General features: G+C 41.7%; 4 protein-coding genes and 3 long non-coding RNA genes across 10 annotated transcripts; 1 reads left to right on the forward strand and 6 right to left on the reverse strand.

Moving 5' to 3' along the window:
* Positions 1-9,243: 9,243 nt before the first annotated feature.
* LOC138066320 (uncharacterized) lies at positions 9,244-13,038 on the reverse strand. The gene is made up of 3 exons (XR_011139648.1): positions 12,343-13,038; positions 11,746-11,855; positions 9,244-10,051 (listed from the first exon to the last, which is right to left on the reverse strand). It is a non-coding gene; the product is annotated as an uncharacterized lncRNA (long non-coding RNA).
* A 9,023-nt stretch (positions 13,039-22,061) lies between these two features.
* Positions 22,062-24,968, reverse strand: CYCS (cytochrome c, somatic). 3 transcript variants are annotated; one of them, XM_068935180.1, is made up of 3 exons: positions 24,838-24,968; positions 23,473-23,649; positions 22,062-23,289 (listed from the first exon to the last, which is right to left on the reverse strand). In XM_068935180.1, the coding sequence occupies exons 2-3, from the start codon at positions 23,639-23,641 to the stop codon at positions 23,141-23,143; spliced, it is 318 nt and encodes a 105-aa protein (XP_068791281.1). In that variant the 5' UTR covers positions 23,642-23,649; positions 24,838-24,968; the 3' UTR covers positions 22,062-23,140. The 3 variants fall into 3 exon arrangements, with proteins under 3 accessions (XP_068791281.1, XP_068791280.1, XP_068791279.1); XM_068935179.1 differs by having other exon boundaries at positions 24,804-24,941; XM_068935178.1 differs by having other exon boundaries at positions 24,725-24,862.
* A 331-nt stretch (positions 24,969-25,299) lies between these two features.
* LOC104145101 (uncharacterized) lies at positions 25,300-155,609 on the forward strand. 2 transcript variants are annotated; one of them, XR_011139650.1, is made up of 5 exons: positions 25,300-25,384; positions 27,874-27,922; positions 36,585-36,661; positions 122,025-127,867; positions 155,490-155,609. It is a non-coding gene; the product is annotated as an uncharacterized lncRNA (long non-coding RNA). The 2 variants fall into 2 exon arrangements; XR_011139649.1 differs by lacking the exons at positions 25,300-25,384; positions 27,874-27,922; positions 36,585-36,661 and adding an exon at positions 103,293-103,717.
* Positions 32,466-66,208, reverse strand: SPMIP4 (sperm microtubule inner protein 4). The gene is made up of 9 exons (XM_068935181.1): positions 66,061-66,208; positions 59,610-59,749; positions 54,562-54,738; positions 50,067-50,138; positions 41,679-41,863; positions 39,219-39,307; positions 37,949-38,123; positions 37,641-37,732; positions 32,466-35,454 (listed from the first exon to the last, which is right to left on the reverse strand). The coding sequence occupies exons 2-9, from the start codon at positions 59,741-59,743 to the stop codon at positions 34,633-34,635; spliced, it is 1,746 nt and encodes a 581-aa protein (XP_068791282.1). The 5' UTR covers positions 59,744-59,749; positions 66,061-66,208; the 3' UTR covers positions 32,466-34,632.
* NPVF (neuropeptide VF precursor) lies at positions 74,559-77,886 on the reverse strand. Its single transcript, XM_009676439.2, has 2 exons — positions 77,746-77,886; positions 74,559-76,251 (listed from the first exon to the last, which is right to left on the reverse strand). The coding sequence occupies exons 1-2, from the start codon at positions 77,884-77,886 to the stop codon at positions 75,847-75,849; spliced, it is 546 nt and encodes a 181-aa protein (XP_009674734.2). The 3' UTR covers positions 74,559-75,846.
* LOC104145103 (uncharacterized) lies at positions 110,733-147,098 on the reverse strand. Its single transcript, XM_068935183.1, has 7 exons — positions 146,402-147,098; positions 132,171-132,370; positions 131,081-131,235; positions 127,943-127,995; positions 125,956-126,122; positions 123,942-124,027; positions 110,733-111,250 (listed from the first exon to the last, which is right to left on the reverse strand). The coding sequence occupies exons 3-7, from the start codon at positions 131,114-131,116 to the stop codon at positions 111,131-111,133; spliced, it is 462 nt and encodes a 153-aa protein (XP_068791284.1). The 5' UTR covers positions 131,117-131,235; positions 132,171-132,370; positions 146,402-147,098; the 3' UTR covers positions 110,733-111,130.
* LOC138066321 (uncharacterized) lies at positions 154,024-159,717 on the reverse strand. Its single transcript, XR_011139651.1, has 3 exons — positions 159,222-159,717; positions 157,607-158,471; positions 154,024-156,262 (listed from the first exon to the last, which is right to left on the reverse strand). It is a non-coding gene; the product is annotated as an uncharacterized lncRNA (long non-coding RNA).
* Positions 159,718-288,358: the final 128,641 nt, after the last annotated feature.

Consider the following 288,358-nt stretch of genomic DNA (forward strand, 5'->3'; position numbering starts at 1 on the left):
ATTGTAGCTGTAGCAAGCTAATGGAGACAAGCCAATTCCTACCACTCAGAATCCTGGCTCTATTTCCACATTCCTGTCCACCCACTTGTCTTGTATTGTTCCACAAAAACACCTCATCCTTGGGAAATTTATTTTCAGATGTGTTACTTTTCTCTCTAATTGCAGTGAGAGAGTATATTGCCTTGCCAGTTCTATATGAAATATGCTAATTGTAACATTATCTAAATAATTTCAGAAAAAACGATCAACTCCAAATATAGAAGACAGTGAATGAAAGCGAAAAACACTGGCATACACAGCAATTTCAAGGCGTAAAGTAGTCCTGATAAGTCAGGACCATGAGCCAGGCCTTCAGAAATTTAGAATATTTCAGCAAACTGTTTTCTAGCACTGTACACTAAAATAAAAATAATAAAGAAAAAGATCCTGCCTGCTAATGCAGTTGAGTGCAATTTGTTTCTTTATATAGCTTGCAGCCTACAAAACTTTGCAAAGAGAGTAAAGAGTTGATGAGAAGGATGAGTCAGTGACTCAGAAAAGGAAAGAAGATTTCAGGCATATGGGACATCAGGAGTGACACAGCAGGCCTTTACTGTAGGATGCTGCAGAAAAGTGCAAAACAAAGGAGACTTAAAGTTTGCACGTAAAGAGACACTTTTAGTAAGTTAAGCCAATTCATCTGACCATGGGAAGTCAATATGTACTAAAGCGCCAAATGTATGCTCATTTAGGATTAAAATGGTCCTAATGTGACTAAAGTGGTCCTTAATCCTCCTTAGAGACTTAGGCCTTGGAGAAAGAGTGCTCTTAATTGGTACAAAGGCATTTTGCTGCATGAAATCTTCAACCTGCAGGTTTCTCACTTGTTAAGGTATGCCAACTGACTGCATACTTCTACTTGACTCACCATAAAGCTGCTGACTTTTCCCATGAAACACAGCTTTAATTTGAGACGAGCATTCAGAGCGACAGGACGGAATAAGTCTTGGGCAAATTACACCCAAGCATTGCTTTGGGAGCACTGGAAACTACATAATATTGTTCAGAGAACAGGTAAAACCAGGGCAAAAGCACTAACCAAACTTATCCTGAGATAAAAATGTCAATGCAAAAGCCTGGAGGTAGCCACCTTAGGCAAATAGCACACAAACAAACCACTGTTCTCAGAGTAAAACACCTTGGCTTGCACAGAAATCATCTTGGGTTTTACCTGAGGTAAAATTTTCCATTCAGGGTAGATTTGCCTTAGTTCAAGAAACTGTGCCATGTTCTTTAGGGTGGAGAGTGGTGAGCAGCAGGTATTTAGGATTTTCTAAGGGTATCTCACCCACATGTTCATAGCTCGGGGTTAGGTGGGATAAGTTACAATGGTGTTTTATGGGAGAAAGCAGTGCCTGCCATGGGCACTTCCCCATCTTGTGGTGCAAAACACCCCATGGTACTTACAGATGAGGAGAATTACACCCCTCCTGATTTCTCCCTGTAAGTCCATCTGTTCTAAGGCCTAAGAAGATAAACCCTGTGGAAGGCAGGGCATGCTGATCCCCAGGGCATATCCAGCTCTCAGCCTCCTGCGCTTGGCTTCAAGAAGGGATGTCAGCACCAAGTACGTCAGCCTGTGCAGAGCAGCACCCGTCTGCTAGAGCCTGGACGCAGCTCAGGTTAATTTTGCACAGCTCCAGCAGCTGCTCCCAAGTAACAGCCAGCAAATTAAAACTGCCATAATTAAAGGAGGAAAATGTCCGTCCCATTTCAGGTCCCAAGGACACTGGCAGCAGGGAGAGCATGGGGATTGCTCCTGACACCCGCACAGCTGCTTCACTCTTGTTTTAAAATCTTCCATTGACAGAGATACAAAAACATTAATTTTCTAATGAAGAAAGCCAAAAACGCGACTTGCTATCTCTGATATTCTTCTGATCAATGGATATGAAGGCTCAGGCTCTTCTCGGGGTTAAGAAGTGCACAAAACTTTCCTGGGCCTGGAGCTGAAGATGTCCTTGGGCTCCCAGGACCAAAGGCCTGTTGTCCACACGGTCAGGTACAGGGAGCACAGACCGGTGCTGGTGCACGCACTAGCTCCCAAAAGTGTGAGTGCAAGGCCATAGCCTGGTGGACTTGGGGGATGAATCTCTTCCCCTCTGTGGTAAGAACTCACTAAAACCATCTTGGCTGCAGACTGCTGCTCCCGTGACGGCAGCACGTGTTACCCCACAGTGTTACGGGAGAGCCCCGGCATCCTCACTCCTCATGCCCCTCCGTCTTGGATAACAACTGCTCTCCCTCCCGTTACAGACAGCGTTCCTCCCTGCATACAGCTTTGCCTCCCCCCAGTTTCTCATTGGCTTCCAGAGTGAAAAAATTGAAGAAGATGAAATAATTTAGGGATTTTTTTCTCTTTATTTTTGGGGCCTATTTGTTGGTGGCTTCCTGTAACAGACAATGCCTGCTTGTCCATAAGATTTCTTTATCCCTCTGCCTCTGCCTCTGCCTCAGGCCCTAGCAATTTAGTTCTTTTTGCCCTTTAGAAGGATTTGGTGTTTGGCTAAGAAGTCAGAACCGAGGCACCGTTTGTAAACGGTTTCCATATAGAAACCACACAGGTCACGTCATTCTCTGAATCTTTTAACATGCTTATGCTAACTTACAACATGCACTTATGTGCACTTTGGATTATTTGTAGTCTGTGTCCACTATCAGTTACAGCAAGTGTTTTCTCTGTTGTGATTTCTGCATGACCTGAACTGTGTGGGAGACATTTCCATCTTAGCTTCACTCATGTTGAAGAATTAGGCCTCAGGCTCTGCAGCTCTGCTGTGCTGGCCTCCTCCACCAGATAAGTACAGATGAGTCTTAACAGTTCTCTAGTATTCCTATGTAATGGCCTCTGAGTGAAAGATATTCTTGTGGCTCGCACTGGGCTAATTTCAGTGGAATAAATAGGCCAGGCAAATGAGGGGGCTAATGAGATCATCCCTGTGAACAACAATAAATAGCTAAATATGGTTTGGGGCACTGAGTCCAGTTACCCTTGTCTGCTCAGTCCTATGACCGACAGTTAGACAATTTGGGCCAAATGTGGAAGAAGAGGTTAGTTGCAGGTAGGGGAACACAGAGTCTGCTGATATTTCCAATGGTGCAGCTCATCAGGTACAAATGAGTGGCTGGCAGGTTGTGAGAGTTGCTCTGGATCTTAGCTCCCTTTGATGACATGGGATGCCCCTGGGCAAATCTAATCATACAGGAAAGGGAACTTCCTTCCAACCTGCAGGTATCAGAATCAGATCGTGAGGCACAAGAAAGGCCAGGTAGAAGATTCTCTGTGTGTGTGTGCGTGTGTGCGCGTGCGTGTAAGGGGGCAGAAGACAAACTTGATTTTCTCTGTATCAGGATGGATATGTCTGGTTTGGCAGTAGTGAAACAGGAATCCATGTTAGTCCACTTACCTGGTCATTCCAGGGGCTGAAACACCTAAGAAAAGATCTTCGGGAAGGGAAGGGAAGGGAAAGGAAGGGAAGGGAAGGGAAAGGGAAGAGAAAGGAAGGGAAGGGACAGCACGGTCTTTTCCTGGGCCATTGCCCAGGAGTTAGCTGTGTTCCTGTAAAGACAAAACAAAGCGCACACAGCAAAGGGGAGTTACAGAAAATACAGAAGATGAGGATGAGGCTTGTGCTGCGGCAGCATTCCTTGCACCCTTGCAGCTAGGTTAAATCCACTGCCTGCAAAATCTGGCAAGCTGGCATCAGCATTCAGCCTCTTTACTGCATAGCTTTCTAATCCAGGTGTCACAGAGGTGTGCAGTCTTACTTGCTCAAGGAGAAGCAGAGGCAGAGGAAGAAATGAGAAGGGGGTGCAAGGAAGGAGAACATGGAGAGGGGTAGGTTACTACTTTGGAGAAAGAACAGTAAGTTTCAGGTATAAGCTAAAGTCAGTGGAGATTATGATGTTTCCTATGAAACTTTCTTTTTCTTGATATAATTAGGATGATAAATACCTGTCTTCAGGAAAAAGGAGATGTGAGTCCTGCTATGTCACATATCATTTCAGGAAAAGATGAAAGTAGGGATCATGTTTGTAAAGCTGGATTATGAGCTCCAGCTTGGTCTTTCAGTATCGATACCAAACCACAAATCTAAAGGGTTGCTAGCCAGAATGGCTAATTCCCTCATTTATTTTGTCTAACAGTAAGGTCTGATCTAATATTTATTATCAGGAGTCAGTTTGATTTCTTGCCATGCATTATTTACCAAAAATAGTCTTAACACAGGCTTTAGATAGCATATTCTTTATAGACTAAATCTTTTTTTTTTTTGCCTTTAGCTTTTTCTGACTTTAAAAAAATTTTTACTGAGCAAACAGAGGTTGACTTTTGCTGCTTATGACACCTAGGAGTATAGTCCACAAACACAATTATTAGTTATGCTCTTTTCAAGGGCATCCTGCCCAGAGTGCGTGCAGAACAGCCTTAAGGAGGGATGAATCTGGGTCAGAATCCTGCAGCAAACAATTTCAAGAATACACAGCTGCCATTTTCATCGCATTATATTCTGATCATCCTTTAAGAAGCAATTGTCTGTAACATTTGCAGTAAGTTCTGCAGAGAAAATTGTTGAAGGTTATGCAGAACTATGTGCATTCTTGACCATAGGTTTATGAGACACAGGGATGAAGATGTTACTCTCTTTTGAAATTGCCCATCATACTACTACATCTGAACATTAATTGCTGTTGTCTGGAGCAAAGTGATTCACCTCTCAGGATAAATTGTATAGTCTGTGATCTGCAAGCTACTGCTCAGTGTTAAATTAGATTTTCAAGTTTACTTCTGCACTGCCAAACTTGCAGAACCACAGTCACACAACCCCGAAAAGGATTTCTTCTCATCTGGCTAAAGGAAAGTGAGTGTTCCCCAGTAAATAGCTTCATTACTGAATCCACAGATAGTGCATCCATTAAACAGCCCTTCTGCTGTTTGAATTATATCTCATGCATAGTTAAATACATAGTGTTGCTCACTTAGGCTTCTCTTATTTGCCTGCAGTTCTAATAAGCTAAACATTAATGCTGATTTATATAACTGCATGTACTTAATATGAAATTTGGCACCATAGTCCTTCTCTCTCAGGACAACCACAGCCTGGCATAACAGAAGATTTCCAGCAACAGAAAAGAAAGATTACATACTGTCCTATTGCATTAGGCCTAGCTAATCCCATTAGCTTTCCAAACAATATGTGGTGTTGCAGTGGAACTTCTGCTGACATTTTCTTAATGCAGCTTTTAGAAGACCTGGGTCTCGACTCAGCTTGATGACAAGAGAATGGAGCAAAATCAATAGCAGCGCTCATGGCGTTGCGGGAAGCATTGGCCGTAATGACTGCAGAAACTCCCCCGGTGCTTCCCCACATGCTGCTCTGCTCCAGGCTCCTGCACAGCCAATTCCTATCGCAAGCAGGAGAAGGCTCCAGCTCCGCTCAGGCTGGAGGGAGAAACAAATCGATACCCAGATCAGTGTTGCAGGTCAGCTGCTGCCACCCGCCTGCCTCTCCTCTCACCCAGCAGCTTGGTTAGGAGCCAAAGATGCAAAGGTCTCTCAGCCTCACCGTGCCACTCAGGAATGATCACACCACTCGGGCCATTGCGCATTACAAATATGTAAACTCAACTGATGAATCATGAGAGGAAAGATAGACTGGGAAAGTGGTCCCTGCTCTCTCCCTCAGAAATGTTGCCTATGTCTCCATGCCAGAGACTGTGATGCCTAACCTAGTGCTAAATGAGTATACACATCCAAGCTAGTTTCTCAGCAGGAGAACTTGGCTCTCATGCAGTATTCTGCTAATGCAGCTCTTATCTCCTTAACAGCAATGCTAGCTCAGAGCTAGCTTGGAAATGTTTATCCTGTGCTGTATTGTGCAGCATAGGTATACCTAATGCTCAGAGTGAAAAAAACAGAGCAAGCCTAGAGCCAACGAGAATAGAAGCTCCCATTTCTGGTTTTACCTTGTCCTGTGGAAGCATTTCTTTCGAAAATAATTTTTACTGGGTTGCTGAAACAATCTTTTAAACAGGCCTTCTCCTAAGCACAAATTCAGGAAATAGAGAAATCTCATCAGAAATTAATGTACTATCATCAAAAACCCAGTAGTGAGCCTGCCCTGAGAGGCACAAGAACTTTTTAAAAATGTTGTTTCCAATTGAAATTAACCCTGTGTCTTAGAAGTTCCTAGACTTTTACTTATTATCAGAGGCTATAAGCTTTCTACGTATTTACATGTAAGGAGCAGCTTGGTTATTGCTGATCTATAGGCCGATATTATTTTAAAAAGGAATACAAATATAGCTTTTGTGGTAACTTTCCCCACCTCTATATTTCCAAAGCAGTTTTAGTAAGAAGAAGACACTATAAGACTGCCAATTTTCAGTAACAACTGAAAGATGCTTCTGAGCATTGCTACCATTTTATGAATTTGCAGATAAGCCCAGCAAGTTATTCAGCGCTACCAGAGATACTCTTTGCTCTGAAATTCCACAGAAGCAAATGGGATCATGGGCATTCTCTTTCTTCTACATGTGGAACAAATTAAAGGTTTTACATCTGTACAACCAAATAAGAGGCAAAGCTCAAAACCATATCAAACAGAGCATAATTTGCTTGGGTATTTTGGTAAGTGTGGTTTCATCTGAATAATTTGTTTCATTTGTACATAGGTTCTTCTGTCATATATGTTCTAATTACTAATGAAGTAATTGAATAATTTGTAAGATGAAACTTCTCCATATTTCTCAGCTCTTACCTTGCTATTAATGCATAGAACAAGACCATAGGCATATAAAAAAGCTTAGCTGAAGAGCTGATCACAGTGAAAATTAGGCTGCACTCCTGCAGCTGCTGCCTGCGGAGGCACAGTGCTTTGCTATTGTAATATTGCTTTTTGCAGCAAGATTTTTTTTTTTCAAATTGTTATGGACTTTCAGCTATATGAGTGGAAGATCTGTCAACTTTTCAGAATGAAACAAATGAGACTGATACAGCCTATATTCAAAGCAGCAGAATCTAGGGAAGGAAACAAGCAATTAGTTGTTCAGTCACAGGGCAGAATGCTGGATGGGGCAAACAGTCAATAACACAGAACCAATATCATCCTAGTCTTGCTGTGACTCTTCCTTTCCATTTTTTCAGCATCATCCCTTTATGTCCAGATGAATTTTCTGTACGCTTTTTCATTTCTCACATTTTTCATCTTGGAAGTTCTTCAGTTCTTCTTGCGTTTGCTTTTCCCTCCTCCTTCCTAAACCTGCTTTCCTTATGACTTTGGTTCCCTTCAGTGCTCTCTCTCCAGTAAACATTTCCAGATCTGTTTCTTCTCTAATTTCTTGTGATCACTTCACCAGCTTTCCTTCCCCTTCGCTACCTCCAGTTCTTTTCTTCCCTTCTTCCTGGGGAACGGGAGTTGTGAGGACCTCCTTTTCCCACCATGAAGACGCTTAGCCTTCCCTTCACCCCTTCCCGTCCTCTATTTTTTCCTTAGTCCTTTCCTCATTTGATTTTTCACCTCTTTCTTTCAGAGTGTCTGCACATTTCTCCATCTAGGCCCTGGATCTGGAGCTCACCTGATGCCACCCCCATCATTTCTCATTTCTTTCCTCTCTGCAGTCTTACCAATGACCAGGAGTTATGTAGTAGATTTTTTTGCCACTCAGGAAAACTTTGCTTTTCTTGTTGACACTGCAGCTGTGGTTACAGGTGCCAAAGCCCATATTCAGCAACCTGCAGCAGTGCCAGATATATGTACCCTGTGCTGGTGGGCAGCACAAGCAACAGTTCCTTGCATTGCATGCACCGTTCTTCAGTCCCGTGGGGTGGTCTGTAATTACTGAGAAAAGGAACAGCCTTCTTACAACACAAACACTTATGCAAGCGTGTGTTAATGTTTAATGGCCATTATTATTGAAAATATTGGTAGAAAATTAGGTGTGAGCAACAAGGTGAACATTTGAGGCACAAACCTCATGCATTTTCAGTTCCTGCTGTTAGCTGATATAATACCCTCCTTCCCCCTTAAGGACTTACTGATCTTGTGCTGCTATCCTTTTCTCTTCACTCTACTTAGCTGGAGGGTAGGCTTGCTCTCAACTTTATTTAGATTCCTGCTTTCTCCTTACCTTTCTTTAAATGTAATTTCTTATCCCTTTCAGGATGACAGCTACAGTGCCCAGCACCATTACAGGAGGGGCTATCATCTCCGTTATGATATGGTGAGAGCAACTGAGGCCTTCTCTAACTTAGAGCTCTAACTGCCTGGGAGAGAAGTCTGCTTTATGCCAGCAGCTGCCAGGTCCGGTCCCAGCACAGGAAGCTCCCGCTAGAACTGCAGGACCCCCAGCATTGCCGCTGCTGAGAGGCTCTCCTGGTTTGCAAAACCCTCTGGATACTCTAAGTTCCTTTCTTTCTGCCATGTGTCATACCTGAACTTCTCGTCTGAAGAACCCTACTTGAAAATATATAATCTTGGTGAGGCTGGACACGGACATCAAACCAGCTTCCTCTCAGGCTCTTCTATAGAATTTGAATTCAGATTCCTGGACCACATTTGGCTTCGGGGCCTTCCTTCTTTGCCCCCTCTGCTTAAAAGATCATGCGCTCTATCCACAGCAATTTCAGCTTGCCAAATTTCAGTGCTGCTAAGACCAGATCTTAAGCTTAGTTTGTCACCATCTTCCTTATTCATATCTGCATCTGGGAGTGGTCCACAAACTCCCTATTTTGTCCTTCTTAGACCCTATTCTTTCCTCTCTCCCTCCTGCTTTTACACCAGTGCAGCTATACAGTCATGCCTGATTTACCTCACTGGAGAGAGGAGAGAATCAAGCATTACAACTGAAAACAAGAAATCCCCTGAGACACAATAGCATTCTTACCCGCTTTCATTTTTTTTCATAAGTAAAAGATAATTGGAAAAGCCTAATTGAAATTGATCCTGATTTTCTCAAACATTAAATGATGCTGTCTTAAATAAAAGTTACAGCAACTATTCATGTAACATAGGCAAAACTGCAGAAAAAAAATCAATTGTCAAAACGACTAAGAAGCATTATCCAGACTATTGTTTTGCTGGCTCAGGAAACAATAAAAGTCTTTGAGCTGCAGAGTGGTAGATCCTTATTTTGGTTCCAGAAGACAGTAGGCGGCCTGTAGAAATCCAGGAAATCTGTTCTGCTCTCTCCTAGGAAGAACAACGTTACAAAACCAAGCCTCAGCATAGCAGTAGCAGCGACAACTGCCTAGGAGAGGACTCACTGCTGGCTAGAGAGGATTAAGAGATCTTCACCAAATCCAACTAGTAATGCAGGAAAGGAGCAAGGATAATTATGTAGGTTTCATATATAGAGGCGAGGATGGAGGAGAAATAGAAGGAAGCAAGATAAATGGTGACCAGTCCCATAGTCCCCCAGGTGAGTCAGCCCTGAGCAAAGCTATAAAAGCCATGAAGCAGCAACATTTAGGATATGTTTATTTTTCTACAGTAAAGAAAAAAAAGAGAAAAAGACATGCTGGGTAGTCTTTTTGAAATGAAATCGGGCAACATATTTAGCTATGACACTTAGGCTCTTGCCTGTGATTTTAATTATATATGAACATTAGTAAACACTAAACAGTCTACAAACTGCTCTTTTAAAATGGAAAAAATGAGTGCAATAACAATTTACCGTATTATTCTGAAGAACACTGCTGTAATCTTAAATGCTTTTAGAACTGCTGTCCTAAACTAGCTATCATCTGTGTGGATTAGCTGAAGTATTTGAAAAGATATTGTCACTCATTGGCATATTTGACAAAGTGGAGCTTGCCTTCCCATAAATGCTGACTTTCAATGCTGTTAATGAAGTCATGTTCTGCTAATGCACTTCAATCTTTTTCTTGGAGCAAGAACCAAGAACACAGCTTTCTGGATTTCGGTCTATATTTGTGGTGCCATCATTTCTGATTTTCATCGCTTCTCCTAAGTTGCAGTTGTATGTTGGAGGTGATTACCAAAGCCTTTATTACCTGAAACAGAGGAGCACTGTAACATCTAAATCTCACAAAAGCTGATTATTTTTCTCCTGAGCTTCAGGAACTGATTGAGAAAATGCATATGAATAATATGAATGGAGCTGCAAAAACACGGATGCTGAAATCAGAACCCTGAGCTTGATGTCTTTATTCAACATCCCATTTATCAATTCTGAACTACTAGGGGCCATTAATTAAAAAAAGACACTCAGTGCATTGACTGTATAATTATTATAGTAATAACTGAGTTTCATATTGTACAGACTTTAATCTTCAGATATCTCTATATGCACTGTGAAGCAGAAGTAGAATATGGCTGTATTTGAGAGAGCAATCAATAAGTAAACAGCAGAGCAATAACAAGATAAGACCTTGGCCAGAGACATTACAATAAACCACAACTTTTTCAGAAGGAGCCTAGGTATTCATCATCCATTCAATGTAGAAAAGCTCTTTCTGGGCTGATGATTTAAAACTGGGTAAATGAAGGATGAAGATTTGAACCTTCTAGGACATGAATCTGAGATTCCAGGTACAGGATGCCTTTATGGCTGATGTTGTTGCTTCAGTCATTAAATTAACTTTTCTTTCTTTAAGAGATTCAAGAGAACAGCAGTGTTTATTTGTAAATATTTGACTGTCTCTCCCATGTCTTCTGTAACATGGAATTCAAACCAGGAATGAAAAGATTGGCCTCTGAGCTTGTGTCCAGCTTTCAAATGGGAAAGAAATGCCTTGGAAAAGACAGAAACTATCACAGCTGAAAAACTAAAGCCAAAACTCTCAAGCATGATATATACACCAACCTCACAAGCTCATATTAAGATGCTTTAATACAATGGTCTACATCCGAGTTTCTTGGCCAATATGATGCCCAGAAAAGTTATCTCATTTTGTTCATGGTAACAGGGAATAAAAACAAGGCCAACATGGAGGGTATTGCCCACAGAATCCTTGCCAGTAAAGTTTGAGTATAGAAGCCTAACTTTAGGAAGCCATATTTGAAGTATACGGCCACAGTAATTTCTAGTTGACACCTGAAGTATTTTAACGCCCTCGATTTAATGAGACTGGCAGGAAATAAACAGTTAAGTTTACACTTTTAACACATTTTGTATACACTACCTGGATTTACTTACACTTGCATTTTCTGTGATCAAAAATACATTGGCACTCTGACAGTTTCATACATCTATTAATGCATAAGAAAAAATCCAGCATTTTTGAACTAACTAAAGTCTATTCAACACTTACAAATTGCTTGTAGCACAACGTAATTGCTGCAAAGCTTGGCAAGAGAGGAGAGGAAAATTCCATCCACTTGCAAATTTTAGACAAAATAATAGAAGGTGTAATATTCCCCCACAGTTAGAAAGTCCATGTTCAGTTTTACAGTTTTCAGGATACCATCCTGAGAGTAGGGAAATCTTCTCTTTAATTAATCAGATAAAACCCATGCGCCATTTGAAAGGCAACACTTGCAGAGCCAGACACAGGAGGGTATAAACTCAGACTCATTCTACATACTGAAATACACATTTCCTGGAATAGATGCATTTAGGCAGTAACAAAAAAACAGGTCTTCCTTAAAAAGGCAGCCTCGCAGTAAAGGAGAATGTTTCCTCTTTTGTGGTGTGGAAAGAAACTGTATGTATCAACAACTCATACAAAAAAAGAGAAAATCCTACCCATAAGGAGTACGTCCACAGCTAAGGAAAAGAGTTCTGTACAGTGGTCAGAGTTCAGTATCTCTTCTCTTTTCTTTTTCATCCTCAGTGTGTGAGAGGGGGACAAGTGCCTCAGTTAAATAAAAACAAAATAAAAATGAATGAGCATTTGTGTCCATGCAGAAGCTCTCTTAAAATAATTTAAAACAAGCATCTGCTAGCTGAATAATGTTTTAGCAACCGCTACAGCAATATATTTGAGTCTCTGGAGACATGTAGCTGTAATAGCTGAAAGCAGGGTGGGGGTCACTAGAGAGTCAAGCTCCTCAGAATTTCATTAATAGTTTCTTGTTCTGACATGAAACTTCTGAGTTAAAGATTCTCATCTTACTTGCATGAAGTATGTTATGTACCTTTGTTACTACAAACCAGGAAAACTATCTTTGAAATTTTTTATGTTGAGTGCTGTCGTGAAATACATACTTGATATTTATCGTTAGCTTCAGCGAAAGTAAAGGCTCTAGAATTAATACTAAGTCCATAAATGAAGAGAAAGTGAGCAAATGATGTGCACCAACAAAGTGAGATTCTGCAATCAAAGGAATAAGAATTTCTTACTCAGTAATTATCCAGCATTTCAAGTCCCTCAGAGTCACCTTTCAGCAGTCAGAGAAGTAGGAAAAAAAGAAAAGCCTTTGTAATTATGATCTTCTCCCAAAAGGAAGGGGCTGATTAGGCTATTCAGAGACTTTCTAAAGAAGTAAAACCTATTAGTTCTTGGAAAAGAAAAGAGAACATCTTAGAAGATCTTTCTTACAAAAAACAATGAGCCCAACTCTTTCAGTAAAAAAAAAAAAGTGGCTGGAACACACAAGAAAGACCTAGGGAAATCAAGACAGTGGTTAAGAAATCAATGTTCTGGATAGCATCTGGTACTGTTCATTGAAGAACCAAAATCAACATCTTTAAGGTCATCAGAGAGAAAAGATATTTGGAAATTGTAACACAGCAGAAAAAAAAAATACACCCCACTGCAACAGCCATGCAAACTGTCCCCCTTTGTGAAGGAAGAGTCAAGTACACTCAAGACCTTGTAGAGGTTACTGCGGCAGCCACGCAGGAAAAGCAGCCACAGTGGGCAGAGGTGGAGCAGTAGCAGAGATGGTCATGGTAGCAGGCCGTGGGAAGATCAAGATCAAAGATCATTCTGGGCGACAAAACCTCTCTTAGCATACCAGCTCAAACTGGAAATTCTCCCAGACTGAACCCCTGCATCACAGCGCACAGACTGGTAACAGCTTCTGCCTCTTCCTCCCTTCCTGCCTTTTTTTAACCTCAGTAGGGGTGGGTAGGGACTTGATGTGATTAGATCACATGAGTAACACAGCCATAACGGAAACACTGCTAAAAGCTGCCAGGAACCAGATTGCTGCGGGTGCACAACTGGTGACGGTGCTGTCTCTGGGCTGTGATGAGAAACCCTGGGAGGGGACTACCACAGTTCACTGCAGGCAATGAGAGAAGACTTTGCTGCGACTTGTCCCCTCCCACTTTCCTCGTGACAGCCCTGTGCTAGGAGCTGAGTGGTGTCAGTGCTGGCGCAGAAAAAAGGAGCGCGGAGACCTTGCATGCAAACCATCTGGACAAAGCTAATACCACTAAGAGTTCCCTTACATGACCAAGAGAGCTGGAGTCATTTGTTAGGTCTTAGACCAGTGCTATGGCATGCATGTCACCAAGGAGTTCACTGCAAGCTTCTCTCCAAGCTTTCCACTCTCTCCTGCATATGAAACTTAGGAGCTCATTTTTAGTGTGCCTTTCCTCCTTAGGTGGCTGCTTTGCACACATGACCCTGGATGTTTTAAACCAACAAAATGTCTTGTGTATTTCACTGTCATGGAATTGTCACCAGAGCATTCATCTAGCTGAAGCTGAACATTACAGAATTTCAGGCACCTTGCTGCGGAGTACATTTGGACCGACAGGGCATAATACAGATGGCAAAGGTTCTGGTTCGTAGGCCACCAGACCTGCCGATTGCTGATGCTCACCTTGTCAACGGACATTTTCAGAACCTGATGTTTGAGGCTCAACAGAAGCTGAGGTTGTTATGGCCTTTTTTTCCTTATTCAATACTAAAGTGCTATACATAGCACTGATTTACATTAAGAAATCCCTTTCTAAGGGATTAAAAAGGCCCTTTATAATTCTTTCCTAACAGCTAGTCCATCACATGCCCCACCTCCTCCATATCCCTACACTGACAGAAATAAAATGCTATGGATAGTCAAAATTGCTTTTGTCCCTCTCTGAAAAGAGGAGGACAAGGAAGGTCGGAGAAACGAATGTGTCCCAGCTACTGTGTCTAAGTTTGTCAACTTGAGGCAAATCTGTTCATGTTAACAGCCTTCAGAATCTAAAAGGAAAACAAGCTCACAAATGCATGCCCACCTGTCTATAGGTTGGTCTCCAAGAACTGGAGTATATGGAAAATACAAGCCATCCATTTCTAGGTTGCCAGTAAAATAGGGATGTTTCCCTCATTCTTCTTTTCCAGAATTCTTCAAAGAGTTATTTATGGTTACTATGAATTTTGATTGATATGATAAAAAATAAAATCGACTGCTTTACCAAAGAATAGCTTTCTCAAAATCTTGAAAAAGGCTATTGGCAACCATTTACTGGAGAATATCAGAAATTTGGCTAACCTGATTAGCCAGACCACTAGCCTTCTTTTATCTAGAAACATAAAAACAACTGGCTCAAGTCAGTTGAAGGTGAAAGACACTGTAGTAGGAGTGGATTCACTGAGCATTGGGGCTTTCTATCTTCCTTTCTCAGTGACAGGACTTTCGCCTAATTCGTGGATTGGCACAGAGCAGGTCAGAGAACCAGTATCCTTAAAAAAAAAAAAAAAAAGTAATCTGTAATGAAAAATCATTCAGGCCATACTCCTAACCAACACTTATTTTATATCTTCTGGTTAAGAAACAGAGGCTGTTTCTCATACTGACATTATTGTGTGACTCCTTTCCACTGTGCTTGATCCCTTCTTTGTCTGCCTTTTATCTGTATTATGTTCACAGTAGCTAGTGTAGATCACTGACCTATGATATTCAGGTAAGATCTGAAGCTGAAGCAAAACTAAAAGCTATGTGATCAACTGAAGTGTAACTGAATCATGTTGCGTAAGTGGGGACATTATGCTCTAGTGTTACACACAAAGGATCAGAGCTTACAGCCCTGCAAAACGTCATCTGATAGATGCACTGAGTAAACATCACACCATCTCTTAGCTGGCTGATTTGCTAATGTGGAATATATATCACTAAAATGCCAGGTAAGTGGAAATAAAATACAGACTGCTGGAGCCAGGTAGCCTCAACTGCATGATTTCACAGAGCAGAAGCAAAATTATAGGCATCCAACCAAAGGGATATTCACCGAATACACACAGATTTGCCAAACCCTCAGTTGAAGGCAGACAAGTTTGTGTTTTGCTGCTTCCAGGTTTCCACTGGTTCTGCTCTCAGGCTGCAATACTTGGCATCTTCCCAATAGGCTAAAGCTCAGGCACAGTGCTAATCTTTACAACTGCCAAGCATGCAATGATAATATGTAATATTTCAACCTGTACTACCCTTGTTTCATTTCCACTTTCTTTGCTTTGCTTCGTTTGTGTCATCTTGATTTCTACCCTGTGACCCTGTTCACTTGTACAGAACTTCTCTATTATCTTGAGAGATTTTTCTGATGTTAAAGTATCTTTCAACTGCAAAGCTCCCCCTTTGGATTGCTCCTTTCTGCAGGGAGTTGCTTCTTATGTGCCATTGGCATAGCGGAGCAGAGAGAGATGTCATCTTTCTGAGAACTCAGAGTGACAGCAAACAGACATATGAAGTACATTTTTAATTTCTGAGCACACAGCTCGTGATACAGTTAGGCACTGAGAAACAAACTTAACTTGCAACATACAAGTAGACCTAATATGGGTATTGTTAGATTCAGCAAAGCACTCTCGAGAACTCAACACCTTGCAGGTTTAAGTCTTTGAGTACTGCAGAAGACAATGCCATCTGTTATACAATATGATAGAAGATAGCATTCCTACCTGGCACTCATATTCAGAACATATTCCGAGTTGCAGTCGCACATGGACTCTTATAAAGAAAGGCAACATAGCCTTCTGAAGAGCAGCAAAGGCTTCATATTTGGGCATGTGTCAGAAAAGCCATGCTGGTAGTCAAAATTACATTGACATCCTGTGAGAAACGCCGTAGCTAAACAAAACTCTGTCTCACTGTTACAAGTGTTAATTTTCCTTGGATCTCACACTGTTCATTACAAAAAGGCTAATTTTTAGTAATATTTGTATTATTGGTTTTCAGAGTTCTCAAAAGAATTTGAATCCATCATCAAACACTACTCACAAAATAGTATTAAAAGCAGCATTAAAATACATTTTTACTAACACGGGTCAACAGGTTCCTATCTAAACTGCTATGTGGACAAACTATATTATAATCTCTACGTTTGTTCCAGGCATAATACTTCAGTCGAGGACATCAAGAAGAGATGTACCGGACAAACAAAGGCACAGCATGCACTAGAGAGCTCCAGTTTAGATAAAGACTCTCTTAGTAGTCAGAGAGGGAAATTTTGCTTTCAAATGGAATCTTCTACCATTTGAACTGGTTAAAATTGAATACATGGTATTTTGAACTTGAGTTAGCCTGATGAAATACGAAACATGAATCAACCTGAGAATTCAGAAAATCCTAAAATTGTTATAGAGATATCAGTGTGCTCTGCTGTACTAGTCCCCTCCAGTGATTTTTGCTGAGCACTTTTAGTAAAATTGCTTCTTTGTACAAATGAACTTTTTAAATTGTCTTTCAAGTTGTCAAGGATTTGTTCTAATTACTTTCAATTGCATATTAGGACTTTCTTACACAGCTGTTTAGTACATTGGCTCCCCCTTCTGTTCATCCGGTGTAAACAATAAACTGACCAAATATCGCTAGTTAAAATGTTTCTCAACGCTTAGGTTCTTGGTTTTCGGAAGCGTGCTTCTGAGGCTCACAATAAAAGATTATTTCCCAGATACCCCTATGGAGAATACAAAAGTTAGCTTAATACATAACAATAGCTGAGCCCAAAACAGTGGTGGATATAAAATAACTAAATACAATATCATTGTGTGAGGTATTGTTAAAAAAAGGCCCTTTTCCAGTGAATTTTTAAAAAGATTTTAAACAATGGAAAAGGCAATGAAAAAGGATTTTGAAGTAAAGAGACTAACTAGAAACTCTAATAGCCAGACCATTAGAGAGTTAACAGATAGGTAAATTAAAAAGTATGGTTAAGTAGCAAAGTCCAAGCAACTGCGTGCAGTTCTGTCAACACAAAAGAAATACTATTAGTAACAGTAACAGGCAAAATGAAGAAGAGCACCAGACGGGTAAGCTAAACCATGGGAATTTGCACTTGAGGATCAGAATTAAAATCAGTGCCTATGCCAAGAAACTAAGGAGCAGAAAATGCAGTACCTTTCCTTCAAAAAATCGCACCAAGAAGAATTCTAGGTTTAATTTCAATGGCAGGTAGACAGATGGAACAGTTGGAAATAAAATGACAGAATCTCCTGAGGAATGCTACATGATACGGACAAGCCTGAGTTCCATTCCTCTCTGTTCTCTGAACAACGAACCAGCGGGCAAGGAGAAATGCTCCAAAAATATCATGTATTTGGATTATCAATAAGTCATTTCCCAGGTCCATCTCATGGAAACTTTTAAAACTTCAAATCATAGGTAAAGTTCTTTCACAGGTTAAAAGCAGTTAAGAGGCACAAAACAAAGACCAAAATAAATGATCACTGCTCAAACAACAGTAACTTTGGGATATTGTTGACATTAACATTTCTAAATTGTACATTAGTGATCTGGAAAAAAAGGGTATGTATAGAAGGAATACATTTTGCAGGTAAGAAAACTTTTTTGTTAGTTAATACTTGACAACACTATGAAGAACTTTGGAGAGTGGGTGAAAATTTCATTGATTAAAAAATGTAGTAGAAGATAATATTCAGCATTGACCAATGATGACTCCATAAGCTTGTATTATATACTGGGACGTTTAGTACCACTTTACTGGAGGAAATGGGGGTAACATGGTGAGGAGACACAAGCAGAAATGTACAAAATGAGGGTAAAAGGCAGCAGCAGAAGTATCGGCAGTGGCGAGAAGGCAGAACACATATCGAAGTATAGGGAGCAGCAAACCAGTAGGACTGGCACAAGGAAGCAAGAGGGCTCTGAAAAGTGATGAGAAGAAGTAATGGGAGAAGAAAAGAAAGCAGCCAGGAGATGGGGGTGGGATGCAGGATATTAGAAAGAACAAAAAAGAAAAGGTGGCAGCAATGAGCCTTCCTCTTTTCAAAGTGGTACCAACTTTCTGAAGTTTCTTCCAGGCCATTTCATGATTCTTTGTCTTCTCTCCTCCAATTACCTTTGGTTGGGGCCATGCCTATTCACTCATTCTTTCTCTTCTTGGTGAAAGTATCCCTGATTAATAATCCAACAGTCCTCAGCTCTTGCTGATTCTCCTTTTCAGTTCAGAAGTCTGAACCATTCACATGCCGACACATCCTCATGCAGCCTTCGCTCTCATTGATCTTTAGTCTTCAGTCTGTGCTTACTAATATGCTTCCTCTTCACTGCCCTCCTGCTCATGGAAAGGCTAGTTACAGTCAATCTGAGCACATTCCTGCAACAGAATTTGGATAAGAGAACCAAGGTTTTAAGGCTACCAGTGATGGGTAGGTGGCACCAACTTACTTGTAAAAATTCAGTGTATGTGCTCTGTTTTTCCTGTTTGTCTGGAAGCACTACATCAAGGAATGAGCAAAATTGTTGCTCAGCTCCCATGCTGCAGTTCACAGTAGAAAAATCCTTAAGTTCACTCTTTTAAAAACCTAGAAGTGAAAAAGATCAATAAAAGCCCATGTTGCACAGATAAGAACTGTCAGACAGATCTTAAAAAGCTGTCATTACACAGTCACTACTGAATGGAATTCACTACTGAATTTCACTATTCACAACAGTGAATTTCTGCAAGGAACTGTAATGATGAGACACTTCAATGTTTCTCTTCAACTGATTTTGATTGCTTGTGACCTAAAGATTCGCAGCTTGGTAAGATGGGGACAGCAAAGTCATACGTACGGTAATATGTTTTAATATATGGGGAATGAGGAATGGGAAGATGCATCCGGAAAGTGGGTGATTCTGAAAAAAAAAAGGCACAGGGTCACACTGCCTAAATAAACATTTGCCCACAGTAGAAAGCTGCAGTCAACAGTGTTTGTGAGATGCAAACTCAGTAGAGTAATGACTTCTGATCCCCACTGCCAGGTTTATTTTTATCCAAGACTGTTTAACTGGAAGGAACAGTCCTTTTTCCCTGCTCCAAGGTATGTGTTTTGAACACTGTGCTATAGTTAGCTTCGCTTTCTTTCTGGCCCTCTTTCTACATAATGAAAGTTCCAAAAGAGGTGGAGAATATCTTCTTCCCAGCACACATGTTCTGCTTGGTGGTTAAAGCAGTCTCCTGCTAATCTGTGGATACAAACCTGTATCCTGTCACACTGAGACAAGCATGCAATCCAAGTCTCTCACCTCCTGTGAGTGCTCTAACTAGAACCTAATTATTCAAAAGGTGGTTACTTTTTCTGTATTATTTCAGATAAAAAGAGCAATCCTGAAAAAAAAAACCTTGCAAGTATTTATACACAAGTTTTGAATCATGCACCGATGGAGATAATTACCTGGAATCCTGACTCAAGCCATCACAGTGCTGGGAAGGGACAAGATTTCATATCCTTCCCCAGGGTTAACATTTTCTATTGCTAGCACCAGCCAGCTCCCACTCAAAATAACCTGTTTTCCAGGACAACAGTTCCAAAGTGTCCAGCCTGTATGTAGTAACATGGAAACAAGGCCCTGAAGAGTTTTTGGGATGTGTTTTAGTCAAAGGCAAATGACCAGGCTTAATACAGAAGTAAATGTGTGAATGTTAATGACCTCTGATATACAGGAGTGACTAGAATTGTTAATAGTTCTTGAAGTATTAGGAGTTTAGTTTCTGTTCTCTCCCATAAGAGAAGCATAATGTATCATGTTCCTTTTAGATCACTCATACTGTATTTTATACCAAAAAAGGAAAATATTATATAATCCCACACAATATTATAATTGCAAAAGATCTGTTAAAATGAACAAATCTTTAGCTGAATTGACTGTCTACAATAACATGGACTGCTATGAACAGAGCTTCCCATTACCCAGCTGTTTGTAGAGTGGTCAAACTTGAGTTGCTATGTTTTAAATAAAGGAGTTTCTGTATCACAGAATTTCACCAGGCTGCATACATAATAACCTCTATCATCTCAAAATTCCCATACATATTTCATTTTGGTTTTGCAAAGTCATTCTTTGAAAGGCTTATTTTTGAATTTCACATTTTGTTATTTTTGACAGTGGCAATCTTGATGCATTTGTATAACTACATGTGAAAATATTGCAAGGTCAGTTTTAAAGACATATCCCATTAAATCTGTAAACTGCTGGACAAGAACCATTTTTATGAGATGCTGCAAAGTTTGCCAACAGAACTTTAATCCCTCAGCTGGGATTGTAAGGGAACTACTGAAACACCTAGTGTCTAGACTGATATCACTATCAGAAAGACAAAGATTAGAAACAGGCATAGTGGCAGAGTATACGATAGCCAGCCTCTATATAAATGATGAAGGATTATGAAATAGAACTCAGCAAATAGCAGGAGGCAATCACCCACAGCAGAATGACTAGTTTCTGTATGCATCCTTGTCCTACCCTGTAAAACTTCCACAACCAATCTGGACACACCCAGCTCCCGCCCTAAAACAGGCATTTGCATTCACACTCCTCTCTACAGATAACTTATCTAATATCCCGACATGTCAATATTCTTACTCTGCTGATCTGCTACGTAGAAATACTATACTAATGCATTTGTCCAATAGTAATTTTTCACTACAACAAACCTTGAGACATTGTTGTCTAGAGTTGTTCAGCATGCATAGAAAGATTAAATTTTTTCAGGCTGCTCACATTAGGTTAGAAGGATTCTTTCCCCAAAACGTAGAGAAGGATGCACTCCCAGTCCAGAATTAAGTTCAATTTTCTCCATCTCCAATGGTACATACAAACTGCATTGCCTATATATGCAAGTCTTTGAGATACAGGCAACATAAAATAAAACAAACTAAACCAAGTCTACTACTTGCTTCGGACAAAGAATGACGATGCTTTCTCCTGAAGCAGCTCTTCGATGATACTTTTTTTTAAGCTGTTGCCTGTGCAGAATCATAGACTTTAAATTAAATATCTTACTGCAAAATACTCTTTTCTACAGTCTGTTTCTTCTCCACCTCAACTAGAGAAAAAGAGTAACTTGAAGGTCACAAGTCCTGCGTGGTTTCATACAGGTGGTCCTACTGACAAAACAGAAAATGTCTCAACTCTCCATTCGATTCACAGTCTTAGGCACCTTAATTGTCACAAAAGGCTAAAGAGCTGGGTAAGGTTACAGGCTATATCCGTGACTGCTTCTATCATCTTTTTGGCACAAAGCAGAGCTGACAAGTTCTCTATAGCCATAAAGGCAGTATGATAAAACACCACTTCTGAAAATTGGAACAGCTAACTACTACAGCCTGAAGGTATCTTTTACCAGATTTTAGTAAAGAATATGATGTTGGTCAATATCAAGTCTGCCTTTCCAGTGGCAGAACAGCTGCCTGCACATTTAGTTTGAATAAAGTGCCACAAAACACATAGTACTACCTATCAAGACAACCTGTTAGTAATCTCAATTCTTTTAATTCATTAACTCCAAAAAAGTCCTTTGCAACTCAAACATTAAGCACGTTATTCTATTTGACATAACTAAGCTGTTATCTAATGCTAAAAACTCATCCAATTCTACAGTGCAGTTAGAGCTTCCAAGCTACTTTGAATTGTTTACCCGTGCCCAGCCTGGAAAGCACAGTAGAAACAGCGTGTAAGAGAACACCGGTGGAAGAATCTGGCTTCTCTATTTCTAGTTCAACCTACCTTACAACTTCACTGCATTCGTTTTTCACATCAACTCCATCAGCATTTACTTTTTTCATGCTGAGCTTTTACTTTTCTTGTAAGAAGTGTTTTTCAGGTGTAAAACCCGAAACCAAACATATAGCTTTTTTCTACACTCCCATTTTGTCTCACTAAATTTCAGACACATACAGCAAACAAGATTTTGAGTTCTTTAATTTACAATGTTGATCACTCTTTGAATTGGGCCTTGCCACTGGTACACAGTAAATACATTCAGCTTAACAATTCACTTAGTATGAAAAGATGCAGTTAGAACTTTAAAAACACACTATTTTACACTGCATGAAATAGAACCTTCTAAAGTAATGACACAAGGCAAGCACAGACACAGAGGAAGACAGCCTCCTTTTAGTCTACCAGTGCATTCTTGCCTACACCCCTTCAGCAGAATTTGCTTGTAACAATAGATTTTAGGTTAACACTCCTGTTGAAGTGAGATTTAGTAACATTCAGCTTAGTGTTCAGCACTTATCTTTCCAGGACAGTACAGTTCTCTGTTCCATTTATTAAGCTATGAACAGGTATGTTCTGAAGAGTTATTGAACAAAGGGTTTCAACAACACTTCAAAAATTGAAAATTTTTCTGATATAGTCTATGCTCTACTGGTGCATGCAGCTCTCAAAGTCTGGATAAACAGGCAACATGCTTCCCCTAGAAGTGGGTTGGTACAACTGCCATATCACAGGTAGTACTTATGAAGTCAGATGAACTTGCATTCTTATCCCAAGCTTTAGCCAGATGAACGTATACAACCACACATTGCACTGGTCAGGATTAGAAAAATACCGTTTTGTTATCTTGCAGGTAATGTTACAAATGATGCATTTGGAAGGATGCAAAAACCCACCCTACTTTTTTTAAACCACGAAGAGGTGGGCTGCCAAAGCTATTATGCTGTTTGCAATGACTCGCTTGATATTTTTTACAATGAAGAGGCAGGAAATGTTTATTTTTTTTCCTCCATTTAATTCCATGATCAAGAATGACTGAACATTGTATTCACTGATGTCTACCCAGTTACATAAGGTTTCCTTAAGTTATGGCTGCCAAACAAGCATGTATTCCAACCACCCACCACAAGCAACATTATTTGGCGAGTGAGGCAAATTTTAAGGTTAGATACAGTACATGTAAAAATAGAAAGTTTAAAAACCATCACAGACATTTCCATTGCCATCTCCTTTGTGAAATAAATAAGGCAGCAGATAAAAGTTTACTTAGAAGTAGCATCTTTGAGATATGCTATTAAATCTGCTCTCTCAGACTTCTTCTTAATACCCGCAAAAATCATCTTTGTTCCTGGGATGTACTTCTTTGGATTTTCCAAATACTCCATCAGAGTATCCTCACCCCAGGTGATTCCTAGCGAAAAGGAGGAAAAAAAAGAGACAGTGACCTTAAAAAATAAGCAAACAAATCCCTCCCCCCCCAACATTTATTTTCTTGTCCTCCATGGTATTTTACTTTTTGGCAGACTTCCGGACCTATCACTGAAAGCTTGCTGTTTTTGTGCCAAGTAACTTAAAAGTGCTCTTTTGAGTTTACCTTTATTCTTATTAGCATCTGTGTAAGAGAAGCCCTCAGCTTGTCCAGTCTTACGTCCAAACAGGCCATTCAGGTTGGGTCCAGTCTTGTGCTTGCCTCCCTTTTCAACTGTATGGCACTGGGAACATTTCTGGACAAAGATCTTCTTCCCCTTCTCAATATCTCCCATTTTCAGTACTAGGGTGAGAACATATACAGAGGTTAATGTCACAACATCAAGGTCAACTATTTAACAGAAGCCTTAAAAGGGTCCTGTTGGTTTACAAAACCATATACACTAGCCCATTAATCTCCAGAGTTTCTTCCCACAGATAGGGTTTCTGGGTCTGGAGTTTCTGGGTAGAAACTTCCTGGGTTTGAAGATTAGCATAGAATCACTGAACTAAGCAGAACATATTTAAGGTGATAAACATCATGCTTGAACAGCAGGAAAAGCCTTCCCCCACCCAAAGTAATTGCTTTACAGCATTTAATATCACTCTACCCTTCAGAAATTATTTCAGCAATATTTATTTCCCTTCCTGTCACATAGCTTCAATATCTCCATTAAGACAGTTCCCTAGTCATGAACAATCTTGTATAAAAAAAATCATCCTCACTGATACACTCGTAAGAAGGACAAACTAACGATCTGTGTATTTTTCCATTTCTGCTCGAAAAGGAACCCAGCACACCACCTAGTAAGGAGCCAAGGGAGGCAGGCAAGCAACTTGCCCGCCTGCCTCCCGCCACGAGCCGGCATGCCTCCTCAGCACCCGCCAGGAGCAACGCTATTTGCATACAAGCCCTCAAAGGCAACCGCAATTCCGAGGCTGCCCTTGAGGCGGGCAGCCCGCCCGCCGCGCGGGCACAGCCTCGCGGCGAGCGCTGCTCCTCTCCTCCTGACACGGCCCCAGGGCCGCGGCCGGCGCCGCCACCCTGCAAGGGCGCAAGGGGCCGGCGGCGCGACCACCTCTCCCGAGCGGGCCCGGGTGCCCCCCCAGGGCATCCCGGGACACGGACGCCCTCGCCACTAGGCCCCACGGTGACCTTCTTGCCGCAGCCCGGCCGCCTGCTTAGGCCGCGACGCCGGGCTCCTCCGCCTGGGTCGACGGAGGTGGGCAGCGGGCGCCCCGGCCCCGGCCCGGCCCGGCCCAACCCTCCCCTTCCCCCCCCCCCAGGGCCTAACGGTCCCGCCGAGCCACGGTAACCGCTGGCTGGCTGGCTGGCTGGCAGCGGCTCCCCGCCGCCCCCCGCCGGCGGCTGCACGCACCTGCGTGCCCGGCCGCCCCGCGCCGCGCCGCGCCGCGCCGCGCCCACGGCGGTGATCACCAGCCCGACCGCCCGCTCACCGTCCCGACGACTGAGCCCAAGGACACGCCGTACCCCGCCCTATGTAAGCCGGTGTCGCTGCAACCAAGCCACGCCGGCCTCGGCCCGCCCCTGTTTTAGCGCGGCAGCCAGTCAAGGACCGCCTTAGAGACCTCTGATTGGCTCTCGCCCCCGTCCGCCAAGATAGACGTCACGGCGCTGGAGGCTAGCGGGGTAGGTTGCGGCGAGGGGGAGCCGGGTTGCCTTCTCCTTCCCTCTCCCCCTCCCCCCTCCTCCTTGCGGAAGGGCATCAGACGTAACGCTGATACGTAAGGAGCGTCAGGAGGCACGAGCGCGGGGCGGGTCCCCGGCGCGTGCGCACAAGGGAATGCGAAGCAAGGGTCACGAGGCGCCCCGCGGAGGCTGCGACCTTAGCGGGCGGCTCGGGAGGCCGCGTGGCGGCGCGGTGGGCGGGGCCCGGCCCGGCCCGACCGTGACGTGGTGGGGGAGCGCCCAGCCCCGCCCCTCCCCTCCCCCGGCGCGGCTGTGACGGCCGTTGCCGCCCGTTGCCTCTGGGGGTTTCAAGTTCTGGCACTTTCGAAAGCTTGAGGAGACGATCACCGTGAGTGCGGGCGTGTTTCTTTTTTAAGTCAAGGCGAGCAAGGGGCTAAGCCCCTACTTTGAGGCTGTTGCATTTTAAAGAGTTGTTTAAGAGAAACCGGAGAATAAAGTGATAGAAATATCGCAGTTAGCAAAAGGATGCTAAAAATCTCGCAAACTTGAGAAAGATAAGCGTGTTAGTGAAGGTGCCACCATAAAGAACTGAGGAGGAGGCAAAAGCACATCCGTATCTTAGATCTCGTGTGGAATGCTAAAGTCTTTGAGTTTTGAAAAAGCTAAGAGTGTTATTGAAAGTGCCACCTTAAGAAAAGAGGAGGGTGCCCCAGACCCATTGTCCCAGCAAGTTGGACAATGTTGTAAAGCTTGAAAAAAATTATATCAATAAACTACAAGTATTTAAAACAGGATTTGAATATTGAATTTCAGATGTAAGCACCATCTTCTTTCTGTCCTTGACAAAGAGGATGAAGAGTTCTTAAAAAGCCTCCTGTAGTAGTAATATCCAGTGTTCAAAAGGCAGAACGTCACAAAAGGTGAACTATTTGCCCTAATTATTGACATTAAACAAAATGCCAGCGTAACAGAATTTCCCAGAAGTGCCTGGCATTTGAACGAGAGTAACATCTTTTTGCATGCTCTTGCGCTATGCTGGAACTGATGTGTGATCATGTACAAAGCTGGATGGCTGTTACCACGTTGTGGAGCAGAGCTTATCTGGAGTGCCAACGTGAAGAATGAAGGAATAAGGACAGGGTAAAAAGACAGCAAAGGTTCTTCTGATGTCAAATTTTGCTGGCAATTGATAAGATTATTCAGCCAATTGTCCCTTATAAGTTGGAGAGTGTATGTTTTATGCACTGCTTATCATGTCTGCGGCATCAAACAGATGTGTCCATCCAGTTATTAACACTTCGTCACTAGGTATATGCATAATATGATACTAAGCTATAACAATTACCATATATACATAATCATCTTCTTGACTATAAACTTACTATAATAAAACTACTTTGCTTTTAATATATAGCTAAGTTCATATACTTTATGGCAAGCCAGGTAATATATGTGCAATTGAGCCACTGTAAATAGGTATCTTGACTTTTGTTTCGCGAAATTCAAATCATGCCAACCTCCCAAAATTAGGAGGTTGGCTGAAGAGATGTTGCGTAAAAACTAAGTATATTTCTATTCATTTTAATCACCATCTGATTTTGAGCATTCATGATGCGCTTGACTTATGTTTTTAGACTTTTTACCACAATTGTATGGGCTATAGACTAATTTTTTAAGTAAGGGTTGAGTGTCTCATATGATTCTAGGAGCTAACTTTATGAAACTTATATCATAACACTTAGGATAAAACCCCTGGTTTCTTCTATCTTTAAAAGAGGAATGAGCTGAAAGCACCTTCTAAGCTGCTTTAAGAATTGACAATAATTCTTAAGCTTCTTTAAGCACTTGATTAGGACTGATGCAAGCTTCTTTGAGCACTTGATGTGGACTGGAGCCCACGGACGTTCTTTCAAAAGTTCTCCCCTTCTTATCTTCACAGAACACAGACTCTTTGTAACTCTCATTTCTAGTATGTTTTGCCTTCCAAGTGCAGGTATGCTCCTGCGGAGCATTGCATGTTGAGCTTTACAGCTAACCTTTCCGAGGCACGTGTTGAGACATTGTAGCAATGTTATTTTTATTTTTCTGGGAAAGCTATTTTTGAAAGTTGTGCCTTAATTCAAGACAATTTAATCCATTTTTGGTAAACTTTAATAAAATAATGTTCTCAGGGAACATACTAGATCTGTGAGACTTTCAGCCATAAAGGTGAATATGCTAAAGATCAGCCTGTAAAATGAACAGAGGCAGAGAGTCTTCTCTGCCTCATACCTGACTGTTCAGATGTCTACTTTAAGAGTGACTGCCTCTGGTTTTGATGTAGTACCATTTTAGACAGGTATAAATGATATTAAAGTATTCACGGGATTGCATACTTTTTAAATTGTTCAGTAGAAGCTGATGTTCTGCCTAACATACGCTGATTTAGAAAATAAGTTTTCACCAGTAAGAACGGGTACCTCAAATGGAGAGGATTTGACTTAATGCGTTTGCGGGTTACCTAAGCATGAATCTGGAGCAGTGCAGTGGTAAGAACTGTTGTTGTGTCAGTGATTTAGTCTGTAATCACGGTGCTGGATGCTGGTTTTAAGAAACTGCCATACCCTGACTCATAAATCTTACCAAGTCATAGAACAGTACTGATGAATTTGCACCATTAGCATTTCTGAATTGTACTGAGGCTGTTCAGAGAACCACGTGTTTTTAATTGTCTTTTGAAATTGTATAGGAGGAAGGAGTAGTTCTCCATAGATTTTCAGGAATACAGCTGGGCTGGGCTGGAACCCTATGCTTTGAGGGTCACTTTTCAGCATTGTTAGGGTGCGAGTCCTGTAATTTGGAAGGTACTGATTGTCTTATGTTTATTATCTCTTTTAGTGGGTATTTGGACAGAGGACAGGAAGCTGTTCAGCTATACTCCGAACAGGTAAGGAAGACAGAGAGAAGACATGTTAGACTGAAGAGTCCTCGGATGAAAATGGCTGATGAATGGTGTCTCTCAAATCTTTGCTACTTGCTGTGTTTTGCACAGTCTGTGTTAGAGAAGATAAATATGCTACTCTTTGGAACAGCGGGAAAGGCAGAGTCTCTGAGATACTCTGGAGTCACCATATATTAGGCTCCTTCTTCAGGCAAAGCTAAATTTGTCCATAACATACACTTTTGTGTAGCATTTTTGTCAAACAAATCCTAGTTGGATTTTTAAGCTCTGTGTGTGGTCATGTCATGTGGCACTGTATTTATGCTTTCTGCGTTTGTCTCAGCCAACATTGTGATATCTCTGTGTTTTTTTTTTTAATAAATGAAAAGAGCTATATTAAACTGAATATTTGGATTGCATTCAATGCATATTTGTCGTCAGTGAAAAGATAAAAGCTATTGTCAAATTAAAAAGAATTGTTGTATTGTCACCTGTCTGTGCTTTGAAGATCACATGCTTGGGGCAGTTTGGTACAGAAATATTTTCTGCATCCTAGGGTACAGTGTGTCAGTTGTAGGATTTGATCTTAGCAGAGGAAGGAGGACCTCAAGAGTTCTTCCTGTATCTGCTGTTCATGTGGTTTTGTAGGGTGAGTTTGGAGGCAACTGCCTGGAACTAGGGAAGAAACCTCCTACTGTAGGAGGTTTCAGGAGGAGGGAGAGGCTGAAAATTGAGGAAGCAGGATGTTGTTCTCAGCTCCAGTTAGGCACAGGGTGAGGCAACACCCTGTAAACTATTGCAGGCATTGCAGTAAACTATTAGAAAAGTAAGTGGGCCATGTGCAATTGAATGTTAACATTTCAAGTGGGACATTGCACACTTCTCACCTCAGGGCAGCAAACAGGTAGCACAGGTAAAGAGAGACCAGCCAGTTCAGGCAGGGTGCAAAGCACAGTGGGCAGCTGGAAGGTTGCCAAAATATTTGATAACTGAAACACTCACACAACCTTATAATGCTGTGACTTACTGAGTGAAAAATTTCGTAGAAGCACAGAATCATTGAGGTTGGAAGGAACCTCAGGAGATGGTCCAGTCCAGCTGCCCCGGTTCAGAGAAGCATCAACTAGAACAGCTTGCCCAGGGTTGTGTCCAGTGGATTTAGAATATGGAGACTCTACAGCTTCTCTGGGAAACCTATTCTAGCATTCAACCACCATTACAGTAAAGCAAAGTTTTTTCTTATGTTCAGCTGGACTTTCCTGTGTTTCAGTTTGTGCCTATTGTTTCTTTCCTTTCACTGGGCACCACTGAGAAGAGTCTGGCTCTGTTTCCTTTGTTCCCTCCCATCAGATATTTGTACACATTGATAAAATCTCCCCTGAGCTTTCTCTTCTCCAGACTAAACAGTCCCAGTTCTCTCAGCCTCTCCTGGTATGAGAGATGCTCCAGTCCTTTAATCATATTTTTGGCCCTTTGCTGAACTCGCTCCAGTAAATCCATGTCTTGTACTGGGGAGCTGAGAACTGGACACAGCACTGCACATGTGGTCTCACCAGTGCTGAGCAGAGGGGAAGGATCACCTCCCTCTACCTGGTGGCAACACTCTGCCTAATGCAGCCTAGGAGACTGTTGGCCTTCTTTATCGCAAGGGCATGTTTGCTGGCTTATGTCCAACTTGCACACCAGGACCCTCAGGGCCTTTTCTGCAAAGCTGCTCTCCAGCCAGTCATCCCTCAGCCTGTACTGTGCATGGGGTTGTTCTTCCCCAGGTGCCAGACTTTTTGCTCTGCTTTGTTGAACTTCATGAGGTTCCTCTTTTTGTCAGCTTCCCATTTCTCTAGCCTGTCGAAGTCCCTCTGAATGGCAGTGCAGCCATCTGGTCTGTCAAATTTATTGATGATTTTAACAGGTATGAAAATATCAAAGTACTTTTTGTCCATTCTTTGATGCTACAGATTTATGTCATGTGGATGGAGTTTTCTTTTATAGCCATTTGGTGAAGTATCCCCAAGGCTGGTGTAGGCAGAGGTTTCTGTATGATTCCCAACAGCTGTCCTGTGAAGTGCTGAGTAGATTAAGTAGAGCTGGTATTCAGAGTCACTTATTCTTCAACTTGACACCTGTCAAGCTGAACCATGAGAACTCCTTTGTAGAGTCTGGTATATTGTCCCGTGCTCATAGCTGGAGCTCTCTTTTCTTTGTTGAGATACTGGACTGCCCTGCCCAGGCATCTGTTTTAGTAGCTACTTGTAGACTGATAGAGGTTTAGTGATCTGTAGACTCACAGAAGAATATATTGAGGTCTGTGAACTTAGTGTAAGATGCACAGGAGTGCACAACTGCTCTGTAATCAGTTCTTAGTTCTAGGCGCGTAACATGGCAGTGGCATCTAGTCAGGATGACTGCAGAGAAGTAGCGAGTACAAAAAATGAATGCATAAAGTCAGGTAATTTACAGTGAAGCCTGGGAGGGCCTTCCAGATGCAAGAGTTGTCTCAGGATGGAACTGCATCAACATCTGTTTTACCATCAGAAAACTCATTCTGAATCCCTTATAAACCCATTCTTGTAGGCTAAAAAGTAGGCTAAAAAGATAGATGATTCAAGGCTGTAATTTTTTTAAAAAGAACATTTTTGGACTCAAGGCCAAAATTACTTAAATTACCTTACAAGGACTTTCAAATTTCAAAGATTCAGGACCTATCAATTTGTCAGAAATTTAGTTTTTCTTAAATATGTGATTTTCTTGCTTTCAAGGGTTTGGAAAAAGCTTAAAAATGAATATTAAGGGCTCCGGAATTGAAAGACAAATAAAAGGTAGATCAATGTTTTAAGCTTCATAATTTTAAAGCTAATCTCATGCTGTTGTGTAATTTGGCTCAGTCTATTGGAAAAATCAAAATAATACGAGTGTAATAAATGTCCTTGGACATTATCTGACAATCTGATTCCATCCAACAAAAAAAAAAAAAACAGTACAGGAGCACCAGTTTCCACTGCCCTCAATTTCTGTTTGTAGGTGGCGAGTAACTGGTCAAATTTACCACATTTTCCATTTAATTTTTAATAGTTTTTTTTCTAATGAATCAAACTATTACAAGGATTTCAGCCATATCCTGTTCAGAGAGGATGACAATTGCCTGCACTGGCAGTACATTGCTTTTGTGTTTTTTGTTGCAGCCAAAGATTATTGTCCTGTCATTTACATGATCAGCTGAGACATTATCTTTTAAATAATCTAAGCTACAGAGTAAGAAGTACTTCTGTAGCAGCTTACATGAAGATATTGTCAAATTACTCTACAAAGCATCAACCTAGCCCTGAGAAAAGCTCCAAATTAAGACTCCTTTGATAAGGAGATTTATATGGTTGGGTGTCCTTATGTAATGATGTTATGCTACTCTAACGTAATCTACTAAAGCCTATGCAGTTCTTGTATTTGAGATAGGTGAGACAGCAGGATCTTTCCTAAATTAAGAGCAGTAGGATGGCCCTGTGATTCAGATGAGAGTCATTAAAAAATAAAACCTGAATTACCTCAGAATTTTCTAAGCAGAAACCACTAATAATGTGTAGAAATAAGGCCATAATCTGGCAAATGTAGCTCTGTTCTCCCACAGAAAGGAAAATAGTGTGGAATGGGAGCCTTAACGCTTGTAAGTGTATCTCCAGTTCGCTGCAGAGCAACGGTGACTCTGTGTACAGCAGCAGAAGGATCTGTTGAGCGTGAAGCCTGGCCAAGTGAACAGATAACCGGTTCACGATTCCAGGGATCTGCAAGCCATCTTTTTGATTGAGAGGGCAGCACATACGCCATAGACAGAAGCCCCCATGGGGTGTTTTTGTCAGTGGAAAAATGGGATTCCTCCCTGAAAAGATCTTCCACTACTTTTGCTACCTGTTATACTAACTTTTTGAGACATTTGTAACTAAGTAATCGCCTGGATGGTAGCTTTAGAACCAGATTTAATATCCCAGCTGTATTGTCTGCTCGTTTCAACATATGCCTCTAGGAAAGTGTCAAGTGTTTTATCACAACAAATTAGTGGTCCAGTGCTGTTTCTCACAGTGGTGATGCCGGATGCTTCATAGACTCTAAAAACTGCCCATGGTGAGCTTGTATCTTAAAGCATGATGTCTCATAGCGCTGAGAACATTTATCCAAACTGCTAGCATTGCAGGTCTTTTCTTATGCTCCTAGGATTTGTCTCTAATCCTTTTTATATGTTACTAAGCTCTCTGCCTTAATCATATCCCAAGCAGAATATTAAACAGGTAAAGTGTACTTTCTGAGTTCCGTGTTTTGATCTGATTAATTTGACCAAATAAAACATCCTAGAGCTTTTCATTGTGGGACTTAGAGATATAGGACAAAAGACTGACAGGACTTTTCTGTAGCAATTGTGTTATATACTTGTTGCTAAATTGTAGTTTCCCCCTTTTTTTTGGTTAAAGAACAAGCTCAGTTTTCATATATCTTTCTACAGATGTATCCAATCCCCTGATTTTAATACTTGTTGTTCTTTTCCAGACTTTTTTTACTTCTAATTTGTTGCTTCGAAAATATGCTGAACAAAACTAAGGGCAGGCTACACAAGGCTTGATAATATTCTGTCTTCCCTGCAGCCTAACATCTCTTTTGAACAGTGCTACAGACTGAGTAGAAGTCTACGCTTATTTTGAAATCTTTCCTCCAGGAGGTAACAACTAATTTAAAATCTACTTATGGCTGAGATGCCTTAAACTGTTCCTTGCAGTGTGTCCCTTTATACCTCACTTTTAAATTTCATCTGTCATTGTGTTGTTCAGTTATTTTTATACTACATCTTCCAGATAATCTCTTGCACTCTTCTCGTATCCTAGTGAATGCATTAATAGCCTCTATTTTAAGAACCAAAAGTCTGATTGTTTCTGAGATGTGTTTATACGTGGGATACAAGTTTGAGTGTCCTCTCCTAAAGGGACATGAGCTCTCTGACTCCTGTTACATCATCCTCTTTATCCTCTTGGTAAATATTGAGCCCCTTTGTTCTCTGAATGCAGAAAATAGTGCACTGCTGGGGCGCTGTCTCCTTACTGGCCTTCTAAAGATCTTACATGTAAATAATCAGTGGTTTGTGTTTCTGCCATGATTCTTTGCTAGTATCTCTTCAAGCATGATCTTGGCAGTCTGCTGAACTCCGGGGCGGGGAAATACCAGATCTCTCAGTGGAACAACTTAGAAGACTTGCAGTGAAGAAAGTCTCAATGAAAAATGCAATGGTATTTTGCTTCCTCTTCAGGTCCTCTCTGGGAAACTCCTGAATAATCCCTCATTCAAGTAACCAGCTAAAAAAGAATAAATGGCTGTGTGATGTTTTGGCCTCTCTAGTCCCTGTTTAGCTCCTGGGTCCTTAAGATATTCATTAGTTACGTTAGTGAATTTCAGGTAGCACCCATATTAATCTCTTAGCACACTGAAAATGGCAATGTAAGCTTATTCTTTGTCTCCTTAGGGCAATGCCATTATTAATCCATGAGATGGCTTTCCACTGAAGTTTCCTTAGTGTCTTTCTTGTTTTTGAAGGGCTCTGTAAACATGATTTAAGATGTTTAAAAGCACTGCATTTGGTAATTTGTTTTCTGTTCACACTGCTCGGGAATCCTGTGCAGTTTAGGAAGCGCAACACAGCAGCAGAGCTGTTCTGTCCTTACTAGTTTTCTTAACTTTTTTCACAACCATCTAGTTAATTCCCACTACTCATCCTTAGCTACTGTATTGGCACTTGCAACCCTCTCGAGCTAACTCCTAATAACAAATTACATGTTTTCTGTAGCTTACCTGCTTCATTCTAGAGCTTGTTCAAAGTTCTGCAGGGAATGCTAAGATCCATCCTGTCTACACCAGGTTTCACTGCAATTTAAATACAGTATTTATTGTCTCCCCAGCTCTTTTAAACTTTCTTGGGTCTTAGAAAACTACTAGAAAAGTAAAGAGTCGAAAACATAAGCCAGAATATGTCCCACATAGGAATACGGACCTGGGAAAGACATGGTGAGTATAAGAGTATGGAGGATTTGGCAATGTGCTGCGCGTACACAGAGAGACTCCACAGCTCATGTGCGTCATGTTTATCTCTAGGTGTGTGGTGGTGCTGATCTGATTGGCTTTTGACTCCCTCCAGGCTAACAGAGGGTCCTTTTTACCTGGAAGCATAGAGCTTGGTGCCTGTGAGAGCCTGCAAAGGGAATTCTTGGGTCACTGACTCTAATCCCCTCCTAACTGTGTCATAGTTCCTTTCATAAACTGGTCAGGTCCATTATTTAGCAGTCTGTTTTCTGATCCTCTCCTTTTCTACTGAAGAGCTATTCTTGAACCTCCTTGCTGTGACCGTCAGAAACCTTCTGATTCCCAGACTAAGTTTATTCCCATTAGTCTATAGCACTCTTTCTTGAACCTATTTGGCCTTTAATGGACTAGCTCCTTCCCTAAGCAGTGTTTATCCCACTGATGTGTTTTTCAAGAAAAATCCTATTTCCACAGCATTTAGGGCAACCAAGACGAGCTGTTCTAGTCCCCTCTTTTCGAATAGGCTGCACATATCCTGAGCCATCCTAGCTGCTCTCCTTGTTACCTGCTCCTATTTGAATTTATCTTTGTTCTCCAGGAAAGGCCAGAGAAGTTGCGTTGAAGTACTTTTTATTTGTTACTCTATTCTTCAAGACCGAAGGAATGTGTCAATTGTAGAAATAGAAAGAATTGAAACCATGGAATTTGTGTCTCCTTCCCTCAGTAATGTTATCTCTGAGATCTTTTGTCTCTCCTTTAATAGCATCATGAAAATGTTTGTGTGCTGCTGTCTTAGAGAAGGAATCCTGCAGCTCCAGCAATGTTGTCCGGCGTTGAGGAACCTCATAACTAGGGATAAATTCGGGCAGCGCTGTCTTGCTTGGCCTGTCCTCTGATCTCCATACAGGCTGGCTTGCTTCTTGATGCCAAAGCTTGCGCATGAAAGTTCCACTTTCCTTACTCTTTACGTGCTGTGGTAAGCCTGGCATACGCAGACTATCTGGGTTGTTCCATACTCTATGCTGGTCCAAACGTCTGGGCTTCAAATCTTTATAGGAAAGGGAACATGCAGATTTTGGAAGGGATTCAAGTTCAGGCCTTCCTGCAAGCTGCCTCCCATACAATGCTTCTGTTTGCCTTGTGTCAATGATTTTCTGAAATTTGTTTGCTGGTGGCTTTGTATCCAGATAATCATCCTTCTGGTAATATATCTGAGACAGATGGGCCTGCTCTTGTCTCACATCACCTTTCTGGTTGGTATTTTCTGTCACTTTACACTGCTGACTGGCTCTTGCTTTTATTTTACTCAGTGCTGTGTCTGAGGAGCTGGGTGCAGTGGTACGAATGCTGTATAAAGGTGGAGGCATCTGAACATTGGAGGAGTGCTGTTCTTGCGGAAGTGATTCATGGGGACGTCGACCTTGAAGTAAACGTGCAGTGCGCCCCTCAAGAGGTCTCACTTGCGAAAGATTAGGCAGAAATGTTTCTTTCTAATGGAGGAAGGAACAGAATTAACACTGTCATCTAAGACTCTTATTTTAGCAGGAGTTAGCGTAAGTGTTGTCTGCAAGTAATGAAATGGTTCAGCTATGGTCTATCTTTAGTACTGCACATTGTGGAAAATGAAGGAAGCATTACCCTGGTAGCGTTCCGTGTCACTCTTGGGCTCTGCTTCTGTTTAACAGTACGCACAATAGATGCTACTGAAGGGGAGCAGCCCAGATATTGGTCACTGCCCTGCCATATAGGGAGTTTTGGTTTTGTCTTTATGCTTTGGAAAAGACAAAATATTCTTTCCCATCCCTATGCCCAAGATATAAATGTGTAGAAATACCCTGTGCCACCCTCTCTTTTCTTCTACAAGCATCTGTTTTCCAATTTATGATCCCTTAAGCAATGTGACAATATAAAAGATGACTTGCATTAGTGTATTTTTAACTTTGTTTGGAAACAGTTATAAGTGGAACTAAGGAGGCTCACTGGCACGTAGCCTTCAATCAGAGTTTGATTCATAAATACTATTATGCTGTATTAATCATTTGTAGTGTTGAGACTTTGGATACTAGCACAGAGTCGAAGCAACATTGCATTAGGAACTGTCCAAACAAAGTAAATCAGACCTGTAGCCAAAGAACTGACAGTCGAGAAGTTTCTCTGCTGAACAATCTGTGTATTTGATATTTAAGGTGCGTATCCTTTAAATGGCATAATATTGTTCAGATAAAGCAGCATGGTCCAGGGTAGGCCTTTTCTGATCACGCTTTGGAAACTAGAGGGCAATAAAACTGCTCTGTTTTGAATTAATGTAAGCCGCTTGTTTGGATTTTCATTCCCAGAGGCAAGCTGTTGAAAGTGTTCTTTAAAGTGTTAATCATCATAAGGGAAAATATTTGCTCCTTCATCACACTGGAAAGCCAGACAGCTTTTCTATTTCAGATACAGAGATTCAATTATCAAGAACCTATAAATACCCTTTTAAAAGGGGCTTCATTACTTACTTTTTTAAAAAGTCCAATAGAAAAATCAGGACAATTTTGGTACTTTTCATCTAGGGCTGTTTTCTGGAACGTAACTACAAAAATTGTTACTTAGCTGCCCTGCTTTTTGTGCATTGTTGCAGTCCTACCCGAAGGCATTAGAGACAAAGAAGTTTGAACTTGCAAGTTCAAGTTGTAAAGCCAGCAACACTGTGGAAGGGTGAGTGGGAATCCATTCCTTCTGTTTTACCAGCAGAATTGTTCAGTCAGTTACAGTCAATGATTCTTGTATATGTTCTGCGCATGACAAGGCACAGGTGTCACGGAAAAGGCTTAAGTCATTAGAGGTAAAATGATGCAGGAGCAAAAAGCAGCTCAACTTGGTTTGGTGTGCTTATATACTGTGTAATGCTTTGCTTGCATGTGTAGTGTTTAAGAAAAATAGTATCTCTTCAGTTTTATACAGACCACACTGAGTGTCAAAATTGCTAAAGACAATAAGCGTGGAGTTTCCCAGTCTAGTTTTATGTTCTTCAGAGTGTCTGTGCATTAAAATAGAATCCAGTGGTTTTAAGGAACTACATGTTACTGATGCACCTTTAAGGTAAAAAGGCAAATCACTCATGTAAATGGAGGAAGATGGATTGTAGAATGTAGCACGCCAAACTTAAACTAGTGTAGATAGCAAGGGGCCAGTAGCTTGCAATGGTACTAGGCTTTTTATCGAATGAGGCAATGTGCAGTAAAGACAGTAAGCTGAGGACGTCATTGGAGTGAGGCTGATTTACGGCAGCTGAACATCTACCCGATATGTGTCAGTCTCTGCAGTGCTGCACCATTCACAGGAGAGCTGCCAAATCACTTTATGGAGATTATTACTCATACTTCTCAAATCAAATGATCCTTTTAATTGCTGTCATGTGTTGGTGGCAACTTTAAAAGATAAGATAACACATAAGCAGATAATCACAATAACCTCCCCCAAAACCTGGAACAAGTTACTAATGTATTACAAAAATTCTGTCAGTGTCAGGACTGAACTGCAAAAGTGAACTTTGGTCTCTGTTTTAGAGTGAGCCTTGCCCTGCACTTGTGTATTACCAGAGGGAAGGTTTAATTCTGCTAGCTGAATTTGGGAATACTCTTGCCAATAGTACTTGAGGCAGAAGCATCAAATTCTTAGTAACTACAGTACTTACAAGTTCCACGTCCTCTCCTAGTTCTTGAGTTAATCTGTCCATTACCTTCATGGCATAGTCATCCAGGTTAAGGGGATTCATAGGACCTCTGCCTTAATGGAGACATATTTTATTGCCACACGTTTTTGTTGGTTAGGGAAATGAGAAGAGTTAGTCACACAGACAGAGAAAAATCTCAGATAATTTGCAGTTTTTGTGATCTTTATTACTAAAGGACTGTAAATGAATTTTCTAGAGAGAATGGGTACTAGTATCATGTGGTCTTTTGTTGTTTTCCCAGGTAAATTATTTTAACAAAAAATGCCTACCTGTGAAGTCCCGACTGTACGTTGTGATCCACTGAGCCCTTTCACTGTTTCGTAACATATTAGTTGTTCTTGGAGAGAGGTTATGTTCTAGGTCTTTAAAAGTGGAGTTAGGGGCCACTGTCTTTGGTGGGTTTGGATAGTACATTTGACCCGTTTGTTCAGCAGACTTCGGAAGCTGAAGGATAAAAAAGAAATAGGTAAAGCGTAAACCCACTGTGTGTTCTGGATAAAAATACTGTTTTAAAGCTTTGAAATGACCCCCCTATAAATTATCTGTTTAGAAAATGCTAATAAAAAGGTGGTGGAAAAATATCTGCAATACTCCATTGCCACCCAAGTGGAAGATTTGACAGGTGCATAGTTTAGTTGAACACGATCCAAAGAACTTGGAATCAAGTTCTCCTCACTAGCCACACCTAGGCAAAACATTGCATACTATATATACTTTCTTTTGCAGTCATACTAATAGCGTACCTTAAAAGGGACTGCCGCTTACGTTTTTCCCTGCCATACTTCTAAGACTGTGTGTCTAAAAAGACAGTATCTATATCTTTTTTTAATCTCATGTCTTTCCCTACACTCTTCCTGACTTTGATCTGTCATCAGACTTCAGGCTAGATCCCTTTGGGAAGAGAAGTACTTTTTAACCAAGCTGAAGAATAGTAGAAACCTGACCATTCATCAACAAAATCACTCTTCTGCTTCATGGACCAGCCTAGACCTTCCATCACTGCAACTATGTAAGGCAAGGTTATAGAAAGAGACCATCTACAGAGAGGGTACGTATTTCATGACATGGAAATAGAGACACCAGCCTAACAATATGTTGGTGGGACTCGTGGAGAGTTAAGGAGGCACAAAAATCTCCTGCTGCTCAAACTCATTTCTTTGAAGAGCAGCAGATCCTTATCTGGGCTTCTGAAGGGAGGAGCCCCCTCCCCCAGTTATATGGTCAGTGGCCATTTTTGCTGCTTCTTATCCCCACAGCTACTTAGCTAGGTCCTAGGAGACATAGTTAGTCCTTAAATTTAAAGACTTCTGTCACAGGACAGCTTCTTAGCTTCTGGTCTTGTTTTTATATTGCTGAGGCTCTAAAGTTGTTTGCTCTTTTTGTTGTATATGTGATGCCTAATTCATGGTTTGCAAGTGTTTGGAACAGTATAGTGCTTCTCTGTGTAAAATTGTCCCCTGTGAAAGAGATGTAGGCAGGTTTGATTAAAATAATAATAAAAGGAAAGACATTTTTCTCTTTGTCATATGAACTACATACATGAAAGTATGTGTGCTGTCCCGGCCAGCGCACAGCCTCCTTCTGGGAGTCAGAGGGAATACTGACCACTTCGTGCCTATATGGATTACCTGCAGCGGAAACATTTAACATATTCTAACGTAACACCATTGATCAGAACAGCAGGTGGATCTGCATTTTAAGCTGTGGACTTATGCTCACTATACAGGCAGCTGTATTGGTGGAAGAGGTTACTTCTGTGAGCTGCTGATTATGTCTTTTCTACTTTGGGAGACTGACCTCATGGATCTGCAGGCAGAACTCTTTTGCACTCTTTTGGCACAAAATCAGCAGGGATAGCTGAGGTCACCCATTTAGTCAGCTGCAGTTAACCCAGCTGCCTTTCTGGAAGCACTCAGGTGAGTACCTCCACCAGTAGATCTGCAGGGCCAGTTGTCTCAGACAGAGAGGTGCTGAGAAGCAGCTAAGGGCAGAATCCTTTGAACACAGCTGACTCTGCAGAAAGTCATCTGCCCATGGCCTTACTTCAGGAGATCTGGATTAATCCAGAGACCAGGTGGGAAGATTCTTCTTGCATTTGGTGTGCATGATTTTTACAAACAACAAGACAATAAGATCAATAAGGCTTGATGAATTGTGAAGGTAGCTCTATACCCATAATGTCACCTTTAGAGGAATAACGGGGTGCCACTAGATGTCTTATAAAAATAAGACTACACTGCATGCTTGGAAGAGCTTCATTTCTAACCCTGGCTCTGTCACTGCTTTTCTTCTTCAGCTTTTTTGTCTCAGTTGCCCTGTTCTCACAATAACGCTGCCAGGCTTAACCTCATAATGGGTACTCTGAACTTTGTAGAAGTGAGATGTAGAAAAGGCACAAAGCTTGTAAATATATCCTTCCAGTGGTAAAAGTCACCTGGATGTCGTCCAGGTTATCTGAATTAACCAGAGATTTCTCCCTCAGTCACTGAGAACTGGAGTGTCCTGGTCTCAGAGGAAGTCAAACCGTACAGACGGAACAGGAAATGAAGTTCAAGTATTTTCTAAGTGTCAGCAGTAGCTGCCCCTTAAGCTAGTAATTCTGAACCTGATAAGCTTTGCTGGGAATAGATCTTGGCCTCCAGTGATCTTCCTGTTGCACAAGGACAGGCTTTACAAGCTCACCTCCACACATGTGATTACTGTTAACTAATATTGAACAATGATCAGTGAAAAGTGACTAAAAATGACTACTTCTGGTATATTCTGTGGAGAGATTTTTGTTTTCGATGGACAGATACCCAACTAAAAACTGTTCATGTATGCAACTAAAAGCATTACTGCGCAGCACTGTTCCCCTGACTGGGAATGGCAGACACTTAATGCAAATTGACCTCCTACTTGACATCATTAGCTTTTACTGTACTGAAAGCTTCTTATCCACACTACCATATGCTTTTTCTGTTTTATACAGTTATTGCCAAGTCCCCTCCTGGCAAGCACTGTGATGGCAAACTGACGTGCTGGCAGACACCTTCTTGCACCAGGAACCCTTTTATTGTGAAAAGGCATGCTTTCTCCTGTCCCAAATACCCAATAAGCCTGTGGGGTCAGCAGCTGCCAAGAGCCGCTCATCAATTCATGCAGGTGATCTGCAAAGTCTTCCAAAAAGCAATATCTTGCAGAACTGCAACACAGATGGCTGGCTTCTGGGAAAAGCAGACCAAAATCAAGAATCTCACACTCTTTTCCTGCTACTCTCTGAGCCAAATGCCATTAAATGGGAGTGATGACTGGCTCTGAGATATGCTAAGACTCAGTGTAATTGAATACTGCTCTAATATGCATTAATTTTCTAGCAAAAAAAGTCACCTTGCTAGGATTAAAAACAAATTTCTCAGTGATGGCTTACATGGTAATCTGTACATAATTAATGTCTAGGGCTTCACCTCAGCTTCATGGGGGCTAAAAAGGATTGCTTTGTCACTCTGCAGTTTGGGTCTACCATCTGTGTAGTGATTAAATATTTTAAATCATTCAGCACTCATTCCAGGGGTACCTCTGTTGTCCTCAGCAGATTTATGCCAGGCATGGCTTTGGCCCATGAAGTGCAAGTTTTTGATCCCTCAGATGCATTTTGTTTCCCTTCCCTGCCACTCCCTGGGACTGTGAATAAGTATTTGCCTGACCAGAGATATCAGACACACTGAATGATACACTTAGCTTTTGTAGGGAATTAACAGGCTCTGTTGGCTCCTGAGGGTGCAAGGTGCTCACATGCGATAGAGGCTAATTGAGCATTCTCAGAGCTGAGGTATCCCCCGTGGAGTTTGTAGCTATCAGCACGGAGAGCTCCAATTTAAGCCAAGGTGCTTAGCTTGACCAGTGATATTCTCAGATTCTGGCTCTGTTAAGTTTCATTTTAAAGGAGAAACAAGACTTCAGTGAAGTTTCTAAATAAGTGTCAAGAATAAATGGCAAACCAACTGAATGCTCTCTTACCTTTGGTCTTCCTCAAAACAATCACATCAAAAGCCTTGGTTGGGATATTGGGATGAAAAGGCTGATGATGGCTTGCCTCAACCCCAGTGTATCGATCCTCAGGTGATCTGAAGTTTGGGAACATGGCGTACCTAGAGATGTGTGTCTGGTAGGGATGAGAGGTGGGAAAGGGCAGGCACAGTGGTCTTGGATTTGTTTGGGTTGGAAGGAAGGGCAGAAAAAACCAGTTTCCTTATTTCACATTTCACAGACTTTTAACATTTAAGATAACACTTTGCAAGAAGTAGCAGAGAGGTAGCAGAGAAACCTTAGTTTCTTAGTCTTCTCTTGCTTGCACCGTGCAAGGAGTTCACAGGGATCTCTGCCTACCTATCAATGACCTACTTCTGCTACATAAAAGAGAACCATTGTGTTTGTTTTTGCAACTTGCAAGACTGGGCACCTGCATCATTGACACTCCATAGGTTACTATGCCTCTTGGACAAACTCTGCAGTGATCTGTGGTACATGTTGAATTCAGCAATTTTTCTCTGAGGCTTTAAGATGGACCCAAGTCCAACTCAATAAAGGAAGCCTCAGTATCAAACCCCAGATGCAAATAAAGATGTTGGCATCTATCATTATAATCTTCCCATGAGCTACAATTACATATGAATACAATTTGCAGAACAACACTATTCTCATGAGTCTATCACAAAACATACTGGATACCATCATATTCAGGAATTTTCTCTGGCCTTAATGGAATGCAATAAATGACTCTCTAGGAGCAATAAATGCTCTCTCTCTCTAGGAGCAATAAATGACTGAAGAACTTGTGAGAAGGATTTCCAGGGAAAGAATATTTCCTGTAGACACCGGAACTGACAGAGATGAAGGGAAAACTGTTATGAGGAACAGTGTGAAAAAAGAAGGAGGGGAAAAATAACTGGTGGAGAAAATCCATCAAAACAGAAACAGTGTTATCTGCCATACACAAGTACAACCTTGAGAAAAGCAGATTTTGGCATTAGAAAGAGGCAGAGAAGGATGGCAGATGCACTCATTTAAAACAAACATCCACGCTACCTGCAGAACTGTAAGAGGCGAAGGCAGAAAGCAGAAGAAGGAGAGGAGATTGCTCAGTGAACTCACACAGCCATTTTACGTTTCTCTATGCTGTGCAGGAGACTATAGTATCTCTAGATATGAGTCATGCTGGGTGTGGTTTCTCGTGGCAGTGACTATGTTCTCTGTGGCATAAACACACTTTGACCCTTCAGATATAATTATTTTAAACAAATCTGGGACTTAGTTGAAGAAAACTCCAAAGCAGTACACATTAATATTCATATAGGGATTTAATGTCATTGGACCAGAGCATTGGCTGCTGCTGATGTAAAAGACAGAAAAATTAACTGCCCTTCTAGGTCAGCATCTAACTTCAACGGCTCTGGTAGCTGCCAACCAGACTTATCACTATAAAATAATCAAATATAAATAGTGCATGCTGACACATATTCAAATAAGTAGCCAGAAGAAAGGACAAATGAATTGCTTCTTTATTGACTAGGTTGTTCCTTAGCAAGAAAAGAACTATAGCTTTTGTACATAATCAGTCATACCAACTCACATTTACTTCTATGGGACTTAAGGAAAGGGAAGTGTGGATTTCTGATTCTTGTACAGCTCCAGTTAATAACAGCTGAGCCTCTGCTTGTGAAATCAAAATTTGCCCCTAAAAAGACATTTACTTCTGGGAGGAAGGAGGATAGCACTGAAATGGAGTTTGGTGGGATACTGAGAATTGGAATTACCTGGAGAGTGCCCACATTGCTGTGGCTGTTCCTTTCGGCGTTCAGTTTTTCATGATGGAGTAATTAAATAACTAATTAAAATTCTGAAATGGCAAAGGTCTGCCAAAGAAAATGAAGCAGTGGTGTATTCTAGTAAGAGAGGATAGCACCCCATTTTGATTCTTCTAAACGTTACTATGACTGTATATACTAGCTTCATGACAACAAGTACCTTTCCTCAATTGCTGCAGAAAACAAAACCAAACAGCCTCCACCTTATACAGGAGCCGATCTCCTGAGGCTGTGCATCACGCAGTAACATGATGCTTCACCAAGCTGCACTTTTGCTAGGCTTCTCTCCCATAGATCTGTCGTATCGATACCATAGATCCCCTGTCTGCACTCCCAAATTCTTCAAGCCACATCATGTAAATATGCCAGGAAGTGAACCAGGAAATTTGGTTAGCACTTAGGATGGGTGTACTGGGCAAACGCTGCTGACCTACTAACACTGTCATCATATGCCTCATTCAAGAGAGAGCTTTTTGCTTAGTAACTCTGCTGCTGCTTATTGGCCAGGACACTGTGCAGTTGTGGCTAAAGAGAAAAGACTTACTTTTTTTATTATCCTTAAGAAAAGATAAGGTCCAATATAAGTGAAATGTACTTACTTAGCTGAACTATCTGATGGCTTATGAAGCCTGTATTAGAGAAGAAAGATATGAAGTAAGTAACTTGAAATGGCCTATGTAGATTTGCACCTCCCACATTTAAACTGCATCAGTGCAGTCACTATACATTAGAGACAAATCAATGTGTAAGTAGTGCACATTATTCTTACTGATATCACTCATTCTGAGAGAAACGCTTTATATTGCTAGGTGCCAAAGCTGAAAAGGGTCCAGGAACAAGCGATGCACAGAATGTCTTTTTGAAAGGAGTGAGGGAAAATATCAAGCCTTTCACATGTTTGTGTAATATGCTCTATATTAATAAGCAACTGTAGGCACTGTTTATAAAAATAAATCTTTTTATCAGGAATGCGAAACAGAAAATATCTCATCCTAATCATAGTTGTGGAGAAAGTATTAATTCATTCCGTGCTGATAAGTTATTTATATTCTACCACAGAGACTTATTTTATGCTTCAAATAAATTTTTAAAAAGCAATCAAAAGAGAACACTAACTCTAAAGGGCAAGAATTTCATCAGTGAGGCTAGCTAAGAGTCTCTTGGCAATTGCATCAAGCTAGAAACATGTCTGAGAATTAAAAAAAAAATTAATTTGTTCTAGTGGTTCTTTGTGGTATGATGGAAAAAAGAGAGAAAAATGCCTGAAAGACATTTGTATGGGACATATGTATGATCTGATATAGGAATTAAGTGGTTTATCAGGAGCTCCAAAATCTTATGTTTGGTGAGGAAGGCTAAATTACCAGGCATTGCTTGAAAGGGTCTTTGCAATGTATGGGTAGGAGAGATTGTCTGATGATAGTCTTTTTTTTACTCTTTATTATTTATATAGTGGTCATATCAACATTCTTGATTCTACAAGCCATATACCAGAACCTCCATATAGCCAAGAGCCCTAGTGTTTCTCAGTGAGCAGAGAGATACCCAGGGTTCATTCCAAATGGGAGATGATGATAACTTTTCAGGGCTCACACTGCTCAGTTTGAGGACAGAGCTGTGTGGGATGCTATTAGGTCCCGTGGGGAATCCATCATTTCTGCCTCAGCTGTTCCTAGGGAACTCTCCTCCTCCCACAGCTGGGAATTACCCAGTAGCCAGGTTAAATGGCATAGCCATGGCTTAGGAGCTACACCTAAACTCTGCTCAAGCCACCTGTGACTCAGGAGCTGCAGCTGGCCACTCCATCATTGAACTGGACTTCATAAAAATAGAAGCTGTACAAATAGAGAGAGGAAACATGACCCCTTCCTCAAAGAGCTTAGAAACAGTCCTGGGCTGTCATGGGTGTTTTGATGAATTACATGTGCAAGATCAATTTTGTTCAAACCCTGATATAACTTGCAAAAGTAACATTTCACTATGAAATCTGTTTTATCACAAATGAAGCTATGGGACTCAGTGCAATCACCATGAGGTGTCATATCTCAGATTACCATGCAGTAATAACTCATGGCTCCACTGAACTGAACAAAAGAACTATTTTCCTCTTAATGTGGATGCTATAAAGATAACAGGATTTAAACAAGTATCATATTCTGACACCTATTTGCTTACCGTTGTATTTGTAACAACCCGGAATTCGGACTCAAACTTTGTGTCTGTCTTGAAAGCCTTTGCAGAAATAACCACACTTACAGAAAACTTTAAAAGTTTATTCTACAAATATTTTTAATTGGTTTTCCATTTGTACAGTTAGAACAAAAATTGGCCCTGCAGACATAAGGTTGAAGGAAAATACTCAGTGTTTATTCTCCACTTGTTCACATTGCATTGGAGTGCATTCCCTGTTGCATTCCCCATTGGACATATTCCTGATATAAATGTGGCAAGTATAAGGAGAATCAGCCTCCTTTGTACTCTGGCATGGGAGAACTATTGATGTACCTTTATAGAGCACTTTTCATTATAATATCTAAACTCAAGACAGCAAGAAAATAAGGACAAGCATGCATTTCCATGACTCTGCCATGATTTAGAGGGGCTTTGTTAGCTCAGGCTGTAACAGCCTACAAAGCCTTACATTTTCAAAAGTGGACAGGTATTTTGAGTGTTCCTTTTATTTTAAAACTTAAATTGGGTAATCAAGCCTGAAGCTGCTGAGGATGGATGGCAGTACAGAGATGGTAGAACTCTAACTGGGAAGGGAGAAGGGAATTCGTCCAAATTTGGCTCTGGGATACTTTCACTGGATTTCTAGTAGACTTTTACTGAAATTTGGCAGTATCACACAAGATGCAGTTGTTCAGTCCACAGAGGATGTGGGGTCTGTCACAGTCTCTTGAAAAGAAGTCTTGCTCAAGCTGGAGGGATTTATGCTCCCAATTTTGGAGAGCCCCAGAACAAATGCAGGGCATGGGCCGGATGGAGACTGTCCCTTTTCTGTAGCAATGAGTACACTGTGGGCAGTCACTGAACATTTTTTGATTAAAATAGGCATTAACCAGGTTGCATGTCAGGGAGTATCCTTATGGAAAACACTGGCTTCATCTGAAGTAGTTCTGTGTCTCCCCTCATGGTGTAGTGCAAAGCAGTGGATGCAGAAACTCAATAGCTCAGAAATGCTAATAAAATATACATTGAAACCTATGGGACCTCCTTAAGAGTTCCAAGTTCCCACAAGTTTTTGTACTCTCTAATATATGGTAGGGGCCTTTAAAGAGCTGGTTGTTCTCACAGGTGTGGTACTTGCCTGAGAATGGTGCAGCAGCGCAGAGCTGCATGGCCTTCAGCTTTTCTAGATTAGGCCAGAGAACTTTTTGCTGCTCTTTTTTGTTAGTTCCCCATGTACTCAGTAAATTATTAAGAGAATAAGATTTATTACTCTTGCCGGTTTTCACAGGAAGAAAATTGCTACTGGGGAATAAAACAGGTTTCATATCTGTAAATTGGCTTTCTTTGCTGCCTTTGATTCTTGCAAAGGGAGGCAATCACTTATCTTGCCTAACCTTAAAACATGCTTGGTCAAGGAGCTGTAGGTCAGGGAATCAGGGGTCAGGGAGCTGGGAGAAAGCCAGGGGAATGGCAATGGTATGTTGCATGGTAAGCAGTGAAAGAAGATTAAAACCTGCATGGAAAAAAGCCAGTATTTATTCATTCTGTTCTGTTACTGAACCCACCCAGAAGCTCACTGGTATGTCTTGCCTTTGCAAGGATAGCTGCAAACAAACACTGTAACTGTAGCCTGATTTAATGTGTGTTTGTGGAACAAGTGATGCCTACCAGAAGATGATCATCTGGTTAGTGTTGGCTGCTCCAAAAGGGGGCAAAGTCTTTTTTGGCAAGGCCTTCAGGCTTTTTGTGGCCTTGTTTGATCCGTTTGGCCAGTAATGTGAACTTTGGAGGGCTCATTACACCTTTGGATAGAAGGAGATGATTACTTTTCTCTCTTTAGGACATTTGAGTGGCAGATAAGATGTGGTGCACTGCTAATGCACTTACAGAAGTAGAGAAAAGTATGAAGATACATACAAAAGTATGAACCAAGTGATTCATTCTAATGCAAAACTGCACAAGGATATGTAGTGGGCATACTTAAGACAATGGCATGGTTGCCCAATAAAGGTGTACAGAGTTATTGCAAATGCCTGGTAATTCATTTCCCACAAAAGACTAATGGCTCAAAAGAGGCCTCACAGGCTATAAGGTAAATAAACTGGGTGTTAATAGCTCCCAAGTAGGCCCGCAGAGGACCACTCAGTGGGTATTTTACAGGAAAGGTTTAGTGTGGTTGTCACCACCTGAAAGTCCCTGACAGCAGGGAGAGTGTTATGAAAGACCTTGAACTGTTAACCTGGCAGATTGTTGTGTGTGCGTGTTCCACTTTTCTTCAGAAGGTATACCCTTTCCTTCAACTTAAAAGTCTTTAAAAGACAGACAAAATACAACCTCACAGGAAAAGAAACGCTAAACTAATATAAAGCAGACCATAACATGTTTTTAGAGACCCAGCATGTTTCAGGTTAACATGGGAATGCAAAACTGATGGAGAAAGTACATCACTATGCAATTGATCAAACATTTGGAGTCTAAGGTCATATTCTTTTCAGTATGTACTGAGGCAGGCTTTGATCTGCCCTTATGTAAAACCTCCTGCTTCCTTATAGAGCTGTCACAAGGACCGGTAGTCACAGGAGTCCCTGGCTTCTTCTTGAGGAAGCACATTCCCAGAAAGGTGCTACGATCTCTGTCCCAGCCTGGGTATATGGATAGTTCATTCTGGTGAGCAACTGGCACGAGGAACGCCCTTTCTAGGAAATGAATGGATCTCAAAGCATCTTTAACCAAGATCCGTCTGAGGTTGGCCGGCCTGGGAATTACTGAAAACACAGCAGGCCCCCTATCTCGTGCAACAGGTAGGTTTTACTTCACAATCTGCACGTGCTTCTGCTGTTGTCTCAGGATTACCAATATAAATGTCATATAACAGGACACTTATTTGACTGTCGAGCCACAGAGGACCAAATTGTCCCCTAGCATCACTCTGCTGCAGTCAGTGGAGTTTTCTTGAAGTTACATTACACCCTCTAAGATTAAATAAACCAGAGTCAGACAGCTTCACTAAACAAATGAGAGACAAGTGGAAAACCATGTAAATTGTAAGGGTTAAAAGGTAAGTGGGCTTGATGCTCCATCGATGTTATATCTCAAACTTGGGACATTGTGTGCACAGTGCAAAAATGGGCTGGACAGTGCCCACTTTGCATGGACATTAGTCTTAAAGCAATTTTCAAATGATCCATTATCTTCTTACAAAAGTGTGTTTTGATAGGCCTGATCTTGTCACGTAGCGCCTGGGGAACTTGCAGGAAGACATCCTTCCTTGTATTCTTAGTCAAATTATGCAAAAGCAGCTCAGCAAATGCCTCTAATATTCACTGCTGGTCAAAGGCCACAATCTGTCCCAGTAAAAAGGAGTTTTGGCCAGTACGCTCTTGTAGGCAACCAAACTGACCTCTGCTTGTGCTGCATACTGTAATGAGGTAGTAAAAAGGGGAGCCTGTGAAGAGCAGTGGACTGCAAAGAGCAGGGCTGCAGGTTTTCTTGTTTAGCTTCTGTGGCCAGCTTACACTTAGCTCTCCTGCTTTTCTGTAGTGTCTGATATTTCACAAAATGGGGAGCAGGTACCTTATATGAGAGCTAGAGGGAAACTGGTCGGGGTCACACAAACGCCCTCACTACCGTATAGATATAACCTAGCAAAATCATTGCAGAGCTATTCTCAGGTTTCTAGTATGTTCTGTCTAACTATATTTTGATGTACACTTAAGCTAATGCTAGTGTGAGAAGTGTAACTTGTTCATTTTCTGCTTTTTAAGGTTTGGTTTACATTCATACTTTACATTTTCTTGAATCTAAAATCTCCGTAGTTTACTTGAGTTAAAACGCTTTGCTGGTGCCATCAAGTGGCAAAAAGTTGGATTGCAGCAATCCAAGAACATCCAAATTCACTCCATGTAGTTTGTCTTAAACAGTAACAGTGAGGAAAACAATCTTGGTCAAAGCTCTTCTTAAAATATTTGTGTATATATACAACAGAGAAACAGACTAATATATACATAGCATCATGGCTACTTCAGTTACTTTTAATTTAATCTAGATTCTAACTAGTTAAAGGCCAATATTTTGGAGTGATACAAGTTGATAAATACAGATAACCTGTAAAACAGATTCAGAGACCCTTGTTGAAGAGATAATGAAGTAAAGGGGCACAGTGCCATATTCTGAACATCCTTGCCAAGTGTGTTTGCTTTCTTTTGTTCGTAGCTAACCCCTGTTTACAGAACATGTCCCTTCACATTTCATGTATCATATGTGCATTTCATGTAGTACGTGCATAATATGATTAGCATGGAATGAATATTCAATTTACTGTTTTATTCGCTAAATACGCAATCTGGTTTAGCACATAGTTGAAACTTACAGCTCATCATTCAGACGCACATCACTTTTTTTCAGCTGGGTGACATGATAGTATTGCTCAATGGGAAGGCCTCTGTGCAAAGAGAAAGCATAAATATAGAAAGAATATGCTAAGCCAAAGCAATTGTAATAAGAGAGATATAGATATATTTTTGTCTTGATTTCTCAGATAACCCTTAACATCAAAATTCATAGATACTACCAATGTGGAAATCTATTCTCAGATTCAAAATCTAAGTCATGCAGGGTTGGGTTTTGAGAGGTGCTGAGCACACATGCCTGAATCCAAAGCTTCTGAGAGCACTGAGCATTTCCACCTCTGAAAGCCTGGCCCTTTTAAGCTCCTGACCGTGCACCTCTAACACTCAGTAGGAGCTCTGGGAATGCCTTGAATGGGTGCACGTTCCAGCCTCTGATCCAGCAAGAGCTGAGTGTTATGGGGAGCACATTCAGCTCCATCTGATGTGAAAGGGCACCTAGAATACAACCGCAGTGAATGGTCCTTGCCACTGAAAAGAATCTGATGTGAAGACAGCACCATACTTGTCTTTGAGTTAAAACAATGGGAAACAAAGCAGTTAATGTGGGGCATCAGGGAGAAACAAATGAGAGAGCAAATGGGAGTGCCAAAATGAAGGAAATGCAGTTGGAAAAATCAGCCATAATCAGTAAGACTTTTCCTGGGATTAGAAATAGCCTTGTGGTTCTGACCTGGCCCTGCTACAGCTAAACTTGACTCAAAAGGATAAATCAAGAGTTGGTTGCTAAAAGGAATGGGTGGCTTTAACTGCATGGCTGAAGAAGAGATGTGAGTTGCAAGAAAAGGAGGGAAATGATGTGGAATCAGAAGGCATGAATTTGAGTTTTATGCCTGGCTCAATAGGGCTCTCAGAGCCTGGAAGCTGTAGCGCAGTTCAACACGAATCTTCTTACAGCGCTGCTCTATATACCCCATGTCTAACCACTAATTCAGAATGGCCGTTGCTTTCTCTCTCCTCTTTAAGCTGCCATTACTGGGCCACGTTTACTGCAGGAGTGTGATAAGGAGCTGAACCAACTACTTTCCCACATTAGCACTGGCTAGTGTAGCGTATGCTTCCATGCCATGCATGCTGTGAAGCATGGGCATCTGTGATCAGATTTAGCCTTCCAGCTCTCATGCAAGGCCGGATTTTCAGAAGCACTGAGCCCCTCTGCATTAAACTAAAATCACTGAGATGTCCGTCTTTCCCTCTCAGTCCCATCACACCACAGTAGTAGCTGACCTTCGTTCAGGAGGCCAGGTCACGTGCACCCTTGTGATAGGAGAGCTAGTGCTGATGGTGCACCCTCATGACAAACTCTACTGCAGGAGGGAACATCCATGGAGCAGCAATACTCACTTTAGCACTCCACCTAAAGCCAAATGCAGTGACGAAAGAGTCCTGAATGTTGATTTTGGGACTATCAACATGTACACAGGATTGCCATAATACAAATTCTTTTTCCAGATTTAAAGTAAAAATCTACTGACCTGGAAGTGCTTAAATTTTGCCTACTTCAGCTACTGTGCTTATAAAGATCCACCTTTTACTACTCACTTCTGTGTTAGTTGCATGAGGGTATCATGACTTAATAGCAAAACATTGCACTTGGAGTCTTTGGGAGCAGTGTCTGCGCAAAGTGGCAGTATTTTGATCTGAAGAAGATGCTTTGTATTTTCTTGGAATCAAGGGATGGATGATTTTTGCGTTGGACACTGCCTCTTCCACCCAGAAAAGCATGTATAGTTGTAGTAGTTTTGCTCAGACTTGGAGAGGGGGCCTGCTGTGAATGGGGGTTAGGATCGGGCAATCTCCAGGTGATCCTTCTGACCTGAACCCTGCTGTGACTCCTCCATTCTGAAAAGGAAGCACTCCTGAGTTGTCCTCCCACTACTCTGTGCGCCCTGACACCTACTGGGGAGCACTGAGCATTACTTCATTCTCCTCTTAAAACCAGCTTTGCCAGCCCATAGCTTCTCATGTAAAAAAAAATTCCTTTGGGGGTGCCCTAGTTTATACACTGAGGAAACTTACCAGCAGGTATAAAAGCCACATGTTAGTTACATAGAGGTGCACTGAAAAAAATATTTTCTCTGTTTTCTTCTCATAAAATTTCATAGACATCTTACAAAGTGATTTAGAAAAATGAAGGACAAGCAAACACAAGGAGGTTGGACTAGATGATCTCCAGAGGTCCCTTCCAACCTAAACGATTCTGTGATTCTGTGATTCATACGGACGGATCAGGGGCTCTACACTAGTGCGCCTAGACAACAAATAAGCCAAGGAATTGCATATTCAAAAAAGAAAAACACAAGAGCAATGACAAGTCTTGTTTCAGGCTCATTATGTATTCTTGCACTGATCCTATCACTGTGGGATCACCTTCTTGCAGTCCTGAGAGGGAAGTCCCATCAGCTGCATTTTACACAGCAGAGCAAGGACAGGAAGATAGTTTCAAGTCTTGAGTCATATTTTAACCCTTGGATGACCATGCAAATGCCTATCCTGAATATTCCCTTCCTATCCTCGAGGGAAATCTGCAGAGCTGAAGACTATCCTTAAATTCCTCCAGGTCAGCTCTAAGCAGCAGCATGCTCTGCCTTCAGAGCTCTCCTGTAAGTGAATGATGGTGACTTGAAACTTCCATGAGTGTCTCACAACAGAAATTTGGCATCATTTACCTAGCTATCTATTAGCTAGTCAACCCCTCTCCCCCACCCCCAGCCCCCTTTTTTTTCGACTAATGCTATCATGATGACTAAAAAGTTTGGCAACTGGTTTCAGTGTAAGTGGAATCAAGCCCAATATATTCTGAACCCGTGGAGGAAAAAGCAAAGGCATGCTGCCTATCTCTCTCACAGCATAACAGGGCTTCAGCTGCAAGAGTGCAGACTCATGTATTGCCTTGAGATACTACTCCCTGATATCTAGAGATTTTTTATAGGTCTAGACAGGGCTTTGTTAGGGTTAGGTTGCTCTCCGAAGGGTTATCTGGGTACCATTAGATCTGAGGTTTGCAGAAATCATCATGCGAGAATTTAGGATAGGAGCGGGCTTTAAGGTCATACAGATCAATGAGCCAAACTTATGGTTGGATATTTCAAGCAAGTTACCAGATAAGGCTGAAGAGCTGACTCAAGCAAGAACCAGATGGTTGTTTTAGATCTACCAGCAGGGACCCCATATTAAGGCTAGAGCTAGGATTTGGATTTTGGCTAACAGGATGATGAGCTGAAGCCTTAAGGCTTGGCCTATTGGGGTGCCTGTTGACATTTTTTCCATGAGAGCTGCAACAGTCATCCAGTTTAGCTGGTCTAATAGGGACCGCTGGGCTAAGGTTGAGGTTAAGGTCAGGAACTGGGAAAGGAGGAGCTAGACTCAAGTTCAATTTGGGACCAGAGATACTGTGGGGGAAGTATAGATCTGGAATCAGTAGGGCCCTGTGTCTAGGGCAAAGTGTTTTCTAGGCAGGAAGCACTGGGCTGCGGTTTGGCCTGACGGGAAAGAGTAGGGATTATGATTCGGTGTGCAAGGTGCTATACATTTTGATTTTGCATCAACCCTAAGCTAGTAGGTGCTCCATGTCCCAAATGAAATCCAAGGTCTAGGAGCCCAGTAGACCCATAACCCATAGGAACTGTTATAATCTCAAGTGAAACTTCTCTATGTGAAGATCAGGATTGCTGTCCTGTCAAGGGGTCAAGGACAGAGCCTGGACAGGGCAAGGGTGGGGAGAACAGCCATGTCCTAAACTGATTTTAGGCAAAGGTGGCATAGTGGGTGCAGGGCTAGGTATACTGAGAAATTCACTGCTGAGACAGGTCTGCTTGGCTCATGTGTGGTTGAGCGGTAGTTTTCAGTCAAGGTTATATCTTCTGACAGTGACAGAGCACCCAGGAATCTGGCACTACAGTGTTGCTCTTCAGTTTTAGAAGAGGAGTTTGTGTGTGGTAAGAAGCTAGGGTAAGGAGTCCTAACTCATAAAGCATCCACAGAGCTCTTCCTCTCAGCTGTTGTCTAATGAAGTCTAATCCCTTCTTTTAAAACAGCTTTCTGAAAAAACTGAGCACCTACTTTTCATGCTTATGCCTATGGGATTTCTTGATGCTGAGCGTTAGTGTAAATCATGCCATTAGTGACATTTTTAAGGTTAGGACGGATGTTTGGGACAACAGCCAGCAGTAAATCATCACCACATTTTGGACAAAAATAAATGAAATATGGAAATTTGGAATTTTAAGAGTTTCAGCAAAACACACTGCAGAGGTTTATGGGTACCAAGGTATTCTCACGTTAATATTTAGAGCATCACGCAAAAGGGTAATAGCTTAAATTGCCCCATTTTTGGAATGCAGATATTTGCATGGCTCAGTCTGCATTGCTCTCTAACCTGTTTGCTGCCTATTGCTATTCTTGTTAAAAAACCTTCACTTAAACATTTTGACTGTGTGATATATTTGTCTAGCCTACCTTGGCCAGGGGTTTACAGCACTGCCATAATGCTGATGTCCTTTAACAAATGCACAGGGAGGCTCGTCCTTTGGCCTGTGTTCTTCTGGCAATACAAGTAGTGCAGTTCCTCCATGCTCCCTTTCTGTTCCCCAGGGAAGCCTGCACCAATGAAGGGGTTCCCTGAACTTTTTATATCTGAAAGAAGGAAGCCCACAAAACATCCTTTAACAGCAGCAACAGTTACTTTAAACTTTTTTAACACTGAAAACTGGACTTTACTTTCTTGGCTCTGAGTTACCTAGCCTTCTTTTAGAGTAAAGGCATGATGGTGAACCAGCATTAGGAGAAGTACAAGGGAGAATGGCAGTCGTTTAATGAAGATGGAATCAAGTCCATTATCTTTTGATCAGTGACAGGAAAAAAGAAGCTGATAGATATGTGCAGCATGTATATCTCAGAATGTAATCAAGGCGTAACTGCCAACATATAGATACCAGCACTGTCCCTTAGGTTCTACATAAGTGGAATATGGACAAAGAATATATGCAATGGCACAGATGGAAAGTTTAGCCTCCACTTCCCACTGATTTCAGCATTTGTGATTTGTTCCTTTGAAAACTTCCCCTATCCATCTCTAAAGATAGGGTAGAAATGTTGTTCTTCAGTAGTTGTAATTCACACCGAATGCAGACTTTATCAGGCATTTCACATGGATATGCTAGTGGCCGAATATATTCTGTACATTTCCATATATCTGTATTATTTGAAATCAAGCGGTTCAATGAGTTTAGATGCATGCTCACCTTACACAGTTTTGGTTTAGAGCTGTGAAAGTGGACGCAAAACTCACTGATAATTTAACACTTCATTTTCTTTTGTGTGGCAACAATTTTCCAATCAGTAGAAAATCTGCACAGCCAACCCTTTTCTTAGAAATAAGAACCGAAAAAGGTGATTTAACCTTGACTTATTTGTCCAGAATTTTCTGAAAACCTTATCAAGGAATACCATTAAAGGGTAACTCTAACTTTGGGGAAGGAGGGATAGGGTGTCTGGATTAAACTATACTGGGAAAAAGTGCCACTCCGCAGGTACTAGCTGGATTCAGGCTTATGGCGTTTTTCCGGTGTAAGAGTCCCCTAACTGTAACTTGATCTTGCTTTGGTGTGAAGGCAGAATAACATCCCTGAGTCCACATCTCCTTAACTGTGAGAAGAAATAAACTAATTTGGTTTATCCTACTATGAAGTGGGTATTAAAATCCTGGTCTTGGTCACAAGTATTTACAAATCTTTTAAGGAACAAAAAATAAATGCGAGAAAATTCTTCTTGGAGTGCATTTAACTCAAAAGCCTCCAACTATAGCAAGTATCCAAATAGACCTTAGGGAAATCTCTGGGAGAGATCGTGATCCACAAGGTAGGGACAGTGCTGCGCTCCATTTTGTTCTTTATGGTGTCTTGGCAGTGGAGTAGCATCCTATCATTTAGCTTGTTACTTGTTTTTTACCACCGCTGCTGCTGCCCTATGCTGTTTCATTATACATTTTGCCATGATGCAAAGGGCAATACGTTTGTATTGTAGGATGAACCAAAACAACCACTTGATGTGCCATGGACTATCAGAGAGCTTTTCTGTTTTTAAGTTGCTAAGGAACCCAAGTGTCTATCTCTTGAGAATGTTCTGTTTAATGCCTTGTTTCCCCTTTCTGAAAGTAGCAAGGCTGATGCCAAGTCACTTGCATGATTGTGGTATTTGGATTCTTAAGCTGACTCTCACTGGAAACATTAATAAATCATTCCTGTTGACTGCTGTCTACATGTAGATTACTAAGTTGCAGAACAACCACTTTGCCTTAGACCGAAAAGACAAACATTGTACAGAAAGGTACCAGGGTCTGACCAGCCATTCAGACCAAACAGGGCTTTGCTAAGCTTAAAATGTTTCCAGTCCCTATCTCACAAATAAAACATTTATATCTAATATCGATCCAGTGATATTAAAGATCTCAAGGACATAGAAAAAAAATATTGTCTCTACCCAGAGAATACCAAAGGAAGACTAGAGTGGACAAAGTATTAAAGACTGTATAGTGAACAATCCTTCACTGTCTCAGGAATATAGTCAATGGCCTGATAAAGACTTTCCATTTCTAACTTCCATGATTCTAGATTTATTCTGAATTTTGACAGTGAACTTCTACCTTTGGACTGTTTTGTTCTAATAAACAGAAGAAAAATATACTAACATTCTGGGATCACATGAATTTGCAAGTCTTCAAGTGCCCCCTTTGTTTAAGGAAAAAGTTACATTTTTGCCTTCAAATTTGTCTCATTGTGGGGGGGGCTCAAAGCAAAGTGTATGAATACAGTATCACAGCACATGAGCTTGTGAAGGGATCCAGTAACCAATGTGATCATCACATGAAGCTAATGCATCTAAGGAATATCCAAGCGCTTCCATAAGGTCTGTGGAGACTGAGTTTTCAGGGGAGTAGGTAGGAACTGTCTCTGCATGAGTTCATATGAGATACATTTACACTGGTGCTTTAATTGGATCAGGAGTGCACTTTTGACATGAATCTTCCAGTGGTCTCTACTTGCAGTGCTTTGGTTTTGGAGTAGATGAACTGGGTTCCTTCTGATGAAATAACCTGGAAGAGGTGCTCCAGGAATGCACCAGGAGTACACTGCAGCCACAGATGGGCGTTCAGTCGCTGGAACCATGCTAGAGGTAATCTTAAGTAAAAAGTGTCTGAAATGCATTTTATCTGGACCTCAAATCCTCAGCACCGTTTCACTCTACCAATCTTCTCCTTTAGTCCACAATACTTACTAACATAGCCATAGTCACTATGTAACATCCTGATTTGGGATTCAGGGACTATATTCAGTCAGTACACAGCACTGGGTGCCTGTACTGGTGTATCTCAGAATGGCATCTTTTACATTCAGTTCAGGGCAGAAGTATATGCTAAATATGAAAAGTAAGGGAGAGAAGGTACTAAGATAAGTTAGAGACTTGCTATAAGCATGTGAAATACAGAATATAACGTTACTTTTGCAAAACTGTTTGCCAGTTTTGGTACATTTTTCTTCAAGGCATGTGAACTGTTCAATGAATTAGTAGACAAAATAAACACATCTTTTTTACTCCTATTTTTTTTTGAAGCAGCTGAACCATTTTTTTTTTTATTAACACTTGCCAGTAAATGTATAAATAACTACATATGTCATCTTGAGGCAGGCAGTTGGCCTAGACTGAGTAACTACAGTTAGGCCAAGTTACAAGCAACTGAAGCTAGGGTTTTATAACGTGAAATCCAGGCAACCTTCACTCTGGCAGGTTTATTGCCAGCTTTCCCAACATAACCCTGTTCTGTGTTCATCTAACTCACAGATTCAGTATCCCATAACTGAATTAACCCTACCAGGTGCTTGCTATATCCATACTGAATCTGATCCTCTGATCACGGAGTAAAACGCTTAGAGTACCTGGCTTCTAGGTATATACAAACACACTTATATGCCTCCATTTTTTCAGAGTACTGTTTATCAGTGGAAATGCTGATGACAAATAATCTAGTCCAAGATGATAAAGTAATAAGATGCAGTATTTTAAATAGCTGAGGCAACTGAGTTCCATTTATTCAGTCTGCTTGTAAATATGAGACTAGGAAAAAATGTACCATTTTAAAAACATGTGATATTCTAAAACATTTGGCCACCTTCTTTTCAGCTATAAATTGGTGAGTTCACTAGGGTGTGTGTTTACATTAGCAGAAACTGTAGTCCACTATCTATATTACAATATGTGTTTTCCTGTCCATGGAGAAAATACGACTTAGCTCTGCTTGTTCTTATCTGTGTTTCAGTGCTGGGCCTAACATAGTTGTCATCTGAAAGATGCTTTGCTGGTGTGTTGAGACTCTGACTGTGCGGTCCATTCTGAGCTCAGTTCATCCTTTTCCTGATATCCTGTGAAACCAGTGGAAATCCTTCCAGTATGTTCACTGGGATTTAGATCAGGCCAAACTTTCACCAAACTTTCAAGTCTGTCCATCATTAGAACAGTTCAAATGGAGACTCACCCAAATACAATTTATACACCTATAAATACAAGACCTGAAACACAAAAACTTGCCTCAGGGAAGATATGTTAGTGAGATGACTTGAGTCATAGCTTGAAAAGCATGATGACCCAATGATATCAAAATACTCTGACTGGAATTCAGATGTTGGCTATGAGACTTTAGAAATAATGAAAAAGTCAGAAGTAATAGTTAAACAGAAGGCTCTAAGTAAGATGGAAACTAACAGTTTAGTTTCCTAACAACAGAGATGAAATCTCATGTCAAAGAACCGTGGAGGACCTGAGGCTGACTCTTGAGTCTGTTATGTATGTAAAAAATAGAAATTTAGGTCAAAAAATAATTTTTTCATGAGTCTTGAGGAACAAGGAGGCTCAGCTTTCCAAAACTATAAAAACTACAGGAATTCTGTGATATCCTGCCCCATAGCTAACAGTATAATTGGGCCAGTAAAACATAATAAAAATATATTGATTCTTGAAATTTTCTGACTACACATTGGTGACTACTAAAGCAAAATGCAGGCTTCCTGACATTTAAAATTTTTGTTTAAAAGTCTATCTCAGTAATTCTAGGTCACCCAGTAATCTAGAAAAAAAAGATTCAAAATAGGAGTAGGTCAAAGAATAACGTGATTACAGTTGGTGATAATTTTGTGGAATTTGCTTATTTTTGCAAAAGTAGGAAATACAATATACATGTTTTTTCTATTCTTTCTGGAACTTATTTCAGGAGATTTTGAGCATTAAAGTCACACTATAGCATATTTCACTGGTCAGTTTTTCAGTTGTAGTTAATGTATTTCCCAGGGAATGGACGGACTATTGAATGAGGTTAACAAAGAAAGAAAATGTTACAGAATTTGTAGCATGGTAAAAAAATGTAATGTAATTGTTAGAAAATACTTTCTAGCAATAGCAAATGAATGCCAAATACTTTTAACAAAATTATTTTTCTCTACAAGTTCAATTCTTACCTATCTTGTGAGACAGTCGGACGTGAAGGAATTTGAAGTGGAGTTAGTACCTCATTAGACTCAAAGGTTCTTGACAGGATGTCTCTTCCCTCTATTTCTCTATAGTAGTGGGGCAAGCCATGTAGCATCATCATGAGCTCCTAGGGAAAGATACAGGGATGAAATATCGAATCATCCAAGGTTCCAGTCATGCGTTATGAGGCTAAGGAGGAAAAATATATATGATTTCTGCCTAACTCTGGTCAAGTATAGCCTGGAAACAATGTTTGCTTTTACTACTACTACTACACTGGTCATTTGTATCAGATTACAGAATAAAACACAAAAAAGAGCCAGAGATCATATAAGGGCATGTGATACGGTTGCTTTGTGTTACTTGTGAATAGGAGCTAGAAAAACTTTCAAGGAATGACAGGAGAAAGTTTGGACGTGCCCTAAGAAAGTATCTCTTGCGATCATTTGGATTTAGCTTTGAGTTCCAGTCTCTCTGGAAAGGAGAATCCCTTGATACTTCGCATAGAAAGAATTTTCTCATAATTGCCATGATTCCTCTTTCCTTCTACATCTGTGCTAAGAGGATATGCTTTCTTTCTCCTTTCACTTGAGGGAAGTTGTATTTCAACACTGGTGGCATGGGCACGTGCTCTGAATAGCTCTTTATGAGGAAAGGTGCAAGATGGAACAGCCTAAAACCCTCTGCTTTCTAGAACCCCATACAGCCATTATATCTGTACAAGTTGCCTCTGTTCTGAGCTGCTCAGGTGCGTGAGAGAAAAGTGCTGGGACTTGTCCTTTCTACCCAGCGAAGCTCTGGTTCACAGCAGTAGGAGTCTTTGCTGAAAAAGCACCAACAGCTTCCTAGATGAAGTACACAAAGAGGCACTACTCTTCAACAGGAACTGGTGGATCATTCCCTTGTATCTGTGTCCTACTTCATCTGGCAGAATCCTAGGTTTTCCTGAGAAAGCCCTGGTGCCCATATTTGCTCTAGCACAAGCCCAGTATGGGAGTGTAATACACTCAGAAGTTTATAGGCATGAAAGGGTACGCTGACTTTCCCTTTTCTCTCTGCAAGCAGTGACAAGGGTCCTCTTGACTATAAAAAACAATGGCTCATCTTTTGGAAGAGGCTGAGAGGCCTTTGTCTTACCGCCTTACGTTTTTACCTGTACCTTTTATCCACTTTTGTATTTCTCTGCACTTGAAGGGCTGCTAGCTTATGGATATGGAACTTACGATGGCAAGAGGAATCTGAGGAAGGTCTTAGGGAGGAAGGAGCAATAAACACTCATCTCACTCTTATAGGCTTGCAGTCTTGACTTTGGCAAAGGTTTGACAAAAGGGATGTTTTGATCAAGTCCCCTTTTTTTCAGCCATAAGTCAGTGAAATGCAAAACATTTAGCTTCTCCTTATGAAGGCATGACAATAATTTGAAAATATCTATGTATGTTACTCTTCTAGGATGTCTGGAGGGGTTAGCTAGATGTACTGTAAGAAAAGCAGCTATACAGTAAGTTCAAGTGAAAAGTCAACGTGAATTTTGTCACACTGGCAGTTTCTAGAGCATTGGGTGGTCTGCTATGATATCCACATGAGCACTATGGGAATATCATACTGATGACTCAGATTCAAATACTGCTGGCTTGCAAAGACAAAAATATTCAGAGCTGTTGATTTGAAATCTGCAAGTGGCAAGAAATAGAAGCCGGACTTTCCTTCCAGCTGGACTGCTGTGGTTCTGTAATGTAATGCAGTTCTGAGTCCACGTTATTCAGACCCTGGCTGAAATTCCTCTCTATCCAGTTTTACTATCCTTTCTGTGAAACGTAAAGGCCGCCACCACTGGGGCTAATGACTTAGTGGCTTTTTCTGCCCATATCCACTGTGCAGGTAGGCAGGTCCCACAGCGCTCAGCCTCTCTCTTTGCAGCCCCACAAAAAAGGCTACCCCCTGAGGCAGGGATCTACGCCACCAGCTACGCGCAGGTAATTTCCCTGCCCTTGACTACTACCTTTAGCAGCAGATCCAAACCAAGGATCAAGGCATCCCCATGCCTATGAGCAGTGCTCTCCTGGCACAGTGCAGAAGATGCAGAAGGAACCTCCGCTCTCCTTCTAGTTCTGTTTCCTGGGAAACTGGACCAACTCCTTCACACAAGCCAGAGAGGTTATAGCTCAGTGAGGCCACTGAGGATAGAGGGCTGGTAATGGATGGCTGAGGAGAACGCTCGGAGAGAGATGATGAAGTAATAAACCAGGTGGGAGGCGCAAAGTCTCCAGTCTTTCCTTTCCCTGAGGAAATCACCCACATAGCTCAGCCCCAAAGGAAATCACTAGTTTCCATGGTGATGTCTCTCTGAAGGAGGAATTGCAGTCTTCAGCCCCAGAGCTTTCAGAAATCTCCAGCTAAGAGAATGAATTATCCCACTATAAGCCTTTTGGCTAAGAAGAGCTTCCAGTAGGAATGATACCTAAGTAAAAATTAATTTCTGAATGGAATAGGCTTTCAAATACTGTGCTTACTCAACCCCAGAAAGATATTCCAGAGTGGGGAGAAGTATTTGGGGAATGGCCTCTCTCCTCCCAAGGTTTTCTGTCTGTTGTCAAAAAAAAAGGCTAGCAGGAAACTAAATGGAGCAAAACTAGAAACTGAGCCTACCTTCTGGCTCAGTGTTGTACATTGTGGATATACTTTGGCATGTCTTATTGTAGTTTCTGACAACACAGTGAGAGGGTGATGAGCATCTTTTGGGATAACGCACGGAATAAGATAGCTAGTGATGTCAACACATGGTTGCCTAGTGCGTGAAGACAGCACACTTGGAAACTGGGGTCTGAGAGAGAAGTAGCTAATGGTCTATTTTACCTCTCCTGACTAATGCTAGGTGTGATAAAGTAATAAATGCAGCCACGAGCCAAGCCAAAAGCAATTCACTACAGAAAAATTCACCATGTTTGAGTATGTCTGGGAAGAACTTAGTGAAGTCGTTTGGGTGTCGGTTCAATTCTTCACAGATTGGATGAGCATAAAACATTTCAGATAAGACAGGCAACACAGCAACAGATCTTCTGTGAACAGATCTTCTTATTCCCATTCTCAGATATATCAATGTCTTTTGCTTACGTTTTGTGGGGGATTTTCACACCATCCATTGCAATAGCTGGACTTATTGCTGGAGTTTGGATCCTGGTTAGTTGGCTTACTGGAAGTTTCTGTCTTCCTGTGTTTGACAGACATGGTGATAGATTTTGATCTATTTTACTTTCTTCTGCTGACCTTTTCTTTTTCTCAATGTGTTTTTTGTTTGAATTGAATTGGTGTCAAAATAAATGGATGTGTTTGAAAAGAGTATTTTCGTTCTGTAGTTTCTTTCACCAGGCAGGGTAAAATGAGCTGGAGGACCTACCTTTCTTAGAAAAGCATTGGGAGAAAGCTGTAAGTAAGTCTTTTGGCAAGTGATAATGCATACGTAGCTTTTCTGAAGACCTATTATATACACTGTTGTGCTATTGTGCAGTAGAGAGTAATTTGTTCACAATGGTTTTGGAACACTGGTTTATTTTTAACATGGATGGCTTGGCCATCACTTTAAAGCGAACTGCCCTTTAATGTTTGTGCCATGTACAAGTGCTATAGCTCAATCAATAACCCTGGAGTTCACAGATTAAATATGTTCCATGAAAACATTGTTTCTTTGTTTTTTTCCCACGGTTCATCTTAGTCTAGAGATGAATATATAGCAAGGCTCAGCAGAATCTTTTCCTTCATTCACTTATTATTCAGGTTTTGAAAACCTCTGTTATTTCCTTCCAAAAAAAGACCATGGAAGGTAAAGAGTTGAAGTTTTAAGACAGTACGAGACTGACCTGCATTATTTGTTATTATAGAGGTGAGCTAACTGGGAGAAAAAGTCTCAGGTGATCACTTGTACCCTCCAAACCCTCACACAGAAGAGGGTTCCCACATGTAGATCTACCACTGCTTGCCAAGAAGTTGGATGCATCTCTGGTATATGATCATCGCTCAGCTGTGTCTCCAGGTGTTAGTGAGTCCCTTTAGGGATCAGAACTAGTGAACAAAAGTCCCTGATATCTCTTTGTATTGCTCCCTTAGCAGGGTGGCTACAGTGACTGTCTTTGCTGATGTGACAAAGAAGTTAGGGAAAGGTGGATATTTTGATGATTTCCAAGGACTGTGAATAGAACACTCCTGTGGCCCTGACTCCATCAATTTAACCTGAAAGGACTTTGTCTGGTACACAGAATGCAGAGAATGAGCTTGTCACAACCAGTTTTAGTTCTAAAACACTGCGGAAGTCAGAAGGCAAAAGCAAAAATGAGGTGGCATTAAGAGGCAAATGTTCTTTTGAGAATTCCTCCCAGGCTGTACAGGAGACCTAAGAAAAATTGACCTCAACCCAATCCTAAAAATGATAATTACAAGCCTGACATCTTTACTAAGTTATCTACTTAAGTGAGTTATGTGAAAAGAGGGAAAAGGAAAATGTAGGATAAGCAAAATGAAAGCTCTGGAGCGAAATGAAAGCTCTGGCATAACAGTGTGCTTGCTGAGGCGGTGCTGGGGCAATGGGAAGAAAGAGCCTTGCAACAAGCCGCTGTTTGAATTGGATGCATAATCTGCCATAATCATATTCAGCTCCCAGGGAATAAAGTTACTTTATGGCTCTGATAGGCAGATAAAACAGTCATCCATGTTTGACTGTGGCTGATGTATGATCTCAAATCAGAGCTGTTTCAAACCTCCCGTTACCTAATGCAGAGAAGATTCAGGTTGCAGAGACAGTTATTAAACCAGTATCTCTCCACACTGAAACTGGAAACGCCGCAAGTGACATAACGTAATTTAGCCAGCGGAAACAGAAAACAGAAAGTTCATTTCTGACTGATTAAAGTTGTATTTCTGTTACCTAAAGGACAGTGGAGGGAGAAGAGCTGAGGCCAACTCGGCTAAGTAGGGAGAAAAGTCATTTCTTTAATTCTCGTTTTCTCCTAATTGTGGTAGTGAAAACAGAAGAATGTGAGCATTTGGACAAAGAGGACAGAGGTGTTGTTCTCCAGACTTCTCACTGATTTTGATAGCTGTTATGTGGCGAGAGCTACAGATGCATTCAGATCCAGAAAGAGCCAAAGCAAACTGTTTATTGAAATGAGAAATGATACACATTGCTATCCTTTTGCCAATGCTAAAAGACAAAAGATAGAAAACATTGATAGCCTGCTGAATACACACTTCAAGAAATGCTCTTTTCAGGCTTTAAATCAATTGCCATTACAGTTTTTTCTTTTTTTGTTAGTTTACTTGTTCTAGGAATGGTTTATATATTTAAAAATTGAAAGTTCAGTATTACCAGCCATTGTTAACATTGAATGATCACGAGGTAGCCTTTGTGAAGCTCACCGTATAGTTTGTGTTTTCCTAACTGCTTCGGTAGCGTCTTATGGCAATCTAAAACACACTTTCTTTGAAGGAATATGTTATTCTCCCACAGAAACGGGGTTATAAAATGAATGTTATTTCTGCCCTCTCGTGGCCACATACCAGTTTTGCAGTTTTGCAGGTTATTTGAATTTCAAGTAACTTGCATTGTATTTCAGTAATCACAAACGTCTTCTTTTTGCTTTAGGGAAAAAAAAATCATAAAAATATATATCCCCAAGCCACTTTTTCTGTGTACATTGTTTTGATGTCTATCTTTCTTTTGAGTACAGCGTTTGACCATCTAGATTGTGAAAATAATTATATACCATTTTCTTAGTTTTACCATATAACGCAGAATGTGAAAATGCGACTTGCATGTTAGAAGAAAGAGGTACTTCTTTTCTAGCCATTAAAGTAATTTTAGTTCAAGGGTCTGTGCCTCACTTTTGGCCTGTTCTCATAAAAGAGATTGTGTAATTGCACACAGCAGATTCACTTCAGTGATTCTTTAATTTATTAATAAAAATCACTCTCAAAGTTTCCATGTCATGTAAATCAATCAATAAATACATTAAATTGAGTGGAATTACTTTATATTTATCCTAGAGTGAGGACAGGATCAGATGATAATGCCAATTTGTATTTTAAAGTCACTGTTTAAGGGAATAATGCCATCAAATGCAAGATTATGGAGGGTTGTACAGTTTTAGTTAAGGCCAAAGTGAATTGGCACTGCTCATCATCTTTTCTGAAGATCAAGTATACAGAGACAGAATATGTATATGTACATACTCGGTGGGAGCGCTGATACTTCTTAGCTGGTGGGGATCTGAACAGGAAATTTTGTAGCAGACGTATACGCATGCATATAACGTCATGGCTATTTCAGAGAACGGTATTATACAAAATAAGAATAGCACAGATTCATTCTCAAGATAATACTAACAAGATGGGAATATTTTTCTGTTATATGTTGGAAAACAGAAAAAAAGTCATTATTTTGTACAGTACCTTCAAACTTTCTCCTGTGTGCCCCTTTTCACAGTCAGACCAAGCTACCGTGTCCTCATCTCTGTGACTTCTGGGGTAACTAGGAAAATCTGCACTGAGAGCTACTGCACAGGCACAGCCTGTGCTGCTCTGCTGTGCCAGCCCCAACATGTGCACCATCTGCACTTAGCACAGGAGGTAAATAACACCCAGAAAGAATTTATTGCTAGTTGTAAAGTTCAGGTGGGGGTGGACTCTGCAATCCTCCAGGCTGCCCCTGGGGATTCATAGATTCATATGCAATATAAATCTGTACAAGTATTTATCTGTTAGGAAATGTCTTGAAATATGGAACTTCGAGAAGCATATGGTGTTGGCTGAACCAGGGCAGGAAGTGTATTCTGACAACTGTCTGCTATTTTCCACTCCCCTGCTCTTTTCGCACAAAAGTGACATTTCTAGATCAAGAGCAGTTCAGAATCACCTGTGTTCCCACTTCGCTATTTCAAGACTTCATAAGCCGTATGTGATCCCAGTATAACAACGTTACAGGTACCCTCACTGGTATTTAATTCCTTCATAGGCATCAAAATTAAACTGGTACTTTTTCTTTCCTAGCTGCCAATGGAAATCAGCAGCTGAATTAGGATGCCCCATTTCGTTTGAAATGTCTCTTCAGAGAGGGCAAATTTGCAGCTCTCAGAATTGATGATGGACAACAAAGGACAAGTAGATAGTTGGTTAAAAAACTAGCTGCACTCAAAAATGAGTTCAACACCTCCGACACATGCTTTTATTTGTTCTCTTCAACAGCAGGGTTCAGAGAAAGTTTGCCTCAGTTCTCTTACAAATAGAATTCTTCATATTAATCATATAATACAGTTAATTCTAAATACTTTTATTGCCTTGAGGTACAGATGTATAATGTGTACCCAGAGAATTGAGCAGCTCACAGAGAAGCTGATTTTAAAAAGTTCATCTCTGTTCTCCCTCACAAATTCATGCAAAGGGGCCAGCTGAGCCCTACTGGGAATGAAAACACATGGAGCTCATCAGACCTTACTGGCTCTGTTCAGCTTCTCCACAAATTTTAAATCTATTTGTTTTCAACTGGAGTATTTAGTATAAAGTTCTTCTGAGATAGAAGATAACCTTTGTATACTTTGAATCTAAGAGATGTGATGAAAAGCGATGTAATGTGTTCTCCTTGAGGCAGGGCGGCTTTGGGAAGTAAGGGTCAAAATACAAGCAGGGTTTTGAGAAATGTCTCTTTGCTGTCATTCTTTAAAATGTCACTTGACTGGTACTGTTATGTCCTCACCAATTCTCCACTCATGTATGCACAACTTTCTTCTTTCTTTCCCTTCAGTTAATTAGCCTCATCTTGTGTATGATTTGTTTCAGTGTCTCTCAATGGCTCTCTTTAGGCTTCTCGGCTGAGTGGCTGCAGGTGTGTTCTTCCCCTAGACACATGCGCAGAAGCAGAAGGACCCAGGAATTCCCTTCTTCTTTTCCATGTCTGCTTTTCCCTTCATTAGCCTTAAAAAAACTCTTGCAGTATGGAAGCATGAGATTTAAACTATATATTGCATTTGCCTGAGCAACTGTCTGGCTTTCTCCTTGTGTTTTACTCTCAAAACTAGAATGTGGCTAATAGTTACTTCTGTTTTTGAAGTACTACTCTTCTATTATTTGTTACCCGTATATGCACAAATGTAGTATTTCCAAAATCAAACATGGTAACTTAATGCGCCCATACGATACATGTATTGCACTGTGCGTGTCTGTGCATCTGTGCAATATGCAGAGTGTGAAATTTAGCTCCCATTTCTAATATTTAACCATTTCTTCATTCATTATGGCTGAGGTATTAAATATATGTGAGGGAAAAAAAAGGGGATAAGTATTTTGCTATAGGTAGAATGTGAAGCTGTAGCTGAAAGGATTGAAAACTCCTCATCTGGTTATTGTCTCTCTCTAGCCTATACTTAAGGTCAGCCTTCTAAGTCTGTCTGAAATGTAGGAATTCCCAGACAAGTGAAAGAGGGAGGTTTCTGATGTACATGTTGCTTTCAACTACTTCTGTTTGTGAACCGTGTTGTTTTTGTTTTCTGGCCTGTACCAATCATTTTCAATGCGTTGCAAGAGGCAAAGTGGCTGGATGTCATACTCAGAGCAGTGAACATGATAACTGATAAGAAGTCAATTGTTACAGGTTTCAGAGATGAGATAAATGTCTTTTGCAGAAGCTTCAAAACCAGAACAAAGTGCCCTAAATATGACAAAATAGGGAAAGAGAGCTAAGTGGTCAGCAAGTTCCAGAAGACAGGAACAGTTAAATGCCTCTACCTGTTGGCACCATTCCTGCTGTTGACTAGGAAACATTCTGCTGTGGCCAGTGACCTACCTATGCTGTAGGACTCAGGATTAAAGTTAATAAAAGAAGGTCATGAAATAGAGATAAAGGCTCCTTTGCAAAATAACAGTTTTGCCTTAGCTCTGCATTTCCCAAGCTTGAAGAATTATAGAATCATAGAGAAATGTGGGTTGGACAGGACCTCTGGAGAGCATCTGGTCCTACCTTCTGTTGAAAGCGATGCCTTAAAAGAAATAAAGGATGATGTTCTTTATCTGCTGAGGTGTTGCTGTGTGAAGCAAAGCAATGCTTGAGTGCCTCTCAAAATCTGGGATATAGCAAAATAAACTTTCTTGTATGTGATTTTCTTTACCTGTATCTGTCTTAATCACCTGTCTCCTTTTTTTAGACTAGTAGGCAATGGGAATAATTTCTTCTAATTTTCCTTTTACTTTATGCATATCGATAGGTCACAGGATAAAGGGATGGGCTGAACCTCAGTAGCATTTAATATCTTCTGATTTTTGAAAGCTGTTATAGGTGTGTGCTTTTCTTACAGTATCAGTACAATTGCAGCCTACAAACGTACACATTACTTTTCTGAAGACATATCTGGAGTATTTCTTCTAGCAGTCAGCTCTTGGGCTCTAAGTGGATAAATTGGGATGACAACCATAAGACAAATCTGTTTCTTCTGCTGATACCACCAACATTTTAATCAGATATCTTTCCAGATCTGGTCAGAGGAATGTGGTCTGTAACAGCCATCGTATAAACATTCTGAAGTTTTAGACAACGCTTGCAGCCTTTCTTGATTTTCCTGCAGGAAACGAAGGCTGAGATTTTGATAGGTGATGCCACAGCTGTATATTACATACACCTAAGTGTGAGACCAGACTGCTGATGTGAAGATACAATTGAACTATGGGAACAGTGCCTCCTGAACCAAGTCAAATCAGAGGAATTTCATCTCTCAGGAGAGAGAAAACTTGAGCAGAAGAGAATCTGTCACAAATGGTCCTGGAGAGATTTGATTCTAAATACTCCATTCTGATAATAAAAAATACTATGTCTTTTGCTCTACAGTGGGAAGAAACAAAGATCAAAAGCTGATATCTTTGTGATTTCCCACTTCTCACTTTCTGTATGTTTCTGGTAATCCCCAAAATGTTATGGAAAGTAAAGCAAAGCAAGTCATTGAATGATCCCAGTAGTGACAGCATGACTGTATCAATCCTAGCATACGACTCTTCTACAACTCTCAAGCCACCAATTTATAACTTTGCTGGTTTAAGCTCAGAGCCTGTCAAAAAGTATGGCTGATTGCATTAGAACTGAATACGTTATTGATAATTTGGATTTCCAGCTCAAGTGAAAGCTCAGTCTGAGAGCTGCCTCTAAACACGAGAAAGGCCTTTCTGGCTCAGAAAAGTTCCTTTCAGACAAGTATCCTATTTGTGGCAGAAGCCAGTAGCAGGTATTGGAAGAATATAACAACAGGTTTCCTGTCCTGAATGTTATTTCTCCAGGCTGCCTTTTCAACTTCTGGCAGTCTGTGGCTTAGAGACTCTCTGAAGTAGGGATTGCATCTGCGTGGTTGTATTTAATAACTTTTTCTTTCAGGAATTTGTGCAGCTGTTTTCTAAACTGAGTTTTATGTATGATCTCCACAGCATTCCATGGCAATGAGCTCCGTCATTAGTGTTTTGTATGAAAAAGGACTTCCTTTAGTTTAGGTTAAAGCTTCTCACTCGTACTTACTTTTGATACCCCTAGTTCTTGTGTTGCTAGAAATCATGAATAATCATTTTCTATCCATCTTTTCTGTACCAGTCCTGATTTTATAGGTCTTTATTATTCCTCCTGTTGGTTAGTTCTTCCTCTACCTGAGAAGTACTAGTCTACGTAGCTCTTTCTGCAACTTTGATCATTTTCATCACACTTTTCTATGACTGTGCGACCAAACTTCTGGCTAGTCACTTCATAGTATCCACATGTGTAGTCATGAAAAGAAGGAAAAATGTATTTTACAGTGCCCATGATTCTTTGGGAGAAAACATCAATAAAGATCCCGTAAGCCTCTCTTTCTTTCCTAATAGGACATATTTTTCTCATCTGTATCCCATGCTGCAAAAGATCTGAGTGGCACTAACTGGGAACCCTCTACCCCTTATGTCCTCAGGAGAGCAGCACAAGGGCCAACTGGATATCCGTGGATATCCGTGCATCTGTGCTATACATACTCTAGTAGATATCACTAATGAAAACATTTCCAACTCTTGCTACTGGGTGCTCTTCAGGAGGGGGGCAATATTTCAAACGTCTTAGTCAGTGTTTGAAAAACTCTATTGCTCTCTCATTTTCTAAACACTTGGACCAAGGCTAATTCAGTTGTCATCTTTTGAAGAAAATGAAGAGGGCCATTGCAAAAGCAGTTTAAACAAATCTAAGATGGAAAGATTGCCTGTGCCCACCTGTGCTGACCTTCTCCTTTCCTTCTATTGGCACTAGTGATCACGGGGCCATGCCAGCTGATGCAGCTAAAAACAAATCATTGGGATTTTTGTAGGTTTAGGTTTTAGTTTCCATCCATACGGTTTCATGATGGCTAATGTTGGAACTAGAGAAGTGGCAGGATGTTATGGTTGTGGGGTGGAGGGAAGCAGGACTGCTTCTTTTGCCAAGAGGCTGTAGTCAGAGCAGTAAAAACTCATTGTGCACCTGCATGCCAGATTCTTAATGTGAAGACAGAAATGTTCCGAGTTCAATGTCCAGCTCAGTCTGGCTCCCTACATCTTTGGAAGTGAGGGAGGCTGATTTCCTGCCTCTACAAAGGAAAATTGTCAGAGCAATAGGAATTTTCAAATGCCAGATGCCCAAGTCTTTGGCTTCTTCTAAGGGTAAAACAACACTGTCTTTTTATATTCCACTAAATCTCTCCAAATGATATATTGCAATCAACCACATGATGAGCCTCAGACTTTTAAATTAACCAGTAGATTGTCAGCTGTCCTCTCTATGAGCTTAAGTCAGAATCTAAAATAAGCCTGGTGTTGTTTTTGCTTGGAGGCTTTAATGACAGACATAAATATTATGTGTATGGCAGGGAAGGCTGGGAGTTCCTGAACCCAACTAGAATTCATGCCGGTAAGCCTTGATAGTCTGTCACTTGATTTACTTTAGCTCTTTCCTTGCTTTTTCACAGTTCATGAATAATATCTGTATATGGATGATAAATAATCTGGTGAGTAATAGCTATAGCAATGTATGTTGCCTGTTGTGCCCCTTCTTTTCCTGTTGCACTATCCAGTGATTGTTTTCTTGGCTCACATGCTCTCAAACCAAACAGAAATTTTGCACAGCATAGCATAATTCCTTCTTTATGTACTTTTCACCTAGTTCTTCCTCTGCTGAGGGAAAATAAATCAACAGTCATGTCCTGTATCCGTGCTGTGAAGCTTGCAGTAAGAGTGCAACCTAATTGTACTTGCTGCTGGGCCAGTGTTCAGGCTTCTGCTTTCCTCCCACAGCAGCCATCATTAGTGGCAATTGGTATGTACCCTCTCCCTGTTGCAAAGTAATATGTGCCTTAAAAAGCAGTTCCTATTGCTGCTCAGGGATTCTCACAAATCTTGTTTGCTCTAGGTTCACACGATGTACAGTGAGGTTTGCAGCTTGAGGACACAGCTCAAAGTTCAGATAAATTCCTTCTGTCGTTCATTTGACTATAAATCACTAAAAAATCCCACAGTTTTCCTGACTACAGAAAGGATGACATCCTGTTCTGGTGGCAGGCAATGGTAAAACTTCCACTGCGTAGGCCAAAGCCTGGACTTTGCCCCAGGTAGACAATTTGTTGACCAGCATCCTTCAGCATTTACTTGGCAGCAGTACCATGCTGTGATTCCCAAGTGTTATGCTGCAAAAAGTGAAATGGTGCCTATATTTCTGATGGTAAAGTCATTCTTTGCCCATCTGCCACTTTCAGAGCTCTGGTGGCATTCACATGGCCTAGTACTTCCTGCCTTGTCAGGATAAGTTTCTATCACTGCAATGACATCTCTGGTACTTCAGTGCCATATCAGAATAAAACTGGTGTTTCACCAGCACTTTTTTGGTAGAATGTTTTCAGAGACTCAGAGAGAAGTCCAAAGATTGATTTAGGACTCTTGCTTTCAAAAGGTACAGTCTCTTGAAAATCTTAATCTGTTTAGAACTCCCTGTCTCTTTGACATTTTAAGTCTGAGTGAATAGAGAGACTAGATATTCTCAGGACTGTAGAGTCTCACTACTTTGGACAGAATTAGATTCACCAGTCAGAAGTTGAATAGTGCTGTTGCAGGTAGCTTCATTAATTTTGTAGAGGAATGGAGAAAATTAATGGCAAGGCAGGCTCTGTCCCACCTATGAATTTATCTCATAAAAAGGATTGATTTGATTGTGGTTTTTTTTAGGTTCCTCTAAGGATATATGGAATGTAAGAATATCTGGTTATTGGTTATTCAGCATTAAAGACTAAGACAAGAGACAGGAGAAGTAAATTAAACGCTCAGACACTGAAATCCTAAGGAACAGGAGATTCCAAGACAGTAACAAAGTGCAGAACTCCTAAATTGGTGATTGATGGGGCCATTGAAAGCCTAGAGGAGGTTTAGCCAGAACTTTGTAACTGGTTCTCATGGCTCTCATGAGAAAGAGCAAACCTATGGGATATTTGAGGGGGCCAGAAGGACTTTGTAAACTGACTAAGGGATGTTTAGGGGGGTTTGTGGGAAAGTGCTAAACTATTTTGGGATGTTTAGGGGAGGAGCCAAAGGCAGTCAGAGGGAAGGAGCAAGGTGCATGGGGGAGGAACAAGTATGGGAAAATGGAGAGGAGAGGGGTTAAAAAAGAGTGAATTGCATGCAAATAAGCTGTTGTCAGTATGCCTGTCTGGCCATGCCTGTGCCTGATCATCACAGTCTGTCCTATCTTCTTATTAGACTCTATTCCTGGCTACTTCCCTGTGTGAGTGTACTCTCCATTCTGTGTGTGTGCGTTGCTGGATGATCCAGTAGCATATTTCAAACCAGACTAGCCAGCGAGCAGAGCGAGCAGTCTGAGTGCCAGCAACTGGAGATAGAGACCATGGGTCAAAGGGATCTGTAGGTCTGAGGGCTATCAGGTGGAAGGGCTGGGCATCTGAGAACCAGCTACTGGATATACTGAGTGTCTAAGGCCAGCTACTGGAGGGACCTATTTGTGTATATGTGATGCTAGTGTGAACTTCAAGCTGCACTAGCTGGTAAACGGGAAAAGGGGTCTGAGAGCCAGCTGCTGGAGAGACCATAGGTCCACGGGCTGGACACTGGAGGGACCAGAGGTCTGAGCTGGCTGTTGGAGGGATCCTGGGTCTGGACCAGCTATTGGAGAGACCAGTTGTGTGTATGTGTTTGTGTGTGAGATCTGCTAGCAAGCTTGGAGCCTGATTAGCCAGTGAGTAAGAACAGGATCAGGTCGTTTGTATGAGTCATGCTTATGTGAGTCCTGTGGGTGGGTATGTGGTGCCTATGAAGGCATTGCTCTGTGTGTGTGTTTGTGTGTGTGTGTGCGTGTGTGTGCGCGCGCGCCGGCGCGCGTGCAGGGGAGGGTGTTGGGGAAGCACAGCCTCCCTATTGGCTGGAGCAAGCATCAGGGGACTGCAGCAGCCAGGCTGTAGCAGGCCATGGGTCCTGCAGCCCACCAGATTTGACTTCCCTTTAACAGTTACAAATTCAGCTTCTGTTCAAAACTTACTGACAGTTGAATTTTGGAAGAAACGTAAGCACAAAAGATTCTACTTAAAATGTTTTTGATAAGAAACGTGACATGGAAATGTGGGTTCATAGTGGAGTAGCCCTTATTGTGTGTGTGTCATTCACATTAACAGAGGAATCAGGATACCCACAGGGCAGATCCTGTAGGACATTATTTCAGATACAAAAAAATAGGGTAAGTGCATTATGAAATGACTTTGGTTAGATGTTATTCCTCTGAGGGGGTCCAAGAAACTAGTTTTTATTTGTGACAAATTCCTGACAAGTCACCCTTCAGATTTATGTCTAACATGACTCATACACAACAGGAAAAATGCTTTCTCTACATTTTCTTGATTTTTTTTCAGCTAGATATGACACAAAGGTACTGATGGTTTCAGTCATGCTTTATTTATGCTATGTTTCTTTTAATTTTGCTTAAAAGAAGCATTAAATTCAAATGCTTCAATTATACAACTATTCTGAAAATAGTTTTTACAACCAACAGGACATCAGTTATGAAGAAGTAATTAGAATTTATATACTACCACCACTGAGGTAAACTAGCACAACAATCACTACAGTTATCATTACCTTGCACATCAAGGGTTTATACACAATAAATACAATATTATTCATAATATGAAGACAAGTTTGCATTTAAATTCTCATATATGTTTCCTTCTCATGACCTTTAGGTTTGAGTACAGACTGCATTTTTTCCAAGTCTTTCAGTTTCAGTCTTCATCATTTGATTCCAATTTTAATTTAGTTGTTAAAATTCATATCCCTAAAAATACCAGAAAATATCACAAAACAAAAACTGTTATTATCAGGTGAGACAGTGACAGGGAAATGAAATAAATCAAATTAAATCAGAAAGAAATCTTGGCTTCCAATATGCCAGTTGTCTTTCCTCTCTCAAACTTCTACTTTATGCATGTGTCAGATGCAAAGTTGTGGCAGCCAACTGAAGCCGACTGAAGCTGACTGAAGCCAACTTTGGTATCAAAACAAAGGATATATTTTCAGATATGAAAAGAAGGACCTTTATTGAAGAGCTACTTTAAATTATTTCTTAGAAATGGGCAGGAAGTAGTTTTCCCAGCATGAAAAAAATTCTGAGATGTCAAAAAAATTTCTCATCTTAACCTGGAATGAAAAATCAAAATCTCAAACATTGCCCCAGTATCACAGTGTGAAAAAATAGGTCTGGATGAGAAAAAAGAAAGTTTTTTTCTGATCATTTCAGAATGCTGCAATTCAGTTTTGAATTTTGTCATTTTTTATTCTAATTAGCATAAATTTAGAAAATGAAAAGTCATTTAGAGTAATTTTTGTTGCTTATTTTAAAACATCGAAATGGAATGTTTTAATGATTCTGAACCTTTTCCCCCAAAGCTTTAAACTTTTCAAAATGAAACCTGATGTCAAAAAGTATTGTCAAACCTAATCTTCTCCTAAGAACTTTTTCAGCTTTGACCATTTGGCATCTTCTCATTAGAAAACATTTCATAAAGGGGTTCTCAACTAGCCATTGTGATGATGATTTTTAATACAACCCAACTCCAAATCTTTCTTTTGGTAAATTGGACTCTCATTGAAATGCTCATGGAATATTCCGGGAGGAAGGTTTGTTGTATTTGATCCCTGCTAACCTGCGGTTTAATGTGCAATTTAATACATAGCTTGAACACTTAGGTAGTTTTTACCTGGTTCAGATTCCTGGACATCTTGAGATAGATTGACAGACAGTGACTTCCCAAATCTCTGTGGCAAATTTAGAAGCGATTGAATGGAACTTTTAACAAATGGAGATCTCCCAAGCCTGCGTGATAAATGTGGGGCACGTCCAGGTGGACTCTCTCCAAAAGCTCTCCCAAATCTCAGAGGCAAATTAGCAATTGGCTTAATGCTTCTTTCTTGTGGATAATTTCTTCCAAACCTAAGAGGTAAGTTAGCAACTGAATTTGGCACCTTGTTTACTGCGGGAGTGTTCATTTTAATGATATTTTTTGATCCCCAGTCTTTCATTTCTTCAAAATTGAGGCTTCTCTGCTTTTCTTCCAGGATATCTTTAATCTAAAAGAAAAGAAAAAATAGATAACATAATTTTTAATAGGGTATTATTCCATCTACACACCAGTCACATAAGGTATTCATTTTCATCTCTCCCTAGAAAGCTAGTGGGTAACACTAGTGTGGATAGGAGTCATTATCAGGTCCACATTTTCCGTTGTTACCAACTGAAGCTCTTTGGAGGGAAAAGGCTGACCATATTTACTGGCTCTTATTCATGTGGTGTGGATGAGCAGGGGAAGAAGACAAGATGGGACAACTGGAGGAGTAGCTCATTTCTTCCCAAGTACGGGGTGGATGCTTTTCACCCAACATACTGCTGGGATAACAGCCAGGGAAATGAGTGGGAATCATTTGGGTTAAGTCCACTTCAAGCCTATTTTGGCAGTGCAGCATAGAGTTTGCTGTGAGTTTTAAGTTGTTTTAATCTTCCGCTTGCACATAAGAAGGCTTAGGAGCTCCTGGGCTGTCAGAGCACAAAATCTACTTTCCGGTGGCTATGCTGGAGTACAGTGTAGAACTGTGCCTGGTATATTAACTGTCTCAAGATGAAAAAGTGCAACTGTTCCCTGAAAAATAACTATATCAAAACAACATTTTCCAATGTAGCAGTATTCCCTGGGCATATTGAAAATCGCACATCTTTTTTTGTGAAAAGTATAAGCTTTTCAGCCTGAAAGGCAAACATGCACAAATATGATTTTTGATTTCGGTTAGAGACACAAGAGCTATTAGTCCTAATTTCAGTTCATTTCCCCAGTTTGGTGACGTCTCCAAGAGCTTCCCCACCAGTTGGGAGAGAAAGGAAATGAACCATTCTAGTTCATACTCCATGAGTAAAATGTTAAATAACTCTGCCTCAGATTGCACCTGCACACTCTTCCTGAAATACATAAAAGAGTGAGATCTGAAGATCAGGGAATTTCATTGGCATAGTTAAGTTGTATTTTGGTTTGAAGGATCTTTATTACACCGGTGATGATGCCTGAGACAAAAATTTTATTTGGCATTTGTTGAGGCATAATGTGTGGAACCCTGCAAAGATATTTTTATAGTCAATTTCCAGGGTAGAATTTTAAGACCATTAACTACATTAGATTTGTAATGTTCTCTGTTTATCATTATTATTTGAGTATTACAAGCATGTCTTTATTAATTTTGGATTAGTAATGTATCTTTTATGTCATGTGCATAAAATGCCTGACAGGAATGTTAACTGAGGCCTCACTGTGAAAGTGAGAAACATTTCAGAAAAAGTCTCAACCTGATCACGAACCTGTATGGCAAGAAAATTGAAATATGAATTGATTTACATAGCATGTGTGTCAGAGCAAATGAATTTCCCGAAAATTGTCTCAACAAGCCTTTTTCGTGCTGTAAGTGCTATAACGCCCAATCCTGTGCAATGAAGTTAGCGGAGCCTTTGCAAAAACTTCACAGCATACAGCATCTGACCCACCATTCCTCCAAATAATGTTATAATATTACAGATCTTACCTCATAATATTTGTCATCATAGTCTTCTCTGCTCTGCAGACTGGACTTCATCAGTTCAGCTAGGCACATGCTATTCGATGTTAGAAAGACCACGGTAGCTAAAGCAAATAGAATGCAGTTCTTCATTAAAAAGACTTTCATTTTTCTCAAATTAAGCTTACTTAGAGAGCTCACAATCTGTAGAGAAAAGGAAACTACCATCATTTTATATGATCAGAAAACAAAAAGAGATTTTGTTCCCTATGACATCAATCCCAAAAGCTTTAATTATTAATGTTAATTAGGGAAGTAATTTGAATATATTTGAAGAATGTTTGGAATTTCTTTTGTGAACACTTTTAACCAACATAGCTTCTTGTTAGGCACACTGACTTTACAGATATTTTCTTCTGATGAAACATCTCTTAATTAGCTAAATTTGAGAGCCGTCACAGTAGTGACTTACAACAGTCACAATGTTCCATCACTATATGTAGACAAAAACACCTTGTTTCTTTCTTTTTGTGTCGGCCTCCTCAGAAGGATATGAAAGGAAGCTTTCTCCATGTATGTATTCTTCTGCTTAAGTGGTCCTTTTGGACCTCATGATGCTTTGTTTCTAGATATATACAACTAGGGACATTTGGCCCATGGAAATTGAGTGCTCTCTATTGAAGTTGTTGATCAGGTCCTGAGAGACATTATGCATCAATGAGACCTGTTGACGTACATAGTTTGCGTGCTCTGAATTGAACATGTTCATTTGTACTCAGATTGAATTAGGAACATGCTTTTAAAACTGTGCCCATCAGCAGAGTTTTTAGAAGTTTCAGAAGGTCATACTGGGTAGGTATTCTTAAGACCAAATTTCCAATGGCAGTTTTAAAAAAGGCATCTGCCACTTTGCTGCACACAGTGAAAGCAAGGGACAGCCTGTGTGTGTTCTGTCCCAGAAGGTGACTCAGGCTGCCCATTGAGCGTGTCCTTAAAGGGCACATTGAATCAGTTGCTAGTTAAGCTGGCGAGCCAGCCTGCCATAAAAAAGCATATTGTGTTGTTCTTCTCTTTATTATTCTTAAATTGAAAGGTTGCCTAAATCTCGTATATGAATGCTTAAAGTCAGCTGCATAAGTACAAATCTGAGTACTTATGGTAAATACCCATACCAGAAAACTGGACTATAGACAAGTAATTTTGCAGTTCAACACTGGGGTTGTGCAATGTCCATTCCAACACAGCACTGACAAAGTTGTCCCAAGAGGACAAGGTTCATGCTGTAGACAACGTGGATAATATGGACTGCTTATCTGTTTATAGTGTGCTACTGTACTTATTGTTCTGTAGAGCTTTAGAGTTTGCAGATAACCTCCTTTTACAATTAAGCTGCTATTTCTATGGGTTTAGAGCTGTGTAACGTGCATGGAGTCATTTCTGCCTTATATTCTCTGAAACCAAGAGTGTGGAGTCACTAAGCAGCTTTGTACTAGAACTAACAAGATATTCACACCTCCCTTTTGACTCATGAGAACCAGTGGTCATGTACTGGAAACTGCTCTGATATGACTGATAACACTAACTTGACCAAGATAACAAGAAAAACTCAATCTATTGCCTGAATTGAGTACTAGAGCCACTCACAGTTTAAAAAAAAAAAAAAGAAAAAGAAATTCCCATGAATTCTCCCCCTAGGAGAAACAATGACTTCTCCTTCCTCTCCCCTCTCACAATTTAATCCTTACCTGACAGCAGCAGGAGCAGCACACCCCTATTCTCCCTTGGACCACCGTCCACCCTGTTCGCCATAGGTAAATGGTACTTTTCTCCCTCAACTCCTCCATTTAGTGGGGATCATCTAGGGTAGGAGGACAGTGTGTTGGGAGTGTCTTCTTGAAGGTGCTAAGGGTAAGCAGCTGTAGAGGAAATTTGAAGTCTTCATGGGGACAGCCTGAAGTGAGGGGACTGGGGACATGTTGCACCATGCCTATTACCAGACTCTTATACTTCTTAGTGAAGCATCTGGCAAGCTGCTGTGAGAGAGTGACAAACAGTGGGCTAGACAGGCTGTGTGTCTGACCTGGCCTAGTAATCCCTGTGACATGCTGCTCTTTGTCGTGACTTCAGTGCCAGCCCATCTGCCATCATTCTACGTGCCAGATTAACAGTGTCCTGCTTTGGAGGGGTACTGGGTTTTCTCCCATGAACCCTCTGAACTCTGGGAGACAAGTTAGGAGGAAACCTCACATCCATCCTGGGTGATAAGGACAGCCAAACATTCAGATAATGAGGCATGGGGTTGACATGATAGCCATTCCCCTGGTGGGGTTGAGACTTTCTATAGAGTCTGGGTCAACCAGATGAAAATGCTGACCTGGGTGCTGGATGCAATGTTAACATCTGGAAGTACAGCTGTTGGGGGTGAGCTGAGGGGAGAGGGTCTACCCAGGTAGCTGGTAACTGTTGTTTGAGGTGAACCTGCCTGACAACGTGCAAGCAGGGAAGCTTCACTCCTCCCAGAGGAGAGGGGAATCTCACTGACAGAGCTGGAAGTGGAAAGGGAAAAGTTTCTCTCAGGTAAACTTCCAGAGGTAGAGAGGGTGTGAAAGACACTGCCCATTTGTTTTATGTGACAGGAGACCTTTACATTATTAAAATAGATGGGAATGGTATTAGTAAGCTAATTAGGAGCCCCTATGAGAAAAGAATGCGTTTTAATCAATCACTGGCTTTTGTGTGCAGCTTTCCCTTGTTCTTGTAGACACTATTCACATTATTTTCTCAGTTTCTTTGCTGTATGTAATTCTTATAGCCCTAGCTGACAGCAGAAAAGGCTAGGTTCAGAGATCTGAGGCGTCCTTCAAAAGACTGCTGGAAAAAAAGTATGATGGGAAACAAAGCACATCCCTGCATAGTCTGAAGGGACAATGTTTCCCTTTTGCATTTTCTGAGCCCTTTGTACAAGACCTTGTTTCACAGTGGGATGTGGTGGGTGGAGAGAGAAGTCACGTCAAAAAAGCAGAGAAGACCAGTAATGACTCACTAGGAATGGCTATACGTGCATAGCAATGTACGTAGGAAGTAGGAAACCGTTCTCTGCCCTTAGTGTCTTGGTAATAGCCCTCTTCTTAGAGTAGGGCTCTTCTTTTTTTTTTCTAAAAATAAGAACTATTCTAGGGAAAAAAAAGGGAGTTTTAGGGACACCAGAAGTATTTGCACATCTGGGTCAAATTCTTTGGAAAACAGAGGGACAAAAGGAAGGTGTCAATGGAGAAGACCTTAGATGGAGGTGTACTCTTGGAGTGAAGCCCTGTATCCTCTTGGAACTCTGACAAGTTGGGGCAGCAGTTGTCTATTTTCACCAAAGCCTGTGAGCTGGCGGTTCCTGACTCTCTGGAGCATCATGTCGTGGGGCTCCCATCTGTGGAAACAGATGGATTTTCCAAGTTTCTTTTCTTTATGAGAACCATAAAGAAGATAATGAATGCAATTTATGTGCTAATATCTACCTAACATGTGGTCATTTGCCATTGGGCTTTCCTGTTACCTTGCTGCTGGACTGTGAACCTCTCTTGATCAGTGGTCTTTCAATTAACTGTGTAGAGATATTTGCTCTCTAAATTAAATGGAATTGACAAAAAAAAATCTCCTGCATTATATGGCAGAAGTTCAAATTCTGTTTTCCTGAGGTAGGACAAGAAAATGTATTGCTATTGTCTGAGCTATTTCAGACTTTCCTGACATCAAGTTTGTCTCCTATCTATTGTTTCTATGTATGTTGATTTTCTAATAAAATCCTAAAGTGAAGTTTTCAGGTCTGCTGCATGCAAGGCCGTCAGAGAGTTGCAGAGGCCCCGTACTCTTTGTTGTTGGTTTAGTCCCGCTTTTGATGGCACTATGGCTGGACCTCTTTGGAAACTGCAAGTCAAGAGGTTGCCACGATTGCTTGCTATCTTTCCTAATGTGGGGCTTGTCACAGCCTAGAGCTCAAGTATCAGGATGGATGATAAGAGCACTCCTCATCGATGTGACTGCAAAGTCAGCTATGTCAGCTTAGACCACCGTCAATAGCAGCATAAGCTGACTCAGATGACTTGGAACTGAGGCCAATGAGGAGTCTATTGAAGTGGTTTGTTTAGGGAGGGAAGACACATTAAGGTGGGCATTAGCAGAATGGTGGCAACATGGTGGGGGGGTGGGGAATAGGGCTATATCGTCTTAAATTGGTCCAGCTAGATCTGCAAAAGGCCTGATTAAGGCATATGGGAGCATCTGAACACTGCTGAAAACAGCTTTTGAATTCCTAGCCTCTTGTCCCAGACTTCACCATAACTGAACCCCTGCTCTGAAAATTCCTGAAGCAGTTACATAGGAATGAGGCCTCCCATTTGGGTGTGAAATAGGCCTCACAGGCAGGGACAATTTTAAAGAGTTTGCATACTGCTGCATGCTATAAACTAGCACAAAGTAGTGCTTTCCTCTTTCTTTTTTCTCCATATGTAGGTAGGCTTAGGAAAAGTGTTCTTTTCAGGTTAGTGGTACAACAGTGATCTGGATCCGATCTGTGATGAGCTACTGCAGTGGCTTGATATATATCTACTTTAAAAAGTTGACATTAAAATGTAATTAGTAGTAACAGCATGAGTAGCTCAATTTCATAAGCAACTCAGTGCATAATAAGTTATTTGATTCCAGTGAAAGAGCAAGTTTTAATATTGCTCTTTCTGTTTCATGTAATAATATACTGATAAATCCTTATCCATTATTAACAACATATTGTGTGAAAATTGCATGTTATATGACTCATGTCACCAATAAGCATCTTAGCGTTTCCATAATGATAAATCATTCATAATGCATTCATTTTACCATTATGTGTTATACAACCTATTTGATGGCTCGTTTTGAAGAAGATTTAAAAATGTATAAATTTTTTTCATTGGCAAACAATCCCCTATATTTTTCACCTGTTCTTATGGCACTCAAGGGGTTGTGCTGGCTTTGCTGTGTTGTGCCTAGGCTCTGGGGCACAAGCCTTGATGTATTTGCTTGCGATATAAGCAGGTCTAAGCAGATAGTTACACCCTCCACTGCAGTCAGTACCCTGGCACTGTGTACATCTACAGGGCTAGTGTTCCTCTCATACCAATAATAAATATTTCAGTATCAGTGACACCAATGAAACCTAGTGTCCTGTGACTTTATGACTGAAAAGTAAATGCTAATATGGATTCTCTGAGATCCAGTAAGGCTTAACCTTACTGTAGAATTCCTGCGTGAGTTGCATGACGCTTGCTTTGTCTGTTGTCATGAAATACAATTTCACTGACGCCTCTCTCCCGCTGCCAAATTTCAACTGAACTTGGCTTCTGGATTTGATAGTTATCAGGGGTGACTGACAAGCACACACTTATGCACAGAGAAACAGATTTGCCTCATTTCATTAGGAAAGCAATGCTAAATCAAGAATGACTCCACTGAAACACCACAGGTATAAAGCCTCAAAATCTGTACCGTTACTACTGGGCATGGTGATAATTTCTGTCTTTATTAATGAGGCATTAGCTGTTCATTTGGGATTGTGGAGGAGAATAGAGGAATTTAGTATAAAAGCCCCCTTCTTCATGTGTTATAGCTTGGTAAGGAAAAACAACCCCTGTGGAAGCGCCCTTTCTGGTTTTCAGAATCAGACTTTTCGTTTTAAAACAGCTTTTCCATCTGCATATATCCCTAAGCTTTCCTGTTAGCTTAGTGCTTGTAAACAAAGGACAAATGCACACAGACATTAAGATACAAATAATCTTATTTTAAGCCTAACCCTCATGAATCAGTCGCCCATGTCAGAAGATATTTTCCCCCTTGATTAGCTAAATCCAGGGTATGAATATGTAACTTTACATTTTATTTTTTTTTTCTTGAGCTTTTGGAGCAGCAGAACAGCATGAGAGACAGAAAACAACGAGAGACTTGAGTTATTATGGCAACAGGCTGAAAACAACTTTATCCTCTTGGTAAATAAGGTGTGAACAATAATTTCAGGTTAGACAGGCTCTTTAATTATACATTCATGTTAGTAATAAAATAAACATGTTTTCAATAACATTTGGGCTATAAATAAATTCGCCTTTTTTGCTAACTGCTCTGCAGAGTGTAATACTGTACTTACTAGTCTACTACTGTGTGTAGCAGCTCTAGCCCATTCTTGCCTATTAAAAATTAAATTCTTTTACCATACATTATTAAAAGTGCTGTGGTTGACTACAAATCAAGAAAGCCTTCATAAAGTCTTATAAGAGAAGAAAGCGAAATCTGATTAAATCTAGGGTCCACAGGCAGCAATGGGAAGTGCATGAGAAAAAAATACAACATTAAATTATGTCTTAAAAACTCTTTCAGGACCTTAGAAAATCATTAGCAGCTTTTATTCAAGCTAACTATTAACCAAGGGACTTTTAATAGATCCATTATTCCATGTGCCCCCTTCCACTTTTCTGTTTGGAACCTGTGTTACTTATAGATATAGATGACTTTGGTTTCATGTTCTTTCCTTTTCCCAGTGATTTTTCTAGACATACTGTGCTTGTTTAAAATCTCTCCTGTGCCTTGTATATAAACACTGAGGAGCGTGAAGATTACACTATTAGCTGAGTTGTGGGTTGCAGGGTCTGATCTTCACTTTAGGAAAAAAAAAGTTGGCAATGTAAGAGAGAAAAAAAAATTAAAAGTTACGTTTCCTGGAGGGAGAAAGAGCCTGCAAGCATTTTACTGACAAAGCTGCAGAACCAAATCTAGCTTACTTGAAATAAAGTTTTTCTCTCTGTTTTTTAAATGTAGCTTGTTAAAGGGAAAAGAGGAGAGACAAATCTATTCTTTTCACCCTTGCTGTTTTATGACAGTGATGTTAGACAGTACTCTGGAATGGTGAGTAGCATTTCATGAGGAAGTACTGAACTTGGCATGTTGCAGTGAAGAAGATGGCTGTGTCATCGCTTAACCTTGAACTGGATGTTAGCCAGGAGGCCTGTAACATCTCTTCATGTTGTAGAAGAATGACAGGGGACATGAAGCAGCACAACCACTGCACTGGGGCTGTGGTCCACAACTGGGAGTCTCTTGTTTTGCTTATACAGACATAATAATTCACAACTCTAGCTCAGAAGGGCAAGAAGTCCCCATCTCACCACTAGGATCATGGGGTCAGGTGGGCTGTGCTTGCTTCTGAAAATTGGTCCCCAAAAAGCAGCCTGCTGTGACTTGCCTGCTGGCTCTGGAGACACCTTCTAAGATATGATCCTGGCCCCCTTACCAATGATCAAATAGGCTGGACACAAAAACAGGCTTGAGAGACTTCTCTGCTGTCTGCTCTCCTGAGAAATAAATGGGGACATGCCCAGGAAGCCTTTGAGCCAGCTAGATGAGGCTTGCAGGCTGGATAAGGTCCACGAGCAGCAAGAGGGGTTGAGGAATGCCTCCTGCAGAAGCCACCTCCCAGGGAGAGGCTCGAGGCTCAGCTCCCTTTCTATTTCTTTTTTTATTTGTTTGCTTTTCCTTATGGTCCTTGCATCTGAAATATAGAGGACAGATCCTTGCGAAGATCTGATCTACTGATATCTACAGCGTGACCATGGTACCAGTGGGTTTCTAATGAGAAGACTGAGAGTGCTAAGGTGCACGTGAGTACTGGAGCCCACGCGCAGGTTGTTCTGCAGCTCCGCTGTGATATCTCAGGCTAGCTGAATGAGAAAGGATCTCAAACAAATACGTAAAAAATGCTGAGAGCACAAATCTTCTGTCACCTGAATCTAGGACATAACAGGCCATTTTTAACTGAAAGTATTTACAGAAATAAATAGGATTACTCATGTGCCTGGAATTAGAGGGTATTTGATTGCTTTGCTGGTTTGGGGCCCGCATATATGGAAAAAGCTATGTGGAACCTTACTTTTGTTTTGAAAGAGAACATTTAAAAACCATTCTACAGAGTGGCCCAAATTTATGAGTAAAGAACATTATTGATCCTGCTTGGATTTACCAGTATTGTCCAACATTTCTGGGAGGTGTTGGCAATGGCCTGAAAGAGACACATTATAATTCTTGATGTATTGGCTTGGACATCTGATAAACATGTGCTGGAGGGAGTTTTAATACCATACTGTCCCTCAAAATCCTTATCACTAATGCCAAGTCAGTTCATTTGCTACTCAGTTCCCTGAATCTTGCACAGGTTTTCTTAGAGATGAAATCAAGAAGTTTTACGTCCCGGTAGCCAAAATGAGCTGTAGTGGCAGTTTCTCCATGCTAAGGGAAACACTAGGAGCAATGAGAGCTTTGCTTGGTGCCTGTGAAGGAGGAGATTAAAAGAGGCAGAAGCAGGAAGAGCAGGAGGAGATAAACAACAGCAAACCTGGAGAGTCTGTGCAGGGCGTTGATCCAAAGCTCAGATGCTTGCTCTATAAAGTGTAAGAACTAAGTAAATTTTGAGTTATAGGGCTATAATTCCATCGCTGGATTGTGGTGACTGCATTGGGCCACTTGAGCTTTACTCCTATAGTTTACAACATCACCACAATCCCCTGGTGGATTTACAGCCTGGTAATTTTTTACAGTAGTGAGCTGTTTATTTTTCTATTTACTACAGTACATCACAGGAGATACTGATAACAGTCACCTAGCTCTATCGTATAGTTTCCTATACTCTTGCATTTGTTCTTGTAGAAAAATTATTAAAGCCGTTCTTCAGGAGCAGGCTGCCAGAGGCTGGGGGCAGGGGGAGGAAGCTACTTTGTCTGCCTCTCTTTGTCTCTTTAAAGACTGTTTAATTTAGTAACTATTTGTCCAGACACAGGAGGGCATAACGACTACCAGTTTCACATCACTGTATGACAAACAGCTGTATGGTTCCCATTTTCACAAATTTTCTTTTCTCTTTCTTGCCCCCTGCTGTATATTAATTTCTCAATTAAGGTTCATCTCACCAGTCTCTTGTACAGGATACAGGATGTCACCTTAATAGAAAGCTGAGGGGAGGTCAGCATGGTACATCACAGGCAGACGCCAGGCTGAAAACAGGAATAGATGAAATAGATCTCGGGCTTGATCCCGCACTAAAGCAGTCCCTTGGATTTTGGTTCAGAACAGATGGACATAACAGTTAATTTGATTAGTTGTGAGCGTGGCGGGGAGGTAATCACAGCAAAAGGGGGAAGAGCACAGTAGGTAGCTAATTTCAGTGTCATGCTCTAGGCTGCTGTAGCATCATAGCTCTATTCTGCTCCACAGGTAATTATGCCAATTATTTAATGCAAATAAATAAATAACTCGTATCTAACCTAAAGCTCAGTCAGACAATCTAGCCTAAGCACTGAGAGAGGAGGCAACAAACCTGGCAGCAGTGCTGGGGAGCTGTTTAGGAGGGTTAAAAGGGTTTGAGGGGGGAGGTAGGCGATGCCCAGAGGCTTTTGATTTCTGTGGACGTAACTGACCTTGGCATTTAAAAAAAAATCTCACAGTGTCCGTACTTTCATCCTTAAATACAATCTCCAGTGATTTAACTAGAGGATGAAATGTTTGTTGCTGAGAGGTACTGAACCCCTCTCTCTACATGTAGACTAATGAGTGCATAATAGACTTATCTGCAGGGCTATGATTTTGGATGAAAACAAATTATAGGAACGGACTTTTGTTATAGATACTGAGTTACCTCCACTTTTGATGCAGAAAATTACTATCGCAGAGTCATAGGATTAGTCACAGGTGTTTTTTGGTTTTATTTTCATTGACAAGATGCTAGATTTGAAGTATAGTAATCATTCTGCCTTATTCTTCAGTCTGGAATGCGACTAAATATGCTAAGAAGTCTATCTTGATGAATCTGTGATTTACCAAGACACCCAATGTCGGACATTTGTTTAGGAAAGAAAATCTCAACAGTTTCCCCCATCTCTTTCAAGCTAAATCGTATCAATTGATTTAGATCATAATTTGGTATTTTCATTAGACATTGTTAATTAAATTATACCTAAAAGCATAAGATGCCTAGAGATTAGCAGGTGAATTTTAGTTAGTGCCCTCCTAAGCACTCGTCAGTGCAGTAGATACTGCGATTTCACAAAAGGCATTTTTGCTGTGTTTTTGTGCTGCCACTCTGTCCAAGGTCAGGCCATGTTAGTGTCTACAACATGTTCTGAATTTAAGTTATATGTACACCTTCATTATTGGTAAAATATCTAAATTAGGCTATTATGCATTTTGGTTATCATTCTTTCTTTGGGCACACAATGCTGTAGATACTCTGTATGCAAATAAAAAGATAACAGAAAAGCAGCTCTGAAGGATATATTCAGCATTTTCTCAATTTAACCACATGGGGGCATGAGATATTTATTTAAGAGAATTTTTTAGGCAGTGGTAGGGAAATATATGAAGATAGGAAGCCTTACTAGTAAATGGGGATCTGAATTGTCATTTGCTCTTTAGCTCTGTTCTTGCAATCAAGAATACTTAGCAAACGATTATTGCAAATGACACTAGCCTAAAATATAATAATAAACAAAAATACAGTATGTGCAGGAAAGAGTATCAAAACAGATTTTAAATATCTCCATTACTTAATCTGGTCTGTATGACACTAGTTTGAATTCTGATGACTTTATAAAGAAAATCTGAAATCCTCCATATAACCCTGCATATCTGACTTTAAAACCTGAACATTTAAATTAAATGAGAAGGAGTCTGGCTGCTTTGAGATATAATGACCTAGATCGGAGGTAAATCCATTTCATTAATTGCCGAGATGACATTGTTTTTGTCATTCACTTGCAAGATTAGTAATAAGCTCTATACATTTAGGCCTAGATCCAGCAAAGCACATAAAATCATAGTTAATGGTGTTAAGCGCTCAAGTAGTTCTTCTTGAGCACCTGCCTTAAGCTGAGTACATATTGAAGTGCATTCCAACACAGAGAAAGTGGCACAATCAAGCCTTTAATTAGTTTTAAAATGGAATTCAAAATGCAATGCAATTCTTTGCACTTTACATTGAAAAAAATGCATGCTATGAGAGTCTCCTGGGACAGAGATGACTAAACCTATTTATCCACTTTGGTTTCCAAAGGGAATGAAGGTTCATTGTTTTCTGCTGTTATTCTCCCCTAAATTTATATATATATTTTGCTCAGTCAACTGGTTTGTTAAAGGAGAATATTTGTATGAATATTTCTGAGTCTATTTTATGCACTTTTTTATTTATAAGATAATTCATGCATTTTATTGGTATTTAAGAGGCTGGAATATTTTTACTCCTGCTTCTGTAATTTTAAATCAAAGCAACACCCAGCAGCAGCAACACCATATAAACCAGTGTTCACATTACCTGAAAGTTTGTTTCTTTTCAAAATAAGCTGAAAATCAGGACTTTGTACTACACATTGCTGATCCAAATATTTAATGCTCACACAGCTCAAAGGAGACATAAATTTAGGTCTTTTATTTCAAGCCATTGTATGCTTTCCACTGTGCAGTTTTTAGAATGTGCCTTTGACATTCCTGATCTCTAGCCAAACTAGGTAACTGCACACAGGTCGAACACTACCCTCCTCTTTCTTTCAGAGAAAGGCAGCTGAGAAAGGCACCTTTGAATTCAATCCATACTTCACCAAACTCTGAGTACTTTGTTCTTTGGGTGTGGTTTATACCCCTCTTTGTCGTAAATATATTTCAGCAGGGAGTTAAAATAATACCGAGAGTCTTACAGGGAAAGATAAAATTGTTTATGAACATAATATAGTTGGTAAAGCGCAGTGGAATTCATTCCTGAACCAGCAGACTATAGCTGTTGCATGCTTTTGCTAGTCTCCAAAATCCTCTTGTTACAATGCGCAGTTTTAGAACCGTTTTGGTTGCTCCAAAAATTTGTTCTTGACATCTTGTATTTTTAAGTAGTCTGTGAAAGCTTGCCTGAAAAAATCGTTTCCATCAAATGCAACATAAACTTACACTGTTGGTCCGTTTGTATAACTGAGAAACACACATGTATCCCCTGGCGGTATTCTCACTGAGAATTAAAACATACATGCGAGGAGTCACCATAAATAAACATGAAGAAGAGCCCATATTGCAGCCTTACTCTAGAAAAATGCCCACTGACACTAAATATGCTGTTTCTGTCATCAAAGCAAAGTCTGTGAGTATGTGTAACTGCATTTCTTTCATTTTGCCTAATATGTCTGTTCCTTGCTAGCAATGAAGCACTTGGGTATACTAATCTCTAAAGCTATCAGTTCATCTGTATGCTCTCTGAAACGGTGGAGGCAGTGAACATGGTGTCTGATACTGTTTTCCGGTAAGATTTTCTGATCCACTAATGCATCAAATATATTTGAATTTACTGTTCGCATAACTTTTTATGGAACGCTATTAAGCCAATTTGGTTGATAACCGCTGTAACCTTTTTAGTAAGTTACGGCTCAGTGCGCTCAGTATTCCTGGATGTGGCTTGCAGTGTCATGTGCTACATGTTGATACCATGAAATCCTTGTATGAAGGGAAAAACATAGTTTTTTAGTTTGTGTGTGTGTTTTTTTTAATTGCTTGTTCTTAAAAGAAGAACTGATTAGAGAGGATGATTTAATATTGCTCTGCCTTAGGAGCGATGGAATCTTGGGCAAGGATCAAACAGTCCCTCTGAGTTGGCTACCACCTTCCTGACTTCGTATTGTTTTTAAATGAAACATCTGACACATTCTCCAGCTGGGATGTTATTTTGTTCCTCTCGACAGAGTGATGCAAAATTCGCTGAGAAACAAGCTGAATGGAAGAGGGATTTTTTTTTTTTTCATAGACATCTGGAGCTTTCTTTCAAAGCTGATGTGATCTTTCATCTGGACAAGAAAGGCTTTGATCCAAACTCTAAGATCCCCCTATCTCCCAGTTAATTGGTGTTAGTGAGGTAGGTTTGACAGTCCCTAACGCAGCCTCTGGAATGCCTTATTCTGTTCAGACCTGTCTATTGTGGCTCAGTCAGCTCAAAGACATCAGCTTTCTCTCATTTGACTTCTGCCCCGCTGGGGATGGTTACACGTTTACTTGCTTTCATTATTTTTCTCTTGTAAAACCATCGAATGCCAGCATTGAAAAACACTTTTGAAACCAAGCAAAAGGCAATCAATTAGAGGGATTCACGATAAGCTTTGGTTTTCACAAAAACTCACGGGTAATATGAGAGAGAGAAAGGGTAGTTACATTAAAAATTCTTCATTTTTTAAGATCTTGCCCAATTTTGAGACGGTTATGTCTATTAACCTGCAATACATTTATTAAATAAGACAATAAAAGCAAGTGTCTTTTCTCCCAATAGAGAGACCGCAGTTATACACTGTGTATACATAAGTATTTTTCAGTGAAAAAAATGCTCATTTTTTAATCCAAGTTTTAGTTCAATAAATTTAAGTTAAATCTGTGCCCTTCCTTCACGCTGGGATGCAGAGGAATAAAGGAAATGTTCTCCACTGTATGGCAGTTGGCATTGTAGGTAATAACTTGGCAAGGACAAGCCTTACTGCGTAGGGCTTTTTCTCCAGCTCCTGTGACAGCATAGACTGGTACACAGAGAATGAACAGCCTTCATTCAGCCATACTATAATCAGAATGAGAACAGAGATAGGAAAGAAATATGTAAAATTCATTTCCTTTTCTGCTTTTGGGGCACTGCAAAAGCCGTTGTTACTTCTCCTTCAGGGAGCACTGCAGCTCCACATTCCCTTACCTAGACTGCAAGGAATAGTGCACCTAAAGAGCACAAAATGACAGACCTTACAATTTTCTGTGTGACTGGCCCAAGTTTCTGCAGCTGAGAAACTTGCTCTGTAAATGAAGCTTCATAATCCATCCCTATTTCACTGGAGCTAATTACCTTTTCTCTCAAACAGTCTAAAAATCACCATTCTCCAGTTAAGCTTAGAACAGTCATTCTCAATACGTTTCTAGCTCTAAAACCTGCTGCTTTTATTTCACAGCTGAAGAAAAATGTGCATGTCTAAAGGTGTACCCATTTTTTTCCTGCAACGTTGCTTAGTCTCATGAAATATATTACACTTCGGTCTAAACCCTGCCCACTTCTATACCGTTGCAATTACAACAAAGCTATGACTTCACCATACAACGCAATTGTTTCTCTAGTCTGAGATTTTGGGAGCCAGCCTCCCCTTATGGAAAAAAAAAGAGGAGAAAAGGATGCTGAAGTAATTGATTCTTTCAGAAACTATCCGAAGATCCACCTGTCATATTCCTGAGGATCTGTAGGCACGGACAGTTTGCCAGCCTTTCTTTAAAGTATAGTAGACTATGATGGAGAACAACTTTCCCCATTTCGGTATCATGCTGAGTGGTTGTGGTATTGCTTTGGTTACTGGTAGGCAGTTCTTCAAACCAAAAGCTATTAAACAATTCTATTACTGAAACGAGCCTCTCATTCCACATTAGCTCAATATTACAGAACCACATTTTGGAAAGAGTATAGAGGCTTTGTGCTGTGTTTATTGTCTGTTAAACTAGGGAGAAAGCTTACTTATAGCCCTGACATCCGATCATGAAAGCATATTTGAATTTCAATATTGAAAATATCAGAGATGAAAGCAGAGATTCCTGATTCACTAGACGGAAAAGACATACAGCAAAAATCATTATTAGCTGATATGTTGGAGAAACTATGTGACAACTATAACCCTGCAGCTATTATTGATCTTGGCAGTTAGAGGTTTAATATTGATTAGAAACTGATATACCACTGACACTTACATATCCATTTCTCTCAGAATATATGGCTCATCTTTTTTCTCCGGGTTCATCTCTGGAGCAAAGATCTCAGAGTTCAGTGAACTGTTCAATAATGGTTCCTGTGTCCCACAGCTTTTCTGTACCAGAGCCTCTTCCAGAAAGTTGATGGAAAGGCAGTGCCTTTGAACTGCAGTGAAAGTGTCTGCAGAACAGAATGTTCACCCATAGGTAGGAAGCTTCGGTTTGGGGGATAAAAAAGGAAGAAAAATTAAAAGAGGACAAACCCCTCATTTTTCAGGTTGAAAAAAATAATGCCATCCTAAATGACAATAAAAGAATCCAGCATGTAAATGGAGGCTCTAAGTTACTGATGAGTACTTTTCTAATCAGGGCCAGACAGAAGTTTTTAATAAAGGCAGACCTCTACTCAGCAAAGAAAAGATATTTAGGGCTCCAACCTACTCTCACAAGTAACGCTGCCATGCCCAAGCTAGCTTTAAATTGCCCGTGACAAATACACCAGGGGACAGTGAGATCGTTCAACACTGGGTGATTTGTGGGGTTGCAGGAGGCAGAGGGAGACACACAGATGTTATGTCCAGTGGGTAAATGCTTGTATGAGGAGGTCAGCTATGCTAGAGTTAGATGGTCCTGGTGCCTGAAGCAGCTCAGAGGGTTTGCCCAGCCCTTGTCTGACACTCAGGAGGTTCTACCTCTGTGGCATGGAGCATCTAGTCTCTCTATATGTGAGATTTTCAGCCTTCAAGCTGCCATTTACGCTGTGACTTCCTGGCTTTTTGAAACAGCCCAAACTCCTCTTTTTGCCGGTCATGGTTGCAGAAATGAAGGGCTTGAGGATAGTTAATGCAGTTTTGCAGCTGTGAGTAGCTACTCCAGAGTCTGAAGAAGAAAACATAAATAACTAAGTGCATTAAGCAGCCATTGTGTAGTGATTGTCACTGGCTGAGTACTGGATTGGCAGTTTTGTTTATTTATTTGCTTTTTAAGGGATGCAGTGATTTGTTTTGGGGACACTAGTGTTTAATTTTTCAATTGACTGACTTCTTTAGGAAAGTGTAACAATGGTATTTACCTTTCTCTGGTATCCTGGGAAGAAGTGCCAGGCGGTTTTGGTATCACTAGTGGAATCTGAGATGAATGGGAGAGTTGGGCCTGTTGTTCAGTCCCGTACATAAGCTCAAAATCTTCTACAGGAGCTTAGGCTTTTTCATATGTTTAAGCACGTAGGGCTGATTCAAAGTGGCTTTGATGGAATAACCAGGCTCTATGCATTACACATGAAAGGCATTTGAATAAATTCCAGTTTGGTATTTAGGTCTGGCATTTTCAGGATCTACTCTTAGCTTACTTCCTTTCAAGAAAATTGGGACTGTGCTTTACCCAGCTTTTCAAGCATTTCCAGAGAAATACCTTTGGAGAAAAGAAATCTGGCCGAAGAATTTACTTGCTTTCTTTACTTATTTGCAGTTTTAGCAACAAACCCAGGCAGCTTTTTATTCTTAACCCTTTCAGAACTGAATGTGAGAGAAAGTTCAGTGACAACCTGAGGAGTTTCATATATTCATCTCTACCATTTTTGACTGGCATAGATGTAATCTTATTAGGGTATCCAGGGAGATTTACGAGCTAAGGGAAACAGCATCTATTGTTTATTTGTATTATATGTTGGGATAATCTGCAAAGCCGTAGTGGAGTTGTAACTATGAACATGCTGATTAGAAGCATTAAGAAAATTAACATAAACCTCTGTTAATGGCTTAAAGGAATCTGACTAAACAAACAAGGCCACACTGAGCAATAAATGTGAGTCTCAGGCTGCATGACTTTCCTTAAAACTACTCTAATTAATTGCTGCAAAAGATTAATTTTATAATGCAGCATGGGTATCAAAGGGAACGGCTTAGTGATTTAAGTGCTATGTGTCTCCCTGGGAGATGCAGGTTCAGTTTTTCATAAGGCTGTTGTCAGCCATCCAAAATATAATAGCTAAGAAAGAATTTCTTGTATTTTACTGCTAGAGTTTCTATGGAATGAAGACCTCAGCGCTTGTTCCACTGAAGTCAATGGTAGGTTTGCTATTAATTTTGGTGGAAGCAGGAATAGGCTCACAGATATTAAAACCAAATTGTGCATTGAAATCATCTTTATACTTTAGACTTTTTGATAACATCTTCACAGCCAAAATGTCCCCTTTCCCCCAGGTGATGTAGAACATCTGCCACAACCCTATTTTTCAGCAATGTTCTAGGTGGTGTGAGCTCTGTACAACTCCTTTACGAACTCTCAAGTCAAACGTATAATTGCCTGAAGTTGATTGAACTGGTTTCTGAATCAGGATGTGGCAAAACTGTATTTAGTGTGCCTGGAAGCACTGCGGAGCAGAATCCTAGCTAGGCTTATAAAAATTCTACTGAGATACATTAGAGGAGATGACGGCAGGCTTCCCTTCTTGACTATAGGCCTTTCCTTAGGTCTCTAGCCTGAGTGTGCCCTAGAGAAGTCCAGAAAAGGAATGTGAGGGTTTCCTGAAGGGATCTGAACCCAGTAGGCACAGCCTTTGGAAGTGCAACAAGGGAGTTCAACCATGTGCTAGACTGCCATTGCGTATGAACCTGGATCTAGAAATCAAAACTGGAATAGTAGAATAGGGTAGTCATCTAAGAGCTCACACAGACAGAACAGGACTCATGTCAGGTCATGTTATTTGCCTATAGCCTAGTCCTCCTTCTGAGATGGTTGACTTGGTTCCCTTTGTAATTAGGAAAGAAAAACAGGCACTTTGCAGGTGCAATTCGTCTGACTTCAGGACTTGTACATTAGGAGAAGGTGGATGACGCCCAAAGTGTCTCAGCAGCAGCTCTACTTTTGGTTATATGAATCCCAACTGCAATCAATCTATTGCCTTTAATGGTTGCCAATATTGCCTTTCTGTGACACAACTGAGCCCTGTGCTATGTTCATGAACAGTTTTAGTGACAGCAGGCATAAGACAATGTGACTTTGATTAGCCCCTGTGAAAAGGGGTGAAGCCAAGTCACATTATTTTGTATTTGCAAGGCCACGCACATGGGAAGTATGCTGATAGCTCAGCTGACGTGCAATACCCTGACTGTGTATCTGAGCCCAAAGGGTCATCAGTCAGGCTTGTTAATTACCTCAGTGAAGAACTGTCAAGCAGAACAATGTTCTTCTACTTGTAGATCTTGGCTGAAGCTGTTCTCATTTGATGGCTAGCTTGATCTTTCCTCTCCAAAAACTTGTGAATGGAATCCAATAATTATTCTTGGTTTATTTTGACAAGTGTTTCCACTGCTTCCTTCTCACTTAATATTTATCTACATGAGCCAAGTTGGAGGCGCATGTGCTTTAAAGAAAATGAGTGGTAAAATAAGACTCTGTGTTCAGAATTAGGCACCTAACTAGGTGACCTGATTTTCAAAACTGCCAGTTGCCCAGAAAAGACTTCTAGCCCTAGAGACCATTAAAAAAGTCTTAGCTTTATAACTGTTATTACAATGATTATTTATGGTATGTATTGCAGTAGTTCCCTGGCAATGGACAAAGACCCATTGTGTGAGGCACTGTACAACCACAAAGAAAAAAGTTATATGGATTAGAATTCCAACTGCCTGTTCCTCGGTGGAAACAAACTCAGAATATGCATACCTAACACAGCCACCCCTTCTCTGGAAAATGTCTGTCAGCTATTCAGGTGTCCTACTTTTAAAATGAGTCAGTCAACCAGTAGCCTTTGCTGGCTAAAATGAGAGCCAAGAAGCTCTGTCCTGTCCTTCCCATCATTTTTGAAACCCCTTTGGTCACTGCTAGTGATCCTGTCCGTTGCTCTCTGTCCCTGGGCATGTCACACAGTCACTCAGGATGACCGCAGCCGGCATTCACCATGCAGCACTAATGGCTTTGGCTGCAGTGACAGGTCCCCTTATTCGTGACTGTTTCCCTGTCTTTCAAGCCCGATCAAAAAGGTTTACAAAGGTGCAATCAGAGGATGAAGGAGGGGGGAGGGCAGAAGAAAAGAAATCCAATTTTGTTTGGAAACAGTTTCAGAGCTTAATTAGTAAGGAGGGGGTGGGGGGAAGGGGGCCTGAACAGGTGGCGCATTATTCTGCCAGGGATCTTCAAAAGGGAGCGAGTGCATATTGTTAGTTTGCTGCAGAATGAAAAATGAGAAGTTCAACAGTGCCTGGATACATAAGAGCAGGTGAGCTGCCGAGGTAAGGTCACGGTTATACACACATAAACAGGCAAAAAATCTGCATAGGAAAAAAATAAATTTTCCTTTTTGCCCACAGGGGGACGGATCCCAGCTCTGCATCTGAGATTTACATGGATTCATATTCATTACATTAGCAGTAGCCACATTTAGCGGCAATTCCCAAAGGAGCAAGAAAATGATGGTCTAGAAGAAAGCTGCCACATTTCAAACTCTCCAGCTGTGCCTTGCCACCATCACTACATTCCACTGCCAAATGCAGTAATTTATGAATTTGTCTTTTTTATCTGCAAAAAATGTTAATTTACAGAATGAAGAGGAGAATAGGAAAGACTAACATGGTGGGGAAAGGAATGTCTGCGTTTTCTCTTAACTGCTTTATAACTATTCCTCTCGTGCTATAAATGTTATTTGTATTCACAGGATCATTATTATTCTGCGTTAGATGCTTTAAAACAAAGCTGGGGTGCCAGCAGACAGTGTATCCCAGCTTATAAGATAGTCATTTTAAAGAGATAGTAGAGCGAGACTACTACCACGTTTGAATAAATAGAGAATGAATTATGAATGGCAATTTTTTTTTTTATTTAAATAACTGAGTATGTGCCATAAAGAATAATAGATACTGTTTTTTTTTCAGAAAAGCTGGTTCACGTTGCATCGGATGGAATTGTGTACATACATTTGTTCCAGCAGGGCAGACTAGGACCCATAAATCTTTTTAGTGAAATTGGTAGAGTAAAGGAAAGTCTTTATAAGTTCTCTGACACCAAAAGGAGAAAAGATTATCCCTAATTACATATTCTTCCTCCCTCAACGTTGTTCTTGGAAGCATTCTGCAGTACTACCTATGGGATCACTGAAAGAGTTGACTTTTGCAGGCTGGAAAAGCATGTGCCTAATAGTCACTAGAGGTTTGATTCGGTTTCACACTGCTTCTGTTTTCAGTATAAGGGAAACAAATTGCATTGCATACGTTTGGGGATTTTATGGAAATTCTTAAGGCAGGAAATTATAAGCACAGCTTCCCATAAAAGCTTCTCTAACTCACCAAGCACCAGCTTAGCAGAATGCAAGGGCAACTCTGCCAGGGCTTTCTTAGGTTACATTTCAAATAATAAGTAAGTTCAGCAAAGAGAGAAAGAGTGATGGGACTATGACTGAGATGCAGAATCAGCCCTTTCTCATTCAAAGAGGTTTGCTACTGTATTATTGAAAGGAATGAATGAGTCTTTATCGGAGACCAGTGAGAGTAGTCCTCACTCAGGAGTATCGGCCAGCAGATCAGCAGGTGGAGCTGTGTGAAACCTTCATGCGCTCCTTTGTGAAACCAGGCATTTATAATGTTGACTAATTCTGGTATCTTCCCCCTGATGCTCAGTGACTCCTAATTTTATGGGCTACTTAATGAAGCAAAATTCTCCATTAGTTTTTAAAATGTCTTTACCTTTTCATGCCAAGGGCTGTCTTTTCAAAATTATACCTGCCTGGACAAAAGGGTCTCACCCTGTTAACAAAATGAAAGCAAGGCCCTCACAGAAGGAAAAAGCAGCTCAGGCCTCCAGGAAAGAAAAGGTACATTTTGTACCTTGTTTGTGGGGGGGAAAAAAATGTACGGAGGGGGAAAAAAAAAGCTCTGGTTTCATGGCGCTTCATGGGGCAAAAAAGCTTCCTGGAGGTTGTGCCCATCTTGTTCTGCACAAGGGCCGCGTGGGTTAACGGTCTGAGAGGCGACAGGATCCCTCATTTGTTCCCTGTCCCGACACTGCTGGATTAATAGATCCGAGCAGGCAGGGTGCCGTCCTCGCTGTGCGCTGCCTATGGCTTAGCAACCAGGTAGCATCTATGCGTAAGTGCCTCAAACGCACTGTGGGCTGGCAGAAGGTACTTCGTCACGAGTCATGGGGAAGGCTGGGGCTGTGGCCTGCCTCAGGGGGTTTGGCAACGCTGAATTCTTTAAAACTCTCCGAGTTACAAACAAAGTGTACAAAATAGCAGTGGTTTCACGTCCTCCCTCAGCAGGTCATTCCAAGATCTCATTGATCCTTCTCTTAGAACGGGTTTCCCTTTATTTCACTTCAAGGTTTCCCCTGTTTATTTTGTGCTATTCTTTTTCTTTGCTCCCATACTGCATCCTGAAAATAATGATCTTCTGGCCTTCCACGTTTGTTCACTGCTGGTACTCAGGGACTGTGAACCAAAGTCTTGTTTAACTTGTAAGCTTTTCATAATGCCCCTGATTTCAGTCAGGGTATGTAGGATTTACACCAGTGTAAATGAAATCAACACATGACCCATGACAGGAGCTCCTTAGCAGTCTTTTCTCTAGGCTGTGTAAATTAATTTTTCTTGAGTGTCCTCTCAGGATAGCATAAATTATGAGGCAAAAGCCTGTAATTCACTGCTATGTGAGCGGCAGTAACTCCCCCTCTACCACTTTCCTGACAAAATTATGGGAGAATAGCTGGTGAGCTCAGCTCATATTTGCAAGGCATGAAAAAGAGTGAGATAGAGAAACCTTGATATGGGTGGCACAAAAGACGTATCTGGTGTTGACACAGCACTGCCTCTGAGGGGTGAAAATGCATTGGAAAGCAAAGAAGCACTGGCTGTGCCTTCTTGCTTCTTGATGCACTTTAACCTGCAAAAGGAAGAACACCAAGTCCAGTTTCTTGTCACATAAACTGTGTGCTGATGAATGCAGAAAATGTGCTGGATGTTCCTGACTACTGAAATTACATTATCAGATTTTGTTTTCTTCTTCTTTTTTCATTCAGGAGCTCTCTGTGCAAATATTAACTATAGCTATCAAGAGGTGGGGGAAAGTTTCAAGAGACCTGGATGGCCATGGGGCGCCATCCCTTTAAATCATGCTAATATTTCTTCTTTCATGGTGCTCTAAAGGTTACGCCTGAGCTAGCCCAGACTGACAGTGCTGCCCGATGGAAGCCTAAAACAAGCAAAACTTATGTTTCCTCTCGGTTTGAAAGCTATTTCTGCAGATACTGAGTATGCCTGTTTGTACCTCCTCCTGGCTGCTCACCAGCCTTGCATCAGTCATGCCTGCCAGGAGAACTGGAACGGCTCAGGTCTCAAACAGCAGAGCTTGAGAGACAAGAAGCCCTGTAAACCCACTCCCCATTTCACAGCAGCAATACCACTGCAGAGGCTGCTGAATCAGATGGTAAAAGCACACAGGCTGACAGATGACTGAGCTGGCTGACACACTGCCTGTTGTTTTGAAGTCAGACCAGCCCAGCTGGCTGAAGATGCTCCAGGCTTCTAGCATAAATGCAGTATTTCCTTGCATTATGCAGGTGGAGACTACAGCAGCCTGGATTTTCCGGTTGTTTTGGCATCTGCATAGCTCCATTTCTATTTACTAATAAATCATCACACTTTTGAAATACATTTAGCCTTCTTTACAGGCTTCCCAATGTAAAAGTATTATTCTAAGGTCCCTCATATTTGGCTACAACTGAAGGTTTTCATGTTGAGGTTCAGCCCTTACTCTCTGCTGAACTGTGCAAGTGAGTTACTACCTTGTAAGTGACTCACAGGTATTTATTATCCTGTGTATAAAGGTCAGGTTTTAATGTTCTGTGTGATATATGCACATGGCTCAAGATCAGGCAGTCTTGAATGATAGATCTTAAATTATGATCCAGTGGAAGAGGAAAGAAATGAGAAATCACAACTTTTGTTAAACAAGCCTGAAAAAACACTTGCACATATGTGAGCTGCTGGTGGAAACCTGCCAATTCCAGAGGCTGGTTTACTTAGCCATAGCATTGTGGCTCATGGAGCCCAGGTCAGCCAGAGAACAGAGGTGAAATTTAAAAAGTCATTTATATGCCCATGCTTCTCTCTGCTAAAGTCTCCTGCTGTAGGAAGATGCAGGATTAATAGACAATGGGGCTAGCAGCAGTCCCTAAAAAGAATCTTCTCAGGTGCTTTCTCCAATGCCAGAAGATCCACAAAGACATTCTGAATGTCTCATGGCATTCCCGCGTCTGCTGGGGACCTCTAAGGTACCTTCCCTATGCCTGTGCAACAGAGCTGTCTTAAAGGTGTCTTGCTCCCTTTTAGCTTCTAGGCATTGTGCTGTTGAGCGTGACAATAACTTAGGTACCTTTGTTGGTCTTCCTGTAAATCCACACCCTGTAATGCAATTTTCAATAAGAGCTCAGATCCTTGGACCCTGGTGTAGAGGGACGTTTAGGTGGCAGAAGGCCAATGGTAATCATTCTCTGCCATCTGCTTCCTACCTTCCCACGCAGAGACAGGGCCGTGATTATAAGAAGTGCGCAGGAAGCATGGCTTTCAAGGGAAGAGGCAGTACTGGGACATAGCACGTCTCCAGATGCTCCATTAGTTTGACAGTCCCTGTGAGGAGCTCTGCCAGCAGCATAATTCACAACAGTGCAGGGCATTGTAGGAAAAAAAAAGGTGAAAACTGTCTGAAAGCTGTCTTCTTTCCCCTCCTCCTGTGCCAGAGTTCCCCTAAGCCAGAGTTTAATGCAATTGAAGATTTGGCCGTAGGCCTTATACTTCAAAATGTTTTACACAGACAGTCTAGTTCACCCTCAAAAGGCCTACAAAGATAAGTAAAGGATTTTATGTGGTTTTATGGCTGATGAGGAGGAGAGGTAACAACTGAAATTCAGGGCTTCCTGCTTCCTCTTGGTAACCTCCCATTAATCTGCTGTTGATGCTGGAGCCAATTAGCTCAAAACTTACTCAGTAACTTTCAGCTTTATACGTCAGCACCAACATACCCTGACTATATTTAGAACTGAAAGGCCTAAAAAGCTATGGGTTACACGTAGCTGTTGTGAGTTTGCCTGTCTGGAAAAGATATGCAACTGCAGGAGAACGTCATCTGTGTCACCCACAGCTCTTTGTGTACTGATGCCTTTAACTACCTGGGAACAGGATTATTTATTCCAGGGCAGTGATAAGCGAAGTACCTAAGTGCATGATGGATCTAAGCATGGAAAGAAACTTGTTGAGCTGGGGGACTGGGGCTTAGGTAGGAAACAGACTGAGTGAAAATGATTTTAGTGGCTTTCAGCTCTTAATGTAGATTTCTGCTACTGCACTTTTTCTGTTGAGTTAGTAGTGATGGGGTTAGTCTGTGTTTCTACTGCCACGAGGGAGAATAGAGTTTCCAGCAATTCTGTCTATTGTTGGGAAAATATGTTCTTAAAAAGAATATAATTAAACACGGAATTAGAGTTGAACTGGAACAGTCCCAGGCCTTTTATTCTTATTAATAGAAAAAATCTTACTTAGCCTGTCATGCATATGGAAATATGCCTTTCTTTTAAACGGAGAAAGGAAATTGCAGTGATGATATTGGTTATTTAGACAGGGAAGTGTTAGCTGCTTATAGAAAATGGAGGCCTTCTGGTCCTTTCATTTGAGATACGTTTTACAGATGTGACCCTTGTTGATTTCAGTGTCAAATATTATTATTTAGATTTGATTTATGGTTATGTTAATTCTGAGGCAGTAAAAAAAATCAAAACTGAAAGTTCTTAAAAGTCATTTCTTACTGGTTCTTCAGGAAAAAATATTTTTTAAGTGACATGTGGAAATCAAATATCCTGTTGGAAAGATTGTTTTCCAAGGTTGGCTAAGTTACCTTTCTATAACTGTGACCTTTATATAAATGAGTTCCAAATCAGTGTCTTCATCTGCATGCATATTTCTAAGATCTCATCACTATTTAGCTGCCTTAGGTTATAGACCTTGTTTCACCTAAGTGAATAACTGTCTTTTAGACTGTTTGGTCTGCACCCAGTATGTGCAAAATAAGAAACTGTTAAAAATAGCCTAAGAATGTTAAAATCAGACTAAGTTTTACTAAAACAAAACCTGGGCACAGCATTTTGATTTTTTTTTTAATCTTATTGGATCAAAATTTCTTCTGTCTCCACTTGAACAGCATCTTCCAAATCTTATTTAGCATTTCATACGGGTTGCAGGATGGATGTCTGTGGGTGGGGGCCATACCTCCCATTATACACCTGTATCCTCTGACTCCCATGATGCCAGTCAGTAGCTGGGGATGTCACACTGGAGAGGTAATCTAGCAAAGGAGTCCAGACTACAGAGAGAACCAGAAATACAGAAAACCCAAATAACAGCTCCTGTCAAGCAATGCAGCAGTCAGCTGAACCCATTTTAATCTAAACTAATCCAAAAGGACAAATTTTGTTTTGATTAAAAAAAAAAAAAAGTTCCATGCAAATTACCCTTGCCAAAACTAAACAGTTGCATTTTCCTATCGAAATATTGGTGAAAGTTAAAAAAAAAATTGGAATTAATTGTAACCTTTTTTTTCTCCCAAATTCCAAGTGAACAGATAGCCCTTATTCAGTTCTAGTAGCAGAAGTTTATGGCCCTGCTCTGACAGTCCCAAATTAGAAAAAAAAAATTTAGTGAATATAGCTACACTGACAGCTCTATTTAATCCAAAAATGTAAGTGAACACACATGCTCTGCCTAAATCCGTGAAAGATCAGAAGGTCCCATGCAGCGAAGGGTGCTTGTGAGTGACGGTATGCTGTGTGGCCATACGCTCCACCTGGCTCCTGTCTGCATGGCCTTGGGCCACCACTACATGGTGTTGGCACTGCCTGAGTAGGTCCAGATGAAGGAAAAGGGCCAGTGGGAGGAAGATGGAAAAGGATGGAGGAGGATTTTAAAGGCCAGCCCCAGTGCTGATTCACACTGCCTCTGATTAACCTTGACTCATGTTTTCAAACCAGTTCCTTAATGAACCCCAGGACATTCAAAGATTGTGGTTGCAGAAGAGGGCATGGCAAGGGCAGAGGAAGAGCAGCGGCGCTGTTGACTTCTGGGCAGAGAGACCACAGATCTACAAAAGCAGAAAGTGGAAGGGAGCAAGGGTGATGCTGGTAGAGGGTTCTGGCTGCGGACTCCAGACTGTAGCACCTCTTCTGCCAGGTATGCCTTTTTCTGCTTCCTTCCCCCAGGGAAGGTATATAACCAAAAATGCAGCACTTGTGCGGTATGCATACATGAGAAAGCGCTCACACCTGGGAAAGTCTTTGGGGCACAGGGCACTGAGAGCTGCAAAACGCCCTTCTGCCTTTGCTGCCAACCACAGCCCAATTTCAGAACCTTCCTCATTATTTATTCATGTACACCTACCGTGTTTTTCAGCACAGCATGAGATGCAAAATGGAGACAGCCTTGAAAGCAAATAGCTTTCCGCACTTGCTAGTGTACCTAGGAAACATGAATCATGTTGCCTAGATCATGTTTGGAGAACTAGTTCATTGCAATATATTATGTAAAACAGAGAAATGTTTGAGTCAGCTGGGCATAAAGGGGTTTGGAATGATGAGAAATATTTTCTCTCCTCATTTTTATTCAAGGAAATAGAAAATAATTTTGCCAAAAAAGAAATCCTTTCAAAATGAATTACCACTCATTTATATAATCCAAGCTTCCAGGGACCTTTCTTGTTCTGTGTGACTTTTGTCTGTTTTGAGGACTTGACTTTTGTCTGTTTTGAGGACTATTGCATTCATTGAGAAATGAAATTCTGAGCCTTAGCCACACTCTCATTTTATTAGTGTGATATAGTGATAATCTCATGAGGACCCTAATGAGTACATCAGGAAAAAAAAAAAGCATCAGCTAAATGGGGGATCTGAAAATGTTCTAGCCGAGCGCTATTACATAGATCTTATGCTTTTTTTTCTGTCTGTTCCATAATAGGATGTTTTGCAAATTCTTCTCTCAGCAGGTTTTGAACATGAACTTGCATTACTATTCTTACAAAATAATAAACAGCTTTGGGCTATAAAATCTCTCAAATTGTTTTCCACAGAAGGGATTTGCATGCTGACTCATTCCTGCTATATTTATAACCTATTGCCAAAGCACTGCAACGGCAGGATTTCTAATAAAGCTATGGAAATTACGTGCATTGCAATGGGAGTTGAATACATTTACATTTGTAGTATTTTACCTTTTCAAAATTTATGGAAGATTACCTTGTTTGTGCATGCCTGGACTTTAATGGTTATTTTTTATAGCTGAAAATAGTAGTTTATGGTGGTATTCCCAGTAGAAGTTTTTTTATGAATCTACCATATGGTGTATTACATAAAACTAAACTTGCATCAGTGGTGATTTTATGTAAGCTAAGACACACTGAACATTACTGAGAAACTGAGAATTAGTGATTACAAAAAACTTCAGAAAGCTTGAAGTTTCATGAATGGGATTTTTTATTTTGCAATGATTTTTATGTCATGTTAATAGCAGTCCAAATCGCTCCCTTTTTACACAGGAAAAATCTTCACGAATTTGCTGTCTGCAGCAAATCCTGGGCATTTCAAACAGATAGCCTTGACAGTGGTTGACCTCACACACTCCTCCCATTAAGGCACCCTTCATAGAGTTGCGAGGTTTGGAATGACAAAGAGACATGTGATGCTTTATGCAGGAGAAGACTCAGGAAATCTAGAAAGTCTTCTACTTCTTTCAAAAACCCACCTCTGCCAGTCAATATATTCTAATCTCAGCTACTTTCTTCTGCACTGTTTACCTGCCCCTTCTTAGGAATGGAAGGAGCAGACTTCCGCTAGCAAAAACTGCAGAGAGGAAAAGTATCATGGTTCCATAGCAAAACACAGAGACGAGCATGTCTGTTCTCATGGGAATGCATATGTGTTTGAGTAAGTATAGACCACACAAGACTGTGTACCACTTTCTCAAAGAGTACCTTGTGGATTTGGCAGTCATTCAGCCAGGAAGAAGAAATGTGCCATGAAAGTCAGGTTAACCAGCCACACCAAGAGCGCAGCAGATGGTGCATCCACTAAGCAATTGTCACAGCCTAGAGCGTTGTGCAGACTGGAATGTGTTTGCTTCTTTAATGTAGCAAGTACTTGCGTAGTGAATGTCTATGAAAGTCTATATATGCTTATGAATAAGTTGTAAACAGGCTGAGATGTTTACATCTGGTATGTAAAGAGGGTAGAAGGTAGGTATCGAATCCTGTAAGTAAGCTGTAAGTATCGAATCCCGCTTCTTTTGCTGATCCCAGTCCTGGCAGAAACTCCTGGGCAGCTCAAAGCCAGTTTTGACCCTAGGGCACAGTACATTAGGGCTGGTCACCCAGGTAAGCACTGCTCCTGTATGCTTTCCTATCTCCTTGCACGTTGGCTTGGTTGCTGCTGCCAAACTGGTTTAGGAACAAAGGCATAGGGCCAGCTCCACTCACAGGCATCCTCTTACAGGGGAAGGCCATACTGAAAGGGAACAGTAAGTTTTTCTACCAGTAAGACACGGCCAATTCTGAAAGGAGAACCCAGCACTTACAACAGGATAACTGTTTCTGTAGAAAAAGGCTCTAAAAAGCTACCATATGGTTTTGTTATCCAGTTTTAGGGTAGTTCATCTGGACACTCCAGAATTTCCTCTACTTTTCCCCAAAAGTCCTCGAGATTTGAGAATTGAGAAAGTCTTGAAGTCAGAGGAGAGTTCAGACTGGGCTAGCACACCTGTGTAGACATATCCTGGGTAGCTGTCACCCTCTGAAATATTTCAAGGTCAAATAGGGCCATTTTACCATCTTATCTGACTCTGTTAGTAGTGTGATGCCTTTGTGGCTCGTAAAACTTCCTGCTCTCAGCGTGGAATGGATGCTGTGTGCGAGACAGCTCCTCCAGCCCCCCGCTCTGGGACAAATCCTCAGCTGGGGTTTAGGCTCAGGAACCCCTACCATCACTGTTCCCACCAGCTGAGGAGCTGCCTCTTGGCATCTCTACGTATCTGAATCACGCTCACTTTGCTTTTTCATTAGCTGATGTATCATAGTCTTACAGCTGTCTTCTCTCGATCTAAATTGCGCACTAACACTGTACATTATTGATTAAATGAGTCTACAAATGTCTTTTTAATACTGTATGGGTTGATCAGTCTTCTCAGCTAATGTACAGCACCTCCAGTGGGCTTCACAACCTAGCGAAGCAGCTTTTAACCAGATCTTACAGGGAAAGAAAAAGCTGAATTAGAGGGTGTGCTCACACTCACTATTAAGTATTTGTTTTGCAATGGGGAATTAGTAATGATCTCACTTACTGCACTAAAAATATCTCTGTGTTCACAAGTTTTGATTTTGGTAGTCACAACTGCTGATTTAACCTTTTGTAACTTAAAGAATTCACAGGTGCTACTAATTTGTCATTTCCTGCTTTTTTTCACAGATGAAAAAGCTTTCCTAAAGGCTTTCTAAAAGCTTTCAAAGCTTTTCTGGTAGGTTTTTTTTTGCTTTGTTTTAATGTTATATAGAGTATTGTTGAAAACTGCTTTTCCCAGGTATGACCTCTGATGGTAAAAATAGTAGTATTCTAGCTGTTTCAAGTGGTTCTTAGCATTACAGGAAAAGTGTTCAGGAATGACAGCAGGCTCTGTCTCAGGTGGGTAATTACTCTCTTCAGGAGGATAATTCTTTTACTTTCATTTCTTAAATCTGAATTCCACTCTATCACCTTTCATGTTTTAATCTATATGCAAGTATTGACCCATTTATACCACAGTAGGGAAAATGTGTGTGTGTTTGTGGTTATGCATCATATTTATCTAGTTTCATACAATTATAGAAAGTGGGCTGAAAGGGCCTGGAGAGGTCACCTAAATCTATCCCATTCTATTTTTAAGTAAGGAGTCAAAAATGAGGTTGTATATGGAGCAGTTTCCTGAAGTGTGGCCTTTACATCAGATCCGCATGCCTAAGCATGGTATAAATAAAAACGGTGCTCTGCTTGGCAGGAAGGGGGAGTTGTGGGGATGTTTGTGATTTCTATGTGCAGCTCTCCTGATGGACTTGGCCAGAGGCACAGCCAAAACAACCCAAAACATCTACCTTCCGTTGTCATTATTCAGCTGGATGTCAGTGTTACTACTGAAAACAAATCTCTACACAAGTAGGGGCAGTATGGGTATGTTCAGTGGGTACAAAGCTTTGAAAGGCAATTAGGTGTTCTCAGTTCTTAAACTGTAACTGCAGTGGGAGATGGCAGCTGCCCAGCGTCAGCTGGAAGAATCTCTTGGCGCTCTCCTTCGGGATGCTGGGTACGGTTTTGTGGCATTAAGAAAAAGGATAGAGAAACAATTGCTGAGAGAGACATGAAGAACAAGGCTGGAGACAGAACAGCAGACCTGAATCAAATGAGATGGTAGCACCTGTACTGCATGGGCTGGGGGATTGCACAGCAGCAGGAACTGAGTAAAGAGGGTGGCTGGCTGCTGCCTGCACTCCCATGTGGAAGCCACTGATTTAAGAGAAGGGAGATTTTACTTACACTTCAATAAAACACTTCACAGGTTGTAAAGCCACATTTAGCTCCTTGTCAGATCTTTTGAGCCATAGGTTAGCAATGAAAGAGCGATATTGCCACTATCTTCCCTGATGATTCAGCAAGGAGCAAAACACGATAGCCTTTCTAACAAGGCTGTTACTCAGACATATCACTCAGCGTCCAGGCTCTAACTGCTCACTGGTTCAGAATGTTAATGCTCTGCATATTGTGCTTAATAGAATTTTAAATTATTTTGATTAAAGTGTCAAGGGATGAGGATTTAAGATTGATCAAAGCTACTTGCTTGTGCTGTGCCAGTTGTTAACCAGCCACTTCCAGAACATTATTACGCGGAAGGCTCAAGTGATATAGCATTCAGACATGAGAAATATGAGGAAATATTTATCCTAATTTCATATTGGGGGACTGAAAGAGTAAGAAGGAAACTAAGGAGATATGGGTTTTGTACACAGTGACTGACTTGGAGTCCCACTACTTTTTTAAGGGAAGTTAACAGGACTTTTACTGCTGCCTTCCACTGAATAAGATAAAGCCACGGATAAGCAATGCAATGACAAAAGTCCAGGATGGAAAACCTTCACCTCATTGAATAGAGACGGTAACCATTAAATTACGATTAAATAGGAAGAATAGAAATAAGGGAGGTTTGCCTGGCCCTGGAGACTGGCATTCGGAAGTAGAGTCAGTTGGCACTAAGCTATTGCTTTAAAACTCACTCAGTTGCGGGGGTTCAGAGGTCTTATGTGAGAGTTGCTCAGTTAGGATAACAAGGTGCTCAGTTAGGATAACAGGGAATAAGTAGGTCGTTCCCATCATGTATGGCCTCCATCTAACAAAGTACTTCAGGACACACATGACTTTAAGTATGCCATAAATCCACTGAAGTTAACATGGGAGGATGTTCGCGATTCTTAAACATACATTTGTGCTTCAGTACATCCTTAGAGTGAGGCCTTAGAGTACATAGTTCTCAAATCAGTGCTATGAAGCTGGAGTGTCTATTAGTATTTTGAGCTGAACCAATCAAAGGGCCTGTGGCATGCATCTTTCCTGCTAAGACAAGTCTTGCTGCTTAGACTTAAGGGGCATTAGCAACGCCATGGAAATCATTCATGTCTTGATGCTCCCTGTGATGTTTCACAGGTAAAAAATAGCTTTTATTTTCAGAGGTCCATTTACTTCAAGAATTGAAATAAAATGGGCCAGGGAGATAAGGAATTAGCCGAGAAAACCAGAGGAGTGTATGAAAGATGCTAGGGTTACAACATCCTAGACAACCACCATAGGATAGGTTTGCCAGCTCGAGCCCTTAATTCAGGAGGGGAAAAGGTAAACAGAACGGAGAGCAAAAGGGATCACTAAAGGACTGGAAACAGCATTTACTGCAAGAAGATATGGCCTGTGAAATCCTAATCTATTCCATTCCTATTCAAGGGGATGCAGTGCTCTCTGCTTTGATTCTAAAACAAAGAATAACATTCAGCACAGCTTGCTATGGCATCTGATTAACAGAGAATTGCTTTAAGTCTGAATAGAGTTTGCAGCCACATCTGTAAATGACCATATGGCACTTAATGCTAGAATATCCTGGGTTAGATGGGTTGATAAACTCCAGCTATCCTTGTTGCTTTGACAGGGCAAAGCGACCATAAACTCGTACTAACTGGCTGGTTAAGCCAGGTCTGCAGCCATTCTGAGGGACTGCACTGCTGAAATAGGCCTCTTTCACTTAGATCATATGCTGTTTAAACAAGTTCTCTGCTGAAACAACAAACTTGCTCTGAATTAGAATTGCCTTCTACTTGGTGTAACATGGAGAACTATAGCTCTTAAAGCTGTTGCTGACAAGAATAGTTCTAATAGAAGCGAAGGTTTTGATTGCATTTCTGCTCAGCAATTAAGAGAGAACTACAATAACAGCCAAAGACCATTTACCTAAAATGAGATTCATTTAGCTTGAAGATAACCAGGATATTTACTGTTTGCTGAGTAAGTTTCATAGTAAGATCAGAATAATAGCTTATGTTATAAAAATTGTTTAATATAGAAGATCCAGAGGCTGAAAATGAAAATACACAGTGAAATCTATCCTGATGGTTCTCTGTTCGTGTCAGTTGGCACAACCACATCTGTGATCTGTTGCACAACGGCAAATATCAGAAGGAGAGAACAGGAAAAGAACATTTCAAATACACCTGTATTTTCTTATAGCCCCTTTCTTCATAGTTCCTCAGTCTTGTTCTGCTTTATTATTTACACCAGCAATTGTAATGACGGATCTAACCATGTAATAAAACTTGATTTATGTTAAGGAAATTAATTTAAAATTTCTGGTGGTGCTATTTTTATTCTGTTCACTAAGCCAAGAGTCAGGACTGGGATTTATGAAAAGGATATGGCACAGAATATTTTTGTTTACATCTTTTAAATGAACATACATTATCTCTTATTCATCATTTATCTCCTTTTGCAAGTACTGCGTACTCTCTGATTTCAAATTCTTATACTCCGTGTACAGCCTGTAGAAAATGAACACTATTTCAGCCTTGAACATAATGTTGTCTACACGTAGGCAAGTTACTTAAAATACAGAAATGGTCATTAGACAAGGTACTCTTTCAAAGAAACAATTAAATAGGAATATTTAATATCATTCTACAAAAAATATATCTACCTATCATTGCACAATACAGAACCTCTGATTATATATCCCCCTGCTGCCATGGAAGAGGATTTGGCGCACTGAGCGCCTCTGATGTATGAGGTTCATTCTATTTCTAGTGTGGACTTATAGCGCTACAGTCATTTAACAGACAAATGAATATACAATACCATTAAAACATATTAAAAACTCGTGCATGTGTTTAACTGCAAGTACATGACTAATCGTTTTGACTCCAGAGGCAGCAGGGCATACATCTTACAGAAGTACTTAAGAATTTTGTTGAATGGCAATCGTATAATATTATTTCCTTCCTTATAGCATTAAATGGCATAATTGTCCTGGGGATTATGACTCTCATAAGGAGAGCACGAGAGATGCGCTGTGATCAAATGGCCCTCCTTGTGCACTACTGCTGTAATCAGCTTGTGGTGGCATGTCCTGCATGACCCGTTTGAACCATGTGTAGCAGAAAACCTGGAGGAAAAATATGATGATGCTTGTGACTTTTCAAAGTTGGCCTGCCACTGGAAATGAGAAAAGCCTGACTAAATGGAAACCAGGAAAAAAATAGAATTCGGAACTGAGGAGCCCTGCAGACAAAAACAACCCTGAGGTTTTTGTGCTGTCTTGCATAGTTAGAAGCAGCTTCTATCAGTGCAAAGGAGTCAGGGTGCAGCGAGCACCAGGTCATTGCTGCAGCTGGTGGTATTGCTCCTGCAATATCAGCCGCCTGCCTGCTGCTATTGAATGTGCTCAAACACCTTCTACAACATGGAAGATCTGCAAGTACCAGGCTGAAGCAGTTAGGCTGCTGCTTGTTGTTCATGGACTTTGGCTCCAGGCCTAATTGGGGGGCTAAATGCTGCAAATACACAAAATTTAGCTCAAAAAAATTACTTCACAATTTACAGAGTAACCTTTACATTGTGAGGAACAGGTTTTTCTTAAAGACAAAAGGCAAAGACCTGGATCTCATCACGAAACTTTCCAATCCTTTTACTTCTGTCCTCATTTAAATGAAATAGGGGGAGCCATTCATAGCCAACAAAATTAGCTAAAAGCTACTCACATAAAGATAGAGATTTCAACGAAATCGAATCCATATATTATCTCATAGGAACAGTTGTCCAAAGTTAATTTCCAGGTTAACAGGCTGTTATTGCCATTTTCAAATAAAGCAATTAAAAGTAATATTCTTGACAGTGGATGAGCAGCCCACTGTGATAAGGGGGATCACACTGGACTAGATTGTCAGTTTATTTTTTTCAGTGTCCTTAGTCAGTGTCCAACACAAATTATTATAGGTAAGGGTGGAAAAAGTCTACCCATAAAAAAAAATTTAACCTCTTTGAAGTAAAAGGTGGATTTTTTTATTAAATTTGAGATAATAAACTCTACTCATTAAATTGTGGGATAAGTAAAAAGTATTTCCTAACTGAATATATTTTACTTTAATCAATTTCTCTGAACTGAAAAGCAAAGGTAAAATGAAATGCTGATTACACACCAGACATATTTTGCTGTAGGTACTGAGTGGAGCGTATGTAATATCTTAAACCGAAATCTCAAAAAGCTTTTGTGGAAACTCCCAGAATATTTCCAGTTCTTTACTGTAAGATCTACACCAGATGGGCAAAATTCTGATCTTGCAGAAACAATGTAATTTCTTAAGGGGAATTATCATAACATATGAACTAGCAAACATCACTTTGTGTGTGTACAATGGCATAGCTGTAACATAGGTCCTGCTCCAATTAGATACTGTCTTTTTTAGATTATCATCATGTCAGCCTGCACTTGTGAAAGCAATTTTGACAGATCTGGGGTAAATTTAAAAGCAAAAGAGACAACTAGCCCTAGGATTTATAAGCAGGCATCAGTTTGGCAGAAAGGTTACTTTTTATCTGCTTAAAGAAGACAAAGCGCTAAGCAAATCCCCCTTATTCATGCTGCTTTGGTGGATAAATGCGGATGTGTTTTGCAAAGGCAAAATAACTGCATTCAGCTACTTTGAGGGGCTTTCTGGTCTATAGCAATGCAAAATTTCTGACTTGGCACTGTTTCTGTCTGGCAAAATCTCCTCAAAGTTCACTATTTCTCCTAGGTGAATGACTTAGCATAAGAGTCTGTAATTATCCCTGTGCTGGAAGTTTTTTATTGAACAGGGCAATTTGATTTCCACTGTACTCAGCCATCAGTCACAGGCCACGCAGTGAATTCAGGCCCAGGAATGGAGCTTGTGATGATGAGATCCTGCTGTTTATGTGTCGTCATGGATCTCCAGCAGAGGTTTGGAGTAAGGCAAGAGAGAATCAGTTCCTGACATTCCTGTTCAGAGGCCTCTGAGACAGTCTTTGGATTTATTGGACACATTGCTTCAACACCCCTCATGCTGCAAACCTTTTCATCCCTGAGAAAACACCTGTGGCCTGTGTTCAGTCCTTAAGATCTGTGGAAGTTTTGACACGTGCCTAAATAATGCTTCATTTTGAGCTGTATTAAAAATGAGCCCTTGTGCACCCTTCCCCATTATTGATGTGTATTCACCAAGTGGTGCAACATAAATAAGAATGTGGCAAAGGTGTCTGCTAATTTCAGTCACTATACATTATGAAATACTTGAAATTCATCCTCTGGGATCTGATTCAAAGGCTGAGGATGCTAAGTCCACCTATCTTTAGGGGAACCTGGGGCCACCTCATGCCAAGCAAAAATCGTAACAAAGCCAGGTTGAACACTGCTGATTAGCATGTGCTACCTTGCCTGGTGGTACTGGTGACTAAGACAAGGGAATGGACTTCCTCATCCTGGCAAAGTTGTGTTTGAAATGCACAGACTACTTTTTGGTTGTGCTGTTCACAAGTAGAAGGCATAAATTCTTCACCAAGCGTCAGCCCAAGAACTGTGCTCTTCTCAGGTCTTGCATCAACCTGGTCTGGACACTAGAAATTGCAGGCTTGTCTTTGGGCAGGGGCCTTGCCAATAGGACAGATTGTGCTGAGCCGGACTTGGACTGGTTTCTGCCCTGCACAGCACTCCAAAAGCATGCGAGGAGCAGGGAGGAGGACTTCTCACTATCAGTAAGTGCTACTTTGTCTTTCAAATTAAAGTTTTTAATTAAAACGGGCATTTCTGACCTGAGTGTTGGCAGCTACAGGACTGCTGAAATGTGACATCATTTATGACTGCAGCAGTAAGGAGTTCACTGTCCGTGATCATAAAACAGACTCCAATCCTGATTTGATATTGATTTAACAATCAGCATAAGTTTGCCCTTTAATATTTAAACAAAATATGTCAAGCTGAAGCATTAATGGTATTCTTCTTCTACGTTTCTCCACAGTTCTTCACAGTTTCTTCCTTCGTTTCTTGAAAGTAGCAATACTTCAGAGAGCTGAGTCTGACCTCTCTCCTGTAGCACTACTTTTGTAGAATAGCTGCTCCTTTTGTCCTGCACCACAGTGTATGAATGCAACCCATTTCCCCATTCTTCTGCCCTTAACACCTTTTCCTGTCTTCTGTTACAGTAGTTGCTGAAGATCTGCTAATCTAGTCTTCATTTCCTTCTGCAGACACACTGGTATTTTCCAGCCCTGTGTTCAACTCTTCCCCCCTGAGCTGTCTCAGTTCCAACAGCTTTAGTCTATTCTTGCAAGTATCATTTATTTCCTTGTTTCTTGTTGACACTGATGATACAACACATGATCTCTGACTTGTCGGTCTCCTGCTCCTGTGTTTCTAATATTCATTAAGGAGATATTGAACTTTCCAGCTCTGTTTTCTCTCTCCTTCAGTCTTTTTTTTTTTTTTTTTTTACTTTCTCTTCCTACCTTAGACACAAGAACACAAGTTACATCTAGAGGCTCATATCAATGTCTCATCAGTGGAAGGTTCTTATTCCCATATCTGAATTTCATCTGCAAGGTTTTGCTCTCTGGTTTTAGCCACAATTCTCCCACCATCTTTTGTTCCCTTGCACAAAAAGCCACCAAAACCATACACGAAAAACTGTTCCTTTGAGACAGCAGGCAAGAACTGGTCATTTCAGGAAAATAGCTGATCCCGTGAGAATTCCAGAATTACACTTGAGACGATTTTCATGAGGTAAACTGAGTTCAGTTTTGATAACTTATTGCTATTGTAAGCTGAAATATGCTGAGAGCAGTGGGAGAGATGTTTTCTCTCAGTACTGCCTTCGTGCCTAATTCCTTTACTTAGCATCAAAATCACAAGCAACATTGTAGCTTAACATAGAGATTGAATACTGCATCTTCATATTCTTCTCTGAGGGGCTACTTTGGGAGAGCTGAGGAGGAAAGGATCTTTTCTTTTTTCGTTTCTACTCCTACCATATTGTGCGGTGTGGGGGATGGGGAGGTGCCTTGGACAGCTAATATACTTTGAATGCTTTTATTTTAGTTTTTATTAAACATCAGGTTGCTGACAATGCAAAATAATACTTTTATCACTTCTCTATCTTCTATAATATAAATGGAAATAAATAGATATATTAGCAAATTGCTTATTTACTTATACATATCTTATGTGTGTCCACACTTGCTACCATCTTCTTTTGTTTACCACACTTAACTGGGATTAACTTGATCAGTCATTTTAAACCCAGGCCTCATTAGTAGATTTAGTAATGAAATGGTTCTCTCTGGGTCAGCATGCAGACTCCTAAGGGTGATTCTGCATGCTGAAGAGAATATGCAAACTCCACTTTGCTCCCCTTATTCTCTTATTCTCTTTTTAAAGTCATAGGAAGAAGCACGTTTTTTGTGATGTTTTCGTGCCACAAGTGTAACACAGATCTTGGAAGTGAAGCTGACTTTAACTAAAAGCACAGCGAAAATTTGATTGATTTTTGCTGATCTGTATGAAAAACATGGAAGCAGTAAAGAAACTATATGATCAGAGACAGATAAGAACATACTTTATTGTTAGGTTCTTTCTGGTTTAATTTCCCTTGCCATTAACACTACAGAAAAATCCCTGTTCTTGACTGCAGTACAAGGGCTTTGACCCTTGGCTCGGCTGAACTGCTCAGGGTCAGTCTGTTTGCTACCTGTAGCTTGAGAGTTTTGCCTGGTCATCCATGGGCGCTACTCATGGCCAGCCTCCTGCTGTTGGACTTGCGGCCAAGAAAGGCAGATTTCATTTACACCTGGATGTAGCAGACCCTCATCCCAGGGGAGGTGGCTGCAGCAGTTCAGCTTCCAGCAGCCTGAGGCTCAGCCATCTCCTGGCTATGCCTGCGGTTTGGAAAAGGCACCAGCCTCTAGATCAGCCTGGGGAAGCCGTGGAGCTTGTGTACCCTTGAGGACACCTCTGTGGGATCACTAACAAATGCAAGTGGGAGGTGAAGCAGTTGCAGACCTACCCAGCTCTCGAAAACCCAAAGCTCGTTTTCATTCCAGGCAGAGTTTAAATCCATTTAGATGAACCAAATTTACCTGTGTTTAAATCCTGGTGCCCTAAAGTGATACCTTACCTCTACTCGCTGCAAGTAGACCAGGTGTCATTCAATCATTCCACAACATCTGCATATTCCCTAAATGCTGAATAAGTTTAATTTTGTCCCGTGATTACCCAGAAGTGATTTGGAAAAGCACTGCCCAATACTGATACTTTCATCCTCTTGGACTGATGACAGCCCATGATTTACAGGAAGCAATATGGTTCTGAGGGATCTCAAAGCTGGTGAAAATAAAGGTTGAATGATTGAATTATATATTCTCTTTCTGTGATAGAAAATAATATAAGACAACTGACTTGGCTACCAGATGGATTACATAAGCCCAAGTTAAGTGGTAGAATAAAAATGAGTGATATTCCTCCTTGACTTAAATACAGCACTAAGTAGTATGCCCTTGAATTCAGCATAAAGCAATTCCTTCCTCCTTGGTAACAGCTAGGGGGCATTCCAAATGCAAATAGAGTCAGCTTTGCATTTTTAATATTTCTTATATACATAATTCACTGCCTCAGTTTAGAAACGTTATTGCTACCTCTTCTGTGCATTTAAATTATTTGGCACCTCTGAACTTTCATATTAACTTTAATGTCAGCTCTTAAAATGCATTTTGTACCAGCAAGCTCGTGCTCATAGCTCTTGAAATTCGCAGACTGCACAAATGTGCACGCAGGCACAAATACACCATACTGTTTAACCTGTGTCATTCCACTGAGACATCAGGGTTTTTACTAACTGCAGGCATGTTTATACCAGAGCCCTTTAAATCACTAGATAACAAATGGGAGCAAGCCAAGTGCAATCAGTATTAGAATATCACATTTGTGTGTGGTCTACTCTATACATAAACCGTGGGCATAATGAAAATTCTGCCTGATCAATAAGAAACAATGTTTTTCCTAGGTAGCTTTCAGGACAATAGAAATTACTCATGGAAGAAGATACCCACAACTCGAGGAAGTCCATCCTAACCCTAATGTGGGATTAACTAGTGCCTTGCGTAGAACCAGGAACATGCCCTGTGGATGTGAGATGGCTCTGGGCATATTTTACTTCATTGCATGTTTCAGAAGAGAGAAGTGGTCCTGCCAGCACCTTGAGAAATTTTTCACGTGGAGGAAAGATGGAGATGAAGATTCACCACTTTTTGCTTTACATGTCAAACTCCTTCACTCACAAGCTGACATTTTCAACTGCTTGAAGCCACAGATCACAGGGAGGTGGCTGGATGATGGTTTTGCTCAGCTCTACTCAGCTGATTCGTGAGGGTACAGCTCTATTTGTCTCTTCCCCACTGTAGGCACGAAATAGTGAGAGAAATAGCCTCCCTCTTCATCTCATCCTTCCTGTATCAGAGGAGGCAGGAGTCCATCTGTGATCCTTCTGTGGGAAGAGAGATCTTTCCCGTGGGATAGTGTTGTGACAGAGAGTGAATGGGGTCATCTCTTCTCCTGCTCTGCCTGCTACCTGCCAGACCTCGGTGGTCACATGGGGAAAATAAATGGCAGCCTGTATAGAGCGTTTCCCTGGATACTTGTCATAGAGGTGTCAGAGCTGAACCGTAACTGAGTCAGCAAGTGTTTTGAGTCCCGACTACTGTATTGTCCTGGTACTCTGATCATGGAACCGTGCTTTCTAATTAAGAAAGACTAAACAGAGAAGGTATGGCCAAATTCTCTGCTGGTTTGATTCCACTGACTGTTTCTCAAAGTAAATTCAATCTGGAAACTGAAAACTACGACTGCTGCTTTCTGCATCCCAATCAATGATAGAGGTCCTGCTTCTAACTTTAATCTCCCACCAACTAAGTGCAAGCCCACTGGTATCAGTGAAAAATCCACCCTCAGTTGCACAGGTTTTGTGTATTTCACACTGGCCACTGTGGCTTTGCAAAGCCAACACAAGGGGCTGTGGTAAGGATGGCACTCATGAGGACACTGGCAAGAGCTTGAAAGTATTTCCTGGCTGCAGATGGGTGCCATGTACTGAAGCTGGTGACTGCTATTACTGAAAAGGATTTGTTTCTCGTCAGATTGTGCCCTGGCAGTCTCTAGCTTAGAGCCCAATCCTGCACCTTCAACAGAAGTTAAATGGATGGTTAGATCAGGCTCCAGCTTGATTTCTCTCCTCTCAGCTGAAATAATTATTACTAATGAAGTTATATAGTGAGGAAGAACTGAGCTCAGGGTTTACACCAGTGTTACTAGCAGTACTGTGAGAGAGAGAAAATCATGCTTTGACTTACAAACTGGATAGCTGTGAGTGAGAAGTCACTAAGGCAATGAGGATGGTTTTCTGCAAAGCTGGCTTAGCTGAGACCGGAATTTGTTACATGAATGAAAACAGCTTCATACATCATCAGTGCACAATGCTCCCAGCTGTGACCCCTTCAGTGCTTGGAGACCCTTTGCTAGAGCTGTGCAACAGTTCAGGGCATAGTCAGTTATCCACCTGACACTGGACATGTTCCCATCCTGCAGCCGTGCATTACTATCCTTGCGGTAAGGTGTTACACCTGGCTCCCGTTGATGCCACTGTACTTTGAATAAATTGCTGAGAAACAATTACTGAATCTGTAACAACAATAGAATCTGTATCTGTCATCTTTGGCTGAATATCCTATCTGTCAATCAAGAAAGTTGTTTGCTAATAAATTTGGAGGAGCTGGAAATGCATTTTTCAGCATATGCACTATATAACAAAAAAAATTGCCCAGTTAAAAGAGTCATATGAAACTCTGGACGAATTTCTCGCCTTCCCTAATGGTAAAATACACTCCACTCAGCCTTGCAAGCGTTTTGAGAATTATAGCACCAGTATGGACAAAAGTCTATGCAACCTTTTCTTGTAAGCAACACTGCACTCCTATTATTCAGCAGTCTTTTTGGTAAAACTTCATGAGAGCCACGTATATAGCTGGACTAGCAGCCACTGTGATAAGCCAGAGAAAACCATGTATTCATGCCAGATGTTAAGTCCCCCTTTGTCTATCTCTTCTCATTTCCCTCTGCTCTAGAAAAAGGTGGAATTCTTCAAAGAGTGACCTCCTAAGGCACAGGCTCTCATCTTATTTATTTCTTGATTCTGCCATCGTTCATTACATTAAAGGTTATTTTTTTAATGAAGCACTGTGGGTAGGGAGAAATAACTTCTACCTTCTGTTCTAATTGATGAATGATGTGTGAACTAATCAGAAAGCTTTGCTATAGCCACCATTAAAGCAACAGATGTATGTGGCTCAGGAGAGATTTGTTGAATAGCTTCAACCTTTAAGTGCAAAGGATAAATGGATGGTGACATCATTATACCTTGACAAATAGAAATTATATCATTCTCTTTTTTTCATTACTGATGGATGATTTATTTCTATGGCTTTCATTTTCATAAGACCCATCCATTGTCCCTAAAGTTAAAACCTTTTAAAATTGCAATATGCAACTGAAGTGGTTGTAACGCATTGCACAAGATCTACAGTGTTGTTATCTGAATTGCTCTCCTGAAAATTACCTTTAATAGAGCAACACTGTAATATACAGTATGGTAAAACCAAAAGAAATTGTACCTGGGTTTATTTTTCAATCAGCAACAAAACCAGCATATAACAAGCTAGAGGACACTTGATCTGGTTATATTCCATCTCCATCGATTGTTGGAGGATTCTGGTTTTGGAAGGGCCTGGAACTGAAGCTTTAGAAGAGGCCATAATAAACAGGCAAATATTCTCTTCTCGTTAATATCTCACTAGTATATTTTGGGTTCTAGCCTTATTTGATTGCATTGCTTATGTAGTCACTGAGATGGGCCAGAATTTCCATGAACATTTCAGTTATTACTGAAGATTGCTTTTTTTCCACTTTTACTGCAGCTTACAAATCTGAAACCCTAAAAATAAAGTGTGCATCTGTTTGGATAATCTATTCCCACAGAACAGATTAAAATGACAGAATAAATCTTGGAAGTTCTTGGAAGAGCTTTGAATGAATTGGAACAGGAGATGAAAACAAGGTGAATTATGTTTGGCTAGGACCTAAATGAAGGAATTAAGCTGATGCTGTGTCAGGGCAAAGTTTACAAAATAAAATAGGGGTCACTAGTATGTACTACAGAAATATAAAGAGCAGATTAAAGGTGACATTTCTACCAGAGGCCTTTCTATGCACTGGGGAAAAAACAAGATCAAGGTTAGAAAAGAAGCATACTCAGGAGGATAAAATTTGCATAGCAGCTCTCATTGGGGCAGATAGGGTTTTTCTGCCCATGGCCGCAACTCAAGAGAGCAGGGGCTGAATAAGTGTTTTTCCTCTTACCCAGGGAAGGCACAGGCAAGACACACATAAGACATTTGGATAGGTCCGCTGCTTCTTCTGGTGACAGGCAGGAGCTCTGAGGCCAAAACTTTCCTACATGGGAAACACTGAATATGTGATCTGATTTTCCGAAAAGCTGATGAGGCTCCAGTTTTCTAGAAAAATGGTTCCCAAATTTGGTGGGTGTGTTAATCCCAGAAAGCAGCCCATTTTGAAGCCGTACGTGGCCCAGCAAAAAGCTGGCAGCTCCCCCTCTAGTGATGCTACCAGTCACCACTGCTGCTCCTGCTAATAACGATAACTGGAAAAACAGTGCAAGCCTCCTGCTCTGGAGACGCTCTGAGTGTAATTTCATTTAAATAAGTGTAAATGCAGAGCTTCAGAAACCAAATTTCTGTCATCCTCTTGCTGTCAGCTAGCTACCTTAAAAATGGTAAATCATCCTAAGTGCAAGAAAAGGAATTAAGATGCAATTTAGTATAAATACATAAAGTTTAAGTGCTGTCACTAAACAAAAACAGGAACAACAATGAAATCCACTTAGGAAAAAGCTGTACTTAACTGTACTAGAAGCAGTGTACTTGCTTCAGGAACAACTGGGCAAAATTTTGTGGCAGTTTTACAAGAGAACTTAGAGCAGATCATCGTCCAGGTCCCTTCTAGCCCTAAAATATATGAATCTAGGAAATGATGCCTCATTTCACAATCTGAGCCACTTAAAACACCCTCCCATTATAGAAGTAATCACATTTCTTGGAAATGTGGCTGCTATCTGCTAAGATGATATACTAGATGATCAGTGTTTTATTGAAATTCATGGAAAGAGCAATGTTTGTTACCAGAATTGTTCTTTTTTATTATTTCCACCCACTCATTAGAACATCAAAATAAGGAAAGCCACTTCTTAGCGTTATAATATAAAAATGATAGAAATTAATGTACACTAAAGTAGCTCATTGTGTGACCCCCTCTCCCTGGGAGAGGAATGAAGGCATGAAGCACTCACATTGAGGACAGGTATGACAGAAAAATCACAGTGATACATATATAAACCTAAATAACACATCTAGAAAAAATTGTGAGGGAAGGAAGTTCTAAGTGTTAATTAGCACTTTTTAATCACCTCAGAAACATTTCAAAATTCTTCTTAATGTTTTCTGAATATTGGGATCACTCCCACCGTAGTTGTCTCTTACTGGAGATCACGTTGTTACCCTCTGCACAAAGAGGAAAACTTGGGGCCCAGCTGGGGTCCAGACAAACTTATTTGCAAACCCTACTGCATTGTACTAAGCCAGGCTACTCTTCTGTCACTTCTTCTTGCTTTTTGCTGCAGAAGACAAAGAGGTCCCCTAAAAAATTCAGGAACTACTTAAAGAGATGTTACTCAGTTCCTATATACTATAAATATACGTTCACAACACAAAGCATAGGCATTCACTGCCTTTAATCTTGTCTTTTTCAGGGTTTAATCCAAAAGATGGGTCCAATTCATCCTGAAGTTTTTGATGCTGCTGTAAAACACGACCAACAAAACACGGTTGATGAGCCTCCCTGGCGAGCCCTCCTGTTGGTGCTGTGAACTAGCAGTTCCCGTCCCACGCATGAGCCTGTAGTAGGGTTTTGGCTCAGAACTCTTCTTCGTAGAGGCACTTCTGGGTAAATAATGAAGCTCAACCAGACAGAATGAATAAAGGAAGAAAGTAAGATTTTGTACTGAATCAGTGCAAGGTGGTACTGAAGTAAATGAACTGATTTCCTTGAGAATGTGTGTTCAGTAGAAACTTCTGTTTTTGATGAGCTGTCTCTCCAAAGAACTGGATGTGCTTTAACAGTATCATTTCTGATTTATCTGCTGTTGCCAGATAAATTTTCTTCTTGGGGGAAGAGCAGAATTCTCTTTATTTAATGTACCATGTCTGGAATGTGGACTAGATTCAGCTACATGTCGCTTATAATTATTTATGTAACTTATTAATCACTGAGCTGTCACTCAGCTGTTTATAAAACACAAAAGAACACTTGGAGCCTGAAAAATTACATTTTTCCTCCCTTGCACCTCCCCAAAGGCCCCTCTGCACTTCTGAGGAGACCTTCATTTAAATGAAAATCTGTTGCCCAGTCTAAGTAACAAGGAACACTATCACAATCATTTAAAGAACACGCTTGTACTTTGTTCTTGGGAACTGAATGATTTGCTTTAAGGTGCTGTAAAACTTTCTGGGATGATGTCCCTGTCTCATCCTACAGCTTTTTTCGAAACAGGTCGTAGATAGGATCTTCCTCTTGCCTGCTCAGCAACTTATTTTCCCAATACTCAATACTTGTAAAAACACAATGTCTTTGAGATTGCTATATGTGGAACATGTTTGGTTGAAACTGGCCAGTGCATTTGAAAATTATTAAGGGAAACAAGCACATATGCACACACATATGCACATACACTAGTTTCACAAGTCTCATTTCTCTAGTAACCTTTTCCTTGATGAAGTTAATCTGTGTGGTTTTGTGCAGATCACTCCTGAGCTCTCTTGCAGAATAGCTGACAGTTTGTCTTTCAAAACAATATACCTTTCTAGCTCATAGGGAACAGTATCCAGGCTTCTAAATGGTACACAGAAGAGCAATGACGCCATTAAGTTGAATTATATTTAAGATTCGATTATGAATAGCATCTTTGAGGCAGGCTATTTATCGTTTGGCATTCGACATGGGTTTCAGTGTCTTGAGGCTTTATTAAAGGCAGTTTACTGAGCAGTCTGTAGCCAGATCAGAGAACCACTGAAACCCAGCGGCTGGCATGTACTACTGCTAGTGGCATTCCCAGGTTATTCGCTCAGGCTGCGGTACAAGCAAGATGCTCATCCCCTCAGTGCCTCTATTTATCCAGTTGCACCACTATTTATCTGCCTTCCCATCCATTTGGTGGGCTGACTAGCAACAGGTTTTGAATCTTTGCATGGAAGGCTCCTCATTAATCTGTGCCACAATTTGCTTTGTTTGCTCCTACCATTAAAATTACTTGTTTCCCCCAAAGATCTGCCATCTGTCACTATTCACTTTTTACATTTTTATGCTCCACAGTTGAGCAAACACAAATGCCTGAGTAATTCTGTTTCCTACTATCAGCGCTTGGAAGTGCTCTGAATTTGGGGTGTTTGTGATGTCTCGCTCCTGGGATTGAACCAGGATCAAAAGGTTCACCCTGCAGCCTTTTCCTCATTGCAGCCACTAACAGCATCCTGGGTTTTCTTCAATGTGGGGGTTGCCTGGCATTAAAAAACTATTTAGGTCTGTTTTTCCCTCATTGCCATATATTGCAGATTTTCTCAGGAAGTAGCGTAGGGTTGTAGGAGGGAGAGACAAAGAGACGAGAAATTACCTGATGGAAGTGGCAGGCTACCAGCAAAAGCTCTGTGCTCTCCTCATGGGTAGATATCAGGACATCACTGGGCATCTTTATCTGCACTTGACAAAGGAAAGGTTCAAACCATGAGTTATGGCTGGGATGCACAGCCGGGAGAAGCAAGCCACTGTCTGAGCAGCCAGTTGCAAATGATTTTTGTTTTCATAATCTTTGTGAGTAATATGCTGTCAAAGTCTCATCAAAAGTTATTAGCCCCTCCATAAACTGGTACTTCAATATGTAAACTTGCCTTGTAATTAATTTTATGAGCTATGCCCCTGGCACCATAGAGCTCTTATTTCATTTTTGGAGCATAATTGATTAGGCTTCCTGTAGTTATAATGTAGACCAAGGATGTCACCACCAAACAAGGAGTAATTTGTGACAGCTCATTTGTGAGGAGATATCTACTGTTTGCCAGCTCTGAGCATACATAAGGCAAAGTAAAATACTTTGTATTGCTACTGCTGTGCCCTGCTTGGTTAAAAAACAACAAAAAAATGTAAAGAGACTATCTAATTATACACACAAATTAGTACGGTTAATTAGTATATATTTGTACAGCAGCTTTTATTCTCCATTGCAATGGGTTTTATTCTTCACAGAATTCCTTTGAAGGTGTTTGTCTCAGAATACGATCAGACTACATTCCCTTTTGGGCAATTAGATTTTTCATTGCTAAATTTTCCCTGTTTTGATGGTATCAGATATTTTTCTCTGCTTTCTCCTTTAAACCGTTATGGCACAACAAAACCACTGTCTCTCATATGCCTTTTAGCAATTACAGAGTCCATCTTGATACCATGGCTTTAGTAATAGGATTTCCCTTCTTTTCTCTCCCTGTTTAATATTTGAGTGAATGTTACCTGAGAGAAATATGTTGGGCATGCACACTGTATTAGCTTAATTTATGGCTAGCATCAATGAGGCAGTATTTCCCATGGATAAGGTCAAAAGGGCTTTGTTTTCTATTAATTAAAAATAGGCTCATATAGGACAATGCATGTAAGTAATAAAGACATAGTATGTATTTGTATGGCCATAAAGAAAAGGAGTGAGGTTATTCATAGTGCACTGATCATAGTTGGAGCTTCACCCTGAACTCAACCACAGAAGCCAATAAGGGGTGAATGTGGATTATTTTATCCTTTTCATATTCTGCCTATACCAGTTGGAGACGTGAGATGAATATATGAGAGAGAGAGATGTCCTAGGCTGTTGCAGCCCCTTAAAGATTATAAGCACAAGGCTGAAATTAAAGGCATCTGGGGCTTGCTGCCACTTCAGGGAAAGCTATGTATGGCTGTTTCAATAGGAGCTCTGTCTACAATAAAAAGAAAGCAAAATGTCCAAAAAGGATGTTTTCAAAAGGAAACTAAGAGGATTTCAGAAGGAGAGTCAGAAGATATGAGAAATGCTCTCCTCTGGAAATCCAACATAATGATAAATTACTTCTGCCTTTCCAAAGCCAAGCTAGAAAACCTCTGCTCACCTCTATTATCTACTTCTGGTCTCTGAAGATACATTACCATATTAATTCATTGTGTTATACAATTTGAGCAACTGAATGAGTTTACCTTATGCCCTCTTAATAGTATTTTCTTTTAATGCTAGCTTTAAGTGATACATTTTAGGGGATACTTGAAGCAGAGTGCATCAAGAAAATGTATTTAAACTCAATTTTGTTTACAAATTATGACTTATACCTTCTTGATGAACCAAGTATAGAGAAACCGTTTAGCCTCTCTGTGGACTAAACATCTCCTTTTCAGCATTGAGAATGCTGCCACCTCATGACTAATACAAGGTTTTACTTTGGCTGGGGCAAAAACCTATTATGGCATATCTCAAGAGTCAAGAGGGACTATTTCTGCAAAAGACATCCATAGCATCAAGGACCAAATAACATATGTGAATTAATTAAGAGGACTAAATTTGTAGCCCAGCAGAATATAAGGTGTGTGTCATGGTGCCGCACTGCATATCATACCCAGTGTTATGCCAGGCCAGTCAGATGGCCAAGGCATGAGTAGACCATCGAGGGAACAGGCTACTGGACACCGAGCTTTGGCCAAAGGCCAGCCTGAAGCAGAAAATATCAGGAAGTGTTTTCTGGGCCTTGAGATCGCAGGAGAAAGGGCCAACACCTTTAGATCCCTGCAAAACAGGTAAATTCACTTTTTAGCCAACATGGTTCCTACCTGGACAGAGACACTTCTGGGCCAGGTGGCTGCCAGTGCAAACAGAGGTCCTCCACCCATGAGCTGGATGCAGTTTATGTCTACATACATAAGTATGTCTACATACACATGGATACATATATAAAATATGTTTATATGCAGGTTATAAACAGAAGTTGCAGTCTGACCTGTGGTCTCTCTTCCTTGCTTGTGCCTTCCCATTGCCCAAAGGATTTAGGAGCTCAGGTCTCATGGAATTGCTCTAGGATTTATGAACTCACAGGAATGCCTACTCTGATCTTGATGCCTCTCTGTTAAATGTTGCACCGAAAATGTGTTCAAACAGTGAGAAACCTGACGGACAAATTCGTTCACACAGCTTGTCCAGAGGTCTGTTCGCCCCTCCTTGTCCAGGGGGCTTCCTGCTGATCAGTGCTTTCAACAGTACAAGAAGATTTATGTGCATATTGAAAAATCCTGAAATACCCCAGTTTTATCAGAGGAGAATAGTTATCAAAATGACCACTGTGCAGTTCTCCTCTATTATTCATTGGGACCTGATTTCACAAAGCCCTTTAGTATGGACTTTATCTGAAGCATGTGCTTCTGTATTTTCCTGAAAAACAGAGGATGGTGTATTTTCATTTAACAAGTTCCTATTTCAGTCCTCATAGGAGAAACAAAGACAATAGTATGTGATTCAGGCATCTAAACTATTTACATGAACAGTTTGCAAACATCCTGAAAATCATTCATCCACATTCAATCGAGCTACTGTCATACGTGAAGCTCAGCATCTGTGTAAAGGTTTGCAGGATGAAGGTACTTGAAAGGTTTTTGTCCATGAATATCTGGATATGCAATATTATGGACAGATTTATCAAACTGTTTCAACAACCAACTAGATACTACATATATTATATTCTTAAAATATAACAATAAGATAAACCCAGTTCCTTTGACTGGCTGACTAACTGAGCTGTTTACCACTCTTGTTTTTTTGTGTTTTGTTTTTCAACATTCAGCTCTCAGCTTTTCACAATGACTAATAGAACTAGCATTAACTTACTGCCAACTGGAAATTAGTTCCTATTTGACTTTCCAATATGTACTAAACACCTTACAACTTTAAAGGGAATTTCATCTCATCTTTGTGGCATTGAAATAAATTAGTAAATAGAAGATGTTTTCCTTTGACATGTTCCACTATAAGTACATGATCAGCAGAGTCTTATGTTCAGTGATTTTAATTTAATAGATTTATCCCTGTGCTAGATATGGTATTCATTTAAACTGACCTTGCTTTCTTTGAATTATTGCACAGATTTGCGCAAGTACAAATGACCTAATCTCCGAAAATACGTTTTCTGATCGACATAAGCAAACAGTCTGAAGAAGCAATTATATAAAAGAAATGGTTTCAGGCAACAAATGGCTCTATAAATAAACAAGTGCTTCCTAATCACAGGCTAAAAAAGTGTGCCATTTTTCCTTTTGTAATGAAAAAACTAGTTAATCTTAATGAATTTTAATGTTCCTGAAATTAAGAGGCCAAGAGTGCTTGGGGAAGTCTAGTGAAGTGAAAGCGAAAGCTGCACAAGCTTCTCGTTGAAGTTCAGCCAGCATAGCTACATCTGACCAATATCACCTCTGACTTCCCAGGCCTGGACAGATCAGCAGGAAGTTATATGGAAAAAATTGATCATATTTGACTTATAGGAGGTAAGTGGATTTTTTAATATGTCAAAAGTTTTTTCCAGAGTGAAAGACAATACTGAAATATACTACACTACTCACCTCCATATCTTTTCTATTTTTTCCATTGCCAAAGGCCTTGTGCACTTTTTTTCCTAAATACAAAAAGGATGTCAATAAATACGTTTTAAAAAATTGTCCAAAAGGAATCTGTCTCCACGCTTGCTTTGGAGGGGAAAAAGTAATTGTTAGTAGCTGGAAAAGTATTACTAGGGCATGCACTGTCAACTGAATCAACAGGCGTAGTAAAAAAGCAAAAGTCAAGGCGTGGTACTAGAGAAATTGGTATAGACAAATGATTTTCTCAAAGTGAATAGATCAAGACTACTTAATTGAAGCTGATGGATAGTTACACAGTTGTACAGCTGGTATGAGAAGAGAATCAAGTCTAGAAAGAAGAAGGTGGGTGAAAAGGCAAAGGTTGCTTGAGATGAGAAGAAGAAATTATACAGCTAAAGGAAGATAGGAGGGACAGCGTGACAGGAGTAAAAGCATGTTAGAGAGATCTGTCTGTGAAAAGAAGAGAAAGAGAAGGTTTGATTGATAGTGTACAATGTAAGGGGGATGAGAGGGGAAAGAACGAATCCACCAAAAAGAAAGAAATGCAGGAAGGCAAAAATGCACAAATACTAAACTGAGCATGAAACCAAATTCCACATATTAATTCCTCCTAAAATCCGTGCCTGCTCTGCTCTGGATTTGGTTCTAGCTGTGTGGCTTGGGCTGTCTCTAAGGCAGCAAAGTGCCCTCTGAGCATGATGAACGGGTACTGCAAGGTTCTGCATGTGCCTTATAGTACCCCCAGCAAACTGGTGGAAGTGTCCCAGGGAAACCAAACCCAAAACCACCGATCTCACTGGGAACATTTCTGCTAACTTCACAGGGTTTTGATCAAGATTTAACATGCTTTTACAAGAACATTCATCCTTTAGACTCTCTATGGGAAGAAATAACAGGTCTGCTAGGGGAATGAGAAGCTTTAAGAGGAGTACTTGCAGTTCCCAAAAGAAGTGATAAACTGTTAAAAAAATTAAGAAATCAGGTCACTGTGATACTCAAAAAAAGGGTGCAAGGGTGAGACAGATTCCATATTTAGATAACATTTTGTAATATTAGCTACACTTTGTCTCAGTTCTCCTCCCCGTGACATCAGCGAAAGGTAGGAGTCTCTTCATTGAAGTAAAGTGGTTCTCACAAGAATAAACCAGTTACCTGAATGGAAAATCCCAAGTGTGGAGCTGAGGCTGGTTTCCAAATGTCTGCTTAACTGTACTTCTGTGGAAGGGTCTAAAGAGCATGCGTAGGTTGGGATTTTATGAAGGCAGAAACTTTATACTCTTAACCTGATTAATTCTTATCCATCAAAGCCTTCTAAGTCTTTTATAGTGACCTCCCCAGCACTGCGGTTTTCAAATGAATTCCTTCACAGTTCATATTTGCATCAGAATATTTTTGGGCAACCCAGTTAAAGTGTTGTATTCTCTGGATGGCGCATGCAAGACTCCGCTGTCATAAGAAGAGGAAAGAGATTTGCAGAATGGGAGAAAGCATTTAAAAGAAGGATTTCATTTATGTGAAAGAACAGGGACAAGGAGATGTTTCGTGTTTTCTCCCTTCTGCTTGCACTGGCCGAAGACCTTAACTTGGGGGTATGCCTCTCTAGGATATACTCATAGATACACCTCTTTGGTTATGAGTTAAATCACCCTTTTAAACTCAAGATTGGAAACAGAAATGACTAATAAATCACACACAAAACATTATTCTAAATGTAATTACTGTATAAGTTTTCTTTTACATTCCTTAGCATGTTTCCTAGCCCTTGCGGCTGGATTTGATGTCACCCCTTTTCTGGATGTTAACCCCTTCCCTGTCTTTGTTTGAAACCCAATTGACTATGTTTTAATGGAACGATCCAGCCACAACACGTTTTGTTTCTAGGTCTCAGATCCTTCTTTGCTCCTCACTTTCATGAAGCTGGTTTTCTGATTTCTATCAACAGCTCAGACCTCACAACTCCATTGTCTTCTGGAGCTGGCTGTCGAGTAGAAATGCAAACATTGTTTGCAGTCAGTCTGCTGGTTGACTACCATTACCCTGAAGGTACCCTCTTTCTACAGGGAACTGCAAATACATCCATATTAAATGTGCAAAGCATGACTTATACCTACATTTTGGGAAGCTCATGATCTTTGGTGTGGTGCCAGCTTCCCAAGACTGTTCATGCCATGTGACTAGTGCAGCTAACAGCCAGTAACAAGTTGCTCTGTCTAGAGCTACTCATGAAAGCAAACGTTTTCTCTTCTGACTTCCTTTGTCCAAGGAAGGGTATGGATTACCATGAGAGTATATCTTCCCAAATGTGTATCTCATTGGATAACTAGAAACAGGGATGTCTTTTCACATGTAGTAGGGTATTCTTCCAATATCTGCAGTTTAGCTTATGATAAAAGACTGCAGGAGAATAGACCTGCCTATTTTTGCCTTGACCGTGCTGCAGCTGCTTCAGAGGAAGTGCAAAAGGAGGTGTCCAGATCCTAGATATCATATATAAAGTCTGAACGAAAGGATGCTGCTATGAGGGTTAGCCAGCACAGAGCCACCTCAGAGGGCATCGAACCTGGAGCAGGCAGGGTGGACAGGTCCTTGTCGGTGGCACTGCAGTCCCTCAGGAAGGGGGAACGTTTGTCAGGTCTCCAGGTGACTGCCTACATACACAAGGTGGGCAGAAGAACAGCTTTTTTTGATGTAAATCAATACATTGTGTATGTTGCTCGTGGCAATGTCTTTCTAACACTGATGCATCAGATGAGGAGAACAAATGCAAGGTCCCTGGAGAAACAAGTGCCTTTTAGATGTACAAATAAGGCAATTATTTACAAATCCCTCCCTGGCAGGGGAGAGAGAGTAAGTGCTAGGCATGGCAGAGGCAGCACATTAAGCAAATGTTTAATCTTTGTCTCTAAGATACGTGCTGCCCTTTCTAAGACAAATATGTTTGTACCTTAGAGAAAAAAATACCAAAGTGCTAATACTTGAAAGAGAGAAACAACATAAAATGCTATGTTAGATGCTTGCTCATTTCCTCAGACTTCTGGGTTTCTCAGATACCTGTCCTTTGCATGCTTTGGACCATGGAAGATGTTTCCATGGTGACAAATAGATGTTATGTTTATTTACCAGGCAGCAGGGAATGACAATGTCGGCAAATGACATTTTTGTTCCTTTTTTTTTTTTTCCAAGGGAGGTTTGTTTTAGCTGATGAAACTGGCAGCAGAAGCAGCAGTAGTTTTTCAGACACCCTTCCTTCCAAGCCTCACTTTGTATGTACACATCTGAAAAAAGTAAACAGCAGTTAGTGTCATTGTTTGATTCTTCCATCAGCCCTCTAAAACCCTTTTCTCCGTTCTGTATGCACATAGTTTGTTGTGAGCAGGCACTGCCTGCGAAGTGTCAAGGAGATTTCATGCTTTACTCACAGGAAAGGACCCAAATATTTCTTGCATTAGGTGCATGGCCTTTTCTTCAACCCTCCCACACATCTGTTCTTGTTGACAGCTCTACTACATTGTCCATAAAAATGATTTGATAGCTAAAACTCTGGTAGTCGACACTGCTCTCTTAAATAAATAAATAAACTTCACATTTGCAGTAGGTTGTAATCATGAAGGTAAGGGAGATTTTAAGAAGGAGGATTCTGAGAGAAGAGACAGGGGACTGAAAAAGAAGCATAGAAATTGGGCAGATTGATTAATTCATGGATTTCGTATCTGCTGAAACTTTCCCTGAGGTGTGATAAAATGTGTTTGCTTTGTAGCAACCGTAGGCTGCCACTGAAATGAATGAATGATGAAGTGAGTACAAGTGTGAAACACTCTGAGGCAGCCATGTTGGAAGTCGAAGGGGGTAGATTAAAGGACAGGCGGGTGATGCTCTGTAGAAACAACCTAGCTCACTTCCCTTCTCGTTGTCAGTGGACCCCATAAAATAAAACCCCAGCAGAGGTTATTGAAATGCCCTATCTTCCCGTCGGCCTTGCTGAGGAGTACAAAGGGTGCTCCAGGCTCCTGATAGAGCCAGAGTTTATGTCAATGGACCTAGAGTAATAAATGCTTCTGCAGCACCAATTTGGGAGAAGCTGCATCCTACATCTCAAGGTTTCCTCTCAGCTCTGCTGGGTGATGCAATGCCCAGTGGGAAAGTGGAAGCTGATAGATCCATTTGTCACTCCTTCTTCTATCAGTCTCTAGAAATTTAGCGTGGGACTCACCTCACCTAGCCAGTGACGGCTACTGTGCTTGTGTCCGTGTTCACCTAGCGACCCTCTATTCCCTGGGCAGATGGTGAAGCGGGACCTGTGCTTCCCATTGGGGTTCAGTAGGACTGTAAAATTGTAGTCATGGGTGTAAGATCATTGTAATTCATCCATTCCTTCCTCTTGCCTTATGTACTTGAACAGCTGGTATCTGGCTGTGTATGTCAAAAGAAGAGAATCAGCAACTACTTAGTTGCATGCAATATTAACAAGCTGAAGGTAGAACCTGGTAATAACAGTCAATAACAGACTGGATGTAAGTTTGAATGATTGACTTCAACTTTCAGCAGTGGTGAGTACGTTAAATCTTGGTGTTTTACCTTTTCTTACACAGTTCCACAGATCTATTTTAGCCCTGACAATGCTGTAAAAAAAAATCTCACATTTTTATTTCTGATCAACTACAAAAACATGAAGATCAGGGAGAAAAGTGACACAATACTAAATGAATGTATGCCTGGGAAAAAAAAAACAGCGAAAAGAAAATTAGCCAACCCCTCACCGTCCCCAAAATTGAGGCAAACAAACTCTATTAGCTCAGGAACTTTGTCCAGAAACTGAAATGTTAATGCATTAGGGTCTTAGCGAGGAGTACACAGCCCAAACTTCTGACATTCATTCAGATTTCTAAATATCTGCCTCAGTCTCAGAGGATATTGCTTGTCAGACCTCTTGTTTTAAGTGACAACCTGCTTGCGGCTTCACAGCTTGGGGATATGTAAGATTTCCTCTCCCACAGCAGTATGGCCATCATAGAGTTATAAAACAAATGTGATTTCACAAATGTTATCTTCAGCAATGCCGGCTCTGTTTTGTGGAGGCCTACCTCAGTTTGGACAGGCAGAAAATCAAAATGAAATTCAGCCTAAGCTAGTATAGCAGGTTGAGAAAGCCTGATTTAGCCTCTGACTCAGAGGCTAGGTTGGAGGAGCCTGAAGACTGCTTCAACTGAGGGAAAGTTGTGACAGTCAGCCAGAGGCTAGCTACTGGCTAATGGTTCCCTAGGCCTAAAATTAACCTGCCTGATCATTTTTACCACCTACAGGAAATGGCCAGCTGGAGAGGCTCAAATATTCAAGTAGCACAAATGGTTGCATTACAGAGAGGGATTTGGCCCTTGAGCCCTTTGAATGCGTACAGAACTGCATAGATTACCCATATGGGTATGGTTCAAGGCTGTTTAAGTTAACAACCACACTGAAATGGTACCTGCATGTTTCACAGACTTAACTGATTTTCTCAACAGAAATGGAATCCAGCCTCTCTTGAAGTGATGGGTATGTCTACATTGGTTGACATGTAGTCAGCACTTTCTTACAGCTTTTTGCAGTCTGACGTATGTATATGTACACATATATATACAGAGAGAGAGAGAAGAGGAAGATATTGGCCTCTGTGTAACTGATTATAAAATCAGGAGTTTATTTTAGCTTGAGATATTATATTCTTGCAACCATTTTCTCTTTTTTTCCTCCTTCCCCAGTAATCGGTGTTATACACATATCCTAACCTTGCTTCAACTGCTCTTTCTTCAGCTGTTAAAGCCTGGAGCCTGGATATGGATTTGCTGTCTTCATTCAAACTTTCAGAAAGTTAACCTAGAAAATGCTAGATACAAAAAGACCCATCAGTAGACCACAGCAAAGACACCAATGAGAATACGTTCTCTTCTATAAGATGCCATAACCCTGATCTTGCACTATTTCGAACAGGGGGAAATTTGCTGGTGATTTTAATTATGGAGATTTGAGACTTTCATCTTGAAAATATATTTGGTGGGCTTTTCCCCATCTTGTTATCTGTTAGGTCACACCCTCCTAAAGCTGGCACATCTCTACAGCCAAAGGAACGAAAAGAAAACTCTCTCTGTTGCATGAAATTAAAAAAATGTGGAGTCCTATTCGCATCACCTCCTTCAATCCATATTTGTGTGCTTTAGTAAGGAAGCCCTAAGACTAATGTCAGAAGGATTCCTGGGATGGTTATTACATTTCCCCATACCATGGGATCAGAAGAGTCTGTGTAGTTGCTTTTGGCTCTGAGACAGAAAACCCTGTGGCATGGTATCAAGAAAAGGAAGAGAGAATAACACGGAAAAAGAATAAATGACTTGGCCAAGACAGAAAATGTAAGGTTAGAGCCAAACCAAAGCCAGCCCCATGGCGTATTTCTGACCTGTGAGAAGTCCTGGGGCAACTGGCGCCTTGCTCGCTGTATGCTTGACAGTTTGCTTCGCCACTGGCCCAGGGTGCCTGCGCATCCCCTCCAGCTGCCCTCGCTTAGGGCAGAGGCTTCGGGCACCCGTCCTGGGCCAGGCTGGGGGCTGAAAGTTGAAAGGGGAGAAAGAAAAATGCCCAAGAAAGTTCATGGGGGTATCCGAATTTGAATTGCTCTGACAAGTGTGGGATGTTGGGACTTTCAGTGCTTTTGATGGAAGGAGTGGATATTTGATTTTGGGACTTGGTGGACTTTTCTGGTCTCTGCAAAGAATGGCGAGACCTCTAAGGATGAGGCCCATGGCTTGCTGTGGGTGAGCTGGTGAGAAGCAGCTTTGGTGCAGTCCTGCTGCTCTGTGAAAAGAAATGTTATCAAACAGGAAAGCTTTGAATAACATCACTACTTGCTGTAGCACTCTCCAGCCTCTCTCTCTAACAAAAATCCTTGCCTGTCAGAAATCGGGGACTTACTGAGGGATTATGTGGTCTCATGCTGCGTGTGTTTTAAGGGTCTAATCCAAAGCCATCTGAAGTCTTTGCATTGACAGAAATGGTCAATGGATCCAGCCTTTATACAACAGTGTCTTTAATATGACTTTTCCCAGGAACTTCATAGCGATGTGTTGACACATCATAACATCCCTCTGAGGCTGGGTTTCATGATGAAACTGCTCTCCTAGCTCACTTAATTTAACCTCTAGCTCACATTGTTTTTTGTACTGAAAAGGGAAGAAATCATCTACAAATCCAGGTTCTGTGGGCTCCATATAAAGCTGCGGAAAAAAATGCAATTTGAAAAACCATTCCTCTTACTCTTCTCTCTGCTCAATCCAGCGAGATCATACTTCTGCCAGTCTGTAATCATGCCTACTGGTTCACATGCAGGTGAGACCAGCCTGAAGACAAGCAGAAGTAGAGAAATGAGGTGGAGGGGGGTGTCACAATATGAAGGAGGATCAGAAGGTGGTCTGAGGATGGGCGGGCACCAGAAAGACCAGGAGAGGAACATAAAAGGGACTGCATCCCTGAACAGTGGCATGTTTTCATAGGAATTAGCATAGTACAAAAATGAATGTGGCATGGAATAACTAGACTAGACAGCTAAAACACCCTGTTCCCACCTGAGTAACAACCTCACTACTCATCATGTTAAAGTCTTTTATTGTGTGGCCTAAGACCTCACTGGCTGGCAGAACTGAGATGGAGAAACTCTCACAAAACCTGCCTTGCCCTTACTAAAAGCCTGAGGTTTATGGAGTCTGAGGAATCAACATTCCCCCTTCTCTGTGACTGATCCTTTGCAATTCTTGACAAAAAGAGATTATGGTTTCAAATCCTGTCCATTTATTTAGACCTAAAACCAAACACGCTAACTCCAAGATAAATAGGAAAGAATTCTTATAAAATGTTTTGCAAGGCCAAATGAGAAGGGAAGAATGTCTTTGTATAACATATAAGCTTTTTTGCACTTACCCATTCTCTTTTCTCTGCCTGGATTCCTCCAGGAAAAATATAAATCTTCCATGGGAATGTGAGATTTTTCTCTTGCCGTATATTCCCAGATTCAAAATCGGTCCATATTGGATCTTAGGGAGCCAAAAAACGCTAGCACCTGCATGTGATCTAGCTAGCCTGGCTAGCTAGCTAGCACTTCAGAGAAAGGACCCTACCTAAGGTTGCCATTAATGTTGGATTGTGTGCATGCAGAAACATGAGAGCACCTCTTCCATGCAGATAGGGCTTGCCTTCATTCAAAAGAAAAAAGGTTCCTTCTTAGCCTGATTAACCTAGGGGGATAAAGTCCTTGCCAAGATGATGCCTGAGGTTAGTAGGACTGGACAAACTCATACTCTCCCGTAGTCTTTAGTTTGATCTGCCACTTTGAGTGGAAACTACAAACTACCAATTCAGTTTAAAGATAGCTTCTGTTCTGTGCAGTCACATCTGAAAGATGACAACATGTCCCTTCCCTCATGTCCTCACCTGCTGATCCCCAGATTCTTACAGTATTTGATCTTCCCTGGGAAATATAGGAACTTCAAGGTCCAAAATCCTAATCTAACTCTGGCTTCCTATTCGGCTGATGAGAAAGATCCTGTAAAGACCAGCTGTATGAACAGAAGAATATATATGCTGTTTGATGTTTTCCTTTCACATAATAGAAAGGTGGTATTGAAAGACCTAGGGGGTTTCAGTCTCACCATAGTAGCCTTTCAGTAGCGTGTGCTTTTGGTAGACCCAGACCACAGGTCATTGCAATGTACACAAAGCAAAACTGCCACTTATTACTAGAATTCCCCTTTGATATGTCAGTGGATCTGTGATTCTTCTGAAAACATTCATTTGCACAGCAACTACAAGCATAGATAACTGAAAGGAATGGTTAAAATTAACAACATTTACGTTATGTCTGACTAGTCTTCAAGACAAGAAGTTTAACAGTAAATTAGGAAAAGGTGATGTGTATATGCACGAATTAGGTTCCTTAAAAAAAGAAAGAGAGATACCTGTCAAATAATTTAAAATTCATAAGCTTTTTCCACCTGCATTTCCATAAACTGCTCCAGTCTCTCGTGTGGAACAAGCTGCTGCAGCAGTCGTTTAAAACTCTGCTAAATCATTCTGTGACTCTCTTAAGCAGTACTAATAGCTTTTAGGCTGACTGGCAGTCTCACACCAATAGGAAGCCTTGCATGGGCTTCCAGACCATTTGTGTATGCGCGTGAGAGAGAGAGCACTGTAGATTTAATTTACTGCCCTTGGTGGCTTTCAGTAGAATATATATGAATCACTTGTGACTTCTGGTTTGAGGGGGGTTGTTCATCTGGCGTAAAGGAAAATGAAATGAAACTCATAAAGATGAAAGTTGTCTTGATTTCATTTGCTAATTTTAAACAGCAAATTGTTTCTTGCCCATCCTTGCATGATAATTGGTAAATGTACTGAAATGGGTTATTTGAGTTTCAGTGGACTCTCTGGGTAATCGCACAGTAACTGGAGTTCAGAATGTGCCCTATAGGTACAATTGCTAATCACTTTTCCCAGATAATTTCTGTCTGGGAGAAACACATTATATTTTGAAGCTGGTATCTTGCAATGAGGAGGCAGAGCCTTCCCTAGCTATGTCTGGCATGGGGGTCCCAGAGCAGGAGAGAGGTTATAGCACAGCCCTGAAAGCTTGAGCTGTCAGCCCAGCTGCAGGGAGTGAGAAGTGCAAGTAAACTGTGGAGTGAATAGGACTCTGCAGTCTGTAGGCACCATTACTCTACAGACGAGCATCACCTCCTGTAACGTTCGGCTTTGAAAGTTTCACTTTAGTCCATTGAGTAATGCGTTCCTTAAAGAGGGATAGAGGCCTTCAGAGAGCAATTTATCCTACACAGTGCTGAAGCCATGCATTTCCAGAGTGTGATTTGTCTACCTTTTGGTGGATAGGCTAGCTCACCTTCTGCAGATGCCCTTGAGGGCAGATGGGGTGTGGATAGCTAGTTTACGCTTGCATGCCTAGCTTTTAGTGGATCACAGTTAGGATTAGAGTTACCCCACCAAAGAGCTTAGTATGATCCAAGAAGCCCTAGGGCAAAATAGCTTTAGAGAGCAGTTTGGTTGTCAGAGGGTAAATCCGGAGTGAGGACGAAGCTCCCTGAGGTCTGTGCTGGTGTGGCTGAGAGCAGACCCTGGCAGTAGTCCATAGATTACAACAGCAGGGGAAGTTTAGTGACGTTTGTTATCGAACATCTACAGAAAGCAAGGAGTAACTGTGTTAATCTTATTGAGTGGAATGGAGTAAAAATAGTGCAAGTGAGATCAGGGTCCTGCTAAGGAGTCAGCTGTTTCGGCTGTGGGAGCGCCCCGTGCTCAAGGCTGCATTACCGCTACCCGCAGCATGCTGGGCAGAGCTGCCAGGATGGCTGCAGGACCTGGAGTGGCATTGCTGGGAGAGGGACATCTGCACATTTCAGACTTCTAGTCCAACAGCAACAGGGAATGAGCTATGTCTGGAGTATCTCTACTGCAAGAAGGGGAAAAAAAAATCACCCGCCCACAGCTGGTGTCTCTGTCCTCCTCTCCCATATAGCTACTGTTGCCATGGCAGCAGTCATCTCCTTTGGAGGATGCTTTGAACAGCCTCCTCCTCCTAACCGGCTGTTAACACCACTCGAGGCCTTGCCGGCTGCTTTCATGGAGGAGTTGGTGGCAGGTTTCCTCACTGCCCTCTCCGGAGAGCACTTCATCCCCACTGGCACGGAGCCTCTGCAAGGGCACTGCCGTTACGCTGACCCTCTCCAGCACTGTGCAATCACAGCACAATGGGCTGTTGTTATCACGCCAGGTGCAGAGTTACTTCTCGACCTCGTTGTACAATCCTGAGCATATCACTGCTAAACATATTTTTGCACTCTGCATGTATAATAGCATTTAGCAAAGTGACAGCATTTTTTCATGACTCCCCTATTTGAGCTGCAGAGAACAAGTTTTCTATTCCTCCTGGTGTGACAGTGCTGAAATCTGCCTGCCTTTCCTCATTTTTATATCTTCATCAGATGGTGGGAGTCAGTAAAGGATGTACACTTTAATTCTCCTAGTCCTTTTTTATGAGTGCAATGACTGTTTGATGTTTGAATTGCTAAACTGTATTACTGATTTGGGGAGCTCTGACAGCTCTCAAACACTGACATGCCCGTACTCGAAATATTGTGATGGGGTCTGGTCTGCAGCATTCAGAGCATGGTATGGCTCCATGCTCTGGATGGCACTTAGGGACCAGCCAACCCATGCTCTGTTCAATGTAAAACAAGGGAAAACAAAGTGTTTTCAAGCTATTTCTGCAAATCACTTCTAACTTTTTTCACTTCTTTCTAACTTGCTGAAGGGCTGGGCCAGACTTCAGTAGAAGTTTAAAGCAGACATAAGGTTGTGGTTACCCAGGGCCTCAAGGGCCCTATGAGGCAAATGACCCAGCATTGGTATCTTCTTCTTAGTCCTTTCTCCTGTGGGTTGTTCTCATGCACAAGGGGCTAGAAAAGGGTAACGTAAAAGCCCCGATGGCAAGTGAAGATTTGTCCGTATAGGAGAAGTTCTCAGACTTCTTGTTTTCATGTTCAAATGTATTTGTTCTCTCTGCCCCCGTGGAAACTTCAGCTTTGATTAAGAGATGAATTATAGAGTTTGATGTTGTGAATCCTGGCTTGGTTTAAAATCAATAACAGATTTTGGAAAATATTTTGCCATTTGACTCCAAACTAAAACTAGACTGTCCATCCTATGCAAAATTCAGACCAAAAAAATAAAAACTCTCAAACCATTCTGAAACTCTCCCCGGAAGGGGCTTTTTTAAAGGAAACAATTGTAAACTATTAAAAATGTCTCACTTCCAGAGTTTCAGCAGGAAGCCTCACTGGGGGAGTTCAAGCTCTCAGGTTCTCAAGGCATCTATTCCCCCCAGAATAGGGTCCCCCAGCCGGGGGACCCTATTCTGCCTGAGGACCCCTGAAACCCTGGGAGTCCTGGCTGAGCTGTGGCCATGGGAGCTCTCGAGCTCACAGCCCTGATCTGGGAAACTGGAAGATTTTTCAGCCCCCAGGATTCAGAATTTCTAAGCTTGGCAGAGAGAGGGGAGAGGGTGAACTAGCAGGAAAGCAGATGGTGCTCTGTTGGAGCCCTGTCTTTGCTGCCCTGCAAGGTGAGTAAAAATCACCATCCCTTTTGCTGAACTGGCAGTTTCCAATGGAAAATTGTTTTGTCAGAATTTTTCTGTCGAGCTCCGTCCTTCCCGTGTGATTTTAGTGCCAGTTCTCCAGCACCAACCCTTCCCTGTGGGCCTGGCATCCTGCCCAGACTGCAAGTCTTACGGACAAAAGCCGATAAGACAGTCCGTGAGATAGTCTGGCAGACCTGCATTGCAGAAGCCTGGGCATGTGGTACATTGAGGAGACATGGAGGGAAGCAGCCTAGAGTTTTCTAACCGGAAGTGGGAGTTAGGAGATACTCATCCTGCTGGGAGTCCCTGCACCAGCATTTTCACTTAAAATGATTTTGGGAGGGAGGTTGTTCAAAGGTTTTATTTTTTTGCCTGAATGGTGAAAACTTTTTAGATTTTTTTTTTTGATCAAAAACTTTTTTGGTCAAAATCCACCTTTTTCTTGGGGAAAGGCAGGAATTTTTCACAACCATTTTCATGTAGCTGATAATCAGTCTTTCCATCAAAAAGTAGAAACAAAGCAGTTTGGATTAAAATTGGTTTAAAATAACCATATGGAGGTGGACTGTATTTAGCTTTTACAAAACAGATAGTGAATCTTTACAGAGAAGCTTTGTCTTTGCAGCACCCGGGGTTGTATCTCAATAATATTGTCTTGTGTTGAAGCTAAATAGGATTTAGATGTTATCGTTGCTGGGATTTCTGCTTCCAGTTTCAAGCTGAACTAAGCCATATTGGTTATGCATAATTTGCATTAACAAACACTTTATTTTTTTTAGAGTTGGCACTCTGTTAGTGCTGCTACATCAATTTAGTAACAGGCGAACCCCACTGCAAGGAAGTAGTCATTTGAATAGGAACCGCAGAAATGCTAAGAAATGTCTTAAGCCAGAAGCCTGTATTGCTGCTGCTCACAGTGTTAAAAGGAAAGAGACAATCCACAATGAAATGCCTGTGGTCACTTAATGTTCCACCACAATTCTCACAATAGGGTTTTTTCCCTGCTATTGTCCAGAAATTCTCCCAGCAGTTCCATTGCACATTATTCTACGTCTCCTGCTGGATGCTGTTAGGAAGTGATTTTACCCCAGGAGTGGAAGCGACAGTGGTGGTCCAAATGGTGCCAGTGTATCCTCTGCTTCACTCATGCAGGAGCAGTTGGTTGATTCTTAAAGGAATTATTCTGGCTCTTTCCAACATACTGCAAGTTCTGTGGATGGGTGGTGTGGAATGGAAAGGAGTGGAACGGATGGAATAAGTCAGATCAGCTGGGAATCGATAAAAAGGTAGACGCTTTTAGGAGTCTAACAAACAGCAAAATCTTCACCTGAAAGACTAGAAACCTACTCATAAATTCTTAGCTAAGGCAGAAGTGTTCATGCACAAGTATGGAAGCAAAGGAGGCCTCAGAAGAATTATCCTAGGGCAAAAGAAGTAGGTACGTAAGGCATTAACATTAAGTGTTCTCTTTTGGATCAGCCTTTCAAGCAGTTACATTTTAAAATAATAATTGAAAAAATATGGCTCATAAAACTCAGGCAGCATGCTTGTGAACCAAGTTTTAAGACCTAACTGATTTATTTTGTTTGCTTAACTTTGTTGTATTAATTAGTTGCTAATAGTCTGCTAAAGCGAGTAACGAGCCACTTGATGAGAATAAAGCATATTTGCAGACCTGTAAAGGGTTAGACTACATTTAGTCACTAAAATCAAGTCAGCCTAGGCAGATTACACTGGAGTGTTGAACATTCAAGTATTTGAGACCAAAGCCTAGGCTGGGGGTAATAGAATTACTCTGCATAATAAGTAAGTCTTCTGTATGAATCCAGTCAGCTAGTCTTGGAAGGAGCAGTGGTCACTGGTAACCATCATGGGAGATCGGACAAAAGTGAAAAATTGGAGTTAATACAAATGTTTAGTTTCTTACCTGAAGTATCTCAACTATGATGATGCTGAATAACACAGGACATGCCAAAGGTTCTGTTCTGAGCCCCTGAACTGTGGTTTAGGTTTTAGACATTACCATTAATTATTGAAACTCAGAAGGCTGCAAAAACATCTTGATTCATTGGCACACTGACAAACATATGGTGTGTTTTGCAAACCTCTAGGTTTCTGTTTGGAGGAGGAGAACAGTAATTGCATACAAATTCTACTGGGAGTTATGAAACCAGCCGTCATTAACATTGTTAGACGTCGTACCTAGGAAGCTCAGTGCATTTTAAAATCCAAGTTACAAATTAGAGCATTTTTAGAGCTTTAGAGAATGAAAGTGCTGAAGTGTAATAAACCCAAAGAACATCAAAGTATCTGACAGCTTTGCTGGATAGCATGCAAATATTTGTCTGCATGCAGAAACCAGCATCAGGATCTGTTGTTCCATGTTGCCCGTGGCCTCCTACCAATTCTGCTTTGGCCATTTGATTGTCAGGCTAATATCTGACAATCTTATGAATGCCAAGACTTCAGATCTAGACTCACTGACCACAGAGTTCAATCAACATTGGCAGTGGGCCTTAGATAAAGGAAAGTATGCTGTGATTATTAACACAACCCAGAAAGCCTCACCAGTGAAAGCTGCAAGACATCATGTGAAAAACAAGCTACAGATGCAACACCCACTTTTTCATCTAGGTTATGATATGGCTGTTCTCTCCAGCCCAACTCTCTGCATTGGAGATTGAACAAAATTTTTGCTTAAAACTATGCATCAGATGTCACACTGAAGTCCAGTAGTGCCCTGGGATCTACTGTTGCTGCTGCTGTGGTCACTTCTTGCTGCTGCTGTGGTCACTTCTTCAGTGTTCACCCAGATGTCACACTGAAGTCCAGTAGTGCCCTGGGATCTACTGTTGCTGCTGCTGTGGTCACTTCTCGCTGCTGCTGTGGTCACTTCTTCAGTGTTCACCATGGCCAGAAATGCATCATGAAACAAGTATCATCTAGTTTAAGGACGACCTTTTCACCAAGACGGTGGCTCTTGCACTTGCTGTCTTTAGATTTTCTGCTCCCTCCTTCCTGGATCACAGGAACATACTCTAATTGCCTGAAGAACTGATGAAGAAGCTTGTTGTCAACCCAGCTCTCTGTGGATGGATACATGGCAGTATAAATAAACATGGAGGGACAAGTTCACATGGGTTGGTGTGAGGCCTTCTCATTCGACAAAGGGCTGCAGGAGCTTCATTCATGGTGATATACTCAGAAGATTTGCTGCACTTGCATTAAAGAGGCAGGTAGAACACTCACTGTAGGCCAGAACTCCCAGGAGGGTTATTCTGTTGGGACACGACTTCAAAACCTAGAGAGCTGTGAAGCCCCTGCCTTAAAGGAAGGTTCAGCTAGGTGACCCATGTGCTTGAGACTAGCTCTGCATAGGAAATCACTGGGACACAGCACAGAAGAATACTGGGCCATGCAGTAACACAGGGCTGGAAAAGTACCTGTCTCGTGCACCAGTTCATTCTCCCACAGCAGTGCTTGTTATTACTTGCCCAGTTTTAAATGCCTTCAGTGCCTCCTCTCTTTCAGAAGGGTTAAATTTCACATTGTTTAGTAGCTTCTGTATAGCCCTAACAATGCCCTTGCGAAAGGCTATCACTGCTCTATTTGAGCCTCATATTTCAGTGCCAGTGGTCAGACTCCAGAAGTAAAGCAAATCTCTTTGTACTTATGTGCACACTCCCGAGAGCACTCTTCTGTAGCCATCTTTGCAGCTGAGATTGCGAGGTGGATTTCCTTACTTTCTTCTTCCATCTCACAGTCTTTATGCGTGTAAAATAGTTTAAAACGCAGCCCCAGTGTGCTTTTAAAATGCCAGGTCATTGACAATTGTAGTGCTCATTTGCTGTGGTCAATTTAGTACTAATAAGCTGAAACTGTGCTACAGGGATTCTTCTACATGGAACATAAACTCCTTTTCCCGCGCTTAAGAACACTTTCCTATAAAATGATTGCAACCTAATAGTTTTTCTCTCCATTTTAGTAACCAATCTCAGTCTATATTAGTGCTATTTCCCCCAGCAGCTTTCCCTATAAGCTCTATTTCAAGGCATCAAATCAATGATTACATGGTATGTAGTCCCTTGAACTGTCCATCCTGGGAACCCAGCATGTAATACAGTCCCTAATATCCTAGTGCCATAGTAAAAGTAGAATTTACTGCAATAGGCTTGATTCAGTGTTCAAACTCTTTTTTTTCTTTCTTTCTATCTTTCTTTTCATCCTGATATTTTAAAGCAGGTGGGAAATCTTCTCAGGTGCCTCTCAGAAATGCTGAGTCTGCACATGGGTTTCCCGACCCTGTGCAAATGCAATAGCAGCAGCAAAAAGGAGGTTTCATATTCTCTTAAAGTCATTATTCATTCAGCTCTGAAGACAGCAATCTGCATATATTAATCAACACTGATCATTGCATTTCTTTCCCTTGTTCCTTGTCCTGGCCTCATATCCAGTTGATTTCCCAGGTACGTGCTCTTTTGTCTTTGTTGGTTCTTTCCCCTTTTGCTTTCTCGGTGTTTCCGATTCTTCTTGTTGCAGTAAATCATTCTTCTATCCACTTTACTCTAAATCGCTTCTGAGAATACCCTCTATGCTCATTCCTATACTGATTTGGGGTTTTCCTGAAATCTCTAATAAAATATCTAAACAAAATTGTAAACACACCCCAGCCATCACAAACGAATGCAATTCATTCCCTAGCTCATTTTGGTCACTCTGCATTACTTCCTTCTCTGAGCAAGTTGTCTGGCTGGTGCAACTTCATATATATTGTTGGAACTATACATATTTTCACCAGCTGCTGGTTAGATTTCCCTGATCATGTATTTTGTGTATTCTAAGTCCCAGCTCAGTGGGGCTCAAACCTCTGGTTTAATGGAATTATTATTAGTAATACAGTGAAAAGCTTTCCCGCAAAGAAGTTATCTTGTCTGATATCTCTTTTACAGCATAAGTGGAGTCTTTGTCTACTTATACTCCAGGAAAAGGACTATATCATTCGCTGATAAAATGACTCATGTAATTTTATCTCCAATAAATTAGTGTGTGACATCATTAACGTCCCGCACGTTCTGTGTGGCCATAAATAACCACTACCTCCACACAGAAAATGGAGGAAGCACCATCTTCTTGGCAGGTCATGTATTGTTATGAATTAAAAAAAAAAAGCAAGACATATTAATTTCATATTAATTAAACTAGTATTGTAACAATAACATCATTGTCCCTATGTTTTCCTCTGCAGTAATCAGATTCCCTCATTGTGATAAACTGCCCGGCCTTCGGCCTCATAGCTTATCCACTTGGGAATTGAATTATTGCTTCATAAAACAGAGGGCTGATTATATAATCACTTAATTAAATGTTGTACTCAGTCATTGCCAAGCTATTCCTGAAATGCATTTGGCATCTGTACTCGCTAGGCAAATTTAAACATTGGAAGAGTTATTTTTTTCAGATGTGCTTCTTTAAAGGTTATTATTTTCAGTGTTCCTTTGTCTGTGTGGTCTGGTTGTTTTCCATGTGTCAGTCTCGCCCCTAATCACAAAGGAGATGAAATGCTCTTTGTGTTCCTATCTGACTTGCAGATTGCAGTCAGATTCTTACTGTTATCATTTTGGAAGCATTTTTCTTGCTTCTGTCTGCAGAAGCACTCAGAGGTAAAAGAGTCCTCAGTCATCTATTCTGCAACTCAGTTCTGAGCAGATATTCGGGACCTTACCAGAGATCACCGAAATTAGTACAAAGAGCTTGGATCAGGCCTTTGAAAGGAAAAATCCAACATTTGCCACTGCCCCAGGTGAATCCCCTCTTGCAGACAAGTACTGGAGAGACAGCAAGAGCAGTACAAGGCACCTGGCTATATGCAAAGGAGAACAAACCCTTAGGTTCTGCTGAGCCCAACCAGCATCCTGAGTCAGGATATATGGCTCCATATATGACTTTTCAGTTATCATAACAGGGACAGATTCCAGCACCGGCATACCTTTGTAGGGTATGGTCCAGCTATTGTAAGTCCCAGGACCACAAAGGACCACATATGCCCCTGATAGCTCCAACAGCCTTCCTCAGAGTTTCATCTTGACTGGATCATTGTTTCACCCTTCAGGGACTCAGTGAAAGAAAAGGCAAGGAGAACATTGGCCATGAAACCACACTTCTAGATCACATGAACACTCACAGACCAAGCATGAGCGAAAAGCAGATTCATGAGGACAAAAAAATCCCATACTTGCGGATACAACAACTTCTCATTTTCCTCACCTTACCTGGAGAGGTCTTCAAGTCTCAGATGCAGTGCAGAGTTCATCAACAAACCATCTCTGCCTGGACGTTTTCATCTTCTTGTCTGTTCCTGCGTCCACCCTCAAGACTCTCCCCTTACATTTAAACCTGGTTCAGTCATAAGTTAACAAGACCTCACGCACCAGCCGTATGGTACAGGCGGATAAAAATAATGATCAGCAACCAATACTCCTTGCAAGGAAGTCCCATAGTCTTGCTAGCACCAGTTCAGTTGCTCATTTTCTATAAGAGATATCCTTAAATGCAACTGCCAGTTCTTTCTCCCCCACCAGGAGGGTGAAGATGTTCAACTTAGACGTCTGAGTTCATAAAGCTTTCTGCTCTATCCTTTTCCAGCTTGGGTTTTGTGCTGTGATCTGGCCTATGAGTTGAGCTGTACAAACCTTAACTTCTTTTTATCCTCACAGTCCCACTTTTCTGCATACGATATCAGGGCATGACTCAGTCCCCTGCTAACTTTAATAGGACTCTCTCTGTTATCCGTGGGAGCAAGACTGGAAACAGTAGAAAGCACAGATGGAATTCAACTTCATTTGTTTTCCTGGCATAAAAAGACAACGCAAGAAGCTTTGCTGTCTCTGTTCCCATCCTTCTTGGAAATAGGTATGTCTATGACAGTAGGAAGGCAGTAATATCATTTAATCTGAAACAAAACTTGAGTTTCCTCTCACACGTTCATTTTATTCAACCATAGGCAGGTACAGCCACTGAAGTAACATGATCACATTGCTGAATTTGACTCGATATTCCTCTTTCTATTTCTTAATTTTAAGAGTTTCTCTAGATTTTAAGACTTTTTGGGTGACAGGGTGAACTCCCATTTCAATAAGCTGAATCATCCATGTTTTGGCTAAGCATTGCGCATTTTCAAAATCTGCATTTCCTGTGGATCTCGTTTAATTATTTCCATGGGATTAACTACTTTCCACTGTCAGTGTGTGTCGTTTTCCTCTGCAGGAAGCTCTACATGGCGTAGTATATCTTCTCTTATTATGTATTTGCTCGGAATATAAATTGCTTTTCAATCAGATCTTTGCCTTTCTAACAACATCTTCTGTACTGCAGCGGTGCCTTCCCTAGCGGTTACTTATATGGACTCTAATGGCACGTCATCTGTCTATGCAGCCACTTCTCTGCCAAATATGTAATAGACGAATATTCCAGCGGCAGAAGCTTTTGGCAATTTTGATTCTTTAAAGCTTAGACTTTTAATGTATTTGTACATAGCTCATTTCACTAGAGCTTAAATAAGCTGAATGAGGAAGCTTTAAAAAGTCCTTCTGGAAGCCTGACCTCACCTCAGATCAAAACCCTTCCCTTTCTTCAACTTGGCTTCAGGAGAGGGTGAAGAAATGCTTTTTCCTGGCTATTTTTTTCACTCTGATAGATTAAGAGGTAGGAGGTTAAAGCAAAATAAAAGAACTGCTTTTCACACAACAAATAATGAAACTGTAAAACTCCAAGGTAAGGGCTGTTGTCAAGGCCAGATGTATAGACAGGTTCAAAAGAGAACTAAATGCGTTTCTATCGAATAGGTCTGTTAGTGGCTTTTAAACACAAATTATGTAGTTGCAGGCTCTGGTTCAGTAGGTGCTCAGTGTAGTAGGGGGTAAGGAAAGGGTGGGATGGGATTACTCTGTTCTTGAGCTGCTACTGAGGTTCTATAAGCCTCTTTTACAGCCCGCTCTTCGAGAGAGGATACTGGGCTGGATGATCCACTAGGATGCTGACTTAATATAGCCCAGGGATAGACAGCAGTCTGAGGAAAATAATGACTGAAAAATACTTAGAGAAATGGCAAGAGCAAACAGCACAGTTAAAGCCATGCTCCAGAGAAAGTATGTATGATGGTTAGCACATGGGAGTGGAAAATGTTCGTGCAATGGTTGATAACTGCACATACTGCCAATGCAGGTACTCGTTGTAGGGCAGATTTTCTCCTCTCATTGGTTTCTGGTGCCTGAGCAGCCATTGCTTCCTCTACTCCACTTCCAGAACCAGTTGAGGGAGCCTCTAGGACCCATGTGAAATGGCAGAAGTCATCAAAGTTAAGGGGAAGTATGGGTCACTGGGCCTGGAGGTAACCTCTTATGGAGGATAGCAAGAACTGCTCCTGGACCTGGTACACGTACTCACAGGTTTAGGATGCAACCCAAAAGCTGCCACCGTGGTGGAGCAAGTGTGGCTGTCAAATGAAGCCAAGGATCTGCTCTCCTCTGAACAAAACCAGGTGAAGTGCTGAGGGTATCGCTGTCGAAGAGGAACGAACGGTGTGTCCTCTGCTGGGCTACTTCTTTCTCTCATTGACTTGAGTTTCATTGATTTTGGGGACATAAACTTATTGGTCCTTCAGTTAATCAAACTAGTAAGCCGATCATTATGACAATGCACAGTGAGAGCTGAGGTCATGGACTGTGCGACAGTTTATTTGCATGACTAGAAGCAATGGAACAACTGCTCACTTGCCTTGGTATAAAACCCATTTCCTCACTAGCGAACAAAGATCTGCAATTCCTCTAAGCCCCAAAGTGATCTTACTGAAGATATTATTGCTTTCTGTACAGTTCCAGTAGAAGAGGAGATTATTTTCTCTGTTGGGATCACTTACTTTTGATCCTGAAAAATGCCTTAAAAGGAAAAAAAAAGAAAAAGCAGACATTTCTATGGAGTATGGGAATAAGGCTGAGGGAGGATCGGAAATAACAAAATAACAGAACAGTGAGTGCCTGTATGCCTCTGTAACATCTCCTGTATAAGAAACAGGATGAAAGAGTTTATTTTACTCGTGATGTGATGTCAGCAAAGACCATTGCCCTCTTTCATCCCTTCGCTCTGCTGCCAAATCTCCCGCTACGCCCAGTAAAATATTTATACAATAGATTTGGTCTCTACACAGAATTTTAGCTGCTGCAGGTAAGTTGGCAAACAGGAAAAACAAACTCCAGCTCTTTGTAGCATTAGATATGCTCTTTTAATCCACGCATATTAGAGTAATACACAGTTGCTATGTACAGGGGGAATTAAATAAAAGTAGAACCACTGGGAGGAAAATGTCCTCAGCCCATCTGGGCCACAGTTGTCTCTCTCTCGCTCTCACTGTGCGGACCCCCGAGGTCGGAGGCTGCTTGTACTCGTAGGAAGGAATTTACAGGCTCTGGCCTTTAGCTTTTGCCTCCTGTCTCCTTTTCTTGTAGTCTTCTGGAGGACAGCCTGGGAGCCAGGAGGGGAGCAGGGGGAAAGCATGGCCTCATTTCTGCAGCAAAGATGATGGGTACATTGTCTGCCAGAGGCGGGGGAAACGGGGTCACCAGGGCATTTCTTGCTCCAGAGGCAGTGGCCAGTCTGACTTGGCATCTTTTCTTCTTCCTGGGTTGGCAGCCAGGTGTGACCTGGGTACATCAGTCTGCTGTGAAGCCATCTGAAGACTGACCAAAGGGCAGACAAGACTGAGTTGACCCACTTAGTCCTAAACTGCATGGAGGCTGATACCGCAACTATGGAAGTTGTCAGAGAGGGTGTCGTTGCCAGCTGGCTTTCCCTTGCCCAGGTCTGGTGGAAGCCGTAGGCTGGCCACACTAGCACAGCCGTTTTCTGCAGGGAGATGGTCAAAGCAATGCCCAGCGACTGAAGGCAAGCAGTGTGAGCAGGGGCCCTACAGCCACAAACCAGCTCTGAAAACTTCATTTTGCCCACCTGCATTAAATTGTGGTGGGGCATTCAATGTCAATTCGCGTTAACTGATCTGTAGCTAATGAATTTGGGGAAATAGGGAAGAACATGAGAAAAAAACAAAGATGTTGGGGGCATAATATGTGCCCGTCTATGCAAACTTGGGATCATTTGAGCAAAGTTTGGCCTTAACAGTACACTTCTGCTGCTTTGGCCTTAACAGTACACTTCTGCTGCTAAGCTGATTTCTGCTGGGTTGAATTTCCTGCTGCTTGAAATTTGTGCTTATAGATACTGCATTTTCACTTGAAGGCAGGTTTGTTCACTTGAAGGCATTTTCACTACTAGGCAGGACCTAGGGTAGAAGCTCTTAATAATAAAAGCGAGAGATGCATAGAAGGGCGCTGGCTTTATTAATGCTTTCACCAAAGCCTTAGACTGCTCTGCTTTGGATCTGCCTTGATGCCAGCATGTTTCAGGAATAGCTCCACTTGGTCTTAATAGAATTAAATGAATATAACCTGTCTCAGAAAAATGACTTATAATAATCCCTTTCTGCCATTTCAATGTTGTCACTGTTGGGACAGTGACTTTGAAAAACTTTAATAAGTTATAAAACAACAGATTATGATGGGACACTTAAAAAAAAGATTTCTCTTAGTTCAGAGACAGAAATTCTTGCATGAAACAAAACAGCTGGATATTATCACTACTTACCTGCACTGCAGCTTTATGTTATAGTCAACGTCATTTCAAAAGCATCATCTTACTTATCGAAAAAACAAAACAAAACAAAAAGTGTATAAAATCCAGTGTAACAGAGGAAGAAACGCAGTTCTAGAAAATCCCAGGTGGTGGAGCTACTTCATTGCCTGTGACAATACAGCTCTGCATAACAGTTTTATTTGAAGAGCTCTGCAGAAGAGAATCAGCAGCAGCATAGAAGAAAATCCCTCAGATACCTCTGCCATCACATCTCGTGTTTCCTCTTTCCTGAACAAAGAGCATGAACTGTTTTACTGATAATTCTTTAATTCCTTATGCAGTACATAGCAATAAATAATTTATTATACTTTCTCTAATGAGGACATTGCTATTGCATCAAAACTTTCCGTAATGGCAGCTTTTAAAATTTTTGGTACAAAGAGGATACAGAATTTGGCTCTAGTGTATGTATACATAAGAACTAAAAATAGTGCAAATATATATTAAAATTTGCTTTAAAAGTCTCTGTATCAAAATGTTTTCAAAGGGAAATCTTCTACCAAAATAATTTTTATTCTGACTGTAATTCCAAGAAACAACGATAAGAAAATGACGAGTTGGCCACTCTGCAAACTCCATTGGTTTTAATCGTTTAAAAAGCACAGCCACTGGTATCTACTTGGAAATGTGCAGCACACGTATGATGAGAAACTACAGGCTCTGTTACCATCAAGGGGAGTTAACTGCAGGGACTCCGGGTGAACCAAAAAGAGATTAAATCCTTAAGACAACACAGGTCAGGTTAGCTCTCCATGTGATACAAAGATCCTGTTTAGCTGGGTGCAGGTGTTTTACTAGGTGCTGCCCTTTAAACACTTGCAAAGCAAACAGAGGAGGGAAAAATGACTTTAATTAGGCCTGAGGAAGGGCTAGGTGATGGCGAGGCGGGCGCGGGCGCATTGCTGTCCTGGCCCCCCCGCCGAGAGCAGCCGCAGTGCTGCACCCAGGGCCGTGCCCGCTCCCACCGACTCCAGCAGTGACTTTGACAGCGTGCCAGGGACGGTGGGCTGTTTTTCCTTCCTCAGTAACCCCAGCTGGAAGGGCGTCCTGGTGGCGGTGCACCCCGCTGCCGGCTGGAGGGAGCCGTGCTGGATAGCCCAGACGAGGACAAGGCTGCCAGGGCCACCTCAGCCTGTGCCTGCCCTCCCTCATGCTGTTGTTTGGCTTTCACGGAGAAAAATCTGGCCCCTTTCCTTACCCATGATGTGTGGCACCCAGGGAGGCTGGCGTGGGAACCCAGGACCAGCGTTGCTCCTTGGTGTCCACCTCGCTTGGCGTACAGACGTCGGCCCGGGAGCCATCTGTCCAGCACACAGCTGTCCCGCAGACGGCTGCTGAGGTTCCCCCATCCATGTCCTGAGTGGCACATCCTCTGTGGTAGGGTGGGGGTGGAGGCAAACACCATATCCTGGGGTTTTTCAGAGGACCAGCTGAGATATCACATCACAGCAGCAGCTCTTTGGAGGCAGCAGGAAAGCCAGGGGTACCTGTCTACATCATCTTTCGCTGTTATTAGGATTTATATAGTCATTTAGGGAACGGGCCCAGCTGGCTCTGGGGATTGGATATGGGATGTGAGCTTTTCATCTCGAGGTCATCTAACAGCTGTTGGATGAGCCCATAGTGTGCGTGACATGAGTGATGGTCTGCATAAGAGACAAGTGTCCACATCACATGCACACACACATGCACATAAACGCCTGTGCAATTAGCACTAATTGGCACTTCCATTGGAAACCACTGCTGAGCAGCCAGGGACTGAATGGCCGTATACGGAGGCCTGAACCGCTGTACATCTCTCTTAATAAAACTTGGGTATTTGATGTGAAAAATCCATTTTGGAGCTCTTGGACTGAAAAGGTTAAGCACACCCTGGAGCCAATTTCATGTCTTTCTTTAGTATCAACATTTGGAGAATCAAATAATTGGGCAAAGGAGGACTGGATAATTTCCAGTGAGTTTATAGGACAGATGATCTGAAAGCGGTCTACCTCCCCCTCAGGCTTCCCTGCCATGTATATAAAAATGAAGAGATACTAGTGCCAATTAAAAAACAAAAAACAAAAAAAAATACCCCCAAGCTTCCACTGTCTTGTGGTAGATATCCGTGTTTTGAAATAGAGGATAAACTGTATATTAATTCACAAAATAACATCCCTTAGAGCGGCTTGTATATACTTACTCCTAGACTGCATTTTCCCGTATTTCCATCATTTTCTGATGAGATTGCAGAAGTGGTCAAACTATTTTCTTTTCACCCCAAACCTCGTGCGCTTGTGCGCTGGCTGGGCAGAGGCGGTTCCCAGCCCGACCCAGCCCAAGCTCCGAGATTCCTGCTTTGCTCCAATTCCTAGGGCTTCCCAAGGCCCTTCAGCCCATAAAGGAGCAGTTCATTGCAAAGGCATCCAAATGATGTAGTTCAGCATTTTTAAAAACCAGTATGCGAGGAGGAGGTTCTCTTTCATGGTGAATTTGGAAATATTTTGTAGTCATTGAGGGTCAGGAGAAACCGAATCTTTGCTGGGCAGGATCTTTGCTGGGCAGGACACTAGCTCTCTGCCAGCTCTCTCCCTGGGCTTTTGACTGGCTATATCACAGCATGTGCATTTTCTTGGATGTTGTCTTATTGCTCAGATTTATCTGGCATTCATTTGAAGCCTGAACAGAAGTCCGCTGCAGCCAGCGAAACCTTTCCAGGAGGCTTGGAGCAGGCTCCCACTCAAGAGAGGCATGACTGGGTCCCTGCACTGCATTATTTTGAGCCCACAGCTGACTGGCAGCAGTATCAGAGCTCAAACTATCCCACCCTTGGTCGGGGTCGTGGTGTTTACATCAACAAACACTGCATGAGATACAGCTGGAGAGAGCAGCGTTTGTGACTAGACTATCAGACGGGGACTTGAGTCCTGCGTTTTATCTGTGGCCCTGCCAGTGCCTGACAGCACACCTTGGTCAGGTCACTTCATTTCAGAGCACCTTTAATCCCCCTCCTATTTCATACCCATGTCAGGTATATCAGCTGGTCGCCTTTTGCACCAACAGCTCTCTCTGTTTTACTGTGTGCTCCTAAAGTGGCTGGCAGAACTGCCATGAAACTATTTTATAAGTATGCTGCATTAGATATTTTTCCAGTTTTCATTATATTGCTTTTCAAATCAAATTAAAATATATTTCACATTAGTACCATTAGCACAGGTAACTAACAATCTTATGCAATGTTTCATACAGAAGTAGTTACGAAATTTCCAGAGCAATTAGAATAGTATGAAAAAAGTGTTATCAGATGAGAAGTTCCTCAAAATAAATTAAAATCATGGTTTCAGACCATTTTGATCCCAGGCTGACTTTTTTTTTTTGCCTATATTCCTGCCAGAGCTTTTCATAGCAATCAGTCATGCTTGTTTTCAAGGAAATTTTTCTTAGGCTAACAATATTTTTCAAGGTATATGAAGATACTTCGCAAAAGTAAAATAAATACATCTGATACTCTTTTCGTTTGTGTTGGTGCAGCTACTGATAACCCACCACATCACAATGTTAAGACAAACACAATATGCTACACTATTTTTGAATGTGTTTTTTTATTCTCTTCAGAGTGTTTTTGTCCCTTACTTGGTAATCTTCAAAGCTTTGCCTCACAGCAGAGCATCTCTGCAAGAATTCAAGTCACAGTTAACTAGCGCGTCAGATACCTTCACATACCGTTCATCCTTGTGAGGATACTCTTGATATGACTATGATTCATAGTCCGTGCATAGGAAATTATGAAAAATAAAGATAGCTTTATCTTCTACCTTTGTTTTTCAAGAGAGCTCCCATTGATTTACAATGGATCCGTCGATATTCAGCAATTTCGGGAATCAGGCTCCACGTTTGCCTACCTTCATTTTCTTGTTACGGAGAGGCAAAAAAGATTATTTTGCATCACCCCCTATAGAAATGGTCATCATCCCATATTCTTCTGCAATATTAAGCATACTTGTTTAACAGCACCCGCTGCAAAACCTTTCTCAAGACAGTTTTTATTCTTATACAGAGTGCAGGCACTTTGGCAAAGCAGGGGCAGACTTCAAACTCCAAAGTGTCCCTGAGCAGCAGCAGAGTCATCAACCTCCCTAAAGAGGCTGTACGTTTCCTTAAATATCTTCCCAGACCATAGGTTAGAGGGGCAGCCGCCTTTCCCAGCTGTGTTAGCCTCTCACAGAAGATAGGGCATGCTTTTACAAGGCAAGGCTCTTTATAAAGAAAAACAAACAAACAAACCTAGGCCCATGTCAAGAGATAGGAGATACTCGGCAGACTGCTTTTTAAGGTGTTTGCTTTCTTGAGTTGAAAGTACACAGACTACAGAGGTATAGAATAGCCTTGTCACACGCTGGCCAAGGACATTCATGCAAAGCTTCAACCTATAAGAAATATTTCTAACTAGTCAGCAAAAGCACCTGTGTCCTGGAATACCTTTTTCCCTTTCCCCAATTTACATATCTCAACAAATAGCCTGTGTGTGGAAGTAAACCAAGTATATCCATGGGATAATTACATTCACATCAACCATCGTCAGTGAACGTACACAAATGCAGGCAACTAACTGAAACCTTTCTCTTAATGTTCACTTAGAGTCGCCAGGACTGCAAGATTTCACGTCCTACGCAAGATAGTTCAACAAAGCAGGAAGGACTCGATTCTCCTCCACTTTCCAACCAATGACAGATTTTGACCATGGAATTAACTAGTTCATTTTCTCTGTTTTCTCTTCATTGTGCTCTGCCAGAATGCGATTAAACAAAGAGAGCACAGAGAGGCTATTCCCTGCCAGAGGGCACTTTTGAAGAGACAGCATATATTGAACTTGCTTCAGCAGTGAAGACTCAAATGATGATTTAAAGAGAAACAGGTTGCATTAAGAAGTGTTATGTGCTGCTTTGAATCCATCATTTTGCATGCGCTCAGTTATCGCCTAGGTGGCTTGAGCTTTGGTAATTACTGCCTGTATTATTTTATCAAATTAAATTTGATTGGGAGAAGAAAGCGAGGGTAGGGAATATAATGGGATTGCAAGGCCTCATTTTCCCCTTTCCCTGTCCTGCAGTTTTTTGGCTGTGGCGAAGTCATTCCCGATTCAGACAAAACCCACGCTGCACTCTTTTGCCTATGGGTGCGATTTTGCAGTGGCTCCAGGCAGGGACTCCTGTTCAGCACGAGCTCTGCAGCAGATGGTGGGGGCTGGCTGCTCTTGTCTGCCTGCCCCCCATGGCAGGGACCTTCCCAGCGATGGATGGCGAACAAAGAGCTGTCGCTGGGTGACTTGCCTGTGGCTGACTCTAAACACCATCATAGAGTGTCCAGGGTTTTCAGGAACAGCAGCTTCAGTAGGTTACTGATGTGTAGTCCTGAATAAAATTTCGGAAAGATTAAAGATTAGATTTCATCTAAAAAGATGCTTAGAATTTGCTTAGCACACCAAGCTCTTGCTGATTTTATTTCTGTAAACTGCCAAAGAGCTCCTCACAGGCTCAAGTTTCAAATTAGCTAAGGTAACAGTAATAATAAATCAAAATTTAAGGCAGTCAAATGGCAAACATAAGAAAAAACATGCATTGGAACCAACGATTCATTTCCTCACATATGATTATTTAAACATAACAAGGGGAGGGAACCTGATGTGTAACCAGGTCTCAGGAACAGCAGGCATGGAAATAGCAGTGTCAGTGCAGACCAGCTCCCGTGCAAACCAGATCTTGCAATGAGCTGGGAGGGAGGATGGAGAATGCTTTGTCTACACTGCAATATCATTGGATCCTCTTAAATATCAGGCTCACTTTGGCTTGCACTGTCTTTAAAAAGTGTGCTGGCAGAAATACCAAACTTCTCAATAAAATAAAGAGGAAGTGGGACTTGAAGGATTAACAGAATTGCTTTGTTTGGAGGACAGTTGAAGAAGAACAAGACAGGAAAATAAAATGTTCCTTGACGCATTTTTCTGTGTACGCTTCTGTTTGTATTGCAAGTTTCCAGTTTAGAGCAAGAATTCATGTATATTACTATAGACATAAATAATTTACATTTCTTATAGCACTGAAATAGGGCAATATTCAACTAAAATAAAACACAGGAAATTTAAAAGAGGTTCTTGTAATCTAATCCAATTCTCACTTATGCCAAAGAAAATCTGAACTAATACTCCAGAAGTGTGAAAGGAAATTCAAACCTGATATATTTAACTCATAGAATATTTTAATATTATATGACCTGGTGCAAAGATCTTAAGAATTTTTAATATTAAATATTTATGCAAACAATAAAAAGCATATGCAGTTACTCTAGCTGGGCTGTAAATTCATGATGAATAGAAAATCTTTATTTTCAGTGTACAAATCAAGTGCTAGCTGCCTGAATTCAAGAGGAAACGTATAGCAAATTGTTCAGTGAAAAACTTTCAAGAATTGTGAAGAATTTACAAAGAATAAAACTCAATGCTCTATAGAAACCTATTTTAGTGGTCTAAAGGCACATGCTTGTAAAAGCTGCAGAATTTAATAAGGAATAATAGTCTGTAGGTTTTCCGAATCTAGAACTGCATAGTCAGATTATAATTCACAATTAAATTTCATTCAGTTGTGAAAAAGCTTTTAGAAGAGATTGAAGATTTTATTTAATTCTAGAGATTTTTGGCCATAAGAGAAGATGGAATTGCTTCATATATAGTGTATTACTCCAGTATTTATTGGAATTACCTTTTCATTGCTGATGGCATCTTCGATCCCCTGACTCTTGAACCTATGGAGCACTCAGTTTTCGCCCCAAGCTGTGTTCCTAATATGCAATTTCAAGAATCTCTGTGAACATGGCTGAATAGGCTGAATTTCTCTTCTTTAGCACCCAATCCAATGTCTATTAAAGGAAGCAGAGGAATGTCCATTGATTTTACGAGGAACTGAATCACCCTGCTTGAGCAGGGGGGTTGGACTAGATGATCTCCAGAGGTCCTTTCCAACCTCAGCCATTCTATAATTCTGTGATTCTGTGAATCAGTTTCAAATCAGGATAAAACTGGCATAACTGGGAAAGAGTTTTGCAACCTCAGATGCAGGAAAGCACTTGGAGCTACAGGAATTATTTGAGTGCCTGAATCCTTTGAATCCTTTCACTACATAGTCATTGTAGACCCAGATCCTCAAAAATGTTTAGGCTCCCAGTGCTTTTGTGAGAGTCCGGCAATTCCTTAGCACTTTCTGAGGATCATCTGTAGAGTGGCTTGATATGAACCTTTACATTCCTTTCCTGGTATTATCTGGAGGCCAGTTCTCTCTATTTTACTATAGAGGGAAAAAAAATTCATTGAAAATTCACATGCCTGGAAAAATCAGTAGAGCTGCATGGGATACTCCTTTTGTAACACTGGGGCAGTCTAATGGTTGTAGCACAGGACCTTACACAAATAATTGCATTAGAGCTGCTCCACGGCTTTGAGCAGAACGAGAGTTGTATAAATCAGAAATGAACGCAGGTGGAAGGTATAACTCAGCTCCCCTCCACTCCGCTCCCACCACATCTCTGAATTACTGTTTTCTCCTGGAAGTGCTTTGATCTGAAGTGGACCTGTAAAGACAGGACAAAGTTTTGATTAATATTCATCCTATTCTGAGCAGAGGTCTCTAAGCAGAGACTTTCTATCAGCAATGGCAATGGGCAGAACTAGTCAACAGCAGATCAGAGCGTGAGAGAGTATATCTATTATATCTATGGTTCACAGCTCTAAATCAGAGCAGATCAAGGTCCACGCACACACTGTTATCAATATTCTTCTCTGCATTGAACAAAGAGAGGGATCCCATTCTGACTCCAGTGTTAGTCCTTCACCAGTTTCCACCTTCAAAGACCATGGTATCATTGAGGGCAAAAGTAGGCTCTAGGTTTGGTCACAGCCTCAGCGTTGCTTTGGAGTTGCACGAGGGCTCTACTCAGCTGGCAATTACTGTCCAGCTAGCCAGAGGAAAGCCTCATGGTCCTGCAACCAGGAAGTGGCTCATCTTCCAGCTGCCATTATCTTGAGTACCAGGGCAATATTAATATGGAAAATTGGCTTTTGCTTTAAGGATCTGTAATTCAGCCTAACGCACACCCCTACATCATAGTCCACTTTTATGCAGGCCTAGTCAGTGGAGAAACGGTGCACTAGATCTGATTCTCCTGCCCCACATTGCAAAGCAAAATGTACATTCTGGTGGAAACCAAGAGCTAAATCTATCCTCTCTCAACCCATTTTCTTAGTGCCAGTGATGTTTCCCTAGTCATGCAGCCTCAGCCCAAGGCAAATTGGGTTGTTCCCATCATGTAACAGATCCCTACCTTCTTTGTCATTCTGCTCTGTGTCCATCCTGTTTATCTCTTCTGAACTGCATATTGTTCCCACTTTAACAGCTCCCGCCAGCTGTTTTCTTTTGGTACCTTTTATTGCAGATAGAATTTCAAGGGCTTCCAGGGGGAAGCTGCTGAAAGCACTGCAGCTCTCGGGCTCACTTCAAAGCAACTTTCATCATTTTTCACGCGCTGTTTTTAGGACTCCTCTTCTGTTCTTTCCCCAAAACAGATTCTCTCAAAGATCACACTGGGAGATAGCACTATTTATGGCACTTCAGCGGGAGACATCATGTTTTTTGTCTGATTTGGACACATCCACTGTCCTGTAAAGGTTAACAACAGAGAGATTTCCTCCCCCTCTCACTTGTAGTTTGTTGTTGGTAGGATTTTTTCCAGAGGAATGGGTGGGAGGGAAGGTTACTGTTGGAATTTAGCCGCCAGAAGCCTGAGGGTCAACTTTAATTTAGTCAAACCTCCCATCATTAAAGAGATTGTAGCTTCTGCACTGGACCAGGCAGACTCGTCCGTGGGAGGCCCTGGCTTCACACCAATGCTAATTGTGGCTGCATTATTCTTACAAGCTGTGAGGCTTTGTTGCTCAACTTAGAGGAGAGATAGCCCATCAGGTTCTCAATTATTTCAGACTGGAGAATGGAAGGAAAAAAAAGTCCTGCCTAGCTCATACCCTCAAAGAGCAGCCCACCATCCTCCTCGTGTGGCTGTGCCTCTCCCTCCTGAGGCTCAAGGGAGACTGCAGGACTCTGAGGAACTGCAGGCTCTGTCCTGAAATGTTTTGAAGGAAAAAAGGACAGTAAGTCTTGAAAATAAAGGGTTGAATGATTATGTTGGATGGGAATGCCAGATCCAACCCTGACATAAAGGCCTGCGACTCTAAGGAATTCAGTGCAGATACACTCTTCCAGCAGGGCTGCATCTGGCTCTCTTTCAGGAAGACAAAATATGAATAAGAGAGGGGTTTGAAGAGCAGCTTTCAGTAACATGTTCCTTTATATGAATCTTCTTGGGTGGCCCCTCACTGTCTGAGTTGAAAAAAAAAAAAAGCACTCTGTATAGGTTTGGGTAGTTCAAGCTTTGCTCTTTTCTTGGACAAGTTTTCAAAATTCAGCTGGAGAAGGCCCTGACCAGCCTGATCTAACTTTGAAGGTGACCCTGCTTTGTGGAGCAGGACATTTCACCAGGTGACCTTTAGGACTGCTTTCCAACCTAAAATAATCCAAGACCATATGAGGACATCCATTTCCTAGAAATACTGTTTAAGACAACAAAATTCTTCTTGGAGAATGAAAGATGTTATAAAGGACCAGGACTCAGTCCCCCTTTATTTTCTTTGTGGATGGGTAGCTATTCTTCATCTGCTTTCCCTCTCATCTTTAAACCACATATAACTCTATTGAAGCTCCAGGAGTACAAAACAGAGGGAGACTAGGGCTGACACGGTATGTTCATGAGGGCTACAACACCACAACCGTTAACACAGCATACAGAAGGTGGCAGTAGTGGTGAAAAGTCATAATGCTTAGCCCTCTTCTCAAGTTGTGTTTTCAGCACTTAAGAAGGTGTCATTAATTCAGAGCGCAATCCCACATCCCACTCTTGAACACACATGGCTCAGAACACGACAGTAAATATGCCTCTCTGCTCCCTACAAATCAGGGTATAGATTTCTGCATTTTGTAGCGCAAGGCTCTGCAAAGGCCGCTCAGATCCAGTCATGACAAGGAGGCCAGGACTGAGGTAGGACAGCCCAAGGTTTTGTCTTGCTCACTCTTGAGATGAGGAGCAGTTCACAGCTGCAGCTTCTTCTTTGCTTAGAATTAGCATACACAGAATTGCACAGCTGCCTCCATCAGCTGCATAGAAGGTGGCAGCCAGAGGTGCAAAAAGTTGAGTGAGCTTTGCTCCAAACCTCTGCACTTGAAGCCATGAATGCCCATCACTCAGTCCTTGTATCTTAATCCTTAAATAAATAAAGAACTGAAAATCGACCTTTAGTTGTCCCTGCCTGTCCACTATTCAAAGAAATGAGCTTCATAATTACAGAACAGCTTGTTGTTATAGCTACCAAATGTTCTTGAATGATATTGCCCACACACCCAAATGGATGACTGCCAAACATATCATAGGTAATTTTCTTCTTACGTGTAGAAGGCTGAAGGTCATGTCTAAGTTAGTTGCTGGATTTGTTTGTGCCTTTGGGGCACTGTCTTCAGGTCATTCAAAAAGTGAAGACAAATCTCCTGAATTACAGCTGTAGAGAGAGAAGTTAGAAAGGTAGGCTGACATGAGTTTAAGATGATCTCCCAGTCATTTGCTGACATGGGGAGGTGGCATTTTGAAGTGATGATAGAGGTGAATTTTAAAGGAAGTCCAGCTTGCTCCCTGGGTACGGAGCTCCTGGGCTGTATTTCAAGCCTGCTGCTGAATTTCTGTGTGATCCTGGTGGCTCTCTTTCTGGACCAGCTATTCTGCTGTTTGAGAATATTATTTTACAGCCTCTTTTGTAAAGCACTTGAAAGTTTTCACCTATAAATCTCAAAAAGCAAAGAGTTTTTATGACCATTTAAGTTTTGAGAACTGCACCATTCTGAGATGTTTCTTTCCTGTATAAACCCAGAGTAGACCCACCATTTCCTGACCATTAACCCGTCTGAAAAATCCTCCTTCAAAAGCAATGATGAACTTTTGGCAGAAAAATACTTTCCTTGCTTTATAATCCCGATATACTATATAGGACATGGATTACTGCAGCTCTTTTCTTGCATAAATAAATAGCTGTGGGCAAAATATTACAGAAATTAATGAAATTCACAGAAGCTATAAGTGCATATTGGAACTAATGGAGGCTTTTCCCAAGGACAGGCCGCAGAAGTGTCATGCTAGCAAATCCATCACATCATTGGACTATGAATGTTATAAGAAATATTCTAGGATGCACTAGTATATTAAAAGAGGTGGCCTGTAGCAGTTGTAGAGACTACTAGAGCTTGTAGCCTAAGGCTTACTCTGATTGCAAGGAAAAATGATCTTGTCTTCAATTTCTCAAGATACAAACCAAATGCCTTACAAATTGGTCACATTCCATTTAACTCATATTAATCTACATCATGTTGCCTGAGGGATCAAAACCATGTTTTTGTTGTATTTTTCTTTTTTCCCTCTAGACTATCTCTCTTTCTTTTTGGCTGTAAAATATGCTGAAAGCTGTACAAGAGACATTCACAAATATGCTTCTCATTACTGCTATACTCTGTACAATAATGCCTATACAATCATGCTAACATGCTTTGCTTCAAGTTCATGTAAATCAGTCTCTGGATTAGCCCATTTTAACTATATTAGCATAGTGAGATCATTTGACTGGGAAAAGAAATGGTAGTGGACATACTGGTAGTGCTTTTTCTGACTGAAAAGATACAGAGAACCCTAAAATGCAAAAACAAGCTCATTAACTGCAGTGTACAGTAATGCAGATCGTGTGTGGTACCATAAATCAACCTTCAAAGAATCGTCTATAGGATGAGAAGGTAAGCACTTTTCCTCTAACTGGCTTCCCTGAGAAACACTGCAAAGGACTCACTGAAAGCTGAATTAAATTTTTCAGACTAATAAGGAAGGCTTTAAGCCATTTCAAGATTAAACTGGGCATATTTTGTATGCTTAGGGAAAAAATTTGCTCTCATTCATGCCAGTGTAAGTACCGAGAACCTCCTAAATTTGTCTTTTGGCTTATAAATATTTGGTACAAGGAGGCCAGTGGCTAAACCCTCACTGAGGAGAGCGTTGCCTCTTGCTATACCAGCTGGATTTCTCTCCGGGGCATTCAGAGCAGTGCGGCCAGAGCATGCCCTCACACTGGAAATCTAAGCACAGGCTTGAGGTACGTGAGGACAGCAGAGCTCACTAGTGCAAGCTTTCCCATGCAACTCTGCTTGGAAAGGCACCATTTAACCGTACGTGGAGCAGCCCGTCACCAGCCTTGGTGCCCTGATGTTTTCGGCCAACCTCCCCATGATCTCCAGCCTCCAGCAGGCCCTGGCTCAGCAGATGTGTTTTAAACTATCCCCCTGTCAGAGGGGCTGTCATCTCTAAATGTCAAAGATCTGCCCTGATTTTATCCTTCCTTAGTTACCCTTTTCAAACCTCTGCAACCTGCCAATATCAGATCCCTCCTTTCTACTGCAGCGGGACGTGTTTGCTGTGGAGGCAGAGGGCAGGTGGGGGTCACTTGCACAGGCCCGGCCCTGCTGACGTGCCATCGTCCCCTTTGGGTGGCTCCCGAGGACAGAGAGAAGCTTCCCCAGAGGGCTGTCATCCCAGTGCCCAGAGCAATCCCCAAGAAATGGATAGCCGAGACGCACCCCCAGGCTTTGCACAGCTGCAAAGCCGCGAGCGAGCCCTCCTGAAGCGGCTCGTGGGGTACAAGTGGCTCTGCACAGAGGCAGGAGGCCACGCAGGCTCAGTACATTGCTGGGATCACTCGAGCCAGGTGCCCTGCGTGCAGGGGAAGCAGGACATCCTGGAGGGACCCTACCTTATTTTACTGAAGGTTATTACAGGTTTATTAAAACACATCCTGAGAGATAAAATCTGACCGGAGGACCTCACAATCGGAAATCCCGTGTGGATTCCCTGCACCGCCGCCCCCCTGGCAAGCGCTGGTTTGCCTGCCTGCACAGCCGGCTGCCCGCACGCCGGTGCAGGCTGGGGGACAACCGGGCTTGTCATCGGCCAGCTCCATCCCCTGATGAGACGAGACGTACTTGCCTTTAACCCAGGCAAAGGTTTCACCTGCTCCCACTGCTTCTTGATAAAACAGTCAGCACATGAAGCCGTCGCTGCGGATGTGAACAGATGCAGAGAAGGAAATGGCAACAACAGCAAACATTATGTTCCCCCTAGAGCGGCGCTCCTGTCGCTGCCCGCGCCACATCTGTGTTTTTGAAGGGAAATGTCATAACAGTGCTAATCAATAGGAAGAGTGACAGGACCATTTGTCAAGAACGAGCCAGTGCTGCAGCTGTTGTAGCCATCCTCCCCCTCGGCTTTGCAGCGAGAAGTCAAGGGAAGGGCCCGATCACTCGGCCCGAGGGTCGCAGCCACCGGCTTGCTAACGCTCCGCGCGAGCCTTGCAGCGGTTGGGCTCGAGCCTGGCGGGAAGTATAGGGTTTCCAACAACGGGACGTGAAAGACACCAGACACCCTGCAAGGGAGAGCCGGTCCCTGGCATCGGAGGAGTCTGTTGACCTTTAATCCCGCGGCAGCCGTTGCATATGCATCACGCTTGAGCTGCAGATGTTCCTCGCTGCTCCGCCGGTCAGCGGGACAAGCAGTCGATCTTAACAGGCAGGGCTCAGCCAGAGCTTAATGAAGACTTTAATCTGCGCATTGCCATTAAAATGGCATGAGGGCCTCCGCGTGGGGCGAGGGGGGGTCGCTCGGCTCCTGCAGCTGCTCTGCCTGCAGCAACGGCCGAGCGCGAGCATCGGTGCGGGCAGGCACGGCTCTCCTCCACGGCGAGAGCAGCCAGGCGTGCCGTGGGGCTGTTGGCAGAGGTGACGAAAACAAGCTGCCCTTTCCCACCCCGGCAAAGTAATTTTTAAATTGGGAAATTTATCTTAATCTGATGGCCTAGCTGTGGGTTGTGCTGCCGTAGATTATGCTTCACCATTTTTCCCCTAGACAGCACTGGCCTGTAAATGGAAAACAAATATATATCGATGTAGTGAGGCACACGGAAACACCCCGTCTTTTTGAGAAAACAACCTATCTTTTCAGAGGCAGAGTTTGGCACTCAGCATGTTCCCCACAGGGAAAGAAAACTGCCTCCTGCAAAACTGAGATCTGCCTCTCTGTACCTTAAAAAAACCAATTAAAATAAAAGCTACATGTCACTTCTGGTATCTGTACCCAACCGCCAGAACACCTGCTAGGCTTAAACTGGTATCAGCTCAAGCGTAGATTAGACTTTTGCGCCACCTCTGCTAAGATAGGAATGTAATATTGATCCTTCAGGTGTCTTTTGAATTCAACAGTAAATATTCCCTTTTTTAAGTTAAACCAAGGAACAGAATCCTCATCCAGTGTCACGTTTGCAGCTATTAAAACCATCTGAAGGTTATCTCCTGAAGGGCGCATTCAGGTCCTGCAGCTCAAGCTTAGCAAAGTACAGCCAAACTGCTTGTTTGTAATCAAACAAGTGAAAAATGCAATTTTTTTCTTATTCACAGAGTTTTGAAAAATTTGTTCACTCTGGCCGTATTTTGTTTCCAGAACTTCTTGTCCCAAAACAAAGCATTCCCGTAAGGTTGAAGTGGCCCATGTGAACATTTCTGGAGTGCGATCTTTCCAGTTTTCATTTGGAAATGATTTTTCCCACATGCAATTCACTGTTATTATTTTCACACAAAAACACATTGACAAGTTTTCAAAGGGCAAACTTGGACCAAAATGCTTTGACTTCATAACAGCAGAAAGTTTTGATTGACCCAAGGTAACATTTTATCAGACTTCCATTTCACGGAGAATTTCACTCGCACACAAATGTTTCCAGTTTGTTTGGGAAATGGAAAAAATATTTCCGCATGCAGAAAGATCTGGTTTACATTGATCTTATGAGTCCACCACGGAGCTGGGTTTCCCTCCATCTTTCTCTACCTCAGGCCATACACAGGCAAGACTCTGGCACTGCCCACCTGAGTAGCCTTTACTGAATTTTCCTGCCCTGCAAAAGCAGGGCACGAGCACAGAGTTGCGGCACCTCGCAGCCTCTACCAAGGGCGAGTTCATTAATGCTGGGAGCACTGATCAGCATGTGTGAAGCGCTACAGAAATGGCCAGGCTTGAGAAATAATTCTTCAAAGTGTTTGTCATTTCTCATCTTTTTAAACATGCTGCAGATCTTCAGGCATTTGAGTTTTGGCCTGGTGGTCCAAGAAGCGGTCATATATAAGGGATGACATTTTGAAGAAGAGAAGTAGGTCAAGAGGTTGAATTCATTTTAAAGAATGATATGGCTTCCATAACAATATATCTATCTCCTGTAATTTATAATCCAGAATCCTATAATGCTCTTGTATCCCTTTTTCGCTCTGTGGTTCCAGTTCATTGAAGAATTTGAGCAGGCACTTCGATTGACAGGGCAGATAGTAATGTTGTTTGCCTTCACTGTAAACCTATTACTTAATATATCTACCAGAATTTTAGTCTTTTCATAAAGAGTACTAGTGACTATAAAGTTTAGTTGACCCTTTTGCCAATGAATAAATTGTTGCCTCTTTCAGTGGGGATTCTATTTTTACCTGTCAATAAAAAGCTGAAGGAATCCTCTTAACTACACTCCTTCCTCTTTCCTGTTCTCATCTCCTTATGCCTTTTCTTAGGAACAGGATCTTGGAATAAAAAGTACCCAGAGGTGGATGAGCATGTCTGTATATGTGCAAGTCAGGGTTTATATTTGTGAAAGAAATGGGATTACATTGGTCTAAATTGACCCAAGTGAAAAATTTGCCCTATTGAAGACCTAAAATCCGTTGAATTGGGATTTTATTCTGAGGAGAAGATAGACTTGACTCTAATCTCACTTACATCATCTTTGCAACTTCAGTGGCTTTGACAGCATCCTCTTGCTTTAAGCAGGTAGAAGGGAGGGCAGGATCAGGCTGAATATATTTGAAAATGGAAAACTTATTCAAAAAAAATGCGATCATGAAAATGTTTGGAATAAGCTTGCCTCACTTTGTTTATGGTTAGGCAGTAAAAAGAGAGTATGCCTTGCAGATTTACATTTTTACCAGGAGTACATGATTACATACAGACATTAGAGCCCAGTGAAGGCTCAGTGAAGCTTTAGATGGGATGTCCAGATGCACTTTACCAGACAGTGGCTGGCGTGGCTTTTCACTGTTTTTAAATGACTGACTTTCTCTCAGTTTTCTTGGGCTCCTGTTTTAAAGCTATCACCGGGCAGCTTTTTGTTTTCCCTCTGAGCACTTGTGGCCCACATCACAGAATCACAGAATCACAGAATAGCTGGGGTTGACCGGGACCTCTGGAGATCATCTGGTCCAACCCCCCTGCTCAAGCAGAATCAGCTACAGCAGGTTGCCCAGGACTGTGTCTCATTGGGTTTTGAGCATCTCCAAGGATGGAAACTCCACTACCTCTGTGGGCAACCTGTTCCAGTGTTCAACCACCCTCACAGTGAAGAAGTGTTTTCTTTATATTGAAGTGGAATTTCCCATGTTTCAGTTTGTGCCCGTTGCCTCTTATTCTGCCATGGGGAACCACTGAGAAGAGTCTGACCACCTCCTCTTTACACTCTCCTATCAGGTATTTAAGAACATTGATAAGATCCCCCCGGAGCCTTCTCCTCTCCAGGCTAAGCAGTCCCAGCTCTCTCAGCTTCTTCTCATATGAGAGATGCTCCAGTCCCTTCCTCCTCTTTGTGGCCCTTTGCTGGCCACAAAGCCATATGTCCATGTCTCTCTTGTACCGGGGAGCCCAGCGCTGAAGACAGCACTCTAGATGCGGCCTCATCAGCACTGAGCCGAGAGGTAGGGGCACCTCCCTCACCCTGCTGGCAACGCTCTGCCCAATGCAGCCTGGGATGCCATTGGCCTTCTCCGCTGTGAGGGTGCATTGCTGGCCCACGGTCAACTTATTGTCCACCAGGACCCCCAGGTCCTTTTCTGCAAAGCTGCTTTCCAGCTGGTTGACCCCCCAGTTTGTGCATGGGTTTTGGGTATAATCTTCACATAAATTGTCACTGATGTAAAAGAACTGCTCACACTTTAGCGTCTAGTAATTTGAAATCATTACCAGTAGGGGAATGACTGAATTAATGAGATTTTACAAAACCAAACCTCAGAAAGCCCAAGATGTTCAAGTTAGTTACTTCCAAAGAATAAAAACATTTTAAATTCAAATAAACCTCCCAGCAGTGGTGGCCACAAGAAAACTAACAATGAGATTGTAAAAATGAGTTCACTTTGTTTACCCCTACCATTTGCTGAACAGCTTAGGTAAGCAAAGCAGGCACCTAACACTGCACAAGACCCTCTGCATTATCTTTTCCTCCAGTTATACATAACTACTGCAAAATCTTGTAATTAATATTGACAAGTCTGCAGGTATCACTTTGTCATTCACCAGTTAAAAGAAATAAATTCTACGGTGAAATTTAAGGGCATAATGGAGTTCCAGTCCTTCTCCCCACCCTGAGAAGGGGTTCACATCTGAACTCTTCAAGACGTTCTGATATGCTATTATATCATTTTCTGTCACTTCCTTTCATGTAAGTAGGCTTTAATACTACTCTCCCATATACTGAACAATTAAAAGATAATGTAGTCCTAGATAAAGATAACTAATTTTCCTCCTTAATTTTCAGACTGATATTAAATACCCAGTAATGCCAACAACAATATAGTAGAAAGTTCACTATCCAGTAAAGATATCTCTTAGAATCTCAAGACACCTGAATTGGCCAGTAAACAACTGTTATGGCACTTGCCCTTATCTTCTTGTTCACATAGCCTCATGCGTCTTAACGTTTCTGGAGCTGAACACCTCTGATGTGCTTACTCTTTCATTTGCATATATAGGCACACTTTTTCTGGTACTCCTCATTTATCTACTGACCTCCCTTGGCATCTGGGCTTGGTAATCCAATCATCTGGCTCCTAAAGCTCCAGCTGTACTTCAGTCATTGCCTCTGAAGAGTAGTCGTAGTTTACAGTTGGACTCTTTTCAGACCCCCCCATGGCTTCAGTCATTAAATCATTAGAGAACAGTAAGAGAAAACTTGATTTTGTTATCTGAACCTTTTTGTTTAGCTGGTTCTGGAGATAAGTCTATCCAAACAAAGAAAAAGATACTATTTCTTTCTCAAAAGAGGGAGATCATTAAGAAAATTCATAGACAAGAAAGTTGCTGAAGCTGAACAAAATGTAAATTTTGCTGGCCAGAAAAAGGCTTACTTACATTATTATAAGTTTCTGCAGCTAAGACATTGAATTTCCTTTTTTTTTTTTGCATCTAATTTAACTATGCACCTCTGAGGTTTTCCAAGAGCTGGTGTTCAGGAAAGGATATTTGTAGCTGTGTAGGCAGCAGAAGTAATCAAAGGCCTCAGAACAGGCATATACAGTATGTACCATGCCACCATAAAATCATATGCTCCTCTGGGTAGAATTCATGAATGTTTTTGCTCTACCAGACATCTGGCACAGTTCTAATTACTTGAGAAATAACACAAATATATATTACATATGCAGACCAAAGACACAAACAGCATGAGAAAAGCCAAACTGGATAGTGGAATTTCCCCTTTTTTTGCATTTATCACCACTGCAGGCAAGGGTAGAGCAGAGCACAAAGCAGAACCATCATTTCCCCTTTTGTTGTCCTATTCAGTAGACTGAATTAAACCTTAAGAACAACCTCCCTGATGGTGAATCTGGTGGAAGGCTAACCTCAGTGGTCAGGGCTAAGTCCAGTTATTAATGAATTTCTGTTTACAGTAATCAGAACAACACATCTTTTATGTGCTATTGTATTTCTACACCATTTGAGATCAGAGGAGCTGTTTCAGAAGTGGCATTTTGGAGAGCTGGACTAGAGAGTTCATATTGCACCAAACTCTGGCTGTAATAGGGACTGATCCTTCAGAAAATGATGGCTCTTGACAGCCAGAGGCTAATCCTTGGCAGTACAATCCCAAAGAAAACAAGACTCTGACATGTTAGTGCGAAAAGTCCTTTCAGAGGTGAAAACACAACTATTATTTTTTACACTGCAGTTGCAATGCAGTTTCTGAGAGTACTGGTAGTGCAGTCAGGCAAACAGGCAGGTATTGTAGCAACACTGATTTTACTGTAGAAACCCAGCTATGATGGGCAATACAGAGGTAGGAGGGATGGACAAGTAACCTGCTTAGTCTTGCATGCAATAACTGCACTCCCAGGGCAGATGACGCGGTATGTTTTGCCATTCAGTTAATGGAGTAGTGGAAAGCAAACATGGACGGTAATGGTGGCCACCTTGGAATGAGTTAGAGTCCCATATACAGTGGAAAATACAGCAGTTTTACTGCAAAATTCCTTTCAGTTTCATTGGAATAAGTTTTCTCCATCTTTCCTATGGGCAGGGAATGCTTAATCTTAAATGTTGCTGTAACATAATTAAACAGACTTAGGCAGATATGGGAACCCTTTTCCTGTACACAGTATTGCAGAGCAAGTACCTGATCTTAGCTAATTTGTAGAAAATCTTAGATGACCTTTTACCTTGTGTTCAGTCTTAAGAGATACAGTTTCATTTCTCTTCTCTGGACCTGGCAGGCTTCTTTCACTTGCAGACCAAAAACAATAAATTTCTTCCTCTGCCAGAAGTAACTCATTAACTAATGCACCTTAACACACACGCATTATATTCTTTTACAGCTAGAGTCCAGGTGGAGGTTGTTGTGGCTCTCTTCAGATTAGGGCTATCTCCTTTCTTCATATTAGTTTTAATGAACTGAGTTATTCCTAAGACAACCTGACTCCTCTTTAGCGGCATATTAGACATCAGAGGAGCCTCTGCTAAGCAGCGATGGCAACTTACGAGAGCTTTTTCTCATGCCAGGGAAGCCAAATTAGACAAGGAAACCACTTCAAGACTATTTTGTGAGGTTCGGCACCCACGGGCCTTGGTCCGCTAAAGCAGAAAAGCAATTGTTTTAACTTTAAGCACGCAGGCAATTGACTTCAGTGGGACTATGCAAGCCTGTAGCATACATGTGTGTGAAGATTTTCTGGTTCTTGGAAGTTTCAAAAAAACACCCTCTGTGATTTCTCTCTCTTTCAGGCTACCGACCAAAACCTCAGTTCATTAAACAGCTCCTTATTCTGGAAAGTGATAGGATGTATAGCTTGAGGCCCAGAGTCTTGAATCTGTGTCTGACTTGAAAGTATTTCCATGCTCAACTCCACTTCACCTCTGGAGGTTCATTCCTTTTGCTCGCTCTTTCCTTTCTTAATTCATGTCGTTTTTAGGAGCCACTCTGAGATTTGCAGAAACAACGGGCAATAACAAGAACCTGCCTGTAAAACTCAGCGCTTTCCCCTTGCTGTAGTATAGCATTTTGCAAAATAGGCTACAAAATTAGTATTTAATATTTTTATTTGAGTTTACAGTAATGGGGATCAGGGGAAGACCTGACAAAGACATTAAAAGAGCAAGCAGCTCCTAGGAGCAGCCTGTTTCAACAAGTCAGCTTGTTTGGATGCAATGGGACTGGCAACCTCATGCCATTAATCTGGGTGAGACTTGCCTGGATCTGCCACTTCATTCTCCCACTTCAACTCAGGCTTGCTGCACTACAATGTATGAAACATTATTACCCTCATGCCTGCCTTTCATCGACCGGCAAAACTGTTTTACATGGCTGAGGAGCAGCTTAGTGTCTTGCCACCGTGAGATGGCGAATATTGCTCTGGATAGGCATGAATTGCTAGAGGATAGCTGCAATAACTTCCATTTGTCCCTCTGATGTGTCTGGGCAGTCTTTAGGACACCACAGCCTTTTGTTCTGTGTTCTGAACATTACCCTGTGAAGTGGGACTGCGTCAGCTAAGACTATTTGAAAACAAAGGGTCAGCTTTAGCAGCTTATTCTGAACAGCGAAAGCAGCAACTCTCTGGAGGACGAAGAACTCCAGTGCAGTTTGAATTTACTGTATGCAAGTTACGGGTTTGTGTCTGTTTCCCAAATGTTTCTGCACATGGCAGATATTTACTGAGTTACAGGAGTGTTTATGAAATGATTGTGTCAGTGTTTGCTTTCCATGGGATAATAATGTGGTGGGTAAGTTACTCTGAGAGGACAATTGAGATAACTAAAATTAAAAACATGCGAAAATTTGGGCCGCAGTACAGGGAATAAAGCCTTAAGTCCGAGGACCAGAGGGATTTGTGAATGCCAGTGCATGACACTTCCTGTGGATGTGAGCTCTGGTTGTTAAGCTCATTGCTACTCATTGCTTAATCTGTGCCAGTTAAAATGGGGAAATCTCTAGTGGCAGAAATGCTGAACACATCAGTACCATCAGCCAGCAATTCTTCCTGTATCATCCAGCTCGGCAGTGAAGCCTTCTCCTGCTTCGATTACTGCATCCTCCCCACCCTGGGCTCAGCGAGTTCAGCAGCGAGCTCATTTTCCACCTCTTCCATATAGTCTGGGAAAGATGCTAGTTCTCCATCTGCAAAGGCTCAAGTAGGAAAGTCCAGAGTGTGCAAAAGGTCCCAAAGTAAAAGACATCGTAAGTAAATATTCACAACAAATAAGGTATTTATTCTATGCCAGTAACTCTTCCCATGACCTGTATCTCATTGTTCCTCATCTCCAGTGTACATAAATCTCAACAGTTAAAGGAATGCGATGCCTTGACACTCAATGTAGGCAAATTCAAGGCTAAACCCAAGGTAACTCTTTAGAAAAAAGAGTTTTGAGCTTACCCAGATGATGAGACTCATCTAGCTAGGTTTTTACCTTTAAAAGTTGGGCATCCAGTCTAAACTAGTCATCCAAACTTCTATAGTCAACAGAGAAAAAAAAGGTAGCTCCAGAGGGTAACTTACCCCATCCTAAGACGGAAAAGCTGAGGAGGATCAGTATTCAAAATGTATTTTTTGCACAAGAGCGTGTTGCAGTGCGGGTTACTGTAGAGCACGTGCAACTTGTGCAACACATCTTTATGGTAATACAGCAGTCCATCATAGATGAGGTAAAGCTCGCTGATATCCAGTTCACCCGTTGAGATACCATCCAGGATGCCAGGTGCTTCAAGGCGTTATAAATGACATAAATCTAGCAGAATAGCTTAGGGGACTTAAAAATAACTTTAGTTACAAATTTTTTGACATTATTACACAGAGAATTAGACCCTACAAATTCTGAGTGATTGTGTACGTCTCTCCAGGTGACCTTCTGGGCCTTCTGGGAGCAAACCTACTGCTTTCTTGCACTCACAAAGACTGATGATAAAATAAACTAAATATCTTCCCAAAATTAGGGTCAAAATGCACTCCTACTTATAGCAGTCTCATGCAATGGTTATTATCCCTTTACTCTAGAGGAAAAATAGAAGGAGACATCAGCTCACAGTCACAGAGCATATTTCCTGGCATCCATGTACTCTGCCTTAACTCTTCATAATTTCAATTCATGTAAGTGGTTGACACAAAGATACAGAAATAAAAGAATTTGTAGCAGTCTGCTAATTTTAGCCATTGTCATACCTGTATCCCTTTTATAATCTAGATTTTTGTAACTCAGAAGTTTATTAGGGAGCCTCTAGTAGTTAAGTCAATGTAAGGACTGACGCACAGGGTACCCATGAGCTGGAGCAACAGGAGCTCACAAGAGGCCCAAGAGCGCTGGATGGGTGAAGTGAAGTGCTGGCCCCACCTTACAGGGAAATGAGTCTCTCCCAAAGACAGCATGGAAAGGGCATCTCTCTGGAAGGATAAATGAGCAGGTGCCTTGACGTTTCATCGTCCTTTTTCAGCAGCTACCAAAGAGGGTGGCAAGCGGAGAGGTTGTACTGGAGGCACCCAGTGACACCCTGCAGTCAAGGATGTAGGAGCATCCCAATAACCATTTTCCCCTTTAAGGTATAGTCTAACATGGCCCTCCAGCTTAGGCAGTTCCTTTACAAGCCTCTTCCTAGTAGTTTTCTTGCCTTCCCTCTCTGGAAGCTCAGATCTTTAGGGCAAAACAGCCTAATTCTCTCAGTTAGCATGGAAGTAACTTATTCTACCAACCTCTAATCTCCCAAGAGCACTATAATATTGCTACAAAGCTCAGAAATACTTCCCTCATGGTTTTGGAGACAAGTTTCAGAATAAATAATTCGCTCAAACTGTCTTGCCCCTTTTCTGACAGACTCAGCTCAACCATGAGTCCAAACAGAGACATTACACTAATGGCCAGCTCCTGGGACCAGAAACCTTTTCCCTCTTCCAGATACACCAGTCCCTGTTTGCCTACCTGCCCTTTCTGTTACACAGGAATCTCAGCTGGAAATAATTGGCAGGCTGCACAGCTTCTGCTTGCTGCAGCTTTTAACCCTGAGCTTTCTTGATCAGACTTTGGGAGGTATTCATCCCATCGTCTTTCCAAGTAGCATTCAAACCCGGCAAATGCACATTTAGATTCCAGGGAAAGGCAAAGGTTTGGGTTCTAGATCTTTGCTGTTCTGTTTCAAATTCTCATACACGTTCAGGCTTATGTAAAGCCAGCATGGCCTTTACGTGGGCCTCCTCAGGAGAAATATTGGAAGCCCTGGGCTCTGAAAGGGCCTTGACTGATTCACTTTACAAAAGACTAATCCAATCAGGCACTGCAGTAGGGAAATCAGGAATATACACTGCAAGTGAACAGGACAGAAGTAGCATAAAATTAACCCTGGTAGCAGAAATATTGTCAATGCTGCTGATTGATAGGCAAGAAAATCAATATAGAATTATTTATGAGCACTATATTACTCCTCTTCTAAGTGGTAGCTGTGTCACTGACCCATCTCCTCCCCATCAGGAGCACAAGTTGAAAGGATATTGGGGAAAGGGAGGGAACATTGAGAGGGCTTGAATGGGCTTATCTTCTGCTCACTAGATCTGCAGGTCTACTTCCGTCATACTCAGGCTATGTTCTCCATATGCCTCAGACTAACTGGTATGGACATAGGCACCCTGCTGATAATGCTGCTCTTCAAGAAAGTTTTTCTAGTCTGTAGAAACAAATTCACTTATTTCTTCTTACGGTGCTCTTTCAGGCTGAGCTTTCAGCTACTGAAGTGTATTTTCTTTGAGTGTAAACTCCTTGGGGTGGTGCTTTATTTGGCTTCTAAATGATCACAGAAAGCATAAATTCATAAAGAAATAATAATAGTAGTTGCTTTGTTTTCTATCTTGATACTTGTCTTTGTACTGGCACACCAGCATGTACAACAAATAGGTCACATTGGATTGATGAGGTGAGCATCATATTAAGACGTAATTGACTTTTCAGCTTGAATAACTAGGTGTCTGTTTAGAGCTGGATCACGTGGGAGAGACTATCAAGACAAGCCCAAGGCAAAGCTCAAATGGATACGTCCAAAGCCATAGCAAGAATCTTAAGTGCCTTGTCACCACCACCTCCCGCCCCTGAGAATAAAGGACACAGAAAAAATGCCTTGAGAAGATACAGTCATGTACGAAACACCTTTCTCAAATCTTCTAGCGACTCCCTGCCTCTGAGAACGCCCAAATCTCCTGTGTAGCCATTAGGTTTCAGAGTTGCCCATGCAGTGATTATTGGCACAGGAGTGTTCCAGAATAAAAAGTTCTACAAATACATAAGTAACTGACAGAAAATAAAAAGAGACATATTTATGTGGTAATCTTAATATAGATAAATCCATCTCTTACAGAGAACCCTTGTGGCAACAGCCCCCAAACAGAGATGGGACCAGATGCTGCTGCTGAAGAATATGCAGCGTTATTATGGACTAATTGCATTTTTGATAACTTTGTATTGTAAGCAGCTCATATACAGGACTGTGCTGCCCTTACATTCTCCTGTGGCTTGAAGCCAAAGGTGCATGGATGGAGGCAGGTGCTGGGTCCCCTCCACAAGGCAATTCAGAGCAGGGAGGTGGCTCTGCCTGCCCTTGCACCAGGAGGGGAGCAACAGCTGTGGGTTGCAGGGTGTCTATGGGAAGTGGGAGGTAGGTGTCTCCAGGAGGTTTGGAGATGAGCTGCAACCGCAGCTGCCCCTGTGGCCAGCCCAGAACTCCATGTCCCCGTGAAGCCTTGCCTCCACGCAGCCAAGCCATGGGCTGCCAGCAGGAGCCCATGGACAGGAACATCCCGTCCTTTCACCCAGGCTCGCTTTCATCCCGCTGATGAAGTCATGAAAACACCAGGGGGCAATGGGAGGACCTCATCAAACAGCTCTCTGAGGTCGGGCAAAGATCTGACTCCACTGGAATCTGGAGCAGCAGCCAGAACAGAGCAATTTCCTATTGCAGTCTGGCAAGGAAATCGCTCCGTGTTTTGTGCCCTTCCACTAATTAAAAGACTACTTTATGCACTTTTATTTATATTTTCGGAAGTCTTGGTTTAGGGAAACTATTGTATTTATTTTGCCTCATCATTAACATCACCATTATTAAGGTTATAGCCCTGGTCTGAGATGTGAGTCATTAAGGGAAACAAAGCCTTAGGTTTGAAAATAGGCTGTGCTCTCCAGAAATGTAGTGATATAATTGACCCAAAACCAGATAACATTAAAAATACAGTGATTAAACAACAAGTCACAAAGACCACTGATTACGGCAGAGACAGTACCTGTTATCACTTAAATCTGGAAAGAATTCCTTGGGTCCAATAAAAAAAAATAGTAGATAAGGCAAAAAGTTTCACGCTTCAAATATATTTCACAAAGTGTGTTTTTGTTCCTAAAGTTTCTGGATAAGGTTTGAGATCACAGCTCTGATGAACTGCCCTGATGTTCCCCCAAGGCAGAATTTCTTTTCCCCTTGAGAGAAATAAAAAGTCAACAGAAGACACTATTGAACCATTAGATCAGTGCCCAGATCTAGCCAGGCTTTAAAATAGGAAACTATGCAACAACACTAGCCTTTAAAGACCCTTATTTAAAAAAGGTCAGATGTAACAGGATGAGGATGAAGGTAACAGTGTGAAAGGATTTCAGTGGAGAAAAAAAGAATCAAATATCTGACTGCAAAATGCACAAAATGCTAATAAAAATAAAGATAATCATGGAAAGATTATTAGGATACTGCAAAAAGAAAATATTACGCATCAGTTTGAAAAGGAAAAGCAATTCTTACTCTATTAAACCAGGCTTTTACAACATATGACTTTCTAGATGTGCAGAAATATTTCTGTACACTTCAAATCCCATGTTATTCGGTATTCATTGTCTTCCATGTTGAAGACAATGAATAGGGATGAATAGGGATGTTTGCATGTATTTTCTACTTCTCATTTCACTCTGTCTTGGGGAATTGTATAATCAGGATATTTCATCTGATTATTTTTTTTCCCAGTCAGTACAATAAGTACATTTCAAATCAAGTTTGGTATTCACTTCCTGATTTTTTTGGAGGTCATTCAAATACAATATCTACATTGTCATCTCATTTCAGTCTTTGAGGACAATCTATTTTGTTTGAGCCAACAGAGATCTCCCACTAAGGTACAATATAGAAGAACATTGTCCTACTGTGATGAAAGCTGTGTTCAGGGTAGCAGTTCCATTTGGCAAAGGATTTTGAGACTTTGACCTTTATCTTCTGCTCAAATTGCTATTGCCTCTTCTCCCATCCCCAAATGCATGATTTCTCTTTGAAATAAGAGAAAAACAAAACAAAACAATCTTTTCAGGTAGGTCAATAATCTTTATTTCTTTTTTTTCTTTTTGAACAGTCTTGAACCTTAGAGTTGGATGAGAATGTTATGCAGCTGACGAATGTGCATCAGGAAATACTGGTGAATGAAACCAAGCCATTTCCCAGACAGGTATCACTGCGAGAGGACTTCCACTATGGGCTCTATTTGTCTGGTTTTCCACCATATTTGCTTAGCTGACAGGGCATTAAAGCTTCCAGCACCTATTCCTTTAGAGCAGCCTCACTTTTTAAGTTGACCCAGACTAGAGAATATCAGAGTTTCTGGGCCCCACTGATCCCTTCAGTCTGGCCTGTGCTGGGACCCTCGGGATGCCTGTCCTCCTTGGGGGAATCCCTAGGCATTTTAGAAACCCCTGGGAAGGCTGGTTCAGGTCTGCATCTGAGTATCTGGACACTGTTAAATCTTTGGCATGTGCTAGAGCTATGAAGGCTTCCAGGGTCTCTGCCTGAAAGAGTTTCCTCCAGGCAGAGGTGAGGAGGAATCAGGCATCTGCAAGTCCTGGAAGCTGAGTGAGTCAGCTGCCGCTGGGAGCACGCTCTCTGGAGTGTGTGTGCTCTCTGAATACATGTAACAAAATGTTTAAATTGTCTCTAAATGAGATCATGCCTGATTTTCCATAGGAAAATTAAATGACTGTGTCTTTCAAACTGAAAGAAGTTCCCTCCTTGCCCCAGAATGGCTATATTTAACATCAAATGGACACTCTGACTGTTGAACAGTTGTATTTATAACATAGCGCTCAGAATTTTTTAAGAAATGTTTTTTTCGAATTGAGACATCAAGAAAGCTCATTTCAAATTTTGGGAACGTAGTGTAAAAAATATTTCCCATTTCTTTTCCAAAACCTTGTCCAACTCCGACCAGTTTTGCAAAATGTTTCAAATTTGATGAAACTGCATATTCTGAGGGAATGATACTCTGTCACAGTTTTGGGGTCCTGCTCTAACTGCAGTGCTGATAGCCACAGCCATACCAGGAATTAAGAAGGGCTGAGCTGGAAAATGAGTGGAAAATCCCATAGAATTCTCTTTTTTCCATGGGATTCATCTGGCCAGTTAGAGGAAAACGGAGCTCGCTTTGTATCCAAGTCTAGGGGTTTGATTTACCTCTGCAGAGCCCTCACAACTGTATTTGGAGCCGCTTTGGTTTAAGTCACTCCTGCAAGACACACATCATTCTGGCCCCTATCCAGGAAAGCATTTAAGCACATGCTTAACTGAAACCATGTGATTAGTCCCATTGTGGGCTGCACAATGCAGGCAGCTGAATGGGACTTTTCTGCAAAGTCTGGTCCTGGGGAGCACATCTGGAGAACACATTCGGACGTGTGAGCTGTTACAAACTGTGCAGGTAGGGCTGCGCTGCAGTCTCAGTCGGGGTTGTCTCTAATGATGTACACGTATATCATCTAGCATAATGGGGCCACGACCTAGCCTAATAATTACACACACACATACAGCGCCGGCATAAGAAGAACGTTGTTGGAGTTGCAGTGTAAAAGCACACAGAAACACTTTGGGCATACCCTGACCGAAGTTACTTAATCCACTGCCAGAGGGCAGAGGAGGTATAGTGTAAGAGGGGTAATTTATCTTTAGCTCGGGCAAATGAGGCGCTAATACTAATAGTCAGTTTTCCTTGAGGAAGCTAAGAAAGGGTTTTCTTTGCCCTTTTTTCATAAGCAGCCAAGAACATTAAGCCATTTGTAAATTATGCCCCATTTTGTGCAGGAGAGTGTCAGATAAGGAAATGTATTATACAATATGTTCTGTTTGCTGAACCACGTTTAGTCATAGATTTTTCAGTCTCAAATTACTAGGTAGACATACACGTCAACTGGCAATGCCCTTTTCTCTCCGAGATTATGGTCTTCCAAAAAAAACTATATTGTTACTTTGCCCCTAGCCGCATATTAAGGGGTTATAGGAAACACGGATAAAATCAAAGACCAAGTTGTAGTGATCATATTCAGATCTGAGAATAATGAACACCAGCTTCACGGTTAGTGCTTAATCCAAACAGTCTTCTGAATGAAAGGAAATTTTGAAGGAGATTAATTCTGGTGACAGTGCCGGTCTGAAGAACAAGTAATTGCCCAATAGAAGCTGACACTAGGAGCTGATCAGGAACCGGTGGTGACGTGCGGATACCAAGAGAAGGTACAGTCACAGCTGCTTGGACAGGAGAGCCTTCTGAAAAGACGTTTCAGTCTAGCAAAATGCTTGTAATCAAATAATGCTGGTTATCATTCAAAGATGCTGTCACTTTTCGTGAACATATACAGCCCAACCTTGTTTTGTCTTGCACTGCATAGAGTTTTCTGTTTAGCAGGGAACAACTTGAGAAGTCACTAAAGTGGAATGACGTGTGCTTTTTGCAATTTTATAAGCGATTTTGCAATGCAACAGACAGGGTCAACCAGAATAATTTTTGACAAGGGATGGAAACTTTTCTTCCTAAACAGTTATTGTCGTATAATGGCATTCTCAGTAGGTATAATCCTAAAGCCTCAACCAGAAACCTCCATGCTAGTGAAATTGGGGTCTGAGGAACAGGACAAAAGTATTAAGGATTCCATAATTTTTTGTAGCTTGTCTTCAGGAGGAGACACAGGAGCCCTGTTACTCTCCCAGGATCCAGCCCATTTTATTTTAATATTCAGTAGATGGCTGGCAGAGTTAAGGATGTCATCTTGGCTGTTACAAAGAAGCATCAACAGAGAGGCTATGAGAAATGCTCTGTTAGCTTACTGAGTCCCAGATCCAGCTGCTCGGAATTAGCTGGAGACGTTTTTAGCTTTTGAAATTAATAATTTGAAAATGATGCTCTCCCTGCTCATAATGACTCCATTCTGTCTTCAGAAGCAGAAGAAACTGTTCAAAACAGCAGTTGCTACATCAAAGTAGGTCTCATTAAGTGATATTGTAATGCACAAGCACAGGTACTAGTGTCACGAATGCTATTTTATAACTACTTAACTGCAGAAGTAATGACACAGCAGAAGGTGGGAGCGAACATTAGTAGTGCTCTTTATTCTGCTTGATGTTCTCAGATTATATGAGATTTTTTTCTTTGTTTTACATTTGCTGCAATGTACTACATTAAACCCCAAGAGCAAAAACTAAGAGCAGTTACTGTCACATGCATAAAATGTAGAATAGATTTTTTTTGGCAAGTTTCTAAAAAGATTATCATGCCATATCTACAAAAATGTGGTAAGCTCTCAAACTGGAGCTATGCCAGTCTTTTCAGTAAAGCCTTGGTTAAAAGAAAGAGCACAGGTTGATACGGGTTTTTCTCAATTGCCTTAAATTAGGAGGTAGTGTTGAAAAGTGTTTCACATTTAACTTGTTGTTTGTGCAGATACAGTAAGTCCTTCCCAATACACTGTATTAAAGACATTATTTTATAATGAGATGTGTGCAAGCACAGACGCAGAGGGAAAGACATTTGCAGAGGTTATGGGAAGAAGACCTAAAAGGCTCACATGGAATTTCAGATCCACATCAAACACTGCGAGCAATAGAAAGTCCTCTATGCATATTTCCCAAGCAGCCAGTAGCTCCAGTTTTCCAGTGCCCTGGGTTACATTTTAATCCAAAGGCATAACACTCTCACTGTTTAAATAGATGATCAATCAGAAAGGCCATTCTTGGGTTCACTTACACTCCACATAGCCATGGTCAACCATTCAGTACCTTTGACCTGACCTTTGAACAGAAAAATGCAAAGACAGCAGCAGCCGGGTTTAGAAATAAAAGCAACTAACAAAAAAGCAGCGAAACATTTTCATAACAATAGGAACTGTTTCATAAAATGCTGACTATAAGCCAGAAGTAGAAATTTGCCTGTTACAAGACGAAACAGCTCAAAGGAATAGTCAAATTCAAGAGAAGTTTTTAATACGCAGCAGCTGCTGAAAGCAAAAGCTTGCAGGAGTTAACTTACAACCACAAAAAAATTGCTAGGTTAATGACTGGCATGTAATGGAAACTGTCCTTCTGTTGAGATTATGCTAGAATATTGCCTTTACTATTTTTAGAGGAATGTTCTTGATCTGAAATTGAAAATGCTGCATACGTGCATCCCAAAAATATGGAGGTAATTCAATCGGTCACATGCTGGCCAGCTTTTCTTAAATCAGCACTTTGAAATGAATGTGTCTTTTAGATCTGGCATGTGTTTGTTATTTGTGTGGCTTTCTGGAGGTATTGTGATTAAAATACCTATTTGCCAATTGCCTCATTTGTCTTGGTTTATCAGATTACAAGATTAAATTACAGTCTTCCAACCTTTAAGGGAAATTGTACATAATTCACTTTTTCTCTCTCCCTCTCTCTCACTGAGATGGCATTAATTTCTAATTCTCTGTAAACTTTAAATGTATTTCATGGAAAAGTAATCAAACTGCTGTGCTCAAATGATCTATCTAGGAAATTATAAAGTAGACATTCTCAGTCACATGGATCTTAGTTTATTTGTAAGTGGAAGCTAGTATACCTTTTCGTATGTGGCACTTTCATGCATTTATTAATTCTATAAACAATTAAACTATCAGCTCTTTGAAAACCCAGATCCAAAATTACACCTTCCTGTAAGAGGGAATTCAGCAAAAGTTCTATAGTGCATATTTCTTGCAATGCTGAAATGTTCATTTGCCTTTCTCTGTATTTCTTAGCCCAGCTCCAGGGAAACATATGATGATACGCTTGCGGATATGTAGGCCGTTTGTAGAGCTGGAACCCCCCCAAAAAAGGAAATAAAATGAAAAACACAAGAATGCAGCAATGAACATATTGATTTAAGATTTAATGCTATGATACTTAAAGAGTTTGGTGAAAAAAAAGGCAGCTTAAGATAAATCTTCTAAAAGTCATCTTCAATGTGCACTCAAATGTGCATGTTTTGCATAGATACATATTGTTGCACTTTGGGAAGGATTATTTATTTCATGCAACATATGGACTCTACTTTTATCTCTAACACAGTCATGGTATACATGAAAACCTGTACTTTACAAGATGTATTCTGGAACCAATCTGCAAACCCTCCCGTTTACCCTCACAATGAGATACCATAGTCACTTTACCACCAGTCTCCCCAGGGTGAGTCCATTCATAAATACTAGTTTGTGCAAATGCGGTGCTTCAGGCGGGGGGGGGGGGGGGGAGAGGGGGCCAGCACTGTGAGAAGCCACTTTTGAATATTCATTCCTTTTCCTTGAACAAACATATAAATCAGGGTTGCAGATACAATACATTTTTATTCTCCCCCATCTGCTCAGTATGGCCGATGACTGCGTTTCAGCTCAGGCTTTGGCCCCGCTGCGGGCAGCCCAAAGGGAGAAGCGAAGCAAGGCGCTTCCCCGCCGGCCGGCCCCGTGCCGGGAGCGACGGCTGCTGCACGGCTGCCACCACCTGCCCCCATGGAGACAGAGCGAGGACGGGCACGCGCAGCCCGCGTCCCCCTCGCCCCGCGCCCTATCGGCACCCTCTCCTCCTGGGGCGTTCCTGGCAGCGGCTGCGGTTGGGTCTCCCTAGGTGCCGGTCCCCTGCAACACCTCTCTTTTAAGGCTGCATTGCTATTGGGCAACTCCGCTTTTTCTAGCTGCTTCCCCGTAGCCAGGACTGTGTTTTAAAGTGCTGGTGAAGTCTCAGGGGGCTGAAGGGGTTTTTCTCCACCAGATCCCCCTTGACAGGATGTCCCCTGCACCCTGGGGAGCTGCTGGTGCTGCCGCCGTGCCTGTGCACCACGGAGCCGGCATCCTGCACGCTGGCCGGCCCCGGGAACGTGCCTTGTAGCCAACGGCATGAGTCCCAGGCGCAGGATCGGGAGCAAAAACCCAGTGCTCCTGCAGAACAGCGGGAAGATGCATCTTCCTTTTGTGGTCTGGGCTCGTCCAAAGCCTCTGACAACCCTGTCCAAACAATCTCGCTGGACAAAAATGCAAACAACCTCAAGCACCGGAGGTCTTCTTGAAAATGCCTTTCATTTCTAGAAGGGAAAAAGATTTGGGATCTGGGCTGCGGTGAATTAGCACACTGACCTTTTATCTTGAGAGGCCACTGATGTTTGAAGACAGCTCAGTTCTTGAATGAAATTACTTTGGGTGGTCTTGGTCTGCTTAGGAAAGAAATTTTTGTTTTGCTGAAAATAAGGGCCTGAGAGTACACAGACATAAACAATGAATTCTCTCTCTCTGCCAAGCGAGGGAGGGGGCCTTAGGCCAAAGCGGTGGTGCATTAGCAAGCTTGCATCAACCAAAAGAAGTGACTAAGTACCTGTGAGTTATACTGCCATGTATAGCTTTATTGATTTAACGTAATAGAAAATGCAGAGTGTGATAAAATAGGGTATTAACATCCTTTTATCAGCCAAAAGTAATTTTCAAGCATGAATATTTTGTCGGTGTATGAGATTGAAATTCACTGACAAATTCGGATAGAATATTCTTATTATTGGCAATTTCAAATAAAAACAGGAATGAAGATGTGTTTTATGTCTGTGTTTGCCAAGCTTCCCCCACCAGAAACATTTCAGTACTGCAGAACTGTCACAGTTAGGAAACAGAAACTCTGTACTAAATTCCTCGCTTTCCGTTTCTCATATCCGGCTCTCCAGAAAAAGGGAGCATTTGGGAAATAGGAACTTTCAGTACCTGCCGCAGATCTTTGCACAACCCAGACTACCTTCCCATGTTGCCAGATCTTGGGGGTTCTTGCTGTGTTTTCTTGCCCCCCCCTTGCCCCCATGTATCTGCCAAGCAGTATCACCTGGTCACATTACTTTCTGCTGGTACGTGTCACTTGAAAACAATAGAAAACGTGAGCAGTACAGCAAGTCTGCAAGCTTCTTAGCTGGCTTTAGCACATGCAGAGGAAGATTTAAAGCTGTCAAGTTGTTGGATGGTTGCCACGGGATTTCAAAAGGGGAGAAAGAAGCCGCCCAGCAAGACGCAGATGTACGGCTTGCTGCAGCGCAAGGCTGACCTTGTTCTCAGGGTACTCATCCGCAATGGTACCCCTGAAGATCCTGTTTAATATTATTTTCTTTAAGCCTTATTTACCTTGACATTTTGGGCAACGTAAATTAGGAAATCAGCATACCATATTAGTCTAAATCATCAGGCAGACAAGCACCTGAAGCAACTGAATCGCTGTCTGAACTCTCTGACTGACCAGGGCAAGGAAAACTCCTTACCCTGGGGTAAATATACACTGCTATACACGTGGGAACTGCACATGCGTGCCCTTGCCATGTCTGCTTTTTATTTGGCTAAACACACATGAAACTGTCACCGGCACTCCTGCTTTGGTTGACCTCTGTGCTATTTGAACTATTTGTCTTGCCGGTTGGAAATTTTCTGAGCAAAATAGACTAATTGGCCTTGATTAACAAGCATCTGGTGTGAGTACAAATGGTTATTTGAGCAATAATGAGAAAGAACATGGGGAAGCTAGTCAGCGGCCTAATTTCGGGCAATTGATCCGTTCCCGGTCCCCAGGCTGCTGAATTCCTTTTTCTGGCAAGGCGGGGGAGGTGTTTCACAGCGAGCAGCCTGCAATCGTGCCTTTTTACATCAAACTCCTTGGCCTTCTTTCCTATCGCTCTGCCAGGCAAACAGGGGTCTGCAGGTCGGCCCCGAACAGTACGCTCCGTGCGAGTGCGTCTGAAATGGAACGCTATCATTTGCAAACATACCCTTCAGAGAAAATGTTAAATGCTGCAAAAGTAATGCAAAAGCGGGAGTGGTTTTCCTCTTGTCTTGTGCCTGATTTTAGTCTATAGAACTCCTGTTCTTAAAAATGCCTAAAATACATATGCCTTGGATAATTAAAGCTTGGGTCTTGGGATTATATAAGTAAATAAGCTTTCTGAAACTCCTAGCTACAGATAACTCAGCATAGGCTCAAAAAGATATTTCTTATTTTCTTTAGCTGTGTGAGTTATTCCATATTCCTTCAGAAGCCTAATAACTCACCTTTCCCACCTATGCACATGTACGTGGAAGATTTTTTCTGACCTTTTCAGTGATGCTACTGTACATGAAAGTTGTTGTACATAATTGTTGAACATGTTGTACATGTTTAAGCTGCTCCACTGCCTTAAACTTATACCAAATTGTCAGCAGGGTGGCATCCAAGGAGTGGATATGTGTATTAAATTTGGTATATGAATCAACCTTGTAAACGTATGTTATTAAGCTGGTCACCTTTGTCACTGTGGCCATCTGAGGAAGTTTCTTACTGAGAACTGATTTCATTTTGACTGCATTTAGAGGCGCTAGCTAGCATCATTACTGCTCCTCTCTTAACAGTGGAGGCATGAAAAGAAAAAGTTGAGAAATCTCTGGTATTTTTTCTGATGGAGCACACACAAATCTGAGGTCTGTTTCAGAAATGTCAGCCTTTGAAAAAAAGGGATGATGATTTGATTTCTTGATGAAAGCCAAAATTGAAAACTTTAAAATTTGGCACTGATGAGGAAAAATGAAGTTTTTCTGAACGGTCAGCACTTCCAAGTTGAAGCACCTCTCCCTGAGCAGCACTGATCTCAGTGTTCTTCCCCCATAGACTCATATCCTTCATTATGGGCCAACAGACCCATTATGAGTCTGAATTACATTTTTGTAGCTACACAGGTTTGCTTTACGATCCTATTTTTCCTCAACTCCAGGCTTTTTACAGTGTGCATTTACAGCACAGCTAATAAACGCATTTTGTATTTCTGCTTGGTTTATTTAAAATTGTAGATGAGAAGTGAGTCTGAGGTGCTGCGTGGAAGATACTGCTATGAGGGAGACATGGCAAGGTGCAAACTTCAGCAAGTACTACATTTCACTCTCAAAATACTAAAAAATTTTATCACAATCACTTTGCAACTGAAAAAAGAAACCCAATCCAAGAACATCTCCAAAACAAGCTATTCTTCAAATATCCAATGAATCTTGAGTTAAAAAGCTCAGGCTTAGCATGGCTGCCATAAGGTTACAGTGGAGATCAGGCTGGCACACCGTAGTTCCCGCTGGCGTGCATTTCTTTAGGGAAGCCTTTTAAAAAGTACGTGCAGAACCTGCTCTGTATAAAATTCCAGGAACTGGAACTGAGAGCAGATTTTAATGTTACTGCCATATTTTTTGCAAAGCGAAAGCAAATTCAGCAGCTTGATGTAAGCATGCCTATGCCTTAGTCCTACAGATGGAAACAGTTAGTGCATATTTTCGTCGCAGCGTTTCTCTAATTACTGCTTTGCATGAGTCTGGAATGGTGACCAGTTTCTCTCCGTAAGCAGATAAATGCAGAGGTTCCCAGCAGTTCTGCAAGCACCGAATTACATATGACAGAGTCTGCACTTACAGGGAGCGCACCATCTGGAACATCTGCATTGGTGCAGTGCAGCAGTTGTTCTGCGTTGGTAAGCCAACCTGAGGTGAACTTTTTAATGTGTGCTAATTTGATACTGAGTTAAGAGCTCTTGGTTTCTATATTATAGCATTATAAATCTTTGCAGTCTAGTGCCTCTGCTGAGCTCTATGGAAGAAGCTGACAAGTAGCAGTTACAGTGCCATATGATGATAACCTCAAGTATAAAATTGCCCCGATAACGTTTAGTCATGGTAGGCCTACAAGAGACAAAAATGTGCTTCTGTGTTTGGGAGATTGCCAGCTGTGGACGGCAGAACTGTCAAGATAAAATATCTAAGGAATGAGGTGTTTAAAAGAGAGTATGGGATATCCATCTTTCACTAAGATACATTAGGAAGCCATTAAGCGAGAGGTAAAGAAGTTTATAGCAGAATTTGCTGGAGACAAAAATGTGTAAGCCCTACCATTTAGGCCTGATAATTGACAGAGCAGCACATCTGCAGCAGCTGAAAGATACCTTTCTAAACAACCATTCACTGAAGGGATGGAGAGGCTGAGAGTTGAACTAAATGGGTCACTTCAGTAGCAAGCATTTTGGGCCCTTTCATTCAGCCTGCTTCTTACCAGTCATAAAGGAACATTAAGGCTTTTCAAAGCGAAAAGCCTGTCTCTCAAAATTCTTTCTCAAGAGGCCTGAGGGGGAATTTGGAGGGTGTTTTGCAGTCAGTCCAAGAGCTAAAGGAGACCATCAGTAACTGCACAGAAGGAGAATTTGACCTTTCACACATGCAAGACTTTTCTCAGCTTACCACATAAACATGCTACATTAATTAATTTCCTTTTGTGTACGAGTATACATATGTATGGTATAGTATAATACCATGTGGCAGGGTGCAAGCCTCCTATAGACAGCAGAGACACCTGTACGGGTAACAGGATTTTGCCCATCCAATCTCGACCTATCCATGTTCTCTTTATTCCCTTGCTTTCTTTACCACTAGCAATGCAAGTCCCCTAATCCCACACTGGACTCCATTTAGCCTGTGGATTTTAACATATCACATTCGATTTTCGTTGTTTCCCCTGACCTAAACCCTTTGTGTAACCCAGCCTCTGCTGCCTTTGTCAGAGACCACCTCTGTCTCTGTCGAGATCCTACAGCTGAGGTCTGGGAGAGGAGGCTTTCGTCTTCCCTGACTCCAGAATTCACTCCCATCTTTGACAACAGGTTATCCCTACTGAACTTCAAGACCAGGTGTTTGCCTGGACTATAGGAGAAAGCTGTAGACACTTTGAATTTTTAGGTTCCTAAAGGCTGAAATAGATCCTAAAGTTTTCTTTAAGAAAAGGAGTAAAATAATAAAATATGCATTCAAGCCATTGAAGTCATCACTATTGTATCTTGGCACTGAAAAACTCAGTATCATTTTATCACCTGAGCTGTCCAGTCACTCTCATTATTTAAAGAAATGATTCACAGGTCTAAAACGCAAGCAATTTTCTGTAACAGAGGTTATATGAGACCAAGATATCAGAATCAGAGCTTATGGAGCTAATGCTGTTTATCCATGCCTGAAATGCAATGAAACCTAAATAGCAGCAGGCTGAATTTTATTTTTACATTCATAAATCCTTGGAGCTAATTATTTTTCCAGCTTCCCATCACATTACTTTTTCTTTTGGCATCAGCTGGAGTCATGATTAAGAAGTTATTCTTATCTATAAATATCATTTCTGATTACAGGAAAATGACAAAGAATTTTTAATTTTGACCTTGTGATTCTTTTATTTTCTTCTAGATCCTTAGGAGACTGCAGTTACCTGATAAACATCTTTCAAGTGACAAACTGCTCATCTCTCCAACTATGTGCTAAGATCTCACCATACTGACTATTTTCCATCCATTAATTTGCCGTGATTTTCATCTTGAATATGCTCACAAGAGCAAATCCTCAGCTGAAACAGACAGCACCCTGCTTGTCTACAATAGCTAAAGATATGGTTTCCCCCAGAAGATACAACTCTGCACATTTGGACTCAGTGTGCCTCAATGCAACAAATCATTTGAAGCCTGCAACACTAAGGGAGATAAATTTAGGACAGAGAGGGGTATCAGAGGGCATGGTTTGCTTTTGAAGGCAGGGAAAGGCTTCATTTGGATTCAGTATGTCATCACATTTTCTAAATCAACTGAAATGCTGTTGGAGGACTAAAAAGACCAAAGCAAAGGCAGAGAGTAAGGAATGCAGTAACCAATAAATTGTCTGATAAAACAGCAGCAGACATGGCTAGTTACAGCCATTAGTGGGGCCACGGCTAGTGAGAGAGGTTAATGACAAACGCAGCAAGAGGGAATGACTGGAAACAAATAGAATTGGGGAGAAGAGCCCATCAGCAGGCTCAGCGAGAGGGAAAAACACCACCAGACAGAGTGACAGGCAATGAGCACATTTAGCAGAAATAGCTATTGAGACCTCCCTTCCCAGCAGCCAAACAATGATAGCCTCAAATTTGGATAGTCCCAGAAAACAGACACCCTCTCCTGAGGTGCAGAGCATCCCTCCCACTGGTGGGACTTGTTGGGGGCTGCAAGCTGTGCAGAGGATGAATGGGGACAGCAGTGGGCCGGTTTCCTCTGCAAGCACTCCGAGCTGTAGGGGAAAGCTGGCCCGGGACCACTGCTAATGCGCTCTCAGAGCTGCTCACCATGGCGCAGTCAGGCTTCCCAAATTGATATGTTATCACCCCCCTTTTTCCCTCTTCTGATAACGATCTCTCTGCTGAACCCATTTCCTTAACTCACTGCTTGGGACCTGAGAGTATATTGAGCAATGAGGCAGGCACGAGTTTAGCCTCTGAAATTGCTGCATGAGGGCCTGAGGCACGGCTGTGATATTTGCTTGTTTTTACGGTCTCCGAAATTGAGCCTCACCTTGCCGTTGCACTTCAGGACTGCAGTGTGATACATGGCCTGCAAAACAGCTACATGCTCTTGCACGTTAAGAAAGATTTTAGAAGGGAAAATTTTGGCCAGCATTTTTTAGAAAACTGTATTTACAGTTTTAAGACCAAGGCCAGATCTAGGCAGAGCCAGGATAAGCAATTGTCTAGCTGGGGGTGGAAAGGAGCCTGTGTCCTGCTGCCTCCTCTGCTTTTGCCAGCACCCTGGAAAGCCAGGCTGGCGGCTCTGCTGCTGCTGCTGCCACCAGGAGAACATTTGGGATGTGAGAGGAAGCAGCCGCAGCTGGAGCCGAGGCAAAGGGAGGATGAGCCCAGCACCTCCTGGCACATGGTAACTTCCCCTCACCTCCCATCCCAGCTGGAAATAGCAGCAGCAGGAAGCATCGTCCTCCAAGGCTTACACTGGGCATCCGTCCTGGGTATGTTTTGTACCCCTCCCTGTCCTTTTCCTTTGGCAGAGGTGGCACCACATTTAGGCTTAGCACAGCTGAAAAGTCTTGAACAAGCTCTGCTTAAACAATAGCTGAAATCTGGCCTATTTCTCCCTATCACTGAGGTATCAGCTCTTGAATGCTGAGGAGCAGCCCCTGTGGCATGCGCAGGAGTCCTCTTCTGCCTTGCTGCTGAGTTGAATTGCTTGCTTTGTGGTCTCATGTGAAGCTGCGCCGACTGACCGTCCAGAGGTTCTTGGCTGCAGTAACAAAATGGAGCAAAATGATTTCTGTGAGAGAAGACTTGCTCTTCCTCCCACCGATGCCAGTTGTACACTGGAGTAAATGTATAGATTTCAGCTGAATGACTCACTCTAAGTTAAAGGAGAACCAAATGGGAAAGGCCAGCTTTCCAGCTGCTCAGCTGGTATGAACAGAGGTAGCTCAGCTGGAACCAGTCTACTCCAAGCATGTGGTGAAGTATAATAGGTAGGATAGGCTAGCACTGAGTTTCACACTGAAAGACAACGTCACATTTCTTGGAAATGGGTCTGACTTTCCACCCACGCTCTGATGTATATGAATGACTTCCACATAGTAAAACCCACGATCTTCACGCCTAAATTGGGACACTGGGACAGCCCTGAAGAAACAAATAGCCAGGTTATTTTATTGGAGAACCCTCATGCTCTTTGAGCAAAAGAAGCCGACAAAAGTGAATCACTGTGTACATGAAGAGTGCGAAAGAGGAAAGCTGGGTTTTGAAGAAGGGAAAGAAGAGGAAGAAGATAGTAGAATTTGGAATACTGGAAGAGGACAGTATCATTTGGATGCCTTCCATCTCAACAGAAGAAGAAGCAATCTTCCCAGAGTGCAGTCTGGTGAACCTGGACAGGAGAACATTAAATTAACAACAAAAGGGGAGGACAAAAAGAGGAACAAATGAAGCGTCATTTAGCACAAAGATTAATACATCAAGAACAAAATTAATCAAGACACCCAGGGACATTAAGAGAATAAATTCTTTAACTTCTTGTACACTAATGTCAGGGGTCTAAGTAATAACTAGAGGAACTGGAAATGATCATCAATGAGCATATATTCACCTCAAGTTGAGCTTAATGAAATTGAAGGAGGGGGAAATTTACTTGATCAGAATGCTAAAATCATTGGTTACAACCTGTTTAGAAAGGCTCAGGTTGTCAAAAGAGGCATTACGAGTTCTGACTTGTGACAACTCAACAGCAAAGGATCTTGAATGTCTATGGATCAGTGTCCTGAGATATATAGAATGTGAGATATAGCAAAAATTTGCAATCTGTTACTGATCATGATATCACACAAGAACACAGGGAGACTACCTCCTTAAGCTTACATTTATACTGTGCACTGAGGAAAAACCAGTGTTACAACAAGGGACATTAGCCTGAGAGATACAGACTAAAATTTTCTTGTTATAAATGCTGTGATGATCTTAGAATTTGTAAAAACCTTTCAGTTCAATAAGTTTTTCCACTTGTATGGGACAACTCTACTTTAGACATAATGTTGGGAGATATTGTTCACAGAACTGGTATGGAATTGATATTACTTTATTTTATTTTTAAAATAGTTTCTACTCTACATGTGTTTCAGCAGCTTTTACAACCGATGGATGGAGCTAGATACCTCCTGGAGATCATTTATCCCATCCTAAGAGAGGTCCATCCCAAGATACACAGGATGAATTCACTTCGGAATGGCCTGCTTTTTTAGACCCAACTATTGCTCGAGCCCTTCCGTACATTGGAGACAACCAACCTTCAGAAAGTAAAATCTGGAGGAGATAGATCCCATTCAAGCAGCCCCATGCCTGGATATAAGGAATCATTGACTTTGTTTATTCCTAGTGGGACTTTATCAGGATTTGGTTATCAATGACCTAGAAGAAAATACAAAATCCTTAGTGAGTGACCATTTTGCCTCTTTCTGTTGGTTGACAAGGAGCTTTGATTCCCTTACTCACACACAAATTAGTGTGATAGATAATAGTTGTGGTAGATGAAGTAGACTGCCTCGCCAGAGCCTTAAAGGTTTGTAGATTCATACTACTTTTTTTCAAAACTCATCTGTTAAGAACAAAACTTTCTTGTATTAAGAACTTGGCTTAAGAATAACAACTTTTTTGTAGCTCTTTGGAAAGTTTTTTTTCTTATAATTAAAGAGAATTTTGCAAAATTTTTTTCTTACTACAAAAGCCTAAACGTTTTTTTGTGGCTTGATGTTTTACTGATAAACTACTGCATTTTTCCCCTTAATGCTCTTCTCAGAAATGAGGTGAGTTGTTTAACTGAGAAGTGAGATGTCACTGTAACTTTTGGTCCTCTGGTTTCAGCGTTTGGCAAACTCTCTTCACAAGGGAAAGTAGCAGTGTGTAAGAGGGACTGTCTAGCTGCACATGCCTGTTGGGGAGCCTGGAGATCTTCCCTCCACTCACTCTTGGTATCTTAGAGGAAACTGAGAAGGGTTAAGGCTCCTCTCCTCCACGATACTATTTAGTCGCTATTTTGGCCCCTTATTTCAAGCCTGTCGGGAGCAGCATGACAGTCAGGCTGCCCTTGTGCAGGACAGACAAGCTGCCTGGGGCTGCAGCAGGACTGAGGAGGCTAAGATGAGCTTTATACCATATTTATAGGCCATCTTACCGCTGAAGATGCTGATGCTGTATGGGCCCTCTTCTAACAGAGCAGCAGCCGTTCGGTCACAGTGGACTCTCAAATGAATGCTTAATTTTCTGTTCTCTTTGATCCTCACATGTTTAATTATCTGCCATGTCATGAGTCTGCTTTATTTTTGCTTTCTTAAGAGAAACAGGAAACAAACATGAAAGTGCATATGTAATTGGTAAAAAAGGAAAAAAAGGATGCGGTTCTCATAAAATTTTGCTTGTTTTGAACACTGAAATAACAGAGGCCTTTTATGGATGGGGCAATAGACCTGCATGTCCACAAAAACCTTGCTCCCCAAAACAAATGAACACTTTTTTTGGGGGGAAGGTGGAAAATTCAAACAAGCAGCTGGTTCCACAGTTATCTGATGAGCCAAACTAAGGCACACTTGTCCTTCCATCTGGACTTTCATCTCGACTTCCATCTGGACATTTCAATTTTCCTTTGAAGTCTGCGGTTGTGTTTTGTGATTTGTAGTGTTTGAAGGGGAATGCCACTGTTTTACCAAATGATTTCAGGGAGGGAACAACACAGCGCTTGGGCTTACCATCAGTTCAATAATAGCAACATCACTCACATATAACTTTGTTTCGCTGGCTGATATTAAGAAAAATGGTTGCTTGCAGAATGATGCACAGGTCTGTCAAATATACACATACATGCCCTTTGGACTGAAAATGATTTTGTTTTATAGCACCAATTCAATGATACAAAGTTCATAAATTTGTGTTAGGAATGTGATTGCATCATTCTGATCCTGTGGTGTGAAATCACAAGAGGAAAGAACCCAATTACTGCAAAAAACACTGGACATTTTGCGTAAAAATCAATGGCAGGATATGACCCATAGTTTGAAAACTTTAAGCATGTAAAGAGGACTTAAATCTTTATAGTGCAGATTATGGTTCTGGCCTCTAAAATAACAGCAAGTATTAACTGCACCATCGCAACAGTTTTATGAGACAATAATCTGGTTCTGAAGTGGATAAACTATGAGGTCGAAGACTGAGTAGTTTATCTTGATGAGAGAACTGGAATATTGCCCACTAAAACAGAAGGACTGGTAGTATTATCAGCTGAGTGTAGTAAGTAACATATATTAAACTAAAATTTTAAGTAATCCAGCAGGAGCGGCTATAGGAAAAGTAGCTGTAATCATTAGAGTAGCCAGAAGGGTAGGTTTCTGTTTTGGAATCAAAGCTGAAGGCACATTAAATTTACAAACATCCAATAGGCAAGAGGCCACACTACAGAGCTGATTTATTTTTATCTGGTATAATGCCCCAAATTTGGCTTAGCCTGCAGAAAATATTGGGGTGTAGGTGATGGATATACTCCATGTAAATAGAGGATTAGAGGTCATGAAAGGAAACAAGTAAATGATACCTAAAATGACTGATTTTCGTTGTCATGCTGTAGACAACACAATGCCCCCCTCTGGGTAGCACCCACCCTCCAAGTCCTGAAGCAAGCAGGATTCAATCACCGAAATGATTTCAACAGAAATTCCCAAGGAAGGGGAAACCTTAAAAATGAGTTGGAGGTAACAAGTGGTTATGCTCTGTGTGAGTAAATCTCTCGTAAGGTTTCTCTTTTGTGCCTTGAAAATATAGCAAGTATTAAAAAAGAAAAAGAAATGATGGCAGAAGTGCTAGAATAAAACCTCTTACTGTGAACTTCATAAGACTTTTTACGTCGTGCTAGGTTTTGCCTTTGTGTTTACCTGCCTGCAGACATGTTCTTTACATAAGGAGTGTAGTAAAAATGAGTTTAACGAAAAGGAGCAGTAAAATTCCTGAGAATGCTGGATGTGTAGCAATAATCAGATACAACAAAACCACAAAACCTTCTGAAGGTGTGAGAAGGGTCATGATTTTCTTTCTCGTATGTTGAAATAAACCGGTCCTATTTTACTGCAGGAGGAAAATAACATATAAAATGGGTTAATGTTGTTTTCCAGTTTAAAGAAAAGGATGAGGCAGTGAAATGAAGGAGGACAGAACCTGGTTCTGCCCATGCTATGCCATGTTGTGCTGGGGAGTCTGTCCTTGGCTCCATTTAATGGGAGAAAAAGCATTTTCACCATTTCCCTTGCTCAAGCTAATAAACATGACTCAGAGTAATGAACAGCAAGGATCAGAGCAGTCCTGCCTGCCGTCTCCAGCACACCCTGAAAAAGCTGCCATGCCGTAAGGGGTCCTGGTTGCAGTCCTGCAGAACTCGCATTTCCTTTCCCTGCAAAGATCCGCAATTAAATGCCTGCTTTTATTGCTTGTCATACAAAGCTAAGCACTGAAAAGTGTTTTGAGCAAGCTGTTCTTTCTCTCTGAGCAGAAAAGTGCTGCCCCATTCCAGTGATCGCTGCTAATGTGTGGTGAAGGGAGGTATGCAGCAACAGTAGTGGCTCTTCTCCAGCACGCTACAAAGCCCCGAAGGCCATATGGGACACACTGGCTTGCAATATTAATAGCATCATTCGTATGTAAGCAGGAGAAATGAGGCATGGAACAGCAGTACAGGTCTATTTTGCCGTGCCTACTAATTAGCTCCAGTGCTGGATTAAATGCTTACCTTTTAAAAAAAGGCGGGAGGGGGACCTTGCCCCTTTCTGTGATGGTTCATTCCAGGTAACATATTACCAGGAGCACCTGCTGGCATAGGCATTCCTTGGCATGAACATGGATAATTAGGCGTGATACCAGCCTGACTCATTACAAGTTTGTTAGGGTATTTATTATTTTCTCCGTCAATATCAGTGGAGAGAAGAACAGACCCTGACTTGAGTCTACTGCTTGGCAAGCCTCCAGTTAAGTTAAGCTTCAGAATTTGTCTTCAGACTGATATGCGACAACACATTCAGTAATGACCAGTTTCGGCTTCAGAGTGAAACTGAGGTTGTACAGCTGCATTCCCAGCATCCAAAGAGCAGCTCACATGTGCAAAATATATTAGCTGCAATAATAGGAACTACTTACATTAAAGCATCCTGAAAGCCATATAGGAAACCTTTCCTCTAATGTTAGCAAGATGATTTATATATGTATCTGCAACGTGTCCCTAAGTTCTCTTTTCAGGAATCAAAGTGTACTAAAGTTTCACATTCCCAAGCTCCTTTTATTTCAACATGAAAGTGATTAAAGATGTTTATCTGAGCCAGAAAACCTTAAGACTGTACCGCTTTCATTGTAGAAACGATTAAATCAATCCCAGAGGGACCTCAGTCACATAAGAGAAGCATTTGAGAACTCTCCATTAACCCACTTTCCATTTTCTTAACAAGAACCCCTAATGCATAAACAAATAGCATAAGTGTGGCAGGAAATACAATTGAAAGAACAAGGTTTGCTAGAGGAACTGCTTTCCTGAGTTTAATGACTGTGCAGGACTTTATAAGGAAGCTTTTTCTCCCTTTCTTATGGTAAAGAGTAAGCATTCAGCTTCTTAGTTTTAATATGAAATGTGATTTGGTGGTAATTAAAGACAGTGGTTTAACATGCAGAAAAAATGTATCTGCAGCTAAATTATTGGTTGTGCGTATTATATTTCAGGAACAGAATACATCAGTTTTGGCTGTAATAATTAAAAGGTCAAATCTTACCAACTGACCCAGGTTGTTGGAGAAATGCCATAGTTCCGCTTCACAGGAGGACAGGTATCAAAACTTCCGGCATTGGACTTACTAAAAAAAGATCATGTTAGCCAAAGAAAGTTCAGGATTGCCAGTACTAAACTTCATTTTAGAAATCTGCGTGCCCAGGACCCCTCTTCATGGCACAGTAACTACTGTATGGCACGCCACTCTGGGCTTTTGACAGCCAAATATGTGATTGCCTGCTTCTATTTTCTGCTCTTGTTTCCAGGGTTTATGGAGGAACACAGGGGAGAGGCCAAGCACAAAGCTGAAACCCATGTACTGCACTAAAATGGACAGTAGAAAGGGACTTGCAATGAGCTGGCAAGCAAAGAACCAGCAGAGGATGTATTGCGAAGAGAGAGCAGCAGCCCTGGGACTGTTGCAGCCCAAAGGCTCGATTTGTAATCACTCCACTGCCTGTGTGTCAAAACCATTTGGCCCTCCAGGGTTTATAGAGTGATAAACAACTCTGTTTTGTCATTTCGTGCCGAATTTATTGTATTTCTCCACAGTGGAGGCTATAACTAATATGTAGTTAAAGGAGATGGAGAGACTCTCTTGTTTCTTGAGTTGGCAGCAGGAGTGATTTGGAGAGCAGCTCACTCAGCTGGGTGGGAAGGTGCATTGCAACCTCTCCAGCTGCAAAGGAGCATAATGGTCTCTCAGGGAAGCTCTTTAATTATGAAATTTCTCCTGAATTTTTCCAGAATTAGCAAAGGGACCAAGCAGCAGGCAGCTGCTAACAGCAGCAGGCATCATCTAACAGTGGTTACTAAGGACAGCTCGGATGGTGAGAGATTTTTAGGGCTCAACTTCATGAAGGTGCATAAGTCTCTACTGGTCTAACACTGTCACTAGTCTAAGACTTGATGCTCACTCTGTGGTGTTTTACTAAATTTCTGGAGCAGGGTGACTGCCTAATTCCCACTAAACTTCAAATCATATCAACTTCAAGAGGAGTTAGAGCCTTGTCTTGTTGTGGGACTTCTGTAAATCCCACTCGGGTCTTGTCTACACGGTGGAAGGGAGATTTTGCAAGTCCATTCTGCCCTGATGCGATTCCAGCAAGGTGACTGCCATGACTTCTGGGAAGCTGGCCTAATGCTACAATCTCATTTCATGGAAAACACTGAATAATGACAGCCTAGTAAGGGGGAGCATTTGTGACCTCTAGGTCCTAGCCACTGATACCCATTGGTTTTAAAGAAGGTCTTGCCAAACTCATAAGCTTGGCAGGTTCTATTTTTGCAAGTAGGAATGCATTTCCTTCATTAGGTTTATCCAAAGCTCTTACAGCTGTAGCTTGTTCGCTTGACTCTAATCTCACTGTGGTGTCAGTAACATTATGTTTAGAAAATAATGACACAGGATTCATCTGTCATTGCGTTGCGCTTAATTATTTTGCATAGAAGAAGTTGAACGCTTTTCATCACAGGGCTAAGAAATTTTGCTGCTGCTCAGAGTAGCATGATACTAATACTTACTCTTTTGAGGGCAAGGAGTAATCCCTATATTCACTGCCCATTCATTTAGGCTGTTTTTTATAAAACGTTACAACACATTGATCAATAGGCTAAAAACCAAAAGGGCCACAGGCTTTGAACAAGTGAAATACACCTGCATTCCAGGGACTCTAAGATTTGCCCCAATGTGACTAGCAGCAAATGAAAGCAGCTCCCCGTCCAACGTGTTCACTGTGCTGGTAATAAAGATAAATACATTTGATGAAATTCTCAGCTGGATCAATAGCAATTTGAGTAGCTGGGAGATCTCACCCACTTTGTTACCGTGTGCCAAATTTCCATGGGGATTGCCGTCCAGCCTTCCCCAAGCGTGTAGAGTTTTGTGTGCCCAAAACCTTGCTTCTTCATGTGGGCAGGCAGCAAAATCACAAACTTGAACGCTAATCACTGAAATTTGCTTGGAATATTTGAGCCAGCTCTTCACATAGACCAAGCAGATTCGATTCCCTGCAAATCAGCATTGTTACAACCATCCAGACCATTCAAAGTGAAGTGGATAGTGACCTGTGGCTAACAAATATATCCATACTAGCATGTTAGCTTGGAATGCAAATTCAGGCTGGGGCCCAAACTCCCTGATCATCCACACTGCCTGCAGGCTGGCAATTACCCTTGCTCTAGCCAGGAGTGAATAAATTGGCTTTCCAGGCAGGAAGAGACCGGCACAAGGGGAATTGGGTTCACCTTCAGGCTCTGCCTTTGCAGGCAGAATGACCACAATTGCCTTGATTGCAAATTTGGGCACAGCTTCCCAAAGACATGTGGACACAGGCTCAAGGTCCAAACACATGCATACCGACAACTCCCTGTTCCTGGTCTCCTGTACACACCAGAAACTATTCCAATTAGCTTTAGTATTAGTGATGTAAAAAATCAAAGAGAAGCAAATGCAACTGATCCGAAATATTGCCAGATATTTAACAGAGCCCACAGGCAGTATTTTTTTGTTTCTTTATTTAAATTTTCACTGGTTTTTTACTCTTTTATGGTGGGGGAAGAGGGAAAGAGAGAGTGGGCCCCAAGTCTAAAATGTCACAAAACAAACTATAATTGCAATATCATTTGTTTAGCTGGAAAAAGGAATCTCAAAAAAATGTCTAGAACAAGCTAAGATCTCACAGAGACCCACAGATTCCCCAAAAGAAAATCTTACAGAAACTCTTTCACAGACTTTTTATTTTGTGATTCATCAGGTAAAACAGGCTGAGAAAAATCAAGAATTCAAGCTACTGGACAAATGTGCACTACTCTTCTCCCTTACCAATAGTGTCTGCTTTGATTTGTTGCTAACATGATATAAAATAAATACATGAATAACAGAAATCTTGTAAAATATCAGTAATCAGCCTGGTATGAGGAACATATCTTAACGTGTGTGTCTATCAGATATCAGAATGGACCCCAAACCTGACTGGAACCTGTGTCCTGTCAGGTTGCCAACAAGTATTAACAATTGATGGTCTCCTCAGCATCCTCCTGCAAGACAGCTGTGCCCTCAGAAAATATCTCTAGAAGTACCATTCCTCCTGGCTTGGACTAGATTTTTCTAGCTTTTAGTCTAACTTTCAAAACAGAGGCTTTATGTTTTCTAAACTCTTGTAGATGCGCAAGTGTCCTTGGTGTGGGGTTACATATTCAAGTCAGGCTGAGGTTTCGTAATAGTACTTTAGCAAAAGAAATCCTGGCTAAAATTCTCTGTCCCATTTTGATCCAGGAAATTAATCAAAATCACAGCAGAGTTTGCTATTCAACATAGGAACTACAAACCTCAAACATTATCATGACTGCCGTTCCTCTTCCTAAAGGCTCTCTCTTCTCCAAAGTGCTCTCGAGAGCAGTGCAAAGAGAGCTCTTGTAAGTTTAAAATGTGCTCTTCCGTCTTGGAAGATCCCAGATATAAGCAGGCAGAGTCATAGACTTAAAAAGAAAACCCGCTCTGCCCTTCAGACACTGATTGCTCAACTTCCAGAAACGCTGCATGATTAAACAAGTGATCTGTGAAGGGACTCTGAAGCCTGCAGCATATGTAAGACATCATTCACCTCTATTTGCCTCTGCCTTGGGGCCTACATGTTTTTCAGCTCTGATATCAGCAAATATGGTTCTGCTCTTGTCCTCATATAAAATAAGTAAAACAAAGTTCTTTGGTCTAGGAGCTGAAGAAGCAGAGATGAGTGGATTTTCACAAATACAGTTCTCCATTGGGGAAAGAAATGGAGGCCTCTGAGGACCGCTGTGGATTGCTTGTACAACAAGCTCACCGAATATATACAAGCTAAGATACCTTGCAGGCTCATTTCTTTTTGAGCATCCATATCATGCTCCTGTCAAGGGACATGGTATTTTATAGGTGATGACTTATGCAAGCTGTGCGGCCTTTCCAGTATGCAAAGCTTGCCTTTAAGGCTACCCCACACCACACTACAAAGGTGGGATGGCATCGCCGAGCAGGGCTGCACAAATTCCCCTTTTCGGTGCGTCATAGGATTAGAGCCATCAAAGAGCAGAGGGGGGTGGCAGAAGGTCAGCTATTCAGCATTCGCCACGCTGCCTTAATGCTGCTATTTCACCCTGCGCCGAAGGGCAGGGGCAGGCGGCAAGCGAAGCTGCCGAGCTGGCACCCAGCTACGCGCTCGAAGGGCAGGCACAGAGGCAGAGCTGGGGGCAAGGGGCACGATATGTTGGTAGGATGTGACACAGAACCTTCATTTCTGCTTCTGCTTTTCTCTTTCTACATGCTTATCGCTAGTGTAGGTGCTGAATGGAAACCTAACCACTGCGCTTCACCAAAACTTGATATTTCAAAGATGTTCCTATGTGTCTACAAGAGTGCTGATTTCCTTCCCCCTTGTCCTCCTGCTCAGCTGTCGACCAACTGCTAGGCTAGCTATTTTTACTATTTTTTTTAAGATATCAACAAAATGTCAACAAAATATGTTTTCTAGAAATATTGTTACTAAATTTTTAATCACCTCATTGGAGAGGGAGACCAAGGGATTTCTGCTGTCATCTACAGGTCACAATACAAATAGTAAACGTCTGTATTTTCTCCCAATGTTTTTGGTGCCTGCCATTCTTTGCGTTCCCAAAGCAATTGCTTTGTTTTCCAGTTAGGTATTTTGAAGACTGTCATCATTTGTTAATCTAAAAAGCTAGAATAACCTGCCCCTGTCACCATCACTGTCACTGGCATTTTGATGTGTCAATACAGTATGCTGCAGATGATTGTCCTTTAGGAGACAGTTATAGTTTTACTCTATACTGAATGCAAACTACTCCAGGGACATCTTTACAAAATGGCACTTAACTGAAATTGTTCCCAAGTGATGCCCTTTAAACCACGAACACCTTTAAACACTTTGTCTGGAACTTTTCCGGAGTCCAACTTTTCCCAAGCTTCCTACTAAAATCTTTACCTGAAAGGGATGAATCGCTTAGCCCATATTCTGGCTGATATAGTATACAGTATCAGTGTTTACATCTCTACTTGCACTGAATCTAATTTATAATTTAACACTGTTGAGAGCAGCCTGACAATATAAACATGGTATATTGATGACCTGCAAAAAAGAGAAGCTGTCTTCTATGCCAGGTGCCTGTGGCTCTGTTTATATTGGAAATGCACTATTAAAGAATGTGTGTGGTCAAGCTATAACCTTTCTAGTACTGAAGTATTCATTTTACTCTGGGTCGTTTCTTTGTTTCTCCTCACAAAGTCTCCTAATACAACAACTGATCAAGTTTCAGTCTTTTACTTCAACTCCCCCAATGAAGATAGCGTGATACACAGTATGACAGCTTTTTCAGGCCCTATGAACTGTGTGTGTGTGGTGTGCTTTCTACTCGCATCTGAGCTAGACTAATTCTGGGGGCAACTGTGCTACCCACATAGACTGAGCAATTTATTGTCATAGAAACAATTCATTGCCTCTGTAAAACAAAGTCATTTATTCTTCATTAAAAACCAATATGACAACCGGCTGAGGACATAATATCAATCATGCTTTGGATTGTTCTAGATTGAGCTTAGAGATGGGGGTATTTAAGACTATTTCTCAGTCTTGGCCAAGCTGTACACTTCTCTGGACTCAGTCCTGCGTTGCCTGTTTTTTGTACAGCCTTGGCAATTGGTAGGCTGTGTAAGCTATTGAGTTTTGTATGAAAGAGTGCTCACCCTCATAGCCTGGGTGAAAGCTATAGCAATTTGGCCACTGAATATACGTAGGGGATCTCCGAAATACGCTCTCTCCTTTCACCATCTTCAGAAGATATATTTATTTTGTGATGACTGCTAAGAGAAGTTCAGGGGGAAGGTAGATGCTAGGATACTAGCACTAAAAACTGTGCTTTTGAGTGTGAGGAACAGTAACCTGAAACGCTGCCTTTGGCAGCATTACACCATAACTAGGCTGGTGGAGAAGAAGAGTTCATCATCCTGCCTTTGCAAAGCCATGCAATGAACCATCCTGCAAAACAGACAGAACCTCATTTTGGTTCCTGAAACACCCCATTCGACCTTTCTCTCAAAGCTGAAGTTTTTATAATGCCAACGTGCTGGTGAAAAGGTGAGGAAGTTTTATATTGCAAGTATTCCTGGGAGAGCCTGCCAAATGTTTCACCATCAGCTGAAACAGCTATTACTCGCTTTTTTCTGAAGAGAAACTCATCAGCTGACTGAGAGGAAACAGTGAGGAGAAGAGAGAACTGGTGCCTTCCGCTTTGGCCGCTGGGTAGCCTTGCTTTTCATGAGAAACAGCTTCACATCATGATAGTTCTTGTTCTATGCCCAATGATATATAATTTAATATTTTATGATGAACATATTTTACAGTGTAAAGGAATTTTTTTAAAAGAAAGCCCAAGGCTTTCTTTACCAAGAAATGTAGCGTGGGGGATACCCAGACATACACAGATAGAGCTACCTGTTTTGTTTGCCCAGTTGCAGTGTTGCACATGCTGCATTTTGATCAGTTATGCAAAAAACTTAAGGCTTCAGTTAAGAACTCTGACCTAGAAAATTAAATGTATTTGTACACTTCTTTATTTTTTTCAAGAAATGTCTACACATTAACAGATGTATCCTGTGGTATAAATTAGATTACTAGGAGAGTAATGACTATTGCCACTTTTGCCACGGTATTTGCAAACAGTAATAGAAATATAGGAGAATAATAAAAAAATACTATTTCGTGTGTGCATACAAGGAGTAGATCTATTTAGTTCTTCTGACAAAAAGATAACAAAGCAACAGCAGACTGACTTTGGTAGCACATGTCCTGGTTTCCAGGCGTGTAAATTAGTAGCAGCCCGTTCAGCAGTAAGGATATCTTTCTGGTGAGGCTGCAATATAACTGTGTCCTGGTTTTGTTGTTGTTTACTCTGTGTGACATCTATTGACTCAAATGAGCCATTTTTTATTCCTTTGTAGACTTGAGAGTGAATTTAGCACAGTATGTTATCACAGAGCTCCTCACAGACAGTGCTGACAAATAGCTATGTGGACAACCCATTCAGGCTGTAGTACTATCCATCAGTGGTGACAGTAGCTGGCAAACCAGTACTGTTCCTATCAATTTGTTATTTTCTAGGAAGTTGCCCAGCTTCATTATTATAGGGGGAGATAAAACTAAGATGAGAGGCCAAGACCCTCATTTGGTTCTTAATGCACTCTCACTGCTTTGATGTATTATATAGAACAAAATTGACTGATGTGGTAGCACATTACACAGGAAAAAAACATATACTAAAATAGCATATTTTCTTTACCACCAGCTCAGTGACAAGCAGCATGCATCTAGGAAGAATCCAGGGCCAGACACTTAAAATATGCCCTCACCAGTTGGTCCTGTAACAGAAATTGGGATTCAAGATGTGCCCCAGTCTGTAGGCGCAGAAAATTCTGTAAGATACAGAGTCTTAAAGAACAACTGCATCATTTTATGACCCCTTGTGAATGAAATCATTTTACTGATTTTTGCAGTGTCGTGCAATAGCAGTATCACAGCATTTCTCCTGGACGTTTTTCTTGGCTGTCTATGACACCTGAGCAACAAATCTTTTCCATCTCTTGCACAGCAGGTGAAAACTATAATTGCCATACCACAGACGGGGAGTGCGAGTCACAGGGCAGCTAAGTGGCTTTCCTAGGGACCTGAAACCATAAGGAGTATATGGTAAACTCAGAATTAAAAGGTAGAATCCACACTCTGACCTGAGTTATACTCTGGCTTTAAGGGAGTTCTAACTCAGGGCATAATCTGTTTCTTTTAAGTATGTGGTAACATCTAGGCACAGGTTGCAGGTCTGTAACAGGAGTTGATGGAGCCCAAGAAGACAGGGGGATGGCACCTGAGAAGGAAGGAGGGATGATTGACATATCCAGGGAATTTTCAGGGTACCAAAATCTCTTGCTGTGGCTATGGCAGTAGTGCACAGAGATCCATTCATGGGCTAGTTTATACTGCACATAAATGGCAGTTATACTGCATATAAAAGGCACTTACAAACACAACATAAGCTCTTGTTTGCCCCAGGCAATTAAAACTAAAGTTAAAAGTAATCTAAATCCATATTCACTCATTTCATAATCCTTCCAGACTTAGCCTTCAAAATCTATATTGGGCCCATTACATACACCTGTTCTTAGACAGCAGGTATTACTCTCTACCAGCCATGAGAAATTTGACAGAATAGGTCAGCGACTGTTAAATACGCAAATGTGGTATTTCATCTTCCGGGGGTTCCCCACTATATGTGTGGACCCATCTTTGTTCTACTTCCCTTCAGAAGTGAAACGCTCTCCTCACCAAGCTGATCTCAACATTGAGGACTTGTTAATGTCGCAGTTCTTGGAAGCCTGCATTACCAAAATGTGAGGAGGAAGCTTATATGCAGGAAGGTCATTTTCCTGAGCAAGCATTTCTGTTGGGATGAAAAATACTTCTCTCCAAATGAGATACCAAGGTCACAGAAAAAGATCCTTTTGTCATGAGCACCCATGGAAAAACGATTCTTTCTCTAGAATTCATTCAGGAGAAGCAAACAGTGACTGCTTAGGGTTAATGCACAGTATCCTTTAGACAGGACACAGCAACACTGGCATGTGTTACTGAAATGTTAGTCTACTTGTGCATGGGCACTTGCTAGGCAGATGCTGATTTTCCTGTATTGAAATATCAGACTTTTGAGTCTTTGTGGGTGGTCATCTTATATAACTTTAGACTTGGAGAGAACTGGGACATTTAGAAATATAGGCTATCATTCCTCTGTACTAGTTCAGATGTCCGCCTTAGGATGAGGCAACCCACTGCCTAGGCTGCATCGGCTTGATCCCACTGACTACGAAAGCAGCTCAGGACACCAGCTCTGAAGGAGATGTTTGTATTTCGTCTGATCAATCCCATCCAATCTCTTTTTATTCAGGTTCAAACCATGAATGTTACCTATCTTGCCATTTTGGAGACAGACCCAATATTGTGCTTCACTAATAGTATAAATAATGCTACATTGTAACTAATGACCAGAAGTACGCAGAGCCTTGAGTTTGTCTCTGATCCGAAAGTCACCATGCCAGGCGGAAGAATCCTGTAATTCTTCATTCACTACTGACTCGAAGACAGGAGTGCTGCCTTTTAAATCACATATGTTGCTCCCTCAGGGCTTCAATGTTTCTTGACGACCTTACATCTATGCTGGGACTCACCCTGTACCTGCTTATTTGTAGGAGATGAGAAGCTCACAGTACAAGGTTAGATAGCGGCAAACATGCACAGGTGCAGAGCCTTCTTTCAGTCGTAATTAGGCAGCTCTTCTAATGTGGGGGCAGAACCATCCTTGGAGCTGTAAAATATTTGTCTTTCATTACCTGTCACCCTCTGACTTTTAGTTAAAGAGATGCTCTTTTTCCTGGAACATGCACATACTTAGGATCAATATCATAATCCTGTCTGACAGCTACTCGAAAGCTCCTTGGTGCTGATTAGGTTTTGGCAGCTGAACAGAGCTGCCACTGCATTTTCTTTTAATACTGACTAAGCGATAGGCTTGACAAGAAGCAAAAAAGAAAAGAAAATTCTCTTAAAAACAAAAACCAATTAGCCCTTTTGTTACTGTGATGAAACGGAACAGATACTTCAGCTGCCAGTGGTGGTACAAGCAGAAACCTGCTGCCTGTTCCCCCACTACCCTCCAAGGACAGATGGATGGATGGTAGCTGCTGGCTTAAAGACATCTTCATCTGTTCTATTAGGAAGGAAAACAGGGTTTTGGCACCAGCTTTTAAAGAAAATAGAAGGTGCAAAATTCACTAAACTTTATTGGTGCAAATGTATAGTAATGATAGTTTAATGGCAGGAAAGAGGCAGATAATTAGAAGTGAGTAGCTTTGATTGCCCTTGTACGCCGCTCAAGATAGCTTCTCAACACTCCTGAATCCTTGTTTGCTTTGTCTGAAGCTGAAATCCCACAAGGTCTGGATGTTACCAGCTGTCTAGCTAACTAACTGCCAGCACTTTTCTTGAATGCAAGCTATCAGCTTCCGCAACATCAGCCTCCTCCCTTGAGCTCTTCCTCGCTGTCTCTCCCTGCGTGATTGCTTTTATCTATTGCTTGCAGGAGCTTCTTCTAATCATATTGCTTCTTGCCTCCGAGGGTCAAATGCAAGACCATTGCTACCTATACAAATGGGGAAAACTGTCACCTTTGCTAGACTGATAAGCATTTGGCAGGCAGGACACTGTGAAGTAGAAGAGCAAACAGCCAGCAATCTGCAAACACCATAAATATGTTACAATCTCAGCAGGAAGATGGGCACTATATGTACCAAGAGACCTTTGTTTAATGAGCTGTCAGAAAGCAGGCATGAAATTATGTTTGAAAACATGTGCAAGCTGCAGAGACAGAGCTGGGGCACTAAAAAAACCTTTTTGCCTTTTCTGTGGATGTTTGGAACGTCTTATCAGTTTGAGAACTGTCATGCAATGAGAGCTATCATTAGCAAGCTAATAGCGTTTGAAAGCTACTGATTTTTCTCTCTCAGCTCCATTTTGTAACCTAAATGAGTGAGAGAAAAACTTAATGCTGCTTTGCCACAGAATCTTTTTGTCCTGGAAGCATAACCAGAAACCCCGAAGTGAGCGTACCCGTAGGAGATAAATCAAAATCATCGTAAATCATAAGGGACTAACTGTGGAAGCCAAGTGTATTGTTGCTAATCTTGTAGAGATTGCATTCATATTACCCTAATGTGCCTCCAGCCACTCACTTATTTCAATCACAGGCAGAAAAAGCATTGCAATGCAGGTGATTGCTATGTGTGATGGCAATACAAGGGCTACTGGGGGTCAGAGCAACAGTCTGCAAGTCAGTGGTCGTCAATAGCTGCTAAACCCTGTGAAAGATCTGATCACTGAAGTATATTAACAGTGTTAGGGTCACTTTGGATAAGATGTAATAGGGTGTGCAACAAAATAGAGTTTCCATTGCTGTTAAATCATGCTGAACAAGTTGCTAAAGATTTCAAACAAATCCTCAAATATCCTTTGGGATCACAAAGCTCTTTCTTTCTAAGACAAATCAAATGGTTTTCTCCATGCCCAAACATCTGTGTTTTCTTTACCTTTAAGAAAACTTTTTGCTGATTCTTGTGCTACTTCAAGCATTTGTGACTGAACTGTGAACACTGAACTGAACCACGGTAAGTCCAGGAGTTATTAATTCTCAAAAGGGGTTTCTTTTTCTTCCCTTTCTCTTTCACTTTCTCTTTCCCTTTCCCCTTCCCTTTCCCCTTCCCTTTCCCCTTCCCTTTCCCTTTCCCTTTCCCTTTCCCTTTCCCTTTCCCTTTCCCTTTCCCTTTCCCTTTCCCTTTCCCTTTCCCTTTCCCTTTCCTGTACTCTCCTCACTTCTCTTCACTTTGATGTGGATTAAAACCCAATGATTCTTGGATAAACTGAGTGGAGCCAAGGTCCAATCTGTCCCTCCTCTAGGAACAAATTGGCCTTTGGAAGGAAAAAAACAAAAACAAAAGAACAGCAAGAGGATCCTATCAGATTTTGTCACAACATGAACAGGCCAGATCATCAGCAACGTAGTTTTACTGAATTAAAAAAAAAAAAAAGTGAAATGGAGAGAAAAGCAAGACTCATACAACTATTTTTTAAGAGTTTTGTAGTGGAAAACAGGATGTACAAGTAGACAGAATAACTTGCAGAAGGGATTTAGTCTTCTTGGATTTTGCCTATTCGTTAATTAAAATTGAAAATTGCAAAAAATTCAGATGCTGGTCAAAAGGCAAAAGAGTTTGCTGATCTCCTTCTATGCAGTCTCCATTTATGTACTTATCTTTGTGTCCCATGATGCCCCTTTTTGCTGAGCCTCCCCTTAGAAGATGCAGCCTGGCAGGGAACCATACGCTTAAAGGATAACACAGATGTGGGCCCCCTTCACTCCACATATCGCAAGCACAAGTGTTTCCAGATAGGAGATTTCAAGCCATGAATCTCTGGGTTTAGATTTTCCCCTGAATAGTCAAATATCTCTGTGAGGAAACGTTTAACATTTTCCAAGCAGTTCTTTCAACGTTAACATTTTGCTAGTATAAAGCAGATGAGGACAGTAGAAGCAACAGATAACTGTTGTTGTTTTCTCTGCTTCTTTTTTGGTAATCTAAAATAGGCCAGGTTCTTCTTTCTTTTATCCCTCCTAATATGCTTTGGTGCATAAGCTTACCAAAGCAATGTTTGATTATAATAAGATTATATTACTGTGGATAATATAGAAACCAAACATATCCTCTTAGTTCATACTGTCAACTATTTTGCCTGACCTTGAGCAGATTATATACCACACACCCTAAATACTTTGATACTGTGGCCTTCTCGGTGATGCAAGCTTTCGTAGAGGATCACACCATTTGTTTCCTTCTCCTGAGAGGGTGTCTGCCCTCCAAAGAGGTTACACGTTATTTGAACCAGAGTTAGGCACTGAACTCCAAGAAGATTGGCAAGCAGCTCTGAATATCCAAGGAAAACTGAAGACCTTTCCACTATGCAATTTTTGAAACTGAAGCATTTTAGGTTGGTTCATAAGATGTTCATTTTTTTACTTCAGTTTTCCTCCTTCTCTCCCTGGTGCCTTTGGTTCAATAGTGTAATGAACCAATAGGATTTTGCTTAACTCGGAAGCTTATTTTTTCTACCTTTCAAAACTTGTTCTGTAGAGTGTTAAAAGGAAAAAAGAAACCCTGTAATCTGCTATAGGTACCTCTTGAAATACCCTTAATTTTTGAAAGTGCCCAATACCATAAAAAAGATTAGCAAAGTGATGAATTAAGAGTCCTCAGGCAAGCCCCACCACCACCTCCAACATAACTGTCTCTCCACAAAGAATGAAAAAGGGAAATGGTAGGGCTGAAAAGGCAAGAAATAAGGCAAATAACAAGCATAAAATGAGACGGAATTGTCATTCACAAGCAATGTTAGTGTCCACTGAGCTGCTGTGGCAGATAGAAGTTACTATTTAAACCGGGAACTAGAAGTAGATAGTGAACTTAACCTCTGTATGAGATAAAAAGTGTTTGTATTTAGTTAGGCTGGTGTGACTGATAGTGGAATAATGCCTTAGAGCTTGATTTAGAGAAAGGGTGTTATAAAATTGCAACATTTACAGGAAAGAACCTTATAGAACTTACATAAGGTACAGAGAAAATATCTCAGTGAAAGATCCGAGGAGGTCAGTCTGTGGTGTTTCTCGAAAACAAGACTGAGAGGTGACTTGATTTTATGCAGTAGGGAGCAAATGCCTGATGCAAAAAAGCTTTTTGATCTAGCAGAAAAAAGTGCAATGGGAAATTACAGCTGAAAACAGAAGGCACAGAGATTCAGAGAAGAAATGAGCCACACCAGGACTTGTTGAGAACCTCGATGCTGAGGCAGCAGGTCTGAGCGACATCCATGTTCCCAATAGTCTCCTTAGCAATGGTCACAGTCTCCAAATAATGGAGAATAACTACTAACCAACTATTTAGAAACCTGCCCACTGGCCATTAATCTCGTACAGATATGGCTTCAGCAAGCTGAATCTCAGCTGATGGATTATACATCCTGATTACTCAGAGATAATCCATAGTGGGGGAGTCAGAAAGGAAATGAGTATTATTAGCATTTTTTAATCATGTACACATATAGGTATTGCATTTTGCTATCATGGTAAGCCCTTCACAGGCCAATGACATCATCCTTCTTTCTTCATGTCTCTACCTAGCTTTCACGATCCAGTGGACAGTGAAAGGAGTCAAACTGGAACTCTATACACTCTTTGAGTGAAATATATAGGCAAAGACAAGCAAATTCCCATAAACTTATCTGAGCTTGTTCACTCATTAGAAGGAATGCAGCTGCACAGAGTAATCCCATCCATTCCACGGACTGGCCAAAGTGCTTCCACCAGCTGGAAACTGTCAAACTTGTTGAAGTCTTGCCATTGTGGCAAGTCTGGCCATTGTGATGCACTTCCCCTCTGCCCTGCACCAGGGGATCACTCCAAGTGTGGTCTCAGTGTTTCAGTCCGACAGGAGCAGTGCAGGGTGGGGGGAAGAGAGGTGTAGGCAAAAGCTTGGCAGTGGGCAAAAAAGAGAAAGGAAGAGGAAAAGATCTGAAATTTTAGGGATTATACAGTCTGGCATGGCAGAGATTAACAATTGCATTTTGGCCTATTTTAGGTGCCACAAGATGGTGAATAACCTCATCTGAATACTATAAGAAGTGGTTAGATGGGACCTGTTCAGTCGTTATCTTCACCTACCAGAGAAGGGAAGCTGTAGGTGAGCTAGTAGTTAGCCGCAAAGAAAGGGGCTTCAGTCAGTGGAAAAACATACATTCCCATAAGTGCATAGAGCCATATTCTAAGCATCAAAATTCCACTTAAGCTTATTTGCTTAGTCAGTGGAAAGGCAGGAGCCTTTGAAGGCCTCTGAAGAGCAATTCAAAAGATCTAAAACGTGCTGAGCAGGGAGCCAAGAGCACAGGGACCTCAGCACAGAGAGCTTTCCAGCTACACTCGGTGTGAGGTATGAACCACCTCTACCAGGAGTGGGGCCAGGCTCCCACTGCCGCCGATGTCAGCAAGGCAGGACATGGCTCTGCAGAATAGATAGTGCGGTAGAAAAGATCGCTGTGAGTCTCGACCGGGAGACCGAGCATTTTCCCCATCCCGCTTTGACAGAATTGGCCAGGGTTTGAGGCTTCTTTCATTTCCCCATTCTGTTTTTGCTGCAGAAGACACAGCTTCTTTCTATTTTTCTAGACTGGCTGATCCCAGCATGCTCCAAATCCATGAAGGGAAATAGGAAATGATTTTCTTAGTCCCTGAATTGACCCGTGGGTCTGATGATCCTGCTAGGCTCGGCAGTTTCTCTGCTGGCTTGAGGAGTGCATGTTTATGCACCTGGGATCATGCAGCTTGAATTATTCTTTTAAACATTTTCATAGAGAGTGGCAGTGTAACAGAAATCACTAAACAAAATGTACATTGTGTGTGACAGTTAGCAACGGGCCGGTTCACAGATTGTTAAGGGCTATTGAAAGTCACGCTTATGTTTTTCTTCTTTAACATTTTTCAAGGACAATTTGATTGCATTTCCCAGAAAGGTTAATATAAACAATCTGCTCCCCTCATTTTTATGAGAAGCATTTAAAAGTAAGACGTCCTGCTGTTATTTCACTATTGCTTATGTTATTGATGGCTGAGGATTCCCAAACAGGTTCTGAATTTTTGCAGCTTTGCACATTTCTAGTAGGTTTACTCAAAAGTCCACTATCTCATTCTCCGTCCACAGCAGTGCTGAGAAGGACACAAGTTTCTTCAATGTTCCTTTGAATAGTAGGGTCAGGATTCATCCCATGAACTTTAGCCACATAAAGATGGGCGTCCATTCTGAATCAGTCATTTAAAAGCCCTCTACAGCCACTGGAGAGGAAAAGAAGCAACATTAGAGGTCAGTTTGGCTCATCTCTCGCAGGTACCAATCTTTGACACGAGTGTTTTGCCTTCTGAAAGTGGTTCTCTTTCTCCCCTGAAAAAGAAGTCAGCCAAAGCCACTCACTCAGACTATCCCATTGCTGTCCCACCCTGGCATGCTGCCTCGCTCTGCCTCCCAGATCACTTCAGCAGGAACCCCTCCTCTGTCACTGTCTCCCAGGAAAAAAAAAAAAAGTAAACATATCCCTTTCAAAGAGTAATTTCTGAATGCTAGCCATGACTGTTCTAAGGCCAAATTTGCAATTCCATTCTAAATCTAGAATGACAGGTGGGTTTTCCATCTCATCAGTATATCTGATTGACCTTTCAGGTTAATACTTAGTTTCAGTTTATTTGACTGCTTTGAGCAAGGGGTTGGACTAGATGACCTCCAGAGGTCCCTTCCACTCTAAACTTTCTGTGATTCTCAAATAATCAAATGATCTTGCAACATATTACCAACCAATCATTCAACACATTCATCCTACTGCTCAAGTTGGATGTTATATTGGCTTTGTTATATTTATTTGTATGCTTTTTTTTCTCATATGAGGCTTGAAAAAGTAAAGCTGAAAGGGACAAAAATCTTCCCCTCCATAGTCAAGTCTCTCTCCTGCTTTCCCACTCGTAAGAAAAAATTTGAACATGTTGCACTAGACTGCACTGGATGTATTTCCAGAACGAGCATGTTCAGGTCTGCATCCTTGCTGCTGACCAAACTGAGCAAATATCCTGACAGTTAAAATGTCTGACACTGAAGTCAGCAGCAAACCTCTCACTGACCTGAGTGGGGCCAGAGTCTCACTCAGCTCTGGTGTATTTTTTTGTAGGCACATACCATAAAACTACCTAGCTAAGGTAATCCTCAGTTTCGGTCAGAAATCACTGCATACTGGGTTGGCAGTTCTTAGCACTGAACAAGCTGATTAACCCTCTAGAGGTGCACAGATTTCAGAGAACTGCAGAATGATCCCTGCATAACCTAACCTTAAGCTTTAGTTCAGTCCAGCACTACTGTATTTTAAAACCAACAATACTTTAAACAGATGTGATTGGTAAGATGTAGCTGTGACAAAGTTGGGAATTTTTCTTCTCAGGCAGTAGGTCCAGGTTTTACTCTTAGACCCACACACACATTTCCCCTTTCCTAGCCTACTGGAGCTATACAGCCAGCTCTCTGCAGCCTGTAACCTGAAGGCTTCAGTGAGCTTTCCCATGCAAAAGCAAACCTCTGGCTACTGCCAGCCAGTTCTCCTCAGAGGGCTACCTGTCACATCTCTTTGGGCCTCTCATTGCAGCTTTCCTTGCCTGTTTTCCACACTATTCTGCCATTCATTTCTCTGCATATTGCACTCTCCGCAAACATATTACTACTGCAAAGCCTGGGCTTCCCGTTCGAACCGACGCACAAAGCACTCTCATTTAGATTTCCTGGGGCATATTTGATCTCAATACTGCAGTCACTGGTGCATAGAAAATATTTTGCCAATTTCCGTCAGGTGCTGGCTGCAGACACCTGAATGTAAATGATCACTTAATATTAAAATTTACAATGTGCACATGAATGCGTGTGTGCACATATGTGGATCGGTGCCTGTTGGTAAATTTAAAAGTGACCGTTTCTAAGGAAGGAACTGAGAAGTCAAAAAATAAAGAAACACACCCAATCACCATCACTATGTTAAAGCATCATTTACTACCCATCTTCAAGACAAAGAGAAAATGGAATAAAAATCCCAAACGAAAAAAATCCAGGGCATTGCATTAACTCGGCAAGTGGGAGTCGAAAGGACTCCTTGCACACAAAATGATTAATAGTGTCATGCCATACAAGTCAATTCTGACAGATCCCATAATAATACTATAGTCTAAAACCGGGAAGACGGTAGCGTGGTTACTGAGGTCCGCACGGCCCTGGAACCCCTCCTGTGCCCGCACAGGAAAATATGAAGCAAACCACAGGTTTTGCAGCAAGTTTTTGATGAAGGTTAATGCTTCTCTGGATTTTTCCCTGATGGGTCTGATTTTGAAACACGGCCACTCCAGTGTTGTAGGCAAATCTATGGGTGGAAGCTGTAATCACCGTTACTGAAACAACACGAGGAGTTTCCCGTGCGCCCACCTTGTAGGGCACAGCCGCGGTAAGGGCTCTGCACGGGTTAGGTGCTAAGTGCAGGACCAGGGTGGGCTCAGCCCCCGCCCCAGCCCTTCCGCACCTCGCCAACAAGCCCCGTGTGCCCTCGCTGCCCTCCCTCCTGCCCGCCCCGCCAGCCCTGCCTGCCTCACCCGGAGGAGGAGGAAGAAGAGGAGTGCGTGGGGGAGGCACTCATGCACCAAGCAAGCCCGGAGGAAAGGCAGAGGCACAGACAGCCCGTTCTCCCCGTCCTCCCCGTCCTCCGTTACCCAGGTGGGAAGCATCCCTCCCCGAGCCCTTCGTAGCTGCTGCTTTGCATGCAGCCGTTGGGTTTCTAAGTTCTGCACGCCGGTCTCTAGCAGTTCACTTTCTCTGCATGTGTGTGCATGTAAATGTGTCCATACAGAACTATATAATATACATAAGCACTTGGGGTGCGTGTGTGTGTGTGTGTATATGCATCACATAATCATGTTATGTTTCAGTTTTCTGAAGAGAGGTTTCAGTGCTCTCTAATAATTAAGCTCCTAGAAGGGGCAAAACCAAAATCAGCAGTCATCTTCCAACATACGAACCTTCAACGTTTTTATAGCCTTCAAGTGGAGAAAAGTAAGATCTCACTTTATGCTGAAAAGATTATAGCCCATGTACTGGTGAGAAATTCAAATATATCTTGGTAAACATTCCCTGTATAAGCAACATTTTCCAGTTTTTCATTCACTGTATGAAAGCCCAGAACAAGACAGCTAACATATCTAAAATACACTCCCAGCTCTCCAAGATTTACTCACAAATCATCTGTTTTAAAAGAGCACTCTCCAAGTATACTTCACAAAGTTTTCCATTTTGCCCTCCTAGGCAGCCTAGCAACATAGCTGGCAATAAATAATGCTGCAAAGGAAATTCTGTGTCAACTAGGAGGGTTAAAGAACCGACTGAAGAAAATTTACAAAAAGTATAATTTATTGCCCCTTAGCATCTGCTTTTATCTGTATCCTTTTGAGAACAAATTAACAAATTTTACGTATCTCCATATGTTTCTTTCTGGGGAGCATCATGGTTGTGAAGGTACATGTTTATTTGGTCCATAATAACAGACATGAATGTTTGTTACACAATGGAGAAGGTGAAGATGAAATGTTGATGATACTTTTATAATATGATAAATCACTACGAGAAAAAAGAAATATTTAAAAGCCAGAAGATTCTTTTCTTTTTCTTCTTTTCTTTTGTATATTTTTCTTTCTTTTCTTTTTTCTTTTCTTTTCTTTTCTTTTCTTTTCTTTTCTTTTCTTTTCTTTTCTTTTCTTTTCTTTTCTTTTCTTTTCTTTTCTTGTTTCTTTTCCTTTCTTTGTTCTTCTCTTCTCTTCTCTTCTCTTCTCTTCTCTTCTCTTCTCTTCTCTTCTCTTCTCTTCTCTTTTTTCTATTCTTCTCTTCCCTGTTCTTCTCTGTTCTTCTCTTTTCTTTTATTCCAGAAAGCAGCCCAAATCCCAGCTTTTTATATATAGTCTTCAGGTCATGAAAACAGCAGCTTTCAAAATGTAGGTGGTCCTCATATGCTTAATGAAATGATCCTTTTAAGGTCAGTAATGAATTCACATTATGTTCTAACAATTGTAAAATTATATTTTAGTGCCAGTAACAGAATAAAAGGGACCTTTATTTTGAATAAGAGCTTTCTCTTTTTTTAACTCGGATGTAATGTGTATGTATGCATAGATATGAAAATTTTAGTCAGTTCAGCTGCAAATCCACTCAAATGTTTAAAGTAAATTCTCAGTGAATGTAGAGAATGTTAAAATTGATCTGTTTTGGGGGTGCATAAAAACAGTACTGAAAAAAACGTATATTACCCCCTAAACAAATGGTGAATAAATTTAAGCAAAGCAAAAGTCCCATTGTAGTGAATTGTAGCTATTTTTGTTTAAATATTTTTACTTGAACTTTAGAATTTAATATTGATATAAATCCTGTACTAACAAGAGGGAAAGACAATGATACTATGCTTAACTAGGATTTTACATTCAATGCAATCATCTTCAGTCATGATCAAAGTATTGTTGAAACATGGCTATAAATGACTCTTACCTCATGGCAGAAGAAAACATATATCTGGATTAAATTTGTGGATTATATGTGCATGTTCACAGCTCAGAATAGCTGGTGAAGTCAGTGGGACTGTATTGAATTGCAGCAGTCCGGGATCCTGATCTGAACATAAAGTGTCAGGGGGATCCTTTGCTTGAGCCAGACACCAGTGACAATTGCAGAGGCAACATTTTTCCAATTGTAAGGGAGCCTTTAATCATCTAAGATCTGTTTATTACATATTGTTAATGACAGTTACTTGTGTTTGTTCCATTTAGGTACTTCAGTATTTTTCTGTAGAACTGTTACCATTTGAAATGTGTTAGTACAGTGGTAAAGCCAATCCAAACCTGTAAAAAAGCAATGTTAAGACCTACACAATTGTGAGATAACTTTAAAAATCATGTGTCTGCATATATACACATATGCAATTCTGCAATTGTTTTATTTACCTTCAGGTTTCTGGGACTTTCAACTTTACTCTCTCTTCTTTTTGACAACTATAACGTTTTGAAATGAAGAGTATTTTTCTTTGTTTTTTTTTCTCATAATGAAATATGCACTTCTCAAATAGTCACATGCTTCCAAGAGCATTAGAATTAAGAGCAAAAACAGCAAGTGTTGACTATAGTTGTTTGTAGATACTCTGAGACAGTTTGATTGAACTCTAGGGTGTTGAACATAAAATGATAGTCAACAAATTATTTTTATTTTATTTTTTGTATGGAGAAAGAAATTAGCTATGGTCAAAAAGAAATGATAGGGTAAGTAAACTTTGATCATGTTCTTGTTGGAAACTACAAGGAAGTCCCATCTTTAATGTTTCATAACGAACGATTAATTTAGCAGCTCTAGGAATGATATACTTCAAACTTTAAAACATGCGTGAGACTTTTATTAAGGCAGCTGAGTTGGGAATACCATTAGAAAATTTGTCTGATACTTGCTATTTTAACTTCCTGAAACATGGGACTTTGAAGTAAGTCAGTTTGATCCAAATGAAATTTTCTGCTCTGGATTTTTGTCTCCAAGTGAATTTTTCTACCCAGATGCCTACAAGAGAGAATATAAGAGAAAATACAATTTTTACCTGTATTAAAAAAACAAATCTTTCTGCCACTCAACTGAGAAGTCTCAGCAGGACAACCCACCCTGGAACATGTGGTTGAAATCTGCCAGAAGGTTGCCTTGATCTCATATGTAGACATTTTGGAAAAATCTGTCCAAATTTGACCAATTTATAAAGCCTTTGAAAAATCTCATTCGGCGCATGTTTGGTGGAGACGTGTTACATTTGGCAGCTGCATTCGCGCAGAGCTCCTTGTGCGCTGGGCACGCTCCCCAGGCCGGGATGGCTGCACGTATGCTCTGGCCCCAGCCCTCCCAGCCGCTGCCTCCCTCACTGCTGCGTCCCCCCCAACATCCTAAATACAAGGAAATTTAATTTCAGCTTCTCCTTAACTGCTCATGCTTCATTTTGCCTCATACACCATCTTTCGGTCCATGACAACTGTAAAGGTAAAGTAAGCTCCTCTGAAAGGGGCTGTGGTAAGTTTAAAAGCTCTCCCTATGTATTTTAACGGTATCCTTTCCTCGCCTGTAGCTGCACTGGGAATATGCAAGGAATGAGGGTCTTGCATTTGAGCCACTTGGCTGGGAATGAAGACATTGGGGGCAATCTGTCTCATGCTTACTCGGTGGCTGTGCTCCACGTACCTGATACCTGGCCCTACCCCAAGGATCCCTATCTGCAGTAGGGGGCTATTAGCCTCTCCCCTCTATTCCCATGTCTGCTGCAAGGACAGATACATGAACTTTTGTGAGGTTTTTAAGGAAATATAGACAAGGTAAGTGCAGTTTTTTATATACAGTCTGCACCTGAACATCTGGAGGCAGATATTTAGGATCCCCTAAAACTGAATATGCACGTCAGGGGGAGACGGCACCTGGGATCCTGCACGTAGGTGTCCAAAGGCAGACAGAGGCTTGTGCATGCACTCCTTGTTTGTGCTAGTGGGGAAATGGGATGGCCACTGAAGAGACTGGTCACTACACTGCCCATGGAGAGGTGGGAGCAGCTCCTATTCAGATATCCGTGGCATCTTGCAGCTGTATAGGCAGAATAACTACCTCACCCTTCTATATGGCCATGCAATACAAAACCACACAGTAGCCCAGAGTAGAGGTGAACTTTCCTAGAAGGGGGGAATATCTTATTAAACCATATGCTAGTACTGAAAAAAACAAGAATACTTTCAAGCTTACAAGTGCTTCTTCACGTCTGATAGAGAGGCAACAGACTTCAAATACAGGTTGGAAAGTATTTTGCTAACTAACTTGATTATTTTAATCAATAAGATAATTTGACCCCTGACAGTTTGCATCTCTTACAGAACCGTGACTACAACATGATGCATAATATTTTGTGCATTGAAGACGACTTTATACCAGTAGGCTCACTGAGAACGTGGAAGCATCATGCGTCAGGGAACGGGGAGTCCTTACACACATCCCAGACACGATGGGCATCTTGTGGGACCAACAGCATCTGAGCATATAGGTGCATGGTTTTCATATAGGCATTGTCCTGTAAACAGAATGAGTTGTCTCACACGAAGTTAAGCAAGAGAGTTTCTAGCTACTGCCTCCTATCTCTCCCACTCTGCTTTTCCTTGTGATATTGAGACAACCAGGGCAGCAATAGACTCTTTACACCCAGCCGACTTCAAAACAGTTTCTATCTCAGATTACCAGAGTCTGCAGAATTCAGCTGTTTTGAGAGCAGTCAGAGGTCACTGCAAATCAGCAGTCTTTGAAAAGTAACCTGTCAAGGCATCCACTTCTCAGGGCTTACCACATCTATCTAAACATATCTATACACAAAATGGATGACGTCTCCTGCTGCCCTTTCGAATGGTTTAGTGTAAGACCTCTCTGTTTTCACAGCCTTTGTACTGCTCTGATACGCAAGGCCAGCCAGCAGTTCCAATTAAAAGACCAGAAAAAAAGAGTGGGTAGATCTTCTTCCAGATGGCTTTGAAGAGGCATCAATCTGCTATAGAGATTCACAAGACCCCAGACAAGTAGTTAGATAAGCCAAGAGTATGCATTAAGCCTAATATCTTAGCATTACATCAAACTCAAATGTTTTTTCAATGTATTAGTTACCACAGCAATTTGGCTGACTGTGAAAGGTGAAAGTTTAAACTTAACCTAGAGAAAGTCAAAGACAATATTAGAAAGTTTTTCTACTTTACCATTCTTCTATTCTACACTAGTTTATCTTATCTTCATCTCCCATAACACTACCCAGTAAGAGTGCACCTGCAGACACATAAGCTTGGGGGAAAGCCAGGCTAAAGAGGAGAAATCTTCAGCTCAGCAACTGCCTGAATATTTTGTGACTGTCAACACCAGTGACCAAAAATATGAGCAGAGAACATGTGAGTGGAAGGGAGGAATTTGTAGACTTCTGCTTTTCCCCAAGGATGGCTGCATTTGGTTCTTCAGCAAGCAGCTAGGAGAGAGCAGGAGAAATGGCATAAAGAGTGCAAGCCTGAGAGGCCGTGCCAGTCCCTGAGTTACCCTTGGGGAGCGAGGCAGGTGGAAGAAGCCAATGCCATGCTCCCTCAGTGACGGCAACTTCCCCGATCCGCACAGATTGCTGCAGCCACCGGGGAGGTCCTGCTCCAGTGCTGAGGGCAAGGGGTGAAGGGGGCTGGTTGCTTCTGCAAACACAGTTAACAAAATGTTGATATTATGCTTAGCCGTTGTCTCCTTGTCACTAGTCTCTTGCAGTTATTGGTCCGAATGTTACAAATGCCATCACAAGACAGACCTGATGAACTTCTTCATTTTCAGGGCACTCTTTGGGCTCATGGCACCATGTTGCGTGCACATGCAGAGTGTCTAGAGAGGGAAAGAGGACAGCTTTAGGTTTTTTACAAAGCGGATTCAACTCTCTGCTTAAACAAAGGCATCTTCTTTCGTTTGAAATGTCCAAGGATATCCAACGTGCGCTAGAAGAACATGGGTCTGCCACAGCTCCTGTGCTGTATCTGTCAGCCCTCTATGGATAGCCCAGTTACCAAAGGGCATTTCAAATGGCATGAGGCATCTAGGCTCAGGAAAATTAGCTCAGCTCACTATGTCTTCCTTCTGTTGGCTAGCTATCACAGAGTGGCTAAGTGACTGCATAGGCATTGCAAAACTTAGAGGACCAAAATCAGTGATTAATTGCAAAATACAACTGGAAAGAGTGTGATTCCCCTGGGAAGTGTTCTATTACATTACCTTGGATTTATGGCTTGTGCAAAAACTACAGGTGAGAAAAGTTGTCTACTATCAAGCTCAGAGCATTGAGGATGGGTATCTCCCATCATTAAAAATATTAACCTGCCTGTGTATTCTGACTCAGATACTCTGAAACAGTTCATTCCTCTTACTGTTACCTTTGGAAAAAGATTGAGAATCAAGATGATCAGAATGAGAACCGAAGGCCTCCTTTTAGACATTAGAGTAAGTGCTATTTGTTACAGAGTAATTTAAAATCACTGAATTGAAAATTATAAAAACTCAGACTCCATTAAGAAAAAAATGTGTTTCTAGTATGCAAATTAGTACCTAAAGTAAAATTCTTATTTTGGGGACTTCAAGAAATGCCCCGTAGGTCTCATTAAAACCAATTTTGGCTTTTTCTCTTAAAAAAAAATAGCTTGAGGAAATGAATAAGCTGATAAACACAAATGCCTTAAGGAAAAAAATGGCCATGTTCAAAAATGAAGTTAGTAAGAGATGATGACCAACTTATTTCTACTCTACCTAAAAAGTAGAAATCTCTTATCTAAAGTGTGAATGACTCCAGATAAAATGCCGTCTAAGACAATCATTTCTTAGAGACAGCTACAGAGCAAAAATTTCCCAGAAAGGATGGAGTTAATTGTGAGGTGAAAAAGAAAATCCCCAGGCTGACCACACTCCTTTACTGGACATGTCCTGGACTGGATCCACAAGTCCTCAAGCTCCTCTTTGGTCTGTGCAGACTCGAAGCATCAGAGAGAGAGCTACACGGCTCACTCACTGGCTGTCACACCATTTGTCTGAGAAGTGGAATAGTTTGAATCAGCCACCAAAGGCTAAAAGACCAACACCTCCTCTGCAGATGAAGCTTGATTTCACAGCTCCACTCTTGTGAGCACTCGGGTTTATAGTTTCCCTCCTCAGACATCCACAGCAGTTCAAGAGACTGAGACATGGTTCTCAGAATGGCTTTTGTGGCAGCCACTCTTTTCTTAAGCAGCACCAAATATGAGGAGTCATACAAATCATCTTCTCAAAAAATGAAATTAAGTTTGAATACCAGGGAGAATTCATTCAGTGGACATATGCAGGTCCACCTAATTATCACAGGCCACAGAGGGAATTTTTCCCCAAGTCCTGTTCCCCGTGAGGGCCAGTTTCACACCCAGGGCAGGCTGCCTTCAAAACGCCAACAGTGGTAGCGGTATTGACACCTCAGCGTTGACAAGGTTTTGATATTCTCCAAACAGGCCATCTTCTCCCCAGATTAACAGTGTCTATGTGAGAAGACTTGGCTAGATTTACCAGGTTTGCCACTCCATTGGGCTTCTGGGCTGATATAAGGTGATCGATAATTTTAAGTGTACTCCTGTGTCAAGATACACAAAAGATTATAACTGTTCTGCATCTTTGAAGGCTAGATCCACTTCTCTTTGTTTTACCGTCTTCCTGCCTTATCATCTATTTGTGAAAAGAAGTGAGATATTACGAAGTAATATACAAGTAATAGAGTGAAAGTTATGACCTGTATTATTTAAGAAGTCAGACTCAATGATCTAGTGGTCCCTTCTGGCCCTGAAATCTGAGAGTCTCTTCTGACTGGCACCATCAATTCACTAGCCTGAGAAGCCTTGGGGCAGGCAATAGGTTCATCTTTCACATTGTCCTCCGCTAATTGGCAGTAATGAAGGTGTGCATCAATCCCTACTGGACCGTGTGCCTTAAGAGAAGTTCAGAGTAATCCAGGTAGTATGGGTACCATCAGACAATGCATGCAGAGTCGAAAAAGAAACGAGAGACAGACTTTATGCAAACAGAGGCCTCACTGCCAGTGATGGTCCTCGATTTCATGGATGGAATTTTCCTTCTGCAAATAAATCCCGTTCCATAACAAGTATAAGATACAAATGCTTGTGTATATGCACCGAAGATTCAGCCCAACAGAAGAGCCATGAGGAGCTCTGATAGCTTGTTACCGACTCAAAAATTACAGATAACGTTTTTTTGCAGGCATTAAGCAATGCCCTTACTGAAAACAAAGAGTAAGAAATGGAGTGTCATCTAGTCCTTCCTCACCCTACCCATTCCTCACCCAGTTTTCCATTGCCATATTTACTCCATTTCACCAGGGTAACTTTTCTCAGGAAAATATTTTTAGCACAGGAAATCTCCTTAGCAGGTACAGAGTGGGTGGAATAGGCCACCGTGCCCTCTCTTAGCCCTCTCTGTAAGGGATCTGTCACTAAATATCTGTAGGATAGGGCATTTTGGCTATTCCCCATTTTGTATAGAGGATACAGAGAACACGATACTAAATTAGAGCTGCCTTCAGGCTACTCTCAGACTTACATGGTTAGCCTTCTGGCCAAAACTGGAATAACAGAAAGCACGAGAGTGATATAAACAAAGAAATAATAATAATCAGCAAATGAATTTCTTTATGAAGTGTGTGCAACACCCCTCTCCCCTCACATGCTTTCAGTACTCTAAAGGAAAGGCCAAAAGGGGAGTTATAAAAACACCCTCGGGTACTAAGAAATTGGCTCATAAAATAACGACAATAACAATGTCAATTATTAGCTTTACAGTACAGGATAAATATAAATGGACTGTATCCCCAAACTAGCAAAATATGGGGAATCAATCTCAATAAAAGAACTGTTAGGGTAAGCTATTTGGGAAGCAGATACAAGCCTTCCCTGGCTTAGAAACATTAGCCTGCCCCTCTCAGTAGTGATTAATGTCTTCTGCTGCCAGATGACACTGAACTTTGCGGTGAGTTAAGCTTGGAGGGAGATATTTGGAATGTCTGTCTGTAAACTCCAGGAGCGTTATGACTTCTGTGGAGGATAAATGCACAAATCTCTATATTCGTGCTGGAAGATGCACTCCGCTAAAATAGAAATTAAACATATAGACAAGACTGTGAGTTGTGATAGAAACCTGACCAGGCACTTCTCAAAGCAGCTGGCTTCGTTTTCTGCTGACAGTGCTGCACCCGAAAAGCTGACCTCCAAGCCAGTGCCATGGTGTGAGGGCAAAGATGCTATCACAGCATGAAAGTGCGAGAAATCTGATTTTTGCCTAATCCTTTTTCCTTTGGGAAAATTAGAGCTTTTTTTTCTTTTACACTGGGACAAGGCTGAACGGGGAGGTCAAACTGCACCAAATTTAATTTCATTGCAGGTTAACTCATTGTTGATCTGAGCTTGCCTGTAGTACCTCACTTGACTTGACATTGTACAAATATGCCATCCCTTTACTCACCTCCCTGGCCAGACTAGTCCTCACGCGCTGCGCTGTAGTCTCCTGTGCCCCGATCGGCCATGGAGCAGCTTGAAAGCTGACTAGTCTCAGTGCAGCACGGGACATGAAAACCCACTGGGCAGCCTGTTGAAAGTTGACACGAAGCACCTAGTTTCTTGTTTGTTATGACACAGTAAAAAGTTCATAAGCTTCTGCTTGAGTTCTCATCCCAGTTACAGTTTTCTAATCACTTCAGCATGGGTAAAAAATGCATGAGTGACTGAAATTAAATTGAAAGCTAGGCTGATCCTTGCAGGATGACTGCCTTACTAGAGAGGGCAGAGAGGACACAGAGGGTTTTTCTCTTATCACTTGTATCCCTGTTTCTCTAGCCAGGATGACCAGCTTTTTCAGTGTCCCACTATACTGCTCTCTTTCAGGACAGCATTAAAATACACCTCTGGGCTTGTCTGGTGAGATCTTCCCTGGCTCCTGAGATCCTTGAAACAGAGGGATTCGTTAACCAGCATCCTAGCGCTACATAATAAGTGGTCATCACAGGCTTGATTCAAATAGTTCATTGCTGAGTGCAGCTATTAAAAAATGATTTGTTAAATTGTATGACTAGAAAAATGCTTAAACATGCTAGTTGTTCCAATTTTTAAGGGCAGGAGGGAGAGAGGATATGTTATAAAAAACATAATACAGCACATAGGAAGTCCTGATTTTAACCAGATGGCCTTTGAGACTCAGGTAGTTATTATAATCATGATAGTACATTTCTGAGATGCCTCAAGGACAATTTCTGTTCTAAGCACACCAAATTATGCAGAAATAAAAGGCACTATTTGTGGCAGGTGAGATTCACCACTCTTTGGTGTCATTGCTAAGATCACTAAATGTAATGCTATGCTGACTTAAGGATTAAGTGTAATGATAGCAATTATGATTTAAGAACATAACTCTAATTACATTAAAATAAAATAATAATAATGTCATTAATGAAGAACCACTTTTGAAGAGCAATTTTTATTCAGAAACAATTTAAACGTTCTGGGCAGAAGTCCATCCTAATCATATTGAGAGTCAATACATTATTGTTTGACTTGAGGCAAAGACACATCAATCTCTTGACAGCTTCTTCAGACACTCTGTCCTTTTGCAAAAAAGCCCTTTGGTGTTTGGATAGGGTGATTTGCGAAAGTATTTCATGTCACAGCTATTTGGTAAAGTATAAAGTGGAAAATCCAGTCATCCTGTATAGTGATGCACTTGTCCCTTTTTATGGATGAAATGTATCACTAAATTGATCCGAGACATTTGATGGCTTGAGGGAGTGCTCTCTACGTGGCAGAAGCTTTCCACTTTCTGTACTGCATTTTTAAAGCTCTGCAGAAACATTTTACAGAGCTCTGGCACATTAGGTGTGTTTGTGACTTCACTGGGTTTGTTATTTCAGCCACTTACAATGAGGCTAAACAAAGTTACTAGTGTCTCCCCGTAAGAATAAAATTCTGATCAGGCCCGCACTTTAGCTTATACCTTTTTCATCAACTAACAGTCTAGAAAAAGCAACTTTAGGGGAAAAATAAAATTTTTAGCTCATCTACAGGACATCCCCATTCAGGGTGTTCCTCAGCTGCAGACTGCCAGATGCCAGGGAGTGTCCTGCGGGTGGACCACAACTTGACTGGCCTGATCTTACACGGCTCCATAGGACGTTTGCTCTTGGCCGCTAAGAGAGATGAACTATCAGAGGGAGGATTTTTGGCATGTCTTGTTACAACCATTCTTATGTCTCAATGGGCACAAAGTTTGCTCAGAACAGTTTAGTAAGTATTATCACATGCTGGTTATAGTACGAGTGTATGTCTCAGCTTCACAGGTCGTGTGAATCAACAAACCCCGCTCCCTGTACCTACCAGTCACAGCGTGCCCACAGTAGCCTTATGTATCTGAAAGGGGGAGAACCAAGACTTAACAGATCCAGAAGCAACCAGAGGATAGCACAGCTCACTGGCTTTGTGCGTGCATTTGACAGGAGATATGGGGAGCAGGAGGGATGTTCACCGAAGGGGCTGCTGCACAACCTGGGAGCTCTGCAGTGTTGTCCCAGGCTGCTCACAGGTACAACAAAATGCTGGGAACCAGCCATGTCCCTGGGGTGCCTCAGCACTGCAGGGTCCTGGGTACAGGGGTGAGTTGCAGCTTCAAAGCCATCTGGTTGACATCAGGGTTGCTCATGTGCTGTACTGCTTTTCCTGAACACATCTCTCTTTTCCCAGTTGTCTAGTCTAGAGGCGAGGAGTGCATCGATCAAGGTGACAAAGTCCACCCTGGAGAAGAAGGGCTGTCACTGACTGGGTGACAGATAAGAGGGGAACCAAGCATCACCACTGCTGTAGACCAAAGGGCACCAGAATAACACCCCCACACCAGGATTTTAGCCCATGACAGCTGAAACTGCAGGGTGCTTTCCAGATCAAGAAAGCTGAGTCCTGTTCCCAGTGCACACAAAGAACAGAGGGTCTGCAGTCTCTGGATTCAATGTTGCTATTAGTAAAATGGGGAAATAGTGCAAGTGACTTTTGTTCTGGTTCTGTGACTGTTTGTTCAACTACTTGGTGATGAACCTCATGTAATCAAATCAGCCTTCACAGAGTATTCATAACACCCATCCTAGAAAACAACCTTTCATAACAAAACTGAAGTTAGAATTATCTCTGATAAGAACGTTCTGGGAAGATCTCAGAGCTAATATGGAGCCATGGCTGTAGGCTGGCTTCATTTTTTCGTGTTGCATGGGCAATAAATCATTCTTACTACTTTGGAACACAGATTTATTTGCTAAATATCTTCATATTCATTCAAGTCACACCACACCAAAGCTCTTAAACATAATGACTATTTCCAATTTAAGTCACATCCTACAAGCTAGATTATATTGCTTTTATGCCCAAGCGTGAATTAAAAGAGATCAAAATACTCTATGCTTACCAAAGAAAAGTTATAGGGATGCAGCGAGGATTCTCAAGTCATATGATAAGTTTATAAAGAACAAGAAAAAACACTCAAAGTGGAAAAACATCTTGCTGGTATAGTAGCCAAGTTAAACCAGACACCGTAAGGGTAACTTGCCATTAGAAATCCCAGAGGTGGCTCTGTTTACCAGGGAAGGGATGGAAGGGGTAAGGGAAATTAATATTAATTGGGTTTATTTAACTTGGCTGTTGGCCACAAAGTTCAGATAAAGTGCATTTCCCAGCCAACTCTTGTACATGTAAAATTTCACCAAGTCACATGTAGCTTATTATGTGTTTTGTCACTTAAAGACAAAATAGAAAGAAGTACAAAGCCCCACAAAGAAGCAGTTTCCTCACTTATTTTGGCTGTATTAGACGCTTTCATTTCACAAACATACCTGTAAGAAGTACTTTTGTAACTATCCTGCCATTGGCAGGATAATTAAAATTAAAACTGTAGACATAATGCTCTGACTCCTCTGCTCAGTAACTAAAGGATCTGAGTGAAAGCAAATTCCCCAGGGACCCTAATACAGCAGAATCAAAAATCTTTTCATTACGATATTTTTTTTAAAATCCCCTATGATTGCTGGGGGATGAAGACTTAATGGTGAAGTGAAATCCCATGAGCAGGACGCTCTGGGGCATAAACTCCTTTTCCTTCATCTTACTTTCGTTTTCTCATTTTCCTCAGAACATTTTTCTGTTTTTCCTCGGTCTTGTGAAATGCTGTTGGGCTTGTGCATGCTTCTTGTGGTCAAACAGACAAATCTGAGCTGGTTCACATGAGGCATTCTAGGTCATGAAAAACCGTGGTATAAAATCTGGATCTGTGAACACTGCAGATAAGATAGCAGATTTTGAGTTTGGCAGAAGGATGGGATGGGTATTTATGATTTCCCTGGTGCTGGGCACACACAACACATATGCCTCTGCAGCCTGCATTTGTAGTCCATCTGAAGTATTAGGAGTCTGTTTAAAGGAAGAATGGGCAACTTCTTCCAGCCATGTGCAGAGTCCCAAGCTACTTACTAAGCTGTGTGCTGCTGAGAGGATACAGCTTGGGGGGAGCTGCTTATTTTTATTATAGTTTTCAGAGCTTATAGAGTAGTGACTCGTAGCACAACTTTCTTCTCTTCTCTTTAAATTGGTTTCTTGTCATTTTTATGGAACGGGATTTATTTGGCACTTTAAAAAAAATGCAAAAACATCTCCATGCTCATGCCCTCATTGCACTGAACTGTACGTTATCTCTTGACTTCATTTTTCCTTGTCTGTTCTTGAAGTGCCGTACTAGTGAGAAGCTGTACTCATGACATGAAAGGGTTTCTGGGGTGAAAAGTCCCTGCATAAGAGGACAAACTGCTGTTTGTTGTCTGAGAGCACTCTTGAGAAAAACTTGGCGAGAAACTCGCTCAGAGAGCAAGAGAAGAGCAGGTCAAGCTGGAGGATCATCCTAGCAGTAGTGGAGTACATGTGGGGAAGTTCAAGCTTTGGCTGCGCAGGGCTGCAATACGTTCACCCATGACAGCTCCTCTCCTGTCACCTAGCGTAGGAATCTCTTCCCTGTGCCATTTCCTGAAAAAGAACAGCCCAGCTGCCTCATTTACTCAGTGAACACATTTGGCATCTGAAGAACTTGGATGACAAAGTTTCACTAGCTGCATTTGCTCAGGCAAGGGCATTTGGCTGTTGGTGCGTCCCCCCCGGCGTGGCCTTCTGTTAGCCTGTTTGTTGATTTGGCCATCGCTGTTGTTATGTTTCAGATTATTGGAATAATGACTCATGATTTCCTTTCAAGAGGAGGAAAAAAGAAAACAAAACCCAGCAAGCTTGCTGCTCTTGCGCTTGATATGTAAGTATTAAGCTCCCCTTTCCCAGGAAAGAAATATATCTTTCACGCATGGGTCTTGTTCCAGTTTTCAGTCAACAAGTGGCCAGATAACAAAACATCATGATAGCTGGCAGTGCCTGGCAGCTTTGCAGGCAGCCTCAGCCACCTTCTGGGTTTGAGAGACATCCCTTGGCTGAAACCAACTGATAGGCCTGGTTTGCAAAACGTTTAGGAGGTTGGGCTTACCTAACACTCTCTCAACTTGAAACCTCTGTTTTCCAAGGGGGGGGGGGGAAGAGGAGGTCTAAACTTATTTTCCTATGTCTTTGTTCAGATGTCTAAATAGATGTATGATTTTCCAAAATGACTGAAGAGTCGTCGTTTCCAAATCCACCAGGACTTGTTCAGTCCCTCGTCTCTTAAGCCGGAATGGCTGGTGGAGAGTGGGCGATGCCTTACTGGACTTCTGCTAGCTTTGGGAAAGCTAACTAGTTCAGGCCAAACCCAGGGAGTGGATTATGGCTAAGAGTACTCCTGCTAAGGCAGGACGCAGAGAGAGCAGAGAGCAAGACCTGGTGGAAATAACTGCCTGTTACCATTTGCCATTGTAATTGCCAGCTGTCCCAAGGCCTTCACTGAAAGGCAGTGGCTTACTGCGGTGTCACCAAAACCTCGTTCTTCTTCCCACACCACCCTCCCTGCACCTCCCCAGCCTGCAGCCCTGCTCCCAGCTCCACACTGTGGCAATATTGTGCGATTGGAGAGCTACCACATTACAGCTCTTATGCTGGAGGTGTCAGCGGGGACATGGTGCTGGGAGGGGAATCTCATGTCCCAGGAGGGGCTCCAGAAGAAAAGCTTGAGAATCGCTAGTAATCATTAACAGAAGGACAGAAAGGCATAATAGCTTTAAGCATCCCAGCCTAACTGGTTGATTCCCTGCTCCCCAGTGCACGAGGCAGACCATATCGGCACTCTCAAGCCACAAGTGGGACACAGAAAAGTGGAGGAGAAATGGTTGTGCCGGGTCACGGGACCAAGGGGGCCAGGTAAGTGCTCAGGGGAGCCCACAGTAGGGTCCCGAGCTTCAGTCACCAGAGACAAGATGGGGAAATCAGCACTCATTACCCGAAAATTGCAGTTTTAATCAGTCTTCAGCAGTCTTCAGCTTGCCTTTTTTCACCTCTGCGGCTGACTCCTCAGATTCAGCAAGAAATTTAAAAACATGCTTATTACTAAACACTGTAACTGAAACAAATTGGGCTGCCCATGTGCTTCCAGTCGGGCATGATTTCCTCAAAGTATCACATGCAACACTTGTTACAAAGATACTTTACAATGGGAGAGAAAATGTCTGGACCAATACATACCCAAAAGCCAAACTGTTGTACACTAACCCTAGTCTGCATGTTTCTTCTTCTCTACTGAAAAAGTTATTGAAAGCATAGCATTCAATAAGTTGCCTGTGACCTGCACGTTGCTCAGTATTTTACCCTGAGATCATATCCACACAATGAGCACACACACACACGCACACACACACACAAAAAAAAAAAAAGAAAGAAAGAAAGGAAAGAAAGAGAGAGGGAAAAGGGAAAGGAGTTCTTCATCCCACTACATTCAACCAAATCTTTGCCAGCACCTCCAAAGAGGAGAGTTTGTAAAACAGAGGTTTAAGTTACTAGTAAATTGGCTGGGAGGAAAGTAAAGGATCTCTGTCCAGTCTTTGGAAAATGTTCTATAAGCTCCTGTGGTAGCATGGAAATTTCAGGAGAGCCGCTTAAGAAGTTACAGAAGAGGCAAGCAGCAATCTATTCACTAAGTCTCTGAGTGAATCAGTAGAAGGATTTATTTCTCAACTGTATACAGTGCTTGTGAGTAGTTCATCTTTCTCCCTCTATCTGTTTATTTGTCTCTTTTACAGTCCATAATGAAGAATCTGAATGCTATCAAGTCTGAATTACAGACCTTTTATGTTTCTAATGTTCGTTCTACTGATATCCCTTTTTTTTCTGGTACTTTTGACTGCTGAGATGCATTTGACCTGCTGTTGGGAGGAGATACAGCTGCTAACTGCATTCTTCACTCCATCTGTTTTTGCTGATTAGTATGACTCCACTAAAATCAGTGAGACAGCCCTCATATAAACCTGTATAACACAGTTTAGAGTCGAGACTATAAACTCTGGACATTTAGGATTTTTGCAATTAATTGAAAATCCTCCACCCAAGTTTGTCAGTGTAGCTTCTGAAATTAGCCAGAAATGCTAGGCATTATGCAGGCATAATTTCTTGGGCAGATGGAAAATTGTCTGCAGAAGCGTTTGGCACAGGTTTCCAGGCAAGCCGTACACTGCAGTATACAGCCAGGAATGCTGGCTCTTCAGATCTGGTGCGTGCGTCATCTTTGCACAAAGAGAGAGAAGACGACTCTTAAAAAGTGTGTTTCTGGGACTTCTCTGCATGTTCAGAGCTGATGGGAAAGTTACAGTGACAGGATGCACTTCGTGGAGCTAGCAGTAAACTATCCAGAAGTTTCTTCAAAGTCAGCAGGACCCTGAAGGGCAATGTCTGTCACTTCCTGGATCTCCGCTGTCTTGCTTCCCTCAGTTTTATGGTTTCTAATCTATTTCCATCACTTACACTACTTTATGGTTGCAGTTGATAAGATAAATTAGGCTCCTTTTTGGAAGTGTCACAGTTTAGAGAGCACTCGGCTGTAAACTAAAGCGCAGCGTTGTGCAGACTTGTCCACTCCATGACCTCATGTAGCAAAAAATAGGAATGAAAATTATTTTAGGACTTGCAAATGCACGTGTATCCCCATCAGACACTCCTTCAGAGACTCTTGTAAGATCAGAGTGATTATTTTTTATTCAGCATCCCGCCCCACACTGTGCAGCCTGTGTGCTTATCACCAACACATGTGCACACACACTTAAATGTGGAAGGGCCCAGGTAATTAGCCTTTCTGGAGGGGACATGCCTTTCTACTGACAACAAAATGAGAGATGTCTGAGGGCTTGAGGAAAGCAGATGTAAACCATCGAGAAGGGAAGCTCTCAGATATCGTATGAGGAGTAAAACCTGATGTGGCTGAAGCCAGTGGGATGGGTACCCGTGGCATCTGAGGTTATTCCTCGGATATCTGGAGGAGCAGAATATCAACATGCCAAAAAAAAAACTGATGGATCGACCGAGTGTTGATTAACAGATCACTTTTCAGATCAGATAGATTATCTAATTACAGGATTTTTGTTGTTATTGTGATTCTCCTCTGCTCGTGCCCTGTAATATCAGAGAAATGGCCCTTCCCAGGGTATTTTGGCAGGGTTTGGGGTGCAGGAGCTTGAAGAGAATGAAGGCTAATTGGGTACCCCCAGGGTAAACCAACGTCACATTTCAAAACTAGTCCAAAAATGCTCAGCCCAAGCTGGAGTTTTGTCACGGAGAGATGGTCCAGAATTGACGGTTGCATTTTTTTCCAGGTCTGTTCACCCATTTCTAATTAAAACGCTAAGTTGAGGACAGTAGTTTTCTTTATAACACGGCCATTCCTTTCCCTTTTCCCCCACAGGGTTAGCGCTTGTGCTGACTGTTGAAAAATCAGTCATTAACAGCCAGGAAATGACTTTGCCATCAATCAGAATATTGCTCAGCCATGTTTCAGCTTTTTCCCCTTTCTCTGCGTAATTATTCTCATCCTCTGCTGATTACAGTTTATAATAGCTATAATTCTCTCAAAATCAATCATTACTTGACTTAACCACAGGGTTGCCAGTAGAAACATGAAGGAACACAGATACCCTGGACTGTTTTTTAATTATTATTCTTACTGAGCAACATACAAGCTTTTAGCTAGATCATATTTAACCTTCCTCTTGTCAGTATTAAGCAGCAATTATTTTATCCTAAATTTGCTTTAAATCATGACGTGTTTGATTATATGGATGTTTCATCCATGCCAGGTGTTTTAATGACATGTTAGCAGCATGTTATTCTCAGGTGAAATACCAGTGGTTGTCCTAAATTAAACTGCTGTAAAAGGACAAATACGTCTTGATTGCCAACACAGACTCTGCAATCAAAGTAAAACCCAAATACCTGGTTTTTATATTAGGATTATAGGCAAACACGACCAAATCAAAAGTTGGCTTATTTTCCTATAAGGTAAATTTTGAGTGTGTTAAATTAAAAGCCACCTTAAGATTTAAAAATCACGTTTTTCCTGAGAATGGAGATTTTTAGCCTACCACACACAATCATATTCATGCTACAGCTGAACAATGGGTTTCTGTTATTTTGCTTGCACCGTGTGTTAACTTGACACCACTTTGCCTCCAATCATTTTCTGTTGCCCATATATTCCGTTAGTTTCCCTTACTGATTATGTGGGTTTCTCATGCAGAAAAAGGAAATATTTAAAAATTAAAGGAAATAATTATATGAAATAACCAAAAGTGGAAGCTGGACTGAAGAGCAGGTGTAGGACCTGAAATATCTTTTAAGTTAAAATAAAGCTTCAATTAAAATAGACCTTTTTTAATTTGGGTGGGGAAAAGTAATTTAAGAGACGATGACATCTGATCAGGGAATAGGAACTAAGCCAAACGTCTCAAGCCTCCGCTGTATAAAGATACATTGTAGAACTACACATTTGCCATGCACAACAGTAGTAAACATTGTGATCCTACAATTCCATATGTATTCTTGTATACGAACTACTCAGACAATTTTCATGAACGATTTACGCACCAGATCTCCACATGTAATGGTCATGCCACGCAACGTCTGGCTCCTCTTTATTTACCAACTTGCAGCAAACAATAAATTACTGTGAATTTTGACTAGATGAATAGAACATCTACATGTTCTGCTTACAAAGGCAAATCGAGGGGAAAACTCACAGTTGTTATCATGCAAATACAGTGTGCACATAAACTGTGCCCCTTGTAACAATCTGCACTAAGGAAATAAACTGCTCTGGTGCATCAAAATAGAGTAAATTCATTACTGGATACCATTTGCCAGTCTCAGATCTTGAACAGCAAATTCTGACATTAAATAGGTAGCTATATGGGCACAAACATTCCCTGATACTGCCTCAGATTTGCTCTTAAGATTGGCAGGAAATTTTGGAATTAAAACTTAAAGAATAGAAGTGTAACGACTCGCATTTGAGATGCAATTTTATCTGCCACTTCTGTAGAGCCGTTTGCTCCTGTTTTTCATGAAAATCCCTGTCCCTTTTCTCCTGCGCTGAACACAGCTGCAGCAGGGAAGAGGCTGGGAACCTCGCATCAATAAAGAATAAAGGGACATGTTTGTTCAACAGATAGCACGGCTGCAGGCCCAGCCATGAATAAAAAGCCTCTTTAACTGCATAGTTCAGTTTTAAAGCCCAGTGAAATCCCTTCTGTCAGCCCAATCCAAATCCTGGTCCAGCCACTGAGGTCTTCTGCAGACTGGAGTGGTCCTGAGGGCTGGACAGGAGGCGGCATCCCCGAGCCCGGGCTCTCCAAGGGGCTCTGCCCCAAGCGAGGGGGCTCATGGCCACGTGAGAAATGGCTTGCAGGCAGAGGCATTATTTCAGAGTAGCGCAGCCATCGGGTAACTGCACAGCGTGCCTCCAGCCGCTCCTGTGCCTTTCAGGAAACAAAGCTGTGTTGTGAACTCTTGGCGATGTTAATAGCTTTCTTCCCTCTAGAGATTTGCTCCCGCTTTGGCCCTAAATATTTCAAAATAGCTGAAGCTGGCAGTAAGAGTCATGGGAAGAAAAAAGTGATGCGTGTTAATTTCTGGTTTAGACATGATGAGAATTTCATTCTCTTCATTAGAATTCCCCAGTGCCAATGGGATGTTCCTTTGATTCATGGACTGTACCTTGCAGCGCTCCTCCATGAGAGATCATATATGCAGCCTGATATCTTTAAACAGTTTCATGTCCTCTCCTCCCAAATACTTCAGCTATCATTCTCCTGATACATAACAGGTTCTCCCTCTAGTTTCGTGGTTGCATGTTTATTCAAGAATTTCAGGGCATGTTTTCCATTTCCTGTAAAAAGACTACAGTTATCCCAAATGGCAGCACGGTGCTTATTCAAAGTGAAATGGAAAGACTCAGTGGAAAAGCTTGCAGAGGAACTTGCTGGTTGTCAATAGAAAAATAAAATACAAACACAAAGCTGGATTCTGACTAACTTGGGGGGCGAGTGAGCAGAAGAGCATTTGTGTACTCGGCAGAACAAACAAATAATCCTGTGTAGTTGTCCTGAAGGAATGTTTGAGCAGGACAGACCGAGAGGCTCCATTGCTGGGTAATCAGCAATTGCTAAATGCCTATTAAAAATATCCCATCTGTGGGAAGCTATAGTGATTTGTCATTCAAGAAGAACAGTTGTACATGTTCATGCTATCTTTGCTTAGATAAAGAGTGGAAAAACTTAGATTTAAGATGAGCAAAAGTAAAGTCCTCATAACACAGCACTGTGTGGTCTCTCTTTAACCTGCATAATCTACTTGAGACTGTAGCAACTGCTTTCCAAACATACAAACAGAGCTCTTAGACAGCTAGAGATACAGGAGACAAAGACATCATGGATTCGCAGTAACAGGCTATGGAGATTAATGTTCCCTCCCACCCTGCAAAGAGTATTTTGTTCTGCTGCGATTTTAAAGATAATAAGGAAAACAAACAGAAAATATTTTTTCCACTGAGGAGTCATTTCAGGAGTACTCCATCGCTTAGCCACGAAATGCACTTCTCGAAATCTGAGCAGAAAAACATTTGAGCATGTGAGGCAGGAATCAGGAACAGATGCAGCTCAGCATCAGAGTTATTATCTGGCTAAAAGGCAGCATACTGCAATTGCAAGTAGTTGAACTACTGCCTGTTTTTTTGACTTTACTAATCTGAAACCAAATAGCATTAATCCAAGCAAAATAAGAAGATTTGAACCCCGATGCGGTCAACCCCATGTGGAACAGACATCAACACAAAGGTGCTTAATAGCACACAAGGGCAAGAGATGCTCCAAAATTCGTCAGGAGAGATTCTGCACCAACTGAACAGAGAGGAACAGTAAATACAGATGCCATAACGACGGTCCCCAAATGCATGTGGAAGAAATCTGAGGATGTCTGTGTATTTCCAGAGTGTTCATGTGCCTACCAAATATTTTAAAACAGAGGCCATCAGTAGTTACAAATGAGTGAGGTTCTGTTGAATTGCAGGAGATTGTTTATGTAGCTTTTTTTGAAGGGCGTGTGCGCAATCATACTAACCCTGTTGCTGTCAGTGTGCTGTCATGCCAGCCCTCACTAGCCTTCCCAATGGAAAAAGGCACTGGTGGAAGAAACCCTATTTGTCCTGAGAAGTAGTCAGAAGGCTTCCAAAGAGCAGAATGGAGACTTTCTTCTGGACTTCATCAGGGAGGCAGCACACACCTGGTGGAGCCACGGGATGAGATGTGAACAGTAATATTGATTAATTTTGCAGCAGATAGAACTGGTACACATGAATGCAATTTCATTGCTAGATATAAGGAAGAGCAATGGTCAGCAAACTAGGAGGTCGGAGATGTTCAAAATGAGTGATTATTACAGCACCATAGAAACTTAATTGATTCATGTTGTACAGCATCGCCATGAGCAGATCCCATGTGATGCTCTTTTCGCCTGTTTTTTGCCTTGCCAAGAGGCATTGTACACCCTATATGATCACGTCCTATGTTTCTACAAAGAATAACTAAATGCACCTCTCAGTCCGCCACTCTTTCACCGCCTCCTCTGTCACAGTATACTTCTCATTAAAAAAAAAATACACATAGCATTGAAGTTTAAAATTGCGTGTTGATTCTCCCTGTGACGAACTCCATCAGTGCTAGGAGAAAATAGACTCTTTCAGCATTTTCAGACTGAGAAGCTGTGCTGAGAACCTGAGAGGCCAAGCCCAGGAGTTCGGTTATCAGTGTACAAAGCTGTCATCATACAGAGAGGTACCACTGAATGATAGGGCAAGCCTGTAAAAACAGATAGAGTTTCCCTAAAAACCCTACCTAAAAGAAATACAAACCAGTGGTGGCAATCACACTGCATTATTCTTTAAGTCACCTATTTAAAATCACTTTTTTTTTTTAACTACCCTAGGGTGCCACATATGTTTTCAAGTCTAGCCATAGAGTGCGGGTGTTTTCGTGCCAAGTACTACAGACCACACAGAAGAAGCTGCAATTAATGGTATTTCAGTTTCTGCATTGCTGATCTACTTAACAATCCATTTTCGAGGACATTTTAAAAGTTGTTTAGCTGACTGCCAAAAATGAGGATCATTAAAAATAGATTCGCAGCTGTTCGAGAAAGCGCAGATATAATTTTGTCTTCATTATGCCTTATTGCAGATGTTATTGATTTAGTCTCACTGCATTTCAGTGGGCAATATCAATTCATGCTGTCTTTGACTTTGGAAACTGGGAATTCCATTTATTCTTGCTTTTAGAGCTCACTGTATAGAAGGAGGGAACACAGTTTTGAAGTAAGTTTGGGAGACAGCCTCCTTGTGCAGCAGCGTCACTGTGCAGGTGATGGCAGCTGATAACCTCATAAAATCATCCCAACACAGTGAGCTTCAGATTGCAGCAGACTGTATACAAAATATACCCTGAAACTAATATGAGAATGTTATATGAGAAGGACCCACAACCTTGGACCCAGTACTGCAGATCAGAGACAACAAAGAGAAGTGTAACTGTGACCATATGCTGTCTTCATGATATTACTGCTTTTTTTCTTTATTATTTCATTATTTTCACTGGAAGTTGGCACTGTTTAAAATAATAGTTTACAGCAAAATATCCCTAAAATTACAATGTCATTGCCTAACACAGAAGAAAGGTCATTTTCTGCTCCAAGAAACATTCCTTTAGTGAGAGTTTTGCACATTCAGCTGAAGAAACCGGGTCTATATAAAAAAAAGATATAGATATGTATGTGTGCATGTATATAGGATCAAATGCTGCTCTTTGTGACATGTGTGAAGATTCGAGTCACACAGTGATAATCAACTAACCAAGAGCAGAAGACTAAATTCCCTCATATTTGATGACTAACATGGGAAGCCTTCAAGATTTCCTTCTACAAGAGTTGCATAAATAATTCTTGGAAATTTAAAATGTAAAAGAGAAGAGGCCAATGAGTAAACAGAAAAATAGTAATAATAACATAACCACTGAATTCTGCATTACATACACTTCTCAGTCTCAACAGAAATTGCACATACACAGTTTTGATTGCTTAGCACATTTGGTGTTGCCCTTTCGGATACAGAACGATCTGCAAATAACCCTCCTCGGTCCAAAAGGATACTTCAAGAAGTTGTGCCTCTTAACACCCTCACATTGATTTCAGTGAGACCTTCTCACTCAGCCAAGCTTTAATGCTTTGTGGTCATTTTCAATGGAGTGAAAGACAACTATTTCTGCAGCCCTCTTCTGTATTGTGCTGCAGAGGACCCACATATGACCAGCGCGTGGGTGGGGAAAGCAGCTGTGGCATTGTTAGCCAGCACTTGCTTCCCACATACAGTACGACTTGGGGATGAATGAACCCACCACAGACAATTGTCACCCACGGCATTTCTAAGCAGCTCTTTGTCATGCCTGCTTCCATCGTTTAATCCATCAGGCTTCCTAGGCTAATGTTAGCACTGTGCACACTGCCGATTTTCATCTTAGGAGCGTTCATCTTGGAAACCAGAGTGTAGGACAGTCTTGCGGCTTCACTTGAGAACAGATCTTTCTGCACTAAAGGAAAGGGAGAGGCATTTTGCAGTTAAGAACACCTGGTTTTGGTAATCCCATAAAATATCATTTTTCTCCAGAACTGCTGAGAATGCTTAACATTTCACAGCCTCCATAAGTCCCTCTTGAAGGACTGGGGACTGTAAATCCCACACTTGTACTGGCAAGCCTTCAACTGTACCGGGTCTATGTGTGTGAGTAACTGCACACAAATGCAAGTAGAGGAATTCACTGACCAGCTCACAGTGCCTTAAAATGAACCCAAAGTGCTTTACAAACCACAATATATCTCACACCCACAGAAGAACCTCTCTACAATAGGACTTTACACATTGAAGCCTGAAAGGGAGTATCTCAGAAGAATAGAGGGCTGAATGAAACCTTGCAGCACTTAGCCCTATATTACTAATGAGGCTAGTAGCCCAAACCCTAGGCTTTGCTTGTTTAATTCTTCACCCAACAGAGTACAGCACACATGCTAAACTGAAAGCACATAAGCTTTGAAGACAAGTAGGACAATTCATGCGCTTAGGTTTAAGGGCTTTGCTACTTTGGGCTTTGGCCAGCCCATATGCGTTGCGGGTATGTATAGCCGCACGTGATGAGGTGAGCTGACATAATAACTCACCTCAGCCAAAAAGAGAATTGCACTTTTCTTCTCTCATTGTCCCTACTCTCGGGCATGCGCTCCCATCACTTACTGTGTGCTGCCTCTGCCACTTATTGGGCCAACTCTTTACACAGATGTTCTTCTGCATTATTACCTTAAATCAGCTAATGGAGAGATACGTTGAGCACCAAAACCTGCACAATAGAGGGGTGGAATGGCAGGAGAGAAGGATAAAGGAGGTGGAAACGGCTGAGAGAAGAAAGGCCTCTTCTTTTCTAGAGGCTCAAGTCTCTAGTTGGACTTGGCTGTTCTAGGAACTTCTGCTGACATGTGGATGTCACCAATGAGATACAGACAGAACTGAACACCAGCATCAGCATTTTCAGCATTTTTTCAACTGAATAAGTCAATTCTGACCAAAACCCCACAGCTTTACAGAAGAAACTCTTGTGTTTCAGCCAAGACATAAAAATGCATAACAGAGAAGAGGTGTTGAGCCATACTGTGTTCACAGGAGCATAAATCCTTTTTGGGTAGGGCAGCCTGCTTCCCTGTGCTTAGGCCAGAAACCTCAGCTGGCCCACAGAAGGTGGACATGTTTCTTCCTTGTTGGCTGACATGTAAATGTTCACACCAAAACTTACTACATGAGCTGCCATTGCCTTAACTTATAGCTCAAAGGCTGCAGTAACATACCTCTGCTGCAGACCATTGGGCTGCTGAGTAGTATATCCTGTTGGCCCTTGCTATGTGTCACCTTTCTAAGTCTCATCAGACAGTAGCAGTGGGTTGTACTCATTGCTCCTGTCCCTGGCTTTGGCTCAGTAAACTCAGGTGTGTTGGCTATCTACTCCTAATACCTACCACTGTCTTGGTTTTCCTCTGATTATTGCCCAAAGCCTGTAAACATCAACAGTGATATTTCAGGCTTGGCTGTAGCCTTTTATCTCTGTTTCGGGTGCTTATTTGGACCTTGCACTATCCAGTTGCACCTAACAGCCTCATTGGATGGCTCCTGGGAGCTCTGTGCAAGTATTTGTTGTTTCTGTGCACTACTTGGCATTATTCAGCTGAACTGCATGAGCTCTCTCTCGAGGGAAATAGATCTGAGGTTGCTTTGACCTGTGTGTCTTGGTGCTGCGCTGCTATCTGATCCCTGGGGGCTTCACTGCGGTGTTCGAACACTGCTAGGAAGAGCTGCCTTCCTACCTGTTTTGCACTGATTAACAATCTCTTGCCCCTCCTGATGCCTGGCTTCCCATTGTTTTGTGGGTACCCTGTGCTCAAATTCATATTCTAAGCTGAATTCATTGAGCTCTGCTGAGGAATCCTGTGATCCACTACCTGAGCACAGAGTCATGACAGATAGACCTTGCCAAGGGCACTGCAACATCTTATTCTCAGTCCTTGCCCTAGTATTCTTTGGACAGTGTCCTTCCTGCTTGGAAATGGAGCAAAAAAATTAGTATGTCTTATAGTAGGATGATTAAAACTAACCTTTTTCCAGGATCAGGCTCACATTTCATGATACCATTGAGCTATTTCCTGCTGCTGAAACAGCACACCCCTTTGTGTTCTACATTCTTCTGTGCTCTCTGCATGCCCCATACTGTCCCAAATCTGCCCTTCTTTGGGCATTCATGCCATGCTACTGAACATACTTTCTGTCTGTCCCCATCAGGTCTTTTCCTGGTGCACAAAGTATGGACCAGTTACATGGGAAGAGACTCTTCTCTCTGAAATTTAGACATCTACAGGGTAGGTATTTGCAGATGAACCAGGCCCTTACAGATCCTTGTAAGCCAAAGGAAAAAAAAAACATTTTAAAGCACATCAAGTTTGTTTGGAGAAGTACTTTAAGATAAAGCAAATCATGACCTAGAACTCATTGACTATATTGATTACATCTTCACCAACTGACAAGGTAGCCCAGAGTCTGGAGTTCAATACGTGAATGCCACCTATGACTCCAGCTCTGAAATCTGCTGTAATTGTTGTTTAGTGCTTTTAAGGAAAAACCTCAACCTTTATTCTCATCCCTCAGCAAATAGAAATCATCTGCTGCAAATGCAGTAGCAGATTGTGCTAGCCCAAAAGCATTAAACCTTTTATTGCTTGCAGTGCCCTGTTCTGCTTGGACTGTCTAGCACTGCTTTGAGAAGAGCTTTTAGGCAGGCTGATAGATTGTATCTCTTATTGCATAAAAGATAGGTGACGTCTCAGTGGAGACTTCCCTGGGCCATGTCTCACCACAGTCTAGCATCAGATGGAGTCATATGAGTGCAGTTCATGGCAGCTTATTCTTTCCGACGGCTTATTGTCAGAAGGCACTAACGACCAAAGGTGAACTGGCAAGAATGTTCCCTTCAAAGAAGCACAGGAAGTGGATCATTCTCAGCCCAGACACATCCTCTTGCTGTACCTGCAGCATCTCTACTTACAAATGCTACAGGACAATGGCTTGATATCAGTGATGCTGCTAGATTACCTTTCCCAGTATCACCCCATACCTCATGTTGATCCACTTAGTAGCACTGCTTTATGATCTGTGCTATCATAAATCTTATGCTTTAAGATCCCCATCTGGGCCCTCTGACTAACCCCACCATGTGGCAGCTGCCTTATGGGTTTGTGATACTCTCTTACATATGCAGAGCATCAAGACATTTCAATGGAATTTCCTGAGAAGCTGTATCTCAGAAAGAGAAAGGAGCTCAGCAGGGATTGTCAGATGCCCAGAGGCACTGGCCTCAGTCTCCTTTGCTGCAGGTAGTCTGTGGTCAGCCTCACATCCCTTAGCAGCAGCCACCAATGGGCATCATGAGCCTGCTTGCCTCTTGCTTGGTTTCCCTTTCTGCTATGATACAAGTTTCATTCACTACAGACAGCTGATGGTGGTCCTAGTAGGGGCCCACTTGTGCCCATTACCTGCCGTGGGGCACAGTAAGTGTCGCTGAGCAACCAGGTGGCCCAGTGGATCTCCTGAGCTCAGACAGGACCAGGCAGGGGATTCACTCCAGTGCTGTGCTCAGTGCATTAGGATCAGTTCATCCAACGGCTCCCTTCCCAGAATTGGGCTGTTTAAACACCCCTGTGAGTACTGGAGGATGTAATGACATTTCCCCTTCACAGGCTGGCCGGTTCCAGCTCATCAGCATTGCTGATATTATATTGCGGCTGATCCCGATCCAGCTGGAACCAAAGTGGTCTCTGAAACTATGGGAGCTGAATGGCTGGCAGCCCTCGTCTGTGCTTTTGGACCTGTGAAAGTCATGGTGCAGAGTTCCTCCTCTTCAGTGGAAGTTTGTCTGTCTTTTGTCACTGCCTGAATTGCTGCTTTTTTGTTTCCTGAAATAACTGCTGCACTGGGATATAAAATGGTTCTGTTTCTCTCATCTCATGTATGATAGCGCTTAGACCAGCTTGGTCTGTCTCCATCCTGCCTGTGATTAGGCTATACGTCCACCTGGTGTCCAAAAGGCGAACTGATGGCCCTGCTTCTTTCCAAAAACCCCAGGCAGTGTTTCCCTTTCTCTTTGAATAGAGCTCTTACTTGTGCCTGTCAGGGAAGGTACTTCAGTATCTCTCTCACCTTTTTTTTTCCCCTCTGGTTTTGCTTCTTTTCCTGGATATATTAGCTGCCCTTCCAGCAAACATTTCTCAAAGATTAGATAACTTTATCTCAAAAATACCATATGGAATCACATGTCCCATAAGCAATGTTGTCTCTGATCCAGGCACTCCTATTTTCAAAGTTGCAAGGCAGAGTGTTTGGCCCTGCACATGCCTGTTTCCTCAGCTTTTTTCTCTCAGGTAAAAGGGGTATCACTCCAGGGCATTCTGGTTGGAGTCACAGTGTTCATCAGCTCTTCCTCAGCTGTGCCAGTGCTCAGATTTTGCTTCTGCTGAGTGTATCTCACAGATTACTCATCCTCCAATCAGACAGATAAACTGCTTGCCTTTCACTTATTTTTTTACCTCCAATCTCTCTTTACAGCAAATTTGGTGCAATATATTTGCAATTCCATTGATCTCATGCTTTTGCAACATTTCTTAATCTGGAAATTCAGCATTTTCCCTGTTCTGAGGACCAAGGTCTCTCCTTGTTCTTTATTCAGAAGACCACTTAGAGGACCTCCAGCTGGATCTATGCTAGCATTCAAGCCAGGAGCACCCGGACCAGTCTGTCTTACCTGTGGCTCCCCCGAAATATTTCTTCCTCAGAAGTGTGTTTCAGGGTCTGTGCAGGTATTACCTAGGCAGTATATCTTCTGCTGTCCAGGCTGCATCCCTGATTTACTGAGGCTGTTCTAGTTTTAGCTACAATGATTTTTCTTCCTCATTTGCAAACATATTTACTGTCTCTCATTTCCCATAATTAAACCAATGGCAGTCGCGTTTAATTCCTGTCATCACAAATCCATGCACTTTAGTTAGAACGAACGCACTTTAAGCTGAAATAAGAATTGAAGCCTCCTGCAGCTTTTTTCAGAAATCCGAGCTCCACGACAGCTAGAAAGATTAAGCTAAATCACGACTAATTAATGGAAAAGGCTGCCGCAGCTCGCAAATACACTTTGGAGAGCAATTTCGATAATAAATCCTTGCAGCCTGAGCGGGTACGTAAAGCCGCCCAGAGAGCTGGAGGCGTTTTTCGGGCAGTTTTGAGGCGAGACACACGGAGGCGCTGTGGGGAGGGCGGAGGGACGGCGGCGCAGCGCCGGCCTCGCTCTGCCACCTCGTGGCGGCCCCGCGGCGGCGCCCGGCCCCGCGGCAGCGCGGCGGCGGCGGCGAGAACCGGCGCAGCCCCGCGCGGGAGCGCGTCTCCTTCAACTTGCGCCAAGTGCATTTAAAGGACACACACACAAAAAAAGTTAACCTAAATATGCTTGCAACTAAATTTTTTTTTCCACCCTATTTCGGTGTTTCTTTGTGCTTTCGTGCGCATCAGGATGCTGTGTTTCTCTTAATAAATCTTAACAACTGTAAGAAGCCCAGCCACACCGCAGCGCGATAACAAGCAGAGGGTGCAGTGAGTGATGGAAATGGTTTATTGCTGTGCCTCTCGCTACCCGTGCCGCAGCGAGCTGCATTCCCATTGTCTGTGCTAATGGAAGTACTGAAGTACTTTTACATCTACAAGCCTGTGTCCTATAATGCAGGCTAGGTGTGCCCAGTGTGGGTCAGGGACAAAATGATCCTAACATATTTTTGCAAGATAAGCTCCATCTCCTGAGAATGTAAGGGATGCCTGGGGACAGCAGTGCTATTCCATTCCTTCTGGGAAGGAGGCAGGCATAGCTGTTACAGTGACTCTCCAGTCCACTGACCAGATAAATACTGAATTTGCACGAATGGAGCAGTGACTTTATGGAGCCCTGGATCTAGTCCAATGCCTTTTCATTAATTACATTCAGATAAAGCATCTGCTCAAAAAAGCAGGTATTATCTGTATGCTAAACGCTATGTTAGTGTTACAGAAAACTAGGCTCACCGGCCACCATAACAGGATCTGACCCTAGGTTCCCACTGAGACAGAAGTTCGAAGCCAAATCAAAGCGAAATACATTTTAAAGACACATATGCAGTAATTAAAACTTGAGCTGGGTGCCTCCAAAGAGGGACCCCATTTGAACAAATCCCTAGGTAGTTATACCCTTCCGGTCTAGTATCCCCCCCATCATTCTGAACCAATCATAATATTAGAGTTGAGAGTCTTCCAGCTCCCAGGTTCGTCCTTTCTGTAGTTTCCAGGTGTGCTCTTTACTACTCATCTCACTTCTGCATAGTTGGGTCTTCGTGGTTACTTCTTCCTTGCATAGTTGTCTGGCTCTTCTACTTCCTTATCTTGTCCTCCAGAACCGGTCCTCTGGTTCCTTTGTTTCTTTCTTCTGTGTCCTGGGTTAAAGTCCATCTCCCTGCAGGTGCTCATTAACGCAAAACTGCTTATTTCTCTCTACAGTTAGGAAACCGCTTACCTCAAATGCTGACGAGCAGCGAGAACCTGTTACATATGTATTACAACACCAGTAGTAAAACTGACCAGTAAATCAGCATAGCTAAGACAGTACCACAGAGGTACAGAGCAACTAATTAGGAGTTAGGGTGGAAAAAAAATTAAGCCTGGCTCAAGCCTCAGGCCAATTTGTGTTCCAAACCTTGTATTATTTTTGCAAATGCAAACACAATAATTACATCAGCATGGGAAGGAAGCTCCACTTGGTTCACCTCCCCACCAGAAGGTTTGCTTGGGCTGGAATTAATAAATACATCATAAACCATGCCTTCCCCTTTCCCCCCTCATCGCCCAAATCCCTCAGCCTTTGGAGATAGCATTTATCAAGCGTGGGTCTCAAAATGCTTTGTGAAGGTGGGCAGAAGAGTTATTGCCTCCCTTGTCTGCAGATGAAGCTGCAGGTCTAGCTCTGCATGAGTTACTGAACTCATCTTGGAATCTCATCAGATCCAGCTACACTCTGGGGGCTTGGCTGGCGCTTCCAGCCTGCCGGAGCCGCATGCCGTCCCTGCAGACGAGTGGGGAGGCGCTCCGGGTTGCCGCTGACCCCAGGAAGCCCTGGAATGCGTCAGCTCCGAATGAAGAAGCCAGCTGGTGAGAGTGCCAGGCCCCAGTCGCCCTCCGCGGGGACCAGCACTCACGGCAGGAAGCCTGTTTGGCGGTTAGGGGGAGGGAAATGATGGAGGAGAGGAGAGATTTTGGGATTCAGAAGGCCCTTTGGGGATCAGGGCTCACCGACGAGCGGGAAGAGGAAGCCGAATGTCAAGAGAAAGGAAGGATGGAGCTAAGAGGATAGGGCTCTGTCTAGTATTTATAGATCCCTTAGTGCCACAAGCACTGGCTGCCTCCTGCTCATTCATGGAATTAGTCTTTCTGAACCTCCCATGGGGAAGCAGCGTCTCCGTTTTGCAGACAAGGAGCTGAAGTACACTGAGTGGCTTACCCAAGGTCACAAAAGCAACCCATGGCTGAGCTGGAAACTGAACTCTGGATACCGGAGCAAGGTAGATAAGAAAAAGGGGAGAGACAAGGGAAAGGAAATGCAAGAAGCTGCAGCTTTTAATGGTGGGAAAGCGCTGGGGCCCTTGGGACCTTCTTCAAACAGAATAGGATTATGCCTCTTGCCAAAAATATCACAGTTTAAAATACTGGTATTCTTACTTTGCTGCAAAGTGAACAGCATTTGGTCTCTAAACCACAGTAAGAAACAACCAAGAAAAACAAAACCAACCCCAAGCTTATCTAGCAAGAAAAGTATTGACCCAAATCGCAACCACATGGCACATGGGATGTCATTTTATACTTACTGTGCAATGGTGTCTTCATGACCTCGTAAGTGTTTGGCCTATTCAGTGCTGGTGCAGATGGCCTTGCCCTGCAAACATGGGTCTCACTCCACTGAGAGTTGAGGTTGCATGAAAGTCCCTAAAGGCTGTGGGAGAATGGGAGAAGCGACAGCCGCAGGGTAATGATAAGCAAAGCTGAGTTCAGCCCTCACCTCTCTAATATTGAGGTCACCCCATTCACTTATGAGGGCTTTGGCACATGCAGGTGAAGGCAGCAAAGTCCTTTCCCAGCCCACGGTAAGAGGGGCTGCTGGCACTTCTTCAGACATCTCACATTGCCCCATTATTTCACTTGGTGGCCATGACGGGCTGAGCGTGCGACGGCGCAGCACCTGTAGCACGCGGCATGCTCTGCACTGATCCACACAGGCAGGTCCTGCCTGCAGAGGGAGCCGCCACCGTTGATAGGGGTTTGGAGCATAAAGCTAGATAAATCCATGAGAAAGGTGTATTCTCCACGGTCCGACAACAGGGGAGGAGTCCTACTGTAAAAAGCACGGCACTGCAAGGTGAGTGGCTACCATGGCTGCAATAGAATCAATTTCCCATTTTCTCAGTAGCCCACGTTTCTCTGTTTCTAGATTGTTTTGGTGCTGTAAATATATCTCTCACCAGAGCTGCTTGCTCCATCTCAGCAAATTTTGTCAGAGAGAGATGAGCAGCCACAGCAGAGCTGGAGAGCTATGGCTTGTCAGGACCAGAGGCTGAGTGTTGGCACTCAGTTGCGGCATCGCAAGGCAGGGACTGATGGCCCCAGGCTGGGCTGAAATGGGGGCCTGGGGCTGGGGGGAAGGGGAAGACCCCAAGGGTGGGCAGAGACAGTAAAGCCTGGTGGCACCCTCGGGGTCCAGATATGTCCTTTGCCTTGATCAAATTCATGATACGCAACTCTCTGGTCAGTCTGGTGATGCCTGACATTCCCACTGCACTCCCTTCCCTGGCCCCCAGCCTACTGATTTGGAAAGGCTTTAGCAAGCTTGCTTCATTTTTTTTGCTGGAAAATAAAAAGCATCTTCCCACTCATCATGAACTGGATCTTCCTGTAAGTCAGAGACCCTGCAAACTGCTTATACAAACATTTGCAGTGACACTAAGATGAAAGACGCCGCATCTGGCCAACTCCACAGCCTGTTATCTACAGCAGCACACAATTCATAGATTTTAGTTACAAAATAATAATATGCTTATAACTTGCACGGATTAAACCCAGGAAACTATAATTACAAAGAGAGTTTTTGGAGTTGCAGCAAGGAAATATTAATATAGTGCAAAAAGTGATCCAAAGCCTCCAGTCCCACAGAGATGTGTTGTCTAAAATGTTGTGTTGGTGAGTTTTTCTCTCTTAATACAATAGGACTGCATCTCTGGAGCAATTCTTTGTGAACATTTAGCCTCACTGACCATAAATCTTAGCCATTTGACACCCAAGTTATTAAATTATATTTGTGTTGTTATATCATAACACAATGCTTAGCTGTATATCATGCCCCCAAGGATAGCACAGAACCAGCAAACGGTAAAACAAACTCCTCCTTCCAGAACCTCCTTCAAGCTGAGGGGATCTCTCTAACCTGCTGGCAGCACTAGCTTGCATTTGGATTTGTATATGATTTCACTTAGGTGGGTATGTTACACACAGATACTATCTAGGTCATTAAAACGTGGCTGCTTTTATGAAAAAAGACAAATTGCCAGCACTAGCACAAAGTCATTTCTTATTACAATTCTTAATTGGGATTTCAAGGGGAAATAAGTACAGGGTCACAAATGTTGTGTTATGAGTAATAAAATGTTGGGAACTGTGAAGACAAGTGAGAAAAATAATCATAGCTTTGAATTATTTAAGATCCAAATTCCAGTGCGTGGTCATGGGAGAGTCTTTGGAAGCAATCTCTCTGCCAGTACAGATGAAGGATGTGTCATTCAAACATCATATGGACATTGTCTAAGGGCCAGCTGCGGTTGCCTAGCAGTTTCTGCCAGCGGAGTGACCTTTCCTGGGGTGTAGCACACATGACAGACAGAAATCAGAAAAATCACCCTAAGTAGAGCAGCGCTCTTTATGGTGAATTACAAATTTGTCAGTAATTTGTCTCTTGGCATTCGTAATGAATAAAACCCTCACATCTTATGTCAAAACATGTTACGACTTTTCCTTTTTGTGGCTGGTGCCAGCTTCTGTAACACCTTGTTCTTCATTCATGGCTAAGGTGGTTTTGGATCCCCAGCGGCTAAAAGTCTTCACAGTTGGCTATAACATTTCAACATTTCAGGTGTGGTGCCAGTATGCATGTAGCTGCAGAAGTTTTGCAATTGCACCTCCTGAGAAGCCCTACCAAAAAGCTGCTGCCAGGTGTCCTTCCTGCTCTCATCAAAAAATAAATAAGGACAATTCCTAACATCCAACAGGGCGGTACCACACCTAACAGTTCTTCCATCATTTTCTCAGTGCTGCAGCTTTTTGCATGCAAATTTCTTGCAAAGTAATTTCTCGTACAACTGCAAAATCTGTACTAATGTTGTAACAGAGCCTTCTCCATCATTATAATGTCTTTCTAGTCATCAGTTCTTAGGGCTTATTATGTGAAAATTAGAAATACATTATTACCAGAAAAGCCATTCTCTCAACTGCACAGACATATACAACCTGACATAATCTCTTAAAACCTGAATTGTTTGCAATGAAATAGACCTTTTTTTCTTCATGAAGGTGTCAGAGGATTTCACTTTCAGCTAATTCTTGTAGCTCTAATGAATTAGTTTCCTTCTCTAAGGAACTAGCAGTGGTCTTTATGCTATAATAGTTCCAGGAACAATTGGAAACTACTTAGATAGTAACATAAGGGTTTTTTGATCAATATCATTTTTGTAATGTGAAACTTTTGCCAGCTCTGAGTATCTAAGTCATTCTCTTCTTTTTTTTCTTTTTCTTTTTTATGAAGAATTCCCTGAAAAGTTCTTTTGCACTGAGAAAGCTCCACACCACTGTACACTTTGTGAGACAACAAAAACGAAGGTAATGGGCAGAGCCCATAATATGACATCTGGAAAATTCTAATGTTGCAATAGGAGCCATTTCCATGTAACAGACCACTTCTTTCATATATTTTGAATGCTTTTCTTCACGGGTTCTCAGGAATCCATGGTCAGTGAGTCTGATTGCAGGTAACTATGTCTTAAGAGCCCACTGATGACATCCCCTCATGTTAATATTAATCAGGTAATATATTAACGCTGGATTTTAATCGTACAGATTCAAGACTACATTGACAAAATGAGGGTTTTGTTTTATTTTTTAATGGCAGGTTATGCTGGATGAACTGCAGTTTTAGAACTATCCCAGGACTCAAGAGGCAGGTGATGCAAAATGTGTAAAAGTCACTGAAAAGAATTCAAAGGGGCTTTGAACTTGGTCCAAAGAAGGGGGGCAAGCAACTGCTATCGTGAAGTAGCTTGCCTCCTGACATTTTATTTGTATGCCATACTTTTCTAGAGCAAGACTGACTGAGGTCTACCTGCATTTGAAAGCTTTAGAGTTTCCTTTAAATTTCAGAGTAGTTACCAGAAGTGCTCTGAAACTAGGAGATGCTGGGTAGTTTTCAAATATCTCTTTTCTTATGTGAAGGCAAAACATGGGTAGCTCTTCCAAACTATACCTCTCCATAGCCATCTTCATGATGCAATTCTGAGGGAGATATCTGTAGTCTGCCCCAAAACTGTTTGAGATTTATTTGTCCTGCACTTGTGTTTTGCACTTGGTTCTTTGCTAGACCTTACCCTTCTTCTGCATGTTGCCTTTTTTTCTGTTGTCGTCGTTAATGTCTTTGGGCAAGGTGCCATCTCTTTACCTGGCCCTAATAGTCCCCCAAGTATGAATGTTTAAGTGCTATAAGTTAGCCATTGAACAGCCTGAAGGATCAGTATCATTACCTGTCCCACCACTATCACAGTCATTCAGAATAACAAGTTCCCACTGTTACTGCAGTCTGAGCTCTGCAGTCGCCTTGAGCCTGCACTCTGCCTACCAAGCAGGAGCGTTTGCCTGGCAAGGCTGTTGTTTTAATGCATCTCTGTGCTATTTTACAGTAATTTTTCTTGTTCTTCTTCCTATTCACTCTACCAGCTCTTAAAGCAGCTATAAGGTTGCTGTTTGCTAATATCATTTTTAAATAGGAGAGTTAAAAAACACATTTTCCAGTTCAGTACCAGTTTGGAACATTAAGCCTCCCAAAATTATGCTTAAAAACACGAATCACTAAACGAAAGTAGAAAGGATGCTCTAACTGCATTAAGTTTTTAGATCAGGGTTCATTCTAGTGCAGTGGGTGTCCAAGGATGTTCATATCTGCATCTAGTTGAAGGATCCTGCGGCCTTTGGGTTTGTCTCCATGCTGAGAGTCACAAACAGCAAATGACTGTGGCTCCTACCCTGCTTCCAGTACAGTGTGTTCGCTGTCTGCAAGGCTGAGGGGGTGGAGAGGCCTGTCCAGTTTACTGCACCATCTGTTAGGTTCAGCCAAATCGCTTAATCTTAACCAATTTCAAAGGGAATGAGGTCAAAACTTCAGAGGTGACCTTAACTCTTCATAAAATATTTGCTGTCTCAGATGTTATGAAGAAAAGGTTGTTTCAGAGGAGCAGGGATGACTTGCCAGGATTTCTCCTGACACTGAAATGCACTTCCTTTTCCCTCCACAAATACCAGAAAGCTCATCATTCCTCTGTCCCTGGCAGGAGTAACGACCCACCCCTTGCGATCTTACTTGGTTTGCTCAGTGCTGCAGCTTCCATAGGACACCATATCAGTGGGTTGTACGTGCATCTCCTGCTCCACAGCTCATGTCATGAGACCCCAGGTCACATCTCTGTGCACCTTCACTTCCCCAGGCCTCTTCCCCTGCCATGCATCCTACAAGCAGCTGGGACCCCTTTTTGCCATCTCACCTCAACCCATCTGGGGTAGGACTCAGTGAGGACCCACGAGAGCCATCCTTCACTGAGTCCCTCCTTGCCCAGGCCTTCTTAAGACCTACATTCAAAATGTCATTAACTGTGGCTGCCAAACATTGCCTAGTGTGAAGTTTTAACCAGACAGGGCCCCTCCTCTTCAGTGGTTCAGATGTGTGCTCTTACAAGAGATTGCTCTGTAATTTACTGGTACAGAAAAGTTGCATTTCTACATACAGTACACTGAGGAAATTCTTGACTGTAACCTTTCCCCAGAGCTCATAAGATTTGTGATGCACTATAAATGAAAACCCAAAGCACTTAGGAGTACCCTTCTCTTTCTTCAGTTCGGTCAGGAGGAGAAAGCAGAGAGTCATTCAGAGCTAAGGGAGAGCAGCCTTAGAGAATTCAGTATGATGCTAGAAACGTTCTTCTACCCAGCACCATCACCTGGTTCCTGTTTTTTAGCCCTGCCTACTTCCAGGTGTGGATTTCCCCCAAGCTCCAAGGGAGCTGGGAAACAGGAATGTTTCCATGTGCTGTGCAGCACATGAAGAGTGGGATTCAGCAAGCCAGGACTTTTACTGAGATACTGAAACAGAAGAAGATAGCAGCCTAGTGAAGGCTTTGAAGGAGCATTTGATATACAGACTTCTGACCTCTCCTCAGCAAGGGAAGATGTGAAATACTTTAATGTTTGTATCCTTTTGGAGGAAGGATAATGCCTAAGAATCAGATAGATTAGAGACAGCTAGCAGCATAAGTAAGCACAGTTGTGCTCCTCTTGTGTGGGAACAAGAGATCAGCACATGCTATTTTAGCATCAAACTTTGGCTTGGAAAACAGCTGAGGAGGACAAAGGGTATCAGCAGAAAAACCTGGGGTGCAAAAGAGTGTTTTTTGTTAGCCTTCTCACTGTGCTACTTAACATAGGCTGGTTCAAACCTGGATGCTCATTGGCCAGGCTTCTCTGTCTTCAAAATCTATTTTTTTAGCTGTTTGCTCTGTCTTTGCCAGGAATGATGAAGGGACAGATGCCTGAAAGTTTGTCCATTTTTTCCATGCTCTAATAAAAGGCACTGCCTTTTCCTATGAACCTTGCTTTTCTTTGAAACTGAACGAAAGTTGTTCTTTTAATTAATCCATTCTAAATGTCCTGAAATCACTGTTTCATGGTGGTTAGAGGGCTTTAACAACTCCATCAAAGAAATGAGCTTTCTGATTAAGCCCTACATATGCAAGTAGGGTTTTCTTCAGGAGCTGTTAGTCCTTGGTAGCCTTTCTTAAGCTTGCTTAGGGTATTGAAAAGAGAGTATGAATGCAATGTGGGCTGCATGAAAGGAGAACTGGGGGTGATTCGGTCTTTCAATTTCGGTGAGTGTCCAGGTTCAGCTACTTTGAGACAGAGCAGCTGACAATGGAGGCAGAATATTAGGTCTGGAAAGAGGACTTACAAAGGGGAAAAAAACTTGTTCTAGATGGAGAGACATGGCAGAGTCAAAACAAAAGGCCAAAGTCTGCAATGTGTTGCAGCGTTTTTGACCAAAGTCTGGTACTAGCATGACATCTCCAGATTATCTGATTTTTACTTTCTGCTGGGACATATTAACTCCTGCAGGAGTGGAAGAGTAGAAAAGAGATTTGATTTGCATTAAGCCCTATAAGCTCAAGTCAAAAGAGAGTCGAGAGGGCCACCACCGCTAAGATCCAGTGGTATTCAATGCAATAACAGAAAGACAAAGTAACATTCCTACAGGGGGACTAGGCTCTTTGCCTGTAGCACACACCATCCCTCCCAGACAAGCTCTCATGACTGCCATACCGCATCAGCACGTACACAAAGCCCACTGACTCAATCCCCTCTGGCACAGAGCCTTGTGCCAGGCCCCCCGCAGTTGCTCTGATTGTGCAGACGGCAAAGGAATGAGATCACTGTGTTGAATTTTGAAGCATGGCCAGCAGATGGGAACAATCAGATAAAGCCGGTAAGCATCACAGAAGGGAAAAAAAAATCTAATTAAATTTTTCTGAGAAACATGGGAGCTGAGGAAGACCTTTCTTTCTGGTGCTGTCCAGCCACTGCTTCAAATCTTCACCTGAAGGAGTGAAGCAACTGCTCAGCCCACCTGCATGAGTGAACTATCACAGCACTTGTGTGAAAGATGGAATGGGAGAGGTATGTCCTTCTAGCAACAAAAATACAAGTGTGCCTAGGGGTAATCTGGCATACAACCTTCAATATCTCCTGGAAAGGCAGCATGTGTCCCCAAGAGGTCAGTGAAACACACCAAGCCTTCAAAGGAGAGTGGCTGTTTTTTGTTCAGTCTAGCAAAGGAGAAGAAGGCGTAGGTTAGAGAAAGCAAAGCTTCATCATGGTGTTTTGGAGGACAGGAGTAAGTGCAATGCTATAAAGGGATCTTCAGCCCTGCCTCAGGGAGTGAGACAGGAGCTGGCCCTCCTGGGGCCCTCTCCTGAGAAAACATGACGTGGGATCATGGCAGCACAGAGTGGGAGAGGGAGGCAGAGGGTAAAGGGAGTGCTGAAGTCTTCTTGATCATCCACAACTCCATGTCTATTGACTTTCTGATGCTGTGAAAGGGGGACCTTGGTATAAGTAAAGATGTCAGTGCCAACACTGTAAGCTCTTTGGGGTAGGGACCATAATTTTGTCTGTTGTTTATACAGGCCCTATCACTGCAAAGGCCTGGCCAATAACTGGGTCTCTTCTAGGCAACTGCATTATCAAATGGTTTGGTGATTAAAAATTGTTCAACAATAACCACTAATAGCAATAATTTCAGTCAAAAAAACAGCGGGATGGGTTGTTCTTATTTGCTGCTACAGCATATTGTTCATTTCTAACCACTTTCCTTGTTCTCTTCTTGAATGCAACTTCATTTAAAAGAGGATGTCTCTGATTTTTCCTTGAGGGTTTTTATCCTGCCTGTGCCTGACCTTTTCATAAGTCTCCAGTACTGCTATGGTAATGTTACTTTCCAAACAAGTTAGTGCTTCTTCAGGCTGCAGCCTTGGTGCCGACTCGCTCACCAAGTGCTCTGTGCCGATGGGGAGCTAGGCAGAGGGGCACAGCTGCGACTACACACAACGAACACAGCCGGCATAAAGGGAAATTGGTCTCTTCCCCTCTTCTTCACAGTGATGGCAGCTCACTGCTCAGAAAGACTATGAGGACATGTCCCATGTCAGGCCAAACCTAGGAAGGGTCATTCTGAGGGCATCTCAGGCAAAAGCTTCTCCCCTAAACCGTAACAGTCAAAGAGCAACAAGAACCTCTAGTCCCAAACTTCAAGGCAATTAATGTCTCTGTTAACTATGTACAAGGCCTTTAAAAGAAGCAGTGCAAAGGCTGGAGGTTGGTTCAAGGACTGATGCACAAGTTCTTCCTCAGAAAATGACAACATGTCTTACAGGAGGGGTTAATATCATCATCACCACTTTTAGCCGGAACAAAATGAGACAAGTGAATTCAGTGAACTTTTCGTCTAGCCGAAGAGAACTGTGGTATCCATTAGGGAATATAGCAGCAAGCAACACCTAGGAAACTAAGGAAACCTTTTGCAAAAAAACCCGACCAAACAAAAAAACAAATAAGCAAAAAAAAAGCCGGAATTAGAAATGGTTCCTGCTCAAGAAACATATTACATCTGTGACAGTTTGTTCTAGTACTAATTTCCTGGCAACACGCACTACACACAGTTCCTGTTCCCTGGCAATAACTAATAACACTACCTGTGTCTTTGCAGATGGTTTGGTGGTGTATATATCTTTCTAGAAGCAAGTAATTTGTTTTCTGCCTGGGATATATTTGCCAGAGATTTTCAACTGTCAAAACAACCCCCTTCCTAGCTCATGATCTCACTGCTATGCACCTATTAGGCTCCTGTCCAGCCCAGAAAGTCCATGGTGACATTCATTGCTGAGCGCTGGCCTGTGCTCTCATGATGAAGCGTTAAGTTGCAGTTGGCTTGAGAGAGAAGCAGTCAGCTTGGAGGAAGACCTGGGAGATGTTAGCTTCAGATATGTTCATATCAGCTATTTGTCTGAACTAATGCAAAATTGGGGCTCACTGGGTCAGCATTCAGCAGCTGGAAGGAAGAAGAGGGTAAAGAATTGAGGCTTTTTCTATCCTTTTACATATATCTATAAAGTAAGTGAGATCGTTTTTCTGGCTGGGATCTTCCTCTTGGGAGAGCAACATGACAAAGAAAGTAGAAGAGCTGTATATTCTTAATGTCTTACGTTTGTGTTAAAATATATACTCTGGCTTCAGCTCCTGAGAAGGGGAGAAACATTACAGTTACATTATAATATGCCAAGAAGATTTGGGAAAGCACCGTCCCCAGGCCAAGTACATGGCACTCAGAGAGCAAGTCCTACCCTCAGGGCTGCACGTGCCTGCTAAAGCAGAGAGGGCTGGAAGTGTCCCTCTTTCCTAGGAGGGCTTAATACAAACCCCACCAAAACAAATCGTACCCTTCCATTCCCATCATCAGCTGCGTCCCAGCTGGGATTTTCTGATAAAAGGGTTGATCTGGAAAAAAACACATCTCTGTCAAACCTGGAACAATTTAGGGGGGGGAGGTTCCGCTTGGATTGGTCTTCCCATTGAAGAGTGTTTTTTGGGAAGGGGGAAGGAAAAGAAAATGTTTTGAAATGGTCAAAGTATCCCACGCCTGTGATTTCTGAATAATAAATCCATTTTCTGGTTCAAAATAATACTTCTTGTTTTGAAAATGCATGTTATTGAAAAGAAGGTATTTCTATAAAAATATTAAAATAACAACATTCAAATTAAGGGTTTGGAATTTACCAAAACATGGATTTTATTAACTCATCTGAAATATCTATAATCAGGCTGCAGAATTTTTTCCAGCTTTGATTTTTAATCCTGATTTAGGAAGGAAAGGGAAAAAAGTCAAAATTCCTATGAATATTTTCACAGGGACCAGGAAGACATTTTCCCACACAACTCTATGATCAAACCCTTCCAATGCCAACAGATTACTGATCAGGTCTTCCTGCTCCTGGCTTCAGATTAGCATGTTGCAAATCACTTGAGGACAGAGTAAAAGGTACCTCTCATGCTGTGAATGATGTTTTTCCACATACACAGAGCAAATATGTTCCCAAGAAATGCCTCAAGAGAAAGACTCCAAAATAAGGAAAAAAAGTGACATTAGCCACCTCCAGTTTTCAAGCCCTGTGGCTTATGTCCTCAGATATCATGAAACTGGCTTAAAATTGAGTGATTAACAACGCTATATTTAATTTATCTTTTTACTTATTTTATAAATTACACAATGATTTTATTTTCAAGCTTTTCAGTTGACCACAAGCATTAGAAACTTAGCTTCTTGCACATAAAAGCTGAGCCTCTTCTGGAACTAGGATAATTATATGAATTCAAATATTCAGAGCTGATAGCACCACAAAGGCAAGCTTATAGGAGAAACTAGGGGAGAATGGCCTCTGTATGATTTAGTCTAGCCATAGCTGTTGCTTAGGAGTTGAACAGCTCTCTGTGAAATAGCAGCCCCCATAAACAGGCAGCCTTCTTAAAGATGGTACCTCGGGGTATCTCCCAGAAATACCTGCACCTAAAGACACAAGAATGATCAAACCTCCTACAGAAGGCATTGCTTGCAAGTCAGTGTTTCCAGCTCTTTCCTAGGCCCAATCTGGCTTGTTTTGAAAGATGTAACAAGACAATCTTTGACCCGGAAAAGGTCCAAGCTTACTGAAAAAATGGGTCACTATTGTGAATCTCAAGCCAGGTGGCAGTGCTGGCTTTTAACATGAGAGAGCTGAAGGAAGATTCATCCAGCTCTAGTCCCACCATGAAAGAAAAGGAGAAAGAGGTGAGCCTGGGACCTCTGCACCTCTGTCTTGTCTCAGTTTTTTCGTCTTTAGTCATTACAGACTGGAGCTGCAGGGACCTCAGTGATCTCAGTGACGTTCCCTATCTAAAATACTGGACCAGAGTGTAATTCTCTCTGACAATGAAGCTGGCTTATAGCAGTAGCAAATAAAACCCACAGGTATTTAACCAACACTCACATTTTATTTTTTTTCATAGAATGTACTACTACTCTGTGACCATCTCAGGGCCAGGTAGTCTAAAGAATCAGATCTTCCTTTAGTTTCTATTACAGATCAGGAAAAAAAATGCTAGTAGCCTCTTGTACTAGAATGAAAGGCAGCTGACAGAGGAAGAGTGGAACCATAGGAAAAAGTGATGCCACAGCTTTTGCAAAGGGAGACTGTCAAGCAATTTACTTAGGCTTGTTATTTTATTGTTTTTGAGTCAGGGTCTGCCTTTTTAGCCTTTATGCAGAGAAAAAGAAAAGAACAAAAAATGTAGCAGTTACTGTTTAAAGAAAGCTACAATTTACTGTAATGGACCATGGCCTCTCAGTTTCATTTTTAATTAATTTCCAGATCCAGGAAATCCATTCATCACAATCCTGGAATGCTGGAAAACTCACTGAGGAGCTACAAAGGGCAGGTAAAGCAAAAACATTTAAAATAGTTGCAGATGAGCTGATAAGAGGCTCAAAGAAACAGTTAAAATTCTGTGCAGATAACTCAACCACAGTATCTGGAATGTATAAATATAGCACTTTTTTTTCTTCTGGCCTTAAAATTTGATCCAAGTCTGGGAGTTAAAAAGTCCCATTTTGTGTAATCAGGTTCTGGTTGAACATGATTGCTGAATTATTTTAAATTGAAGACACATGTCTGGATGTTGGGTTCTGTATATTGTTCCAGGATGGTGTCCATTAGGTCTTATCCACAGGGGCTATCTTCATTCCTTATGCATCAGGATTAGCAAATGGTGAATCATGAATATGGAGACAGTGAAAAGAATGTGGTACTAGTTAAAGGGTGATTTTGGAAATTATCTTGCATGCATTATTCAAAACTTTTCAGTTTCTCCTGCATAGGGTCCCTACGGCTGTTTAAAAGTGTTATTTTAAAACACGCTCATACAAGGCATTTACATTCTTTCATTTTGAGTCTTGAATTTAGCGTTGAACCAACATTTACCTTAACCCCTTCTCAGTCCTAAAACATTCTCAAGAGTGTGAGCTGCTCATCTAATGGTTGCATTGCCATATGCTGTCCTTTTTTAACAGATCTGCCCCTGACCTCTGTGTTTTTTATATACTGCTTCTTTTACTGGCAGATGGACCTTTATATAAAGTGAAACATATTTGCACGGATACTCCCTGTGGTAAGAGAGTATTGTCTCGTTAGCTCCATGGGGAAAACAGCGTAAAACCAAAGCTGAGAGGCTCACCTACCCATATGGTGGATGAAAAGAGGCATCCTGATAGCATATGCTGTAGGCAATGATGCCTCCTGGATTACCGGAAGATCAAAGCTGTGAGGTGTGACAAGGAGACGACAAACCAAGAGTTTGTGTTTTTCTTGCCTGGGCAAGAACATCTGAATGTTCATGGCTCCCTTTCAACTTCTGAAGGACTGGAGTGGATGCTCTTTAGGTCCCTTTCAGCCATATACCACAGATCAATCGCTGCAGGATGCTCTGGCCTTGTTTTTTTCCTGCTGCGCTTGCCTACACAGGACTCCTGCAGGGAAGATCTCTCAAAGTCTTCTGTCAACCAGGTTCGTTCACTTTTCATTAAAATAGCTTTTTTTTTTTCAAATCGAAACAAAATTGCCAAAAATAAAACTCTCTCTGTCATTGACATATTTTAGTTTTCGCAACAGAATCACAGAATCACAGAACGGCTGAGGTTGGAAGGGACCTCCAGAGATCATCTAGTCCAACCTCCCTGCTCAAGTAGGGTCCTCTAGAGCAACATATTTGTAACAAATCTTATTTGGGAATCTTATCCATCCCTTAATCAAAACTATTTGTTAAATCATACCACCTAACTTCTTCACAAGGGAAAACACTTTTGTGAGTGTATGCAAGACCTGATGACGGAGTCAATAGTGATTCTAAAATCACATTTCGTGAAAATTGAAAGTCATCCCAGAAACCTGCAAAAACAAAGTGACAACAAAACTGAGTATCTATATTCTGTGAAATGGCTTCCTCAGTTTTCAGTCAGTGAAATTACGGAGTTTGTTGTGCAAATGGGTTTTTCTGATTCCATCATGATGGTGTCTCAGTAGGCCGACTCTGTCCTCCCTCCCTCCTTAGTCATGCCGATTCTCCTGCACTTTAAATCTTTCTCAGCCAGGAGGAATTCTTAAAGGAGGAAAACAGCTGGGAAACACATCTATGTCTTCTGCAAAGGTATATGCCTTAAATATTATTGCGAGGTGCAACATCATTTTCCAAAAATCTCTCGCTCTCTTAAATAACACACAACCTATTGTTCTGAGCGGAGCAAAGGTGGATCTGGTAGCTGATGTGTTTGAGGTCATTCGATAAATGGGTGTAATGAAGTAGTCATGGCTAATACGTGTCATAAGCTTAATATGAACCTGAAAATCCCACAGAGAAGATATAATGCCTTTAAAAAATGATACCATAGTAATGATTCTAAATCCTACAGCTTACAATAGTGTTTAACTGTGTTGAGCTATTACCATGATATTATTTTAGGGATTTTCATTACGGTAGATAGTTACATTAGAATTACATTAAAGTAGATAGTTGCCAGATTTTGCTGATGCTTTACTAAGGAACACATAGCAGACGCTTGTGAAAGCACTTCCCCCTGCCACATATAAATGGGTAATTTACAGTATGGTTGGGGACGACAGTTTTAATTAAATTCCTTTCTAGGAGCTCATTCTGGCAGCTAACCTTGTGCTGGAAAGAGCAGGGCACTCAGCTGCATACTCCTTAGGACAAGGATCCAGGAGCAGATTGTTTTTCTTGGTGTGGATATAAAAGTAGGTAACTATCATCTTATCTCTACAAGTCGGGAAAATGAGGCCCAGAGGTGTCACATGTCTTGACCATCATTAGCTGTGTAATACAAGTAGAAGTAGGGTAAAAGTAGAGTCCCAGGCCATGACACAGCCCACCTGGCTGAGCTGTCTCATTGGTCTGTATCTTCCTCCTGCCATATCACTTTTTCATACTGCTGAGAACCTCTTCAGCAATATTAGTTGTGCTTTTAGGTAAGAACTGGGAAAGAAGCACCATGTAGCTTCCCCCAGCCCAGGGTAGCTTAGGACCTTAACACATAAATTCCCTTTCTCATGCCCTCCCTAGTGAATCCCCATTTAACTGTGGCTCTCCAAAGGCTGACTTTGCCCATTCACACGTAGCCACGTTCCTGCCCAGAGAAAAGCTGAGTGGAGCCCAGGCTCCTTATTGTCTGCTGCTTCCTTGCCCAAGACCTCCCAAAGGACCGACATTGCATCCTGCACCAGCCTAACTAAGGCCCACATTTGTCTCCCTTGATAGCACTGCAAAAAAAAAAAGGTCACTCTGCTTTTCCTTCCTCCTTTTTCCTCCTTTCAGCCAGTAAGGGCATAATCTAAAACAATAGGAGCAAAATGGAGTGAGGTTGCTGCAGGAAATAGTCAACAAATTTCCATTTAATCCTTGGAGTCACAGAGCTGTGTTATACTAAAAACCCCAAACAAAACAAGAGCCAAGGCCTCAAAGAAATACAAAATATTGCTTAAACAAGAAATAGCTTATTCCAATAGGTAAACAGGAAGGGAATAAACTGCAGTTTATTACATTATGCTCCTATAGTGATAGTGTTTCATACCTGTTGTTACAAACTGATATTTAGACAGGGGGTTAAACGTACTAATTACCTCAAAATCAAATAGTTTGAGAAGTTCACTCTCTAGAATTTAAACAGGAAACAAACAAGTGAAGAGGAACATAAATAAGCAGGGCACATAACAAAATTTCATCAACAGGACCATACAGAGAGTCTCTTTGTGCAGGCTTGGAACAAAGCAGTTCCTCAGAGGGACAAAGGCTATAGGGAAGACAAGTGGTGGCCCTGCCCTGGTCCAGCCAGAGTGTGACCCCTCCTGCCCAAGCGTAATGCTTCTTGTGGGGGAGGGGGGGGGGAAGGAGAATGCATATATATACAGATTGTATCAGTACAACTATATGGTGAGAACAGTCTCACTGAGTTAGATTCTGCAGCTGCTTTGTTTGGAAAACTGTCCCCACAGATCCATCTCTGCTGAAATGTTTGCAGTAAAACATTATCTGCCCAGTAAACACCTTGAATGTTTTCTCTTTGAAGTGAATTTGCCCTTTGTTATATTGTGCGCAACGCTGTAGAATGGAACCATGCCTCTTTGATTAAAAAAAGAAGATACAAACCCCCTAAACCCTAATAGTGGAATGGAAAATAATGATTTTTAGCACCACTCTTGCATCCATATATCTCAGCAAAGGAAGTAGAAAATCCACTGAACACCAAGCGCATCTCTCTGCCATCTTAATGTTTAATATTTCATGTATATGTTTCCTACCCATTTTCTATGTATGTTTTCTTCTTTGCTTTTGACAGTTGTAATCTCAGCTCATGCTTGCCTTGCTACCAAATGACTTCATTTCATACTAGCACCAACGCACACATCTCTACATCTGCGAGTGAGGTCCGAAACTCATAAAAAGGAGCAGGAGGTGGATGGTGCTGCCCATATAGCTGCTTGTAATCACTGCCCAAGAAGCAGCCTCTTCTCACCACTGATTTTATAGGTCTGGCAGCTCCGGAGAGGAAGCGCACTCATCATCGCAAGCAAACTGAGCATAGGAACTAGAGCTGGCAATCTCAGCACAGCTTTAAGACGCCTCACTTCATTTGAAAAAATGCTTAGCCAAGATTGCTGGAGCCCGCTTCTCCTGGCTTTCCAACTATCCCCTGGGCACGAAGAACACCAGAAAACAGCAGGATTCCAGAAAACCTGTCTTTACTCAGACTTTCCTGACTCAGACACACCCACTCCTTGCATTTTGGTTCTGATGTTTGTTATTCTTGAGCAAACAAGTCTATCCTTGATCTGGCTCCTCAGATGAGCAGACGGAAGAGGATCTTTTCTGTTGTTCCCACTATAACACACCCTCTGGAGAGATGGAGCTGCTTCTGTCCCTCAGGATACCCACGCCCACTGAGGACTCGCAGGGCATGCCGAGCAGACAGTGCTGGTCCTGGAACTCCACTGTCTATACTATTAAAGTGTTAGAGCAATCCCTAACTCAATCACTCTCACAAACAACTCCTGAGCATTGCTCAGGAATTAGCACAGGTTTGGAACCATTCCTAAAGGGCAATTTAAATGTGGTCACTCTGTTTTTGAGGGCAAAAGAGTTTAATGGTGTGGATGTCCACCTTCCATACTAGTTTTCAGCACCAGAGTCCACAGCTAAGCACATTAAATCTACTACGATGCACTTAGCTTTGGGGCCTTAATGTATCTCCTCCCCAACAGTCAGAAAGTGTGGAAAAACGTTGGCAAGAGATATCATCATTTCAGTGATAGCCTTAGAAAGTATAGGTCCAATTGGGTTTGGGACATTTCTGATATCCTTGTGTGATTTGAGCTAAAAACTGTGACTTAGATGTCTTGCTGTGATAACTCTCTGTGTGGAAGACAGGAATAGGTGCTGCTTGCAGAAGAAAAAGTTTCTCTGTCATTCTATCCTTTTAAAATTTGTGCTGTTCAGGGGGAGAATGAGGTTGCTAATTATCTCAATAACCTACTGCGCTTCTGAAACCTTGTCAGCTGTGGAGTTTTCCTGTTTATTTATAGACTAGTCTGTTTGCTGTTCTTGCTCTTTCAATAGGAAATAAGGGCAAGGGCTGTGCCCTTGCAGGCAGGGTGGAATGAGAGGAGGACAGGGAAAGTGGGGATAGGGGGCAGAGGAGAACACAGTAAGCAAAACAGGACATGTGGTACTGCAGAAAGTTTTAAAAATGCCTGGAGCTTTTCATTTTTATCTATCAGCTGTGGCACAGGCTTTCTATGTTAAAAAGGTTTTTCTCTACCAGCATCTCATTGCCATCTCTTCAGGAGATCGTTATACTTTCTGGCAGTAGAGCTGTGTGAAAAGTCACTTCCCAAGGTTGTTTTGTTCTGCACAAATCCTTCTCATCATCTGGCTTTCTGTGTTTCATTGAGCTCACCAAAATAACGACAGCAAGAATAAAGTGTAACCAGCAGAGTCACAGAGCCACTCTTGCACTGTGAAGCCCCTCCAGAATTAGTCAAGTCCCATCAGCAGCACAGCAGAGAGGTCATGTGGAGTTTTTCTCTTTCAAGGACCAAAGGCCTTAGCTGAAGCCCATTGAAATCAAATGGACTTGAAATGAAATCAAACCCCTTTCAGTGGGTTTTGAATCCAGTGGCAGTCTCCCACCTATGCTCTGATAGATGCCTCTGGTCAACACAAATGCCTGTATGTTTTCTGCCTTAAGGTGAGGAGCTATTTCTTGTTCCACATTTTGGGAACTCCATGTGCCGCTAACAGTAAAAGAAATTAGCTTTAGAGTTTGAATATCTGTATTTTGTCTGAAGGCTAAAATCATTTAATTAGCTGTGTGGAAACCTGCAGTAGTCAAGTAGGATTTGGGTTTGTGAAATGCTGAAGCCCCTTTGAAGTCTGTAGGAAATCTGAGACCACATTGTCCATCCTCCCTCACATCCCAGAAACACAAGTCCTAATTACTGAGGTCAGATCTACACTGAAATATTTTCACTGTGCAGACTCAAGAGGAAAACTCCCTACCCCTAGCTGACTTAGCTATGTTGGCAAAACAAACAAACAAACAAAAAAATCCACAACCCCCACAACCCCAAACAAACAAACATGTGGCAAGGAATGAAACCAGCAAAAACCTGCCTTTTGCCAGTGTAAATTAAGTCATCCCAAGAGGTGGTCTAAATATGCTAACAAAAAAATTCCTTTTGCCAGTATAAGCTGTATCTCCACAGGAGACTTTGCTGCTTTTGCTGGCAAAGCTTTTACAGTGTAAACCAAGGTTGCTTTATACTGCCTTGTAAGCATAACCAGTAAAAAATAAAGTATAATTATCATTCCTTTCGCTTGTCTGCCCTGGTCATCTCTGCTCCTCAGCTAGATGCTGGTGAGACACATACACATGAGTGAGGATTCAGAGCAAACCAGGTGTGGGAGGGAGAGAGGAGGGAATGGTAGAAGAGCAGGGAACTCCCAAACCAAGCATAAAATGATAAACAGATGATCCTTTCTAACAATCCTAACCAGTAAACCAGGTGTTGTTGCCAAGTTTTGTGTAGTCAGACCCTAAGGTCCTTTCCATTCATAAAAAAATTCCTGCTTTAGTGATATCAGTGTAGCTAAAATAATATAGTTCCGTGGGTGATATGGCTGCTTCCATTGGAAAATATGGCAAATGTTGTCAGCTTAGGGGAAAAATTTCTTTGACTGACCTTGGTAAATTGGTATAAGAGCTGTATTTGATCAGCCATAGAGCTCTTACCTTCATTTTACTAAGCTACTGAGTCAGAAAGTCTAATTTTGCATTGCTTTTCACTTGCGTAGCCATCTACCTAGCTATGGCAAAGAGGATGCTAAGGGCTGTGCTGGTTCCCAGCACTACTCGCGTGCAGAGGTGACTACACAGATCTAAAGCAGTAAGAATCGAGTCTGATTTTGTAAAGCAGAGTCCATACATCTCTGCATAACCAAGACTTCCTTAAAGTTCAAAAAATTAAAAAGGAAAAATTCATAGTGTTCTTTTAAGAAACTTCCCGTATTTTCTCTACACAGGACAGTGCCTGTCCCATGGCCCTGATCTACTAATTTTTGGGGGCAATCTTGATCAAATTGTGCAAAAAGACCCAGCTGAATATAAGGAGGACAGAGTGCAGGTTTGAGCCGAGGTTTAGATCAATGTATATTTTACCAGTGATGTCACATAATGTGGTTGCAAGTGAGTGCTGTGGAAGTTATAGCATTAATAGAGTCTGGATATAGTTTAATATTTGAAGAGATGTTTACTTCACCGCTGTGATGAGATTGAATGGGAGTGAGGACAGCACATTCTGCTTACCAGGGATGCCATCAAATGGCACACGCATGAGCAAATATTTAACAGGCTGCCTCTCTCCAGAAAAAAAGTCATCAGCTGAAGCTAAAACAAGTATTTTCTCTTGGAGATTCAGAAAGGATTAAACACAATAAAAAGGCATTCCCATTCCCAATGAACTCGCCTCAGGTGAGCTGGTGGGTTGAGCTGGAACAGCATCCAGCCCAGGGTGACGGTGAGGCAGAGGAGACCATCACGAGAGCACAGGAACAAAGATGCAGGCTTCTCATACACCAGATGAGGAAAGGCAGGTGGTAGCATCGTGCACATTTCTTTGTTGGCATAACAAGCAAAGAGAGGTGAGCAGTGTCTGCATCAGGTGATAATATTCAGTTGCAGCCAATATATTTACCATATTTCAGTTTCCATGCAGGAAATGATTAATTGTGATGATGCCCAGCAATTATATAGCATGTTGCCTCTTAAGAGCCTTCCACATTCGATAAGCAGGTGTGAGCAATTTGCCATTGTAGTGGATGTCTGTAGCTAGAGCCATTCTTCTTTACTGTTAGAGCTGAAACAGGTTGCCTGCGTACATTAAATAGTTCAGTACTAATCGCACCTTCCCTTTTAACTCAGGTTTGGTGGATAGTCCATAAGAACCATCTGTACATTTAAGATTCAGCATGTGAAAGCCAGGGATCGTGGGTCTTGGGTTAGCGCTCTCAGATGTCTTCCTCCTTTTTTGTGTAGCCGTGGGGGTCCCCATAGCAACTCTGTTCCTGCCAGTGATGCTGCTCTGGATCTTGTACTCTTGGGCTTTGCCTTGCCATACCCAAAGCACCCCTGGAAAGCCCACAGCACACACATGCCAGCCTGCTTGGACCTTTGGAGCAGCCTGGGAGAGCATTACTTAATGCATCCTACAATAGCAGGCACCACAGTCTCTGCTTTTGCTCTGCCCTCTCCTGCCCTCTCCCTTTCCCTGGACACCTGCGCCCCTGCGATGCCCCCAGAGGATCTCATGCCCTCTGGGGCACGAGGGGGGTCCCCCCCTCTGGGGGGCCTCGTGCCCTGGAGCATTGCAATGTTGGGCCACAGTGGGTCCCAGTGGGGCCCTCCAGCAGAGCCACCCATGACAGGCACCAGAGAAGGAGTCTGCCGACAGCCTTGTGCCACTGCCTTGTCCGAGGACAGCACCTCTTCTGGGAGGTGCTGAAAAGAGCCTCTGAAGGGGAAGATAATATTAGACTACTTGTATTTTATAAAGCATAAAGAGAAAGAATACATTAGGACAGAAGTTGATATTCAGAAAAAGTCTCCCAAATGCAGGTGTAGTTTTTGCCACACCTCTGCCTGCCTGCACCTCTACTCACAGGGTTGCAATGCGGAATACATGGTTCCTAAGGTACAGCTACAAGTGTTGTCTTCAGGGTGCAAGTTTGGTGGCAAAATTTTCCTCCAAAGATTGGAGGATTAGCCCACAGATGCCCATCCTGCCTCTAAAATCTCTCATGACACAAGATAATTAAATTTGGAGGGATAAAGCCTGTTCCTCCTCCTTCTGAATTTAAAATATAGGAAATAGTGTCTTAGATATGGGGCATTAAATGCCAGAGCTAAGGGTAGGTGTTTTATATGTCTCTAACTTACTGTCCATTAAGCTGCACACTGTGGCCTTGAAGAGTTATGGGCAACATAAACAGAAAATAAATATGGAAGATAATTCAGTCCAACGTAATTAGGAGCCCTACTACTATGCAATCGCACTTCCAAGGAAATTTACTGTACCTCTGGAGGCCACATAAGAGTGTCAAAACAGTCTAATGTAGCAAGGCAGCTCAGGGCTGTGAACCAGCCCCCATGCTTCTCACTTTCATTTTCTTCTATTTTTGTGGAGCTTTGCTTGCATGAATGTGTGTGTTCATGAGAAAACTTCCATTCTCTTATGCATGTTGACGTATATAACAACACCGTGTCTGAGGTCTGCACCTGCATTTAACATTAGTTGTTCTCTTCAAAATAACTTATTAAAGATATATTTCCTTTAATGTTTACTTAAAGAGGGAACAGTTAAGAAAAGCTGCATACACTGAATTCAAGAAGGGGATATTTCTTTCCTACTATAAACAGAACTGATTATAAAACCAGAGCACAAACTGAGCTCCTTGCCCTTCAGTTTTGTACGGGGTTACATTTCTTTGCAAGACTCTAATTTCTTCAGTTTTTTACTGCATTCCAACTCAGGGAGATATAAACCAAAGTAAACAAAGTACCCCCCAAAGGATTCTCTCCCCCTTAAGCAGGGCTTCTATTTTTAATTCTCTACAGCTTTTAAAACATTTGAATGGGAAGGTTCCATCAGTCTTGGGTGGAAAAAAATTCCTGCCAGTCTCCCAGGACGTCCACTTCAGATAATCTCAACTGGCAACTGAATGTAAGACCGATATCTCTTCTCAGAGGGGTTCCTTGCAGTTGTATTTCAGCACATTCTGCCTTTGCAAAGTATCTCTTTAAACAATCATATTTTCCTCCCTCAAAAATGGATTAGGAAAAAAAACACGGAAAAAAAGATGTTGACCTTCTTGCTAGCTGGCAGTGAATCTTTCACACTTTGCTGTTGGCTTTCTCCAAACCTGGCTCTCGGCAAAACACTGCACTGACTTTACTCTGGCCAGCAGCTGGAAGGCAAGCAGGGACTGCTGAAAGGAGGTCTGCTGCTGTCCTCCCTCATCACGCCTCCAGGAGCCCTTGTCCTTCTCATCCCCCAGACCCCAGTGCTGAAGGTGACTGCAGGGTGAGGGGCTGTTGAGTCGGAAACAGGAGAGCTCCTATACCAATCACAAACATGAGACAGAATAAGACTGCAAATGGATTCTGTACTTTCAACAGCAAGGAATAGAGTGGATAAAATAATAAAACATACGTACATTGTGCCTGAAATGTTTAAAGGAAGGCTCCTTTAAAAAATTTAAAGTCTAGGGATCTGTCTGTCCTTTCAAGAATCTCAAACCAGGAACTATCTCCCCTTGCTCCCCAAGGAAGCAGCCAATTGCTTACCAAGAGTGAAAACATGACCAAAATGTGATAGTGAAAAACAAAGAAATCTCTAATAAATTAGAAATTCTTTCTAAAACCTGTGGAGCGCAGTCTGCTTGGAGTCTGGTTTAATCTGGTGCCATAAATAAATCTACTGAGCAAATTTTCCCTGAGCTTTATCAGATAGCAAAATTCTGCAAGTCACATCATTGCACACTGTGTGATGCCTCTGGCAGATTCAGCCCAGTTAATATTTATGCTGCAATCACTTGTGACTTCTTGAAACCTTAAAGCCAATATCTCCACACACAAAAAAAACAGAGCTCCTGCAGATGGGCTATCGTCATAAATTTACCCCAAAAATGGAAACTCAAATAACAGATGTCTGTTTATAAACACGAAAAATAGAGCAAATGACTAGATACGCTTTCCAAATGTTTAGAGCTGCAAGGTTTTCTCACACGCAAAAGCCCATATTCACACTTGCCCACAGCAAGAGAACTTTCATGCTTACCTGGGAATTTAGATTGCAATTGTTATTGTCAAGGGGCAAATTCTTGTCTGGTGAAAATAAATCACAATATGCCTTTGCTCTATGGAATGGTCTCTGAGTGATTAACACTACCATTTACCTCCCTCCAGCAACAGTTGTTTCCTATTCTAAGACGAGGAGAGTACTGAGGCATGTGGGAAGATTGTGTAGGATGTGGCAGCTGTTGACAAAAACATAACTTTTAAAGGCCACCTATCTACCTTGAAATATGTTCAGTGCCAAAGGCAGATAAGGGGTTAAGAGATCTCCTCTGCCTTATCTCTTGCGCACTCTTATCTGCCCAGCATTCCATAATAAATCAGAAGAACTCTTCTCCCATCTGGCTGGCTCTAAATTCCTCGCTTCCACATGATTTGGGAAAGTTTTCCTGACCTTTCATGACTTCTGTGATATTGCACAGAGCACGGGGTTGGAAGAAGTGCACTCAGGGAATTAGACAGGTATAAAATACGCCTGGAACTGGGTGAAGTCTTTGGCAATGTGGAACTCTGTGGAACTTTTCTGGGCTTCCCTGTCTGCTGCTCTTTCTGCTTTTGGAAGAGCTTGGCCCAAGGCAGCGGTCAATGGGGAAGGCCCAGCATGGATCCACTGCAGAAGGGATGATAGGAGATGACAGAAGATTAAACACCATGGGGCGTGGCCACTGCTGTATGCACTCCCAAGACGATTTTAACATTACTCTATTATTATTAAGAAAACGGTGTGGCAGAGCTATGGGAAAGATATCCAGCACATCAGTCAGCTTTGGTCATGCAGTAACAAATGGCCCAGATATTTTGTGCCATACATTACAATTAGCTCTTGATGTTGAAAAATAAGGTCTTTTATAAGAAAAGGCAAAATTATTGCTCTCACTTCCCAGTGTTTCTACTCTACTAAAGCACCTTCTGTCTTTCTCTCCCATTCTCCTCATCAAGTCCATCACCTGAGGCTGAGCCACCACTCCAGTTAGGCCACCACTCAACACCTTGATCTTGAGCCCCCTCTTTTCCTGTGAAGTTTATGAAAGGTCTATCTGATGTGTTTACCTGCAATAGCAGGGTGTTAGAGACACTTAATCAGGAAGTCTCTTCGGGTCTTTTATTCATGTAAAGGTTCAGCTTCTCCTCCACACACCCACAAAAGGCTCCCAAGTGCCACCTCCAGTCAACGATCTGTCCTATACCTTTTCTCAGTACACCCTGATACACCATGTACAGCCTGTTCCTCAAAAGGCATCCACCACAGAGATCAACAGGTATCCCTTCAATCGAAATACTGTGCCGGATTACTTTTGCCCAGTGTTTGCCCAGAATGGCAGGTTTGAGACTGAGAGAGAGCTGAAGAGATTTACAATGTAAAATACAAGTTTCTGCAGCAGAGATGGGGCTGTGGCATCGCACAGCAAAACCCTGTTCTAGGATATGGGTTTTTCCAACAGTGGTTAACCAAATACTATCCTCCTGCTGCTTCTTGCTCCCATCATTTCCAGTACAAGACTTTTTCCATTTAATATACATAACTTTCAATATAATTTGTTGTTGTCTTCTGCCCTAAATATTCATTTTCATGGAAAAAGCTGCAGAATATGTGCTTACACTAACAACTGCCATATTGCGATCATACCACTTTTGCTTCCCCAGAAGGTGATGTAGTCCCAATTGTTTGGGTTAGTGTGGTTCCATTGTATACACACAATGAGTGCACATAGGTTTGCGTTCACGGTGTAATAATGGCTAAGGCACGTGTGTTCAGAAAAATAGAGAGACAAGTCAGTCAGTGGTGTAACCGCATTGGCTTCACTCACGTTATCCTACCACTGAATCTAGCCCCATCTCTCTGTTTCATATATATTTTAAAAAACATTTTATGATTTTCAGGCAGATGTCTTTCACCTTAACAAATATGGCATGAGAGAGTATAACCTAGGAGGAAAAGATATTTGCCACTACCCAAATAATTTCTTTAAAAAAAAGGAAAAAAAAAGAAAACCAACCCTATACCTACATATGGTATTTAATACATACTTCTAATGGAATGAGCTTCATAATTTATTCTAGGGTTTACCTTTTCATGAACTCTGCCTTGTTCCTGCTCATGAAAGATTTTCTAGTACTTCGAAGATATTAAAAGCAATCATCTCTGTCTCTCTCCTTTCGTTTCTGTGTATTCACATATTGATATATTTTGCTGGTGCACATGGCACAGTCATAGCAAGAATACTTTTCGCTTCTGCTCTGCTTTTTGTCTAAGGATCTCATGCCAAGAGTTATAAAGCTAAGAGCCTAAAGTTAGTTTTTTATATTCACACTGAGGCCCTTAAATAATGGCCTGAGTTTCAGAGGTGCTGACTTCAGACGGAACTGGCGGTTTGCAATACCACTGCTCAGGTCACTTAACACCAAAGTAAAGGTTTAGCACACTTGTTTCTAACAGTGATCCATGAAGGCCCCGTAGCTGTAGGCTACTTCTGCAGGTCCTAGCAAAAGCAGCTTGCAGAAGTGAGTTCATGTAAGTAAGCTGTGCAATTGGGGCGTTTCAGAAGAAGTCCACGCCTCCACTGGAAAAAAATTTGAAAGACGCACAAATGAGAACAGAATATGTTTAGATGATTGGTTTTAAACCAGGGCTCAGATTGGGTCAATGATCACACAGACAGCATGGCCTTTGGAGCACTTTGGAAACGTCCTACAGCAGAGGTGGGATTTTCAAGGGCTTCCCAATAATTGTCTCCTGTTCTGGCACAGTTTTACCAGCAAAACCTTTAGTGCAGCTGCAGCTTATGCCAACAAAAGGGTTCTTTGGCTGACCTACTTGCAATGAGTTGCCCTCACCCCGCTATTAAATAAGGCCAATTTTGAGCACATAAATCCTACAGCTTTTCTTAACTTCCCATCCATGTAACCTGAGTGAGCAACGACTTAGGTGCAGATTGCTTTTGCTGCCCCAGCTGGCTCTTGAGTGCAGCCTCAGCCCAAGCAGCGAGCGCCCAGCGGACAGGGAGGCAGGAACAGCTCCGCCAAGGACGGGTGCATGCTGCTGAAGACAGAAAGGGATGGATATCTGCAGCCTGCTGGTGTTTGTTTTTGTTTCCTTAACTGAAACAGTTCTGTTGGTACAAAACGTGCTAAACCAGGCCCAAATCTATTGTGAAAATCCCAGCTCACGTAACCTCTGTTTTATTCAGTCATTCATCTCAAGTTACAGCTAATGGGAATAACATGCCATTTTCAAAAGACAAACTTTTGCCCAACTTTTCCTGTGTATACATTCCCCTCAAATTTCTAGATTTTTATTACATTCTTTCGCATTATTATTGTTAAATGATTTCTAGCATTTAATGGCAATTTGTCCTGTTTACTCAAGAGCTCAGTGAGGGAGAAAGGAAAAATGCATATACCAAAAGAAAACCCCAGTTCCTTATCTCATTGCACAAATATTATTTTTTTTAGAAAAGTGTGGTTTTGAGAGAGTCAATTATTCTGCCAACCTTCTCTCCAAATTCTTCTGTTTCCCTTTTCATCTCAGTTTTTCCCTGCTCTTTGCTTTGCATATTTTATTGAGAAAACAAACATTGCATAGTCTTTGCATTTTCCAAAGACTAGAAGGGACACATTCGTATGTGAAAACTTTAGAGCATGTGCAGTTTGTTTTTTGTGCAATTGATTTTGCAGTAGATAGAAGCCATGCTATAAACGAACAGAGCAATGTTTTTGATCAGTTTCCAGTGCTTAATTACAAGTCTGCTATAACTAATTTCCTTCATGTGCTCACAGACGCTATTCTTTTGTCACTGACTTATTTTTCTTTGAAACTCTGAAAGGCACAGAGGTTTTCTCTGAAAGTCATCTGCCCCGATTGGCTCCCACAGACATCTCATTACCTCACTCATTTTGCAAAGTTGTGTAGCTGTTTAGAACCTTGCGTTCCAATAATTTATTTATTTAGATTAAGGAAAAAAATGCTATTTTGAAACAAAATGTAATATTTAGCTCATTAGAGCATCAAACCCGTCAGCTCTGCAATATAAAAACACTTTGTGGGAAGAACAGCAGAATACACAGGATTGGCTGCAGCATCCATTTATAAAAGCTACATGTTTTGAAAGAAAGCGCTAGATGAGGATGGAGTGTTTGTTTTTTTCACAAAAATAAATTAGAAGTCACCTTTCATAGTGTATTTTAGTAGGGAATTCTACTGAGTGAAATCTGATGACATTTCAACGTTAAAAAACATATTTATTTATCTTTTATTTATTGGCAGCTTTGTAGCTTATTAGCAGCTAGGCTAATCTGTTGCATATAAATGGTGATGGTATCGCGCTAACATCCTGAAGAACAGTCGGGGCGGAAGCAGAAGCTGGGCGCAGATCTGACCATTTAACCGCCCCCAAGAATTGACAGACCCGCAGCTCTCTGTGAGAGAGATAGAGAAGAAATTGAGGTCTAAGAGGTGTTTTTGGACTCCTCTCCAATGGTGGGTCAATGCAAGACTCAAATTGCTAGCACAGTGCAGCTTATGGCTTAAGAGTCTGACTGGGTAAACTCATACTCCATGATGCAGCAGGACTGGGCAGAGTACGGCCCCCAGCTGTTTTGTCCAGACTTGTTCTTAACATTACCCTGTTTTCTATCTTAGCATATGGTAACCCATCCCTTACTTATTCCAATGAAACCTAATCTGGGCTTATTCTGTCCTGGATCTGGATGTTCAGCTCTCATTACTGTCAACCACTCATTAGTCAGTCTTCAGGCACCTGAAATACTACAGTCAAATTAGCAGAATTAAGATCACTTAGGTAGGCTTAGGAGCCACCAATTCTTATTTTAAAATAGGGAGCTAAGCCAGAGGTGAGGGTGTAACATATATCTTTAGTTCCTAATGTTAAGAAAGACAACATTGGCTATTACGCCAAAGACTACGCAATGTTTGTTTTCTCAATAAAATATGCAAAGCATAGAGCAGGGAAAAACTGAGATAGACAACATTGATATCAATGGAATCATTGATATCATTTAATATCAATGATTCTGTGCAAAGGCAAATGTTATGTAGATTGTTTACTTAGACAAGAGGTTTGATACATCCATCTCTGCATTCCTCCTCCTCCCCCTCTCTTTTCACCCAGGAAGAGATACTATTGTTATTCTAGTCATCTTTCTCTTGATTTTATTATCTAACAGGGCCATAAAAATGACAAGAAAATGGATTTTTTAGACAACAGTCGCCTGTTCCTGGTGTAATTTCATGTTGAGCTACAGATACTGACAACATCAGATAGTTTATACATTTTTTCTTTAATTATATGCCACAGCTCCATTTTCAGTAAGGTGCTCACCACTCCATAATTAAGAGAATGTTTAAAGCATCTGAGTATTGTTAGATGCTGGATTCAGAAAGAACTGCAAATGTGAGCCAGCTGCTACTGGAGTTAATGTGCTGGGATTCGCCTGGCACCAGCAGAGACCCAGGAATCCAGCCTGAATCACAAAACTACCCAGGCAGCATGTCGCCCTGGAACGGTCACACCGCAGAGACCCCCGGCAAAGTATTCATACAGGGGCCTGGACTGAGGTTGCAGATTTTGGCAAGGACCTGGTGCATAAAGCCTGATCTAGTGGAAATGCAGATAAAAACTGAAAGTCCATGTGTTGGGCACATCTACCTCATGACCACGGACATAGCTGAGGACTCAGAAGGAAACAGCTAAAATGCCCTCATTGTTTCAGTGCTCAAACTATTTTGCTTTTTTAAAAGCATAAGAATGCATCTTGCTATTAAACAAAAAACTTCACTGTGTAACTCTTTCTCCTCAAAATGCAACACCAAAGAAAGCACCCAGCCTCAGGGCACAGTCATAATTTGGCCTTTTCTGTAGAGGATTATGACTAATACGCCTGGGCTACGCAAAGATATTTGAGTACCTCACACCCCAGGGCTTTCTGTTCCCCCAGGGTAGCTTTGTAAATCCCAGCGTAAATCAAAATAGCTGGCAGCAAACACCAACGTGCAGATTTGCCTGGTGGTCTATTCATATGCTGCCACACAAAGGATCAAATCTGGACTGGGAAAGGGAGTAGCCAGGGACCCTTTTGGGTTTACGTGTGCAGCCATCTGCTGCTGGACACAACACTTGAGGCAGGGCAGGGACAGAGCAAAACTAGGCAAAAAGAGGAGAAGGAAGGTCTGTCCCAAAGAAGAACTCAGAAGCATCTCTCCTCTGGGAAACATGTTTCTTAAATAACACATATTTTGATTGATTTGGCATAATATTTAACAGATGTGGATAGAATATTTTCCCCTAAAATAAGATACTCCTAATTGAAACAATATTCCTTGTATCACTATCTGCAAATTCAAAGAGCTTATTTTAGCTTAGGGATAAAATAAGCTTAAGCAATGGGAAGCATTGCCATTTTCCTTTTTTTTTTCCAGCAGCTACCTCTCATCTCTCAAAACTGTTTGTTTTATTAAGAAATCTTGCAATCCAAAGCTGATTTAAAGGAAGCCAGAAAACTGCATGTTGCAGTCACTTTCATAAGGGCTATTTGGTTTTTTAGCAGCTAAAAATAAAAGAAAGTGTCAGTTTATTTCATATGCAAAGTAAAGGATGAATCAGGTGAGGAACATTTACAAATCTCTTCCTTCAGGAGAGAGTCATAGGGGCTGTGGCTTCAATTTGATTTAATGCAATAACCTTGTCCATTGCTTCAAAATACTCTGCATCCCCACTGGCTGATATCACAAGAAGCATCGTGTGCAGGGAAAATCACACGCAGAATCATATCTACAACTGGCAAGCATAATTACTCCATGTTTTCTCCAGGAGGGATTATCTGGTGGCAATAATTATGTCAAAAATGTGCCCTAAAGAATAACATTTCAGCCAAGTGCAGCCATCAAACAAATACACTGTATAATTATGTTATTTTTCTCCTTCGAAAGCCCTCACTCATATTCATATCTTGCCTGCCTAAGACCTCCTCCAAGGGAAGCACCAGATTGTTTCCGACGATAACACATATATCACAGATTTGCTGGCTAACGTGGCCTGCCTGGGCGCTAATAGCAGCCCGTGGCAGCTCTGGCTCAGACGTGGAGCTATGCTTGGACTTTGCCCTGAGCTAAAGATGCCACCTCTAATATACAGAACTGTCATGAATTTGTTTTTTGTCATAAATGAAGCATGGGTCTGTGCTTTAATTTTCCTCACTGCCCTCTGTCAGGTAATAACCATAAATATTGTCCTGAATCATTAAGTCGCAACCTGAAATGTGATCCTGCCCAGTTCCCAATCAGACAGCCATCTGGAAGATGAAAGAAGTCTATTTTCGTTTTAGAATGATCCAGACTCTAATTTGTAGTAACAGTCTTAACAGGCTGTTTCAGAGACATTAACCAGAGCCTAGTCGCAGTTACTCAAGGAGGGTGCATTGTATATGCTGCCTAAAGTATGAGTCGCAGGCAAAATACCCCATCACTGCTTTAAACTTGCAATATCTGCGGCTTTTTATTCAAGTGCCATGTTTCTAAATGGGCACAGGTTATGCATCCAGGGTGACTGGAAACATACAATGTCATAAAAAATACCAACACTTCCGCCAGAGAGAGAAAATAGTATTTCCACCAAACTAACAGTGGTACCACAGGTCGTATAAATGTCTCTTATTTTCGGGTTAATTCCATGCGGAAAGCAAATTTTTATACATATATATTTACAAAAAAAATTATTTACATACACAGATATAGTAGTTTATAGTAGTAGTTTTCACCATCAAAGCGCTTTTTTATGGCAAGAGTGAAATATTTTTTATTCCATTAAAAACAAACAAGAAAACTCATCAAGCAATTACACAGCTGGGCATAAGTGCTGTCAGTCAAGTGCTTCTCATTAGGTTCCTGAGATCGCTGCCTCCTCCCGACCCATGCTACCTTCCCTTAGTGAAGGACGTCAAAGAGCAGCTGGACTGCAATGAGACAGAAAGAGCTGAGCAAATAAAATAGGAAGCATTTGCATCGGCTCTCTCCACACCAAGATAATTTAGGAGGGAAGGGCAGGCTAGGGGGTTTAAATATGGAGTGGGGCCACAGGAATTTTGCACTTCTAGTCTCCCTCGACTGCTGCGGTCCGGCGTGCTGCTGCATAAAGCCCACAGGGTCTCACGTTTCCCATTTGCAGAATGCAGATCGTGCATCTGTCTGGGAGCACGGTGGATCCATTAGTACGCGTGTGCCAGGCTGTGACTAGTGTTGCGAGGCTGAAAATTAAGCCCAAATTAAATGTCTTCCGTGTGAAATATTAAAAAGCTACAGCCTTAACTCTGAAAGACATCTAACATTGTCATAACTCTCCATTTGCTTCCGAAGAGGAATTTAGAGATGTCTCCCTCATTTTTGAGCAGTGATGAAAGCGTAATACTCGATGTGTCCTTGTTCTCACCCTCTTGCTCTTGCAGGCCTCTGATCCAAGAGGGAAGCAGAGGCACAAAAACACAGGCACATCCAACAGCAGACACATCTCAAGCAGAAGTTCAGAGGGGCGATTGTTTGGCCGAGTCCTATTCTCCTTGATGTTTTATCATCTTGGGTTATGTTTCCTTTAAAGCTTACAGAAAACATTTGCCATAACAGATGTGTATATATGGATGAGCTTAGCCCAGAGATTTGGAAATGACCACATGGGGGGTCTCTTACAGGTAGAGATAACTGAATCAGCATCCTTCTGAATAAGCCCTTCTTTTTTTCTAAAATGCCGGGAGTTAGAAATGGTGCAGAGAGCAGATAAGGAGCAAAATAGACACTGTTTCTCTGCATCTCTGCACTGCAGATGTGCAGTAGAGCAGCAGTATTTCCTAACAGGTAGGTTTGAAGTATGTCCAGCCTGGTGAGGGGAAAGCGGAAGGAAAGATAGTAATTCCTTCTCGCAAATGTTGCCGTGGAGGCAGGGCTGTGCCTGCCGTCTTCCCACGCACCCTGCTTGCGGGGCCGGCATACGCCTGCGGCGAGGGCAGAGGCTTTGCTCTTTCGGGGTGCATGGGACCGCTCTCCCCCACAGCACCAGGGCAAGGGGGGAGCTCCCCAAATGAGGCTTGCTGCTGCTATTTTGTTCATCCTGGCAGCGTGCAGGCTGGATCAGGAGCCTCCAGTCCTCGAAGTTGTGTGTGGCACAGGAAATCTCTGCACTGGACCATGGACAAAACAGTCGCGAAGCAGGAAAGAGAAATTTGCTGTGAAGTTCCCACACTGCAGAGCAGAAATTGATGGAGGAGTGAAATCCGGGATCTGCTGGCACCAGAGGAATTGTCCATGCTGACCGCCACAGGGCTGACACTCAGCGGTCGAGGGGAAGACACTCCTAACAGCTCAGACAGCAGGACTGTGGAAAAGGCAGGCTTGAACCCGCCTTTCACTGACCAAAACACTGTTTTTCCTCCCCAATTGCAAAGTAAACATGCTCAGTAGCAGCCGCCAAAACGCAGCAGGAGCACAAAGCACTGAAAGCTTTGCCCGCTATCGCTTTTCCAAAAATATGTAAAGTAAGCTTTTTTCATTGTTTTTTAAATGTGAAAACAAGCACTATACTACTACAGTGTAATGGACCGAAAATAAAATCGCAAGCCTAATCTGGCATATCGTACTGTCTCTAGTGAAAAATGTCTACCACAGCCCTTTGAAACTGTTGGTGAGTTTTTATTTTGCTTTTTTATAAGTCACATAATTTGGACAAAGCACAGTTGTGATAATAGGGAGCTTGCTGGGTCTTTCTACATTCCATGGTTGTAATAATGAAGCCATTAAATTACTAGGTCAGAGGCCCCAATTCGCAAAGAAATAATACCAGTTTATTATTTCTAATCTTATTAAGTTAGAAAATTGTCTCGAGATGTAACGTCAACCTGTAATGGCTGAAGTATTGATTATATTAACCCAATGCTCATGGATAATTCAAAGAGCCTGATTTCATCTAATTTCTGTAATTTTTAAAACAGCCCAGCTCAATTTCTTTATGGCAAACGAATTCAGAATTCTTTCTATAAATAATGAAAATGTTTTATAGGATTTGCTATGAGTAAGCCAATAAAACATTTTGTGTGATGGCTAGTAGAGTGGAGTTTTAATCCCTTTCTTCTTTATCTTTCTTGAATGATGAATCTTCATTTTTCTTTTGTCTCCTTTTTCAATCTTCCATTGTCTCTGTCGGAAATATATACCCACATTTTTCAGAATTAACCATGGGCTTGCTTTGTTCACCCTTTAGCTGAAATTGATGGGTCCTTTGAAGATTTTGCCTAGATGAATAAAACAAACAATATCATTTCAGCTCCACCAAATTTGAATTTTTCCCAGTATTGTACTATAGGTACTAGCGTGGAAGACAGTGTAAAATTCCAGAAACTCTGTCATAACCGTCTTCTGTCTGAAGAATAAAGATTCTACATTGCTGGGTTCCCAGAGCTTCCTGCAAATTGTTGACTGCTTTTAATTCACTCTGTAGTTTTAAGAAGTATACAGTGGTGTATGTGTGCGCCCAAGAGATGCACGTACACCTACACTCATAAGCACAACGGGATGTGATCCAAGGCCTATTAAGCTCGGTGGGAATCTTTCCATTACTTCATTGAGCTTTGGATCTAGCCCTAGGGGGCTGGCTGATTTTAAATATACGTTTTCTAAGGTTGTTTCTGATGTTTCCCCCTAACCCCGCTGTGCACCACTTCCCTGTTTTCCAGCCAGAATCCCCAGGTTGAGAAAAGCTGGTTTGGGGATTTTTCTGTTCCTCCTTTTCTTCCTCCATCCCTGAGGCTTTCCTATCAAAGCACTACATGCATTAACAAAATTAATGTGACTTAAGTTACTGAACCAACCTGAAGGCTAGTTCACTCAAAAATATTTCCTATAAGGATATTTATTAGCTCAGAAGACATGTGTGGGCAGAGCATGTTATTTAGTGACCTGTAATGCCCAAATAATGATCACAATAAATCAGTACTCATTACTATGTAAGGGAGGTCTGGATCGAGTGACTCAATAGGTAATGAGGTCTAATTTAGTGCCATGGTATTATTTTACACAGTATTTGGGGCTGGGGGGGAGGGAAGCAAAGGCTGAAGGGGGTCTAATTAGCTCAGGTTTCTCAGATGATGCAACTTTGCTCAGTTGCTTTAGCAGGGTGTTAGAGGTCAGGTCTTTAACTGTTATTGGCTACATTGGGCTACACTAAGTGAATAAATATTTAAGGTCTAGACTTCTAACATTGGATTAAATGGAGCAAGATAGGGCCTGAACTCAGGATATTGGGTTATAGGAGAAAAAGCAGAAGATAAGGAATGGAAATTCTTCCTTGAGGCAGGGTGAGGGGAGGTGTGGAGCCGAGGGGGCAGAGCCGCAGCTTGTAGGGGACCAGCCCCAGGACCTCTGTGAGGGTGCAGCACAGCCTGTAGAGTCCATGTTGAAAGGCCACAATACCTTAGTTTTCATCTCTGGGACCCCAGAGACATTACTCCTTGGCTTCTACAACCCCTCTCCAGGGTGGGACGAATTCCAGTGAGGAAGGCAGGTGTCCCTCAGTAGTTAACGGAGAAGCGAGGATGCCTTAGGCATCCGACCCCACGGTAGCCTCCTTTATAATACACTTTCACATCTGAGGGGCAAGCTAAACCTCATGTAAATACATCCTGTTTGATGTGCTTTCTCCCTGCCTCCGAGCTTTAACGCAATGTCTAAAGATTAGCTGTATGTCAACTGCTAAAATTAATAGTGGGCATGAGGTGGTGAACTTACCATCATCAGAGTCCCTAGGGGAATTTAGCCAGAGCTGAAATCCCTTAAAAGCTAGTTACTCCATCTTCCAGAATGGCCTAAGTGATTCCTGTTCTGGGAATTCACAATCTGGAAGCAAAACTGAACTTTCCCAAGTTGTGAGTCTTTGAATTTCATCCATAAATTTCATTTCCAGCTGCAAATGAGGATCCATACCTCTGGAGCCAGGCACTGGGCTCAAGCCTATCTCCTTGAAATAACTATTCAAGAAAAGAATGGTGTATTCTTTAGCATGAATGAAGCCAAACTGTCGTCCACAAAAATACATACTACTTCTGGTGGAAAAGAAACTCTGTCAGTTCATCTCCAAGTCTCTACTTAAAAACTACATACTTGTTATGTCTGGACATCAGGAACTGATGAGACTCAAGGGAGAAGTCAGTGCAAACCTGTCTGGAAGATTTGAGCAGAAACCAAAATTTTGCTACACTGCAATACCCAAATGAGCAAAGAAAAACTCTCAAAAATGATTCTGCATCCCAGCTTCCCCTCCTTTTCCTCCATTTTTCTCTCTCTAGCCAGACAGTGTGAGAAGTGGGGAATCGCTCAGTAGTTTAAGTCCTGCTCTACTTCAAGACTGACCCTCATTCAATGGCCTTTGAACAGAAACAATGGAAAATCCCTGACTATTTCAAAGGTGTGGCAAGGGCTCTGAAAAATAAAAAAGAGAAAAATGAATGTCCTGAAAATATATGATGTGGCGAAAAATTACACAGGGAGAGTAAAGAGCAACTACTATGCAGCAGCAGCTAGCACGCACCACTCAATGTAGTGTTTCTGGCTGTGGATACTACGCCCGTTAATAGCACTATGCTACACAGATCCCCCTACAAGGGAACTCCATCCAATGAGCTTTTCAAGTCTTGTCCAAGGAACATCACTACAGCTATTTTTAAATCCCCAAAGAAGGGCTTGCTACTTAGCAGCTGCCCTCCAGTTTCCTAAGAAAATGAGATATGTGCAATGATGCACAATACCAGTGTCTGTGTGTCAGTGCCTCCTCTCCTTCCTCCCTCTATGAACTTAGCGACCAATTTTAAACAAACTTGACACGGCAATAAGGCTCTCAAAGATGTGAAATTCTACACATTTCATTAAACAGTCAGCCTTACAGAGATAGATCGCAGTGGTGCCCGTGCTGGAAGAAAGGCTGCAGAGTGAGCTTGTCCACTCAAACTCACACACAGTTACTAGACAGCAGCGAATCCACAAGGAGCGAGCTATTATGAATTGCCCAACCGTGAGAAACAACTCACAGCTTGTTAGACAGTGAAGACTCCAAACACAAACTACTGAGCTACTGGAAACCAGTTCCCATGGATTTTGCTAGCCAGAGTTATTTGATGTTAGCACTTTATTTTCACATGTATAATCCAAAAGGACTCTGTAAAGCAACTGAATAAATCCTAGAGAGACTGAGGCACCGAGCAAACTATGCAGGACTGTAGACAATACATAGAGAATTTTTATTCCAGGTCCCCTTCTGTTCCTTAGCCTTCAACTCCTCCCTCTGGTCTTTTGCAGGTCATGTGAATATTGATAATTCTCAAAGGTTGCAGGTTATGGGAAGTGTAGGCCATCCATCTGATAATAAGGTATCTATTTTTGGCTTGTTGTGGGTTTTTCTGTGTTTTTGATTCTGAATAAAAAAGGACCTCCTTTGTTCTAGGTGCGGGTAGAGGCTCCAGTGAAATACCCAAAGGTCTGGATCTCTCTTTGACTTGTCCAGTCAGCACCAATTTCTTACTGTCTAGAGGCCTTTGACACAGCAATCCATTATTTCTTGGTTTAATTCCTTATGCATGGCTTTTCATATTGATTACCTAGCATCATTAGTTTTGGTCATTCCATACAAGAGACAATGGAAAGATCAATTTTAACCATATGAGCTAAAGGAACTTGCTCTTAAAGCATCCAGGGACTGGAATCATTTATCTTCTGCTCTCTGAATCATAAATCTTTTACAAGTGCGGCATTAGATGCATTGTTTGCTACAGACGCATGTGATGTAGTTGGGGATCATTGTAAAAGTGTCCTACGCTGCAGTGTGAGGCTGTACCTATAAAGTATATTAATGTACAGTATTGTCATGGAAATTGTCATGAGCTGCTGCAGAGAGCATGGTTTTCACAAGAGCTGTGCAAATCATTGATTTTTTTTTTAATTTGGTGGCTGAACTGGAAGGAGAAAATTTGTTTCTTTTAGACTTAGAATGGAAAATATTTGCTTTTTCAACTAATCAAAAAAGTTTTGCATCCAGGAAAATATTTTGTTTCAGGCCATTTTAGTACAAGCAAAGGGAATTTGGAAAGGAGGAGCTAGCTTCACAAAGGGATTTCAGAGGCATTTGCCAGACTGGGCAGAAAACATGAGGTAGTCCCTTTACATACAATAACGGTGGATAGGGCTCTCATACAAACGTTGTTGTATGCGCTGTTCAGGCCCATGTGAGTTTGTTGAGGACCTAGAAAAGAATGGTAAACACTGGGCTACAGGGTCTCTCTTAATCATATCCATAAAAGCTGTCCTGCCATTCAGAAATAATTTATACAAATCAAGCAGAGGAAGGTTTTGAGCCAGTCTGTCACATCCTTAACACTGGGGACAGATGGAGGGAGTGGAAAGACAAGATACATCTGAACTTCTGCTTAAAGTCTATACCGAAACTTACCAAGTGAACTTTAAAACAAACCGTTTATCATTTTTGTGTAACAAAATGACAGTGTCCAAACTCTCATGGATACTGCAGCAAGAGAGGAGTGGGACAAGTCATTGTCAGAAAGTTCAAGGCTCGATGACCTGTGCTAACGGAGCGCTTCCAAAGCACTGTTACTCTGGTTAGGGCTTGTCACTGGGAGGAGACATGATCAAAAACAATGGGCCAATCTAAAAAAGTAGCATTTCTGCGCTGCCTACTTCTGACCGAGAGCAATAGTGCTGCACAAAAACATACGAAAGGGTGTTTTATTGTTTCTGGCCTAATAAGTAGTTATATGGGCATATATTTGCATGCATGAGAGGGGTGCTGATCTTTCTGAGGCTTCTGGTTCAGTTTTCCAACCTCAAGAGATTTGAGTTGGGTCCCTTAAGATTAGCACACAAATCTGTACTTTTGGATAGTTTGCCAAATAAATGATTGAACCGGAAATTTAAGAATATTTTGTATTCAATATTTGTTAAAAACAAAAATGGTAGAGAAATTTAAAAAGTAATAGTATTTTTTTCAACCTCATTTTTTTAACATAATGAACATTTTCAAACAAGACTTTTTATGTTTCCCCAAAGTTTAACTACTCTATTTGGAGCACTTGGGGAATTTTCTGTGACAGATCTCCAGACTGTGAAACGCTGAGGAATATAACTGAAGAAAAACATTCCCTATAACCCCCAGCAGGATTGCTGTCCTTCAAAGGCCTCCGCAGCCAGAGTGTGTCTCCTCCATTACAGAGAAGTGATGTTATTATGATAGTTCCACCGCTCACACAAAAGACCCACTTGAAATTTGGAAACTTTAGATATGGCCAACGTTCAGCTGATGTGATTCAATGGATCTTCAATTTCCCCATGGTAAACCTATGCTGAGTCACAAAAATTAAGGATCTAAGAGGCAATGAGAAAACAGCGTGGATAAAGTGGTGACAAAAATTACAGGAAAGCCTTAAAGTTTTTCTTTTATCATGGATTACAATACTTAAGAATGTAACTTCAAACTTGCCTCCAGCTGCATTTATTTTAGGTCTTGTTATGTTTTCATTTCTTTTTTTTAATCCTCCTATGGCAGTGACAGCTAAAATAAATAGCTATGATAAGTGCAATGTTGAGAAAAAGACAATGAAAATTAAAGGCTAAGACCATCCAGCCAAGCCTTCTGCTTAAGACAACACGTAATATGGAAAAGCTGCACGTGCAGTATTTGCATGGCTTGAAATAAGTGAGGAGCTAGAAGGAGATGTGACATTACATGATCAGAGGTATGACCAGTGAGGAGTCAGATGAACATTGCTGCAGCAAGATTTTTGCCTGGGAAATACTGTAGTGCTCTCAGGAAACTTTGGCTTTTCTTGTAGAGCGGGTGGTGGTGATAGACAATACCTCATTTATTCCCAGTAGCAGCGTGATTACAAGGCGGAGGCTTGGTGAAAGAAGCAAGTACACGAAGGGCAGACCCTGTGCAACCAACACCTGGAACAGATAATAAACTATCTGGCTCTCAGGGAGAACTTTTTTTTCCAGCATGGCTCAATATGATGTATGAAACCACCAAAGATTACAGTCACTGATGTCTCAGGAGTGATTTGATGTTTATGGTTAGTCCTAACATTGCTTTCGTTTATAGAGACTATTTCTAGAGTAATCTTATCTTGTATGGTTTTATGGAAACAAACACTATCAAGCTACAGCTTTATAGTGCAGAGGGTGACATGGATTTGATTTACACTTCATTACAAGCCAGTTCTGCAAACTGCTCAGATGCACAGTTCATAGTTTCCTGGTGAAATCCACAAAGGAAATGAGACATTTTTGAGCTTGTGCGTATGAGTGGGTAATCCATGAAAGTCTTACCTAGCACCTTTGATGTTCCAGCATACTCAGGCATCATTAGGTTTTGCTTGAAAAAAACGCTTCCCCTTTCCCAGGCAGGTACAAGAATGCCCAGGGCTGAGCTGTTTCCTCTGTATTAAGCTACCTCCTAACTTTTACGCATTAGGGTGTTGACCTTCAAACCACTCCTTAAAAATGGTGTTTTCCACCCCCGAGTACTTCACATACTGTGTTAATGGACCTTGAAAATACAGTGAATGAGATAGATTAACCACAGCCCTACCGCCAAAGGTGAAGGAAGGAGAGCACTTGAAGGGAATATGTGCTGTGTAGCACCAGGCTATCCAGTCCTGGAGTGGGTTTCAGGTACTCACCTCAATGAAGTCCTGAGAAACTGCAATATAACTACAAGGAGTTGTTGGCTTTAGATACTGCATGTAGAAGGCAAGCTTGAGGTGAGCTTTGGGCCTCACAGAGTCCAGAGGATTTCCAGGGAAGTCCCTTCTCAAATAAGCTCATCTATCTAACAGTCAACACGTTTGAAGAAGTGTCCAGAAAACCCATGTGAAATCATATACTGAGCTGCAGTCAGGTCTACAGCAACTGTCAAGTCCATAAGGAAAAAAAAATACTTCTACCTTTCAAGGAAAATCATTAATTTCCATGCATCTGTTCAAGGCAGAAAAAGAAATCTATATTTTTGAGAAGAAATTTTGCCAGCTTCCTAGCAAAAGCAGCTTTCTAGAATGAAATGGCAGTTTCCCTGCTGTGAAAAAAATCCCTTCAGTTTTCTACAAGCATTTTAAAGAGAAAAGTTGAAATTATTATTCAGATTTTTTCTTAATGAAAAACTGTAAAAATGATATTTTCCATCTGCTTTACCGGAGGTGAGAATTTGTAGCTACACACATTTCTTCTGTGGCAACTCAAGGAGTCAGATGGAGATCATTTGGCTGCCTTGCTTTACTACTGATGCTGCCTTCATCTAAAAAGCGATTCTGGCAGCTGCCAGTGCAATGGCGACAACCATCTGTTAGCACTGCTTGCTGGTGGGTGGTACTGCAGCATCAACTCTCACTGCAGAGCACTGTAAGCCTTTTGGTGTGTCTCAAAGCAGGTATCGCTGTGTCACTGCACAGCACCACCTGGCCAGACTGGACCAAGGGGACTCGTCACACCTGCTCCAGGTATGCTGCTGGTGCTTGGTGGGGAACACCTCAGAGGTGTGGGTCTGGGAGGTCCAGACCCCTTGGACGCAGATCACAGACAGCCCATGAACCTTATTCATATTATTTGTTATTTGTATTGCAGCACCGTAAGAGACCACCCGGCGAGAAGCGGTACAGCCCCACGCACCAAAGCACAGGCCCAGGAAAGAGCTGGACGGGGCACCAGGAGCTCCATGTCTGTGAGGCAGTAGGTAGGATCTCCTACTTGGCAACCCCGCTGTCATTCCTGGATGCTCTTGGCCCTGCAAGGAAAATAGCTTTGTAGAGGAGGGAGCTGGAAACTGCTAGTCCTGATTGGACCTGGAGCATCAGAGGCAAGTGAAAGTGAAGCACCAAAACTGAACTTTATAATACACCACATCGCATAGCTGTTAAATCTCTTCACTGCTGTCTGGAGGCTTGGAAACTGTTACTAATCCTCCTTATTGTTTCACATATTTGTAAAGCTACCCTGTCTTCATGGCATTTGCTGCTGCTAGGATTTTATATCTTTAGAGTAATCATGAGGCCAGGGAAGAACAAAGTCCGTATGCTCGTAGCAGCCTGGGCTCAGTGATAAGCTGATCAGAAACAAGCAGTCCTGGGAGCTACCTTGTGGTAAAATTTCAGTACCTCATTTCTGAGTGCCAGGGCACTGGGAGTTATTTGAAGGTAACTGCTTGAATTCGTCCAAAGTTAATGCTACCTAAGATGAAATTTCCATCACTCCCGATTTATGCCTCTTGGACCAACCTCCATGAGGTGGACAAGGCAGGCATATACTTAGGCCCAACTGACCCCCAGTTTTCTTTTTGAGTGTTGGCAGATGGTTGGTGGAAAGGAAGAAAGGAGAGGGACACTCTCAGAGTTGCTTAAGTACTCACAAAGTTGGGATCAAGGAGGAAAATATCCTGTAGCAAGGAATCCTGACACTAATTGAAGTAAGTTTCAGGTTTGATTATAAAAAGCACAGGAGGTGACCATTTCTGGTTGCTGTTAGTATGCAGCAAATTGAGGTATTGTAGTTTTATCTGTTACCAGAAAATACCTCTATTTAAAAAAAAAAAAAAAAAGGTAGGAGCCCCACCGTCTCATTTTTAACAAGGACCAGCTGAAAAATGAAGGCAAGCAGCACACAGACCATCTTATGTCTGCCAATTCATTTCCTGGCCCCAAAAGAAAAAAAAAAAGAGAAAAAAAAATCCTCTTGTTTCCTCTCATGCAGGCCAAACATGGCAAAGCACCAGGGGAATTCTGAATGGAATCAATTGCACTTGTTACTAACTGAGTTTTCTTTTATTCTTATATTACCAAGGCCTGGATATTCAGCTGCAAGCAATTATAATGAAGAGTTACTGAGTAATGGTTTCCAGATTGCTTCATGATGGGGCATTAATTGAAAGGGACAATTTAAGAGCTTAGGCCATGTAAATGCATTTCTTATTCTGTCAGATCGAGAAATTTCTGCCTACAGAGGCTGAAATGCTCAGAACTGATAAAGACTTAATAGTAGCCACTTAAGCGAACATATGGA

Source organism: Struthio camelus, chromosome 2, assembly GCF_040807025.1.
Source record: "Struthio camelus isolate bStrCam1 chromosome 2, bStrCam1.hap1, whole genome shotgun sequence".
Classification (NCBI taxonomy): domain Eukaryota; kingdom Metazoa; phylum Chordata; class Aves; order Struthioniformes; family Struthionidae; genus Struthio; species Struthio camelus.

Bases quoted from the DNA above. Each gene is read 5' to 3' on its own strand.
- CYCS (XM_068935180.1), bottom strand. From the start codon at position 23,641: ATGGGAGATATTGAGAAGGGGAAGAAGATCTTTGTCCAGAAATGTTCC. The intron at 23,290-23,472 runs GTAAACTCAAAA...CCTTTTCGCTAG, and splicing joins AGATGCTAATAAGAATAAAG to GAATCACCTGGGGTGAGGAT.
- LOC104145103 (XM_068935183.1), bottom strand. From the start codon at position 131,116: ATGTCATTTGCCGACATTGTCATTCCCTGCTGCCTG. The intron at 126,123-127,942 runs GTGAGTAGTGTA...CCTGTTTTGCAG, and splicing joins AAAATAGAAAAGATATGGAG to GGATCTAAAGGTGTTGGCCC. The intron at 111,251-123,941 runs GTAATTTCTCGT...TTTTTCCTCCAG, and splicing joins TAGCCTGCCACTTCCATCAG to GTTTTCTGCTACACATGGTT.
- SPMIP4 (XM_068935181.1), bottom strand. From the start codon at position 59,743: ATGATGATGCTACATGGCTTGCCCCACTACTATAGAGAAATAGAGGGA. The intron at 39,308-41,678 runs GTAAGAGAGCAT...TTTCCGCTGCAG, and splicing joins TGTTTTGAGGAAGACCAAAG to GTAATCCATATAGGCACGAA. The intron at 35,455-37,640 runs GTAAGTACTGTA...TTCCTCCATTAG, and splicing joins TAGGAGAGGACGTGGAACTT to AAAGAAACATTTCTGCCTAA.
- NPVF (XM_009676439.2), bottom strand. From the start codon at position 77,886: ATGAAAGTCTTTTTAATGAAGAACTGCATTCTATTTGCTTTAGCTACC. The intron at 76,252-77,745 runs GTAAGATCTGTA...CTTTTCTTTTAG, and splicing joins ATGATGACAAATATTATGAG to ATTAAAGATATCCTGGAAGA.